Source organism: Battus philenor, unplaced genomic scaffold (genome assembly GCF_028537555.1).
Source record: "Battus philenor isolate CCGP_79_NKW_IND1 unplaced genomic scaffold, ilBatPhil1.0.hap1 SCAF_6, whole genome shotgun sequence".
Classification (NCBI taxonomy): Eukaryota; Metazoa; Arthropoda; class Insecta; order Lepidoptera; family Papilionidae; genus Battus; species Battus philenor.
Window position 1 is genome coordinate 7,802,154 of NW_027181726.1, and position 270,794 is coordinate 8,072,947.

The 270,794-nt window shown below is 33.0% G+C and overlaps 17 protein-coding genes and 1 long non-coding RNA gene across 27 annotated transcripts; 10 read left to right on the forward strand and 8 right to left on the reverse strand.

Annotated features, from left to right (window-relative positions):
- Nucleotides 1-14,512: 14,512 nt before the first annotated feature.
- tnc (tenectin) lies at nucleotides 14,513-45,307 on the forward strand. Its single transcript, XM_068774019.1, has 7 exons — nucleotides 14,513-14,788; nucleotides 30,529-30,609; nucleotides 33,178-33,219; nucleotides 33,331-33,537; nucleotides 33,963-34,235; nucleotides 34,331-42,194; nucleotides 43,847-45,307. The coding sequence occupies exons 2-7, from the start codon at nucleotides 30,543-30,545 to the stop codon at nucleotides 43,950-43,952; spliced, it is 8,559 nt and encodes a 2,852-aa protein (XP_068630120.1). The 5' UTR covers nucleotides 14,513-14,788; nucleotides 30,529-30,542; the 3' UTR covers nucleotides 43,953-45,307.
- A 5,099-nt stretch (nucleotides 45,308-50,406) lies between these two features.
- On the reverse strand, nucleotides 50,407-70,292 carry LOC137930342 (uncharacterized). The gene is made up of 3 exons (XM_068773578.1): nucleotides 70,103-70,292; nucleotides 51,367-51,696; nucleotides 50,407-50,834 (listed from the first exon to the last, which is right to left on the reverse strand). Exons 1-3 carry the CDS (start codon nucleotides 70,290-70,292, stop codon nucleotides 50,407-50,409), a joined length of 948 nt encoding a protein of 315 aa, XP_068629679.1.
- Nucleotides 70,293-89,134: 18,842 nt separating this feature from the next.
- Nucleotides 89,135-115,971, forward strand: LOC137930307 (TOX high mobility group box family member 3-like). Of its 4 annotated transcripts, none has more exons than XM_068773536.1 (14): nucleotides 89,135-89,480; nucleotides 95,515-95,589; nucleotides 99,851-99,979; nucleotides 103,306-103,415; nucleotides 103,702-103,918; nucleotides 105,124-105,201; nucleotides 105,340-105,473; nucleotides 105,587-105,722; nucleotides 105,820-105,900; nucleotides 111,794-112,066; nucleotides 112,639-112,866; nucleotides 113,079-113,339; nucleotides 113,615-113,744; nucleotides 114,024-115,971. In XM_068773536.1, the coding sequence occupies exons 1-14, from the start codon at nucleotides 89,478-89,480 to the stop codon at nucleotides 114,086-114,088; spliced, it is 1,920 nt and encodes a 639-aa protein (XP_068629637.1). In that variant the 5' UTR covers nucleotides 89,135-89,477; the 3' UTR covers nucleotides 114,089-115,971. The 4 variants fall into 4 exon arrangements, with proteins under 4 accessions (XP_068629637.1, XP_068629638.1, XP_068629640.1 ...); XM_068773537.1 differs by having other exon boundaries at nucleotides 113,626-113,744; XM_068773539.1 differs by lacking the exon at nucleotides 105,124-105,201.
- Nucleotides 92,832-100,115, reverse strand: LOC137930308 (uncharacterized). The gene is made up of 3 exons (XR_011108903.1): nucleotides 99,840-100,115; nucleotides 98,364-98,433; nucleotides 92,832-92,976 (listed from the first exon to the last, which is right to left on the reverse strand). It is a non-coding gene; the product is annotated as an uncharacterized lncRNA (long non-coding RNA).
- A 912-nt stretch (nucleotides 115,972-116,883) lies between the features above and the next one.
- On the forward strand, nucleotides 116,884-122,049 carry LOC137930289 (protein RER1). The gene is made up of 5 exons (XM_068773515.1): nucleotides 116,884-117,191; nucleotides 117,435-117,539; nucleotides 119,109-119,205; nucleotides 120,081-120,304; nucleotides 121,854-122,049. The coding sequence occupies exons 1-5, from the start codon at nucleotides 117,114-117,116 to the stop codon at nucleotides 121,935-121,937; spliced, it is 588 nt and encodes a 195-aa protein (XP_068629616.1). The 5' UTR covers nucleotides 116,884-117,113; the 3' UTR covers nucleotides 121,938-122,049.
- A 1,935-nt stretch (nucleotides 122,050-123,984) lies between these two features.
- Nucleotides 123,985-126,948, forward strand: LOC137930155 (serine/threonine-protein phosphatase 2B catalytic subunit 3-like). The gene has a single exon (XM_068773296.1). The coding sequence runs from the start codon at nucleotides 124,179-124,181 to the stop codon at nucleotides 125,664-125,666; it is 1,488 nt and encodes a 495-aa protein (XP_068629397.1). The 5' UTR covers nucleotides 123,985-124,178; the 3' UTR covers nucleotides 125,667-126,948.
- Nucleotides 126,949-133,158: 6,210 nt separating this feature from the next.
- PIG-P (phosphatidylinositol glycan anchor biosynthesis class P) lies at nucleotides 133,159-133,893 on the reverse strand. Its single transcript, XM_068773782.1, has one exon. It carries the CDS (start codon nucleotides 133,891-133,893, stop codon nucleotides 133,423-133,425), a length of 471 nt encoding a protein of 156 aa, XP_068629883.1. The 3' UTR covers nucleotides 133,159-133,422.
- A 13-nt stretch (nucleotides 133,894-133,906) lies between these two features.
- Nucleotides 133,907-134,591, reverse strand: Tcs6 (Threonyl-carbamoyl synthesis 6). The gene is made up of 3 exons (XM_068773783.1): nucleotides 134,438-134,591; nucleotides 134,095-134,223; nucleotides 133,907-134,012 (listed from the first exon to the last, which is right to left on the reverse strand). The coding sequence occupies exons 1-3, from the start codon at nucleotides 134,461-134,463 to the stop codon at nucleotides 133,907-133,909; spliced, it is 261 nt and encodes an 86-aa protein (XP_068629884.1). The 5' UTR covers nucleotides 134,464-134,591.
- Nucleotides 134,592-136,681: 2,090 nt separating this feature from the next.
- On the reverse strand, nucleotides 136,682-148,904 carry Dp1 (satellite-binding protein 1 Dp1). 3 transcript variants are annotated; one of them, XM_068774010.1, is made up of 17 exons: nucleotides 148,868-148,904; nucleotides 148,730-148,794; nucleotides 145,534-145,798; nucleotides 143,837-144,052; nucleotides 143,550-143,756; nucleotides 143,163-143,378; nucleotides 142,904-143,087; nucleotides 142,694-142,824; nucleotides 142,207-142,390; nucleotides 141,176-142,132; nucleotides 140,597-140,883; nucleotides 139,722-139,967; nucleotides 139,413-139,550; nucleotides 139,204-139,298; nucleotides 138,829-139,042; nucleotides 138,417-138,629; nucleotides 136,682-138,231 (listed from the first exon to the last, which is right to left on the reverse strand). In XM_068774010.1, exons 3-17 carry the CDS (start codon nucleotides 145,750-145,752, stop codon nucleotides 138,049-138,051), a joined length of 3,690 nt encoding a protein of 1,229 aa, XP_068630111.1. In that variant the 5' UTR covers nucleotides 145,753-145,798; nucleotides 148,730-148,794; nucleotides 148,868-148,904; the 3' UTR covers nucleotides 136,682-138,048. The 3 variants fall into 3 exon arrangements, with proteins under 3 accessions (XP_068630111.1, XP_068630109.1, XP_068630110.1); XM_068774008.1 differs by having other exon boundaries at nucleotides 136,683-138,326; nucleotides 148,868-148,903; XM_068774009.1 differs by having other exon boundaries at nucleotides 136,683-138,326; nucleotides 148,730-148,791; nucleotides 148,868-148,887.
- Nucleotides 148,905-149,640: 736 nt separating this feature from the next.
- On the forward strand, nucleotides 149,641-162,954 carry Sf3b1 (splicing factor 3b subunit 1). 2 transcript variants are annotated; one of them, XM_068773272.1, is made up of 21 exons: nucleotides 149,641-149,779; nucleotides 150,229-150,497; nucleotides 150,567-150,693; nucleotides 151,182-151,261; nucleotides 151,336-151,530; nucleotides 151,703-151,895; nucleotides 152,235-152,485; nucleotides 152,624-152,813; nucleotides 153,519-153,802; nucleotides 155,796-155,999; nucleotides 156,155-156,353; nucleotides 156,814-156,972; nucleotides 157,320-157,612; nucleotides 158,006-158,164; nucleotides 158,297-158,485; nucleotides 158,818-159,000; nucleotides 159,459-159,637; nucleotides 159,733-159,978; nucleotides 160,661-160,873; nucleotides 161,709-161,925; nucleotides 162,025-162,954. In XM_068773272.1, the coding sequence occupies exons 1-21, from the start codon at nucleotides 149,752-149,754 to the stop codon at nucleotides 162,181-162,183; spliced, it is 4,017 nt and encodes a 1,338-aa protein (XP_068629373.1). In that variant the 5' UTR covers nucleotides 149,641-149,751; the 3' UTR covers nucleotides 162,184-162,954. The 2 variants fall into 2 exon arrangements, with proteins under 2 accessions (XP_068629373.1, XP_068629374.1); XM_068773273.1 differs by lacking the exon at nucleotides 149,641-149,779 and having other exon boundaries at nucleotides 150,410-150,497; nucleotides 150,595-150,693.
- Nucleotides 162,955-167,147: 4,193 nt separating this feature from the next.
- Pex23 (peroxin 23) lies at nucleotides 167,148-174,684 on the reverse strand. The gene is made up of 6 exons (XM_068773516.1): nucleotides 171,740-174,684; nucleotides 171,475-171,671; nucleotides 170,716-170,925; nucleotides 169,998-170,084; nucleotides 169,600-169,921; nucleotides 167,148-169,195 (listed from the first exon to the last, which is right to left on the reverse strand). Exons 1-6 carry the CDS (start codon nucleotides 174,543-174,545, stop codon nucleotides 169,014-169,016), a joined length of 3,804 nt encoding a protein of 1,267 aa, XP_068629617.1. The 5' UTR covers nucleotides 174,546-174,684; the 3' UTR covers nucleotides 167,148-169,013.
- Nucleotides 174,685-175,188: 504 nt separating this feature from the next.
- Nucleotides 175,189-177,169, forward strand: LOC137930260 (mpv17-like protein). The gene is made up of 4 exons (XM_068773479.1): nucleotides 175,189-175,569; nucleotides 175,642-175,784; nucleotides 175,955-176,086; nucleotides 176,771-177,169. Exons 1-4 carry the CDS (start codon nucleotides 175,443-175,445, stop codon nucleotides 176,960-176,962), a joined length of 594 nt encoding a protein of 197 aa, XP_068629580.1. The 5' UTR covers nucleotides 175,189-175,442; the 3' UTR covers nucleotides 176,963-177,169.
- Nucleotides 177,170-178,398: 1,229 nt separating this feature from the next.
- Nucleotides 178,399-188,784, forward strand: LOC137930259 (VPS35 endosomal protein-sorting factor-like). Of its 2 annotated transcripts, none has more exons than XM_068773477.1 (18): nucleotides 178,399-178,498; nucleotides 178,584-178,674; nucleotides 178,891-178,995; nucleotides 179,575-179,716; nucleotides 179,931-180,100; nucleotides 180,374-180,546; nucleotides 180,859-181,201; nucleotides 181,544-181,719; nucleotides 182,271-182,374; nucleotides 182,491-182,672; nucleotides 182,956-183,102; nucleotides 183,992-184,161; nucleotides 185,434-185,596; nucleotides 186,108-186,279; nucleotides 187,434-187,573; nucleotides 187,921-188,089; nucleotides 188,218-188,483; nucleotides 188,619-188,784. In XM_068773477.1, exons 1-18 carry the CDS (start codon nucleotides 178,479-178,481, stop codon nucleotides 188,700-188,702), a joined length of 2,817 nt encoding a protein of 938 aa, XP_068629578.1. In that variant the 5' UTR covers nucleotides 178,399-178,478; the 3' UTR covers nucleotides 188,703-188,784. The 2 variants fall into 2 exon arrangements, with proteins under 2 accessions (XP_068629578.1, XP_068629579.1); XM_068773478.1 differs by having other exon boundaries at nucleotides 179,946-180,100.
- A 4,397-nt stretch (nucleotides 188,785-193,181) lies between these two features.
- On the forward strand, nucleotides 193,182-195,698 carry LOC137930571 (transcriptional regulator ATRX homolog). Its single transcript, XM_068773862.1, has 3 exons — nucleotides 193,182-193,249; nucleotides 193,326-193,434; nucleotides 193,674-195,698. Exons 1-3 carry the CDS (start codon nucleotides 193,229-193,231, stop codon nucleotides 195,533-195,535), a joined length of 1,992 nt encoding a protein of 663 aa, XP_068629963.1. The 5' UTR covers nucleotides 193,182-193,228; the 3' UTR covers nucleotides 195,536-195,698.
- A 3,466-nt stretch (nucleotides 195,699-199,164) lies between these two features.
- Nucleotides 199,165-201,516, forward strand: LOC137930659 (uncharacterized). Its single transcript, XM_068773990.1, has 3 exons — nucleotides 199,165-199,458; nucleotides 200,221-200,378; nucleotides 201,233-201,516. The coding sequence occupies exons 2-3, from the start codon at nucleotides 200,226-200,228 to the stop codon at nucleotides 201,389-201,391; spliced, it is 312 nt and encodes a 103-aa protein (XP_068630091.1). The 5' UTR covers nucleotides 199,165-199,458; nucleotides 200,221-200,225; the 3' UTR covers nucleotides 201,392-201,516.
- A 723-nt stretch (nucleotides 201,517-202,239) lies between these two features.
- Nucleotides 202,240-222,549, reverse strand: Nipped-B (Nipped-B cohesin loading factor). Its single transcript, XM_068773989.1, has 27 exons — nucleotides 222,463-222,549; nucleotides 221,998-222,113; nucleotides 220,415-220,583; nucleotides 219,606-220,207; nucleotides 218,914-219,122; nucleotides 218,553-218,784; nucleotides 218,257-218,418; nucleotides 217,990-218,177; nucleotides 217,659-217,896; nucleotides 217,212-217,465; nucleotides 216,220-216,459; nucleotides 215,892-216,110; nucleotides 215,636-215,818; nucleotides 214,446-215,195; nucleotides 213,971-214,291; nucleotides 213,068-213,206; nucleotides 212,837-212,961; nucleotides 212,060-212,294; nucleotides 211,800-211,954; nucleotides 209,632-209,896; nucleotides 209,109-209,299; nucleotides 206,824-207,020; nucleotides 206,081-206,204; nucleotides 205,849-205,995; nucleotides 204,917-205,113; nucleotides 203,691-203,874; nucleotides 202,240-203,276 (listed from the first exon to the last, which is right to left on the reverse strand). The coding sequence occupies exons 2-27, from the start codon at nucleotides 222,065-222,067 to the stop codon at nucleotides 203,121-203,123; spliced, it is 5,952 nt and encodes a 1,983-aa protein (XP_068630090.1). The 5' UTR covers nucleotides 222,068-222,113; nucleotides 222,463-222,549; the 3' UTR covers nucleotides 202,240-203,120.
- Nucleotides 222,550-223,306: 757 nt separating this feature from the next.
- Nucleotides 223,307-227,619, forward strand: LOC137930218 (dehydrogenase/reductase SDR family protein 7-like). 3 transcript variants are annotated; one of them, XM_068773410.1, is made up of 5 exons: nucleotides 223,307-223,582; nucleotides 224,213-224,360; nucleotides 224,502-224,648; nucleotides 225,659-225,904; nucleotides 226,054-227,619. In XM_068773410.1, exons 1-5 carry the CDS (start codon nucleotides 223,448-223,450, stop codon nucleotides 226,242-226,244), a joined length of 867 nt encoding a protein of 288 aa, XP_068629511.1. In that variant the 5' UTR covers nucleotides 223,307-223,447; the 3' UTR covers nucleotides 226,245-227,619. The 3 variants fall into 3 exon arrangements, with proteins under 3 accessions (XP_068629511.1, XP_068629509.1, XP_068629510.1); XM_068773408.1 differs by having other exon boundaries at nucleotides 223,308-223,582; nucleotides 224,213-224,356; nucleotides 224,429-224,648; XM_068773409.1 differs by having other exon boundaries at nucleotides 223,309-223,582; nucleotides 224,213-224,356; nucleotides 224,432-224,648.
- Nucleotides 227,620-239,471: 11,852 nt separating this feature from the next.
- Nucleotides 239,472-243,183, reverse strand: Pmi (Transmembrane protein Pmi). Its single transcript, XM_068773703.1, has 3 exons — nucleotides 243,105-243,183; nucleotides 242,727-242,947; nucleotides 239,472-240,166 (listed from the first exon to the last, which is right to left on the reverse strand). Exons 1-3 carry the CDS (start codon nucleotides 243,125-243,127, stop codon nucleotides 239,886-239,888), a joined length of 525 nt encoding a protein of 174 aa, XP_068629804.1. The 5' UTR covers nucleotides 243,128-243,183; the 3' UTR covers nucleotides 239,472-239,885.
- Between the last annotated feature and the right edge of the window lie 27,611 nt (nucleotides 243,184-270,794).

Sequence of the window (270,794 nt, forward strand, 5' to 3'; positions counted from 1 at the left end):
GGGCAACAAAATTAAAACATAGTTCAATTTGAATCCGCAGAACTTCAACGAATCGTAGTTTCCGTCTAGACAGAGATTATGTAAAATAGCATAAACTAAATGGTTTTTCACACAGACAAATATAATCGCATAATGCATACGCGTGTACGTGTATGCGCCGATTTTGAGTTCGCGCTTTGATATTAAGTTTATCGTTTTATTTTATTACGTGATATCCGGTGAGTTACGCTCGTTATCTTTTTGATGCGCCCTCTCTGTTTGGTTTCTCATGTTTGTGACGCGATCCGGTGTTAAATGTCTCTTTACCCTTGTTTCTGTAATTGAACTGTCGCGCTACATTTGCTTTAACGATAAACTGTTTGAAAAATCTGTAATTTTTGACATCCTTACATAAATCCTAATTTTTAAAAATAATTAAACTGCCAATTAACTAAAATATAGAAATAAAATACAAAACCTGTTTGATAAAAAGCCATGTCTCGGGACTTTAATCGAAAATGCGGCCTTAATGTTAATATTTGGTATGAGGTCGGAAGAGTTGCAATAAGGCATTCCGTGAGAGACAAGGTTGTCTTTACCATTATCCTCTTTACAATTTTCCTTAATTTATCGAAAATATAAACAGCGAAAGCCAACTATTCAACAGATGTGTTGCCGAATAGGTTTGTATTAGTCGACTTGGTATTGTCAATATCACTGACGATCAAAATTAGACGCGCCCTTCGGAAATATTTACAAAGGAACTGCCAAATGCACGGTGCAAATGTTCATCGGGGCTGTCAATTTTCGATCCCTCTGAATAGAAATTGTGGAAACTTAATATAAATCGAATAATCCATTCGGGTGTAGGGGACGTTTTGGGAGGATAAATCTCAATAGGGGTGAGGCGGGGTACGCAGTGCAGCGCGGGCGGGCCGCAGACGGCGGACACGGGGCTGGCCCGGCCATCTGCTGCGTTGGATAATCGATATTATTTAGCCAGCGAGAGGCTCGTCCCGCCTTTGCACTTTATCAATTTTCACATACAGTTACACTTTAGCATGTACACATTATCTCACTCGTACAGCTGATATTTTTTCTTACTTATTTAGGATTGCCAATAATATTAACAATATTACATTCACGTACAAAGCAATTAAAACACACATAGAACTAACTGCAATTACAATTACGGGTAACCACAAAAAAGAGCTAGTTCAACAAAAAAAAATTCTGATTACAAAAATAAGAATACAAAACAAATCTATTAGGAAAATAATCTCTAATACCTTGATGTAATTTTAAAAGGTAGTAAGTAGGTAATTACTATTTTTTAACTAATAATGTATTAATTATTTATTTAGTGTTTATTTATTTGTTATTGCCTGAATGTTATGCATAATTAACATGTTGAAAAGCATTTTGAGATTTATTTCTTTAAAAAATATTGCATAAGATAGCGTCATTCCTCTCATCCATATCATCGCAGAACTATTAAATAATTTGATAAACCTTTTCGACCACTAAACCAGTTCGATTTTAATGCTGGATTAAAACATCTTCGAGTGGGTTTATGTTTTCAAGCTTGTCACAACTTTAATAAACTTTGTGTTTGGATAGTCCAATTAATATAATGAAGCGATTAGAATCTTAGATAGCAATTATTTAAAAAAAAAATAAGTGGTTTCTTTTTTGTTTTCTTTGTATATAAAAATAAATATTATTTATAAACGTTGTGGAAAATTTTAACTTTAAATATAATTAGCGATTAGACAGGAGTATTATAAATTTGTTTTGTTTCATTGACCGTATATTTTCGAACAAGCCCAACTTAATTAATTTAAAACAGACGGTAGACATTCGTAATGAAGCAAAGAGCAAAAGCAACGATTAGAGAGCTTTAGCACTCAAATATCTTTGCTGTGCAAAATCTATCACCACGTTAACTTAATTTTAAAGCGTTTGTTTTAATTAAAACTGAATATGTGATTTTGTACATTTTCTACAGAGTTACGGCGGAGGAAGGAAATGGTTGTTAAGCTACAATATCAATTTTTTCTATATGAAAGTATATGTGAGGATCATTCTTCGAGGAAAAGAATAATATCCACATATGGATGAAAAAAGAAAATAAATTATTAAATAAAACATTTTGCAATAACCATGCTTAACTATTTACTATGTTGTGCACAACAGTGGAATGATGTTGTATCGTCAATTAAAATGTATTATACTAGGATGACAATGAAATCAGAGTACGTGTTGTAAGGTAAACACATATTTACTGTCTTTAGTTTTGTTAATTGTCCTCATTTACTATAGCCTTATAGTTTTGACAACTTTAAAGGATAAGACGCCATGACCAAATTAGTTCGTCACGGTACGATTTCCTATGATCGTCTTAACGAAATTTATTTCACGTCACAAATTTCAACAAATAATTTTTAATTTATTATTTTATATTTTTTTAATAAATTTTCTTTAAGCTTTCTGTTTATTTGTTTGTAACTATCATAAAAAATGATGGAATTTCTTATTAAACTTGCGATTCATATCTTGAAATGTAAATATTTTGATACTTTAAACTAATTTCTAATACATTGTTCAAAGCAGATAATGAAATAAACGTAAACTTATTTATCTATAAATATGCCAATGTCATACCCAAATGATTTTGTGTTGAGACTTACACAAAGAGTTCAAGTACGACACGAAATCATGTACCCTCTGTTAGAGAGTTAAATTTAATACATAAATTGGCGTAAAGTGTGCCAATGCGTGGTGCTACTCGCATCGATTTATTACGGTGTTATCCGCAAACTCGTGTAAGTATGTCTATACATTTATAATTATATATATAACTATGAATAATGACAATACTATTTACAATTTCCTGCATAAAACCTCCGTGTAAGTTTGATTTTAAAAATCCCATCACGTCTGCGTTCGTGCAACTTTTGCGAATAATTTACTGACCTCCGAAATGCTCTAATGTCTTATCATGGATTTAAAAGTTGTACGTTGTTTTAAAGTAATAAAATAAAACATTAAAAAAACAATTCAAAAAGTAGTCCGTAGTTTTACAGAAAAGCAAATTTTACAATACCTTCTGAAAGGCATTCAGCTTTTATAAGTGATGGCGTTTTTAATTATAGGCATACAGACTGGTCAATGTATAACTTTAGAATGAAAAGCCTTTTTACTTTACGATTACTATACTATTTGTAATTGTAGAGATCACAATTTTTAATACTTCGATTTAAGATCACTTTAGATACTGTGGTATGTTATTATTTCATCGACCCTACAAAGCGACTGCTATCCTATTGAGATCCGTTCTTCGATTTTTATTATATATGTACATCACACTTAACCTATCGGATAAAAATGTAATAATGTTTGGAGTCAAATCACTCAATCTCTATAATGTTTCACAAGTGTTTCTAATCTTTTGAGAGAACTAAGTTATAAAAAATTTAGTGGTACGAGTATATATAATTATGAACCAGTGACTAACTAAAACTGAACAGATATAGTTTCAGTCCTGTAATGTTTCCAAAGCTGCAATATAAGATATCAATGTTAAAATATTCAAGATACTTTATACAAATGTGTTAGAAAAAACTTGTAACTTAATAAATTTTTAAAGCGATACCACAAAACTAAAAAATGTAGACACAATTATAAGAAAGATTATATATTTTTTTTAAATCTGGTTTCAACTAAATAATACGCGTGGGTGTCTGCCGCTAGTGTATAGTTTTATCTCAATTTTCAACGAATTTGTCATGGTATGATAGTTTTAATGTAGTAATGCAATTACGTGGAACGAATCGCGATAAGGAAAACAAATAATATGTATGTAGGAGGCGAGAGTAGAGTTCGCTAACGACGGTGAGATATTTTCGGCAAGAACCTAATGATATTCAGCGAGTGTTCAGATCGATTATAGTATTAAGAGCAAGCAGCTTCTAAATAATTCCAATCACTAAGTTCCGTCGCAGTGGAGTCTCGTAAAGCTCTTTGATTATCTTCTGGAGGCATAAGGCGTGACATGTTCGCCAAATAAGTGAATATCACATTCGTATACATCTCACATTGAATATGCATTCTACTCGGCCAAAATAAACAAATTTTTCCAGAATATATATTGTTCGTGTTGCTGCTACGCAATAAATAAGGCCATAAATTGCATTGTTTATTTTTCTTTCGAAGGGAAAAGAAAACAGTACTAAAACGAATGTTTAAAAACCATAAATAAAGGCACGCAGTGAGATAACATTAATTACATTTTCGAAAGACAAATTTAATTTAGATTGGCAAGCTCGATGTCGTATTCGAATTTTAATTTCCTTGCAAAATTAAACTTTAATATCGAACACCAGCAGATCCAACTCGCGCAAGAAAACAAGTCATGAAAGCGTTCAGGTACGAGTTCTTTGATGATTGTCTGAGTAATATAAATGTTGCAGCTTCACGCGTACCTGGTTGTCCATCAACTGTCTTAGTCCTATATATATATATATGTGTGTATATGTATATATGTATATATAATATATGTATATATATATTTTTATATGTATATATATATATTTTTTTTATTTACATATATGTTAAGAGTTAGAATAAAACTTTCTACAATACAAACGACGTCACTTATGTGTGTAGTAAAAGGAAATCAGTGATATTAGACAACAGATGTGTATTCTTAAGGACTTCACTTACTGTTTCTTGTCTCAATGGTGGTAAATTTATTGTAGTCCAAAAAATTTTTGAACCAAAAAGTGAAAAATCTATTTAACTTTGTTATAACATGTAAGCAAAAATAAAATCAAGTGCAGCCTTTCTCAATATGGCTATTTTCCCGATGAGGCGTAAAAGGATAACCACGACTACATCTCAAAAATAGTTTGAGTAATCGAAATCCTCTATCCTTTATCAATCATACCTAACCACTTAAATGACGATTGCGGAGAATGGAATATTTTTGAGTCATTGGATATTTCTTTAAGTTGTTATCCTTTTGTAATTCGTTTTTGAACTACTCTTTCACGAGCACAACCGCTAAACTTAAAATTGAATATCGCTCATTAGCCCAATTATGCTTTGATAAGAATATTTTTACAAATTAATTGCCCTTGTTTTATATTAATTACTGTAAAATTGAATAGAACACAACATTCATTACAACCACGAACCAAAGTGAAAGTTTCAATACGCGAGCTTTTATGAAAATAGGGTTGTCTGCGCCAATTCAATGTATTGTGTCGTTTTTTTTGCTACGTATATTGGATTGGATAATATTTTTTTTAAATTATTATTTTGTCCTAGTATAGTTTTTAAGATATTATATATATATATATATATATATATACACACACATATATATATATATACAAATACATATACATACATACATAAATCAGATAATAAATGCAAGTAATATTATTGTAAGACCTATCAATAAGCGTTAGACGTATGGTAGTGGTCAGCGGTGGTTTTGGAGGTTGCGATTAGGTGCGTACTTCCCCAATACGAGCGCGGCGAGATGTCGGCGCGGTGAGTCACGGACGGCGGCGGGCGCGCTGCCCTCGCCCTGCGCCGGCGCAGCCACCGGTCCAACATTCCAAGCGATCGTTGCCTCCCCGCATTCGCAATGCCTCTGATGCAATATTCAACTTTACTTCGTCCTTGCAATGCCGTAATTCGTTATAAGATGTTTAATCGCCCCCACTTTTATCCTGTTTATTTGAAGACACTGTACTCTTTATTCAAGGCCATTTCGATAACAAGTCCGAAACTATGACAGCTCTAGAAATCTAATAATTGCACATTTCTAATTTTACTGTGCATTGGGTACAAAAGGAGACAACTCATACTTAGTGGAGCATGTTAACGTTATACAAATAAAGTGGAGAGCGTTTGTCATGTTGAGTGGCAAATTGGCGTCGTCTCCGCATTTGTTCCACGCCGCCGGTCGGCGGTCATCGGTCGCCGATCGCGCCACATTCAACCTTGTGCCTACCTACTTCACCAGTGTCTATGCCAATGCCGCGAATTTCTCCATAATAAGCAGGACAACATGAACCTTTTTTAAGTATAACATACTGGGTTTGTTATAAATAGAAACGGTCGAGTTTGTAATTCGATTCTGCTAAACAAAAAGTGAGATGCGTACTCTTGACTCGTGTATTTTTAAATTACAAATAACGGTGAGCGTTTATCGACTGCCATAAAATAAGGCTTACGTGAGAAATTTAAAATCCAATAGTATTCGAATGTTATAGTTGCGCTGTTAAGATGTTCATTCCTAAGCACACGGTCACGATTAGTTCTCGATTTCGTCATCAAGAAAAAACTGTATGTATGCTGCATAGTAAATGGCTGTAGACGGCTCGATAACCGATAACCTTAACGTGACCGTAGGTACCTCTCTCGATAGCTACGTTTAGAATTGCCGTTACTTGCAAAATTGCGGAAATAATCCTGGTCACTTTGTTCGGAGGCGCCTGTTGGCCGCTCAGCTGTATCTATTCATAACACTAGACGCATTTAAACGGGTTTCATAAGTTTTTTTTTTTTAGATATTGGCAAGTCAGTTGAAACATTACATTTGCTTATAGATTCCTTTTAAGTAGTTTTGCGAGACAAGATGCGGGGTCAGAGGCGTGTCGGTGGCGGTGGGGCGCAGTGTGCGGGTAGAGGGCAAAGGGGGGAGAGGTTTCTGCCAGTGTCCGCGGCTGTCGGGCCGGACTAGCCCGTCGCTCCAGGTCAGCGATCCAGCCGGCTATTTATAAATATGCTCCTTAAGCAGAGTAATTATTCATTGATTAGCACTGCGAGGAATAGGAGATTGCGTTTCTGATAACAATCGCGTAAACAATAATGGCCGCAGGCGTCGTGCTTCTTCCAGGTTAGCGCGGTTTGGTAAAAAACATTATCAGAAATATCGTAAATATCAAATTTTCGTATAAATCTTTTCTGTTTAGCTAAACTTACCTCCTTTCAATCTGCCAAAATCTAAAATTTTAACCTTTTTTTTAAAGAGAAACTATTATACTTACGACTTGTAATGTTCTTATTGTTTGCACAAAGAACTCTTTCTTGATAACTTTTTAGATATACTTTTTATTTACTAACGTTTATTGACGTACTCTTTATTTACATTTAAAAAAATGAAGATGTAGACAAAAAAATTGTTTTGGACTGGCCCTGTGAATGAATAGTTACCAAATATACAAACTAACTCGCGTTGAAATATACGTGTAAAATTACAATGACTTTTGTAAAATTCAAATATTGCTATAATAACGGAACACAAGATATGTGACTATTTCGACGTGTCAGCCAGACTGGTCTAGTCTAAAAGCCTAACGAGTAAAATTGTTTTCTTGACATTTCAGAAACACAGTTATAGAATAACCAGTTTTTTTTTAATTCCTACTTTAGCACGTACTGAGAATTTTACTTTTGAATGTTATCTAATCTGAGTTTCTATACATTAATAATATTTTTATGTTACAAAAATTTGTAATATATTTTTGCTGAATCGATTAAGATTAAAAACAGGCTTATCCATATAAGTACTTATGTCCAGTACCCAAAGAGTTCTAAAATAAATATTTCATTTCTAATACAGAAACTGGTTAGTTACTGGCAGGTAACAGCGAGTGCAGACGTAAGTCGCTTTGTCAGCGGCCAACGGCACGAACGGCACTCCTAGTCACCTACAAGCAGTCCCAACTTGTTATGGCCGCAGATAGGCTGATAGGACAAGAAACACTTCGCCACTATCGCACTACAACCCCCCGCAGTATGCATTCATATTACACTCCGCATTCGCTAATCTAACCGAATTGCATAACACCTATTGCGTTTTGGTGCCTTTAATACAAGATCATTTTTATTAAAACGTAAAATAATAAAAGTTAGTGAATATAAACGAAAAGCAAAAAAATTGGTAGCATTTTTAAATAACAGTGTTATCAATTATTTTTCGACCAAATTCCATGCAGCATTTCCTCTTTTCCTCGAAGTTTCACATCTAGTCATATCATAACAACCATAAAAATTTTACTGCTTCGATTAATGATTAGATAACAAACGGGCCAAATTAAAAAATAAACAACGGTTTACTTTGTCATTCCACCATTTTCTCTATTGAAAGAATTTAGCATATGTAAGTTTATTCTAGATTTATTCATAATATCTTCTATATAAGTAAATTTTTGACAAAATGGGGCGATGAATTTATTTCCCCTTTTGAAATAAAAATATGTGTCATATTATAATAATATATTCGCAGATATTTTACGGGTTTATGCCAAACATCTACAAATTCAGGAATTCTTAATTTTGTAGCATAAATTACGATTAACGCTCAAACACAAAAGAATAGGTTAAAACTACTATATTAATAAATTCTTGATAACTTTTAATTTTCGTTTCTTGTTGATTTTTTATTTCTTTTGTTTCTTTTTTTGAACGCATTCCGAACCATAACATTTTTAAAAAGAACATATTATATTGGCATGACACTTTTTGTTTTACAAAATAATAATGGTTCCAATCAAATCAGCTTTATTTATTTATTTCTTAATAATATATAACAGCTGAGCTGGGTTCTGTAACTAAATCCAGAAAAAAATTGAAGCATTAACATAAGCTATCTATTCTTAAGATTTCATTCCAGTTCTACTAAGTGATATTGGTCATATCAATTATAAGTAACTCAGGAAATACGGCATCTTCACAAAGATGATGAAGTATAGAGATATAACAAAGTACATGCTTTTCGAAGTAAAAGAAATCGAAGTCCGAACACTTATCACGTATTATCGCAGAAGTACCACTCGCCGATTCTTGGGCTTGGCTGATTTTATAACAAGAAAATTCGTGGATGGCTGTAGATATTCTTTACTTATACAGAATACAAACTTCATACGTGCTTTATTTAGAAATGATTGGATTGAAAAGTAATAATACTTTCTACGTTTTAAAAAAAATAATATTTATAATTTATAATAGTGATCAGTGATATCTGGTATATTCAGATTAAAGTGAGGCAATAGGTTTTCTAAAAGTAAACATGTAACGAAATAATGCGCATGCGTTTTATATATATTTAAAAGTGTATATAACACGTTATTTAGCACACAACTCAAATAAAAACATATTAAAATTTATGAATGTATTTATTATTGTAAAGAAACAAAATTTTGTGTTTGCAATAATAGGATGTTAATTGAAATGAATTGTACATAAGTTTATGATTTATTTTAAGTCTGTTCATCTCAAAACTTTTATATTTTAAACAAATTAAAAAAGACACTAAGCTGCGTAACTTACACTTTTTAAAAACCCAAAAAAATGCATTTATTCAATCAAAATGTACATAACATTATCGCCAAAAATAGTCTTAAATTTAGGGCGCTTTTACAAAATGATAATAATAGATGGGCAATAGAGTTCGGCGGGTTATATGTATGCCGAGCGGGGTGAGTGCGATCTGGGGTGGACAAAATCAATAGTCGGTACCTACGAATAGCTACCGGCACAACCGCGGCATCTCCGCACATTGCGAATCTTTATTCGGCGAAACATCTGCGTTTGCTCCCTATCTAACGCCTTGAGTCAAAGACAAAATGCGTATACTGGCGAAACGTATTTTTTTATTTCATACACTCATTATTTACATAAAAAATGTTTTTTTAATCTGTATACGATAGTAAAATACACTCGTAAGTAATGTTTTTAAAATATCTTATTACAACTTTAGTAAATTTCAATGAAAGCTTTTAAAAAGTCCTATTATATTATAATTTTCAAGTGATAATAAAGCTCGGAAATGAATTTCTGTACGACATACAGTCGTAAGGATATTGTAAAAGTGACCATAAAAAACCCTTTCTGTGGTTGTTGATGATGATGATGATGAAGGATGCCAACACTAGGTAGTTCGACTTGATTTTAGTTTTTGACAAATTGGGCACTTTCCTCTTTTTTCCCGCGATGTACATAAGTAGTTATTAGATATGTTCTTATGTTGATAATAATATGAATAAATGGAAAATAAATAAATAAACAAAAAAAGGAAATTTAAGATAATTTCCTATTTTTTATAATTTGCTGCTTTTATCCGATTTATCTCTAATTTAAACTTTTTTAGCTAAGGAATACATATTTCTTTATAGAAAACAGGCAGAGTAAGAAAAGTACTAATATATAGCTACTTCGCCATAGCGGAAGTAGCTATGTTTTAGTCTTTTTCTTACTTAGGATGGACTTCTGCAAAGTAACGCCTGAAACCATTAGATAGTAAACAGGCATTTATTACAACAAAAAAAAACTTGCGGTAGCTGCCATAACGCATTGTAGGCACAGACGTTTGTTGCAAACTTTGTTTAGCTCTGGCTTATTAATTGCATCGATGATCATTAAAAAAATTCATCACAGAAATATATAACCCAAGGGAAAATATTTATTCCCCGAATATAACTTTACGGGTGTTGCGTGTGACGATAATGACAAAATCTATAATGAAAAACAAAAATTATGAAAATTAAATGAAATTTGTGGATTATTTATTTCTTCAACAACAAAATTAAAGTATTATTCATTAATAATTGCAAATTCTGACCTTTAAAATAAAGAAAAAATCCAATAACATAATGTAGATTCAAATAAGAAATATGGAAGCGATTTGCTTAGTGGTAATAATATTCATCAAAATCTTACTAATTGCCGACATTTTCATGCGAGTACAAATTAGTTTGACGTCAACAGATTTTAAATAGTTAGCAGTTATATTGATATCTACTTAATATTACCGTTGCTATTAACGTTTCTTTGATGCAAATTAAGTATTATACTTTAAATTCAATGAGTATGTAAGCAGATAACATTTGTTATGCTCGACCTGGGTAACTCCTAAGCGGTCAATCAATCATGCTATTATTTTCGCTACAGTTAAGTTTAAAAAAAATGTATGTCACATTGCGGATGTTAAGAAAATACCCTTATAATAAATTAGCATAGTAATATTAGCCGCCGTTATATTTTAATATAGAGACTGCTTTAATTAATATAATCGACCGGTAGAGCGATAGATGCCAATGTGTAATGGGTTCTGTAGTCGTAATAAAGAACAGAGCACCATACCTTTTCCTGTATAATATATCAGTTAAACTATAAAAAACGCAATAACAACCTCTAACATAAGGTAAACAAAGAGATTTTTAAAATAAAATTTATTTAAAATATGTTAAGAAAACTTCCCATCAATCTGCAGATTGTATCACACTGGAGTTTGCCAGGAAAAATTAGTCTGTGGCCAAACAATTTGTATTCTGTACGGTACTCTAAAACATGGCGTCTCGTGGTGTCACTGGCCTTACTTAGCCATCACATGTCATAATCTCGAAAAAAAAGTAATTAAAGTCCTGTCGATGCAATGCTCAACATTACAGCGGATATTTCAATGCTTTTTATGTTACTTTCTTTACAATCAATGTATCAGTGTATTTAATAAAACATTATCCTTTTTAAAATCATAGCAAAAGGAAATATTTGCGAATCTGAGTATCCATAAAAAAGTTAATTTAATAAAGAGCAATTAATAACACAAACTTGACTGGTTGTATAGTTCTCTTATTGGAGACCAACTATGTGAGTATCATCACATCATTATTGCAGCACCTGTATCTGCCGTCAATCAATAGGGTCCATGCAATATTACGTTCTGGTTTGGGCCGTTACTAGTGAATTTATGGGGCGAATCAGATTTAGGTTTATACTATTAAATTATGAGTAGGCTCAGAGAGGTTATTTGCTCCTAAATAAATACCATCGCGTCATCGATGTATATCTCACATACGTACTGTGTACAGTAAATATAGGAAAAAAAATTGCAAAAGAGATGGAATAATATCAGAGAAAAAAGGATCGTATATATCTATAGTATTATTTCTATGCTATTTATTTATTAAAATGCAAGTTATAGTGTGATTTAATGTCATAAACGTCAAACGAAATTACGCGTCATTTTTTTGCTCGTTATGGTTACGGTTATAGAAATTTGTTGCGCAGATTCGGGTGTATTTGTATTACAATTTAAAATATGTTCTACCGAGAATCCTAAGGAGCACATGAAATGTACGAAATTCTGCATATATTATTTAATGATCCCATTTACTACGACGTACTATTATTACGGTTTTTTAACTTGTTGCTAGTTGAATACGTGACTCGCGTAAAGAAATCTAAAGACGTTTGAAAGAAAAAAATGTTAATATTGTGTCACGATATGATTGAGTTTTAAGTGTTTGGCCTCACATTTATTTGCATTAATAATATTGTGTACTGAAAATGTTATAGTTATCAAATTTTAAAAGAGAAAGAGGAATAATCATATTCTAGATTATTAAAAAAAAACGTTATGAAATTTGTAGATAGTAAAAAGGTAACATATTTGTAATCGTAAATTATTCACAGGTTATGGCAGGATAGTGCTTTTTTTAAGAAAATAACAGTAATTATAACGATACCGCACATCAACCTACTTTCTTGAAATGGTGAGTATGCACATATATTTAGAATGGCCAGTATGTCTTACAGTTGACTTTTTCAAAGATATGGGCAACAAATTCTCAATTATCATCCTTACTTCAGATTGAAGACTTAAATTAGAGGTGCTTTTGTAATATGCACATAATTATCTAGACTTTATAGTTTCTTCACACACAATACATTTCGTGTAAAGAATCTTGTGACAAAAAGGAAAGTATTTTTATTAGTAATGGTTATTTAAGTATTCGTTTTATCATACATAAGCAAATATACTAACTACTGCAAGTTAATCAATAATGCCATACTAAAGTTTTTATATTTTTTCACATTTATACGGGTATGTGTTGTGATATATCTATTATTACATTTAAGGGAAAGGATAATTAACTAATACTTATTTCAGCAAATATTTGGAATTGCTTCAGGTGGTAAGCATTCGTTTAAATGTCAATAATAATTAAAATAACTACCTTTTTCATAGCTATGTATATGAAATTCTTTCAAAATGGTGAAAACAAATTGGTCATTCAGTATAAATTATATTTGCGATGAAGTCCTTTTGAGACATTATATTGTATTAATATTTGTTGAGTCTTATTCATTGATTATATATATATATATATATATATATTGATTATATATATTTACATAATTAAAGATCATCGAGTTCAATACTTTTATAATCCTTCGTACATTCCTATTTAATTATAATTTTTCACTACACAAGTTCGTTTAATCTTAATTGAAATAATAAAAGTTTGCAAAATAAACATGTCTATAACGCAAAACGCAAAATTGTTATAACCAAATTTTTGATTGGCGAGACCAAAATAGTTTCTTGGCTCTATTTATAGTCGTAGGATTTTCTATGGGAAACACTTGCTTAGTTTGTTAATGTCTGAATTTATACCCTATGCACAGTATGGAACGGAAACTAACGGATTCAAATTAGTTTACCTTTATCTTATGTTTATTGCATGTAAGTTCGTTTCAAATGAGCCTCTGCAGTTTGTGCTTAATATTCTCAGTGTTTTGATTTAATTATAATATATTATAAAGTTACGTGAATGAACAAGGAGAATTGATTTTTAAGTCTTCATTACATTTTTCCATTCGTGCGTTAAATACACTGTAATGACCATGCGCAGACACATAGAGATGTGGTTTAGAGAAACCAGACTGATAATTATTATTCCGGGATCTTATTCATTCTTCAACTAAAAGAAATAACAATATCAAAGCTATAATAATTCCATATAGTTTTAAATCAGATAGTACTTTAATAAAATTCCTATTCAGTTTCTATTAAAGCAATAAATAAGTTTTTGTGTATACACCTTTTTTGACTATTGTAATATGAAAAGCACAGCTATTCCGTGTGTAAGAGGTAGCGGTCACTTGAGTACGCCGCCTAGAGAGCTTTATTTCAAAAATATCGCATTGTTTCTTCCTCTTCTTACGAATATCAACAAATGTGTTGCGGACTTATAATGGAGTCCAACTGTTGGGTAGTTATGGCTGGTGGTGACATGAAAGGATCGAGTATAATTTTCGTCATGTAGGTTTACACTGAAAATTCTGACAGCTTGTTATTCGAGAGCTTTCGAACGAGATCTAAAACAGATGGTATGGAAAAAATGTAATAATCCAGCTTAATAATGGCAGCGGAGTACGCCGTAGAGCTCAATAAGCGCGTATGTTAATTTCGTAACTCTACATAACACTGGCAACATACACGGAAGCGGTCGTGACAAGCCGCCGCAGCCGAGCTTTTGCTAATTGGCTGTAACTGATAGATAAGCAATAAAATCAATGGTAGAGGACACTGGCTGCATCTTCAATTTATGTCGATGTGGATTCGCGATGCGTCGAGGTCCGGCGCCGTCCCCCGCCACCGGACTTCATATTTATACGGTTAAGCGGGCACTGCGCAGAGTTCAAACGTGCGACGGGCGCTCGGGACATTAGACGATCGAGGAGAGAACAATCGCGTGGGTAGAGCGAGTACTAGGGCGAGTGCAGTGTGCAGTGCGTGCGGGTTGTGTCGCTGAAAGCTCGGCTGAGAAGCCTCCGAGAGCGGCGGCACCGCGGAGCGCCCGCCTCGCGTCAGTGCCGGCCCGGCCGCGCCGTAGGCACCACGCTCCGACTCACGTACTGGTTGTCGACGGACAGTGTAGCACACACTCCACTCTGCGAACTGCCGCTCAAACCAGCGCGGACGCGATTTCTATTTAGAAGTAAGGTAAGTTAAAAGCGAAAAAAATATATATTAATTATTTGAGCTCAATTATCAAAAATTAATTAAAACCTTAATTTTTTATTAAAAATACAACAAATTCGCGGCTAGAAATAAACTGCTTCTTAGAAAAGAGATTGTATGATGGCCGTTGAGCTTTTCCGCTGCTACGTTTCTCACGAGTGTCTACGCTAAAAGCCTCTATCTGTTTATTTTTTACACCTTTAACACTTAGTTTATACAATAATTAAAGATTTAGTTTATAAAAATTCCACATTTTTTAATTTTCGGACCTTATAAAATAGGAAAAAAAAATTGTTGATGTCAAATTTATATACTGATGTTTAATATTTTATTTTGTAACTTATTTTTTTTATAATTATGCATTATATTAGATATGCCCTTTTAGAAAAGAAAGAAGAAGAAAATAAATTTTATAACAGGTATTATATTGCACAGGACGGAGTGAAAAGACACTTTTATTTATATGTTACAAGGGATTATATGAGACTTAAGATGTTGTAGATTATCTATCTTTACTGGCATTACTCGTGTAATCCTTGTTTTACATTTCAAAACTTTTATTTTTATCATTCTACACTAATTCATATAGAATAATGAATTTTGTTTTTAAAATAACTTAGAGGAAAAGAATTGTGTTATTTGCAATTTAGACTTAAATACGAAAATCAAACTGATACATTATTAATTACAGGAAAAATTTAAGATTTTAACACTTCTAGATTCAAATCTTAATTTTTAAAATTTATCTAAATCTGTAATCAATAAACACTTAATTGCGTTTTTCTGAAAAAAAAATTATGATTTTTTATAACCAGTGTTAACTTATGTCTTATTTATGACATTTCTCGTTTTTTTCTGTAAAAAAATTGTTTTCAAAGAATTTATTTCAGTTGTTATAGCGCTTGAAGGTATATTCTTTCTACTTCCGAGTTTACTGCCTTAGAACATCCCAACCCTCTTAAGCGTCATTCATTATTCAGCTTTGTTTTCTAGCGCATCGCGTAGCCGTACATCATACGACATAACACAAAGAAAGTGAAAAGTTAATGGAAAAGTTTTCATAGGTACATAGCAACTCGTTCAGGGGTGGGTACGTGAAGATGTATAGCTTTGCTTAAGCCCATTTAAGAAAGAATTAATGGAATAATCCTAAGCAAATTTCTACTTTGCCCAGTTAGCTGGTTTTTATGCAGTCTTTCTGGTTATCAGAAATTTAAGCTAATTTTTGTCACTTAAAATATATTAAGTCATATCCGGCTAAACGACAGACTTAAAGGATAGTTAAAATCTATGTAAAAACAGTGGATATCCGTAAACGATCCAACCGCGTGCCACTAGAACGAGCGTGGCGGATCTAATATTTCACAGTCACCACCGCTAATCATTCACGATTGCGGCTACAAAGTTGATTGAAATCAAATCATGCGGCGGGCGCGCAAAAATATTACTGCTTTGTCCTCTCAATCGCCTTAAAGCTGAATTAAGAAATTATTACGAATACTTTAATTTGTGAAATCTTTATATTTTCAATTATAATATTAAATTATGTAACACATCTTGTGAAAGATCTGTTAAACTTATTTTTTTATTTTAATCATTAAAATATTACGTTGTAAATAATCTCTTTAGCTCACCGTAATTTCCTTCAATGTTTCCTTCTTCTCTCTAAGTTTTCTCCATCAGTCGAATAACCGTTGACTTAAATTTATTAAAACATAATACTACATGTCCAGCCTATTATCTTGCAAGAAATTCAGAATTCTTTTACTGAATCCAAAATTTTCCTTTTTTGGACTTCCCGTAATTTTTTTTAAAATTGCAGTAAACTTTTTAAATATGTGTAAATAGCTCTGCCATAAATAGAAGCGTTTTTAAAATTTTCCATAAACAAAGAGAAGCTACACGTAAAACTATTTGCATTAACCAGTACTTGAAGTTAATTCTGCTCAACCCTGAAGATAATCTTGATAAATTTTTCTAATTTTACACTACAGCGCGCATCAAATGTCATCCTGCTCAAGCTGTTTTTTCTCGCCTCAAATTTTTTGTTCATTAGGTGCTAGTAGTAAACATTGTGCAATGAAATAAAAGATAATAGAGGTTCGCTACACGTTCCTTATGATGGTAAAGCGAGATTAATACTAGAACAATCGATGAGAGTCGACGATAATACGTTTTGAACAATTCAACTTTTGCGTACGTTTAGTTCCATTATTACCATAATAAATTAATATTTTTTTCTTTATAAACATAATTTATTATATATCTAGCAGTGTCAATCTGCAGAGATTACCGATGATTATGGGTAATATAATAAAGGCTTCCTTGTAAATAACCGGTATTGAAACCGAGGTAATTAATGTTATTTCACGTCAATCTTTGAGAACAGCGGAAATAATAAAAATAATCCACTCTAAACATAGCACTGCAATAAGCGAAAATAACGAGCATCTCTAATGAGATTAGCGTTATAGCATTAGCAGTTAGACGCAGGGTGCTCGAAACGTAAAGTCGAACGTAGGATAAAAGTGTTGAGTGCGAAACGGTGATTTCGTTACGCTTGATCGCGCAAAGCCCGGCGCGGGCGTGCAGCGGGCGCGCAGCGGGCGCACGACGGGCGTGCAGCGGGCGTGCAGCGGGCTCGACGAGTTCAAGTGCAGGGTGAAGGTTCCGCGAACCGCCGCCGGCGTACCCGCTACTGATGCTAAGCTTTTTATTCATTTTATTTCGCAACAAGCCCTTATATCAGGTTACTTTGCGGTTTAACTATGTTATATAATTTCCATTCTGTATTGAGCAGAGATTTTCTAATGATTTTTATTACCTGGATTTAAAACAAATTCTGAATACTCTTAATACAATGTTTATTATATTACGTTTGGTATTCGTTCTTTATAAACTTAATAAAATATTCTAGTTAAAAAGTAATGGTAAATTTAAGTTTCATTTCTTTAATAACGAAAACATTTGTCTGTGGTTATTAGTCTTAGATTAGTAATTTTGTCAACGTTAACGATTAGTAATTTTAATAAAAAAGCAATAAATTACTTAAATCGGATTTTTCATTAAGTTTTTGTTTAATATTCCTACATCAATGCCCGCACTGGTGGACATAAAGTTATTTTTATTATTACTGTTTGATCATCACATATACAAATGGTAAATATACCACATGTTAATAATAATATTCAAAAAAGGGAATAACTGCGAATGCATTAAAGGCCAAGAGTCATCAACAATGTCAATATTTGTCGCGCATCAATAAGTCATCATTTCGGAGGCAAGAAGCGACCGCACTGTCGACGTTAACGGAGAAACCTAGATCTTCTCTGTTAACCACATTTTGCTTTGTGAGGTTGCAATAGAAACGGATAGCTGTTTAATTCAATATCGCTTTGTAATTGAAGTCATTTTGTTCAGTTAATAAAAAAATAATGATAAATTCTTTATGATATATAACAGTAAGCGTAAAACAGAAAGAAATTTTAGGAAGCTTGTCATTCGAATATTATTTCTTTGTTATTCGTTTCATTTGATATTTTGGAATAGTATTACTAAATTGCCTAACATTTTTGTTTTATGAATTCGTATGAATACGGTGTCGATTTTTACTTTCACGATGTTTAGTGAATTCAAACGGCTTGACTTTTATGGAGACCATTAGAGGGCCTTATCCAAGGTACGTGCAAAAAAACGTTATCGTTTTGATCTGATTTGGAGCTACACTAAAGCCAAGAACCTGTATTTAAATGCCTAATACGCTTGGTGCATCCTATTTAAAGATCCATCTTTAGCATGGATGTCCACGAAATTAGTCTGTATTTTATACTCAATACAGAAAAGGCTCAAAAGAAGCCTAATATGTTTAAGATATGTTCATAAATAATTAAAACTCTAAAATATTGATTTAGACGCTTTGCTTTAAATTCGATCATTATTCATTCGTGGTAATAATGATGACGGTAACCTAACAAGGTTGTCGAGCTTCCGATTTCTTTGCTTTGTCCGAACGCTTTGCACTTAAGCTGCGGAATCACGCTTAGTAGATGGCACTTAAATAGCTACATGACGTTTTTATCAGGCTCCTTTGGCGGTTTCTGTTTTATAGCAAAAACACAAGGCCACGACTACTTACTTAAAATAATGTAATTTACACTTAGTCACTATATGAAGAACGCTGCTGATTTATTCGATATGTTCCAGTCCCAATGAAAGTTTAACGGTCCTTTATCTAATCCGTGTCCATACATGGATATTTCAAGTGTAAAATTATTATTACTTAGCTTACTGACCGCGCATTAATATCGCGCACGTCAATATGCGCACGCAGAACTCCGCCGTGATAGAATGCGCTCGCGTCGGGGACTCGACGCCACGGACCACGTGCCGACGCTTCCTGAGAAAATGGCAAGTTATAGGGAACCGAATCTGGGCTTCGCAGATGCCATTGACCCGTGCAACGTGACAAACGCTGCCCATGTGCCGTCATTCACATTTAACGTTTTCACCTACATGAATGTGTATGCCCATATTTTATATATGGTTAGAATTTACTCTTTTACTTCTATTTCCAATCGTCCTATTTAATTATATCTTTAATTATATGTTAAATTCATTTATTTTTTCAGGCAGGACGAAATTTATAGGGACAGATAGTTAATAAAAAATATTTTTAATATTTAATGATCAAAAATTTGAAAAAGTTATTTCTAAATATATTATCAATATGATATTTATCACTTCTAAAAGCGTTGATTTTAGAAAGTGTTAACTTTGCACTAATTGACAGCAAATGAGCTTTACATTCATCTCTTCAAAGTTTTCACACCACCATAACCAATAAACCTGTAAAACGTTCTTAAATTAAATAAAAATTTGCAACTTGTTCCCAAAAATTAAAATATAAACTTAAAATATGTTCGAGATGTGGATATCCTCACATGCGAAGGACTGGTAAGCTGATCTCATTTCTGCGGTCAACATCGTTGGCACACATCGGTGGGCCAAGGCGATTTAACCGTTACCAAACATGAATACCACAAAAAAGGCTCGAATCGTTTCTGTTTCACTTATTACAAGCGTCTTCGTGTGATATCGATTTTTATTCTGTTCGAACAAGTTAATCCAAAACTAAAATAATGTACTTGCATTTTTTAATTTAAAAAAGAAAGCTAATAATATTGTTTAATAGGTTAAAACCAATCTTTGGAATACTTGAAATGACAATTCATTCACTAGTCTAAGTCAAGGTATATTGGCAAGGCAGGTAGGCGCTGTTACTAGAAAATGACATGTGCATGCATATGGTGAAGCAACGAGTGCTTTTGTCTTACGGCGGAATAGTTATTAGTACGGAGGAAGGGAGCCCGGGGCGTGAGTGTATAAGAAACCTCGCTTCGACTCGCCACCTGAATGTCAATATTAGAATATAACCGAGCAGCGATGCCACTCACAATGGCCGATAAAGAGAAACACTCGAATATGACCCTACTCGGTGTCAAATTAAAATTCACATTCAAAATAAACAAGTCTGTCGGCACTCGCCGCCACCCGATGGTATGTAGGTTAAGATGTTATTTAGCTAATGTTTTTTGCCCGTCTAAGTTTTTATTACAATAGTTATCTCCTTTCATGTCAATCAGCTTCGTATAAGGCGTGAAAGTACTGACGTCAATGTTCCAAAATTTGCCTTGTTAAAGTGTTAATACTCTCAAGCTTTAAAAACAAACCAAATTAATGTATGTGGGAAAAACTGCCTACTTTACGTTCATTGTAGCGGTAAAGAAATTATATTACGTCTTTCACTTCTGATGTTGATCGTATTCCGCTTCGATATAATTCGACTAAACAACCTTTATTATTCACATTTATTTACATTCATAAGCGCGGTGACCCGGCTACAATTCGAATATTAAAAATAGGATTTAGAGACCTTCGATGCATCCGATATTAAGTGTAATACCATCAACATTGGAAGCAAATCTTTATGTATTAACAGCGTATTTTATCCTTTTATAAATTAATGTAGAAAAGTGAATTAAGAGAGACTTTAGGCAATCATGGCGTAAAGGGAAATAGCTATCGTCATTCACAAAAGGGTTCTAGTACTTGTCCGTGCTTTTCTTTCTGTACAGCGCTCTTGAATGCTGCGCGTTCAGACGTATAGCACCCACACTCTAAATAACAAGACAAATAGACTTGTCCACTATACCATTCACCAAATAAAAAATCCCGTGTTTTGTTTGAATAGGTCGTTTTCCAATTAATATTGGTACCGATATACGACGTTAACGCAATGGAGGAATGGCTTTTGTTCACTACACAAACTTTGTCTGATGGCCGACATGTTAAGTCCAGTATGGGCGTGAGAATGTAAGAAGACTATTTAACAAGCAACAATACATTGTTTACTTTCAAATTCGAAGAGTTTTAAGTTATGATTTTAAGTTTTTAATGGATTCGACAACTTGAAAGCTGCCTGGGGTAAGAGCTTTATTTATTTCGACATTGACCCGATGTTAAATCGGATACCCAAAGGACTAAAGAAGGTCACTTTTGGAATACCCAAATCGTTTCTAACAGCATTTTGTATGGTTGCCTTTACCTTATTTCGTGACAGAAAATTAAAATAGCCGGATAAAAAATAAATATACTGCCTACGTTTTGTAACAGATTTCGATTACGATCCGTGATCATTTTAGACTTGTCGTTACTCGCTGTTAGTTGAGAGGATATGATAATAATTTTAATTAGGCAATTGTGGGTCTTGTTTAAGTTTTTGCAGCGGTATCAGGCGCGGGCAAGTGTTCATAACGCTCGGGTTGTTTTATCGTGCGGAACGTGCGATGTCATTGTCCTGCGGCGCGAGACGCATCCAGCAACAACCGGCGGAGTTTTGCGCTGCGATCGCCTCTCACAAATTTTCGCCGATCTTTTCATTGTACTTGGTTCTATTCAATAACTTAATAATAATACTTTAGGCAGATACGGCACACCGCCTTTTTATATATATATAATACGGTAAACTTTATGCATAATTTTCTGGATCCTTAAAATAAAAGTTACCTGGTTATTAAGTCTTTTTTTTAATGAAATTACATAAAGTAATTGATTTTGTAGTAATAGCTTTTTCATGTACATTTAGAATTTTTCCGTCTATTTTTTTAATCGTACGGTCTTCATGGAAATAATATGTCTGGGATCTAACATGAATTATCCACGCAAGAGGAGAACACTCAAAGAAATTGACTAGGAAAATCCATAGCTATACTCTACTTACTAAATAGGTATTAAAATAGTAATAAGGTAGTATAATACTATCATTACATTTGCTTCTTTGAAAAGCTTTAGGCTTGTGTGTGCGCAACGCCTTTACCTTGAAAACTAAAGACAGCCATTTTTTGTGACTTTTTATAGTAATAACCTTTGTTATGAATATATATACACTAATTCAATCATTGATGCTTTAAATTACTTTAAATCTGACGTAATCTTCACCGCTTCCTTACGTTAATTTGTTTACAAGATAAATTTTCATTAATTGTGATTATTTTTTTATTATTATATATCATATATTGATCAGTTTTCCAACTTAAGCCGTTTTCCAAAACCTTTACGATTAATTTTATCAAATGCGCGTAAGACAATTACTAGTACTTATTTTTCTTGTCATTACATTTTGTTAACGGCCGGTACTTTTTATCTTTCATACGGTGGGTACGTGGCAATTCTCGCCGCTGCATGCGGGTTGGCGAGCGTAGCTTTTTGATTACAAATGCGTTCGGGAGATGCTGCTGTCCATCGTCAATGAATATTTTACCTGCCTCTTATGGTCATCACAGAAGAGGAGGGTGGGGACTATTCTATGTGCCGGTACAATCACAATCCGTCGTTTGCTGGATGCAGGCCTCCTCCTAGTCTTTGAGGAAGGTCTATGCCCAGCAGTAACGTCCTGCGGCTAAAATGATAACAATGAACAATAAACGTTTCGTATTAATATGACTACGAAGTAAAAGTTTCAGAAAATTTGGATCCGATTGTCAAATTAATTTATTACGTCAGTGAGGGAATACATAAAAACATGTTTAATCAACTTTCCACGCATTTTAATGGATAATGCTCATAACAATATAATTATTACAAAATGTAATATAAAATCACTTTGTTACAGGCCGAATACAATTTTCCGCAACATCCAACTTATTTACAGCGTATAACAGCGTATAGCTTATCTCGGTCACGGATCGTAATCGATTTATTTATTCCTTGCTAGTACACGAATTTTTAAATACGTAACAAAGTAAAAATCTTTGCGTTTTTGTGTGACTTAATATATGTATTATACGTTATTTAATTAAGCGGCATTTAAAGCACAATCATAAAATATAATAAATAGGGTTACTAATTTCAAATATAATTATGAGAAGCCTTCATAACCGTTTTAAAACCACCTTTAAAATCATGTAAAAACATCAAATTAATCCCCAAGAAGGATTAAGATGATGTGGCCTTCTTATGAAAAGAAAGTTAATCTTTATTACAAACACTAAGTATGTGTTTACTACATCAGCTAGTGTAAAAAAATAGCTGATATAAAATTAATGATAGTAGCCTAGTTATACAGAGTGATTGATTATAGGCGTTAAAGCTTTAAAAGGTGCATACATTTCACTTAATTCGCTAACGATTAATGTATGGTACACCTTATCCAAAAATTAATGGTCTAAGAGATAAAAAGTAACATCATGATAATATAGTAAGAAAAATCGTCCTTGAAATTCGGATCCGAATATATTAAAATTTATTATTATTTACTATCTGTCCCTACAAACTTTATACTGACTGAAGTAAAAAGCGTGTCGCATCTCAATAGGAAAAATAAATTATTATAACATTTTTCCGAGTGATCACTTTATATATAATTGAAAAAAGATGTAAAAGCTTTAAAACTTTTTGGTAATACATGAGGTATTTACAACTTTAAAGTTTTTACACTTATAAAAAATGACCCTGTGTTATTATTTTGTGTGTGAATTTGTTAAATAATAAATGCAAGGAGAGATTGCGGAGGAAATAGAATAGCAATCGATGGTATAATGATAAGAAAGACGACGTTGACAGCCGCGAAGTCAGCCGCAAACGAGGCCGCCGTCGGCACCGACTTACTAAATCAATATTTGCGCAGATGTCGGCGCAAGAGCATGTTATGCTCGTAGCGACCTAAAATTCATATTGCTTATATGGCAATGTTAGCGGTAAATTTTCTTTGCGGCTACTTGTAATCCTCCAAATGTGGGTCGCTGTAGCACGCATTACTTGACCCCGGCAATACTCAAGATATCCCATTAGCATCGAGACACATTGCCGATATGCGATTATACGTTCGTCTACGATTTTTAAGATATTCTTTGACGTTTTACACGTATTCAAAATATCTTCAATATATTATTCCGCAGGAGAAAAACGATTAATGGACACATAAAAAGTCATAAATAAAATGATCACTTTTAGTAAATAATCTTTCCGTATCTCATATTATATGGCTATAAGCATAAATTCCTGAACTTGAACATGTACGTTAGCTTATGACCGCGAGAGAATTATTACTTGAGTTACGACACAGAATATCGTTAATAAAGGCATTATCATTAAAACTCTTAATAGGTTTCATATGAAAGCATTCATGATCCTTCAGGCTATAAGATAATCATTAATGCCGAGCTTATACAATTGCGTGTGCCATTACCTGAGAGGTCCGCATGTAAAATGATAGCCTGTCCATTTTAATAGCGAAAGCAATTGAAATCGCCATACCTTATAGACGTGAAGTTTATTTAAGCTCAGTTTTTCCTTATTGCGACCGCAAGTGAAAACGAAGAGGATCATTTTCTAAGCGATGACCACGACTCTTGTGTAATATGATAATGTGGCGAATAAATGTTTCACATCTAGGCTCCTTAGAATCGTTTTTGTATGAAACCTGTTCTTTATAACGCTGCTCCAATGAGAAAAACCAAGCCCTTGCCTACTATTGTTGTCGGTGCCTTTTTTTAAAGTCAGTAAACTAAAGGGAATTTTATGCGAGTATTCCCATTGAGGTCATGCGAAAGGAATTTTTCTCCGAGTATAACATTGTAATAAATTTAAAATCCAATAGTAGTACTCGTATGTTAGCTTAGTTTGTTGCGAAGTAGGCTATGCGTTACCACCGTTTCGCAGTTAGCTAGTACGGTTTTGCTATAGGAACCAATAAAACAGTGGAAGGCGTTCAAAGTTTAGGTTATATTGTTCTTGTAAAACACGTTGTACGCAATAAAACAGTTAACGGAAAACGCTGTTGAAGTTAAAATCCACTACGTGCCCATACCTGCCCATTTAAAGTCCAGCGCTGAGGTTCGATTGTAAGCGCTTGCCATTCATTCCCGGTGCGGAGATATGGCCGGTAATGAGTGAGCAGTTGGACGGCTATCGGCTCGCCGCTCGTAAACACTATTCGACACGAGGCATTCATACATGCCTGCGAATACCGCCGCCATGTCAGTAGACATCACGCCGGGCTCACTCACTTCCTGGTAAGGCTAATTGTTTACACCATCAAATGTTTTCACGCCTCTAGCCGCTTGGTTAAACTTAACGCTCTTAAATGGGAATCTTACAAAATGTACTTATAAACAGAAAGATCAGCCGCGTAACGTGTCGACTCTCGCTCAAGGGTGCGGACGCGGTAAATTATTATCAGGATTGATTGGAAAGGAGGACGGATTGCTTCTTCTGTGCAAAGATTCTTTAGTAATATATTATAAAATTAGTAGGTTATTGTTGCAGCTAATTATTATTTAGTCATTTACTCTCTTTCACACACACAAATATGGTATATATATATATATATATATATTTATATACATAACCATTTATAAAGAATATAAAATCATTGAGACTGCTTGGTCCTTAAGTTTAATTAGAAAAAAAAAGAATTTTTTGATGTTTGAATTAATGAAAAGATAAATTGATGATGGATCTGTAGAAGATTGTGCGGGGCGGCGGCAGACGGGAACCGGGGGCAGGCTCGCTAGTATGCAGGCGTCGGGCGTGCAAGGGGCAACGCTCATCGTGTGAGCGTCGCGCCCGCCAACAATCGCGAATTCAACGTACGCCTAGCAACAACACACACTAGCGGTGCCTAGGTTCTCTGCGGCTACACAGACAAAAGAATAGTTGCATTTACGAGCTTCGAGCTACGATGGACTTAGCGAAATTGTTGTACAGCGACGAAACTATTACTCTTTGCTCGTTCCATACTATTAACACGAAAAGTTTTCAAACAAATGATATCGCTTGTCAATTTTGACTTCGATATTTAACTTATATAAACAATTATGTAGACAAATAACATTTCCGATGCAGATCACGGTGGTACTTTCGTGAGGCGAATCGTTTCGGACGTATTAGCATATTCGCTCACGGTAAGAGGAACTAGGTGATATAGATAAATCGAAAATAGAATGGCATGGACATGAGATAATTCGTGGGAGTGTTCTGTTGGAATGTTAAGACGGTGTAACGGGAATGTGATGTCTAGAGCGGATTTACCTAAATTATTCGGACTACGTTGTAACTACGTGCGTGCCCCTGCGTTCGGTACAGTGTCCACGGCGGACGGCGCTCGGCTGTCAGAACAGCGGTTATATTAAGGTCAACTTCAAGCAGAGCGTGAGACATTATGCTTAACACGCAAATAAATGGTAATGCGAACGATTGAAACATACATTAAACTCATTGAACAGATCGACACATTATTCTATTCACATATATTTTACTTTTGTTATTATCATATTATATTCAATTGGATTCAATAAACTTTCACGAGACAGATGTAAGTAAGTAATATGTAAAAGAATTCATCCTTTAATTTTCGCAAAGTTGTACTGTAATTACGTATTTGTAAGAAACTACATTTATCGAATGAATTGAAGTACCTACGTAATTTAAAAAAAAAACACATCAAGAGAGTATTTCAAGATCTTTATTAAATTGGTATTTTATTATAACAGAAAGTATATTAAAACCGCTACTTAAACGAGGAGATGTTTTTACTGCGATAAAGTATGCAGAATGCTTTTAAAAAAACCCGGAAACTGTTATGTGGTGTGCTGGTCTAGATAGTTTTTATTAACTTCATCTGACACAAAATTTCGCGGGTCAACGAACTGAGAGGCTCTTTAGACCGAGTTGATATTTGCGCTTTCCCTACCTATTTCCTTAATAGGAAAAAGTTCTGCAATGTAAATATATCCATTACATGGAAATATTTCGAATTGTTACGGAACATTGTTACGGAAAAATAAACAAATTAATTAAAATACACTAAAGATTTCTGTGCGTCAACTTTACTTAGTTAACTACAATTCCAGAGATATGACACATCTTACGAGATGTGTTATATCTCTGTAATTTTGCTTGACATGCGGGTTAAAAATGTCAAATGCACGTTCTCATTATGTACCTGTCAGCGTGTCGGCGTGTCGGCGTCCGTTAATCGACCGGTACACTTGCAACAATTATAGGCTTATAGCGATTCAGTGTCGTCTTGTAGCCGAATCTAACGACGACTCACAGTCGCCATGTCCACGACTGCTATGTTAATCGGTAGTAATTTACGACGGTTGATAATCGCGACATGCGTACGTGAGCGCATTGTGCGAACGGCGCGGCGTGGCGACACGTCCGAACCTCCGCCGCATAACACACACACACAACTTGCTAATCAACCGTACGTCTTCTTATTATATTTAATCTGATTAGATTTTCCTTTAACCTTTTTTCGTTGGTTAATATTCCTCATAGCATTGCGAGTAGATTCGGCGGAAAAAAAAGTTAAATTGGCGTTAAAAGAATAGCTTTCTAGTTCCTTGAAAGGTTCTTCTCGATAAGATCAACCTTCCGAACCTAGCAGTAGTCTATGTATAAGGAAATATTTAACTTTAAATTATGTCAATGTCTAAACTTCGTAAGCTCTTAGCAAAGCCTATTTGTAAGAATAAACACGAGTGATCATTAGAACATACTTACAGAATATATACTCATTTCAACAGTCACCTATTTATAAAAAATAGGTGACAAAAGTTTTTGTATTTGTCACGTTAGTTTCATGTTTCGGCAATACGCCAGAAGCTAAAAGCGCGTAGGAATTCTAGACGCGAATGACTTAATGTCTATTGTCTGGATTAAATTATTGCGGTAAACAGCGTAAACAAATTATGTATAATAATTTTTGTAACGCTGTTTCTAAAATTGATATTGTGTAAATATTTTTTTATAAAACAAATTGTTTTCCCTATAAGTTATATGGTGAAAATGATTTCAAACAATTCATAATTTTAAAGTGAGTAGACTAGTGGGCTATTTCCGAATATAGAATTCATATCACTTACAAAAGCTAAAACTTGTACTAATTTTACAAACGATTTTTCACACCGGTGTAACCAATTTTAATTAGCGAAAAGTTTGCAACCGTGTTAATATATACTAATCGTCCGTAAGAAAACACATACACGGAAATAGAATAAATAACAAAAAGTACAGTTTCATTGTTGTAATATTAATCCATGTTCAAGAAATCGGTGTCAATGCTCGCTGCGGTTGCAGTGTTCCCAAATGATGTGTTGGGCAACACGCGCCGGCGGCCAGCGACCCACCGCGGCCGCCCGCGCCCTTCCGATCGCATCCAATCACCTTCCGCTCCCATAGCTGTTATTTTATTTAAACTCGTTTCTTTACGAGTGTTATTACAAAAAGATGCAGCGATAAGCTTTCACCTTTGTGTGCCGAACGATTGCCCGTGCATAATTGCGCTAGCGTTTGTGTATTACAAACCTTTCTTGCCTACAAATATGCCTTTTACGTTTTCATCTCTACGGTTTAAAATACTTAATATGCAAATAGCCTTCACAGCACAAATAGGTGTTTTCAATCAACAACAGTTACACGCGAAACGATTAAGACCGCCTTCCATTCGCAGTACGTACATATTCGTGCATTTCAAATTTAGGATTATTCTAATCAAATTAACTGTTACTTTTGACGTACGCCGCCGGAACAAACGGTACGCCAAATTATACTTGAGAAATAGGCTCCCATTGTATATTTAGAGAAACGGAGTCCCTCGCTTACAACGTTATGATTGGTCGACGCACCCAACCATAATATTATTCCGAGACAAGAGAACAAATATTCCTTAGCGACATTTTCTGTAAAGAAAATATTTAATAGTTAACTGATTCCACAAAGTTAATTAATAAAAACATTTACAATTAAACCACGAAAATTAAATCGACAGGTAAATAAAATTCTTCGGTCTATTTTCTAAAGTGATAACATTGTAGAGTCGAAGCATCCGAACTCCTCTTAATGTGTTCAACGTATATTTTGAAAAGCAAATAAATAGACGTTAGAGAATTGTGTGCGCCCTCACCCTCTTCGTTGAGGTGACTTGCAAAGAGCGTCTAGACGGAGGGACCCGTTCTTATATATACGAACAGGCACAACAATACTTTTGATTTAAGCGATTTAACCAAGATCGATTGCGAAAGAGACGAATTCTGGGAAAATTACTTCTTAAAAAGGAAACGAGATGCTGCCTATTTACCAGATGTAAATTTTATGGGGAAAAGTTCTATGCGATTATCACTATGCACTTTTGCGTACATAGGGGAAGTTTTACGAAATATCTAGAATAAATAGTAACATAAAGCAAATTACTTTTAAATACTTGAAGTATAATATTGAAGTATTCTTTATGTATGTATTTTTATAACTTTAACTTTCTAAGATTTTCCTTAATCGTTTATTTCAACGAATTGAGTTCAAAACATTTTTCATTAGATAAATATTTGTTTTTTTTTTTAAATTAACTATCATAATTCGTTGCAGAAAACTTGTATAATAGCCTATGACGTTGAATGAACTCGTAATGGCAGCGGTTTGAGTGCAATATCAAGTGTAAGGACATATATCCGAAGTTGTTAAAAACAAGTCGCACGTAGCGAGCAGATCTCGACCCCAGCACCCGCCTCCCACTCGACTCCGCGTTCTCGATGCTTACTGCCACGACACATATTCCTACTTTTGCCCTCGCGTCGCTCCCGCGATACATTTCTACGTTTATTACACCGCTCTCCTCCCTTGCTTCTTTAGTATTTTGTTACAAGTACCTTCACTTCATTTCCTTCCACCCCTTCAATTATTACGGCAAAACTTTTTAATTTCAAATGAAAACAAAACGTTTCTGTTGCAAGGCTCTGTTTGACTTCATAAACTTACTTCGTGACCGGCTGTATTAAAGTGTACCATTCAATACAAGGCTTTTTCAACATTTTTTTTTGAGCATGTAACGGTAAAATCAATATATTTTTTTATGATAACCTGTTTACAAAGTTTTTAAATTTAAGAATTATTAGAGGGTAAAGCATTGGTCTTCAACTCTGTTAAAACTAACGTCAACATAACCCATGTGGTTATTGTTTTGCGACTGATAGTAGATGATATCATAACATTAATTTTATGAATAAAACTATTGGTATATCGTACATACTTGAAGCAAATATGTTGAGATTTAGAACAAATCTAACTCATGTGCTTTTGTTACTGCTACTCCCCAGCGAGCCGCGCGACAATGAGTGCCCAATATTTAGCCAGTAATTAATTGGATGGTGTGATTGTTTCAGACGGGTGGCGGCAGATGGATCGGAGGCGCGCGGCGGGGGCGCTGCTCGCGCTAGCCGCCTGCATCGCGTGCTCCACGGCCGGTGAGTTCCACCTTTCAATGTCAACTTTTCTTTGTAAACTCATTAGTTTTTCACATAATTTGTGGGATTAGGCTGGATATTACGTTACCTTTGCTTTCTTTTTTTGTTTCTAGTCGCTTTTTATAACCGTTATCAAAAAAATTGTAAAAAGGTGAAGACCTGTCTTGTTTGTGTAGCCTTATGAATGCCATGTTCAATAACAATTTGTATTTTCACATCCTTTTTGGGATACGATATACACTTCTATAATAAAATCCTTAAAGCAATGTTACATTTATTTGCAAAAAAATTATAAGCTTATTTTAAAGTAAGTTTGACTAATAAAGCTTATAATGGTATTAAAGATTACATAAGAGATAAAAAAGCTTGGTATAATATAATGTAAAATAAATATATAACACAAAAAAAGTTGTAAAATTGGCGTTAAAAGAACTTTTTGTTAAGTACTTCACGGCAGTAGTCTATGTATAAATACATATTTAAATTGACGTCATATAAACACCTTGAATTTTCGAAAGTGCTTAACAAGGCCTATTCGGACGAATAATTATTTCTTTCATTATGAAACCACAAAGAGCTATAAAGATATTGAAAATAATGCACTACAGACATGTACTACAAATGATTTGCTAAAACTTGCAATAAGTTTATTTTTGTGTTGGCTAAATCAGTTTTCTACACATTTTACGATTCATTTCACATTCACTCACAGTCTCACTTGATTATCGAACAGGTTTTTCGAGGACGTTGATCCTATAGCGATTAATTATGCACAAACGCTCGTTGCATCTAATTATTTTTTTCCGGGTAATTGAACAAAGGATGTGTTTGTATCCTGTTTTCATGTCACATGTGAAAGAATTTCTGGCGTTTCGCTGTGATTAATAACGTGATGTGATGAATCATGTAGCATTTAATCAAGAAGCCGACAATTTTTGCACAAAAGAGCGGTCAGGCGAGTCCCGGTTTATAAGCGCTGCATCATCGGAGCTGTATCATCGAACAGTAAAGGTGGTCAAGCGTTCCGATGAGTATATATTAGATTAAGTTTTTTCGGTTTGCAAACAATTAATATACGTGTCATGATAACTTCAGAAGAGTCAAAGGGTTTAATGCCCTACTAAAAAAATAAATCTAAATGCAGACTTTAATGTTTAGGTTTACCCGTATGAAATTCATAGCAAATGATAGCCACGACATCATTCATTCATTGAAACTACAATCCATACAAATCCTGCATAAAATTAAAATTCATGCTATATCTTAAGATTCATAGCTAAGTTCATAACTATGAGATGCGTCACAATTTCAAATTGCAAACAGAATTCGTTTATCACTATATTTAGCATGATCAAATTTTATTAAATTATACATGAATTTGAGTGAAATTAAATAAATATAATTTACTATTCAGTGTTCCGTTACGATGGCTTTTAAATCACTGTGATTGATGACATTCGCTAAAATGGAAATATATAGTCAGACAAAAACTGGATGCTGACGGCATTCCTGGCGACCGTTAGGTGGACGAGCTGGCAGCTTCGCATACCGTCGCATGTGACCACAAGTCGGCGCCGTCCCCTAACGGACATGTCTGTGCCACGCTTATCACGCCTAGACGCTACTTTCTATCCTAATTGAATGCTACCGTCAAATTAAACTAACTCCTACCCAACTACTGCAACAACAGCCTAACTTTTACAAAAATTCCAACAATTTTTATAATTATTAAAAACATTTATATATTCATTAACGACTAACACGGTTGTATATTTCTTATTGTATATTGTCCATTACATTTAAATTAAAATATATTAATCGTACCAAGAATTATAAATCGTAGCACATCACCTCTGGTCAGTTGATATCTTTATTAGCAATCTTATGAACTAGTGTTTATTTACTTTGCCATCGGTAATTAAAACCTTACATTCAGGCTGGTTTGGTAATACAAGTCAATCGATAAGGAACAATAAATTAACTGTAGTGTTATAACTCTAGACCTGAATAAAGAATCTGCGATAAAGTTGCCGATTTCGATGTAAATGATGTTGCCCGTTACTTGTATTAATTAAACTTTGTCGCCCGCCGCTCCACTAATTATATGCAGCAGATCGAATATGTAAAACGATCAGCATCTCCACCAATCGTGAATCTTAAAATTTGCGACTAAAATGTTGTCTGGGCCAGACGACATTGAATTACTAGGTAAAACAACAGTTAACTTTCCTCGGATACTCACCAAACTAGAAATTTTATTTACGTTTTTGTTTTTGCATAAAATTTTCATATTATCATTTAATTCAAATTTAGTTATAAACTTATAAATATGTTACTTTATACAGCCAATAAAAATGTTTATAATCATTTTTAATGTGTTTTTGTGTGATGTGTCACAAATAGATGTACAATAAATCCTTTATGTTTTTTTTATTTCTTAATAATTTTATGGTCATTTGAAAATGTTCTCAAATTTATCATTTAAGATTTTGTAATAAGGCAAGACTCACAAGACGGAATTGTTCTTCTTATTAATACCTAATCTTGTATGTTTATTTTAATTTTCAGCACCAATGGCTAGCAACCAGACGGCGTTGGATTTGTATGATGGTATGTCTTTGGAACCGTACATTCAATTTTTTTTAATAAATTATATTATACTATACATAATTATGTCGTCGAATAATGATAATTATAGATTTATTGTTTGTTTATACTCAGGGGCAGCAGAAGGTTGTTATTATAACTTCCAACACTATGGCGAAGGCGACCGAATAATGACGAACGAGCCGTGTCTCAATTGTACTTGCCATAACCGAATGCTTATGTGTTACCTAAGGGTGTGTCCCTTTACGAAACCTATTGGACAAGACTGTACTGTAGAAAAGCGTGCTGATCAGTGCTGTCCTATAGTGACCTGTCCAGATGGTTAGTACCCGTTTTTCAATTTATATTAAAGATAAAAACTACCATTTCCTAGTTACTAGAAAAATGTTTGTTTACAGAACCACAATTTGAATAGCAGTCTTTTTATTTTTCACAGAGAGTACAATAATTAATTTAAATATGTAGTAATCCAAATTTTGAAAACGCTTTTCATTACTATGTTATCATTACTTTTTTGTTATTTCTGAAATTTATTATTATTTTATTCCTTATATATAAATATATATATATATATATATATATATATATATATATATATATATTTATTATTTCGATCGGGGATACCACACCTTAATTGATAGCAAATTAGCTAACTCTTTTGTAGCATTTATATCAGCGTTAGTCGACCAACTACATGAACAGCTAAAAATTTTTGCAATAACAAATTTTTGCTCATTGCTTTTCAGTTCCGGTTGATTTGCTCACTTCAACATCCACGTCTTCTCCGGCTGAATACGGTGCAACTGGTGTTGGCAAACAAGACAAATATGGTTGCAGCATTAACGGCAAATATCTCTCCGAGGGTTCTAAGGTGCCACCTACACCTAACAAGCCTTGCGAACATTGTTATTGTATACGTAATATGACAACTTGTGTAATGCAAGAGTGTACCTTACACGTTGATGGATGTATTCCTATTTATCATAAAGATGTCTGCTGTCCGGTGAGATACTCATGTGGTTAGTATAAAAGATTATTTGGCACTCGAACAACTTCGAAATATTTATTCATTATTTTAAATGTCATACTTAATAATGAATTCATTTACTTTTAGATCACCCAGAAGATGAAATACAACTTTTGGATGATATGACCACAACAGTTCGACCGACACCTGGATTTTTGCTAACAACTACAACGTTAACACCGGTAACACAAGTATCTCAAGACTGCGTGCATGATGATCAAGTATTTGCCGATGGAGCATTAATAAAAACTGAAAAAGCGTGTGAACATTGCTATTGTATGAAAGGTGATATTGTTTGTGTAGTACAAGAATGTGGAACTCCAATGGAAAATGAAGGCAAAAATTGCACTTCACTTCCTCCTCGACACGGCCAGTGCTGCCCGGACACTTACATATGTGAAGGAGATGAATCAACCACTGACGAAACACCAGAGCTTTCAACAGAGGTCTTTAAAATTACTTCAACGACGCCGCCAAGAAGAGTTGTTGAAGGTAGCGGTTACAGAAATGAACCTGATGAGCCATACACTGAAGGCACTCCGTATGGAACCGTTGAAATAGAAGGCAGTGGAGAAGAACAATCTACATTGTCTGCTGATCAATCCGAGAAAGTAACACCAGAAAATCAAACTCCGGATTTAGCTGACGAAATGTTTTTAACAACAGCCAAAGAGTTGGAATCAAAACCATACACGAGTACCACGGAACAGGATACTACGTATTCCACATCTTCGAAATATGAACCATCTAGCTCTGAGCCATCGTCGCTTCTTGAAGAAGACGTAGTAACTGAAACTTCGACACCTGACGTAAACAATGACGAAGGAAAAGTTTACTCTGAAAACAAAGAAAAGGAAGCCTCGCATACAATTGAACTAGACAAGACTACTCAAGAGCCGCTTTTAACAACGCTTAGTGATGACCACCCTACTTCATTTTCGAATGGTCTAACTTCCCGAGAAGATATGGTAGTAACAACAGAATCATTACATGAAAATGTTGTCAATATCCAAAGTGAAGTTACCACTACAAATGTACTCGATAAAATAACTTTTGAAAAGGAACATGATGATAATAAAGTCACGAAAGAAGAGGACGCTGGGGCCATAACAGATGCTTCAGTAACATTAAATAATAATGATAAAAACATTCTTGAAACCTCGACTGACCAAATTAACGATGAAGATATTTCCCTTTCGAAATATACTACAACAGTAACATCAGAAATAAACAAACTAGAAAAGGAAACTGTCGATGAATATACTTCTGCAAGCACAACGAAAATAAGTTATCTTGAAACAACTCCTCCAACTAAAGTTGAGAATGAAATCGATGAGAATTTATCTACATTAATTCCTACAGGTAGAATTCCAGGGGAAGGTGACTGCCTTCTTAATGGAATTACGTATAAAAATAATACACCTGTCCCTAGAACCAACAAATGTCATACAAGTTGTAGATGTCTTAGCAGTATAATAACTTGTGATCCAATAATATGCAGTCCACCTCCACAATATACAAATATGAATAAATGTCAACCTGTTTATGATTCAGCCGATTCTTGCTGCCCGACTTATATTTGTGACCATGTTAAAGAAAGTACTTTGCCTGAATCCCACAGCCAAATGTCTGGAACGGAAAGTCCTAAGCCAGGGCACGTTAGCGAATGCAGTGGAGATAAATGCCAAGTAATTAAAGAACAATCATCGGCACCTGATCAATCTCAACCATGTGATACTGAAAATTGTACGTTATCGGAAAAACAATATGAACAGCATAAATGCACTGACGGTAAATGTGAACCATCAATATCAGATACACCATGTGATAAAAAATTGGGATGTCAAGTAACAGCAGTAAAACCGTGTGAAGGCGATGATTGCTCCGGGCAAACGGATATAATCAGTGAAAAAGAAAATCCTCCCCATATAACAGAAGAAACTACATGTACAGACGGCATTTGCGCACATACTACGTCGCCTAAAAATCAAGATGATTATGGCGAACTGGAATGCAATAACGGTTCTTGTCGGCGGAAGGAAGGTTCTGAAGATGCTACGAAATTACCATCCTTGTGCAAGGATCGAGAATGTGAGTCATCTATAACAACTAATGAAAATATACATGATTTAACAAGTGAATTGCCGACTACTTCAGAAGAAATTACAAATGTAATTGATAAAGAGTCTACTACTGTCATTTCCCCAGATTACACAAGTAAGCCTACAGAAACGTTAACTTCCGTTTCCAACGATGGCATGATCACTACACCCGATACTACAAAGTATTCAGAAATGACAAAAGAAGTCACAGTTTCAAGCGCTACAAAAGAAATAGAACCTTTTACTACTTCAGTTCAAACTGAAAATGGAAACGATTATAAAGATTCTTCCGCAGTCACTTTTGAAACGAGTACAATAATATCGGATTTAGAAAGCGAACCCGATCGTATGACTACTTCTCCCCACTATATCTTATCAGAAGCTACAATATCAGAAGAAAAAACAGAAAAACAACAAACACAAGATTACACAGTCAAAGAAAGCCATCTATCTACCACTGAGCCACATACCTCTATAGCAGAAATCCAAGAAAAGGTTACTGATGAAATTGAAAAACGTACTACAAGCTCCCCTGCATCATCTGATTTTACGTCACAAGAACATTACTCTTCTAATAAGCAAGAAGCTAATACAATGCCTTCATTAAGCGACAACATAAATATTATAGAATCCTCTACAAGTGAATCTCCTGATAATATAAAAGGAATGGACAAAGATTACACTGAATTAATATCAACTGAAAGGGACGATGACGAAAAACATGTTACCGAAACATCTCACGATATGGATGACATGACCTCTAAGTTATATACTAGGTATTCTACACAACCACCGGAATCTCAAGGTTTTGAAGTAAAAGTCACCGATGATACTGTTTCAGAAGTTACAGAAAAAACCATAGAATATATTGAAACAACTAAATCACCTACTGATGCCTTACCAACTGAAAGTATAGAAGATCATTCTACTCATGAGCTAATTACATCTGTTACCTTCGATAGTGAAACGACTTCTGAATCTATTCAAAAAACAGAAATGCTAGGAGACTTAGCAACCGAACGCAAACCCGACCAAATTATACCAGAAAAGACTACAGCACAAGTAATCGATTATGCCACCACTGAAAAACACAAAATAAGCGCTACTACTCCTGAAATTCATAGTTATAATGAAGAAGATCAGAAAGTTACTGAAACCAGTTTAGACACTACTAATCAAGGTTTATTGAAGGATACCGAAATGGACCAAGAAGAATCATTTACTAAGTCACCACATATGGATATAACTGATATAAACGATATAATTTTAACAACAGAAAATGACATAGCTGAATCCCTAAATGGACGAGTAACAGAAATACCAGATATTCAAGAGGAGTTCCTAATTGTAACGTCTAAAAAACATGAACCGTCACAGTCAACAACTGAACGCATAGTGTCTGATATTGATGAACATAAGTCAGAGCTTGCCTCTACCGAGAAGAGCAACTACTCTTCACAAACAACATTTGAACCAGAAGTTGAAACTAAATCGCCTTCTCTAACAGAAACTGAAACCATTAAAATAGTAACGGACACATTTGATACAACAGAACCTATAATAATTAGGGAAATGACCTCAGAGCTTAATAAAGAAATAGTTGAAATACATGACGATGGATTTACAACAGATAATCCAGAAAAAATTACTACTATGCAATTGGATGTGCTAGATCACACTCTAAAAGAACAAGATATAAATAAACAGAAAGACACGGAAACAATTAATAAAGTAACTCCTCATGCAGACCAATCAACAGAATACATTGAAAATAATAAGATTTCAACAACAAGATCTCCTATCGTACAATCTGATTCATCTGCATCTACGATGCTTGACACCGAATATACAGTTGCAGATATTCATGAAATTGAACAGTCAACTTCTGAACTTTACCCAGACATCGAAATTAAAACAGAAACATTTATAGAATATTCTACGGATCAAACAAACCAACCAGAACAGCAAAATACAATAGAAAAGGATCATACGATTAAACCAATTCAAACAGATCATGATGTTTTAACTACTAGCAAGTTATCGGTTCCAACTGATGCACCAGATAATATAGACCATCATTCTATACCACCAGAACAAGATCTTACCGTGACACCAGTTACCGAAAACAAACTAATAACCACGTCTTATACTGAAAGAACTGAAATTACCAAACTGATATCCGATTCCCTCGGCAAAGATATAGCAACAACGGTATCAGATGTAGAAGCAGCAATCACTAACAGACCAGAAACGACTATAAAAGTTAGTGACGAACCAGTTCACACAGAAGAACTAGAAAAGACATCCAAAACTACCGACGAGACGTATTCACAAGATGAAACTACTACGATCAGTATGATCTTACAAGAAGAGATAAAACAAAAAACTACCAATATTCCGGAAACTATGGCAACTGAAAAATTGCCCACAAGCCTTTTAGATATTGTAACTGAACGTGGCTCAGAATCATCTGGTGATCATGATATTAAGACAGCCACTGATGTAACTGAAATAATAACAACAAAACCAATGGGCACCGAACAAGAAATATTTACTGAGAAAAATTTGGCGGACATTGTCACGGACCAAGTAGAAAATAATACAAATGAACCGGGAAAATCGAGTGATGACCAATACCATGCAGAACGTGAAACAACTGAAACCACAAGTGTACAAAGCATACCTGAATCCGGAGATATAAGTAATCTATCTACTCTATTTGATTTAGAAACTGAAGATAAATTAATCGAAACCACGCATAATATCAAAGAAATAACCGAAACTCCAGAATTTGGAATTTCAGAAAAGGACTCCGATAAACTTGAACAAACAACGCCTGGATCAGCTGACGCCAATATTAGTATGGAAGACAATGTCGTCAATAATGAATCAACACAATCTGATTTAACACATACGACTGAAATGTCCGCAAAAGTAACGGAAATAGAAGATAAGAAAAAAGAAACATTTACACCCGACTTTGCTACTACTGTGAAATTAGAATATGAACCTGTTACCGATAAGACTTCATCACCATCGGAAGACAAATATACAGAAAAACTCAATGAGCACAGAGAAAAACCAGATTATACGCAAGAAGTTTTAACAGAATCACCTGAACCTTTCTCTAGAACAACTATTACTGTTAGTAAAGATTTAAGTGATTTAACTTATGACGACAATAAAGACATCACAATATCAGAGCTGGTTCAAGAAGTAACTGGAATTTCTACAGAACCATATTTCGTTGATGAAATTACAAAAGGTATCACAGTCCTGGAACAAAAGGTAACGGAACAACCGTCAACAAAAATAACAGAAGCTGGTACAGAAACCGTTTTCATAGATGGAACACATAAAAAAGATACAAACAACCAACCGGAATCTCATATTTTAGACGATACCTTAATGACCACAGCATCTGTACCTACAGCGAACGAATTTATCACAGATACATCACAGCTAATTCCAGAAAGCACAAAAGATACAGTTATTGACGACGAACAAATAATATCTGATATGCGCAAAGAAACTACCGAAGCTTCCAAATATACAGATTACAAAGAAGAAGCAACCGAAAAAATTTCGGACAAAATTTCTGAGTCAACTGAAATTTCCACTTTGGAAATAGTTACAACCACTTCAGAAGGTAGTGCAATAACAAGCAAAGCTACTGAACTTTCCATACCCACAGAAACTCCTACAACTTCGTCAGAAAAGATTATAGAAAATATTGTGACGGTTGATGATGAAAAACATACTGAACCATTAAATGAAATACCCGAAGTTACAACACCAGAATCTTACGAAACTAAAGATATTGACCGAAATGTCGTCACAACTGAATCTCTCGATGCGCTTACTACTTCTAAATCTTCTGTAGTTTTGAATGAAATTGATTATACAAAACCAACAGAATCTTCTTATGTTTTAGATAATGAAAAATCGTCAGAAAGAATCTCGGATTCACAAGTAACAATCATGACACAAAAAACCGATGATATAGCGGGTACTGAAGAGCTTAGTACATTGACAATAAATGTCAGCGACAATGATATAATGGAAAAGACTACACCTAAGACTCGGCCAGATGAAATTGAAAAAATTACAACAAATGTAGGATCAACAACTGAAAAAGATTATCTTAATACAGTAAAAATAGATATCGATGACAAAGATAAGACAGATACAATGGAAGTTGAAACAGAAATACCCGAAAAATCGGTTACCACTAAATTTTCTGAAATTACCTCCGAAAGTATAACTACTGCGAAGATTCCATCTCTAGATAAACAGCTTACAACAGTTATGGACAACGAACAAACTTACTCTCATGATGTGCACGAAACTTATACAACGATTCCAGAAAGCTTAATAACTGACAAGGCTGAAACAATAACTTCAGCGCATGTGTCCTTGAATACTGAAAGGCAGCCATATTTGACAACAGAAGAGCAGCGTGTGAGTGATGAACAAATAGGTGTTACCAGCATGCCGGATTTGCATATTTATACGAATGAATCGGAAGATCTAACTACCCTTGTATTAGGTCAAGAAGACAAAAATAAAAACACTACAGAAATACCTGTACCAATAATTACATCACAAGATGAAATATCAAAACAACCAACGGAACCAAGAGATAAATATTCTGAAACCACGCCATATTTCGTTGAATTAGAAGAACATAGTCATAAAGATATACAAGACGTAACCACTGAAATTTATCATGATGAGGAAATTACAACCATAATATCTAGCTCAATATCTTTAGAAAAAGACCAAGGTGAAACCACTTCTGAGAAACAACCCACATTTACGGAAAAAAATCATTTTGACGATTCAAACAAAGAAAGTGAAGATTCAGCCAATACAGAATCAGATATCACATCCTCATCAGTCGCCGGGTTGGATATTTCCCAAACCACCAAAAAGACAGAAGAAGTAATTTCAGAACAGACAACTCAATATGAAAAACTTACCACATCAGTACCTGTACTTAATGAATCTAAAAACGAAACTGTTAAAGAAATTACAACTGATATTCCTGAAGGCACAACAGTAATGTACGAACATAAGGAAACCTCCAAACAACAGGAACAAACTTCTATATCAGATATAGATAAGGAAAGCAATATAGTAACACAGAAACCGTATGATACTACTCCTGATATTAAAGAGGGCCCTGCACCCGACAATGAATTAATTCTTACTACAACTAAGAATACTACATCAATCATTACAGAAGATGTAACAACCGTTTCACCGATGCAGTTTGATAAAATTACTACACCTGAAGTTAGTCCTGACCGTGTATCATCTACGACTACTTCAGATCTTAGCAAACCTGGTTTTAACGATTTACTTCCTACTGATGACATTCCTTCAACTGACGAAGATAGCCATTTCCCACCCACCGGAAGCAGCGGTTATGGCCAAGAACCGGATTATGGAGAAGAAGATCAAGCGTTTGGGCCAGGAACTTGTCGATATGGAGGCAAAGTATACGTGTCTGCCCAACAAATACCTAGAGATGATCCTTGTGACTTCTGTTTCTGCTTTAGAAGTGACATTATTTGCTTACAACAGAGTTGTCCACCTCCAATTCATGGATGCCATGAAGAACCTATTCAAGGATTTTGTTGTCCACGCTATGAATGTCCCGTTTCAATGGCGGTCACACTTAATATCACAACGACAACGACCACGACAACGACAACATTGCCACCTCACTTCCTGACCCATGCGTACAAGGGTGCAGCACAAAGAAAAGGATGTCAAATAAAAGGTCATACTTATAAAGTAGGAGAAGTTGTACGCGCATCCTCAGGACCCTGTTTACATTGCACGTAAGTTTAATGTGGTTTATTTTAATACGAAGGTCAAACTGAAAGTTCTTAGAAAATCAAAAACTAAGCATTCTAGCAAGTTATTAGTTTTATTATAACTTTTCAAAATAGCGTCCATTTACATCAATACATCGCTGCATTCGATGGATCCATTGAGAAAAGCACCTTGCCCACTCGGCCTTAGGGGTCTCTTCGACGGCGTTTTAAAACGCAGCCACTGCTTCTTCGGCGTCCATAAAATGTTTTCCTCGAAGTTTTTCTTTTATTTTCGGGAATAAATAAAAATCGCAGGGTGCGAGGTCGGGGCTATACGGCGGGTGACCCAGTAATTCCACGTCTGAGGTCGCCAAATAGTCGATCGTTTGCCTGGCGGTGTGCGACGAGGCATTGTCGTGATGAAGGAGGATCCTGCTGCGAGGTCGTTTCTCTCGAACTTTTTCCAAGACAAGTGGCAAACAGTTGTTAGTGTACCACTCTGCATTAACCGTTTTCTGATCCTCTAAGACAACTGTCGCGTAATGACCTGTCTTTCCGAAGAACGAGGCCACCATCTTTTTTCCAACACTTCGACCTCTCTTCACTTTAGTTGGCAACTCTTCGGAAGGAAACACCCACTGAGCAGACTGTCTTTTGGTTTCCGGATCATAACAGTAAATCCAGCTTTCGTCACCCGTTAGTATGTCGAACACAGCATTTGAGTCACCTCCGTTAAATTTTTGGATCATTTCTCGGCACCAATCAACACGGCGGAGTTTTTGAGCCTCGGTCAAATTATGCGGTATCCAGCGGGCACAAAGCTTCCTGACCGCTAAATGTTCATGGAGGATTTTGTGCACTTGACTCATACCTATGCCTAGACTTGTCCGAATCTGCTTATAGGTTACTCTTTTGTCAGTCTCTATCATACTCCGCACAACACTGATATTGTCTTCAGTCGTCGCTGTAGAAGGCCGTCCCTCACGCAAATCATCGGTGAGATTAGTTCGACCACGTTTGAATTCATTAAACCAGTTGTAAACTGTGGCACGAGATGGGGCTTCATCGTGAAAAGCCAATCGAAGTCTATCATAACTTTCTTGTTGACTTATATGACATCGAAAGTCATAAAAAATCATTGCACGAAAATTTTCTCGGCTTAAATTCATTCTGACGTGCACAGACAATTTTCAATTTGCCGCCAAATCGTAAAACAAATGACAAATGAATGAAATGTATACTCAATATTATAAGTAAAGAGTTCTATTTTCAAAATTTAAACTTATTTTTTTAATATAATGCTTTTAAGTTGCCAGTTCTAAAAACTTTCAGTTTGGCCCTCGTATGTACAATATTTTTCTTTATAAAAAAGGCGAAGCCCTGTACTCATTAGCTGCGGTTAAGTCCGTCGCAACCTACTTATATACCACTAACCTACTAATATACGCTTAATATAAATAAGTCCAGATATCTGTTACCTTAAAATTAAATAATTCGGGACCAGTTACTAAATCGCAAGCCCATACCACTCACACCGCGAATAAAAGGTATAAAAATATCATAAAATAAAATCAAAATGATACTTCATTTTATCAATTATAATATAACAGTTCATTCTGTTTTAACCCTCCTAACCTTTAGTTTTACATGTTAAAATTCCAAAACAATATTTTTAGATGCGGCGGAGATGGTCAAATGAAATGTGATCCTAAGGCGTGCACTCCAGAACCAATGCTGAGACAAATGATTGCAGCAGCGGTCTCAGCAAAGCGTCGAAGGTGAAGTGCTCCTGTGATTTCGACTCTGAAAAAACTCACTAGGGTAATACCTATGTGATAAAAGATTTCATCTTTTCTCCTATGCACAAGATTAATGCTCAAATTTCGCGATGGAGTAGTTTAAGATTTCGTGTCATATGTAGTAATTGATTTAATTATTATTTAATTTACTTTTCCTGAAATATTTTGGCACGCCCATCACAACCTGAATATCGATATGACCGTAACTGTGATCGAAATAAGTATAATTTTAAAACTCAGATAATTTCAAATCTAGATTCTCTTTGAAAGATAAATAGTAATGAAAATCTCTAAAAAAATACAGTGCCAAATGGTAGTGCTAGATTTTAAACACCTTTATGATAAAGAAGATATAGATTTTTTTTAATTTTTCATGCAAGGTTTTACGGTGACCAATATTCATTTAGCTTCATTAAATTTTATTTCTAAAATAATTTCTAAGAATAACATCTTACTAAATTGGTCACTGAAGATCGCCGAAATCTTGACCATTTATAAACTTAAAATGTTTTACCGAAATAAGTTTAGTCAATTCTTCGTTTTTATACGATGTTACTACCACTTACGGTCTAGTATCGGGTAAATACGAAGGTGTATAAGGATCCCTGATATTGTAAATGCCTTACTTAATTTGTAATAATTTATATATTTTAGGTGTATAGTACTTAAGCCATGTTTTGAGACCAGTGACTATTTTAATTTAGAAATAAAACGAAGGCCCCCTAAGACATACATAGAAAAGTTCCAGTCGACGCAACGCCTACTTGTGGCAGCCTTGGCCGGCGCTTTTCCTTCTTCGCACTTTACAGAAAGTGACACAATTTTGTCTTGTTTTCTGTAATTCGCTGGAATGTAAAATTTATACTAGCACTCAATAAATGGCCGTAAGTATTGATCGTTTTCTAAGAAAAAACGCATCTACAACGATAAAAAGCATATTGTAGAGTATTTTATAACTTTTGATAATAAAGTGCTGGTAGATTTTATAAAACATTAAATCTCTGCAGATCGAGATGGGTACGAAAGTTTACTTAGCTATTGTAATCGTTAATAATAGTAGATGTAAGCCAGCGATTACATTAATTCGTACCAATCTTCTTCTGTATTCGCAGGTTGTAGTTATACTTTTCTTATTTATTTAAATTTATAGAAATAGCGTTAATTATTATTGGTAATTTGATACTGGTAATGATTTTTACTGTTTCGAAAACTCGATCAGGTTGTATACTATTCAACATCGCCTTAAATCTTTTTTTAGTTACTGTAATCAATTACCGAACATGCATAGCAAGAATCTAGCAATTTGTAAACTGTGCAAATGAGTTTAAATAAAATATTTCGAACTTACCTTACCTTTTTATTTACTTGTTTCGACTGACCGTTTTCAGATTAATTTAGTTTGACGAAAGTTATTATATTTATATAGTCGTAATTCAGTATTTCTGATGATCTTATAATTAAAGTAAATATGCCAAATGCTTAAGGCATACGAGTCTCGGGTATAGATACATCCATCAAATATTTTTAAAAAATCTTTTCAGAAATTGGTATTCGATTGGTTGATACCTCCTATCACTAATTTGTCTAGAATGTTTACAGCCTTGAGTTAAGCGCCGTAATTAGAAAATAATATGGTTGATCTATCACTTACACACTACACTATATCTGATCTATCACGTCTGCCTCATCTCGTCACTTTATACCACCTTGATCGCTTTGTCATTTAGTCTTTTTTCTTTACCTTATACTTTAAAAAATATAGAATAATAACATTAGGTAACACAAAATTTTTGTCAGATAGATTTGAAGGATAAATTATCTCAAATAGCCATTACATTAAACAAACATTAAACCACACTTTTAACACGGTTACTTATATTTTTTTAAAAAAAAAGGTAATAAATAGCAACTCAATGTTTGTTACCAAAAATAGATTATTATGAAATCTTTTTTCTTAATACTTCGTGACTCGGCAACCCCAGGTAAACAATGTGATATTTTGTGTAATATTATGTACAAAACAGCGTGCCTGGGGGCGAGCTATATATATATAGCGAACTGGAAAGATGCTTAGAAAACTAATTTCGCAAACCAACCACAAAAATATTTGCGACTTAACAACAACGAATGCTTTCCCCATCTACTCAAGAAAGGAGAAATTCTATAGTACTTCATGTGTCCGTCAGGGCTTCCACATACCTATGGTACACTCACGCAGAGATTACACACAGTTATTTAATGCAAAATCCTCCGCAAATTTGCGCTCGTTACTTTAATTATATTAATTTAATACCTAAGGCGGCCAATTGAGTATATATTATGCAGCTGCGACTTAATCCGCGAGTTTCGACCTATTCCCAAATCTACGTCTTATTGACAGACGACAGACTTCGAGCAATGACCGAAGTGCAACAAGATTAAAATTTAAGGTCGCGCGAATGTGTGAAATTTCCTTGATATTATTCCCGTAGGTGTATAAATAGCCTTGTAACTCTGACGATACAAGCATTTCGTAATGGCTTTCCGGATGGAACAGTCATGCGGTTAACTTCACAAAAACCTGTTTTTTTATTATTCAGAATAGAGAACCAGTCCCTCACTACACTTTAAGTTCTCCATTGCTAAAATTCAAAGCCCCAGACGACAGGGATATATTGAGAAGGATTTTATAAATACAATTTACTTCTACATTTTAACAAGCGTGATTAATTTGGGTTGCACTACTGCGTGGGTTATAATAGAAGTTATCCTAAAGTTTATTTTTGAAACATTCACGTGTCTAGTTATTCAGTGGTGATGCCCTGATCTGGAGTGTTTACCAAATAACCCTTTGTCACGTGTAGTGGGACAGTGGGCGTCGATAGTGGATTTCGATGTGATTCTGTCCAGGGCCTCGCGCTTCACGACACTCAATGATCTATCGATGGATTTCACTTTCAATATGCTGACGACCACTCTATGTTCTTCTAGAAATTACAATCCGTAATATGTAGCCAACATGTGTCCAATTAAATTCAAATTGTGCTACTAAATCTGTTGTTCGATTGTACTTGGTCTGGCCATAAATACTGTTATAATTAAAGATAAACTACTGAACTATGAAATCTTTTCTGTTTGTGATAAAAAAAAAATCTAGCCGTCCAAGTAGTTTTCATAGTGTGTAAGTCGATCAAAGCAGCAAGGAAAAGACTTAGATGAAATCCTGTCAGAAAGCAAAAGATTAGAAGAAGAAATTAATTTTAGAAATCGAAGAAAGCGCTTGGAACCATGTCGCGTTTTTTAATAGTTACGTAGGATTTGTAGGCTATAAGAATTGCATTGGTCATTTGTTAACTGATAATTTTGAAAAGAAAAGAGTGATAAAATCAAAAGCGCACACAAAGGGAATTCGCAAAAAATATCGGTTCATGAAAAATAAAACTTTTACAATTGAGTAATATTTTAAGAAACAAATTGACTCTACTTTTGCTGAAAGTTTTCAGTCAACTGTCAATAGAGTACAATGTGGGCATTATGAGACTTCAGTGATGGTTTTGGTGGAGTATTAGCTATGATGCAGTGACTGGGTCATATTTTTGTGAAAATGGTATCAAAATATCGGTACAGGGATATCAAGATATCATTCTTAAGAAGGCCTTTTAGAAAGGCTCTTAACAACACCATGTTCAATAACCAAGAATAGTCCTTTCAGCACGTCACAGCGCCGAGTTATTAAACTCGATCAGCGCAATCTTGGGAAAAAACGAACTTTTCGGACTTTATCAGAACTTTTTAAGAATAAAGCTTGCTCTTAACGTCATGAGAATTCGGAGTCCCTGAAACGTGCCATACGATTGGCTGTGAAGAATTATCCATAGAAAGAGTGCAAGCTGCTATTGATAACTGGCTTCATCGTTTATAAGACTGTAAAGCAGCATATAGCATTATAACGATTTTATATTAATGTATTTATTACTATTACAGTGTGTAACTGACACGTTGTTTTAGTAAGAAATTTTGGGTACAATAAAATAAATATAGTTTTTCTTTATAACAATTATGCCAAGGCAATAGAACAGTTCATAGAACCTCTGCAGTGTCTCAGCGTTAGTAGATTTAATCAGGCTAGAATTCCCCGAGGGTTTAACGAAAGCACTGGCTAAGAAATACTTATACCTTTTTAATATATTTGTTACCTTTCGTTACCTTCCATGTCTCGCACTCGTAAAAAGCACTGAATTTTTTTGACGTTGTATGATTTGAGTTGATCTTTTGTTGCGTTTTAATTCAACCTCTAGTTTCAAGTCGAGTCAATTTTCGTGACTGCCATGGGACACCAATTTCATATTTTGTGAGCCTTATGCGTATCAAAGGCGATAGTGGTTATACGTGTGCCATTCTGCGGCCTCCTAAAGTAAAAAAGACACGATGTTCACTTAGTGTAAAACCGTAGCAGGCAAAATCGGGCTTATTCTCTGTAATGGTTTCACAGCTTTCTTGAGTCTGGACACAAAGAGATTCCTCTACAAGAAGAGCAAAGTGATTCCTCTACAGTTATAACACTGAATAATATCAGTTTTTAGGTATAGTGATGAGAAGCCTCTTTTTCCAATCTTTCGAAAATAACTCTGTTTACCAAATCTTCATGAGCTAAAAACATGGAGTTGCCCCTCAGATGTTACAATAAGAGTCACATTTTGGTCGCACAATGGAGTATTTTTGCGATTGTTTTTTTCCTGACAAGGTGTTCGTATCTTGGTACAACCCCCACAGTTTTCCTGTAAGTGCAGTTGTTTGAACTTGTTCAGCAACACCATCAACCCAGTGTCTTCTGTCATTACACGCACTGCGATTAATTATTACCGTACGCAACACGATATATTATTGTGATAATAAGCCGCTGTATGGTGCAAGACCTGTTATGTATTTTAGTATGCAAAATCTTCTTCATTAGGTCCCGTCAGCATCAACATTAGCTGTAAACGTTCATTGCTAGACCAAACTTTTTTTCCTTATAAAGTCCTACCTCTCCTATAGAATTTTAATAGGATAGGTTCGAAAATCCATTCTCTGCGCAAGTGACTTTAGTGGTCTAAATCTGAAGAACTGGACTCTGTTACTCATCTTTATGTACATGCTCTTTGACTATAATATGATACTGGATCTCTAGTGAAAACTATCTCTGAGGGTCAAGGCTTGAAAGCTGGTAAATGACGAACTTCAATCCTATTTTGTCAGTAGTCCCATTTTGACGGGGATTCGCAACTTTTAGGCGTAGCCCTAGCACCACCAGATGACAATCGCTGACTACAGAGGGTTCTCGTTAAAGCGATAACGACTCGAATAAACACTTGAACAAGAGATATCATCACCATACTGCACCAAGGTTTTATTATACTCCTACTAAATTATTAAACCGATCCAAGAAACGAAAATTGAGAAACACGATACTCTGCCGAGTCGAATTTGAATGTATTCGTATTGTTAACACTTTTAAATCTAACCGAAATTAAACCCGCATTTTTTTCTACTATTTAATATTTAATGGAATCAGGCGTTACCTTACGGAACTCCATCCTAAGTAAGAAAAGAACCAATATTTAGCCACCCAACAAACATATTACAAACTCACTCTGTGTTTGGCACTAATCAGTGTAACATAACTCCTGAAGATACCCCGTGGAGAGGTGAAACACGTGTTGAGTAATTTGGCGTGATTCGCATTGTTTGCCGCATACGCATTTATCAGCGGGCTGGTGGGCGGTGCACTTTGTTGCACGACTACTATTGCATGTGCGAAAATGGCTAAATATTTTTTTTTTAATGACCCCCGCTATTGGGGACCTCTCGTACCCCTATTTGTTGTGGGATAGGGACTTTTTTAGCATTTATTTATTCACATTGTCTTTTATTTTCTCTCTCTTCTTTCATTCTTCACGTTCTCTTTCAGTCTATTATCTCTCTTTCGTGCTACAGTTCTTCTATCTTTCTCTTTTGCTCTGTTCAACTTTCATTATATGTACAAATTATATGTGTATATATTCATATTACAATTTCCATTTTTTTTTATTTTACATTTTTATTTTCACATTATTATTACTTATTCTATAATTATTTTCTATCACAGTTTTGTATATTGTTTCTATTTTATCATTTTATTATCTATTTATTTATTATGTTTACTTTTTGTTTATTTCTATTGCACTTTTTGAAATTTCTTTGCAGAGGGATAAGAATGACTGCTTATGTTCTCCGCCTATCAGGGCGGGTATTGTCTCCTCCCTGATTTCAACGCCAGACCGGCACTCAAAGCCGTGCCGGAGTCCCCCGAATGCGGGACACCGGGCCACAAGGTGGATCACGGTCTGGTCCACGCCCGGTTCACAGAAGCACGAGGGGTCCTCCTTGAGCTTGAACCTGTGTAGGTACTCAGAGAACCCCCCATGCCTCGTGAAGAGTTAGGCCGAGACCGCGTCCACCTCGATACTGCGGAGCACGCGGTAGGCTGAAATGGCGTCCGGGAAAAATGTCCTCGTTACTGAAACCGTCGTTCCTTCCATATACCTCCTGTTCCATTCGTCGAGCGACTCCAATCTCAGTTGTCGCTTGACGAATGAAATGGGGCATCTCTCATATTCAGGTCTTCTTTTACTCTTCAGGGCCACGTCTTTGGCCAACTGGTCCGCCTTCTCATTCCCCTCCGTCCCCGCGTGCGCTTTCACCCAATATAATCTTACATCCTTCCCTTTTTCTCTCACTTTCATAACATTTTCTTTCACTCTGAACGCTAAAGGATGGAGAGTGTCTGATCTTGCGACAGTTTCGAGGGCGGACCGCGAGTCGCTCATTATGGCGTATGCCTGCGCGGACCCGCCAGCAGCTCTGCCTGGTATACAGTGCAGAAGTTGCCCAACTTGAGTTTCTTTGTGTGCAACTCTGCGGCGTCCCGCATGACGCAGAACGCCGCACCCACCTTGTCCTCTATGCGGCTGCCGTCGTTATAAATTACCAGATCGGCAGCCGCGGTGGCAAGTCGGACTTCCTCCGCACTTTCCTCCAGACAGGAGAACTCCACACCAACTTGACCAGACGGGTGTGGTAGTCTCAGGTAGCTGACCGGTACCTCCAGGTCTCGGTCCCTTACCACCTGCCGGGAATGTCCCTTTTTTATCTCAAATAAACGGGCTGCTTCTTGGACCCGACGGTCCAGAGGAAGCAACACGGCAAGTATGAGGGCCGAGTGCAGGGACGCGGTCCTGTGAGTCCTCGCGATCTTCTGTGCGAAGCCCCGCTGGACCGCCCCAACTGCCTGCGGACCAGCAGCTTCCTAGCCGCCGGCGCCCATGCACTCGCTGCATACAAAATGATCGGCTCCAGTACCGCCAGATACATCGTTCTGATCACCTCCGAGTTCAGACCCCAAGATACCTTTGCAGCCCTGCACAGCTGACGATAGAGGCCCTGAGCCTTCTTGCTCACGTTCTTTACATGTGTGTTGAACGTGAGCCTATCGTCAACTGTGAGGCCTAGTATCCGGATTTCCCCAGTCCGGCCAAGCGGCTCACCCCCCATGTTCAGTAATGGGTAGTCGTACTTCAGCTTATTGGTAAACACCATCACCTTTGTTTTGTGTGGTGCAAACCTCAGCTTGTTTTTGACACCCCATTCATGAACATGGGCGAGAACAGCGTTGGCCCGACTCGAGATGTCCTGAGCCTTCTGCCCCAAGAAGACCAGCACGATGTCATCTGCGAACGCCTGGCAGTGTGTCCCGGTCTTTACCACCTCCTCCAGGAGAGGATTGATGAGGAGGGTCCAGAAGGTTGGGCCGCCTACGGATCCCTGCACGCACCCCTTGGTGGTCTCTCTGGCCCACTCTGCCCCCGCGTACCGTACGGACACCTTGCGATCGCTAAAATAGCTGTCAGCAAGACGCCGCAGATTCGCGGGGCAGCGAGTCTCTGCCAGTCTACACCGTATAGCAGGCCACCAGGCGTTATCGAAGGCTCCCTCTATGTCCAATGATACCAGCACTGCGATCTCCTTCTCCTTCAACCGAGTTCGCAGATGCCTGGACCAGGACATACAGGGAGTCTTCGGTACACAGTGGCTAAATATGGGTCCTTTTCTTACTATTTAATAATACTTAAACACACTTCTCACACATATTATTTATTTTATTTTTATTTTTTCTCCTTCAGGAAACTTAAAAACTAGTTACATTTTAACAGGCCACTTATACATCAATGGGTCATTACAAGTTTCCGCCTTTAGCATTATTTACATTGTGAGGACGTGCAAAAGGATCAATCCTACAAGAGAGTTACTCAACTCTATAGCACATACAGGATGAGCAACAAAATCTTACAAGATACATACAAACTTATACTCACATACATATGCATATATACATATATGCATGCGCCTGCACACATACTTATGCATACAATGTATAAATAAATAAAAAGTTGTTATTTTTAATTCGAGATACCTGAGCATTGAAAGTCATAAAATTTACCGCACACAAGACTTGGAACCATCAGCAGATTGTCTCTTACATTTATCATAAGTATACATCTGAGTGATTTTCAAAAACTTAAAGTATAACTGAATTCCTAAGATAAGTGAAGTCGACCGTCTGTGTGCACGTCCACAGCCGAACTGATGGTATATTATGGATCTAAAGTGTTATCATATTGTGTTGAAGTGTATTGCCGCACGCACATTTGTATGTAAAGCAATCTTTTACACACACAATGTCTTAGCAAATTTCCTCTACCGAGCTTTTACAGTCCTTGCAGTTACGGTGACAGATATTTGATCGAAGTAACTTAAAGTTTGCGCCATCTTGCATGCTTTATATAAAACTACTAGTACCACCTGTTTCTGGTTTTTTATTATAGAATTGTGTTTTTCAACAACATAACACGCTCTTAGTACTATCAACTAGATGGCGCTGAATTAAAAGATAATCAAATTCGGTAAAAACTACCTTACTAATTTTAACCTTCGTTCCTATTGAATCATTAAAACTGTATTTCTTTGAGTGTCTAAATTCTGAATTAGATTTTATAAATTTAAACATTAATAACTCAAAAATGACTAGATTAATAATTTTATTAATTATGTATAATTATATAGTACATATGTAATCTTAAATAATAAAATTCATAAATAGCGTATAAAAATTAAGAATTTATGTAGCGAATCGTCTAAACTGTACAAATTGATATTAACGATTTTAATAAATAGTGATGATAATACAATCTTTTAATATTATGAAAGAAATTGACAAAAAATTATCTTAAACTACCTGTACAACCTACATATTCAAACAGTGTAAATACCTGTTTTTAAAGTTGCTCCTGCAACTCTCTTCAACTTTTCTACTTTTTGTATAATAATCATAACGTGGAAATACCATAATATGGCCGACGACACAACCGAGAATTGATATTACAATTTTTTTATGGAAGATATTTTTGAGTCAATTTCATTTGAGTTGAAATGTTAATATTTAAAAAAAAATTCTTTTTAATTTCCATATCTAGTCATCATTAATGTTCAAGATGATTACGATTATTGACATGTCTAAAACTCTATATTTCTATGTTTTATCATTGCTTAAAGAGTCAAAAAGATAATATTTTAATACAGAACACGCGTCTTATTACTTGAGATACTAATAGTTATATAAACAAGATTCAATATCATATTTAGATATTTGTAAAACCTTTAAATTGGAATATCCATATTATCTCAACGAGCTATTTGTTACCTATGTAGAAATATGTACCCTCAATTTGAATAACTTCGTCTCTTTCGCACAAGCAGATAGTAATAGCAACGATTTCACTCTATCCCATTACTTTTATATTGTTCGCTAACTTTCTTGTTTGTGTAAGCAAATACACGTATTTGAAAGTTTGTACATTTGTAAGTTTATTGTAGATACTTATAAGTACACATTTAATGCTGAAAATTAAGATTTTTATTTATTTACATTATATACGTATTTGAATAGCGAAATAATGAATATTTACATAAAAGGAAATGTTTCAGTTGTCGGATTATTACTAGAATACATAAGTAGTACGAATTATTTTAATTACACTTAATAATTAATTAATAATGTTATAAATATTTAATTTATAATCAATCACCAAAAAAAGTAAGAAAAAATGTGTTTGCCATTCTCTTTACTATAACATAAACCTTGTACATTATCTTTTTAGGATTATTACTAAACAAATCGCTTAGAAGTTAGAACAGTGATTTGAACCTATATCCGCTTCTCAATAAGATTAAATATCAAAAAATAGATAAAATTAAATAAATGAATAATAAAAATCTATATTTAAATATTCCGACGTACGTTACAGTTTCTTTGTAAAAACCAAATTAGGCTCATTGCATGTATCTTGGATGCATACATTACGACTACCGCAAAAGATAAGACCTCGGTTAACAATGGCTTAGCAATGTTTATATAACAGGCAACACAAAAATAATAGAACTCAAAAGTAACATATGTAAAATAAAAGCATAGACAGATGAATAAGATTATAGCGTGATGTGCTGTATCATCAACATTGTCATTTCACCGCCACCGAGTGGATACTGTTCTAATGCGTTTAATACAAGATGTATTTTATACATAGAATTCATTAATACATACATTTAATAGAAGGTATTATAATCTATAATAATAATTTGAGTACTTGATAGATTTAGATGGATGGATGGATAGATGGAGATGGCTTTGCTCGATTTACGCTGCGAGATGGAATCAGAAATGAGGAGATCCGCAGAAGAACCACGACCACCGCGTAGCTTGAAGAATTGCTCGTCTGAAGAGGGCGTGGGCAGGGCACATCACTCGTGGAAGCGATGCTCTTTGGAGCCGAAAGGTTCTCGAGTGGCAAACACGAGCCGGTAGACACAGCGTCGGCAAGCCCCCACTTGGTGGACCGACGACATAATTAAGGTCGCGGGAAGTCGCTAAATGCGGGCCGCGCTGGTACGATTATCATGGCGTTCTTTGGGGGAGGCCAATGCCTTGCAGTTAGCCTTTATCGGCTGAAAAGAAGAAGTTTGATGATGACAATACTGTCTTGTCGTTAATCGTAACCATATAACAATATACAGGTTTCAGAAGAGTTATACATTAACCACTTTAAAACTTTTACGATTACTTCCCATCAGCAGGGACAGATAGGAACAGTAAAAAATTGTAATAGGTAATACTGTGAATATTTAAAAATTATATTATCATTTTGCTATTTATTATCTATGAAACTATTAATTTTGGATAGCGTCAAAAACTTTAGGCAGTACAAAGTCTGACTAACAGTAAACGATAAATAATTTTAATATTTAATATGAATTATCTTGCAACACAAAAGATCAAGCAAATCGTTTATTTAAATTATCTTTACTGTAGACGATTTTGTATATTTTTGGCTTAAGCATATTGTAATGTTTCCTAGACCATAAAAACTGTCATTTCTTTTCAAGACTAATGAGTTACAAAAGAATAGAAGTTAAAACATTATAAACTAAATGCTACGACAGACTTAATGCTATCATAATGCCCCTATCGCATTCCTATAAAAATAAATAAATAAACTTATTACAGGGTTATCCTTTTATTAACTGATTTAATGTATTAATAATAAACGAAGACTTACCCACACAAATAAATTTATGGTTTCACACACTGCTAGACTAAGTACTAATAATGTTAAATTATTTTTGATAGATAAAATAAGGTTAAATTGTTTTCACTATACGAGGGTCAAACTGAAAGTTCTTAGAAAATCAAAAACTAAGCATTCTAGCAAGTTATTAGTTTTATTATAACTTTTCAAAATAGCGTCCATTTACATCAATACATCGCTGCATTCGATGGAACCATTGAGAAAAGCACCTTGCCCACTCGGCCTTAGGGGTCTCTTCGACGGCGTTTTGAAACGCAGCCACTGCTTCTTCGGCGTCCATAAAATGTTTTCCTCGAAGTTTTTCTTTTATTTTCGGGAATAAATAAAAATCGCAGGGTGCGAGGTCGGGGCTATACGGCGGGTGACCCAGTAATTCCACGTCTGAGGTCGCCAAATAGTCGATCGTTTGCCTGGCGGTGTGCGACGATGTCGTGATGAAGGAGGATCCTGCTGCGAGGTCGTTTCTCTCGAACTTTTTCCAAGACAAGTGGCAAACAGTTGTTAGTGTACCACTCTGCATTAACCGTTTTCTGATCCTCTAAGACAACTGTCGCGTAATGACCTGTCTTTCCGAAGAACGAGGCCACCATCTTTTTTCCAACACTTCGACCTCTCTTCACTTTAGTTGGCAACTCTTCGGAAGGAAACACCCACTGAGCAGACTGTCTTTTGGTTTCCGGATCATAACAGTAAATCCAGCTTTCGTCACCCGTTAGTATGTCGAACACAGCATTTGAGTCACCTCCGTTAAATTTTTGGATCATTTCTCGGCACCAATCAACACGGCGGAGTTTTTGAGCCTCGGTCAAATTATGCGGTATCCAGCGGGCACAAAGCTTCCTGACCGCTAAATGTTCATGGAGGATTTTGTGCACTTGACTCATACCTATGCCTAGACTTGTCCGAATCTGCTGATAGGTCACTCTTTTGTCAGTCTCTACCATACGCCGCACAACACTGATATTGTCTTCAGTCGTCGCTGTAGAAGGCCGTCCCTCACGCAAATCATCGGTGAGATTAGTTCGACCACGTTTGAATTCATTAAACCAGTTGTAAACTGTGGCACGAGATGGAGCTTCATCGTGAAAAGCCAATCGAAGTCTATCATAACTTTCTTGTTGACTTATATGACATCGAAAGTCATAAAAAATCATTGCACGAAAATTTTCTCGGCTTAAATTTATTCTGACGTGCACAGACAATTTTCAATTTGCCGCCAAATCGTAAAACAAATTACAAATGAATGAAATGTATACTCAATATTATTGGTAAAGAGTTCTATTTTCAAAATTTAAACTTATTTTTTTAATATAATGCTTTTAAGTTGCCAGTTCTAAAAACTTTCAGTTTGGCCCTCGTATTCGTCGCAATTTTTCATTTTTTTAATAAAATAGTAAGCTAATAATAATTAGCCGAGTTAGTCAAGCCGCTTAGTACAATAGTTTAGCCCCTAATAACACTATCGATTCACTTTTGTTTTTATAAGATATCTATTGAAATATATAATAAGAAGTTAACTATTGAAGTGAATTAAATGCTGGGGCATTGAACATCACGATTACTTTGCTAAGGTCGTCAAAAGACGGGGGATGTAGACTCTTTCCAGCCGGTCCTGTTGGAAATCTTTGGAGGAAGCCTATGTCCAACAATGATCGCCTTAGGGCTAAACTGATGGTAATGATAATGATTAGAAAAAGAAAATGCTTTAGCTAGAAGGCTACTACGGCATGTGAATGCGTTGCACGTCTTTTCAATTATAACTTTAAAAAGTCCCGTTCTTTCTTTTAAGACTGAATTATTAATACTGCAAATAATCTTATTTTCAGAACCTTAAGTATTCACATTTTATCGCCAAGATATTAAATATGCATTGCGAGCGCTCCTTGTAAACTCTTACATGTTTTGCTGAAAGTATTTTTCATACAAAACATTTTACTTACCAGTAACAATAGTTCATTCGTGTGTATAAATTATTCGCCTATAAAATAATTTGTTATCAAGCAATACCGATAGAACTGACGGAACATTTAAACATTATTATTGTCTATTATAAATAAATTTCTTGTCACATGCACACCTTAATTTCATTCTCCTCATCGTTACTTCGTTGCAGAGAATTCTGAAATAACATTACTTAGAATGATTACCAAGTGAGATTTCCTGTAATCGTCGTTTCAGCTTGTTGATGCCCATTACAAAACATAGGGCTCCCCCAAAGGTATCTACGAAGGAATACGCCATAATCGCCATGCTTGAATTGCGGATGGACTATCGCAGTGTGGTATAATGATGCGCAAAGACACCACTGCCCATCCCCTGGAAACTTGTTTGTGGACAAAGGTAATCTCATATAATTAATGCACAAACTGTGAAATAAAACTGTATCCCGGAAATGAAACCCGCGATCTACGATCGCCAGTCTTAGCTCTCTATCGCTGGGCTACCGCTACTCATTTACAGTAATAATTACAAGTATTTACCGCTTTTATAAATAAAATATAAAAGGGTAAAATGTAAAAGTTGATGACGAATTTTTACTTCAAAGCAGGAACAAGCGTTATTAAAACTCATGGAATTGTTTATTGCTTACTTTTGCCTTTGAATTGCCTTAAAATACGAATATAGTTGGTTCAATGGATCCGTAACGCTAAATTGATTTTAATATTATTTAATATATTTAATATTATAACAATCTTATACCAGTCTTTATAAAACATTAAAAAAGTAACTAGTTTTTAACTATTCAGATATAAAACCATCAAATTTGGACATATCAATCTGGCAAACCCTGCCAATGTAAATGATCATGTTTTATTTAGATAACTAATAATTCAAGACATTTCATAATAATATTATATTATAACATATATTTCTATACGACGAACAAGACGGTCAACTGATAGTAATCGGAAGATTGATTGATCAGATAATAAAAATCGACCTTCCCAGAACAAAATTTCAGATCAGAACAAACGGTAATTTACAATTCAACAATATTATTCCATCATCCTCGGTAATCGAAACTACGAAAGCAAAAATGTAATATATTTTTTTGGTTACATATCGTTAATTAATTATTTCTAAATATAGCTCTTGGGCTTGATAAAATATATTTAATAGTAAAAAAATACGTTAAGTTGAATTAATTATTGCTAACAATTGCGAGCAAAAGTGAATCTGATTGAAAAGACACATTACGCAAGAACGTCCAAAAAAACTAGTTCAAATTACATAGCAGTGAGAAAAAAGAAACTTTAGAGCTCTTCTAATTTAATTACAAGAATAAAGTATAAGATCTGAATAGGAATTAAAAATGTCAAAAAACATGTATATTCCGTGTTAGGACATATGTCACATTGTGCGGGGAAATGAAAGATATCTGTATTTTTTAAGTCGGCGGGCTCGCGGGTTCCGCGGAGGCTCGTGCACCCGCCATCGGAGCTGCGGCGCCGCCCCGCTCCGTCCGCGGTCTCCATGGCAACCAGCTCAAATGACGTATCGATCCCGCGAGGGGGCGCGGGTGGCGCCGCTCCACCCGCCGCCGCCACCCTTGCACCCCAGCCACCGCCACTCGACCGTTGGCCCATGCAAAATGACGGATGTAAAGTTTGGATATACCTCCTTGGAAGGAAATGATATTTTCATTAAAATGAAAATGAGGTAATGTTTTATGATTTATTTCTTTTTCGCTACGTATTCACCTCGCGTTACTTATGGTCTGGTACTCAGTATTATAGAATTCAAATGCCAATATTATTCAATTATAACTTTTCCTCTAAATGTGCCTTTTTCTGTAATTATATTTTTTCCGTATTTGTTACATGAAAAATGTTATAATACAAACATAGACAATATTTCGCCATATGATTAAATGAACGAAACGTTTCCAATGAGGTAAGAAATAGTACGCTTTATCCATAAAAATGGGGCGTAACCCACAATTTTAATGGTATTCTTGGTTCACGTCTGAGCTCGGAACATATGAAATTATATGTCCCGTTAGCCGAGTAATTTGCTAGGCAGAATTCTTATTCAAATCTTTCTTTTAGAATCATGTGTTCCGTTTTACTGGCAAAAAAAATTACTACGTTGACCAAATGTACCAATTAGATCTAGCAAAATGGATTGCTATACTATTTTTATATTTAATAAAGCAACATGACACATTAGTAAGGCGTGCCGCTGATGAACAACCGATTGGTCATGTCACATCAACGTATAAAATAATCACTGTAAACTACCTACTTCAACGGCCTCCTATGAAGAGGTTGTCCTCCCAAAAACCAATAGACTCGTATCCGTGACCAGCCATTTTTTTGGCCTAAAGTTACCAAATCTTATTTATAAACATAAATTTCAGCATGTTTCATATACGTTTTTAATTGGTTATACAATATTTTTAATATTAAAGTTACATAAACCAATGTCGGTACCTGTCTTTTTAAGTATTTTAAAAACGAGATGTTTTATTTTTACTTCAACATTAATGAAAATAACGTATTGTTATCTAACATTTTATAATGGAAAATTTTTGACATATTCTTTTCTAAATAACTAAGCTTTCATATTTTTTTCCAATATTAAGCGAAGCAAGGAATGTATTAATTAAACAAGACGAAAATAAAATTGTTATATTTCAAAGAACTTTCCACATAATGCTCAGAGTCACTAATTAAACCTGTGTATGAGACTTCAGAAACGCCGACGAAACTTTGATTAGTTCAAGGTATTAATTTCCCGAACCTCCTTTAGGAATGCAATTAAACCTAAAAAGCGGAGACAAAATGACGAATACTGTATTGCATCTTTTCCAATGTTTATGCAGCATGAAAAAAACAAATACGTCGCAACTATAATTATGATTGGTTATGTAACTATTTTTATATTCGCTTTATAAAATGTAGGTTAATTATTTTAAAATTAGTAGATAATACTAATCTTTTGACGTAATGATCCTTTTTAAGTCTCTCACATGGCAAAGGACAAATATTAAGTATTAATTTGTATTATTTAATATTTGTTCTAACAAAAATATTAAATTTCAAAACATTTTGTCAAAAAATCATTAACATAAGCATGTATTATTCTCTCTTTTAATAGAAATACTTGTGTTAGGAGATACTGCTTTACTTTCAATATCGCCATCATCATTCTACTCATAGGATGTCTAATGGGGACGTCCAGTTCCTATAGGAGAAAGGCCCGTCTCCAGCATTGGACGAAATTTATATTTCCAATAATACCTGGCGTAAGAAACCTGCATCCAGCGTTTTTCATTTTGTGGGTGGACGTTTTACGCAGCGCTTGCTAATCCGTGGTCTTGGATCCGTGATCAAACGGCCATATGTTCTCCACGCTATGTGGTCTAACCACTGCCACTTAAACTTCACCTCAGGACCATGACGGTTACTTTCATTCCTTTACGGACCTCCTTATTTCTAATTCGATTTCGTAGACAACTCCCAAGCATAGCTCTCTCCATAACCCGTTGAGCGAATGCTAGCTTTATCCATATTAAATGCTACAGTTTATTCATATTAATTGTTTAATATAATCGAGGCAGATTCAGTAATTATTTAAAAATACAAATAACATTTAAATTAATAAACTCATATGTACATCCGTACATGTGAGTGTGTGTGCGAGGTAAAAGTAACATAATAACGTTTAAGAAGATCATTATCTTGTAAGACGATTAATAATTTCTGAAATACTAAAACCTTGAACTAAACAATTTTACTAAACATTTATTTAACTTAATTACATAATCTAATATAACTAATTTAAAGAGATACATTGCATACAGTATCTAAACAGTAATACGAACTGAATTTAGGGTTCATGAAACATATGTGATGGTTTATAAAAGAAACTAAGTATTTGGTTTAAAATAAGTTTTTTTTTTATTAAATATATACTATTAATCATTTGCCATTGGTATGTTTAAACGTCTCTTCTAAAATTTTGTTTCAAACATTAACATAATTAAGTGGTTCTCAAAGTTTTCCCATTATAAACTTAGCGAGAAATTTTATTTTTCCCTCAAGTCACGCGTCGCTGTGTGCGAGCGTGTGCACGAAACAGCGAATTGGATTTTCTCTTGTGTGAGTAAACCTACTTTTGTCGACGGAACAGGAAAACCTCGGAGATTCATGAAATATTAATGGAAAATTGTTCTCAATATATTTTATGCTATATTACGAACACTATTTACAAGATAAATAGCACAATTATACGTATACGTTTGCGTCAAAAAAGTTCATAGTAAAGTTAAACAAAATTTGAATGTATGCCATAATAAAAACTCTTTACAAAAAAAGACGACATCTTTGTACTAGTGACGATTTAAAAAGCTTTTACTGTATTTACAAAATGATGGTTGCGGGGGCCTTATGATTCTGAAATTGAGATCACACACAAGGTGGACAAAACAAAGTTATTAATAGTGTCGAAATACTCCAGATGAAGGCCGCTTCTATCCACTTTTGGAAATTTTAACCTATGTCCAGTAGTGTTCTTCGTCCGTAATGATGATGATTATGAAACGCCTTTCTCATCTCAAATCATTGTTGTTATTAAATTTATTGTTTATTATATTAATTCCTATACTATATTAAAACTTTCTAGTTAAAATTTTTAGTAGATATTTAACTCTTGTTATGATATTATCTTATGAAATTAAACGATTTTTTGTTAAAATTTTATGTTCTTGTTTAATTATTAACATAAACTTAAATTAAAAATGTTATCGTAAGCTATTCTAAAGATTTGAACTTTAGTCATAACGTCTTGGCTCGATGGGAACTCAGAAATATAGATCCTAGCGAGCAAAACCTGAAGTAAATCACTAGTCTGTGTTATTACATTCATAATAATTCTACGACATGGGTAGATAAATACTGGTATAGCTCTTTTATAACAAGGAGATCGAAAAAAGGGCCTGACTGTGTATAGGCAGATTATTTATTTTCTTAATTATGCTATAAAACTTTCGTCACAAGGTGTACACTTCTAGGTATGTATCTGTTCTTCTTTAGTCTGGAAAAGAATAACGTTAAATATAAATTATAATATAGTAATTTTAAACGTTTTATTTATGAACGTAAGTAAATATAAAGTTCAAAGCTTTATTCAATATCGTGCAATGTAATAAATAAATTTAGCAATCGACTTATCTAAAACCATCATGAATCTGGTTTTATATCTTGGCCAGATGCGTCACCGTATTATTTTTAATTAAAAAAATATAATAACACAAGCATAAAAATTTTAAATAATAAGTTGAATAAATTTGTTAATATGGATTTTAGACCTTAAATTTACTTATAATATGTATAAATAGAATATAGATATGGAATAAATATATATTCGACAAAGAATTTAAAATATAGCTGATATTTTGTTATATGAAAAACTTAGGTAAGACATATAATTAATGAAAAACGGCATTCTTTATATGCGGAGCAAGCTATAATTATTTTTAATTATTTCATATGAAAGATATAATTGAGAATCAATTATTTTTTCATCATTTAGACATGATATTTTAATTTGGTAAATATTAAAACAAATATTTGTGTTAAATAGCCTTTAAATATTTTAGCACATAAAAATAATTTTAAAATATTTTAATTCGCTCTAAAGCTATTTTAATGTTGTATATTTTTCTATACTAAATAGGCTTGTACTAATGCATCTACAATTTTCTGTTATATTTGTGTATAGTTACGAAGTCATTAAGTACTGTTAACAATTTCTCTCTAACCGGTTCTCTAGTTTGAACAAACTATGTAAGCTTTATGACTCGAGACTAGTTATTTCATAAGCTAATAAAGATTAGGGTTGCTATATTATAAAACAGCGTATTTTAATACCAAAGGAGGCATTTAAATGCGACAAAATATACCTACATAAGTTTTTAATATATCATTACGATTAATTGTTGCAAAATTATATCGCGTCACGTCGCAATTATTAAAGAGAATCCGATAAGCGTTGAAAAGCATTTCACTCAAATAAAAAACTGTATCGTTATAATCGTAAATATAGTACTGAAATCGACTGAAAATAACTCAATGGTAAAAGCTAATACTAACATAAAGACGGGTATGTATAGCTGTTTGTAGATATGCGAACCTGTTTGGTTCGGATATGTTTTTCTTTTAATTTGTTAGTTTATAAATCGGTATGCACATACTTTCTTTGCGTCATATAATTGCGGTAAAAAGTTGTACTAAAATTTAGAATTCAAATACAATGACTAAATTTTTTTTTTAATACTCACATGAAATAACTTTTAAGTTTTTTTATAAATTTTCTTGAACTATTTAGTTACGTGAAAATTACGTTGGACTATCTTCCATATTTACGTGTCTTAAACTAAACTACTAAATATTTGTCCTAATTATACATATAATTTCTACTATTCTGTTAGTTAGAAAAATCCCTTTTCAAAATAATTGCCACTTCATTTTCATCATGCCATAAAATCACCATTTGATGATTAATTTTTGATTGTGAAATTAAAAATGAAAATAATTTTCTTACAACGTCATTAACGAAAAAGATTTAATAAATTCTTATACATTAAGTAATGATACAGAAAGAGCGTTCACCCAATAACAAGTAATACGCCCATTTTGCCTATAACAACATTGGATATTTATTATAAACTATAAGTTAAGACAAACTTAATAAAATATATACTTTTTTTGTAGAAATCCATAAAGTGCTGATACTTTAGTCAGAAATGTAATAAAGTGTGTGTATCATACTTATGCGTGTGAAACTTTCTTTAATACAAACAGATAAAAGATTTTAAAATTACTCAATTTTAATACGTATACGTCCGGATATAGTCATATTCTTTCACAATAGGACGAGACATGTCGAACTCCCCCGTGCCGCGCGCTCACCCACCTCCGACGTCTCCCGCCCGCCCGTACTGGAATGCCCATTGTCCCGCCGACATGATGTTGGCAAGCCACTTATGTCAATAGATACATTTATTGTTGATTATCATACATAATACTGTGTTTTGTTATTGAACAATTCCGCTGTTGGACGAAATTTGTAATCGTAATATGTATAAGTCTTCGTTCTTTGAACGAGGCTTTTTTTCGTAAGTCAAAGATAAGTAACAAAGGTAAGTAAGTAGGGCACAAAAGAGAATCAAAACAGGACATGCGGATGACTAATTGTAAGCTTAAATGAGCTACTACAAATCATGTTTTGACGACATGCCATCTTATAGCGCGGTTCGCTCGGTGGATTGGTGTTAATTTAATGGTATAGTAAGGCATAGTTGCATCAAGAGCATTATAATGTTGTAGTAAAGTTATTAGTGGTTGAATCGGGCGAGAGCGCGCTGGCCGGACTGAGCGCAGCTGTCAAGGCCAACTGAGGTCACTCCACCGACGATCTCCGAGCCACGATGCCCGGGACCGGTTCTACAATTTTTAGTCTCTTTTTATTTTCATTTTTGTATACACGACGACGCGGAGACTAAACAATGTTTATAATACGAGCCTCCGTCAGATTAAATTTTGTTTTATGAAACAAAAAGAATGTTTAGTCATTGGTTTTTAAGAAAGCTTAAAATGATTAATATTTATTTACTATGTTTAAGCTAAAAATTATTTAACTATATTTGATTTTGTTTTACAATTTGATAGTCTAATATTCTCGTTTAACTTATATTTATTTGCTTCCTTATAAATGGTTAAAACATTTCAACTTCTTGTCACCCTAAGGTTAAGAATAACAAAACTTTTTTGTTTATTTAGTCAAAATTGGAATACTAGTCATGGAGCACAATTAGAGACAAACAAAAACTTAACTAACATAAAGATCATAACAAGGAAATAAACGTAACATACTAAATCAGGTTTTAAAAGTCACATAGATCTATACCTATTTTTGACGCATACTGTTTGTTTTTACAGACAGTTTATTTTTTCTAAATCCGATGATGGCCGCCAGATGGCGTATATAATGTTCACACCGTACAGCAAACTGTAAACATGGCTCCCCGTCGCCTGTTAGTTTGGAATTTTTACTCATACTTAATGTCTCTGAAATAGCCGTATATTTAAATATTGGCCATATGAAAATCAATGACAAATATATATGATTCTAAATGTTTTGCTCGAACTAAAAATAAAATATATTAAAATATTTTCTGGTTTATTTATCCGCAATAACTTTAAAAACTTATGAGATTAATGAACAAAATCTCTTTAAAAATATACATTATTAAATTGATGTTGATGTGGTGCAATTGTACAAATTAATTTAAATTATTAATGCTTTTTACTACATTACTTATGAAAAAAATTGAAAATAATTATTATAAATACCTAATGCAATAAAAGAAACTACGTTTTCGTATCCGGATACGGCGGAATTCGTATCCTAAATCTAAAATTATTCGTATCTGCCATCTAACCGTACTTTACAATCCCCATTTGTGTGCTGGTCTATCGTTATTTTATTAAAATTATTAATTTCAGAAAACAGTTAAACCATAGAAACTATTCATGAAATTATGAGTCAAACATTTAATTATAAATTGTATCATTCTATAGCGGAACGTGTTCATGCTCCGCTAGCTATGTGTATCACTAAATAGCGTCCAGACGTTGGAAATGTTGGAGAAATATCAACGAACTAAAGACAATGGAGTATTATGTGGTAATAATGGAAAATATATTCGTTTGCTTATAAGTTGAAAGAAATATCTAAACAAATCGTGGTATTGTTAGCCCTTGAAGGACTAAAACAACCATCCACTTACAATAACTTTATGGTCACGTATAAATACATTTTATAATAGGAATCGATACAATATTGAATGGTTTTAAGTGTCATATATAATTTTAGCCGTTAGAGCTATACTTCCTATTTTTAAACAAGCATTATTACCACTACTAATCTCTTAAGTCAAAAATAATTTTTCTTCTGCTTTCTTCAATAATTAAATATGTTTTTGTTCTAATTATGCACCGTGCATTAAAATGTCACATGTTATTTTCATTCTCATCCTGATTCGAGACAGAAAGGACCAAGTCAACGGTTACGACCAAACAAATAAGACCTGCTCCATCGCCGTAGTGTAATGCGAACATTTGCTTGTGAAAGATTGCTTTAGAGCTTACGGAGGTCTACAGATGTGGTCATAAACGATGCTCCGGGCAAGGCACTTGTCGGGGTCATAACCTGTTTGCGACCCCTCCCTACGGGACGCGGCGCTCACCATGCTCACTTGCGACCCAATCTTTGACCGGTTGTTGTTCAATAAACAAAAACAAATTGTTATCTGTTCAATAAATAATAAACGTATTACAATCAGTCGTCAATATATTTTATTATTCAAGTACGAGATTTGATATCAGAGAAGTAATAAAGGACCGTTGTTTACTAAAACAGATATATTATTATGTTTTATAATTTCATTTGATGCGTTTAATAATTTTACAATAATTCACTAAGTTTCGCGTATTATTTATTAATTATGGTAATTTTATTTAATTGACTCTCATTTTGTCGTGATTCAACTACGCGCTTACTGCATGGTTCAACATATTATAAGCGCGTGGCTAGCACAGAACCATCCGAAAGCTTTCAGAATATAAAAAATTAAATTGGCTACATTTGTCGATTATGTTTGTTTGGATAGGACATTTGGTTTGTTGAAATGACGTTGAAGGCGCGTTGTATTTATTGTGCGGCGTTCCGTGGATATTGTTAAAGCACACAATGCGAGTGGAGCGGGCCGTTGTGCCTTGGGAAATGTTGTACGACTACTTTTTTCGTCTGGATTCTATACTCACGATAGTTTTTTTTTTTTAAAAAAAAAACCGAGAGCTCGAGATGTACAGGTTTATCTGTTGAAAATTTATTAACATCAAGAAACAATTTAAAACCTTTTCTCAAGATGGTCCATGAGACGTTCATGATGAATGGAAATAAACGCTATTAAAACTTTTGCCTTTATAAAATATTATTTTCTAAATTGATGATATTTTGTAAATAAAACTAAAATAAATCATCAAAGGCTAAGATGATTAATTTTATTACGATTTCAATATTATTAATTATCATATGATAATAATTACTTCGCTTTTTACAAAAAAAACGTACTACTGTATTTTTAACCTTTTTTATAAAAATATTAATTTTATATGAAATGTTTTCCGTTATAGATGAAAACATTACTTATGGGTATTTTGTGATACGTATCAAATAAAATGTAAGGTATTATTAACATGAATTAACAGGGTTGCTTTCGAAATTTTGTGAGGTGCTTAGCGAATGTGTACCGCATGATAATAACTTTAATAAAATGGTTTAGAACAGCGAATATATTGGATGGACAGAAACTAGAAAAATGCACGAAAACACCATTTCGCATCGGCCTAGTATGCTGTACGCCCTTTGAAACGATGAGGATATTAGAAACAAGAAACTAATTACATAGTTTATAAGCAATGAAATAGTTAACAATTTTCAGTTATTGCTTTGTTCATTGCCATATGGCCATCCACACGAGCGGAGATTTCATGAGTTTGTTTTGCTAAATAAAACATATTTTTATCATATTATGATGTTGATTATTACTTGCGCCGTTGTTAAGGAACCCAGTGCGATAATTACACATAACCGGTAATATTAGAACAACTACCAGTTTGGGGTACTAGCAAGGCCATTTAACTTTTCAAGCAAATAAAAAATTTTCTAGCTCACGAAATTTCAAGCAATTTATTTAAAACAAAATTCAGTATTCAATATGATCAGAAGAATTTTCAGGTTGTAGACACCACTGAAAATTCTTCTTTAACGTTTCGCCTTAAATGGATTTTCTTCTTCACTTGTATATTAGCGTGGATATCATGCAAGAATCATCAATCAGTAATACAGTACAATCCAATAGGAATAAGACTTTTCCTAGATACGGCATGAAGTTGTTAAATTTACTAGAAACTATATTACTTCTTTAATTATTAATGTGACTTACGTGACTAAAAAGGACAATTTTTTTGCCAGTAGTAAATACGGATATGATTAAGAATAAAGCCACGGAGAGAACTATACTCGGGATTTCTCCACGAGATCAAGTCAGAAAGGCGGAGATCGTTAGACGAATGAAAGTAACCAACATAAGCGAGCGGATTGGGAAGTGGTAGTGCAGACCAGATAGTGCGCAAATGGCCGCTGGAACGTCAAAGATCTGAAATAGACGCACTGGCAAGCGTAGGATATCCACCCACAAAGTATGAGGGATGACCTTGTTGAGATCGTTGAAAGACGAGGGATACAAGCCGATCTTCTTGAAAATATATTGGAGACACTATGCAGTGGATGTCCAGCGGCCTGTGAAATGATGATGAAGGATTATTAAGTAAGTAACTATAAAGACAGTAATTATTGATTTTAAGCATATATATCAAAACTTCATTAAATATTAAATTACATTTTTATGCCATCATTAAAGTTCACCCACGATTCGCATCAAGGCGCTTTCATAATGTAATTATGACTTTTGATAAAACGAAACTCTCGTACGCTACGTTTAACGTAGAACGTTCCAAGTTTGTTATCTACTTTTTAAATTTAATTAAAATTTGTTTTATGAACGAAAATTATATTATTTATTTAGATTAAAACATTTGCTCTATGGTATTGTTATAAGTAAATTTCAAACTAACATCGTATTGCATTGAGCATAATTGTGTAATAGTTTGATGCAAATGGATTGAGAAAAATATATAATAATATGTGAATAAAAGTGCGTACAAATATATAATATGTGTTGTTTACGTAACATAAATAATTATACCTAATAAGTTTATGAACAACTTTTAATTTAAAATATCATCTTCAATTACTAAAACTAGAAAAACTGTAAAATAACTGATGAAATAGGCGTTGATGACACCGAAGACCACAAATTCGAGAAGCAAGCCGCGGATTACGACCTGGAAACGTTAATATTCCGGGTGGGCGTAAGTGTGGACGAAGCGTTCCTCACGCAGCTGGCGGGATAAAGGACGGTAGTCGTCGGCAGCCTGAGGGCTAATCATAATACCTTGGCTGGTGTTTTTAGCTTTGGCCTTGTGCATGTCGTTGACAACGAGTCACGTGTGGTCGGAATTCCACGACTGGTTATCTTGGGAAAAGATGGCCGGGGAGAGATTGTGACTCGCTAGTGCTTTGGCCGGCCGCTTATTGCTGGGGGGGGGGGGGTAGCTTGGAAGCCGTCCAAGGTGCGGGCTTGGGCACGGGTATCATCGCTGAGCTAGTAGATGGGATGGCAGCTTTGTTGTCACGGAGGGATGGGGATGATGCCGCACGGGCCGGCCTCTTCCTTTTACCCATAATTATGGTGAAGACGTCGTTCGCGGGTATCGACTTCGGCCCGTTAACCATCATCTACGTGTGCCTAAGTATTCGGACACGGTGGTGAAGTCCGAGGAGTCGCCGCTCAGACCCGGATTTAGGGCTGAAGAGGACTTGGGCGCTGCTTTGCGTTCAAGGGTGTCCAGTGACTGCGAAGAGTCAGACAGGAAGCGGGTGAGGCGATCATTGGCATCAGCCTTGTACTCTTCGGGGTACTTCTGAGCCATTTCGCGAAAGAAAGTGATTAAGGGGTCCTCGCCGGAAGGGGGACCTATGTAGTGGCGCCAGGACTTGGCCATGTTTTGGAGGAGGGAACACTGCGATTACGAATCGATGCGACGAAGTGCGGATAAGCATGGAAGTTTAAGCTCCATGACGGTCACACTGGGCTCCCCTGCGCCAAACAGCGCCAAATACCGGTGTCTGGAGAGAGGTTATTCCGCGTTATTGAGCATCATAACGCGTCAATAAATCTAAATGCTCCTAGGATAAGACAGAACCCTACACAGCCGTGCGGACGCAGTGTCTCCCGTCGTTCGTAAAATGTGCCTAGTAGCCCTTTTTTTTGGTTTCGGGGAGGGGTGATTCCTCCGGACATTCAAGATGCCCCGCCTCTAGGGGGAGGATAGGGGTATGTGGGATTCCTACCCACTAACCCCCCTACCCCCGGTGATCGCCCTCGGCGCTATACGGGGGATCGCGGTATCTCCCGGTCAGGGATCACCACGCGGTCCCGGGGTATGCGTGTATACGCTATCCCCGCACCCTTATGGTGCTATCACGATGGTTCGAGACCATGTCGAACCATCGTCCGCCTCAGAGTCGCCGAAGCTAGTGGGAGTTTAGGGCCCCCACCCTAAACACCCGCGACTCTGAAAGCCTCGTTTATGGTAGGGCAGCACCCTTCACCAGAGGGCCGTCACGTGGCGCGTCCCTGCTCTAACGACGTCGTCTCCGAGCGGAATCCGGCATGTGCCGATCCCGTTCGGCTGCCTCCTTCTGGACCATGACGGTCTCACAGAAAGAGGCCACGGCCCACCACTCCGATGACCCGCTCAGCATCGCCGACACGACTGCTGGCAAGGAAAGGCCGCTCTGACTGCCACGCCGGGCAGTCCGCGAGCGTGTGTGAGGCGGAATCCTGGGCGGCCCACCGCAGTGAAAGCAAGTGCCTAGTAACCCTAGCCTTACCTACCTATTATTCCTAAAACTATATATATATATACATATACATATGAGGAATAGATACATCAATATCCAAATTTATCTGCACAAGGTAAGGTGACCCGGTTACCATATTAAAAATACTAATGTCAAAAAACCCGCGAGCTAGTGCCGAACAGTAGTTCGTCTAATAAGGCAAACATGCGAGTTCACTGTAGTAACTATATATGCTTATTGTACGACTAAGCAGAAAAACTAATTCGATAGCTAAAATATTTTAATTCCTATATTTACCTTTAACTGTGTATGAATCGTTTTAAAACATGTTAAAAAAAATATGATTTTATTCTGTCCAGTAATCAGAAACAACGATTTTTTAAATAATTATTTCAGAAATGGTCTCGATAGCGTTATATCAGACTGATCTATGTTGCGTGTAACCTTAAAAACGGTCAAATTTTAAATATAGATTGCTTCTCGAAAACATCGAGCAACATTTACTTTACAAAAGAGGATATTTTATTATAACATATGAGCCCTTTGAATAAAATTGTAATAATTTTTAATTTATAACTAAACCATTTAACGTCTATTGATTCCGATATATTTAAAATATTAACAATGAAAAACACAATTACAAAACAACACGCTCATAAAACCTTTCCTGTTTAGGAACGTATGAATTGGGGTGGCAGACCCTTCTTTGCTCTATGGATTCAAATAATGTAATAGCATTTTTTTACGTTTTGTTTGTATTTAGACTTTTAACAATATCAAAATAAAGGTTTATCTTTTTAAAATAACATACAATGATATAAAAAAGTATAAACGTTATTGTATTGGGTTACAAATACAAGAAGAAAAATCAGCATCAACGCAATTTAACAGTAAAAATTCAACAATCAATTTCTAACATAGCTATAATATACTAGTTAGTATTATGTTCACGTGGAATTCCCCAGAATTCATCGTTAATTTTTTCGAAGTAATGTAATAAAGATATTGTGAATATCGAAATACCATAAGAAATTAAAAAAAACGTTGTTATGAATAATGTAATTAATTGCCCCTCATTCTTATTTATTAATATAGTATGTGTTCTTTTGTCAATTTTACTTTATATTTTTTCGACGCCTGTTACAGAAAATCAATAAATTACTTCATACCTTTAGAGCGATGAAGTATTCGCAAACCTCCAAACCATACAGAAAGTCGATTCCAGATACAGACTGTTACAACCAGGTCCTATTGTAAAACTATGTGGGAGGCCAATGTCTGGCAATGAACGTCCTGCGGCTGAGCTGTTGATGATCTTCATACAAAAATTAAAATACATAAATATTTTTGTCATTATTATGCTGGTACTGAATTAGCCTTAGTAGAATGTTGTCAAAGCTATGATATATAAAAAGATTCAAAAGAAAAAAAATTGTTTGTGTAATCGCAAGATGTGTCAGTCAGGTCAACAGCGTCAAAAGCAAAAAAAATGTTTGAGGATTATTTAAATATTTAACCGAATCGACTTAGACTTGTAACCATTACTTCAAAAGTTTCAGTACAAGTTATTTGATCATCTTGATAGATAAAAATAAAAGTAAATTAAAAAGCAAGCTCCGACCTTTGTTAACAAACTAAACGTTCATTTAAATTTAAAATATCTTCATTATTTTAACATTATAGGTAGTAAGCTGCTAACGACTCGGAATGCTGATGTGCTGGAAAGAGTCGGTAAGAAATTCAACACTTGCCTTTTTTAAATAAAATATTTGATGTGTACATTATAATATCACTCTTTATATAAGTTTTAAATATTACAAGTACTTTACAGAAAACCTTACGTCTTAATATTTTAGTTTTATTCAACACTATTTGATAGATTTTATTTTAACGTGTCAAAATCAAAGAAAATGGAGAAAAAATATTTAGTATATGTATAATATCCAATGCATCCACTGCGTTGCTTTCCTTGATAAAGAGTCTCAATGTTTGTATTGAGCTATGGTCTTCTGAATGACGAAAGCCGCGTTAAAATAAAATGAATTACGTTTTTGTTATTAAATAATTCATCTTCTTTTTTATAAAATAAATGTATAATTAACTCAAAAATAAATCGCTACAGTCTTGGTTATTAATCCGATGTAAAATTGTCACATAAACATCACTTTTTAATTTTGACTTCCTAAATGACTTATTTCACAATTAGTCATCATAAGAGTCAGCTTATGGAAGTTTCTTTATTATACAGACAGGCTCGCAAGCTATATGCGGCTGGAAGGAAAATTTGTGGTTTTTAGCACATAGCTGTGCCCTAGTTTTCTTCTAATTTTTGTAATTTATTTTAAATAAATATTACTATAAAATTCACGCACCTATCATTATTAACTAACCATCATCTGAAAAAATTACTGAGAACTTCTTTTACCAACTTTTTTATGTATTTTTAATTTCATTTCACAATAAGTATATTTTTATAATACAATTCATATCTTTTTAATACCTTTTAAATACATATTACTTTGCGGCTCGCGAAAAATAACAAAATTTGAATAACGACGGTCAAAGAGTTTGGCCATCCCGGTTATAGAAGATAGGCCTTTAAATATATCCACTGTGAGGACACAAGCCCTGTAGTATTAAATAAATCTGTTTAAAATACCAGAATGTAATAATAATACTCAACAAATAAAACTAAATTACCAAAATTGACAAATTTTTCAAAGTTCCTTAGTATCACATTCAAATTCAAAGTATATTTACTTTTGAATCGGCAATTATTTTCAGTTTATAAGTAGTAAGCTACCACCGGCTCAGAATGCTAATCTGGTAAGAAGAGCCGGCCGTATTCGGCCGAATTTCATTTTAAAAAAGCAACTGTTCTGTTACCACAGAACAGTTGCTTTTTTAAAATGAAATTTGAACAGACATTTTCAAACAATGTTTGATGTATACACTATGGTGTATACATGAATCATGTAAATGAGGCAATAGTCCAAATTCCATATTTCGATAAATTAAAAACTCTTGAATGCTATAAGATTTTTTTTTATAATGTACTCTTAATTTTAAATTTAAAACTGAGAATAGGAATAGCGAAGATATGTTGTGAAACTTTATTATTTATGCTTACATTTATATATGAGTTTACTTTTCTGCGATATGGAATTAGACAATATAATTAATACATATAAAAAAGAACCATAATCAATGAAAGATGTAATTTAGGAAATGTTTATTTGAATTTTTTCAGTTGTAAATTGGAGTAAAATGAAGGAGCGTCCCGGCGCGGGACGGAGTGGAGAATAACACATGGGGTGCAGCGAAGGGTGCGGCGCGGGGCGGCCCACTGAAAAGTGCGCGGGTGGGGCTGAACAAACTCGCGGGGACTCACAACTGCATCCTCTCACTTTTTAATACCGACATTTTGTCGAAACGCTACTTTCTTTTTTTCCAGATAAAAGCATCCGAACGAGTCGAAATACGGCCCTCTCGGGCGCCCTTGGGTCTAAATATTAAACGGGTATTAATGACGATTGATAGCACAAACCGAGGTACCCTAGTGGAGCTCTTGAGTCAATCATTAGAGCGCCCGCATAAGTGATTAAAAAGCGCAGCGGCCATCCAATTTGGTAAAATTATAGTATGTAGCAGCCAGAACCGCGAGAGAACTTTGTTACCTAGAAAGAGGTTATAGGCTAAGCGCCCTCAGCAAAAACCCCTTGGCCAACCGTTAAAGTCAGGTGAAAAGAAAGCTTCAATCTTCACCTTCTCGTTATACATCTCATACCACGTATTATGTCAAAAACTTTAAATGCATACCCGCAGAGAATATCAATTAAAACAGTTTATTACTCAGGTAAAACTAAAAAGCTTTCAAATTTCCCGTCGCTTACGCGTAAATAACCGTTAACAAACGTTCCAATAAAGCACATTTTTATCAACGTAAGTAACAATGTAAAGTCGATAACGAAATACTCGCAGCATTAATAGAAAGACAAAGCAAAGATAAGAATAGGTACCACTACAATAGAAAGTGTGTCACATTTGCGTTTGAATGAAGACGTATCCGGTCATAAATCTTACGTAAACTGTGGATGATAAGTAAAAACTAAGAATCGAATAAAAAATTACAAACATTACTTTGTTGCGGCCGCAGTTGAGCATCCCTCCAGCATGTACTCTCAAATAGGGGAACAAGCATTTTAGCATTACCCCCGTGCACAACTCTTCCCGCGGGGGAGGGGGTGGCCCACGGCGACGTAAAAATCAATATGCTGGAGTTGTTAAATCACGCTTATAAACGAGCACTCGTCTTCGTTTCATTCCTAAAATAACTCAAGTATTGAAGTTATGTTTCATTAAGAATCCTACGCGTCAAAGCAAAAGTAAACCAAAGAACTAATCAGTAAGTCTATGAAGGTCATTGACCGATCTAACAGTTGTTTCATTTTATTACTTACTGCAGCGTTGATGTAACATATAAAACCAAGATACCGAATGTTCGTTAAGTTTAAATACAATCTTCTACGTGTTTATAAAATCGTGTAGTCAATATTGTGTAAATTTCTAAAGTAATATTTTTTTATAGTACCGAAGTTTCGGTTATTTCTTACATATTTTGTTGTATGTTTATCCAAACCTCAAACAATTATAACAGTATTTAAATTACTAATAATTCTGAAAATCGGTTACTTTAAATAAAAATAATGATAGGGCGCAAAATGTATTAATTTAACTTTCAACTTTTCATGAAAATAAGGTTATGATTTAATTGAAGAATGGTAATTGAATGTATAGGTTTGGATAACAAAGCTCTATACTATTTTTTTTTATGTAAACTGTAACTCAAGGGTTAATCAAGAACACTTATACCTTTTTTAAATTTTCATGTTGTCATGGAAGCCATACAATATTTTAAAAGCTTTTATTTTATACCTTTATTGTCACTTAAAACCTTTGATCTCATTAAGCGTACCGAATGGAAGCTATTAAAAACGTTAAGCGGTGTAGAGCAACAATACGATACCCAACCTTCATCTGTTGGCATTCAAAATTACAGACATAAATAACGCTGTCCCGATTACGTAATGGTAAAACGATCACAAAACAAACATAAAAAAGCATTAATTCTTTTTCATTGCATTGTAAAGTATAAATATATTATATAATAATAGATATATTTCTAATATAACTCTAAATTGTTTAGTCTTAAGTTTATCGTCTATATATATAATATAGAAGTCTACGTACATTTTCACTGTAGCATATTTAATCTTGTGAGACGATGGTCTTATTAATAATTATGTATGATGATTGTATGTGCTTTGAAGAGGTAAATGTATAACTCATTTGTAGGTAAAAAGCTCTAAAACTTTTAGAGCGAGAGTAAGCAATAATTAATTTTAACATTTTGTTATCCGAATTTTGTGAACGCCTTTTCTTACTATATTTTCAAAAATTATTTATTACTTCTGAAAACAATGATTGGATAGGATGTACCACATATTTATTGACAACAAATCAGCTATACATTCAACCCTAAAAGCTTTTACACTTATAAGCAAGGGTGATTGCTTACAAGTGTATTATGTATTGAACAATCTATTAAACAAATAGAAATCCTGGTTTTCAGATATGAGTTTAGATGCTTTACAAGTTTTGTACTCTGCAACTCATAATTCTCAAATTTTTGATTTTAGATACCTTGTTAGAAACTAATGACCATAAAAACATTAGTGAAATTTTAACAAAAGATTAACAGTCTTATAATTCAAAGGTCAATTAATTATTACCCTGAATAATTTGAAAAATTTGATAAAAATATGGACCATAATACCTTGAGTTTTTATCAGTAAAATAACATCATATTATATACATCACCTTACATTCATAGCACGTTCCCAATAACAATAATTGTGTTAATTCGTCGATTCGATTAAACACTGATTATTAATTGTAGACAAGCACATGCGTCGAGTTGTGGTTTGTGATCTCTGTAGATCATAAAATTAAAAGTGATAATTTTATCTCTCATCTCAAGAAAAGCGATATGAGAAATCTCAGACATTGGAAAATACAAATATTTTAATTAATTATCAAATTATGCCGTGACAAGTTTTTTATTATTCAGATTAGTTTGCTTAACAAACTAATATAAATGTTCACGACGATTTTCAATTAATAAAAATAGCTAAGCAAAACGGAAATATTTTCGTTTTATCTATTTTTACACGCAAAATTTTCAATATTTTGGTAAAATTTATAAAGTGGATAACTTCGATTTTATGACGATCATAATCGACATCTCCGGAGCGTGCAACATATACATCGTCAAAAAAATTAATAATAGATAAAACATTAAAATGGGAAATAAAATAATTTTTCTTCGAATATGTGAAACAAAACAAATAGTATCTCTTTTATAAATATTTATTGTTTGGTGAGTTATTATTTTATCATCAACACAGTTAATAATATTTCTCTCGAAATACGGCAACTAAGAACGGTTTGAACCTACTGAGCTATATAAGTAACATCCTAAATACAAATCGGTATAATTAGTATTTTAGTGTAAAACGTTGTTTAACCAAAAGAAAATCGTTTAACTTCTTAAAATGTGTCACCCGCTCGATGCAGCGGACGATGACTTTTGTGTATAAAACCATTTATTATTTTATAAAAAGGATTAAAGATTCTTTTAAAAACACTCAGCATTCAAAATCATTTCTTTATTTAAAAATAGTTCGCGTTTTCTGATATAAACAAACATTGTTTTAAAATATATAACAGGTGATTACAAATGAACAACAAAACATACAATCACATAAAATAAAACATAACTTATATATCATCTTACAAAACTATTTCAATTTTAAAATTAAAATAAACAATTACTTTTTAATTAACCATATTAAATAGTAATAATAAAGCAAGTAATATCAATAACTTTAAAGAAAATCTTGTTAACAAATTTAATAGGCGAAAGTTTAATACCAAATTTACTTAACATAAACATGAAGGAAAAACATAATTAATTCAAACAAATAATACACCCCTCTGTGGAGAGCAACAGAATGGGGGTTGAATTCCTACATATGAACATAATACAAAACAAGCTACGTCAATAACGGAACACCGCGTTCGCTTAGATCAGACTTACCATTGCATAAACCACCAAAGACTTGTTCTGTTTGTGTATGACATTTATTTTTAATCTTTTTACCGTTCTAAGAACATTTTTTAATGAAGATCTCTTTTAAAGAATTTTAGTATATTAAAATATATACACTGCCTAAATGTTAATAAATCTCAAAGATTGACGTCAAGGAAAATGTAAAATGTTTTAAAACAGGGAAAGTTTATGACGCAATATATGTTATTATCACTATAAAATGTGAAATAGTTACCTAAAAGTAAAAAGTAATATTACTTGTCCCGTTAAAGTGGGTCACCCCCCGGTCCCCGCGCTCCCCTGGCCTCATCCCCCGGCACCGTCTCTCGTTCGCCTCACGACTGTCCCCACCACCCATGCCGCCTCCCCAACATTCATTGTGCCGCAATATATTTCTTTTTATGTGCAAACAGAAAAGTCATTTATTTAAATTTTCTCACGAATTCGCATCGCAATTTTATTTTATTATATTATCTATATCGCATTTAGATTGCTCTGAATTTCATTATAGCCATTTGTAAAAAAAAGCTACAAAATGTCTTCCAATATGTACTTAAAAATGTGAGCATCGTTACTTGCGAGTTACATGCCTGGAAAGCTTAATGCGCGACAAATTTGTCATGTCACTAAGATAAGCTCTATCAAAAATCCTAACCACATAAACGGAGAATTCGTCGCTGTCGCTGTTTCATCTATCTTTCTGCCGGCTTGCGTCATCGCTATTATGTTCCCAAATAATTAAATTAAAAGCGCTCGACGTTGTAGAGAATAATAATAAACTCAATCACATTGCAAAGATCACAATTTCTCGTCTCTTGCGACACTGAAAATATTAATGAGACATTAATACAGAAATGATATATATTATAATAAATAACATGAACATCAAACAATTTACCTCATAAGCATAAACAGTTTATTTTTTCTGTCCTGTGTTAATGTTAAACAATTTATGCTTTATACTTTAATCATTTCATTTGCCTGAATAAATAAAATAAAAGGGAATATTGTGTTGTGGGAGGAGGGCGGTAGGTAGTCGGGAGACAGGGAGGTGAAGGTAGACTACATCACAGCTATTAACATGTATAAAACAATTTTATTAATATTATTTTTCATTATTACTTTAATAACATTTGACAATAAAGATTATATTTACAACTATAACATAGAGTCGCAATTTAGAGAGGAGACGACTTATGATATTATCTAATTATTAACTAACTATACGATTTATTTAATCTCTATGATTACACAATTTTTTTATAAAAGTAAGTTACTAAAAGAATACATATTAATATCAGTAATAACAATAATTAGTTTCTAAAGTAGATAAACTGGAGATAAGTTATATTATATAATTTTTTCTCTTATTTTAGTGCTTTATTTGCACAGGACGATTTTAATATATTATTAAACTTTAACATCGATTGTTTTGCCTTGCCTTTTATACTTGGAAACTATATATTACCCGATAGATGTACTCGTAATAATAAATGTAACTTTTATATGCAAACAAATCGCAAAAGTAAAGAAATATTAGGGGTATATATGAATTTTTCAAGATGTTTACATCAAATAAATAGCAAAAATGGTGTTTTTTCTATGTAGAAACAAATTACAACTCGATATGGATATTAATTAATGATTCCCTTTATTGGATAGTATTTTTGTTTATTATTAGTTTAAGTCTAAAAAATTTTAATATTTATTCCAGTTCTTATGAACATTGCCCAGATAATCGTATACTATATGATTACAGTATTTCCTTCGCTAAACAATTTGTTAACCAGTGACAACATATAATATGACTACTTTAACATAAAATTCCTAGTTCTTTCGAAACATAATTTAAACGTAGATCTTGACAAACCCTAATGTAAAATGTCATGAAAAACAAGGTCAAATGTTTTAAAATTAATTGTGATAAGAAACAGATGGGTATTCGGGTCAGATCAGGTGTAATGAAGTTACAAAGGAAACTTGCATTATTTTTTATAAAAAAAACAGTTTCTTAAGAAATTATATCATAATCAAAACCCAGATTTAAAAGTAATTTACTTAACTTTATTATCCCGTTTTACTTTCTATTTTTTTTTTTGTTTTTAGACAATTGTATAAGTTGTTATATACTACTGAACAATGAAAGTTTACAATACTAATTGCGTATTGATGGTAACATTCTTCTAACTACAAGGAATCTTTGAAATTTTTGATTAACGTATTTATTATATACTATTTTTAATATACGCGTAATCCATGTTAAAAATAATGTCTTAGCACAAGCAAGGGCACAGATTATTTTCATATTTTGTTAAACTGTCAATCTGAAGATTGACAATTTAACAATATCTTGAAGCAACTTACAATTAACAGCCGGTAAGTTCATTGTTAATTACCTCTACTTTTTGAGACATGTATTTCTGTAAATATATATAATCCTTCGAATGGGAAGACAGTGATGTCTGCAACTGCCACTTGGCTACATAAACTAATCACGACAGTTTCCACTAAGTCCACCCCCTTCACAGTAAATAAGAAACCACTGAGAAATGCAACTCCATAACACTTTATACTCTAAGATTCCTGCAAAAACCTCAATACGAACATTATACAATGACATTTATTATATCAATTTAATTTTAATATTTGCAGGTTGAACCGTATCATGAAGTATTTTGGTTGTCAGTCCAACAAGTAGGTTACCGTCTTCTAGCCTCTTTTCATTCTACATTACTCACAATTATATGTTTCTCCAGATTTTCTGACTTCCTCTGTGCAATGGTAGTACTTAAGGATTTCCGGAAGCAAACTGTGGATAGTCGTCATTATTTTCAACTCTCTCAAGATTAAGGAGAAGACGAATAGTGCTGCGCTCAGTCCACGAGATTCTTAACAACCGGCGCCACCATCACGTCTCGCATACTAGAGGTATCCAGTGTCAAATAATATATAATTCCCCAAATTTCTTACAATCATAAGAGAACGTTTGCTTTTTGGCTATTTGATCAATTCTCTGAATTCATCCAAAACGTATTCTTGTCTTTCTCAAACAAATTCTTTTCGTTTTCCTTTTGTTCTTAAGCTTTAATTACATGAAAAAGATGTAAATTTGGAACTAAGCAAAAACTGAAAAAGGTACCGTATCTATTTTTTAAGAGAAAAGTACGTAGGCAGGCTAAAAAAAGCAACAAGTTTTCAAAATCTTTAGGTTAGACTGTCAAACAAATATCAACCAATTCTAAAAAAACATTTTACCCAAAAATAATGCTTATGAGGTATAATAAAATCTGTTTAGCATTTTTCCATAGATGATAAATAATAAGAAGTTGATGCTATAAGGTTTTATTCAATCTTTGCAAAGGATATTTACATTCAATTTAATAATTTTCATAATATGCATTTTCATTATCAGAGGTAACCGAAGAATCATAACAGAAAAGAACATGGGTGCTTAGTTACGTAATGATTCGTAGTCAATTGTACAAATATCATCAATTTCAATAATAGTTAAATAATTTAGAATACACATTGTTAATATTTATGTATCAATAAACTATAACGATACGGTATAATTTAGTGTTACACAACAACAACACAGGCTACCTAATGAACATTATTTTCTAGGAGTCTCCATATAAATATAATATATATCAATACAAAATCAACAAATTATTTTTTAATATTTGTCTCTAACTTTATTTAAGTTAAAAATGATATATAACCAAGTAATTCAATAAGCCACTTTTTAAACGACTCCGGTCAACGTGATTGGCAACCATAAACACGCAAATTACAGGTGTTTGCAGGCAAATCCACACATTCACCAAAGCGACGATAAAAAGCCGGCGTTCATTCATTCCGGTCCCGACGGGCGCGCGTCCGTAGCGGTGCCGCACGCACTCTTTGACAGATGATAAGCTTGTTTACCTCGGTATTTTCGAATGAAGACATCCATTGCACACCGTATACCTTTGCCAACACTTGATTGAAGATCAGTGGACATTCTCATAAGTTTGTAATACATTGAGCTTGTATTTATATGAGTACTAACTTTTTTAATGGCTAATTTCTGGACCGGTCTCTCAGCACCGCCCAAATTGCATTTGCAGATTCCGCGGGTTCGAGATGGCAGCACCTAGCATGAGACCTCTTTAAATATTAATAGTGACGCTGTCATAACTTATATCGCCGAAATACTTACCTACGTTTCACATTACTTGATACGAATAAAGCATATATTGCTTTTGTTCAATAAGCATTGTACTATTTGTCTACACTCAACAATTAAAACTAATTACTACTATTGTTATTCTTTACCGTGTACGTGCCCACATGGAATAGATCGTACATGGTAAGAAATGTGCTTTTTGGTGGTGCAACTGGTGTCAGGTAAGTTGAAAAAGATAAAAGGAAGTCTGGTTTTGTTTTCATTGAGTAGGATATAAACACGGCTGTGCGGGCGGGGTCACTTAAAGTTAGTGTCGGCTCGTAAACGTATCGGGCGGGGGCTACTGCTCCGCCGCCCCGCGGCGACCGCACTCGACACGCTGCCGCACGTCGCCGCCGCTCTGAATCGCACCCATTCACACAATATCATACGCTGGATAAGACAGACAACTAACTATTTCCTGCTTTGTAACTGCCTTCGCCGTTTATTACATTTATGCATAACTAACTAACAATTAACAACTAATCCGCTAAATATTATAAAAAAAATCTTCAAATAGTTATGAAAATTCTTCAGGGGTCTGAGTGTACACACATATAATGAAGTTCCATTAGATATCTTAGACCTTCCTTTCCTTAGTTTTAAATCAAAAAGTAAACGTATATTATTAAACAAATATAGTAGCTCTAAGTATAGCATTCAACAGATTTTAGTTGATCAATATGTATGGGACTTGGTTTGTTAAATCAGTTATGATTGATATTAAAATGTATACATCAAATAATGTTATTTTTTGTTTAAAAGAGCAACTGTTGAGTTTCTGGCCGGCGCTTCTCAGCAAGTTAGCATTTCGAGCCGGTGGTAGCTTACTTGGTGGTACTTCAAGATAAAATAATCGTCAAATCTAAAGTGCATACTTGAAGAAAGATATTTTGGAATTTAGTGTGAAGAATATTATAAAAAATCGTATTTTCTTAGTAGATAATGATAATGTAAATATCTGTAGCTGGCTAATACTACCACCTAAAGTATATAAAATGGTATGTTCATTTTTAATACATATTTAATACGATCCAGGAAATAATTAATAAATATTAATATTAATCATTTCCAGGATTGTACTTAATTAATGTAATATAAATCAAATCGTTTACTATAAATTTATATAAGTTCAAATTATTAAGATTCTTTTAAGAAAGAAAGTCACATTTAAATAGAATTGACGCACTTTTTTAAGGGGCATGTCCACTATAAGCTCCCCTGGGAAAGGCGGCGGCGGCGGCGTTCCGACAACAGACAGCGGGTGTCAGCCGCCACGTGCTACCCAAGGCCACTCGCTTAGTGTCAAGGTCATTGCCACTCCAGTACACGCGGCACCCACGCTTCTCTGTCACCACAAATAGAGACAACCCACTTGACTTCCCCGCCGTACATAACGACAGCAAGACCACGACTCACTGAGTCACCGAGGAACCATTCACCCAATGAACTTAAGTTCACCAAGGATCAAGGATTAATCCTTTGCTAACTCTGTAATCTATTGTTTGATAGTAGCTTCGTTGTAAATACCGAATTGGCAGGCTTAGTCCTAAACAATTGAATAAGACCATTATCATCAAAACACATTTAGGATAATCACTATCAGCGATAATCGCCAAAAAAACGCTTCTCCATGAACCTAAAGATTGTTGAAAGTTACGTTTACAAGTTTGAGATCATACCTAGACAAACCGTCTTCTATGCGTTTGTGTGTTTCAATTTTATTTTATTTTTACTTTTTACTCCCAATATTAACATATATTACACCATAAACAAATTGATATCAAAATCTGTTTGCTAATTTTCGTGTGATGCTTTCACAAAATAAATATTTACACTGTAACCTATAAGGGTATTTTAATGCGTTAAAAATAGACTGCGAACCATAGGTACATAAATTGTAATTCATATTCAATGCTCAGTTAGATCAAAAGGCAACAAAGCTTAAAATTTTGCAATAAATTAAGAGTTATTATCCTCTGATACAATTTAGTCTTTCCAATGAAAAGAATTGTTAAGAATGTTTATTTACAACATAAAGCTATTACACAGTTATATTTTTTTCTGCACTCAATATCTATTGAAAACTACTTTATTTATTATTATTTCAATAACAAAAAAACTCGTGCTAAATAGTACGTAATAATCCCTTCGATACATTGCCGTCTGCACTGATCCTTGACGATGAAAATTCCTGTTGCGCTGTTGCTTTTTGAGACAATGGCTTCGCTTGTAGTAATGGTCACCGGTCTCGATTACTCAATATATGAAACAAAGCAAGCACGGGTACGATATATTTTACATGGCACGTACATATCTATTAATGTTTTATGATATGTACGATAGTTCAGCTTTTAATAGTAATTTTCAACAAAACCTTATCTATTTTATAGACTATAGAGTGCCACTGTTTGGCGACAGAGGTAGACACCACTTCAGTGCAGATGTTGACTCTAACGCTATAGTAATTCTGTATTCATCATTTTTTAAATATATAATAATAGTTTAAATTCAAAATAAACAGGCTTAAATTTGGCATTGATTCGATATTTTATACGCAACCACGAAAACTAAAAATATCTGTTTAATATTGTTACATACGCTAACACAAAACAAAAAACCTCCAAAAAATCGGGCATATCACCGTTGAACCTATTTTGTGGTTTATGATTACTGCTACTATTTGCTCAGTGTATTGATCTTTAACATTTTTGGTTTACTACATACTTTTCTAGTTTAAATAGATCATTGTTGTAATTGTAATAATTGTTAAAAACTTTGCAGAAATATTGCGATTCTAAGATTTTTTGTGGTTAAATCTAATCTTACTGTAACAAATGCACACAGAACGGTTACAAAATTTAAATGCGAAAAGGTGAAAGATTGCAGATAGGATAGCCTGTCGCGACGGGTCAAGTGGATGCTAGAAAAGTACTCTTGTCTCCATTCAACGATGTTTAAGTGAGCCTTTTTCATCGTCCAATTTGATTTCTATTGTAAAGATGTCGAACATACTACCGTTTCCCATAGAATCCAATAATATAAACAAAAACCTTGCTAATTTAAAAAAAAATGTCAAGAATGTGCGTATGCCGCCATGGCAACGATTATGTACTTTTAAGTTATTTAAAAAATACATAGTCCCGCTGAGTTTCTTACGCCTGTTCTGCTCACGTCTGATGCTTTACATCCGAACAGGTGGTAGACTCAACGAGAGATGTATTCAAACGTATGATGAGTTTTTGAATATGAATTTGAAATTGCTATAATTTTGGATACGACGTAATGAACGTCATCAAATTAGAGTGTAAGCTCACAGAAAAATTTCTAGGAGTTTAATTCGCGATTAAAGCGAATATAGTATGCGGGGTGAGTGGTGGTGTGGAGACGAAGGCTGCGGAGTGCATGACGGGCGTGTGCCGGGCGAGGGGCGAGAGGCGCGGGACGGCGCGCCGCGGGCCGCCACTTCTCTGTACTCGAGGAGCCCCGGTACACCTCGGTTTCCGGCCGGCGCTCCCTCGCGGCTTCGCAAGTGTCCCGCCGCGCCAGGCCCGCGTGCCGGCCACGTGGCACAACCTCGGTGACGAGTTGCGACACGTCTCGCCTCACGCGTATCTTTAACCCATTGATATATCACCGTAATAGTTTTGCACAATTTATTTATTTCTTTAAGTATTTTAATTTGTTTTTGTATCATAATTTATATTACAAAAATATTATTTTTGGTTACATATTTAATTTTTACAAATCGTACTATTTAATTATGTCTGCACACATTTTCACGGCAAAAATTATGTAAACATAGTAGAAAGTTACTAAGATAATTGTATAACATTGTTGCTGTAGTGACATAGACAAAACAGGACATTGCTGTTTAGATTACAGGCAATGTATTTTAGTTCATTAAGCATTTTATTTGATATTGTACGCCATTAAACGTATATAACGATTATTTTGTTTTTTATATTTTTTCCTCGAGTAGTAAACTTTTTAATTTTTGATACTTTATTTTTAAGAAACATGATCTTACATCGACGTCTATGTGTTATTATTAAATTTAATGGTCAAAAGAAATCGTTTAATTAAACTATCCTGTGAAAAACTAACAAACAGTGAGTTGCCAAAAAACTATATTTCAAAATGGAATCTCAAGTTATCATGGACGATCAAGAAAGATGTTATAAAATGTATAATATGTACAAGGTAAGTAAAATGAATTTTTGTTTCAAGCTGAAATTTCAATTTCAGATATGGCTATCTCTGTTTCTCTCGTGTTAGAGCGAAAAGAATCATAACCGTCGGGCTTGCAGGCCAATTTAATTAAAGGTAAACTGAAATTAATTTAGTCCTCTTCTTAAAGTAACTCCTACGAAAATTCTTTTCATGGTGTAAAATTTACTTATACTAATAATGCACAAGACTATTTTTTTAAATATGAGTTTTTTTATATTAAATGTTTTTTTTTCACTTTCCATAATTCTGCCTTTTCAAGCGGTTCGCTTAAGTTTAATATTATGTAAGAATTATAACCATTTTCCATTATTTTATTAAAAGCGATGTCAAAACGTCTTCATTATTGCAAAGAATACACCATATAAATAATTAAACGACAGCCTAGTCTTTGAAGTACGATTTTTTTATAGCTGTATACACTTGTTCATGGAGATGTTAGTAATTCTACTTTATTATACACGTAAGAGGATAAGCAGTGTATCGTTTTGTATAATAAGTATATTAGAGCATACATATATATTTACACAGGATATTCTATTTTGTTATCTTACGGAATTTAACACTCTAAAAGAGAATAAGAATATATTAAATTAATATATCTGATTAGTGCTTAAGTGTTTGAATTACCATATGCTTTGTTACTATGAAAACCTGACAGCGAAAACTTATTATTCGTGTTTATTCCGTAATTAATTATATAAGTTTTGAACATTATAGCAAAATCAACTGAAAATACTTTCGTTTAAAAATGATGTAAAAAACTTTGTCGACACTGTGTAAAGAATAACAGGAGAAGCTTTTTCAAGATATTTTTTTCATTGATTTGTACAATAGTATTTTTCGTATTCATTTCACCCGGTTTCTTAAACGAATTTTAAGGCGATTTAACTCTATACATGATTTATTAATATAACTACTTTAGTATTTCTGATAATTGCGTTGAACGCTTCCTCGTATTCTAAAGGCTTTATAAGCATACACGCACACAAACAATACTAGAATACTTATTTTTAATTTTACTTTTCTGTTAAGAATAATACACTCTCATCCTAGTCAAAGGATAATGATTATAAACATGAACTGCATTAATGATATTATATATTGTTGATAAAACGACGTCTTATGTTGTGAATTGCTACGATGAAAATGTCACAAATTCATCGCAATATTTACATGAAAATCCTTGTGCCACCATTTTTTGAAATACACAGAATATATTTTATATGCTTACACCGCAAAATATTATAAACATATTCTCTACCCATCACACCCGTGTAGTAGTTGCACATTAGATTCAAATATTAAAAAAACGATCGGTATGCGTTTTAATGATATTGAAAAACGGTTTACTATAAAACTATATTATGATAATTATGGTTATTCAGTGGTGTTCCATTTGGAAATCTCTGTAAGATACAAGATTTTAAAAACATAAATTAAAATGTAGATTATCCCTAAATTTATACCTTGTACATCGAGCATTTCAGGAAAATTAACCAAAAATAATAAGAATCCTTGTCTTCTGAGTTTATCGTCAAAGAAATGCTCTGGCGGTCACGGATTTTGGATCCACAAGCATTGAATTCGATGTAGTTGTAAGAACTAAAATGTTAATAGTATTGAACGTGCACAGAAATTATATAATCAGCATTCAATCTAGATAAATAAAACTAAAAGTGAACAAGTCGGTATAAAACTACCTTGTTCTTGCTCCTGACTGGACAAGTATGTAATACATGCGATTTTTAACATAAAATAAAATTAATGAAATAACTACTGAACTAAAGTTAAGTTATACATATACGTCAACCAGAAGCCATTTTATACCACAAAACGACGAGTAACGCTTGGAGCACACAACATAATTAATCTAGACGATCAGTTTTCTCTTTAATAAAATTAGATCAAAAAATGTTTGGCAACGCGATTTTAATTTTTTTTTTCAACTTTCTATCGTAAAACAGAAATTTTTAGACATAACTGTATAGAGCACAGACTGATTTTATTATAAAATTTTACCATCGGTTACTTAATTACATGTTTTCAATAAGTATTTATTAATTTAAATCAGTCGAAAACATTACTTTAAACATGTCACCATTGAAACGTTATTTATTTAAAAAGTGGTTATATAGATAAAGTAAACGGTTAAGGATAGAATATTTTATCGCCTTCAGACATACAGGATAAAGTAATGTCGTGGTTAGACGTGGAATCAGCGCCACAGGCATGGTGCGGTTGGTGGGCGTACTACGGCAAAACGGCGCCCCGCCGCTACGTGCGCCTCGTTCGCCACGCAGTCTTCCCGCGCGGTCCGCACGTGTGTCTAGCGTTTTTATACATCGCTCCTCAAACATTCAAACCGAATACGAACTAAACGTTAAAGCCAAAGTGCCGAAACTACCAACAAAAAACTGTATGTGTCAACACTTTGTGCCTCATCGTGCTACATTACAACACTAACCTACAGTGCAACTATTTCAGTGCTCCAACTATAAGAACTTTGATTGTTTTATTATTTACTTCCTCGATAGATTAATTAGATTTTACATGAAACCGGAGCGTTTAAATTAATGTCTGGAATTTATTTAAAGTAGTTCTCTGTTCAAATTACAACACATGGCTGATACAACATACTGAATGGTAGGTGAAAACAATTTTGTGTTGAAAACTCATTTAAAATGTTTTGTTTAGCATATTGGTTTAGTTAGTCAAAGAAACTTTGTTATAGTAGATAAATTAGTGAAGCGAGTTACATATGCATGTAGCAAAATATATAACTTGATTGTAAAAACTTCACCTTTAGCGGTTACTTTATATGTGTTAAAAAGTCGTAAGGAAAAATATTGTATATTAGTTAGCTACCTATTACAACTTAATACCAATTAAGGTAAAAATAAGGATCTTTAAATTTGATAGCGTTAAAGATAATAGTTATATTTTTAAATTTTTTATTATGGAAAATATACCACGTAATTGAGTAAGCAATTTAAAATCATTAAATACACTAATTCTAACAAATATCATTATCTACCGCTGAAGTGGAACAAGATTATGCACTATGGCCTAGTGATGTTAAGATAAGGTACTGTTAACTAAACGATGTTAGTCTACAAAATGTATCAAATATTAAAGAAAAAATTTTTTGTATATTCGAAAAGAAAAGAACTCGTAAACTTTAACGTGTAAACTAAAAATAAATTACTTGTGGTTTTTTTGTGAAAAAAAAATTTTCACTTTTTTTTCTTAAAATCAGGAACGACCGATAATCCATCTAATTTCTTATATTTTTTATTATTTACAGGTAGATGATTTAACATTATCTAATATTAGGTAATTAGTACTTAACAGATTACTCCCATAAAATGCAAAAAAAAACTAATTGCTTAGTCATTTGTCTGTTACATAAGGTCCATAGTCCCGACGTGTAAATACAAATTAGATAGACTCGAAATAACAATATTAATCAAATAATTACTAATTGTTATACTTTTACAAAAGTGTTCATTCATATGAGTTTCATATATATTGTAATTTTCTTGTGAATCACAGCAACGCAGGTTGAAAAAATTAATTGGTTTACAACTCTTTAAATTCTTTTGTTGTTACGTCTAACGCTTTTACGACTGATAATCAGTAATTTAGTTTCGCTTTGATGACAACTCTTAATATTCAAATCTTTTTTTCCTTTATTTGCTCCTCTCTCTCCGTCCCTCTCTCTTTCTCTCTTACTCTCATTCGCTCTCTCCATCATTCAAAAACGTATGCGACATCAATATTAAATTTTAAAATTTCAATGTTCTTGTAATGAATATAAACTTTAGAATTCCCATACGCGAGCAGGTTACGTTGCGTTCCAATTGTAATAACATCAATTGATTTAACGCTATTTTAGTGGGAGGAACTAAACGAGGTCACCGACCGGCAATTATGTTCTCCTTAAGACTTCTCCACCATGCAACACGTGTATAATGGATTTGAACCATGAGTCCAATATATTGAAGTTTATTATTGAATATACTTGACATAATTTACTACAAAAAATACTATAAAGTACAAAATAACTTAAGCGAATAGATTTCGATGAATATTAAAGTTACCCACTTTTAAAACTTTCTACTTTCCACGCTCTAAAAACATATTAGAATCATACAATGGTTATGAATAGCGCAGTGCGATAGAGATTTATCGATGGAAACCATTTCGTAAGTATTTACGTTAATTTGAGGCAAAAATAAAATCTAACCTTATTTGAACGTTTTTTAAGGAATTAAGAAATATCATTTGAAATTTATGTTAAGATCTGTTGTAAGAGCAAAAAGAATAGTAATGTATATTGGAGATTATTACAAAATGGAATAGCACAGAAAGCAATTATCTACGTGTCCTTTCACTTACTTGTTGTTAGCAGCATGCAATGTGTATAAAAGCCCATTGGGAGCACAGCAGCCGGTGTGCTACAGAAACCGGTCTGAGAGGAATGAGACCGACTTATACTCAAGGCACTACACAATATTGATCAATCGATTTTTGGAACGCTGATTAAAATTGTATTCGTGTAATGACTGATTATTCGGAATATATTACATTGTATACTTTTTCTGAAATTTATTATCCCTTCAAGTGCTATTTTGAAAAAAAATTATAGTTCTTATAAACTATATCATTTAAAGAAATTAAACTATCTTAAAACATTACAAAATTCGTTATGGTGAATGAGACTAAAAAAGAAACGACAAGAGGTGAATAAAAAATGTTCGCCATTATTTTTATCGAAAAATATTGTAAAAATGTTATAAAAATATGATACCGGACAGAATTGATGTCTACAGTATGATAATAATTTTAAATAAAATCTTTTCAGTTATCATTATATCATTTGATAAAAATAATAATCGTCCTCCGGTTCGATTACTGAGCTATAAACGAAGTACATTGATAAAACCATTGCCATTTTTAAATATTTGCCATTATGCCCCACAATGTTATTCATCAGCGAATAACGGTTATAAACGACCATTTTTAAACTTTTGTCAGTGTAAATCTTAAAGCTAACTCAGATAGCTTAATAATATTCATCTAATTAATAGGTAGTTCGGTAGATGGTATGTTCAACACAATATATAAAATTAGATTATTTTTATTCATATCGTTTTCATTAGGTAAATGTAATATATATATATATATATATATATATATATATATAACAAATGATACAATGAACAAATGATATATATACATATAACAAATGATTTGCAAACATTGCAAAGATAGCTATTATTACACACAGGATATACTTAACACCTTATGCCTAATATTAATTATATAAATTCAAGTTTTAATTTATAAAGATTAGACCATCTGTAGACAAACACTCTTTTCTTGTGACAAACCGAGGAGATTGGGTTGTAACTATTAAAAACGCGACACAACATTCGATTAATAGGCGCCGATCCAATCGATATTGAAGAGTTTAAATAATTGAATTGGGCTCGATATACACTTTTTGTATCACAGCAATTTATACTGTAAGTTTAAACTAGACTCAATTTTTTTATCGCAAAAATAAACGAAAATCAGTTCGAATTTATTAAAATTAAAGCAATGTTCACCCAGAAGTTTCAATTCTTCTTCACTCAACCGAATTAAAAGGTAACATTATAGTTGTTAATGAAATAGTATTTGTAGATTATTTTGAATCTATCAACCTAAATTTAACCTTGAAAGGCTAAAAGTAATGGAGCAGTGTTTTTATACTTTACAACTTTGCTATTATTACAAAATTTCATGTTGCTCAAGTAGATATTTTTAAGCCTATTTCTCAATGCGATATGTCTATTACACAAAACGTTTTCGGGCTACTAAAGCAAAAAAAATCGGCCAAGAAATGCTACAATTGAGTTCAATTGGCGTGTCTGTACATAATAAATGTCAAAAACATTATCTTCTTTAATAAATAGTTTATAACACTTTTTATTTAATTTTATCTGTTTATAATATAGCTGGCAAAGATATTAGAATACTTTAAAATAATCCCCATGACAATCATGTAAATCAATTGCGAGAAGCAGTGGACCCATTCTTCTTTGTAGTTCTTCTTCATGGCGTTTTCGTACACAGTCGCTGCTCCTTCGGCACCCTGAAACCGTATTACACCGATTTTCTCTTTTAAGGTAGGGACAGGCGGGTTGTCCTGACGAAGAAGGTTTCTGCTGCGTGGACGATATTCTCGAACTTTTTTCAAAACCGTCTGCTGTAATCGTATTTTGGTTTTCGAAAACAGTTGTTTCATAAGAGCCTGTGTTCCCAAAGAACGACATTTTCCCTTCCCTTTCTCTACGTTTCTTCTTTTCTTAATTTTTGTAAACGATTCCTCTCCGATTTCAGGATTAAACAATAGATCCAAGTTTCATCACTTGCATAAAGCACCGACGTCAAATTTTATTACTATTTCTCGGCACCAACCTCTACTAGCTTAAAACTTTCTGCCTATATAAACGTGCAAAATATTATATATATATATTGGATTTGACTCGTGCCAGTGCCCAAAATTTTAACAAATTTCCTGTCTAATCCTATTGTCAGGCTATCAAGTACCGTACACTTTCTCTACTGGAGTCTTACGGATACTGGAGGATTTTCTCTCACTTGTAATCAAAGAAATTAGTTGGACCACGATTGAATTTGTTAAATCAGTTGAGAATAGTTACTCAAGATAGAACTTCATCACTAAAAGCTATCTGAAATACAATGTCAGCTTCTTTCTGACCGCAACGAAAATTTTCCATGTTAAATTCTTAAAGAGGCTGAAAAATAATATTAAAGCTCCGGCTAGTTCATGCAAATAATGGACAAAATTATGTAATATTCGTGAAAAAAGATTAGTAGGTAGTGGTTGTATTTTCGAACCAACGTATTAGCCTATTACATGCTTTATTACGTGAGACGAATAAAAATATGTTTTTGAAACCTGTCAGTGTACATTATTTTTAAGGAATTGAAAGATTTACGTCGAAAAATAAACATCGATTAATATGAGATATTGCGGCTTGAAATTATTATCAGAAATAATTATAAAACAAAGCAAATTACTTTCCTTAGTCAGGTTTTAAATTTTTTTAACTATATCAATATTTAAGATAACCAGGAGCGTAAATGAAAAGTTATTTTTTGACGATTTACATATAACAAATTTATATTTTTAATTGTACGCTTACCAACGGTTCGTAGCTAATAACAATATTTAATTCGTGCAAGTGAGCCAATTCTCAATCCAGTTAGTATTTCTTAACATTGCAATAGTAAATGTCTATAAAGTTGCGTTAAAGTGGCATTCTCTTCTAAACAACTACGTTTATATTAATTTCAAATAAAATATGCTATCTTTACAGTGTTGGTGAAATTTTATTGCTTCTTCGGGAACACTTTTCTCTATACTTAATTTCAGATTTAAATTATAAAAAAAAAACTATATACCTACACTCATGCTATGATAAGGTTTTGCATATAATCTTTTATTATTCATGATAGCTGTAATTTTTTAATCCACACGGTTTTTTTTACATGAATAGATGAAAATTTGTTAAAAATATTAGCCTACTATGTTTTTTATAAATATGTGGATATATTATTTGTTTATAATGATCTGCTCCCTGCGGCGGTTCAGCGGACCGCCATTAACCACGATTTGGCTATAAACGTTTCTCTCTTACAGCTCTAAACGCATGTCCATCGCAACTCCGCTTTGATTACATTACCTCCTCGGCCAGGCCATCTAAGTTCCTCCTGGTTTCACCGGCTTTTCAGGGTTATTACGTATAAGCCAATATTCGTTATGTAATTTCTTTTATGATAAATCTTGGTGTAATAAAACGGTATCAAAAGTCAAAACTAGCATTTTCAACCTGCGTGTAATCTGAAAATCTAACGATTTCACATTAAAAAAACATTTGTTTACTCCGGTGCCTATACTTCATATTTTGAAGCATCAAATTAGAAATTATACGTTTCACCTCTTACTACTTATTGCTACTCGGACTGTAATAATTAGTCACTATTTGATATAACACATCACGTGAACCTTGCACATGATAATGTACATTACTTTAACCTGAAAAACGAAATATAGAAATGTATGTGCATTAGTGATGAGTAAACGTATAAGTATTTTACCAATATAAACAACTAAACGGGCTAACTAGAACCCATGGTACCGAGGCCGACAGTAATCATCAAGCGTAACAACAAGCGTTCATTTATTAACCTTTTCTCACCGTCAATAATTTAGTCAGCTAGATTTTTATTATTCTTTTGCAAGAACCCTGTAATTTAAATGTGAGGCCAAAGAACAAAAATATAAATTTGTGTCAAAGTCTAAAACTATTTGTTCCCTAATTGAATTAATAGTGCAATTTAGATAAAATTAATTTTATTACAAATTTTTAAAATCTGTTTACGTTAAATTTATCAGTATCTAGTTTATTAATAATTAGTAAGGACATTATAAATGGCTTTTCCCCAGCGCAAAACTCTCAGAACACCTGCATATTTCTAACGAGATACACTTTTAAGTGAAAAATTACCGTTTACATTTACACCGTAATTTACATATCACATAATATGTAGTTTTAATAATTTTTAACTGCCACGTAGATATTAAGTATTTATTATTTTACAGCGGCCCGAAAACTTTGAGACTTCCTTGACTGGTCCTCGTGAATCGAAGCCAAACGTGTACGCTATGAATGATCAGGTTAGTAATGGAAACCTTTAATTTTGACAATTTTCATAAAATTTTGTAACCCTTTGATCCCATTAAGGTGTGGAGCATTTATTAAAAAAAAAGTATCATCATAGTTCGTTATAATATTAGCAAAATCTGTGAATGACTCATCATCATCATGACAACCGATGGCCGCCCACTGTAAGGTATAGGCCTCCCCTAAAGAACGCCTCGCTGGCCAAGTCTTGTTTATGTCAACCTTGATTATCTTATCGGTTCATCTAGTAGGTAGGCAACCGTGCTACGTTAACCGGCTCGTGGTCCCCTCTCGAGGACCTTTCTGTCCCAACAGTTGCACGAACGATGTGCCCCGCCCACTCGGTAACCTTGATTTTTCTACGGATCTCCTCATTTATGATTCAATCTCGCAGCGAAGTTTCCAGCAAAGTTCTCTCAATTAGTTGTGAATGTTTACTAGAAGTAAATATATTTATTTCAGCGACTCAATAAAAACTTGGTAATTTCTAGAATCCTAAAAGCGCCACTAAGTTAATCACCGCTATTTTAAAAAGTCACCATGACATAGACTCCAAAGAGGATTTCTCTAAGAAGAACGCTCTCGATGAAGTCGTTACGTTCGTAAAACTTTACATGTAGATGGGTCATTGCGTCCTACTCAAACATGTGGATTTAATACACAGCTTTTTAATATATATCCAGAGTCGGGAAGAAGCTTAATTATTAAGAAGCTGATTAAGCCTAATGGGAAAAGAACGTGTAACTTAAAAGTAGACATTTTTATTCTTCTGTGCAACGATATTGTCTTTCACAAAATAAAACAACTTGGAAAAAAGATGGTAGAAAAACGGACGTGCTGGGCCATAAACCTCAGTCATGAGGAAGTAGATAAGAAGAAAGCTAGAGGACCTGTCGGCAAACCAACTGTAATACTTGAGACAATTTGATCTGAGATGTCTTCTATTCTGATGAGATTGTGTTTAGATTTTCGTATCTAAGAAAAATAGCAGCAGTAAAGTTGTCGAAAATAGAGAAAATCCTATGTTCTCTGTTCATTCCATAAGATGAATGAATAAAGTCCCACATATTTATTGAAATTTGGTTTATTGTACACATGCAAAACATCTTCAAAAAGAATATCACTGAAAATACCCCGCTCCTTCACCCTTTTACGGTATAATATCCAATGACAAAGCTATAGAAGATCAAGTAAGGCTTAAAAAGGGAAAGTATCGTGGAATGATTATTACATTCAGTGTATATTGAATCGGTGACAGTTGAACCAGTGTACAACAAACTTAGCCTACAGTAGACATATAACTGGCAAAACACACGATGTTTGAAAACATATTATCTTATCATAATAAGACTTCTTGGCATAGAAAGAAATAATCCTTGTACTATGGGCCATAGTCGCATTTCGCGTTTCAGTGATTTCCTTTGTCACCTACGAAAATTGTTGGTAATTATGTTTACACACTGAACAGCTTTTTTAAGTAGAATAATAATCCCACCATCTAAGACTGCATTAAATAATATAAGATAAAATCATGAAATAGGTATATGGACCTATAAAGAACAAGGACTCGATTATAAATTATAAACAAAGTTAGTTTAATATACATTTAACCTTTAATTAAAATAGATTATGTAAAACATCAACTTTAAATTTGGTCAAAGAAAGACTATATAAGACTAATGGTCATAGAAAGACTATCTTCTAGCGATGTCCTTGCAACTTAATTAAATTTATGTATTTCGTTATTGGAATAATCAAAGTAAGTCATTTTACCATACTTATTCTTGCTTTTAAATTGATATAACATAATGTAAGTAAATAAATAGATTAATATTAGAATATTACTACGATACTCTATTATAATACATGAACGCAGCTATTAAACGAATAACTTAACAATTTATAAGAAATTAAAATAAAATCAGTTGAACTTGTATATAATTGGCTCCAAATTAATTTATTTAAAATAATGCTGAAGTCGTAACCTTTTGCTCCAACATTTAAAGTAAATACCTTACGTATGTTTCTGCTGAAAAATAACGGTAAGTGATCCGCTGTTAGCTAACACCGAAACATTATTAACTGAGAAATGAATCAGGAATACAACAGAATGTATATTAAAATTGATTTGATAAAAGTTGCTGCTACCGGACTTCATAAGATTTAAAGTAATTTCACTTATAATAATAATATTTTTAAGAATAATAATAAGTTTTTTCAAATCGAAAATGTTTCGTAGTTTCTATAATACAGTAATTGGAAATATTTAAATTGCTTTAACAAAACCTTAAAAAGTGTGAATGTATAAGTCGTTGTCAGAAAAAAACTTTAAACTTTTACATCTATTTCCATTCACCTATATATAGCCATCATTCTGAAATGTATTACATTTTTTTTGCTATTGTAATATGACAAGTTATTTTTTTTTTGGCGTTCATAGTTTGAGGGGACAGATAACAAACAATAATTAATTTTAAAATGTAGTAATTCAAATTTTATATATTCACACCTTTAACCGATATAGTAAGTAAGTTTTTACGCCCAGTTGTAATTATCCTGTATACAAAGCATTTTTATTACACATACTTCAAATATTATTTTAAAACTGATAGGTTACCTGGAATGGTAGCCTAGCGATAGAGAACTGGAAAATGCGATCGAAGGTACTGGGTTCGATTTCCAGGATACAGTCTTATATATTAATTATTTTATAATATTTATAATAATTTACATTACGTATTAATCATACAGGATTGCCACTACTCACAAACAAGTTTCAAAAGGATGGGCAGCAGCGTCCTCTGCGTACAATCTGGTATACATTGCGATCGTCAACCCTATTGCCGATAAAATAAAGAAACTTAAATTGATATCTTGAAAACGATTACTAATTTAAAAAAAGTAAACGAGTTTGCGGATCCTAAACAATAAAAGCGTCTATTTCTTTTCTACACAAATAAACATTACTACGCCTAAACAAGCCAGTAACAACTATGTACCCGACCGCAACAGAACCAAAATTCGGATTTGTAAGCACCGTAGCTGTATGCGTTCGCTAGACAAAGTTAATACCAGCAAAAACACAACCTCTTTATTAGTTAGTCATGACGCCGTGGGTTTTCGACTTGTGTTTACTTGTCACCTAACTAAAACTACCTAATAATTTTTAAAAAACGAGATTAAATCTTGGGCAAAACAAGCAATCATTAATACTAAAAAGGTTTCATTCTCTACTTTTTCTACTCTGAACTCATAGAACTGACATGGGCACAGGCAAATGGGTTGCAAAAAATAATAAAGCATTTAAACTAAGTAATTACTAAAAGTTACAAAAATGACATGCGATGAGTGGTAAAATTGTAAAGATCGTATATGTAAGGACTAGAAATTAAGGCATGGTTTATACCTTAATAACATGTAAATAATGACTGAAATTATATTATTAATTTAAAACAGTGATCATCAATGACTATTTCTTTGATTGTGTTCAAAGAGGTACATTTCGTTACGATTGTTGACGCCTTCTACTATTATCCGTCCGTGATAGTTGCTGCCAAGTGCGATTATATAACAGAACGCTACACTCTACTCTATCAGACGAATATACTGTATAAATTCAAAATATGTTTATTCAAGTAGGCGTTCACACGCACTTCTTTCATTCATTTTAACTTTATAAGTAGTTAGCTGACAACGGTTCCGAATACTTATCTGTTAAAATCAGCCGGCCAGAAACTCAACACTAGCTCTTTTAAAATTACAATTGTACAATTTGTATATGTTTGATGTACATATTAATATTAACCATGGAATTGTCGGGCATCGGAACATCTTAATATGATGAGCTTAGCTATTATGTAGAAACTGTGTAGCACCGTACTGCTGTACATCTGGTGAATTTCTTTTTCGACTCGTGTAAAAAATCACTGGTACGGATTTTCAAACATAAGGACATCGTTAAGTTACCTGGTTATGGTGGCCTATGTCCAACATATATATGCAGTGTATTTGTCTATGTATGTGCAGTGTACGTCTAAAGGCAGAATTAATGACGATGATAGCAGTTGTTATTGGAACAAAACAATCTCACCTTCAGAACTTGAGTGTAAAAGTCTATTTTTTATTAACTAAAGCAAGATCCATCGTCATCGATAAGGGTAAAGCTGCATTGGTTACACCATAAACAGTAACTAGATAATGATTTATTCGAAATAGTTATCTTTGTAATGTTCATTTTATTTACCTTTTTTTCAGACCTTTCATACGCCTTCTTTCGGGGACGAAGAGTTTGACATTCCTTTAATGCACGGGCAACATGCGCCAAGTGGTGTAGTGCATGTCACTCAAATACAGTATTCGCAAATACACCATTCTGCACCGCAGGTTTGTTTTTAACACTATCAAAATTTAAATTAATTGAAAACTTGACTTCTACTGAGATTATTCAATAGTTTTTGAAATAATATGATTTGATATTTTATTTTTTTGGATAGCTGTATACTATATATACATATTACAATTCAAATATTATAGAAATAAGTTTTTATCAAACACATCCCGGACCTTATGTATTATTTTTTCTTTTATACTTTTTAATGACATTCGGATATTTATAGTATTATGAGATGTTTATATAATAAAACTAGAGACCAAATAGGAAAGACAAACTTGAGATATATCTGAATATTTTAAAATTGATCCAAAAAATGAGTCACACATAATTTCACACTAACGGCGTCAAGCTAACTTTTATCCTAGTATTTTATAACATGTAGAGTATCGTTCAAAAAACGATTTCAGCTACAAAAAATGCAATACAAAAATTTTAACAAAACCTAATCGCGTTGAAATTGAAGTTACTTAAAACTTTTAGAACAGACCATGCGAAAACAGCAAGCTCATTTCGCAACACGCATAAAATAAGATTACGAAATCGTAAAAGCCATTCTATTTCAACAAGCTATAACTTTGTTATTCTTTCTTAAATTATTAATATAATTTTACCAAACATATTTCTGTAACTGGATAAAATATTGTTTGTTAATTGAATAAATTATTTTTATTTTTACACTTATTACCAACTTTAACATATAAACGTTATCATTTTACCATTCCTCAAACTTCTCTTTATCGATTTTCATTATAAATATGCGAAATATTAAACAAACATATACTAAACAAAAATAAGTTACCTATTTCAAGCAAGTTATCGATTTGTAAAAAAAATCTATTGTGTATAAACGGAAAAAAATTACGACGTGATTGTGATTTAAGGAGAGGATTCTTTAGGTTATTCGAAACATACAAAATTAAAAAAAAATTTAAAACGGTTGGTGTTTTCACTTTATTTAACCATTTAATTACGCTACTTTATTATACACAGCTAGCGATAAGAGACGACGATAAACATGTTAAAATAGAAATACATCACGATAATATTACCTTCTCCACATTGGATACCCATCGGAGGTCGGTTACGTTAAGGGGCTATAACTAGTCGATCAACATGACAACTTGAAATATTTTTTCTATGACCATCAAACTATAAAAATATTATTCATATTCATTATAACAATTTCTAGAATTGTATTTTTGTTGTGTTACTATAAGTATAAAAATTTATTCTACTGTCATGTCGATACCTATTTTACGAAATGCGTCCTCGATTATCTGCCCTACTTTTTAGATTGCTTTTATTGAAATTGAATTGCTGTTCAATGAATATCATTTACTACTTTATGTGAAGTATTTATATATTTAGAATTTATATGTGCTGATTATTGTATTTTACTAAGCATAAGAATTATATTGTGTATTTACATATAAAATTTCAATTTTAAATGTATAAGTAAAAAAATTTAAGATAACGTGCCAATCAAAATTATTAATTTAATACAACTAAGCCCTTCCGCTGCTTTAATAAAAGGTCATTGATACCTTTTTTTAACAAAGAGCTTTCCTGAGAACTAGATTCGATGATTTTTCGTCTTTTTGAATATGTTATCGGTATAATTTTTTTAAAATAAATTACAAAATTAGGAAAATAAGTGATATTCATTAGTGCGGAAAGTAAAGCAGTTACTCTGATTTAGCATCTGTTTGCCGTCTAGTGTGTCTGATTTGTCCTGAAGAAAAAGTGTGATAGTAAAGTGTAATTAACCGGTATCGAATATTGAATGGTCAACTTATCTCTTACTATTGTTATCGTCATAATCATCGCTTATAGTTGTTGACAGTACATATCCTCAATAATTGTGTAGCTCGATTTAAAAAGCCATATTGCAGTTCTTTCTATAGCATTTCTTCATTAGTTATTGTAGACCTTGACCAGTTCTCCACTGTTAGACCATTATGAACAACGCTATCGAACAACTTCCATTATAACTCAGTATCTATGTTTGATTTTCATCACAAGTAACGATGCGATTTCGGATCCCTCATTATTGAGGCAGTTGAGTGATAAGAAACCTATGTATTTCAGTCGATTTGTTATGTTCCCACTTTACTAGGTTTTTCACATTCTCATATTGAATTAAGACTATTTAAATTTTATAAATTTTAGTTGGAAATAAATTTGCGTTTGGAGCCAGTTACATTACTTGATAGTACCGGGAGTCGGCAATTCCGTAGGTAGAAACTAATATTATAAAGAAAGATCTCTATTACTGAATTACTTTAATGGCAAATTTGCTATTTATTACTCAGGAAATAATAATAAATAGGTAAGCTGAATCCTGGAACAAAAACTTTGAGACACGGTGATCAACTTTTGCGTTACAGATAATATATATAAGTACAGTATATTTAATCCCAAATTAGTAAACGAATTGTCCCACTTGAAGTCGGACAAGTACTATAATTAATATGCGAATTAAGTTCAGATTCAATAGATTTCTATTAGAACTTAAAAGAGAAACCAAAAGCCTGGCTTATAAGGTTGCAAAAAAATCACATGAATAACAACGTAGTATATTCAAAACACAATATTCCACATAAAATTAAAAAGAAAATTATCACGTTAAATGGTAAAATAACATTCCGAAAGAACAATTTAACATCGCTAACGTAGAAAGTGTCCAAAAGTTGTCATCCAAACTTTTTTCTGAGGAATAATGCTCCGAGCATTTTTATAATATATAACTATGTAATGTTATATTTATATTTGAAATTGTTTTATCAGCGTGGTATCCACATTAGCAAAGATAGATTTTTTTAAAATCCATAAATTGAGGCATATTTCTATTTAGTAATGGCTGTTAACATCTCTGTTACATGTTATTGATTACTATTAATCATTATCGAAGTCCTTTTATATGTTAAAAATTCAAAACCAGACCAAACATTATAGTACACCATTTTAATTATTAATCATTGTTAGGACAACAAATTTACAAAAACAGTCATTTCAAATTTATATTCACATTTCCTTGTTGTCAAAACATTATCGTTTCTCATTACAAACATTTCATTCGATACTTTGGCAACATTAATACAAAAACATCATTACTTGGTTCAGCTGTCACTTGAACATAAACGTCAAGATTTTGTTCTTTTTATCCTTTACTTTAATTTTAATTTGCATTCGTTCTTATTAGGATTCTAATCGATTTATTTTAAAGTTTTATTTTGTTTGGAAACCAACGTGATGTGATTTCAATAACATATGTTTTAGATTATTGTTTAATTCTGAAAATTCTTCATTTGTAAAGGTTGGCATGATGAACCCGGCTCAAGATGGTTTAGCACCTCCAGGTGGTGCACCTTCGTATCAACAACCTCTTTATTTACAGGAACCTCATACACCGGTTACGTCACACAGGTTTGTAACATAGATAAAGATTTTTGTATCTACTATATTTAAGTATCAATGTCAAACACGTTTAAGTAGTAAGTAAAGTGGGTTGTGAGTTTTTTAACTAGAGATGGTGTCATATTTTAATAATAGTTTGGTTTTCAATTAAAAACTAATTAATAGGTTAAAAAATAAGATTAACGGGTGAATTATATTCCAATAAATTATGCAAGTAAAAATTAAAATGATATTATTTTAATAATATGAATATGATTATTAGATAAAATTGAAATCAATAATTTTCCATTTATAGTGGTGCAGGAGCTCCTGCTGGTAACTATATAATCCAGCAACAACCTGGAGGCCAGCAACGACTTCTAATGATGCAACCCTCACAAGTGATCAGTGGTCCACCAACACCTAGCACTCCAAGCCAACAAGGACCTGTATATGGATCACCACAACAAGCATCACCACCTGGAACAACAAGTGATGATTCTGACGATAGTGTTCCATCTCAACATTCCCAGGTAAGGCTGATAATTAATATTGCAATGATTTTTAATATTACAGTTTTAATACATCTATAAAAATACTATACTATTTGTTTTGGTTTTCATATAAATGAGTTGTGGTGCTTTTCTTTTATTAAAAACTATTAGCAAAATAAAATAATATTAATAGATAATAAAAAGTCACTCAAACTGGTTCACCCCTTATAATATAAATTAATCAATGTAGGAAAAATAGTTATTTATATAGAGCTGACACTAGAAGAGAAGATAAGCTTGTAATACCTTCTTCTAGGGTCCATAAAATAATGTCAATGAATTATCAATTTAAAAAAATTATTTTGCTTGGAAATGAATTAATCTTACTACTATGTTAAAGGTAGATTACAAAAAAAAATTGTTGTGGACTCTTCACAGATAATAGGTTTCTATTGGTTTTATTTGAAGTATGTCATTATATGTCAGCTTGATTTCAATCTAATATTTATCAAATTGAACGCTTCTAGGAATTCTTCATTCTTCTATAAGTGATCATTGTTAGTGATCCTAAGTGGATCATAATTAAGTAAATTAATAAAATTATTATTCAGATTAATTTTTTTTTTAAAAACGATCAATATAATCAGTTTTGTATCTGGTGATAACTTCTGTACCAATTTATCTCTAATTTGTGTGAAATTATTGAAATTTGTAACAGAGTTTTTAACTACTATTAGAATTTGATATAAATTTTTTTGAACCTGCAATAAGTTATTTATAACCAGTTCTTAAGTATATATAACATGCTTCTCCAAATAACGGTCTGTTATTAAATATATATGAAATCAAATAGATTAATGCGGCTGTGCTGGTTCGGTACATTTTGGACCAACTTTTCGGCCTATTTTCCATATTCGGTTAAATCCAATATTTAGTGCATTTCCATTTTATAGTTTTAACAACATAAGTACTTCATGATTTCCATAAAAAATCGGTTATTTGCATACCAATTATTTTTCAATCGCTTTTCTCTTAAATGAAAATGTGTTATTTTATACTAGGGAACTTATTTTCGAAGCAATTTAGCAACATAACAACCAAGTTTGATCATTCATTTTATTTTTACTTCTTTATTCTAACTATTATTTAAGTTTTAGTTCATTGGCATACAAATTTATTTTAAAACCATTGAAAACTTATCAGTTGTTATAAGAAATTACTATTAATTGGTTGTTTGTTGGTAGTTGCCTGGTGATGCGGAAAGTCTACTGCCTATCCATTATTGCTCAGCGAGCCGGCAGCAACAAACTACGCTTCATCAGGTATAGGCAAATTTTATTACTTTCCTACATTAGTGTTGCTACATTTCTGTTATAGTTTTCATTTTATTTGTACTGCCAATGGACTATGAAATTAAGGACACAGACATTATAATTTATGTTATTACAAATTTTGTACAGATTGGTGTAAGTAACTTGGGCGTTAAAAGGTCATCTCCTGAACCAATTGACAATGGTATTATCCGTGGACAAATGCAGAAAAAACCAAAGGTTCAAAAAAAGAAGAAAAAACGGGATCCTAATGAACCTCAAAAGTAAGTAAAAACTAAAAAAAATAATGGAAAATATGCAATGAATGCAAAAAATGAATATGAATGCATCTTTTTAGGGTATGTTGTGCTATTCTGAATTATGTATTCTTTTTTAGGCCTGTCTCTGCCTATGCTTTATTTTTTCGAGATACTCAGGCAGCAATTAAAGGTCAAAATCCAAATGCTAGTTTTGGAGAGGTGTCTAAAATTGTAGCATCAATGTGGGACGGCCTTGATTCTGAACACAAAAGTGTAAGTGCAATCAAGGATATAAATACATAATAACACAATGAATAGTGCTCTGAATTGATTTTCCGTTATATTACTTCTTTTCTCAAATTTAACACAGGTATACAAACAGAAAACTGAAGTTGCGAAGAAAGAATATCTTAAAGCACTTGCAGCATATAGAGCTAGCCTTGTTTCTAAGGTAAATTATTTTTGTTTTATTACTTATGAATATACCTTATTATGGCACCACAAATATATTATTTCAACTTCCAAGGTAAGTTCCTACATACATTCAGGTTTATTTTCAAAGACAACTATTCATAATATGCTCAACTATGATAGAAGGTAAGCCATAAAATATTATTGTCTTAATAACATTTAAAATGCATTTTAAAATTCCAAAAAAAAGTTAATAACAGATGAATGCTGTATATGTGAAAGTTATATTTACTTTGTGATGAAATCGTTTAGATTTGGAATTGAACAAATGTGGGAAACAGATCCCTATAACCAGTTATGTTACATAATATAACTATTTACCACTTTTAACTCGATAACAAAAATTGTGACTGAATTTATTAATGTAGTATTAATAAAATTATACACATATATACAGAGGTAGGGTAAGTATAAAAAGAACGCAATACATCCTGAATTTTATAAATTGAAAATATTATGTACTGGATAGGCCACCCACTAATGAACTGACAAAATAATTAAGGCGGGATGTCGCTGGATGCGAGCAGCGCAAGACCGATCATCGTGGTTGTCTTTAGGTGAGGCCTTGCAATGACCATCTTATTAACTGATATGATGATGATGATAATATACAACTTATAGAAAATTCTCCTTGTGGAACATGTTTAAAAATCCTTTGGTTTATGATCAAAATATTAAAGATTTGTATGAATATAATATATATTTTGGTAAATTATTTAGTAGTAAAAATATGTATCTATAATATTATTATTATATAAAAAATGTTTATTTAATGTGTATCAGAAAAGCTTTTTTTACATATGGAAAAAGTGACATTATAGTTTAGGTGGATTTATGAGTGTTTTCTTAATGAATCTAAAAACATTTAAGCCGAAAAATTTACCATGATAATATTTATCTCTATTTGAAATAAGCAATATATGAATATCATAAGACGCTTCAAAAACGGTTACATATGGTAGTTTTGAAACCATTATTTTGCAGGCCTCTCCAATCGATAGGAAAGTACTCAATCTCTATAAACTCTTCATAAGGCATTAACTTAATGATAATATTCTAACGAATCCATACAAAAAAAAAAAACAATAAAAGGATTAATAATTTCCATTTAAAATTTAATTTTGAATATTTTTTGCATGTACCCTCTATTGGTTTTATCTGAATTAAAAAGTAAAAATAAACGGAAACGTAAACACTTAAACACTTCTACAAAGAGATTTCTAATAAACTTTACAAACTTTCCTTGTCAACATCGTTGCATTTTTCTTTTCATATTATAAAAAACGGGCGTTTTATTACAAAAAAAAAAATTAAATTTCCGAAGAAATTGACTTTAATAAACTAAATACAGAGTTTTCAAAAATAACTCTAAATTAGTTCAAGCGTTTTTATTATAGACCAAATTTCAATACTAAAGCAGAAACTTGATAGTATACTACTAAAAATGTTATAGTCTGTCATCGTTGATGATTGTTTTTTGGAAATTAAGAGAGCTGAAGAGCTAGAGTTTAATTAGTTCTGGCGGTTTTACAAAACTCCACGTTGCCATTTTCGAGTTCCAGGCTAGCTGAAAGAAACGACATAGGAAAAGAAATTCGTAATGAAATCTAACCGTTTTTGGAAAGATACTGGAGACGATAATATCAAAGTACCATCTTCTATTTTTATTTTTAAAGTGTAGAATTTCTTTTAGAAAATAACGACTTTGCTAGAAGCAGTGAAGATGGAAACACAACTATCGCAAACTCTCAATTTCTATAAAGAAATATTGCTCATTTTTTATTAAATATACCTGAGGATTATCCGGATGATAGTCCGGAATTATTACATAGATGGTGATAAGTGTACCAAACATCGAAGTTAGCGGTTACGCTTCTTACGGATAACATTTGTTTTGAGTAAAAAGTTCTAAAGCTCATTAATAAGCTTGTCAGAAAGAATTATACCAGATAAACACTTTTATATAGATTTCTTTGACTGAGACATCAAAATGTTCTCATGAACTGGAAGCTCGTAGCCCTTTAAACTATAACGTAGTAGCCTGCCAGTAAAATTGTTGCTAGCTCTGGTGCTTAGTTGTATATTACTTTGTAACTTTTCTAATATATAACAATAACAGGTGCAACAATTAAGGCTTTTCTCCGAAATTTGTAATTCCCTACACTATAGAGGTCATGAGCAAAAATTTTTATTGTATGCCAATCCTGTTATAAAACATTGTATCAAGTATCATATGCTTAGGTGCTGACCATTATCTTAAATTTTCATAGACATGCTACAACCTACATATATCAAAACATTATGTGTGTATATATATATATAGCTTGAACATTGTTATTTTGAAATATTAATGACATTATTAGGCTTATTTGGAGGAAATTTTAAAAAAATTGATCTCTGGACCTTTTGACTATGAATGATACAAGTAGTCGAAAACAGAATTGATAAAAAATATATCAATAAGATATATATGTATACGATCGTATCCTCCCAGTTGTCTAGGAAAATATGATAGTTGAAGACAAAAATCATTGACAGCTATATTTATAAAAGGATAGTATGAGGATATGCGTAGGTATACGTAGACTTTATTAAAATCAGCAGGGGGAAAAAACATTCCACCACATAATATACTCTTCCAGACCTTTTGTTTTTACCCTACTACGACCAGTTCGGACTACTCGAAAATCGTATTTATTTATGCTTTTTACTCAAACATTGATGTTTTCTTTTTCACTCGTGACTCCAAAATTAAAGATTAAAATGAAAGAATTGAGATGGGATAAAAATATATATATATGCAACCCGATGTGTGACGATCTCGTTTGACGCATCGTATTAAAATTAGAACAAAAACTTCTTATATAAAATTCGTTCGACAGTGCACAGTATACATTAAAAAATTCCATAAGGTATTAGATTATATATAGTAATAAAAATAGACATTGAAACAGCTTGATAAAAACTGAAGGATAATTTTAACGACATCAAAAAAATCACACGTATTTGCTTAGCTACGGCGTTCTTCAAATAGTAAAAAATAAATCTTACTACTTGACGACAAAAATAGGTGATGCGGTAGTGCTTAAACAAGGATTCCTGATAAAAAATTGTTTTGAATTTACACTTTAAGTCTATAACAAGTTTTCAATACTATTTCGAAACAAGACAGTTGAAAAAATGTATATTTAGCTTTAATTTTCTTTCATTTAGCAAATTAAAAATAAAAAAAATTGCCATATAAATTGTCGATGGAAGATATGCAACTCGAGTAAAAACTCAGTTTCAATCCAAGCAATATCTATTTAATATTGTAAGTTTTCTTTAGTTTTAGAAAACTAATGTTTATGCGCCTGTTCAATTATTGTTCAATGTTATTAAAATGCCTGTTTTTGGCTTGCAATCAGAATTAAAAAGTCATTTCTCATTGAAATCACAGAAATGGTCTATTTCAGAAATTAATCAATGTTTATAAATTATTAATTCCTCAAAAATTCTGCGTTCGCTCTTAGTCATTTTAATTGCTGTATTTGTAGAATAGCTTTTGTATTTACAAACTAAATCATTTCAACTAATATAAAACTTCGTTCAATATTTTTATTATACGACGTTGGCAGAAATTTACATATCGTTTCTGAACGCTATCATTAAAGTAAATTTTATGTTGGCAACTCTCAAATGCTACTCGGACTTGCGCAAAGCGTACCGCAGTTTTAATATAAAGGAATACTTTCGCGTGGGATTGAAGTGTATTTACGCTTAAAGTATTAATAAATATATGATATAAAATATTATTGCGAATTTAACGTATTAAATACTATATTATCACGATTTGTGTTAACATATCTTTGTTCTTTGTGTTTTACAAGGTAAAAGATGAGAGCTTTTAGCACTTAGGTCTCGTGTTAAATATTTGTTTATTTATAGGCTACACTGTAAAAATATTTGTGTATACGTAAGGTCTTATTTTAGTTCTGACAAAGTAATTTAAATGTGCATTAAAAACCACTAATGTTATACAAAAAATGTAAGGCTGTTTGCTTTTTCTCATGATAGAGCTTCACAGTTCTTGAAAAGAACAGCTACCGATTAAACAACAAAAATGACTGAAATTGGCTAATTCAAATTGTTTTAGAATTTAGTGAGAACAATCCAAAAAATGCTGTATTTTAAATTAAGTGACTTCTTCATAATAATTTTCAAGAACGTTAAATATTTAGTCATTATTATATGTTAACAAAAATTTCAATTGTTATTTCGATATATTTTAAAAAAATATGAAAAAAAATTCTTACTAAATGTTAAGTTAAAGTTTCTAACACTTGGTATATTCTTTTGATTGTTTGTATGTGAACAAATTTAACAATAAATTTTACCTTTTATCCAGTGGCGTAGCTAAGGTATTTGGGGCCTGGGGCAGATTGGGGCTTGGTTTCCCCCCCCCCCACCCAAAAAAAGAGTAAATAATTTTAAAATTCAACACAGAATGTAGTTAATATATAATTTTTTTGGTTGAAAATAATAATAAATATATATAAAATAACTTGAGATCTTAATAAAATTTATTGGGAAAATTTAAAAACAAACATTCCTCGCTTTTTGGCCTGCAAAGTCATTAATCACATTTTCAAAATCAATAGTATCGACTAGTTTGAAACACAGATATGTGTTTTTGTGATTTAGGGCCCTTTTAAAAACACTTTATGTGTTTCGCGAAAGAAAGGCTTAAACACTGTGTATATTATAACCGTTTACTTTTTTTTATGTTCATATTATTTAAAAACTTTTAGCACAAAAATAGTAAAATTCGATATTCTTTTTATGTTATTTATTTTAAATTATGGTTTTCATTTTTCTTTTAACATTTCATTATTCATCATTCAAAAAAATTATTTTCAACTTTGGTGCCCCCCCTGCTTGTGGTGCCTGGTGCGGCCGCCCCGCTCGCCACCCCCTAACTACGCCACTGCTTTTATCATACGCAGGTTGCAAATAATGATGCTCCAAAATGCTCACCTTAAATAATCTGCCATTGTTGCTTCCCACTAAAATGAAATGTTTAAACTATTGTTTAAGCTCTTACCAATCTAAAGTAAAAATTGTCTTTTTAGTACTGTATATTCACAGTAGGAGCCAACCAACCTTTGGGTACTTATATTTTTACTCATGTAAATCCTTTATGAAATGACACATTAAAAAAGGAGAAGTAGCTTTTTTCATAGCTTAAAATTTTCAAAGGTTTATTTGCCAAATATGAAAAAAAGCTTACCAATTTTTATAAAAGTTAAGAATGACTGTATTTTTTCAATACAGGTTATCATAAGAGATAAATTTGCTTTGAATGCAACTTTCAGCAGCTACATAATAAAGTTTAATTGCCTATATAATATAAGTTATTAAACAATTACAATATGTGGTTTAGTACATATTCTGTTGAGTAGTTTTTTGGTTAAAGTGGTAGCAAAAATAGCATTTAGTAGTTATGAATGAAATTAGGTATCAAAGCATGATTTTATTGTAATTTCATTTATTTTTCGAGTTAAATAATGACTTAGTCACTATTTAATCATAAAAATTGAATAATTTGAAATGCCATTTCTTTTTTTTTCTTCAACTTACATTTATTCTCATTTAACAAACTTAACACTTTCTATAATTAATAGATATCTTATGCACAATACATATCCATTCCTTCTGACTTGAAGAAACAGAATGTCATAGGCATATAATATAATTTAGTAAAAATTATGCTCATATCTACACAAAATATCTGTTCTATATAGATTTATTTTAGATAAATTTAAAACTACCCAGTACATTTTTATTAATGTATTAAATATTAATGGTATTAATGTATATATTTATTTGTCTAGGGAGGAGAACAAGAAAGTCAAGTGATGTATAATCATTCAAATTCTAATTCTTCATATGGAAATTACTATCAAGGTCAAAACTATGGCAATGGACATTCCCCACAAAACTATGTACCAAATACTACACCTCAGGCATTTTCACCCCAAAATTATACAGGCGGAGCATCTCAATCTACATACCCAGGACAAACAGCATCAGGATATCCAACAAACCCCCAACAATCTTCCCAAAACTATCAAGGAACTATGGGACATCCTGCACAATCATACCCTGTAAGTTTTTTATTACAAAACAAATTATTTTTCAGTAACTTAAACAAAATTATAGTATATTGTTATGACATAAAGCTACTTTGTTTTAGCTTTCTTTTAACCTACATTAAATTTGCAACATTAACATATTTAAAAATTTTAGGTAATTGAAATGGCTGCAACATTTTTATGTCAACTGTTTCAAAACAATAGTGAAAATATTATTTCTTCTATTGCAAAATATACTAGATGAATAATTGTTGTCTTATTTATTGCTATATGATATTGAAAACTCTTGAAAGATATAATTTTATCTTAATGGTTTCAAATTTAATCATCTAGGAATAAATTTAATTAATTTTGGTGTATTTTAAATTGTACTAACATTTATATGCTTAATCCAATATAATAATTGTGTTGCAAAACTCATTCAATGTTCCTCAATTTCTTACAAAGTACTCACTAGACAATGTGACAAATATTAAATATGTATTAAATTCAATATCACATAAATTTTAATGAATGTTTTAGGAAAAAAAATTATTGAAAAAATTGGAATATTCTTAGACAACTTTGTCTTTTTAATGTTATAGGGAGTAACAAGCCAGAGTCCTCAGGGATATCAAGTAAATCCTGCTTCATCTCCTCAAACTTGTCAGTCCAACATTGCTCAATCACCACGAAATTATCAGCCTGCACAGTCACCTAATAACTTCCAATCTCCACCTGGTGTATCACCTCCTGGATACAGACAAGTTCAGGCACAGAGTCCCCCAATGGGTCCCAATCATACTGCTATGCAATACCATCACTCACAGCAGGTATGTGTAAAAATTGTCTATTTTTAGTGTACTTCCTCTATTTTAAAATACTAGTAATTCATTTATTCAAGTACATTTCAAACTAAACTTTTAATGCAGACTTCATGTACCTTACTACTTACTACTATCTTACTGTTTAGTTTAGTTTCTGAAATTATATTTAGTTATGACATGTATTCCAATTCCTTTAAATGTAAATAACTTTTACTTAGATGCAACAAGCACATCAAGTTCAGCAATATCAACAACAGCAACATCAGCAGCAACAACAGCAACATCAGCAGCAACATCAACAACAGCTTCACCAGCAACAGCATCCACAACAACAGCATCAACAACAACATCAACAACAGCATCAGCAACAACAACAACAGACACAGCAGCAGCAGCAACAGCAAAATCAGAATTCAAAAAATGAACCTCATTCACCTAATAACAATGGTACTCCGGGAATGCCCCAGCAATCTCCTGAGGTAAATACATTTAACTTATTTCTAGATTCATATGACTAAAGTTGTAGTTAAAAATCAACAATGATATTCTTAAATGGTTCATTAAACCGTCTTTTGCTAATAAAATATGATTGTGTATCCCTAACCCTTAATAACAAACAGCTCACTTGATCATTTTAAAGGTCCTAATGTTATTTTCATATTATTTGACCTTAATATTTCAATCATCACATTTTGTAATACTTTTTTTATTGTTACAATGTGAACAGAAACATAACTTCTTCATTATTTCTAAGTATTGTTTCAGCAAAATGAAAACCGGAGTACACCATCCTGTATTCGACAGGGCTGTACCAATCCAGCAATTGCTAACAGTGAATGGGAAGATGAGTATTGCTCCAATGAATGTGTCGTCAGTCACTGCAGGTTAGTTCTAAGTGTTTTATTAATTACCATGTTGATGTCTAATTTATTCATCAAAAATATAAAAATTCATTCATTCATATTGTTTAGTTTTAACATTCAGAGACAAATATATTCTAATCATTCAATGATTTGTTTATAACATGATATAGTTATAAATATACTAATTTACCACTTAAAAGCTTGTTGAAAGTATTAGTATGTTTATTATATTTAAATAGATAGATCAGTAAGAATTGCAATTACTATTATGCAATTTATGTACTTATAATTAATTTCCAGAGATGTCTTCAGCTCCTGGGTGGCATCCAACACCAACAACCAAATTCAAAATTTTTCGGCAGTAAAGTAAAATATTTTTTATATATTTAAAATATATCTGAATAATATAAACTACTAGTGCTATATAACTAACAGCTATTTAATTTTATTGTTGATACTATTTATTAATTAACTATTTGATGTAAAGAAATTTATTTTATGTATCTGGTTATTAGGCGATTCTATGTAAAAAGTAGTTACTATTTTCAAATATTTTTTTCAATTATTATAATGTAAACACAGTTTGTGTTAACAAAGTAGTTTAAATGTTCTAGGACTATTGTATAAATAATTTAATTTTAGAAATTACGAAACTGTTTATCATAAGGCCATAAAGAGAATTTTCACTCGGAACCATAATTTTAGGAGTAAGTTAAGTGCCTCTCTGGTAACTATTTCAAATATGAGCAGCAATGCAGTCTTAAACAGAGAAGATTGTGACTTTCTTTCTCATTTTTAGTAATGATTAGGACCTTTTTAAGAAACTCGAAGAATAAATTGATGAACTTGTACAATATTATAATCTAATTTTATTATATTTTTATACATGAGTTTTAATTATGTTTTACAAAGAAACCTGGAAACATTGAGATTTATTATATTTTAAGGCTTGTAATTAATTTTGTTTTTACTTTTCACCTAAATAATAACAGTTTATTTTACTTGAACCTTAAAGACTACATTTTTATTAACACCAATATTCAAATTATCAAAAAATAATTTTGTCCATTCATATTTCTAAAAATCGCTTCATGAAGGTTTTCAATCAGTGTTGTTTCTGTTCAATGTAGCTTACGTAAATTTAAAATCTATGGAAAATTGATATTAATGTAAATACTATTTTGCCTTAAAAATTACTATTCAAGATATTGAAAATTAGAGAGATAATTAAAATGGTTTGTTAATTTAAGGCAGTAGTAAAATTGTAATTATCATTTGAAGTAGAACAAATGACAATGTCCTTTCCTTGTAACATAGTAATTCTTAGTGGCAAAAACATGTAAAAATACCGATATTAAACTTGTTAAATATATAAAGAAGAAGAAGAATCTAACTTCAATTTTAATAGCTATGCTTATATTATAATATTTTTTATAATCGACCACAATTTATTGCGCAAATTCACTGATAAAACTTTGTTATTAATCAATATCTTTGTGTATATTGATATCACTAATTTCAACACATAACTAAACAAAGTAGTCTTAAATAATGGCTAATATTTTCATCCACTAGGCCTCGACGTAAAAGTCAAAAAAGTATAAAAAGCCTTTGTGTCTAGATCGATAGTTTGTCTAAAGCATAGAATTGTTATTATTACTATAATAAGATGTCAAGTAGGCGAAGTGATGTTATTCAGTATTATTTTAGTACCAACATGCATAAAAAATTTCAAAATGTAATACAATAGAAAAATAAAACAAAGTGACTGCAGTTTTTAAAAAATGTTTATTAAATAGGCATTTTATATTTTGTGGTAGAATGTGATATGTATCAATTTGTATTGATGTTGTTAAAATATTTTAATATTTCTATTTGCATGATTTTTCCAAGAAGCATGTCTTCTGCTATATTTAGAAGACATTAAAATAGTTACAATAATATAAATAAAATATAAATCATAGCAAGCAATATCAATTTATTTCTAGGAGTTGTGCTTAGCATAGGATTTTAGCTGGACCAAAATTTCCTTTATATTCAAAGTAAAATAAGATACATTAAATCTTCTTTTAGTATATATCTATTGAATTTCTAAAACTGTAAATAATTACTTGCAATAATAGATATAACATTAGCTAGGTCCATCATAAGTCATGTATTGAATTTATTTAGTAGTCACATTAGATTACTATTTAAGAGCAAATTTGCATAACATATTGTAAAATAATGTATAAAAAATAACTAGAATGACTTCATTAAAATTCCTAATCTGTACATCAATTCTAATTTTTATTTCGGCCCTAACTTCCCATTTATCACATCGTAATTTTTTTCTTAAATCCTTGATATTCCAAATTTAATATATTAAGCCTAAAGTACGTTTTATTAAATGTATCGTTAATGTGGTGGATAGGCTAATAACGATAAATACAAATTTGGAATAGTTATAGTACAAAAGAATACCAAATTTACCATTCCTTATTAAGAACAAGCTATTCCTGGAAAACGATTAATAATTTTAAAAATTAATTATAATCCAATTAAAAAAATTATTATAATCTTAGAATTCAATCAAAATATACAGTACTATTTGAACCTACTATTTTACACCGTATTCAAAAACAGTATAAAAGGAAGCAATAGTTAACACTGGTAAACTACAACAACTGCAGCTTCCACCTTATTGATTAATACTTAAACAATTGTTAATGAGTCTGGAGTAAAAATACTGTATTTTAGGTTTCACAGTACTAGAAACCTTTATACTTGGTCGTATATTAAAAAAAAAAAAAATCTAGTGTAAAATCTTGCATAAAAACCGTTGTTAACAAATCTTCTCTAATTAATTCTATGTATTTTAATAAATTGTCTTTCTTGAACTATTAATAGGCTAAAGAAAAATTTTAAGAACATTTGCAAAAGAAATCTTTAACCAAATAATTTTGATATAAAAAAAAATATAAATATATATCGAGGAAATTGTTTTGTTTATATTGTTCGTATAATCAATGATTTACCACGTCTATTTGAATTGTCATTTTTACCGGAACATAACATTTGTTCGAAACAGATCTTAACATCAATCAAAAAATATTTAGAATAAGCTTCTAAAATTAATATTACATTAAATTTTAGAAGTATAAGTGATGACAGACGATGGCTTAAATAAAATTTGGTCTTAGCCACGTTTACTGGTAATAAGGTTTCTACTGGTCTATGGTTTTAACGATAGCCGTCATCGTTAAAGTAATATGTCGAATAGTAATTCTCTGATAAATCAAATTTTATTTTAAAGTTTATTGTAAATAGCCTCTAGTTTTGTTCTTTACTTTAAAATAAATGTGTTAATAACAGTTAAATAGTCCAAAGTGCATTTCAAAATTGTCAATTATGATGGACGGAAATGATTTAGCTTCGGAAACAACCAGAAGAGGAATAATTTCTCAACTATGGACGCGTATTTCTCAGGTAATTTCATTTGTACTTATAGATTTGGAAATTAATCATAACTTTCGTTTACTTATCTTATTAGTTTATTATGTGCGAAACATTTGGGCAAGGTTATTATGGTACAAATCAACTGAAGATTTTGTAGTTGGATTAGTTATATATTTCTATTAATTTGTATAATGTAAACAATGCACGAACTATAACTGTTAAAATGTTTAAGTTTATAAAAATTTAAAACACTGTTAGTCTTTTTTTTTTCAGGTATATCAAGGTACATTAGATAAATGGACACCTCACACCAAAGGGAGATGGTGTGGTAGTATATTTCTAATTTTGCTTTTTGTTTTACGAATAATCATGAAACAAGTAAGTTGAATATTTCTGGACTAGCCTCTTAAATTAATTATACAATAGTAACTTAACAAGGAGAAATGTAAAAGAAATGTGTAACGTAATTTATAATTAATTTAACAAAATTATTCTTAATGTTTGTTTGTAAAAAATTCATGTTCTGCACATTGTGTTTTGCTAATTATATCTAATTTATTTCATTCAAAATTATATTTAAATAGTTTAATGATTTTTGAAGGTATCTGTTAATAGAGGAGTCTTAATTAAATATTAGAGCCACATAATTTACAGAAATATTATGCATGTGAATTGCCGCCAAAAGAAATGTTTATATGATTGAAAGCAAAAACTATTACAGTGATTATTATATTATTAAAATGAATAAATGATTATAGAAGTACATAGTTTAATATTGAATCAATAAGAAATATTAACACAAACATAACTACAAGGTGTAACATAGATACAAAATGGACAAACATGTGCTTAAAAGAAAAAAAAAGAAAATTGTGTTAATGACTTCCTTTTGAAGAAAATACTGACATGTCATTCAGGGCTTTTATTCTTGATAGTCAAATATTGAACAGTTTATAAGTCTAGAATTTAAGAGGCATAATTTGAGTTTTTTTTACCCCGTAAACGTACTGTGGAAACTTATTAAAAATTAATTAATATAAGAATTTATATATTATTTATTCATGAAACCTACAAATCCTTATTTATTTTCGCAAGAAACCTATGGTATTTTTAACAATCTTATTAAACAATACCATGTAAGTTACTCTAATAATAGGAGTTGTTATAACTATTAAAATAAACTTCTGCTTTATCATTAACATTAGTATTAGGGGGACTTGATAATAATGTTGCTTTTTAAAGTTAAATTTACACAACTACATTTTTAACAAGTTTTCATTTCTAATCAACATTATATTCAATTTTGTTATCAACAACCTTTTGCCAAAAAGGTTGGGTTGGTGGTTGGTGGTTTTTCTGTACAATATGATGACAGAAACAACATTACTTTCTGGTCCCCTAATAAAAAGCATTTTTTTTTCAAACCTTTAGCAATTAAGAGAGATTTAGTTTCAACATCAATCATTCCCATGTATTACTTTTGTGCATCCAATTTTAAAATTAAATGGAAGTGTAGGATATTAATTAACCCACAACATATACTAAAGAACATTTATCTGGACTGCGCTACAAAAACATGCTGCACATTCTGAATGATATTTCATTCAGAATAGTTTTAGAAAAAAAAGCAACTGTGCATTAATACTTAAACCTTGGTTGTATACCATAAATGCTTAATATTTAAATATTTATGCTGTAACTATAAAATCTACCTTCATTTAGCACCCTACAAGATTAGCATTTTGTATTTTATTTAGCGTATCTAAGTATTGCTGCCATTATTGAAATTGTCATAAATTAAAAACAAGTAACACTGTCAAACCTTGTTACTACTAAGTTATGTAGGTACTAAAAATGAAGGTGTGAGTATGGTCCTTTACTAGTGGCAAAAAATTATTCTTATTGCATACGTGTCTTAATAAAATAACATAACTTTTTTTTTTTCAGGGATGGTATATAGTAACATATGCTCTAGGCATTTATCATTTGAATTTATTTATTGCATTCCTAACACCGAAGATAGATCCTGCCATGGATTTTGATGGTAAGAGCAGAATTTTTAATATGGAGATAACATTTTATCTGTACATTGAGTAGTAATGTGTTATTTTATTTAAAATTCTTCTTTAAATTGAAATTTTATTACACAATTCTAATAAATAAAATGATTGAACACAAATTATGTGAACCCTTAAATGTGTATGTTGCCAATTATATACATTGAGTCTAAACACTTCCAAATGAACATAAACTATTAAAGACAAATGGAGGATGTAAGATATGTTTTTTGCTTGTGTTAGACTAATTGAAACAAAAAGTATATCTTTTCAGCCCAGTAGTTTTAATTAAAAGTGACTACAAATGCCGTTAATGCTTTTTGTAGCTTAGTTAGTAGTAGTACTACTAAGAGCTTAGCAAACCTTTCACTTACCTGCTAAAGCAGTTCTTCACCAGAATGTTTAAAATCAATTCATTGAATATATAGCAAGCTTTTAATTATTTTATATTTTCTGAATCAATAAGTACATCTTCGTTAATAAGTACAGTGCATTACCAATCTGGATGTTCAAATAAAAACCTGCTCTTCTCAAACTTGTGCTCGACAAAAAGACAGAAAAATTGTTTTATTGAACCGAAGACAAGTAACACTTAAATAGTCTTGCTTTGATGAGAAATAAGTATGATGAAGATCTTTCACAAATTAACTTTTAAGTTTTGATGGCTAATGATAACTTACTTTAATTTCTTTTTTAATGACATCTCTAAATTAGGTTCAATAATGTATGTTTATGTAAAAGAAAATCAATAGATTCTTTTTGACTTCATTTTTATTATATATGCACATATGTATGTCTCTAATATGACTTTATAAATTAATGCATTTTTATGAAATTTAAAATTTATTAAATTAATTTTCAGCTGATGATGAAAATGGTCCAGCTCTGCCAACTCGGGCCAGTGAAGAGTTTAGACCTTTCATAAGAAGATTACCAGAATTTAAATTTTGGCTCTCAGTCACAAAGAGCACTATTGTAGGTTTTATTTGTACATTTATAGATGCCTTCAATATTCCAGTATTTTGGCCTATTCTAGTAATGTATTTTATAACCTTATTTTGCATAACCATGAAGAGACAAATAAAGGTAAGGAAAGACTGTATTTTTCTGTTAACTACTATTAAAAAATTCTATAAAATCATACATTGTTGCTATTCAATCCTACATTACCATTCATACTTTTCCTGGTGTTTAATGTTTAAATAAAATCCATTTCTTGCATAGAAATATTTGTAATAATATTTTTTGAACCATGTATGATGTCAAAAGACACTATTTTTGAGGCAGGTAAAACATTTGATATTTATTACTTGTGTGTTATGTTATTAATTTTTCTTGGACTATTCATTTTTAATTACGTAAGTAATAACATGCATCTAATAATGACATAAATAAAAAAGATAACTGAATTGATTAATTTATAGAGTAACTGACAATAAATGGGCTATAAGAATTTAACTACATTTTTCCTTATGAAATTTTTTGTCTCATTTATATCTTTAAAATTGTTTCCTTTGGATCATGATATTACACTTCATATTTGTTTTATAATTCTGTCAACCTTTTTTGCCAAATTGCAATCTATCTCAGTTTAGCCCTAATAAAGAAGGATAAATTGACAATTAAAAAGGTTATTTTATCAATTTTTTCTTAACAGAATAAAAATAGCAAACTAATGAAGTGTTTAATCTAAAGGCGTCATCAAAACATCCTTCTTTTTAAAAGTCTTTAGAATATTTTCAATATTCTATTATTCTCTCAAGTTCTATTAGAAAAATGTCGGCATCAAAATGGCTTTTTCATTATTTTCTTAATTTGTTTCCACACCAGATTCACTGAAGTTCCTGTTCAATGCTTAACACCTCTGGAAAATATTCTGCATATTGTCCTAATCAATGTTCAGTTAACTATTTTAGACTGCTCATTTTTTTAAACTTAATGTTGTTAATTATAATTATAAACATGTCATAAATTCCTAAAACAAACATTGGTTTGTCACTTAAAAGTTTTATTTTACATTTCATCTATTGAATGTTTTTATATGCGTATGGTATTTCATCCTTTCCATGTTTGAGTTGTTAATTTTGCTTTAGAAAACAATATTTTGCAAGTCGACTAAACTTCCATACACTAAAAATTTTTGCTTAAATGACGGCACAAAATAAAAAAAAAAACATTTACAAAAAAAAGTATTTAGAGGACAGGAGAAACTTCAAAATTCATTACCATTGCGGTTTGTTATGGTAGAAAGTTGTGATAAGAGACTTTAAATGTGGCAAAAAGTCATACTGAATGATTATTTACAATCTACCATTTTAACTTTTATAGATTAAAAATAATATTTTATTTTTATGAATATAGGTGGTAAATTATTGAGCTCTTGGCTTTTGAACTAGTGTTCACTGTATTACAGAAGCCTTAAGTGACTTAAAAATTATGATTTCAATTAAGTAAACATAGATCATAAAATAATAACCACTGTTGGTAAACTTATAGTGATTACACAACTTATTCATTTTAGATACATATAATCAATATAATTGGTAAATTGATACATATGTTGTGTGTATACTATTTTTATTTATTTAAAAAAAAAAAAACAAAAAAATAACAGCTAACTTTTTTCTTTTTTCAGCACATGATCAAGTACAGGTATCTGCCTTTCACCCACAGCAAACCAAAGTACAAAACTGTAGACTCAACGGTCACTGTAAACTGACAATGTCTATAAATCAGTGAATATTATTGTACACAGCGCCGAGTCCAAGTAACTTAAAAGGAAAACTGTTGTATGCAAATGTTTCTAGAAATACAGTTTTTATTGTAATGTTCATATTCTTTTATTTTAAAAAATACTATGACTGATAAATAAATCCCCAGGTCTTTTGATGCCGCTCGAAACTCTAAAAACTTCGAAATCTTTTTTTAGGGTTTCACATTGAAACTAAGTCATAACTGCTCCTCTGTATCATGAAATATAATGGATGATCTGATGGAAAATTAATAATAATTTTATATACCACAGCAGTAGTGAAAATATTTGAGAACAGTTTTATTTAAAACAATTGTTTTATAAACACATTTGCTTAGTTTACAGTAAAATTGAATATTTTATGCTTATGGTACATTTATTCTTTAATGGACGTATTTAATAAAACATATTTACTAATGGTTGCATTACATTATGAAAGAAAAAAAATTAACCTGACAACACACAGTTTCGTTTATATAAAGTTGATTCGAGGAGTATGCTTCTATAAGAACATCCATAAAGCTTTTTGTAATCAACGAAAAAATTCACGGCCCATGTTAAAAAAAAATTATTAATAAAGCTTATTATTATTTTAAAGATTATGTGATGTAATATTGTGTGATAATATGTATAATGTAATATTTCACGTGACAATGCGCTTCGAGTGGTTATTTTGTTCATTAGTTATTTTCAGAGCGTTCTGTTTTACGGTTTTTTATTATGGGTCAGTGCCTCCGATATCAATTCTATATTTATTTTACAAAAAAGAGCTGAACCACCAACCTAAAAGCTAGAGATTCCCTGTATGACTTGTAAAATAATTGGTATTGTAACGGTTGCTTCACAATACAATTTCGTAACTTATTATTGACGCGCCATAATTTAATATTTAAAAAATAGTTATGGACACGATAAATAAAAGAAGTAAAATTAAAGTTCTAACACCTAAATGACGTCTTCAAAAAGTTAACATAACCTTCATGGGTCCGACTATATGCAAATATATTAAGTTCTTTAACATAAAAGTTTGACATTAGACTTCATAATCACAAGTTTTAAAAATGTATACGTTTCCTCTTACTAATCTATCACAAATCTCATAGGTTTTTCCTGTTGGTCTAAATTTCTAAAGTGCAGAAGGATATTTGTGTAAAAGGACTAAAGAAAAAATGAATGAAAATTAAGATAAAAAACATGAATACGAAAAAGTTTCAACCAAATAAAAATAAAAAAACAGTACAATGCTGTCGGTACCACAAATGAAAAATTCTCTTAATTAAATATTCTTCGAATTTTATCAATTGTAACTTGCCAATCATAATAAAAAAAGAGGATACAGTGTTTAAAGATGACAAAATAAAAATTATTGTAATTTATGATGCCTTAAAATGAAGTGTTAGTTACCAATTATCTTTTAATGTTTATAAATTATTATCAGTAAATATAACTGAGAGGAATCCATCATAAAAGAAAACTTCATAGGGCCTACTCAGCTCTATATTATAAAAACACAGGACTACTTAAAAACTCGAAAAAGAAACGGATAAAACCGAAAATCGTCCGTACCCGTGAAACAATATGTATCAACAATCTATATTATTCCTAAATTTACTTCCAAAAACTTAATATTTTTTTATCACAAAGGGCGAAAACAAACATAGTAACGTACATGATTTGGTTTTAAAAATTTTATATTTTCATATAATTTCACATACTACTATCTTAATTATATTTAACATAATGATGTATGTATCGAACATTATGTTCAATATGATGATTCTATATTGAACATAATATTCGATTCAATAATATAAAAACCATAAAGATTTTCCTTAATCAAGTTGTTCACAACAAAAACTAATTTTCGTATATTAACTGAATTCTTAAAAATAAAATATAGCTAGCTATATTAGGTCATGCTCTGCCTTTTAGTTTAATACAATATCAGTTAACAAATAATGAAATACTGGTAACAGTTTCTTATGTCGACAGTGTTGCTATTTAAATGATTTGTTCAAAAGTAATAAAACGCGCTCGATATCCCTGTTTATTTTATTGACCACTCGCCAGATGTTTGCGCATTGTTTCTCAGTGCGCAGTAGGTTCTCTGTCGTGAATTCTGGATTCTGTTTTAGTATTATATCTATTCTGCCATTTTGAAAATAGTGGCGTGTATGGATTAGACCAAGTGTTTTTTATGTGACAAATATGTCCGGGAGCAATGATAAAGTGTCGACTACGCAGCGTATGATCCAAAGTGTTGCTTTCCCTCCCAGCCATAAGCTATCAGTGTCAGAAGTTTTTGAGGAGAAAACTGGAAAGCCGCTGCCAGATGTGTTGAAGCAGCATTTTATCTTAGAGGGTAGGATCGAAGAAAATGCGGCTTTGCGCATCATCCAAGATGGTGCCACTTTACTGCGATCAGAAAAAACTATGATCGAGATAGATTCACCGGTGACCGTATGCGGGGACGTCCATGGCCAATTTTATGATTTGATGAAACTGTTCGAGGTAGGAGGCTCTCCCTCTTGCACGAAGTATTTGTTCTTAGGTGATTATGTCGACCGAGGTTATTTTAGTATAGAATGTGTTCTTTACCTCTGGGCTTTGAAATTGTGTTATCCGAAGACATTATTTCTATTACGCGGTAACCATGAATGTCGACATTTAACCGAGTACTTCACTTTCAAGCAAGAATGCAAAATCAAGTATTCTGAGAAAGTATATGATGCTTGTATGGAGGCTTTCGATTGCTTGCCACTAGCCGCTCTTATGAATCAGCAGTTCCTATGTGTACATGGAGGGCTTTCTCCTGAAATAAATAGCTTGGATGACATTCGTAAACTAGATAGATTCAAAGAACCACCTGCATTTGGAGCAATGTGTGACCTACTTTGGTCTGATCCACTTGAAGACTTTGGCAATGAAAAAAATGCTGAACATTTCTCACATAATTCTGTAAGAGGTTGTTCCTATTTTTATAGCTATGCAGCCTGTTGTGATTTCCTGCAAAGGAACAATTTACTATCCATCATACGTGCTCATGAAGCACAAGATGCTGGATACCGAATGTATCGAAAGAGCCAAACTACCGGTTTCCCCAGTCTTATTACTATTTTTTCGGCGCCTAACTATCTCGATGTATACAACAATAAGGCTGCTGTCTTAAAGTATGAAGATAATGTTATGAACATCAGACAATTCAACTGTTCACCACATCCTTATTGGCTACCTAACTTTATGGATGTATTTACCTGGTCATTACCATTTGTTGGTGAAAAGGTAACAGAAATGTTAGTTAATGTATTAAACATCTGCTCTGATGATGAGTTAATGTCTGAAGGTGATGATGCTTTGGAGGAAGCAAATCTCAGAAAGGAAGTTATACGTAACAAGATTCGTGCTATTGGAAAAATGGCTCATGTGTTCTCTGTCCTAAGAGAGGAGAGTGAATCTGTACTGCAGCTGAAAGGCTTAACTCCAACTGGTGCCCTTCCATTGGGTGCCCTTTCTGGTGGAAAAACATCTCTAAAGAATGCCTTGCAGGGCTTCTCCCCTAACCATAAAATTACATCTTTTGCTGAAGCTAAAGGTCTTGATGCCATTAATGAGCGTATGCCACCACGACGTGATGGCCAACGTACTCCTGACACCCAGGAAAAGAAACCGCATGTGAACAGCAATGCACATTCGTGAAGTGCTAGCTACTTTTTCTCTTTTCTTACTTTTGATCCACTATTTTAGTGATAGTGAAATATGTGTAAAGGAGACTTGCTTTTGGAATGATATTTCACATTCATAACTATGTGGATTTGAAGGGAATTGTAATACTAAATATTTTTAAATTTGGATTTAACATTTTTTCAATAGTTGAAATAAAAATTTCTCTTAAGATATTACATCTCGATATTTAAAATATGTCAGATCTGCAGGCAACAAATTTATTTAGTCAATTAAATATTAAGGTATGCACATTTATTTCTAATGCGCTGCACTATTTAATTTTGGTGATGTATAACTTTAAATTTTTCATATGAAAAGACATGATATTGTAATGTAAATTTATTCAGATTGTCTACTTATACTACATTGTTATCTACATTAGTGAAAATTAGACATGTCTTTAATTTTCAAAGCATAATTAGCTGTGATATTAATCGACGATCAATGTATAATTTAATAGCAGTGTTGCTAGTGGAGTACAGGCATGTTCATTGGCTAATCATGCATTGAAATTGTAAAGTGAGTGGCAAAGTTCTCAGCTTGGGCGTGTCTTTATATTCTATTTAGTAATAAAATTAATTATGTACTATAGTGTGCAGCACATGGTGTGTTGTTGCCATGCGTGTGTGCTGTGTAAATATGCCTTGTGCGTACACACACGTTATTGCAGCTTTAACACTTGAGATAAATATTACTCTCTTTAATATCTTTGCTACAAGTTGTACTTAATTGTATTTTATTGTACAAAATATATTAAAATATTATCTATGACCTATTACTATACTTAAAATTAACTTAAATTTGGATGTATGCTGGCGTCTTGTTGCCTGCATGCAGCTGAACTTGTATGCTGGAACATCACAATAAAATTCTTAGTCTTAATGTTTCAGTATATAAGAGGTAGTGGTCAGTCTAATTGCAGATTTTCTTATAAGCTTTTATTCCAAGTTTCACTTAAATTATCAAAAAAGGTTTTAGGACCTGTATGCACTGTTGGGAAATCTCTTTTGGTCTGTCGAATGATTGTTAATCAATGCAATAAGATCATATTGTGAATACTAAAAGTGGCTTACATCATTTTCTAAATCAATACTAAGTATTTTATCTCAAATCAGTGTGTAGTCATTCATATGTTCTCTACTTTTAAAATAAATTTTTCCTATGTAAAAACTAACAATATATTTAATTTTATTTTGTACTAACCATTGGAAAGTGTTGTTTTATCCTTATAAAATATATTAACATTGAGCTCCTCATATAATAGTTTCAATAAGTCCTTATCCTAGGCTTTGATCTAAATTCTATTGGAGCTTGTTCAAGTTCATTTGTGAAATAAGAAAAATTAGAGATTAATGTAAAAAATTACAAAAACATCTACCCAAATGGAAAACACAGGTGTACTTCCTCAAAATTTTAGAAAGAAAAGGTATTTTAATTTAATTAAATTTTTTGACCCAAGGGCAAGATGCTCTTAATATTATGTCTAAACCTACATGTAAAAAATAATTGGTCAAATGTATGCATACAGAGAAGTTTATACAATGAAAATACAAATTTTTGCAGTAGATTTAACAATTTTTTAGATATTATTTTAAAATAATAATCATTAATGTGAATCTGTTCTATATCAAAATTGTAAATATTTCTGCTGGAACATACGCCACGCGAGTATTTTTACTTGATGCTAACTTCGCCAAGTTGGTTTGTGAAAGCTGTAGACTTAAAAGGCTAGATCAATTAGAATTCTTTGCATACATCAAGAAAGTTTTTTGTGCTGTTATATAGTTACTGATTTGGAAATATATTGTGGTATTTATACTTTATTATATAAGCATTTGGACAAAAACTGACAATTGTACACAAAAACTTTTGCCTGAACGACACGAAAGGTTTATTAAAACTTTTGAAAATAGATCACCGTGCAATTTTACAACGACCATAAAAATTTACCCATACAAAATCATGCTCAACAAAATTAATGAATGTAGCGGAGAACAAAACAGTTTCGGTCTCGTTGCGATAGTCAGTTTAAATATTTATTTTTAGCACTCCCGCAAATCGGCGACAGCCAACGGCGACAAGCGTTACACGAACTAGTGTATCGGAGATCCCATATCGAGTTAACTCTATTATCCCTAGCAGTATGATTAAATAAGTTATTAAATAGTAATCAAATTAGATTGATTTAATATGTTATTTTATTTAAAAAAAAAAGAATTATTACTCTTGTCGTGCTTTAAATGCACGCTTTCTTAATTACTCATTTTGTTCTTTCTGTTAGTATGTCTCAGTATCCTTAGCGTATGTAAGATAAAGAATGATTATTTCTGTACAATGAATATATACGTAGGTGTCGGAGTGCTAAATAATGTGTTCGTACGACATCTAAATGTAGTGATGATTGTAATACTCGTAATTTTACACAATACATGCATTGTTGTTTAATGTTTAAAACAAAATTCATAGAATCCGTGTAAAATTAATGTCTTAGCATTATGCTCAAAAAAATAATTGATATAAACTTTTGACATAATGCTTTTAAGTGTAAAGAACCGATAGTTTAAAAATTCAGTAAAAAACCACCGGCAACCTATATCTCAAAATGTAAACTTGAAGAACTGACTTTTTTTCGATTAGAGAACTGATTTTTTTTTCTTGATTAATATTCGCATGTTTAATAATTATTAACGGATAGTTCTCCGTACCAATAGATCGCCTACGAGAGTGAACACTCGAACAGTGCTTGCAAGCGCTACTGTTTTTCGATTTGATGCGTGGTGATGAGTTTTTAATGAAATTAGTGGTTTAGGGTAAACGCAGCATTATGTTCAAGGTGAAGAGAGCACAACTGTTACAACCCAATGCTACAGTAGATACTTGTAGCTAAGTCAATTTTCAGCTAATGGCCGCAGTTTATTTGCGTACATTTTGTGCTTACGGTAGAATGAACGTGTTTTGCAATAAATTATCACACAGGTGACCTGTGGAGCGAACTAACTTTTAGGTATGTTACATCAATTACAATCGACAGATCATAAAATCATGAATTGAAGAAATTTTAATGAGCTTTCGTGTAACCGTTTAAAAAGCGTTGTTAGAATATCCTATAACAAATTTTGGAAGAGTTCCTTAGGAATATTCCAGACTTTTACTATCCATTTATTTTTTTTATTCTTAAAAAGTTTGTTCGTTATATAGTTTTTCATTGTAAAAACACAAATAACTATCAGCACCTGAAACACTAGAACCGTTACAACCAAAGTTAATTATGTTCTCCGTAAGAGGTAAATAGCGTCTTTGTACATTCAGCGTCCTTGTTGATTCAAATGCGTAACATGTCACTATGAATATTAATAACATGTACATCATGAAACCAAGGGACAATATAGCAATAATATTATAATTATGTTTTATAGATAAAAAATCTCAAATATTTTACTATAGGTTTGTTGACTTTACAGTCGATTAAAAATATTATTGTTTTTGATTATCGAAATAACTTGTATTATTATAGTACTTGTAACTATGTATGAAAACCCGCAAATTGTATTAAAATTTTGATTTGAGCGTGCGCTGTGACACTAAGCTGATGACAAAAAGACCTTTTTTAATAATAAAAATTATAGAACGATTTAATAACAAATTTGTTATACAAAACTACTTTACTTGGCCAGTAGTGTAGTATTTTAGTTATTATTTAAATACAATATACTCTTGAAAACAAATTACATATTGTTCTTAACTCTTATTAATAATACGATATTTCTTAATAAATCAAAATTTTCCCTGGGGTAGTGACACTCAGATAATAGATAAACGAAAACTATAGTTTTTTCGCAGTACAAAGTCGGAAAAAAACATTTATTGTTTTTTCAGGTACCATAGCTAGTACGAGGTTACAAAGAGTTAATATTAACATATGTGCTAATATAAATAGTAACTAATTTGTTTTTACTATGGTTATAACATACCTGGTTTTAACAAAAATAATAAGTATTGGTAATTGGAACATAGGTAGGATTTGAGGTTTTACAAATATATGTTTAGTCACGATTATTGATTAGTAATGATGTTTATGCTCTCTATTCAAGTAAGCCTTTTGTTACGCATTACAGATAGTACACCAGTACTCTGATGTTAAAGATCATCAGTGTAAATATTATTACAATGCCACCATCACCGTCTACCAGCTACCATCAGTTGGAAAAAATGCGTCTGTTTACAATAGCAGGATTTGAGCGACACAACACAAGGTTATTGAACTGATTATTCATGTATCTACTTAGTAACCTACTTGTATTTTATTTCAATTTTCTTTAGGGTCTGTATGTACGTTATATTTCGCCAGAATAAGAAGCATGGGCAATGGCAGAATGGGGACCTCGACTTAGACTGTCTCTCGCCTTTAGCAAAAATTCAATTTCGAGGGTACCCGAGAAAGATAAACCTCGACTCCATCATTTTTTTTTATTTTATTTAACAGTTTATTGTACACAATAAAAACACTAAAGTAACAATACAAATATAACTGACACAACAGGCACTACTTATTTCTAACCAGAAATTTCTTCCAGTAGGCCTACGGAAGGAGATTCATAAAAAGTAAGGCAGACACAACGTGCACAATAATTAAATTGAAATATTTACAATAGATACGACTTTTGACCATAATTACATACTTAACATGAACATAAATGTATACTTACATATTATATACTTACATAAATAAGCATAATAAATAATATATATACATAATATAAGCATAAATACATATATAACATATATAACTAAAAATATTATATATACTAGACAACTAGCGATAAATAGTGCTCTTTGACTCGCTTTTTAAATACAGGTAATGATGGACAATCACGTACTTCGTAGGGGAGAGCGTTCCATAATCTTGCAGCATGGACAGTGAAGGAATAGGAAAAGAAATCAGAGTGATGGGTGGGGATGGCCAGTGACGTCCTTACGTTCGTACGACAAGGTTTGTCCTGGGCCCGGGAGAAGTGGAAGAGGTTACGGAGATAAGAAGGAGCAGAGGGATTGTATAGGATGTTATAGAGAGTAGAAAGAACATGAGCGTTCCTGCGGTGACGAATTGGAAGCCACTTGAGTTGCGATCGGAACTGGGAAATATGATCGTACTTACGTAAACCGAAAATAAATCTAATACATACATTTTGGAGACGCTCTAGTTTGTTTAGAAGCTTCTCAGTGGCATCCAGGTAGCACGCGTCAGCGTAGTCAAGAATGGGGAAAAGGAGAGTCTGTACGAGGGAGATCTTGGTTTTCAGAGGTAAAAAGTTCTGGAGGCATTTGAGCGAGTGAAGTGAAAAATGTAATTTTTTGCTGACCTCATTGACGTGCGGGAGCCAAGACAAATTGGAATCGATGATTACCCCTAGATTCTTTGCAGATTTGCTAAAAGGTATAATAACGCCATCGTAAAGCAATGGACGGATAGCAGTGACAGCGCCAAGACGCTTATACATATATGCGCTCCCAATAAGCAAAGCCTGTGACTTTTTCGGGTTTACTACTAGTCCGAATGACTTAGCCCAAGTAGAGATCCGCTCCAGATCGGCATTGATAAGAGCAATAGCATCATCAAGATCAGAGATTTTGAAATGAAATCATGTGATATTATCAGATTTTCACATTAATGGTGTTGCAATGTAATGTAGTGTAACTTAAAACTGCGTCGTTTCGTGATTCTTTAGTTTAAAAAAGACTACCTCTTTATTCAATTTTCTTTTGGAATGCCTGTATAGCCAAGGCTCACGTAAAATAGTGTTTATGTTGGTATTGCATAATCTGACGTCTTATACACCCATAAGATCTGTAGTAAGAAACAATACATATGAAGATAATCTTTATAAATTTACTATATTCTAAAATTCGAATTAAAAATAGTTTACTAGAACAATATCCTTAATTTTATATTAAAATTTGGGTAGTAAGTGTTACCAAATATTTGTTAGTGATATTTCACTAACAAACTTTAAAATAAAGATAACTTTTATTCTTTAGAAAGCCGCCCCAAATTACTAACTTACCATGTTACTCAGTCCGAAGAACATTTATTCTGATAGTAGTACTCATGTTTCCGGGCCTAAGCGATTAATCAGCAATATTATTTATATTAAAAAATATGCTTTAAAAGTTGATAATTTGCCTGCCCACAACTCCGGATTTTGTTGATACATTCGTCGTCTTGTTTTTTACCAGTGTATTACGTTTTCGACTCCTGGGTTGGTAACTTCATATTGAAGGCTTCATATATCCGGTTTATTAAAGTTTCGTTGGTTTAATTCATATTAATAATGAAAACAAAAATTGGTAAAGGTAAAATAAACGTTAAGTGGAATATTTTTATGGATAACTTGTTGGTTAACGGTGTTTGCGAAACCTTGGTATTTACTAAAAGATAGCCGTGGTGAAATCAATGAACTCATTGTGTTAGCAATCATGATTTAATTTTACAGGGGGTAACATTTTGATGGTAGAAAATGAAATATATGTAAAATTCATTTTGCAAAACTATTTTTTTAAATGATTGAGAAAACAATGCTATCTGTGATATTTTAATAATTTTTTTTTATATATTTTTGAAAAATAAAATCAAAATCTAATAAAACTGCCATTCAATTTTTAAAAAATCATCGCAACAAACGGATAATCCTTCACTTCAGTACAGCATTTTCATTTCAAAATAATTTACCTGATTTAAAAACAAGCGTTTAGATTTTTTATTAAGTTATATAAAAACTAAATATGTGAATAACAAAAGATATTATTAACTTGGTTTTTAACTATTTTATTCCATGTAATGTCTTTCCTTGGTAGAAGTTTATTAAGAGCATGAAATAAATCTTCGACATTAACTCGAAAAAACGTAAAACGAAAAATACCAAGATAATTAACACAAATAATGAAAAATGGCTGAATAAATCAATAGCATATAACTTCTGCTTATACTTTGATGTCACCAATTTAATACAACACCTGCAATATAATAAACATGAAGAGATTGTGTTCTTCCCTTAACAACAGGTCTTCCTTTGTAATAAAATAAAAGAGGTAATTGGTAAGCCCTACTAGAGAGTATTCAGTTATTTACAGTATAGAGACCAGATACTAATTGGTAATGAAACTCCAAAGCCCTGAGAAATAACAACACTTAGACTTTCACAATTGCTTAAAAAGATGAGTGGTTTGCATTGTTTTTATGAAAAGTCAATCAGTGTTTTTTGTTTTACCAAAGGATATATGTAAAAACAATTAATTGCTTTTGATTTTTTTTTTTACTTAAGTTTATGAAATGGCAATTGGATAGTATTAAAAATAATTTCATTTTTGTGCCTAAATATAAACCAATAGGCCTTTTTTATTAATACTGGAGTATTTTTTGCTTCATATATAAATAATAACAGATATTAATTAATAAAACAAATTTTCGAAGAGATTTTATTCTAAACAGAATTACATAGTTGACTACAGGTTTATTATACTGAAGATTAAAATACAGTGCTTGATGCCTTTCATATCTTACTCGGTGTAACATATTTATTCATATGTAAGCATTCTATTGCTACAACTCTAGAATTACTTGACATACCAGCATAATACATCAAATGGTGATTAATACATGGTTAATATACTCTACATAAGTGTTCTAGATATTAAATACAAAAACATTTAGTACAATAAATGAACTGTTGAATTACAAATGCTTATCTAAATACAGTTTTCTACACACAAAGCGTAAATCTAAATCTTGTAGCTGTGGAACTGTATTTTCTTTTGCCTCATAAAAGTGACAATACTTGAAACATTTGGATTTAGCATCACAAACACATATTTTTGTTAAAGGTTTAAGAGTCAGTTTTTCTTTAACATTAACATGGCTGAATTGGTCAGCAATAGTATTGTAGTTGTCAATATTACAAGTTAGCATCAAATTAGAACTGGGATATATTAAAAAAGCAAACAATGTTAAAGCAACTAAACATTGTATAGGAATAGCCGTAGACCAATATTTATCTGGATAATAGTGAATATTAAATAAATGTAAGTAATAATTCGGAACAACCGCCCAAACCAAATACACTATTAATGTAGTTTTGCTAAATAAATATAAAAAAAATCCATACAATGATCTTGCTGGGGTTGGTGCTGGTGTATGTTCAGTCATTGCAATGAATATTTTAGCCGAATCCAAATTCGCTCAATGTTTTGATAATCAATAAGAGATTCTTGAATGTTGCATTAACAGCAACTCTTAGCTTTTTCGTATCAGTTCCTTCAAAGTTTCTGAAAAAAAAAACATATTTGTTAATATTGATTAACGAGTTTAAATTAGAAATTAGAACAGAATGCATAGAAAATTGCAGACATGACAAGCTCCGTTTTATCAATTTTGACATCTCTTTTAATGTTAGTTCCAATCAATTCTTTATCCACTTTCAATATCTCATAAGCTATAATTGCTTCTTTTGGCGATGAAAATGGAATGCTCAGGCTTCTGCAACAATATGTTAAAGAATTACAAACATTAATTAAATATCAACTACTTCATAATCTAGCAAATTAATAATATATATAAAAGTAAAAATTTCATAAATGTTTTAAACATATCGAAGTGTAATTAAAAATCTGAAAGAAGCAAATGGATGCGCACATCAAAAATCGATATGACGTATACATTTAGAACAGTATAATTGAATAATTTGTCCTACATATTTTTTAAAGTTTCCTCCGACATGATTAGACAAGACGATTGAAATTATGCAGTTAAAACATACAGTGATGCAATAAATTATTATAACTGTTATTTGTGACCCACAAGATGAATCGCTGAATCTAATGTTTGAAGCAAATCAATAATATGCGTAGATGTTGCCAGAAAACTTTTTTTTTAAAAATAGAGATAGGACAACAAAAATGTTCATGTTCACTCGCAATAAAATAGAACACAGATTTAAACGTGACACTAGAAGCATCGAAATATGAAATTCTTTTTTTATTTTTTCATAATATACTTTGTATAAAATTTATATATATAAAACAAGTTATAAATTATAACTTAAGAAAAGTTGATTTGTCTGGTTATAGACGCGCAGCTTAGTTTAGAGAAATATGTAATTTCATGCCAAGTTACGATTGATGTCGATTTATTTCCAGTTCAGTCTTTAAAACACAATCTTGAAATTTTTTAATTATTGTCAGTACGGTACATAGACTTTTCCGGTTTCCAGTTTGATCTAGAGTAGAAATATACTTAATTGTAAACATTGCTCATAATTTACGGATACATACTTGTATCGCCTTTTGTTAAAGCTTTTGTAGCGTTCATTTAAGAACTTCACTTCGTATTGGTGGGTACTATAAACACAATACTTTATTTAAAATAAGTTGCAAGAAGTTCGCGCAAGGTTTTAATCGGAAGCCACCAGTAGTGCTACAGTCGTCTTTATCTTAGGCTAATTTGTGTAATAATACATGCACGAGTGGTAGTTCCCAAGCACCCTTTAAACGCTTATACAATCAATGTATAATGATAACAACTAATCAATATTATGCAGTAGCATTAAAAATTTATTTTGCACCGTTTTACCTTCATCGCTCTTTAACTCATAATAATCTTAGTTTTCTCACTTTGCCTTATCATAATGGTAAGCTACTATAAGGTGCTTAACCCCTTAAAATTGGATTTTCCCAAAAAAAAGTTAGTAAATTAATCTAAAATCTTCACACTCAAATATAATCTTTTCTCAAGTGTGCAAATTATTATCTGATCCATCCCCATTCTGACTGTTGTTATCCATTCAAACTTAGTTTATCCGGATCTCTTAATCTTCAAATGTTTAAAAGCTACTGCTATTATTTCGAATAAAGGTATATTTTTTAGATATCGTTCAAAGGTATTACCAAGTAATTGCCGGCCGACTGGAACTACTGTACCGCATTGTATTACTACCATGCGTTACAGCGGTTCTGGTCAAACAGTTTACCGCTATTTATTTATGATTTCTATACGAACGGGTTAAAGTCACTTATATTCAGTTATACTCACATGGCGCCTTCAAAAAGCCCAAAACGAAATAAATAAGTTTTCCATAGGGACAACAATAAACTCAACCGAAGTCTTAAGCGGAACCTTAATGAATACATGAACGTCTTGACTCGCCACACTGCACCGACGCTGTTGGCCGATGCTAACATGTTTCAAATGAGTCAATCGCGCCAGCTAATAAGGTATTAATAGAGTAAGAGGTATGAAAAAGCTTTGCTTTAGGTAACGCCGTAGAAGCTGTAAAGTCAGCAACGAATATCAGCGAAAATTACTAACTTAAAGGGGTGAATGTATAAAATAAATTCATTATTTACTATCTTTCCCTGCAAACTTCGTATTGTCAAGTTTATGGCCTGTTGCTATTGAATAGAAAAAAAATGATACATTTCATAGTGATCACTTTATATGAGGATTATTGGCAATTGCCTTTAAATATTTTGCTGACAAATAGTCAAATTCACTCATCTGCTTTAACAACTGTAACAAATTAATTTAAATTACTTTTCTCTTTCATACTCAATTTTCTGCGGTGTTTGTTTCCTTGAACAGATGAATGACACAAAATTATCGAAGTAATACCGCTCGCGATACTATCAGTTATTTCACAAAATTGTTATTGCCAATTTTTTAGGGTGTATACAAGTAACTCTCAAATTAATGAACGGCCTATATAGCTCTAGTGTTCAAAGAAGCTTGAATTGTAAGTCTGTAATCTACAGTATGTGTCAATTATACTCGTAGCATCCATTTAATATAGAAACAATGAATTTTTTGGCCACGTCTCAAAGCTAACAGTTTAATTTTAAGCTTAATAGCTTAAATAATATCTCAAAAGAAAAGCAATATACTTCTGTAAAAGATTTTATTAATATTTGAAACACAATTTACTATATACAAATTATTTTGTAAAAATATTTATTCTCGTCTTATTATTTAATGATTTATTTATTGTTATAGGCGACACTTAAAACGATATAGAAAATTCATCAAATAAAAGAAAATTATTATGAATAAATTCTTGGCAATTTGTTACCATTTAAATAAAAATAAGTACATGTAACATCGTTTTTAGGCATTTGAATATCAATTAACACAGAATTATAATTCACTATACACAATATATATATATTGATTAAAAACCAAACTTCTAATTCATAACGACAACATAAGCAGTGGCATATTCTATATTGTAAAATTATGGCATAAATTGCAACAATACGGTTACGAATTTTTTTTGAATACTCTACTATTTTCTGAATATTTCATAAAACAAAACAAATGTGAATTGATAATTTTATGATTGACGAAACTTTTCGTTAATAATTACTAAAACATAGGCCATATGAAATAGTATAATATTAAACAAGCAAAACAGTGTCTATATTATTTCGTTTTATAGCAAATAACAGTTTGTATATATTTAGGTATATAATGTCTAAATAGTGTGTATATCTAAGTCATAGACATTGCTGTCCTCAGCAATAAGATTATTAAGAACAATGTCACAAGTTGTAAATTTTATTGCTTGATGTTTATAAAGTATGGAATACACAAACTAGTATAAAAAACCAAACAATATCTATAAGACCTTAACATTTCCATATAAAACTTCATATGCGACCAACTTTGAAAAGAGAAATAGAAAGCAGCATTTATAGTCAGTCGGCCCATGATACTTTCTTTTTAACTCATAGGTAGACTAAATAGTGTAGTTTATAAGTAGCATTGAATTAATCTGCAATAATTAATTCATAACAAACAGATCTGTATGTAAAATTTTCATGGATATTTAATACAATTTATACTTAACACTCGATTTATCATACTAGTAAAATAAACTGCTTTGTTTGAATTTGTATTTAGCTTAATTTTTTAAAATTATGTTAGACTTTTGGAACTAATTAATACATAAAATATATTTGACGCCTGTATTTTATCTAATAGGATTCTATATTAAGAATGAAAAAGTTTCGTTACACTTTATCATAATGTGATGAGTCATTAAAGAAGCAGCAGCATATCAAAATAAATTCACAGGTGGTATCCAATACGATTTTAGAGAACAATAAGATTTTAACCATTTTCAGAAATTGTACTTTGCAACTTTTACCACACTGAAGTGTGACAGTAAACCCAGTGTTAAGTAACTAAGTAAAAAAATACTATTCTCTGGCAAGATTCTCCATTTAATTATGATAGACATTGTGTCTATTCTGTGTATTATTATGGCCAAATAGAATTAAAAAAAATTAATGACTACTCATAAACTGCACTTCACATACACAATTCATAGTTTAGCGTCGGGGACCCCAAGCAGCAGGGGCTTGTTGTGCTGGAGCAGAGACAGGGGCTGGAGCTCCCGGCATTGTTGGAAACTCGTGAGTAGAAGCCGTGTCCGGTGCCCGTTGTTCCCAAGGCCCACCTTTGACAACAAACCCAGTTGATCCCGCAGGGCCACTATTTGGAGTAGAAGTATCATTATTAAGCACATCACCAAAGTCACCCAGTGATGGAGCGGCCGGACGCTGGTACCGATCGACGACATCTTGTAACTGTTAAATAAGATCAAGTGAAACAATGGTATTTTCAAAACGTTATAGATATTTTCAAATATTTTTAATTCAATCAACAGGCAAACTTACATATTCTTCTGCCATATTTAATAAATGATCCTTAGCATCCAAGACATTATCTTCTTCCCCTGTGATGACAACAACACTGTCGTCGCCATTTTTAGGGAAGCGGATGTCAACCTTATGCTCATCCATGATACGTCTGATATTCTTGCCTCTAAGTCCAATAAGCCTTCTATGAACACGTGGATCAATGTCAACCTCATCACGGTATTGATTATCCTAGAAATATTATGTTTTTTAGTTTCATCAATTTCATTTATCATGTTTTTTCATTTATTTCTTTTGTAGTGAAAATACCAATCTATTCAAAGAATATGAGGCCTCATTAAATAATTGAGACATTTAAGCAATTTCAACTTTAAAATACATGTATTTGGTAGTCTGTAGTGCAATTATTTAATTTACGAATAACACTTACAAGTTGATGGACAATAGCCATGATAGCTTCCTTGGCTTGGTGTGCCTTATCTTCATAACCCTGAATAGTAATGATATCGTCATCTGGTTCTCCTCTTTTCGGCAGGTTAATTTGTACTCCATAATCTGTTCGAATCTTTGTAATGACTGAACCACCCTTTCCAATAACTAATGGATGATACTCTGGATCCACTTTGAACTTTAATTCAAAGGACCTGTTGGCAGAATGTAACATTTATTATGCTCCAAAGCTAATAAGGCTAGCCTATACTTTAAAACCTATTCTTGTTTTCAAAATGGACCTTTGTGAAATAAACCCTAGACACATATACTAGCAACTGTTGATAAAAAACAGGTAATAAAATTTTAGAATAACCTCAGGAGGCGGTCTTCTTTCTCTTTTTCCATTTCTCCTATCTTATCAGTAAGAGCTTGTTTTGCTCTTTCCACATTAGCTGGAGTTCCAGTCACCTAAAAAGTTTTTAAATGTGATTTTCAAATTATTACATCATTTTAGAATTATTGCTATTTATTTTACAATGCATTTGTAGGTTTGTATATATAATTATAACATTCGATGCTAACCTTGACCTCATCACTAGTGTCCTCAGCAGGAGGCATTAACAAGTGAACATCATATGTCTGCATCAACTCCCTTCTCTTTTGCCCAGCAAGAAGTCGATGCAATTCAAATGGAACCTCCACACTTATAGTAATTGGAACCTGTAGATAAAATCATTAATATTTTAATATTAAACATCTACCAACCAACACTGAAATCAAACTATAAATCTTGAGCATTACAATGCTGATAAACATACAAATAAAATAATTTCAATTAATTGCCTCTAACTAGTAATATTTATAAGTATTAATATATTTTTTAACAGTTACCTGATCCAAAAGGGCTTTCCTTGCTAGTTCACAGTTTTCAGGACGGCCAGTTATTCTTATTATATCATTAATACCAGGCTCGGCACTGTCATCATTCCTCACGACTACGTCGGCAACTTCAGTGGTATCACGTTCCGGGAATTTAATTTGAACGTCAAACTCTGCTGTTATATCCTTAACTTTGGCACCTCGAGCTCCCATCACTGTACGGTGGTGCTTTTGAGGTATCACGCATTCTATAGTAACCTGTTGAAATAACAACTAAAATGTAACCAAAATTTTTAAGTAAGTTTACAGTATACATTTGCATCCTCTTTAACTTAACACATTGTAGTCGGATCACATGTTAAGTCGTTATTGGTCGACTAGTACTAGAGAGCGGAGCACATTTAAATATATTTTTCATAGACTGGCGGTAGAATGCGGGTCGCTTGTAAATATGTATCTGTAAAATCTATGTTGAAAGTGAAATTTATGTCCACTTAACAATAAAGAATTCATTTTTAAGTAATACAAAAAAAACAAAATCAATTGAGTGTTTTCCAAATTATCGCAATTTACCAGATTTTCGCATTTCGCGAAAAATGCCCGCTCCACGCATGATCTCGCGGCGCGAAGCGCCCGCGTACAATGTGTTAAGTAAATTTGAAAACTGTCTAATATATGTATTTGAAAGTTTGGAAGGGCAATGTGTACTTAAAAAAGGAACCATTTCTATCATGTAACCACTAGCCAACATGGTTTTTTATAGCATATAGATCTATGCAAAAAGGTTTTTCACAACAAACCAACAGTAAAACTTTAGGTAAATGTGACAAGTCTAAAATCCAATCTCTAGTTATAAAATTTATTTTGGTATTCATTATATGGGATACCTTTGACTCCAAATCCTCGATTATCTCATTGATGCGTGCTTTTGCTGCTTCAATGCAGTCTTTAGGGCCTTTCAAAACAACTCGATCGCTATTAACGCCTTGTCTTGGAAACGAGATCAGCACGCCACCGCAGTCGTCAGCGATGCGACGCAAAACTTCACCTCGTCTGGCGACAAAATGTCTATGGTGACGAGGTGCAACTGCCATCTCGCCCTCCGAAACATTACTGATTTCAGCCACAGCAGCTTCCAACTGCTTACGAGCTGATTCAACTTTTTCTTCTCTTCCTGTATGTAACAGTTATGTGTAATAAATTTTTAATTATTTTATACTAAATGCTTGCTGGTTTTAAAGAACCATTTCCAAACCTAACATAATTTTAAAACCATTTATGGAATACACTTCTTTATTACATGTTAATAACTAAAGAATATCTCATAAAGACTACAAACATTTTTTTTAAATAAAAAAGATTACCATACTTTAGCCATAAACTGACTCATTTAGTTAGAAATCATTCAATTGTTTAAAAAAATAATAGCTAATAATCTCTTTATTATTATAAAAAAACAATCTTACCTATAATGAAAATAGCTTCTTTGTCCTCATCTTTTTCAGTAGGGAATACAATTCTTGCACCTGTCTGTTCTCTAATTTTCTTAATATTGGCACCATTTTTTCCAATAAGGAATTTGTGGTGTTCAGGCTTGGCTCTAACAGTTGCTGTGTGAGATGTTAGCTCGCGTTCAGAAGCATGTGCTAAAAGTTGTTGTTTTGCTTTCTCTACATCTTCTATTGGCCCCTTAATAACAACCTTATCACTGTCACTGTCTGCTGCTGGGAATTTAATCAAAACACCTCCACACTCTTCCATAATGGAATGAATTAGCTTCCCACCTGCTCCAATTAAGGAGTTGTAATATTTTGGCGCAATTGTTACCTCATCTACTACAATATTGGCTTTTTCATTGTGTATTTGCTGAATTTTTCGGACAGCCTCTTCCACATTATCACGTTTACCCCGCACAGTGATAACATCACTATCATCTCCTTCTGCTGGAAGATCAATCACAGTTTGGGTTTCATCTCGTATTTTTCTTAAATTTGCACCTCCTTTGCCAATGATGAATTTATGGAATTGTTTGAATATTGGAACTTCCTGCACATATGACGACTCTGCAATTTCTTTTATTACTTTATGTAGGTACTTTTCACATTTTTCAATATCTTCCTGTGGCCCCCTTAGTTTTATTGGGCTTCTCTTTTGTCCCTGGTCTGGTAATGAGATGAGTACACGATCAAATTTCTCACGAATTTCTTTGATTTTCTCTCCTCTCACACCGATCAGTGACTTTATGTATCTGTGGTCAACATACACTTCTTTCGTTCTTTCATTTTCTAATTTCATAACCATCTCTCTTAATTCTCTCTCGGCATCAGCAACACCCTTATGGCTGCCTTCAATCCGTATAACATTATTGCCTTCGTTTTCGATAATATTAATAACTACACCAGTCTCATCCTTCAGTCTATTAACTACAAAAAATATAATAGATTAAAAAGACGGAACTCGATTTAATTCATTATTTTTATGTAAAAATTTAACTTACTGTTAGTTCCGTTTTTACCAATGATGTGTTTGAAAAATTTGGGATCAACAGAAAGTTCAACATATGTGAGGGTAGCCAGCAAATTTTTAACAAAGTCATCTAGTTCAATTTGGGCTCTTTCTACTTCTTCTGGTGGTCCATCAATTTTTACTTTATCTTCTGAATGAGTTATGTCTACATGAACCTTCAAATGTAATATGTGAAAAAAAAAAATTAGTATGTTTCCATAAGGCCACGCGATAAAAATATATTCCTTGCTTTATTTTTATGTCACCTATAATGTTTTAGGTTAAACATTCAAAATTTTGGAACCGTTAAACTATTGTTATGATAATTATCAACTAATTACATAAATTTTTCAATTATCACCAACTCAAATAGACATTACCACAAATCTATTGATAACAATAATTCTAATATATGCTTGGCACATTTTTCTACTATTTAAAATTATCAATTAAAACTATTTTATTATGGTAATAAATACCTTAGATAAATCTTGTGTGATCTTCTTTATGTTCGATCCATTTTTTCCAATAATATATTTATGAATCCATGTGGGAGCATCAACAGTAGCAGTTTTAACTGAGTTCGCTTTATCGCAAACCATTGAGAGGGCTTTAAAAATAACATAAATTGGATCAATACCAGTCAAGATATACACATAAACATTTAATTTATTTTTATAATAACTTACCTATTCCTATTTTGTTGTGAGGTCCATGCAAAGTTATGGTGCCAGTAAGAGAATCTGGTGGAGGCATTTCAACAGATACACCAGTTTCTCTTAAAATCTCCTGGATAGTTGTTCCTCTAGCTCCAATTACATACTTATGCTGAGATTTTGGAACTTCCACTCTCACAGTCGAACACTTGTTTACCTTGAACAGAAAATAAATTGTGTTAATTAAAATTGTGTAAGTTTCTTGTAATAAAACTTTGATTAATCATCCTACCATTTCTTGGTATATTTGTTCTATTTGGGCCTTTGCTGCAAGAACTCCATTCTTTTCTCCTGCAATAACAATTTCATCACTCTGTGTAGAAGCTGGTGGAATATGAATGCGAGCTCCAGTCTCGGCACTTAAAGCCTGCGCACGTTCTCCACAGGGACCTTGGATGAATGGATGGTAAGTTTTCGGTATGGTTATACGTTCCAATGCTTTACGTGACTGGAATAAAGTACATAAATTTAAATGATTAAGGCCTACCAAAACTGTATGTACAAAGAACTCGGAAATTAAGGAAATATTAATACAAGTTTAGTAAATTTAACTACAAAAATATATATATATGTATATATTTTTGAAGTTTGATAATTAAATGCATTATCCAATTTATACCTGTTCTTCAGAACAAACTCGAATCTCATGTTCTGCCTTTTCAATTCCTTCCTTGGTACCAGTAATTGTAATAATTTCACTGTTATCAGAAATACTGGGCACACTAATCTTAGTAGCTGTTACTTTCTCCAGTTCTCGTAGTTTTTGGCCTTGCTTACCAAGAATCCAGCGATAGTGTTCTTTGGGGATAGAAATTTGTTTGCTTGCCTGTAAAGAGAGGTAAGAATGAGAGGTACATTAAATGTTTAAATATTAAACTGAAATTTGAAATAATTCGATTATTTTACCTGTTGTTGGAAATGAGTCAAAATTTTCCGTTTCGCATCTAGTACTGCGCTATGTTTTCCTGTTACAAGAAATGTAAGGCTTCCATCTTTACTTGTAGATATTTCAATATGCGCTCCAGTTTCTTTAGTAATAGCTTGACAAGTTCTCAAAGATTCACCTTCTCCAAAAGTGTTAGCATTATCCAGTTTTCTTTCCTCATATGGTACGTGAAACACCTAAAATATGAATTTTATTAAAAGGCATTGGCATAATTCTGTTACTTGAGAAACATAAATTTTGATTAAACACGGTATTTCAAGAATTTGTATGTATTGAGTATTTGTGCAAAATTACAAACACATTCTATACAAACTGTACAAAATTACAAACACATACTAAAAGTAAGTTAGTGGAAATGGATTTATTTTACTATATATAGACCCCCGAGGGACTAATCTTGACATAAAGCGTTATTATCTTTTATTCAGCAGACGGAATACCAGAACACACACACTTATATATATATATATATATATATGTATATATATATAAATATATATATATATGTACCCTAACTTATCTTAAATGGTTAATCATATCGGGCTGAAAATACGTTCAAAATATCGGGTATTTGATTTGGCACATCAGGCAGAAGAGTAAAACTTATGGCAAAAGGTCGGCCAAGTTGTCGGTTTTTTATAACGTTGTTTTTTTCTTGCAATGCTTCAACTATTTAGCAAAGTTATGTACAGTATAAGTTCCTTTTTCGCGTTGCCTATTTCTATTATTCGCATTTTTGCTACTCGCGGATTAAAAAATGCGAGCCAATTCTTATATTCGCGGCTAAAAATTTCTTTATTCGCGAATCTGATAAGTACATACATAATAATAAAAGGATTCCAATAGGTATACAAACCGATATCCTTTGTAAATGCCGTCAAATGGACTAGTAAAAAAAAATAGATCCCATTACAAATTTGCCGACAAATTAAAGTATTACTTAAATTACGATTGAATTGAAGATGAAGATTTGACTGAAACAGACTTGCTACTTCTAAATAACATTTCACAGCCCATTGAATAAAAGACTTCAACAAGCACTGGAATTTGGAACATTTAATTTGAAAAATCTTAGTGAAGAACAAAATTCTTAAAACCATTGTTTAGGCCATAGGCTAATTAATCAAAATGTTCAAAAACTACAATTAAATTATTTGTGTTTGTTTTTTTTTATTTTGTCACATATGAACATATCCCCTATAATAATCCCCTATAAATGGAACCGTGGCGATCTTTAGGGAGACCTATGCTTTGCAGTGGGTGACCATCGGCTGTAAAGAAGATGTCGCCATCAAGGACAGATAATTATATCATTTGTCTTTTTTATTCATTATACGTAAATTATTGTGAAACGCGCCACAATGTTCTCTTATATTGGATTCTCTGATACTGGAGCTTTGTATTGTGGCCATAACGGGTGCAGAGGCGTTAATACATCACAACGCCCCCTGTGTTAGATTTATTTTAATTACAAAGAGGGCGGCAGTCCACTAAAGCATCACATGATTCTTAGTGGATATAAAAAATCATTGGTTTGAAAAGTTGCTAGAGAAGATTTTAAATTGACAGATGTTTGCAAAACATTATAGTATTCAAGACTGCAATACAATTTAACAATAACAAATAGCTCTTATGGGCAAAATATAAAAATAATTACCTGAGTATGTAATGAAGATCCGACTCTCAACTTGTTAGTGGCTTGTTGAATATTCCGTTGTATAGGAGGCTGGGAATGAGGCAGAGCCGGGAACAGATCATCATATGCATAGGAGCCACTATTCTCGTAGCCCATATTATTCAATTCCTCATTATGAACAGGTATATCAGTATGAACGGGTATCATGTCGCCAACCATCATGGGTTGCTGATGCATCATTTTTGTCTCCTTCAGCAGTCCTTGTCCGCGCCAAGTCGTTACAGTACTAAAAAAAACATATTTAATATGTATGTGTTGGCATTATACCGATAGATATTTGGAAGGATAATTGTTGGTTTACAGACAGAAGACCAACATAGCCGACATATTTTCTATCATTAACGCAAACTACGAAGTTCTGTACTTATTGGGTAATGTTTAATTATTATATTCAAAATAAAACTAATGTATATCAATGTTTAAAGGACAATTCAACTTCCGATATTATTTAGACCGGTCAGCATAATATATCTATCAAATTCACGATACGGAAAGGATTTGTTTCGACGACAAGACGTGCGATTTTTCTTAATGATTACTTATTTGACTTGGTAATAAAATTTACACATAGAACCATATCATGATCTTTTATTTCAACCACTACTCCGAGTATTAATTACTTGTCCCTTGACTTAAATATAAAATACATTGTAGTCTCATAGGTTCTATTACGTCATTAATTAGAAAGTGAGCGAGTTGCTTGAAGTTAAATTGCAGTGGCCTAATTTTAGCGCGAAAAAATAGAAGCCTACATTTCTGTAGTAATTGTGGATAATAAATTTTCCCTAAATCTTTCATTTAATAGGTGACGTCGGTGATTAACGATATAACAGTATATTAGATTTTTTGGCATATTTTTCTGCAGAACTGAATAGTATTAAGTTTTTCTTAATATACATTATTTCACACAAGTTGATATGTAAGATGATGATAAACCAGCAGTTCCTTGCATTACCGCGGCAGTGAAAAGTAATTCCATGAAAACCAAGACATTTTTAATAAGAAATTTATACGATCGCGTCAACATTTTATATTAAAATTTATATAGTACTCATTATTAATGTAATTCATTGGTCCTATCATTGTTCCCGAGTAAATAGTAAAAATTTCAATTAAGTATCAAATTTCCAATTTATATGATCTCTAGTTAGCACTTAAAAATATAAAGGACTAAGAAAGGGACTAATATATAGCTACTTGTTACACCGACCGGTGCCAAACACCGTCAGTATTGGCACTGGTCAGTGTAACGTCTCCCGAGGATGCCCCGTGAAGGGGTGAAACACGTGTAGTGAATTAACGGTGGTAGTTGTATTTCGCATTGTTTGCCGCACGCGCATTTATCAGCGGGCTGGCGGGCGGTACACTTCATTGCACGAATACTGCTGCATAGCGGAAGCAGCTATATATTAGTCCTTTTCTTAGGATGGACTTCCGCAAGGTAACGCCTGAATCTGAATGAATTAGAAATACAAAGGACGTTTACTTCAAATGGACAGTCAATAAATTCAGAAATTAAACTTCAACTATTGAAAGACGAGACGAAATTTATGTATATACACATAGAATTGAGGTTTTTAATAGAATTGATTAATTCATAATTTTTACAACAGCCAAGAACTTTTTAGGTTTGAATATTGGTGAAGCAAAATTATCAGAAACCAAGTCGAATGTAACATAAACAAATATATTTGTTACCTATTGTCTTATGCATTTCTTCTATAAAAATAACGACATTTAAGTTAAAATAATGAAAATGGTCTTATAAATGTATTGTTAATGGATCAATCTTTACTAATATTTATAAAACAATTTCTACCTATGATAGGTGAGATATAGTTAATAAATTTATTAAGTGAATGATAAGATAGAAGGCATTTTGTTACCTTACATTCAATGACTAATTATGAGCATCATCTCTAATAAAAAAATAATATAAAGCAAAATCTTTGATAACAATGGCCTATGCTGTTTTTAACATTTCACATAACGCCTGCGCCACAAATTTCTAGGCTCAATTGGCTTAAATCACCAAGTTTACTTTTATTAATTTATGAATATATAATTTTATAAAAACTTTTCTAGGCGTCCATTTGAATCTAATTAATATGACAGTATTAAAAATTTATTGTGATAGTTTTAGGTACAGGATTCCTTCAACAATTTTATTTTTCTAATAAATATCACTGTAACATGTAGAGATAAAAAAATACATATTTTTAGACTAGTTATGAAAATTGATAAACAAGAACAAATATTGTTTTTTTTTTTATAATTGTAGACGCATTTACTAGGAAAGCATGTATGATTCAAGTATTAATAAAGCTCGAATAATGTAGAGAGGGCTTATTAAAGTTTAATAAAAGATTAAAGTGGTTTAATAAATTATATTTTTTTATAAAAATAAAGCCTATGTATCTGATAGTATATTTATTAATGCTTTTAAATACTAGCCCTTAGGTTTCTATAATCTTTTAGAAAAATTAATCAGAATCATAACAACTAACTATGCTGCATACAACAAAACTGTTTTAAGTTTGTTATTCATATTATTCAGCGCTATTTTTCAACAAAAATGATTAATGTAAGTTAAATAGATTTAATGTGATGATTATGATATCATAAAAAATGACTATCAAGTGATAGTAGTGAGGAGATATAATAATAGTATTTTGTGCAAATTTTTCCCAAAAACTTTAAAAACCCATTTTACTTTTTAAATATATAACTTTCGTGCTGTAATAAAACTTTAACAAGTAACCATAGTTTTACCGCAAATCGAACGATAGGCATCAAACTTTTTTAATTCGATTTCCAAGTTTCCTACACTAGCAAATAAAAATAATAGAAAATAAAATTATATTGCATATAACAATATTTAAAATTACTTAAATTATTTACCTTAAGTACACGCGAGTTGCACGCATTCGTAGTCAATTATACGATAAATCGGAAATAAAAAAATATTTCAACTTTTATTGATATTAACATCTTGAATAAGTTGCTGAATAAATTGAAACAGCAAGATGTTTAGAAATAAATAAGGCTTTGAAACTTTTGGGTGATAGGTGATGTTCATAATTTTTGATAATACGTGTCACCTTATTCCAACACATTTGACGTGGAACTAGTGTTAATAAAATCTATCAATACTTACACCACGTACTGTAGCAAATCAACCTGGAAGTTTATCCCTTCGACGCCAGGATCGGATTTTTCCTGCTGAAGAGAAAAGGATAAAGCTCGATTAAAATAGCAAAGAAAACAAATAATTTTTTTTCGACCACACACGTACCCGACACTGCCGCGAGCAAAGAGAACATAAGTTACAGACAGACTCTAGTATAAGTTATCAAAAATGTCATAGATTAAAAAATCTTATTTAATTGAAAATAACAAATACTCATATATGGTAAAACTTTCAGTGCGAATAAAGAAAGAAATTTAGCATGTAGTAAAAATATTGAGATGTACGCATTTCATTTTATTATTTTCGAAGAAAATTGGAGATATGATGTTTTTAAAAATATTATAAAATCATCAAAAGACAAAATCATAAATACTCAAACCAAATTATTTATCTGCCATATGCTGATATTAACCCTTTGTGAAAATACTTTTTTCTAAAATTAGTGAGTGAGTGACCTAATATGCGTTAAGCATATGGACTGCCATAATTATTCCGTCTAGCTTTAGCAAGATACTTCTCGATACATTCTGGGCAGTTTAATTACGTAGCTCTATTAAAAAAGTTAAACAAAATTCCTTGAAACCCTCTACGATGCATCTGATCTTTGACTTTATTACCGATTGTTATTTAAAACTTGAGTAACAGCCAACAAAATGAAAACATTTTTTTTTTACTTTCTTTCAATTTAAATATTTCCTCGTTGTTTTATTTTTTTTTTTGTTTTATGGATATTTCACCCTTAATGAATTAGATAAATCGACAACTAAAAATTAAAAGAAATAAAAGATATGGAGATCATCTTCATTTTTGATTTTGATGATGTTTTTAACTTGTTCACGCAGCCCTGCATATATTATCTGTGTGTGTCATAGTATGGATTCTTGACGGAGTGGTGCAAATAGTTCTGCCGTATTAATTGATTTTAGTTGTAGTTGATTAAGAAAAATCTGGAGATACTAATAGTTTGCTAATGTTATGTTATTAAAATAATGGATAAAATACCTCGAACACATGAAGGTAATTTATTGTGATTGTACCAAAATTTTATTGCCTGCCAGCCATTTTAGTTTACATGCGTGTGTATATAAATTGTTTGTTATCCATTATTTCTTACCAATATATGTCCTTTATAATATTTTGTTTGGTTAATTATTTCTTTATTAATGAAGAAAAGACATTTTATTTTTTATGCTTTACGTTACAAAAACTAACCTTTCAGTGATATATTGCAAAATAAATTTTACGAATCTGTTTCATAAAGTTAAATTTGTTGACAATACTTGTATTTCAGTTTTCAAAACTTTATGTATCTTATGTAATCCATATCTTTTACCTACAATATTCAATTCCATGTCAATTCATGTCTATATTCCTTAACATGTAAAAATATTTAGAGTGCTCTCGGAGGAATATATATATTTTTTTGGATCTTTTCAAGGTCTAAACATTGAGATTATTTTTTTCAGCTATCGAAGCTCAGATAAAAGAAATACAACAGAAAAAAAATGAATTACCAGAAAATGGTAATGGAAAGGGAGTTTCTTTGGGTGAAACTTACTATGATAGTGACATATATGACAATGCTGGACATGGTGGGAAGTCTAGATATGATGGATATGTAACATCTATAGCTGCAAATGATGAAGTCGAAGATGAAGATGTTGAAAATGTGCCAATTTCACAAAAAAGACCTGGTTACACCGCACCAGCATCACTTCTTAATGATATTGCACAGGTAAGAAATGCAAAACTCTTAATAGCTGAAGTCATATTGAGAATCAACATTGATAAATTTTTGTTACAGAGTGACAAAGACTATGACCCATTTGCAGATAAAAGAAGACCAACCATAGCAGATAGAGAAGATGAGTACCGCCAAAAAAGGCGCAGGATGATAATATCTCCCGAAAGAAATGATCCTTTTGCAGAAGGTAAGTTAACATTTTTTATGTAATTTAGTAATGATGCTGGATTGGTCATTGCTTTTTAAACCAATAGGAGTCAAAATAATAAAATACAAAATTGTGCTCTAGTCGTACAGCCCGCATCAAGTTTCAGAGAGTCAAGAGATATTAATTTAGATTAGAGAGATTTAGTGGTTATATCATTGGCAAAATTAATGCTGTTGTTAAATATTTGAGTTTTTAGTTGTTTTTAAAATAGTTAAAATGATATACTATACGTCTTATAGTCTTAGACTATATGTCTTATTTTATTAAGCATTGATGTGATGCTGCAAAATTGTTTGATTCAACCAAAATATGACTTCATAGTATGGTAAGTATGATTGACTGACTTTTCTGATTCATCATTATGTGGTCCTTATTAGAATTTAGCTCTAAATTGAATTAGATGCAGATTATTAAAAAAAATTTCAAAACTTTTATATATTTTATTAATAAAAATTTTATATTTTTAGGGGGAAAAACACCAGATGTTGGATCAAGGACTTATACAGAAATTATGAAGGAGCAATATTTGCGAGCTGAAGAGACAGAAGTATGTTTTTCATTAACCTTTTACCGGAATTTAAATAAAGTCTTACAGATTATTAACTATTAATTGTATTACAGTTAAGAAAAAAGTTATTGGAAAAAGCTAGGGAGGGAACATTAAAACCTGTGGCTCAGCCTAACGGTGAAGCAGCTAAACCAACTGCAGCTAAAAGAAAAGGAAGATGGGATCAAAGTTCTGAAGACACCCCTACTGTAAAAAAAGCTGTGACAGCAACTCCTAGTTCTCAAGCCACACCTTCTTGGGATAACGAGGTAAGGGGACTTAAATAATTTTTCTAGGTTAAAGTAACAATTGGCAAATTATGCTCTGAATGTTTGTTTTTTAATTTTGCAAACTTGGCTGTTGGAGTGTCTTCTTGTAAGACATTGATTTTATTAATAGCAGAGTATACCAATATACCTATATTGAATGTAAATAATTTAGAGAGGTGCTTGGGAAGAAACCCCTGGTGCAGGAGGACGCGGCGGGGAGACGCCGGGGGCTACACCTTCTGCGCGAGTGTGGGACGCCACGCCGGGGCACGCGACCCCTGGCCATGCCACTCCTGGTCGCGACACACCTGCTCAGCATGCGTCTCGGAGAAACCGCTGGGATGAGACTCCCAAAACAGATCGAGGTAAATAGTTGATATAATAATGTGTTTTTTTTTTTTAAATACAATTTTGCTCTTGCTGAAATATTTTAATAGAAGAAACAAATGTTAATTTTTTTGAGTATTTTGAATTTTAATTTGTTATCATAACTATGACAAAGATGTTTGGAGAGAATTGTTCTAATTTTAAAGAAAAAATATTATGTTAGTACAATCATCAAAAAAAAAACCACACTGAGTTTCTAACAGACTATAACATAAACTAAATTTTAAGCTGACAATTGTCAATAATTGTAATGATGTCATATAATAAAGCTTTTTTGATTTTGACAATATAACAATTTAAATTTTGTATGATTACAGAAACACCAGGTCACAACAGTGGTTGGGCGGAGACTCCCCGTACTGATCGAGGAGTAGGTGTTGATACTATCCAAGAGACACCTACGCCAGGAACAAAACGAAGATCTCGGTGGGATGAAACACCAGGAGCTACACCGGTTCCAGCTACGCCAACTCCTTCACACGCCACCCCTTCACACGCAACGCCTTCACACGCCACTCCATCGCACGCCACACCAACGCCACATACACCCATGTTTACCCCGGGAGGAGTTAGTATTTTTTAGTATTAAATAATTTATTGCATGACATAATAATTAATTGTCACAAATTCTTCAACATTATCTGCTAATTAGTTTTGACAGTTCACTTGATTATTATTTTAAAATGTAGAAACAAATTATTTTCAGTCTACACCAGTTGGCGTCAAAGCTATGGCTATGGCTACACCCACACCTGGTCATGTGGCTGCTATGACACCTGAACAACTGCAGGCCTATCGTTGGGAAAAAGAAATAGATGAACGCAACAGACCATATACAGATGAAGAGTTGGATGCCATGTTCCCACCTGGGTACAAGGTTTTGCCTCCTCCAGCTGGTATGTGTTTACCAATCCTATTACTTGTTTTTAATTAATAAATGTTTATACTTAATCATGTATTTTTGTGGTTCAATATTATCAAAGAAAATATGAAAAAGCAAAGGTTATGTGCAGATCATTTGCAATGATATTTAACATGGTTTCATTTCAATTTGTATAACTTCTCCCATGTTTATATTTGACAAATACAATTATAAATAAAATCAGGAATGTATAAGAATAAAGTTTCATTTCTTGTGTTTTTCGCTGTTTTTAAGATTTTTCTTATTTAACAAATTGTTTACATTGATTACTACTAATACTCTGCCAATAGTGGAGACTACATGTCATCTTTTCTGTTGAAAATTGAAGGAAAGTTGCTCAAATTGAAATGCGTAGCAACTGTGTCGGGATTCAAAGAAATACAAGAAAAAAATGGAGTTTTTATTTCAATACATCAATTCAAATATTAGTAATAAAACATAAATTTAGTTTCAGGATACACAGGGATAAATCAGTGAATAGTTTAATTTGTACAAGCGTTTTAATATTAAATCCTGCAAAAGATTAATATTGAATTTTTCTTTCAGATGAATGATGACATTTTAACGGTCGAGCCGTTGGATTAACTGGATTAAACTTATTTTTACTTTGGTTTATAAGCATGCATTTTATAATTTTGATTTAAGTGAAAGGATGTTAATTGATTCTATTATTACCCAGGTTATGTTCCGATTCGGACTCCGGCTCGTAAGCTGACCGCAACGCCTACTCCATTGGCTGGTACCCCAATCGGCTTTTTCATGCAGACGGAGGAAGTGGGAGGGTCAGCGGCGGCGGCGGCGCGTCTTCTTGAGCCTCAGCCCAAGGGCGGTCAGCAACTGCCCTTTATGAAGCCTGAAGATGCTCAGTACTTTGACAAATTGCTCATTGACGTCGACGAAGATACGCTTTCGCCAGAAGAGCTAAAAGAGAGAAAAATCATGAAACTCTTGCTGAAAATTAAAGTAAGTTGATTTAGTAAAGTTCCACAACATATCTTAGAGCTTCCTTTTCTTCGTTTTTAAATTACTATTAAAAATGGCCCTCACAACTGAATCTGATAGTGACAAATCTACATGGATCTTTGCAAAAACAATTCAATCCACATGTTGGAGATGTGCTCCTGAGCCTAAGGACACTTTACCAACACGTAATAGCATTTCAGCAGAAAAAAACATCCTTTATATTGTAGATGAGAAGAATTTGCAGACAATGGCACTGTTGTAGTAGACACCCAGAAGACAAAATTTCCTTTGACAGATCAATAAAACACTTAAAAGAATAAGGAAGCCACTGTTACTATCTGGACTTATGTAATTAAGCTTGACGACACAGCCTGTGACTCCAACATAGCAAAAGACCAGAGGTCTCAGAACTTCGTCCAGTAGCAGGTGTTCAATGCTCCATGACTTGTAACTATGTCTGATATGCATCAGCACTTAAAAATCTACACAGTGCAACAAGAAATTAAAGCCTGTAGCAGGAGGTATAAAACGTGACTAGAAAGTCACTAACTTAACACTTTCAATAAAGCACCAATAAAGTGCAGATATATTCCCAATGGCGAATGTACTCTAACCGTTCATAACCGCTCAATATATCTGTTCATTGTCTGATGACTGATTGCATGATACAGATTAAAAAAAAATTGAAGATTCAATAGTGTGCTAAAGGCATTTTGAATTTAATGAAACATCCCAGTGAATCTTTATGTTGTAACTCGGGCTTACAATACCAAACTAAAATCTGAATACTGGTATTTAATATTTGAAATACCAGAATTCTGGTAATATTAATAAAAAAATTACGAGTTATATTTTTACTTACCTCAGTTGTTATATTGACTTATTAACAAATAATATATGAAATCCAATAAATATTGTTCTGAAATAAGTAGATATTATTTATTTTATTACATAGAGAGTAGATAGATACAAAAAAATGTGCAAGTAAAAAAAGTACATATTAAATTCTATGCTACATTTTACATATAATAAGCTCATATGGCATTATATAATTAAAGAAGCAAAAAATACAGACATTGCCGCTTCTCGATGGTTCCATACTCGACTCTGTATGTATAATATTATGTGCCAGATATAGATTTTAATACAATGAAATTGTTTGAATATATTCTAAAAAAAATTCTTGCATTTAATATTATTTTAAATTAGATTTATGTTGTGCATAAATTAATATTTTATGAACTAATGTAATATCAAAACAACGTTATTTTTACATAAATACCGATTTTTAACAACGGACAAAAATCTTCCGCAATTCCGGTAATTGGGATCCCATAAATCCAGCATTGTACGACCTAGTTGTAACAATTTAAGTAATCTTGTGCCTGAAATGTCGACACCTCAATATTAATTACCCTGACAAAAATTACTAAAAAAAATAACTTTTTTTATTGCCTAGCATTTTTAGTTGGTAAAACTAATCTTTTAAAAATAAAATCTGTGTTAAACTACTCTCTATACATACAAAATAGGAACACTGTACAATTAGGAAACACTCTGAACAAGACTACACAACCAATCTAATCCATAAGTCTTATATTTCTGTACAATTGAAATGACTTCTGACGAAATGACCATGACCATGACTTCTGACGAAATGACCATGACCATGACTTCTGACGAAATGACCATGACCAAGACTTCTGACGAAAAATTTAAAGGCAAGTATTTTTATCTAGAATATAAATGTGATACGGCCAGCTCTTGTCAATACAAATCTGATCAATGTCTTGTAATAACAAATTATTTCTTCACTTATCACCTTAAAATTATGAACTTGGATTGTACTTTCAATTAACCCACAATATTGGGTGCATGATGTTGCTTGCTCAATGACCTCATTATATCAGTTCATATGCTATGAAATATTATAAATATTTTAAACTTTAAACTTTTTATTAATAACATTAACATTATTAAATTATCCTTTCAGAATGGTACTCCTCCAATGTGCAAAGCCGCGCTGAGACAGATAACTGATAAGGCGCGAGATTTTGGCGCAGGCCCACTGTTCAATCAGATCTTGCCGCTGCTTATGAGTCCTACGCTGGAAGACCAGGAGCGTCACCTTCTCGTCAAGGTCATAGACAGGATCCTCTACAAGCTAGACGATCTTGTTCGACCCTATGTGCACAAAGTAATTGTCATCCATTTATTTTTACTATTATTATGAAATAAAGACAACAATCCTTTGTTTCGTTAACCTATGCCTACATTTATCCCAGCTGTTTAAATTAAAGAATAGGTTTAACCAGTTTTAATACTTACTTAAAATAAGGGGTTTTTTTACAGATTTTGGTGGTTATTGAACCCCTTCTCATTGATGAAGATTACTATGCTCGTGTAGAAGGTCGCGAAATTATTTCAAATCTTGCAAAGGCGGCGGGCCTGGCTACTATGATTTCTACTATGAGACCTGACATTGACAACATTGATGAGTACGTTCGAAACACAACTGCAAGAGCTTTTGCAGTGGTTGCATCTGCATTAGGTATAGAAACATATTATTTTTAAACAGTCATACTCTCTTGCTTAAAGATTCTAAAATTTATGATGTGTGTGCATTGCTACACGTTCACATACTCATAATCAATCGCCGATTAGTAATTTATTAACTGCACATAATATTGACTATGAAGACAACTGAATAATTTTCAGTAGTGAAAAATCTTACCTTGTTTCATGATTTCCATCCCTATTTTCATGGGCAACTGTTACTTTCTAAGCATTAAGATTTTGGATGCAGTCCATTTAAGGTTACATTAATCAAAAGTGTAAGAAAATTATTTCATTTTCATTAAGTATCTCCTAATTTTTTCCAGTGCAGTTGTTCTTATCTCACGAAATAATATACAATAAAATAAAGAGTTTATATTTACTACTTTAGAATGATGTTTAAAGGTTTTGTAGATCAATGTTTACATAACCTGCTTTTTTTCTCTCTATTTAAGGTATTCCATCCCTCTTACCATTTCTAAAGGCTGTATGCAGATCGAAAAAGTCCTGGCAAGCACGGCACACGGGAATAAAGATTGTTCAACAAATTGCTATTTTGATGGGCTGTGCAATTTTACCACATCTTAAATCCTTGGTCGAAATCATAGAACATGGTAAGAAAAAATTATTATGGATAATGTTTTTTTTTTCAATCAACAGATATTTATACACAGTATATATAATTGATTATTAAAATTAACTTGTAGAAATTCAGTTTATTTAAAATATAATATTCTACCGGATAAACATATAGTTCTAGGTGTTAGTGTAGGTTTTGGATTTGTTTCATCTTTTATTTATTATTTGACGTGTTGACTTGTTTCTTTCCAAATTTAGGTAATAGATGTGATTGTAATCTATCAAAGAGTTATGGCATATATTCAAATAAATGTTGCGCAAGTTTAAAAAAATTAAGATTGTTTGCTTACATTATGAATTAAAAGCTACATTGTTTTAACAGGGCTTGTGGACGAGCAACAGAAGGTACGTACAATCACGGCTTTAGCCAGTGCCGCTCTCGCCGAAGCAGCCACACCATATGGTATCGAGTCTTTTGACTCAGTTCTAAAGCCCCTCTGGAAAGGTATTCGAACTCATCGAGGTAAAGGCTTAGCTGCTTTTTTGAAAGCAATTGGTTATCTTATTCCACTCATGGACGCAGAGTACGCTAATTATTACACAAGGGAAGTGATGCTTATTCTCATCCGTGAGTTCCAGTCACCTGATGAAGAAATGAAGAAGATAGTTTTAAAGGTATATTTTTTGCATAATTGTGTTTGTAGTAATATACATATGTTACAAAATTACATTCTAAATTTTGCGTTTTTATGATAATTTTCATACATATAAGTTTTTAAGTTATGGAGTTTTTAAGCAAAGATTTTACCTGTAAAGATGGCTAATTTTATTTAGAAATAGTCAAGTACGGAAAAGTCAGTAAGGCAAATATATTAAAATGTATTTTTAATACAATACCATAAAATTTTTCCAAAAATATTAAATCTATATTATTTTTAGAGTTTTTTACAAGGGCATATCATTGCTTGCCATGTCTTGTTTCTGCGGGCTGGTTTCCGCAACCAAGTAACATTGCTCTCATTTTGCATTATGTTTGCCATTAATTAGTATAAATCATATTTATTTTAGGTAGTTAAACAATGTTGCGGTACCGATGGTGTAGAACCACAATACATCATGGATGAAATACTCCCACACTTTTTCAAACACTTTTGGAATCATCGAATGGCCCTGGATAGACGTAACTATCGACAATTGGTAGACACTACAGTGGAAATCGCAAATAAGGTAATTTGTGTGATTTTTAATGATATCTATTATTATAACAACTATTTAATTTGATAGTGTTTGAACAAAAATTCAATATGTATGTAGTATTTTGTGGAATATATCAATAACCCAAAATGAAAATCTTATCAGGTTGGAGCTTCAGAAATAATCAACAGAATAGTAGATGATTTGAAAGATGACAATGAACAATACAGGAAGATGGTTATGGAATCCATTGAGAAGATACTGGCAAATTTGGGCGCCGCGGACATCGACTCCAAGTTAGAAGAAGCACTCATTGATGGCATCCTCTATGCATTCCAGGAACAAACAACAGAGGTATAAGTTCATTTTTTAATTAAAATTTATGACTTTAATAAAGAGTGTAAATATTTAATTGAATATAATTTAAAACATTAAACTTCAGTCATTGATTTTACACAATGATTTAATATTTTTCTTATAGCTTATCATGAATTTTGCAAATTGTATAATTATTTACTGATGTAAGAAATCCAGTAATTAACTAGGATAGATATTACATTGAAAGGATTGCAGTTTAAAAATTTATGGTTTCATTTCCACTAAATCTGGTATTTGCCCTATGTTTATTTCAATGTTTTCTTTATTGTTATTATTTTAAATTTAAGAATCATGTAATTGGTTTGTAGGATGTGGTTATGCTAAACGGATTTGGGACAATAGTTAATCAACTAGGTAAACGAGTGAAGCCTTACCTGCCTCAGATCTGTGGTATCATTCTTTGGCGCATGAACAACAAATCAGCCAAAGTCCGTCAACAGGCTGCCGATCTTATTTCACGCATTGCAGTTGTCATGAAAACTTGTCAAGAGGTTAGTATTAGTATTTTTAATAATAAAATTTTTAGCATGAAAAGGGTTCAAACTATTTGATGATTCATGTGTTATATTGTTTTAATGTATTTGACATTTAAATTACTCTTATTTTTACAATTCTTAATTAAATCAAATCTTAATTGCAAGAATATCTTGTAGTGCTTCTTCTGACAAAGTGTGGTAATGAAAAAATAATTGATAGAAAAAAAAATACATAAAACATATGGCTATAGTTTTTTTTTTTACTAATTTTGACCCTACAAAGTGTGAACAAATGTTGGGATGGTCATTATGGCTGTGACAGTTAGTTATTTTGTGGTTGCCAGTGAGCATGATATTGTGATCTTGATATCAACAAATTGAGATCCAAGTCTTCCATTTCACAAATTTTGTTATTGGCTTATTTATTGTTTTTAAAACATAAATTTAAAATTTTAATTTATATTTGTGTACAGGAAAAATTGATGGGTCATCTTGGTGTAGTTCTTTATGAGTATTTGGGCGAAGAATATCCAGAAGTACTTGGATCAATTCTAGGAGCATTGAAAGCAATTGTGAATGTTATTGGTATGACAAAGATGACGCCGCCGATTAAAGATCTTCTGCCCAGGCTCACTCCTATACTGAAAAACAGGTAAATGTCACAAAAATAATAATTATTACTTGCTACATTAATATATGTTTACGTCACGTTTCTAACTCTCCATATGTTTTTGTCGTTTTCTTTAGACATGAAAAAGTACAAGAAAATTGTATCGACCTTGTGGGACGTATCGCAGACAGGGGACCAGAGTTTGTGTCTGCCCGAGAATGGATGAGAATATGCTTCGAGTTGCTGGAATTGTTAAAGGCGCACAAGAAGGCCATTAGAAGAGCTACAGTGAACACGTTCGGATATATTGCTAAGGCCATTGGCCCACATGATGTGTTAGCGACATTACTCAATAATTTGAAGGTGCAAGAGCGACAAAACAGGTAGGTTTCTTGGTTTGCCATATTGGAAGTTAATAATAGCAATAATTAACACTTCTTAACCCCAAATTCATATCATACTGGTTGTTATAATGATGTAAAAGAATATTTAAATAATAAATATGAGACTAAAATTAAAACCAGTGTAACAAGTGTCAAAAGAAATGTAAAAGTTACATAAGAAGTTGTCTAATTACTACTTATAAAATATTACTGTCCTTTTTAAAGTATCACTAACTCATATGAAAGTAATGAAATATCTTCTATATTATTATTTGGCATGTTAATTTAATATCTCCTTGTTCAGTTCAGTCTTTGATATAGTATAAATATTTTTGCATACAGTTATGGTAACCAATTTTAATGTTTAAATTCACAAAATTTCGTATAAAAATATTATTGCATCAGAGCTATGTGCCAATTTTTAAGTTTTAGATATGAACGTCTATTATTAATTTACTACAACTTTTATACAGCTGGAAATCAAAAACTATATGTCAGAAAAGGAAAATATGCTTATGAGACATGTTTATATTTAAGTATTAAAATAAACTGAGCAGATTTAAATTTCAGATTTTTCATTTGATAATGTCAGATTATAAAATGTCTAAGAAATAAGTTTTTTTATTAAAATTTATGTCGGAAGGCAAAGGCTTATATTGTTAGTTTATCTGGTTTCATTCAGAGTGTGCACGACGGTTGCTATCGCCATCGTCGCGGAGACGTGTTCGCCGTTTACCGTGCTGCCCGCTTTGATGAATGAATATAGAGTTCCGGAGTTGAATGTTCAAAATGGTGTGCTGAAATCTTTGTCTTTCCTGTTTGAATACATTGGTGAAATGGGCAAAGATTACATTTACGCAGTATGCCCTCTGCTTGAAGACGCGCTCATGGACAGGTAAAAATGAATTTACACCCAACTCGTTAATTTTTAAATTATTTTTATTAACTGTATTAAGTTGCGTAATTGTTACGTTTCGTAACAATCAAAGAAAATTTTATATTAAATAGGGGATATACTTTTGGAAATAATTTTCATTAATAAACATAAAACCTAATAATAAGGTTTAAAGGCTTATAGAAATTTTCACCCTTTCTTAAAAACTTCAGAAGTTACATTGAAATATGAAAACGAGATTTAGTTAATTTTACAAATAACTTTAAAATAGCTGTTATTTATAATGTTTGTTAAAATTAACTTGGTAAATCGAAAACCATGCATTGAACGAAAAACTGGATTGGATTTTTTAAATCATTTAACACGTTGAACGCCAGACTAAAAACCATGTTTAGTTCAGTGGGCCACGACGGACATGTGACTGCCATCATGTTGGGTCCAAGAGGCCGCGTCGGACACCATGTGTCCGCATGCCCTCGATCACTTCAGAAGCCTCCCTCTAGGGAGCCAACGGACAGTGTTTCGACTGTTTTTTACTAATGCATGTGGCCCGCGGGGCCCCGCAGAAAAATAATGGGTAAATCGCTGTTTCCGTAAGTCGCCCATTATTTTTAAGGGTTTTACTGACAATATTTGCAAAAAAACACCTTGGCGATTTTTGACGATTTTCGATTTAATGGTGTTGCCCCAGGGGACAGTATGCTGTCGGACACATGGTGTCCGCCATGGCGTTTAACGTGTTAAATATATAATTACTAAAATTTAAATATATAAGCACTAATATCACTGACCAGTATTAAATAAGTTAGTAATTTCTTATGATATTATTTTTCAGAGATCTTGTACATCGTCAAACAGCTTGCGCAGCTATTAAGCACATGGCTTTAGGCGTTTATGGTTTTGGGTGCGAAGATGCACTCATACATTTGCTCAATCACGTGTGGCCTAACATATTTGAAACATCTCCGCATCTTGTGCAAGCATTCATGGACGCTGTTGAAGGCATGAGAGTAGCACTTGGCCCTATCAAAATACTACAGTATGCTTTACAGGTAAGAGCTCTTTCGCGCCTCTTAAAAAAATTCAATACCCATTTTATTAAACAAGTTTGTTAAGGTTCTTTCGATTTGTAATATTTATATTTGTTCTAGGGTCTATTCCACCCTGCAAGAAAAGTGCGAGACGTCTACTGGAAGATATATAACACACTATACATTGGCGGACAGGATTCCTTGGTTGCTGGATATCCGAGGATACAAAATGATCCAAATAATCACTTTATTAGATATGAATTAGATTATATACTGTAACTCTGCTGGTAGTATTATATACAATGGCATTGTGGGAATAGACTTGTTTCATTTGTTAGTGAATTAACTGTAATTCGGCACAAATTGTTTACCCAATAAATTTCATACACATTTATATTGGAATAAATTCTTAGTATTGTTTATACTTTTGGGTATATTTAAAAAAAAAATATATAAATTAGTTATATCTGTGAATTATTACTCTAAATGTTGCACTTTGTCAGATCTCATAGCGGGACACGTAAAATGTAACTTCCATAGTTAATGACAGTCTAAATAATTGAATAATGGTTTATAACGTCAGGTTGCTCATACGGCTGTGAGTCGCGACCGATAACGCCAAAACCAAAATAACTAAAATAAGAATACATTTTATCTGTAAGAATACAAAATGAATGCATGTACCTAGTTGTATAGATGTACGTTTTGAAAGTAAAACAAGTCTTTAAAATAATTGTTCTTAGGACTGTAATAAACATATGTTGCACGAAAACTATTCTTTTCAAAATGTTTATTATTAAAAGCGTAAATGTTGTATAAATATTAAAAGAAATAGGAAATTCTTGAAAAAAAACTTGACAAATTCTTTCTGACTGGCATTAATATAATTTGAATATTAAATTCTTTTACTTCATAGCGTGTTATTTATAAATAATTTTTCCTAACAGACTTTGTAATTTCAATAAATAGAAAAATAGGTAAGTTATAGCGTTCTACGGGCTAGTCCCTTGAAATGCTTGAACTGCACGTCGTGTACGAGACATTATGGAAACGGTGATTGAAATTTTATAACATTACTTTGTGCAAGTGAAATAGATGAGTATTTTTTCTGTTTGCTATATTTTTGAATTTTACTGAGTTTAAGGAATCGTAACTTATGACTGGTATTCTTTTCCTAATTAGAATGACTAATGAATAATTAAATGCGTTACAAAAGTCGGCGTAAATTAAACGCAAGTGCACATAAATATAAAATTATTTATGGTTTCTGTATTTGATTTGGTACATTTCACAATCAAATGAACTACATCAACCATCGGTATCTATGATCACATTAACCTCCTATATTTATATATCATCGTCGGAGTGTCCTAAACTCTGTTGGAAGTAATACTTCTATCCATTATGATACATGTAGCCCTCATAGAACACGATTCCGCAATAACACTGTAAATTATGGGAGCGCCCTCCTACAAAACAGGTTGGCGTGTTATATATGGATAACACGGTTTCACTATGACGTAGTGAAAAAAAACTGGAAATCCTTTGTACATAAAACACTGTATTTACTTCTACGGCCGCGGCCAAATTTGTTCTCCTAAAGATACAGCGTTGCGGAAATATATGCAGAAGGTGCCTAGTCGTACTTATAGCCAAAGTTTCATATAGGCACGCACGAGGCGATAGGCCTCATGCGTATGAGGTATCCCAAGGCATGAACGGGCGCTTGAGACGGTTACCAACGCAGACTGTTTAGTTCTAAGAGTTTTCGACACCGTCTTGATCTTAGACTAATTTACGACTGTCTGATTGAGTGGCTGACGCCGCTTGCGAGCCATGTGCACAATGTCACTTTCAAATTGCTGGAACGCCTACAATAGTTCTAGTTTAAGATGCATGTTTTCTTCAAAGAGTCAGTCAGTTTTGCGTGTGATATTACTTTCATCTCCGTGGGCTGTCTCACACTGTTTGTCGGTAGTCTAAGTCGAGTCGACGGTATGTTAAAGAACCATTTCTTTTACCTTTAAGACATTAAGCTTCATTGCCAAGCCATGTCAGATAAAGATACAACTACGTTCAAAAGGAAATTTATTTCTTTAGAAGAAAAGATACAAATCTTGGACCTATTATTGAAAGGAGAATAAGCATCCAACATTGGGAAAAGCCTAAATGTTAAATAAGCAGGTGAACCCACTGTCTCAAGCATATCGGCCTCTTCCTAGGACACCCAGTCCTACTCAGGAGTCTCAGAAACCCAGACATGGCTCCCGTGTAGATCAGGTAGGCCCGTCGTTTTAGGCTATCATCAAACACCGCCGAATCACTGATCCGGAAGGGTCCTCCACACTCGCCCCTGCAGACTCGCCACAACCACCATCATCTCAACATGGTCTTTAATCTATCTCTCGATATACATCATCTCATAATACAATTCAATCTACCAATGGTTTGTGCAACTTACCCGGGCGAAGGGTAAGTATTAACCAATCGTCATCGTGCAAGAATCTTACCGCGTGAGGTCTGTGACCGTTTTACCAATCGATCACAGCACAACACGGCTCCACCTATGCACTTCTCACGCGCACACTCCGTGCGCCAACACATCCTTCACCAACGCATGTTGGTTACTCCTCCACACACGCACACTCCGTGCGTCAACACATGCCTCACCAAAACCATGCAATCCTTTGCACGTGCGCACTCGGTGCGCCATCACATGCCTCACCAACGCATGTAGTATTTATCCTGAAAAATACTCCCTCCGTCTTCCCGAATAAAATACTATCTTTTCAATAACATTTTGTCCTTCGGAATATAAATTCGGTCCTTCTCGAATATAAAATACCGTCTTCATCCTTTTTTTTCATCTTGACATCTCCTCTCAAATTCGAAAAAGAAGTCAAAATCGCATGGCGATTACACATTGTCTGCGTTACAAAAGAGGTTTAATACATTTAATTACACTAACCACGCGTCCGTAAAATCGCGTATTCGCGACGCTTTTACTATTATATAACGCTCCAAGCTATCTACCACGTTCGTACGTTTTTACCACGTAACACTACCTCATTGCTCCAACCATTGGGTTAGGTATTAATTATATGTATTATTTATACCTTTAAAACATTTTTATAAGAAGATTTGTGACAGTGGATTTTATACGCAACCGATTCTAAATCAATTAGCATAATGGAAGCTTGGGAGAAATTTTCAATCAAGCACTGTATCGACATCGTATTTATGTCAAACTTAAATGCGTGTTGCAAGAAAAAACAGCCGTCTTCAGTTAAAATAGAAAATATGCATGAAACACCAGAAAATGGAATTGGTGCCATATTAGAAGTAGCTAAATCAATCGGAGCCGAAGATTTTGTGGATAAAGCTACTAAAGACATTCAAGATTTGTTAGTGGAAGAAGAAGTTCACGAAGCGGATTTGATGGAAATGGAATCCCTCGAAATTGAAGCTCCGATGAAGATTGTGCAGTCAAGAATTTAACATTAAAATTATAACGAGAAGGCTTAACGGAAAATTTAAATTTAAATTTTTTCTTGAATACAGAAGAATTTCCGTGGAAGGGCTACGGAAAGAAGTCGATAATTCAAAAAGAAGCTGCAAAACTGTTTAGCTCTATACCGCGAAATTTAAAATAACCTAGTAAGGACCAACAAGTAAATTTCGATTACAGATTTTTGTACAAGGTGAAAACACACGAAAACTTTAAATGGGAAAAAAAGTTTTGGAAGTGAAGGCGATATCGTTTCACCGAAAAAAAGTTCTCGGTTGATTATACTGAGCAGTGACGACCAATAAATTCATTAAGTTAGGGTTGCATTAGATTAAAATATTTTATTTTAATTTGAGTTGTACATACATTAATGTTTTATTAAAAATTAAGTTGTTTATGTCTAATTAAAAAATGTTTGGAACGTAAACCTCCTTTTGCCATGAGCTCTGGGTCTCAAAAAACACGGTTTTTCTAGGAGCCCAGCTACCGTGTTATGGGAAGGTTATCTATAAATCATATATATGTATGTATGTTATAAAAAAACCGATATTTTTTTATATTTTATTAAAAATTACATGAGTAATGTGTAGCTCATTCAAAATAATCTTCATTTGGGCTTAAAATTCCTTTAAATGTTGAAGCCAATAATAACAGCCATGCAGTCTTTTCATGGGAAAATTCTTCACTGCAAATTTTATGGGTTATTTAATGGACAAAAAATTATGGCGCGTATGGCACGACATGCGCCATACTCTTTAAAATTAACAAATCGGACTAAGATCATGGCTGGACTTATTCAGTTCTGAAAAAAAGTTCATTTCCAACCACACAAGCTGGTCGAACTGTGTGACAGTGTTGAGTCCCGTTGAAAGGACTATTCTTGGTTATGGAACAACACCCGGTTAAGCCTTTTAACAACCCCAATGTCGTATCTTGATATTAACTGTTTAGTGCACACATCGATTAACTACACTTTTTTAAACATCTTAATGTCCTTGCAATAGGTATGGTGATAATTTATTATATTTGTAATATCGTTCTTAGATAATAAAGATTAACATTTATAAAAAATTTCTAAAGTTAAAGTTGTGTTGTGAATGCTTTTTTTAAACAGCTACAAATGCTTTCCCGTCTCAATAATAGCCCGTTTTTAGCCGGTGGCCGCGCGTTTCCTAATCGCGAACAGCGTGGGCAAACCGAGGTTAGATCCGGATTAGATCCCTCCTTGACTCGCCTGTGGTCCTTGCTGCCGTCCCAAGCCAGATATAAACAATATCAACACTACACAGCTCTATTTGAGTAGAGCGGTTTAATAGGTGCGAACGAGTTCATGCAACTGGAATGCATCTGTGCAGCTTTTGTTTTATTTTTTAAGTTCACGGACCCTTTCAGCTCCGATGAAGCTGTAAAAGCTCCCGGGCTAACAGTATCAATATCAACCTAAAATAAGTAGCATATTTTTTTAAAGGCTGCGTTAAACTAATCAATAACCCTAAAAAGTTTAAAAATATTCTACTAAAATACCGAGCGGATAGAGTAGAAAACTTTCATTTGGCTTTGTGTACCTATTACAGCAATTTGGTTCGCTTTGTTACACCACTCCACATTAAAATCATAAACATATTACACGATTGGTGCAAGAAATTAAAAATCATAAATATAAAGGGTTGAAAAATTTAAACAAATAACATTTTCTTTTTTCAAATTAAATGAATAACACAAGTTCATTGCAATGTTTATTTATCAAATAAAGCACAAAAGCCATAATTTTTGGTATATTTTTGATAATACAAGCTTAGATTTTCACATACAAATATACCTAATATTTAATTAACGTGAGATAACTAGTTATTTAAATACATGACACCATCTAAATAAATAAAAAATAAACTAATATAAAATAAAAGTAAATAATCCATTAATTATAATTAAATTATTGTTTGAGCATAAATTAAATTACTAAAGATGTAAATCACAAAATTATTTTAAAATCTACATGAGATCTTCAAATGGGAATCGCACGTCCATCGGTCATGACTTCTTTACATCTATCTAATCTTCTATACGAAGGCTTGCGAATAAAGGTCACTATTCAGGGATCCGCTGAACGCGCACTTAGACGGCACAGTATGTAAAAACGTTGGGCGAAAAATTTGTAATTGTTCACTGACGCAATAAGGGAAACTGCTAATTGAGACAAGACAAGACACTGCCGGAATTCGTGAGCGTAACTAATTATAGAAGTTCTCAAAAAATTAATTTTAATTCATTATATCAAAAAATAATGTAGGCAAAATACCAATACCTGTAAGGTTAAATTTAAATAAAAATATTGCATCGGAATAAATTATTGGTTGACTCTCGTGGCGACGTTGTGGTTTTCTTGAACAAACGAATTAATTCTTTTTTGCTGTTAACGCTTTACTAAGAAAAAATAATGTGGACAAAAACAATGTATAGTAGTAAAAACAGTGTATAGTAGTAAAAACAATGTGTAGTATTAGTAACTTCTAATGACAATGATCATTTATTAAATGCTACATATAATTTTTTCTATACTATAAAAAAATCAGAAATTGGTCAGATGCAAATGTACCCAAACTTGAAGAGTTGGCCAATATGAGAAAAGATTTTTTGGCTAATAAAATCTTGAGGTACAAATGGAAGAGAGAAACTGATAACTTATACCCGATAACGACAAACTACATAATAAAACGTTCGTTTCCTACATTTATCTATTTGTTATTGAAGCCACCTCCATATTTTCTTAGCACTGGGCTTTGGGTAAACAAGCAAACTTCGATTATGATGTTGATATAACGATAGTTATGATATTTTTAATATCCATGTACCTATATTTTGTCATTTTCATATGCAATAATCTAAATATTAGCCACATAAAAGTCTATTCTTACCAAACGTGGAGCGTGAATTGTACTAAATCAGAGTTTTAAGAGACGCAAAAGTCTTGACTATCCTGGTGGTGAGAAAGAGGATAAACATGGCGCTGAGCCTATCACTGTATTCACGTAACACTTGAACATCTTATGAATAAATAACATAAAAATAATACCAAAATCATGATAAGAAACTACTACAGTTAACATAAATGGAAATTTTCTAAAATTTTATTACTTATTAAAATATATATTGTACTGCTGTAATTTGAATGTCTAATAATATTATGGCGAATCAAAAACACTTTTATATGTAATGGTTAACAAACTTATTTACTTCATGAATGAGGATTAATATATCTTGCTGGAATGCAAAAAGAATAACTTCTCAAATAAAGACCAAGTGATTTTTCGGTACAATTGATCTAATTAAAAATAGTGATAAAACATATAAGACTCTTGCTCAATTTTTAACAGCAATCAAATTATTAAACAAGGGATAAATTTACAACACAACATGAATTAAATAACTTTTTTTTGGAATCATTTCATCACACATACTCAAGATTATACCTAATTCTTCACACTAATTGAACAAAATTCTTTAGCTTTGCTTTGTATTAAAATACATTACATAAATAAGATTTTTGGTTAAGCAGTCATATAAAAATTAAATTCTGAAAATAAATAAAATTGTCTTACATCTATATAAAGCTACCACCTCTTGCTGACACGTGAACAAAATTTCCCGGAAGCATCAGGTGCCATGTTGTACCAATTGGATTGTCAGCAGTTACTCCAAGTCTTCGGTGCAGAGCACCATCAGACCTCACGGCCCATATTTCTCTTTCAAAACAAGATACATGTTTAAAGGAGTGTTCACAGTCTGAAACATTCAAATTTACAATCATGCAAAATTACACTCATATAATGTTTTCTTTTAAAAAGATCTAATATATAAAATTCTCGTGTCACGGTGTGTGTGACTGAACTCCTCCGCAACGGCTCGACCGATTTTCGTGAATCCTAGCGTGCATATCGGCCAGGGTGGAGAGTCGGACAACATCTATTTTTCATCAATTTTTTTGGACAAAATTTTTTGTTTTTATTTTTTTATGATACAGCGTACAAAAAGACATACAACCCTAATTTTTCACCCGCCTACAATCAACCCTTATTTTTTATTGGTTAATTAAAAACTTTATTTTTTTTTGCAAAACAACGTTTGCGGTATCAGCTAGTTATTATATAATTTCTAATAATTTTCATAAATAGTTTGCGCAATAATACCTGACATATATTTCCACTGTTTACCATCTTGCTGTTCTCGGCTGATATCAGTTCTTACAGCGATAGCTCCATTAGTGAGCAATACCCACGCGGAAGTTCTCGTTAAAGACACAGCTTTGGCACCAACAGAAGTCTTCTGCGCATATGCGAACCCGTACTTCGGTGCTTCTATTAATTTCCAAGCGGTCCCCCCTGGGCGTTCTTCAGATATACCTTCTCTATAATAGAGTTCGCCTTTACGCCCTACGGTCCAAACTATGTCGTTACAGATACTTATATCTAGTAATGCTTGTGGGTTGTTGACATGTTCCCAATGACTTCCCTTAAATAAGTGACATCGAAATATTATTTTAATACCAAAGTCAATTTCTATTCGCATGTTGACATTAACAACTTACCCCAGGGGTAGAGGTGCTTACACCAGTTCTGTAAATGGCATCTCCACCAACTGTCACAGCCCATACTGAAACCTCTTTTTCTTTGGCCTATTGAACATAAGTAAATAGCTTCGATTTATATAATTTATAAATACACCTAACTCTTTTTTATATGGTAAATACGTTTTTTTAGGGTAGCGCCAAAAAAAAAATTGGAAATATGTCCCACAACTTGAAAAAATATGTAATACAAAAAACTAAAAACAATTATTTTGAAAAAATATACTTATTTTTATTTAGAAAAAAAAAATTAGTGTACAGTCGAAATTCAATTCATAAATAAAATTCGCTACGACCCTGAAAAAGATCCAGCGCCGCCTGCCACGAGCAGAAGGCCACCAACGTGTGTCACCACCCTACTAGATACGCCTATGCATGAAGGCCGCCGGAAGGAAGAAACCTAAGAAAGAAAATTCAACACCAAGAGCTACAGAAGCCAAAACGACTGTAATTGCTACAGAACGAAGACTGCACTTCCCAACACCACCTAGAGATGACCATGAAAACATTGTCCCCGAGTCATAGACATGCAATATAACATCCAAGTTGCGTACAACAACGGGCACAACTAGTAGTGAGAGAAATTTAAATTTAGTAGATCTCCAATCCGCGAGCTCTGTGACGGACATCTAACAGAAACTAGTGAAAAGAATATAAAATTAATTACTTTTTTACTCACCCAAAGGGATATGCCAAGCAAGCCAGTATTGCCTGCTCGTACCCATGGACCTTCCGTATTAATTTGAGCTTTACGGTACCAACGGCGCCGTCGCACACAATCTGTGAAGAGTTTTTTTCCATGGTATGGTGCCGGAAAATCGGTTGCATACTGCCAACCCTCACTGTCAACGCCGCCAGGAGTATTATAATCTACCATCCATTCTGATGTCTAAAATTATTACAGCACTAATAAACAATTTTCACAATGATTTTAGTATAAATTGAAAAATAACAGTTGTTTTTTTTAATATAAGGATTGTTTGTTACATATTTTTATATGTAAAATGACAATTCATTTAAGTATTGGTGTTCCGCCGTCATATGTCAACATTAGCCACAAATAATAATAAAAAACAATATAATAAAAAGTACAAATAAAATTATTTTTATTTCATACACAGAGTCCATTTTACACACAATTGTTACATGTAATTATCATTGAATAATGCTATTATGCACACGTCACACAATTCTCTAATCAGAATTTAATATGTGGAGTGTCAATGATACCCAGCCTGTGATTATATAAAAGCAGAAGAAATGCAACATATTTAAATGCCAATAATTTGACATTGATTAAAATATGAAATACTATTTTGCAATGACTATACCTCACAGTATTGTGGGAGGCATTTGGTCTGTATCTCAGAAAATACTTAATAGTTAAATAAAATAGTCAAATGTAATGAATAGAGTAATAACCAAAATTAAAATTTACCCAGTGCCAATGACGATTGATCAATTTAGTGTGTTCTCTTGTTCTTTTCAGTTTACCCGTTACATCACTCCACATGTAGCGATCAGTAGGAAGCCCCGTTGAAGTGTATCCAGACAAAGGATTCCACCTTTGATTTTCATAAACACAATATGTTTGTATATCGGTCATTGTATGAATGCCATCATTACCTGCAATTCCTGTAAAAAAAGATACATTAATGGTTTCCCATATATAGCACTGCTATTTTAATCACCTCATTACTTACCTTTTAAAATACCACCACCCCAGCTTCCAGTATAAACCCATGCTCTGTGATCATGAGATATGCCCCAAACATAACCATTTTGACTACATTCAACTTTTCGTAAATATCCTCCCATCATACGCCAAAACATTTCATCAGGTCCTATTATAACACTTGTTGAAGAGTATTCCATGCTGTAAAGTCTTAAAGAGCCCTGTACTAATACTGATGTTATATTTTCTGGTGATATCCTGTGTTTAAAAGAACAATATTTCTCATCATTTATAATGACTTTAAATCCTCTTGCATCACAGATAACCTTAATGGAAAATTCTTGCCCCTTTGCCAGAGGTAATTTATGCCTTTCCTCAACACCCCAACAACCAGCCGATTTTGAATTACACACTACTGTACTTTCATCAAAGCGGACATTGAAATGGAATGGAATTTCAGTAACTTCAGTCTCAATTTTATGTCTTTGCTTTTTAACCTCTGGGCCTTGGAGATTAATATGGAATCTAGTTATTTCATCAAATAAGCTTCCAGACATAGTCAATATACATCCTGGCGTAAAACTATTATGAAGAGCTGTTGAAAAACCTGTTGTAATATTTTTGCCAAAGACCTGAAATTCTTTTGTATATCTACCATTATCTTCAGAGTTTAATTTAGCTGCCATAGGGTCCCAGTTCATTATGTCTCCAGTAGTTGTTACAGCCCAAACAGAAATATTAGAAGGTCTACCTGATAATCCATATATTTGAGATGTAATACTAACTAATACATTCAACCATTCTTCTTGTTCCATTTCAGTCATGAATTGTATTTTAATAAGACCTTGACTTTGGTTTGGCAGAAACAAGCAAATTCTGGGACAGCCTGGTTCTGAACATGTAGTAATACTGATTATTTCCCTCAAATTTAAAATAAACTTTATAGTTCCATCAGGTTGAAATACTGATAATGTACCCGTATTTTCAGTACCATGCCAATACAAGGAAATAATGCAGTCTTCACCTGAATTATTAACACTGACTAATCTAGCTTCACTACTACGAGACCAACCCTTCTCTTCAATTGCCAAACCATAACAGGTTAAATCTATATCAAAACTATTTCTATTTTTCAAACATTCCAGTATATGTAATCTCCATTTAGAAGTAATATCAGAATTGAATGCTATTTGAGAATCTGAGAACCAATGAGGCACTTGCACATTATCTACAGAGCAGCCACCAGCTTCAACATATGCCCAAGATGTGTCACAATTTCCCCAAGCAGTTTGACTAACTTCATCCTCAAAGAACATGCCTGAATCATTATCAAACACACTGCTGTCACTATCCGGTTGAGCTTCCATACCAACAACAGACCCAACACTCCTCACAGGACTCCAAGCTCTAGGGTTTTTTAATGTAGTTTCATAACTCTTACCAGTGAGGTCAATATTATCAAGGTTAGCTGTCTTTTTGGGTCTAGATTCTCTTGATGATTTAAAAGGTAGAGTGTTTTCAATTGGTGCAGAATGTGACTCTTCCCATGAACTATGCAAAATTAAATTTGACTTTAGCTCAGTTGTATTTGGTTCAGACAACATATTGAGGCTATGATGTTTTGGATTAGAAGCTGATGAAATTATACTTGCTGTGCTAGATGTACGACTTAACTGCATATTAGCTTGTACCATCTTCCACCTCTTACCAGTCAGCTCTGCTGGTGTTATACCACTTCGCCAATAAACATTTTTATTAGATTCTCCAATAGCAAACACTTGATCATTGATACCAACAGAAATGTGGACCATATTACCATTTATTTCTAACCACCCAGTTCCCATTGCTGCTACTTCTGCATTACCAGCCGAATTGCCATCTATGCCTTTCCTGAACCATATCCTAGTATCAGAACTTACAGCCCAAACAACATTTATTCCAACAGAAAGGACAGTTAATTTTGTTTCAGGAGGGGATTTGACTTCTAACCATGCTTCACCAGTTGGACAATCTTTGGTTATTCCTTTTCTTACAATAGCTCTGCCAGTCCACAATAAAGCCCATACTAAGCCTGTTGGTCCTACAGAAATCTGTTTGATGTCACAATTTGGTGGAATACTAACATTTATCCATTTTTGTCCCTCAGGAGAGCTTGTACTAACATTAGTTCGGTACATAACACGTCCATGAGCAGTGATGGCCCAAACTGACAGAGTACCTGGTGTAGCATATGGAATTTGATTACCACCTATGCTCACATCAATAAAAGGTTCTTGTGTTGGGTCCTTATGTAAGGGTGCTATAGCACACCATGAATTCATAGCACTAAACTTTCGATATCTAATCCACTTTCTTCTCCTTACACAAGATTTCCATTGTTTTATTGGACCAAACTGTGCGGGAAAATCCACAGCATAGCTCCATCCATCATGATCTAATGGTTGCCCATCCAAAGTTAATTCCAGCTGCCATTCGCCCTCCCACTGCCAAGCCATAGATGGTAGCCTAATGGTATCTATTGATCTATCCTTTGTTCCGTCCTGGGAAGAAAAGTGAAATCGATCTGTAGGTAACAGCCTGCCAGTAAAACCTTCTAATGGGAGCCATCTTTCGTTTTCAAAAGATTCTTCTTTTACGCGAATTGGTATTTCCAGACCATGCACATGAAGATATATTTGTCGATCACCTCCAACCGCCCATAAAAAATGAGAAACCGCTGATAATGTTTTAAATTCTATTCCAAGATACATGAACTCCCTCCAACAAGATCCAGTAGTCGAAAGAGCATATACTTTCCCCTCATTGTTGATAGAAAATAATAGAGAATTAGACATATTGGAAAGAACGAAACAATATATTTTTCTAGTAACAATATGTTTTTCTTATTTATTTTTAAAAGTTATCAGGCTTCCCGATAAAAAAATTGACTAAATTTTGATCCATTTTTATTAGTTTTAAAAAAACTAAAACCGATTAGATATTCTTTGACATTCATTTATAAAATGTATTAGTCCCTATCATATTTAAGTAGAAGAATGCAAAGATATCTTATGGTGTACAGCCAAACTCAAACAGAACTTGAGCATTGCACTATTTTGTTTAAGTTTATAGAAATTATAAAAAACATGTATAAGCAGATAAAATCATTGTAAGAATTAGAACTAGAATACTATAATTTTTATCGCCATTTGAGTGTTTATTTAAAAAAATATGGTTAGAGTTTATTGTTCTTACAAGTCCCATTGTTATATTTGAGAAAATATTGTTTAAAGCCTTATAAAACTCCCATTCGAAATTTCCGTTTTTATTGTCGAGGTCTCAATTATAATGTCAGCAAACATATCTATACTTAAAAGGGGCAACGTAGTTGTGTATGTTGTCGACAGGTGCTCTGTTTTTATGTCAATGTCGTCAGTTTGACTTTGACAAATAACCAATGTTATTTATATAATAAAGTTGGTTAAAAATTCTAACATAGATTTTACATATATTGTTATGAAATGTAATAAAGATATGTAATAGACTGAAAATGGAATTTCATTTAGACTACAAAATAAGAATCTTTTCATACCTTCACGTCAAATGCAAGGCCAGTTAGAAATAGAATAGGACAGAGTAGTGGTAATCCTTATTAGTAATTGGGAATCTGCCAAAAGACTATGACGTTTTTTGCTTGTAAACGTCTTTTCTTGTAATATTACTTTTGTAACGGGTTTAATAAAAGTTACATTATGAGTACGTTCAGTAAAATAGCAGTGGTTTTCAATAAGTATCCTTTATTACGAGGTATGGCATCTTATGGTGTAATTTGGCCCATTTCTAGTTTTATACAGCAAACTTTTGAAGGAAAAGGTTTTGGTTAGTAATCTATTACGTATGTATCTCAATTTTCATTTAGTTTTGTGGTCCTCAATGTTTAATTTTGTACAGTTTCAGACAATGGTTATGATTGGTGGCGATGTGCACGTTTTGGGCTATGGGGGTCTTGTTATGTTGCTCCTACTTTGTATTCCTGGTTAACGATAGCTAGTATTATGTGGCCTGGTAATAGTATCCGTGCTGGTATAATAAAGGTGATTTTATAATATATACCTACCTAATTTGTTTGATGCAATAACAATACATTTGTGTATAAAAATATTTTGTAATGTGTATTTAGCATGTTCTAATTAAACAAGAATTTTGATAGAACAGACTCAGAAATATTTAAAGGAAATAATCAATCTATTAATGCTTTTTGCAGACTTTAGTTGAAACTATAACTTATACTCCATTTGCCATGTGCAGTTTTTATTTTGGTATGAGTTTACTGGAGATGAAGCCTTTCTATGAAGCAGTTGCTGAAGTAAATGCAAAATTCTGGCCTACCTATAAGGTATTTTCATTCATTTTCACTCTTTGGTATTTAACTAACAACAAATTTGCTGACATTTTTTAATGCAGAATGTTTTTCACCCCACAAGTGGTGACTAATAAAATAATAAGTTGGTAACAAATAATTCACACAGTCCACATCATTATTTAAAACTTTATTACTTAAAATGATATGCCAGTTTCCATTTTTTTGTCTTTTAGTTGTTGTTTATTGAATTTAACATTTTGCAATCTGTTTAATTGCAGGCTTAATGCCTTTAGACATTCTCAACTAGTCAATCCTAGCTATTTGTGGGTTTGTGAACTTGTTCAGTTTAATGAATTTCATATATCTTTTGATATGGGATATGGAAATGAATATTGATATACAAATAAATGTAATAGTTGTTTAAAAGTATATGATTTGTTTTAATGCTTAAAATATTAATGGTGTTGTGAATGTCATGAAGTGTCTCCTGTCAATGTTACATTTTTAATGACTCATCATTGGCAAAGGTTTAATTTTTGATGGGTCATTAATATCATTAATAGCATATTTTACCTCACTGAAATTGTGCAAATTATTGCATGACTTGTTGATAAAAAGTTTAAAATCCAATTTTGTCTTTATTTATCCATAAATTATATATCATATACAGTAAATTTATAATGTATATATTTTAGTGTTACTTTGAATTTTCGCCAGGTTGGAGCTTCAGTTTGGCCGGTGGTTGCTTTGATAAACTTTTGTCTTATTCCCCCCAAGAATAGAGTACCCTTCATAAGTGTGTGCAGTCTCCTATGGACATGCTTTCTGGCTTATATGAAACATTTAGAAAAAGAAGAAATGCCACAAAGAAATAATAAAATTTCTTTCAAAGCTATTAGCAATATGTGATCATTACTTTGAAATTGAGCAAATTAAATTTTTATTATTTATGTTACACAGTATTAGAGTAATATATACAAATTCTTGTTTTTTAGCTTAATGACTAAATTCAAATTTCAGTCACTAGGCTTTTTTACAACAAGTATACTAATAAAATACAACAGTTCTTTTGTTTATAACATTGAGTATTTTTTAACCTACTTAATTAAATTACTTAAAAAAAAATAAAGACAGTGCTACAACTAAAGAATATTATTTATTTTTTTAACTTATTAATTTAATTAGCTACTTAAATAGTGTTTATTTAGTATTTACGTGCTTGGATTAGCTTTATTTCATTCCCGTTATAGTATTGTATAATTTTATTTTAATTTTCGAACATGTTAGAGAATAAGAAAGCAAATCTTGTGATATTCTTTATATTGTGATACAGGTATAAATTTTAAAGAAATAAAATTGTCTCAAAAATTATATTTTAATGTTTCATTTTCCTGGAGATACAAAACACTTGTTATTTATCTTTTTTAGTAATTGTATTAGTACAAATTTTTTCTCACCGTCCGTACTGAAACATCAAAATTTGATGCCATTGTGTACAAAAAACAGAAAGCTAAAACATGAACTCCTAATAATATTCATGTAACTGCCACTTGAACTTTCATATTATGTCGGCCATTTCATGAACCACAATTATTTCTGCAGGTGTATAAATAGCTACGTTCTATTCGTCCTTCTGAATACGTAGCGTTATTTTTAATACACAGGCACCCGCGAAAGAATTGCGTAATTAGTTGAGAAATTTTTTACATGTAAACATCCGCTTTCTTATAGATGTTTCGGAGTAATAGAATGTTGTCCGAAACACTTGCCACTTAACCAGAACAGATGTCGCGAGCGGGACTGTTGTTGTAAAAGTAGTTATAGGGTTGAAAGATTGTTGTGGTAAAGAAGGACTAATTTAAATATGTTTTGGCCATGCACACAATCAATGTAAAACATCTATGAATGATGAACAGCATATTTATTTTGTAATCCAGTTAGAACTTTACAAAAAGTGTTACTTTGACTTACTTTCTCCACGATTTAGTAAGCTGTGAAAGAATTAAACATAATGAGCGCATCCGAAACGCAGCTGGTATTGTAATCGAGATTCATATTTTTGTTTTAAATCAAAGGAGTAAACTTAAAGACAAATTATGAAAAAACTTATAATGTAAACAATATTATACTCGAGTATAAGAGACACAGTTTTTTACATAATTTATAGTTATTGGTAAATTAATATATCCGCAAAAAAAAGACATATTTCAAATTTATTTCATTAATATTGTCATCTGATTTATTTTCTACTTTTGCTTTCTATTGAGACTCGACAAAGCAAAAACTGTGGCACATGTCAAGCTTGACATTAACAATTGACTACAATTATTTGCGAATTAAATAAGTAATATATCGGCCTACTGTTAACGTAATTTTTGTATAATTATAGACAGTTTTAACCGGAATTAGCACCAAGAATTAAGTTATGTCTTCCCATTATAAATGGTATCTGTAATTACCAGTATCAATTTTTATTCATTTCTAATATTTTAGAAAACTAGCGAAAATTAAACGCAACGTATATTTTCAGGATTTCACTTAAGAAAAAGACGAAAAGTAGTCATTATTACCCTAGTTTAAAAGTGTCCAATCATCCATTAAAAGTCGAAGTTATGAGTTTGGTAAGAAATAAAAATCAACATAATTATTTTCCACCGTATCAGTCTACCTTTAATTGTTAAAGTTTAGAATTACTAATAAATTATTAATACAACTTTTGACTGAATGTTAATATAGTCTAATATATAAACAAAATTTAAAATAAACATAATGTAAAATATAATATATTTTGGAATAACCAGATAAAATCATCACTAATATAAACTATATGCTTACAGAAACATTCTGCAAACAAAAATTTTATTCAGAGTATCTATAAATGGAGTGCAGCTTTTGAAGAAGCAGATCCCTTGTTAAAGTATGATCAAATAAATGTTGAAGAGGTAATAAGCATAAATAATATCACACTTCCACAAAAAATTAGCACAAGTCAAAAATATTTAATTGTTTAGTTTGAGTTTGAGTAAAAATTGAAAATGTTCAAAATATATGATGTTATATTTAGATAAAAGTAATCCTTTGAACAAATTAATTTGTTATGATTAAAAATTACAATTTTGATGTTTAACTTTCAAGCTTATAAAATCCTCTCATCTACCCCTATTGTAACTTGTGTAGTTTTTCTTGTGTTGCTGTTTGATGTATTTTTATTTGTGTCACAACATACAATAAAGAGGAAAGATAAAAATTAGTTTTATAAAGTTTTATTTAATTATGGAATTTTAGGTATATTCAATTGAATGAAAGTAAATTTATGCAGAAAGTCACTAAACATGGGCAATGTTAGACTAATGATTGAGATGATTTTTGGGCGAGGCCCATGTATTTGATAGGATGTGTATCAGCTGACATTATAACAATGAAATTAATATTGTTTATATTTGTAATATGTTGGGATCTAGTTTGTAAAAATATAATTTACTTCATTAAAATAATTTATCATACTTTATTATAATTTTTAGGATGTTAATTGTACAGAAGAAATACATTCACAGAATAATTATTCACAAGCATGGAGCAAGAGGCGCACAAATATTTTAAATAAGTTTACCACCGTTGAAAAATTGACTATTGTTAGTAGCTTTCTTCCAGGTGGAGAAAAAGGTATGTGTTAAATATGTCCAATTTTGCATAATACAAATCAAAAATAAGAATTTCAAGAGACATTGTGAGAAGCGTAATTTTGTGCCATTCTGATATTTTAAAATTCTTTAGGTTCATTCTTAAGACCACAAAATTAAAAAAATTCTATAACTCATTTAATATCTTTTTGTTATAACTTATTAACATTTTGTTTTTATTTTGTTTTTCTTTTAAGTTAGTTCATTTTCAGCTCTTATCAGGCAGGTTTCAAATTTAAATGAAAAAGTTAAACATAGATTGGAACAGCTAGATGACTTTGATGAAGGTTCAGTAAGAAAAACAATGGGTCTTAGTCAACAAGAGTTTATTACTAAGATAAATATGCTTGATGAAGAAATTAAAAAGGTTTAAGTATAAGGATTTTTTATTGTTGTAAATAGATTAAATAAATGTAGATTTCTTTGTATGTATAAATAATTTTCTGTTGCCATCTTAAGATTGTGGTAGTTGAAATTAAAAAATATGTATTCTCATTATAGTGCTACATATTTCTTAATGAGATCACATAATCATTAATTGCTATAAAACTATAATAAATACTTTTTAATAGTCAAAATTTATCTACATTACATACAACAATCTGTAAACAATAATCTTTAATTTTTTACAACTTTACAGGCATGGGATACAGAACAAAGAGTTAAGGCTTTCAAAATTTGTATACAATGCTCAAAACTTCTCTCCGATGTAAATGTAATGCAATTTTATCCAAGCAAATTTATATTCATAAGTGATATACTGGACAATTTTGGTAATTTGGTATATCATCGATTGAAAATAAAATGTACTGGGTGAGTATATAAAGCATGTTATAAAAATCATATGTACCACTTAGTTGACCATTGGTGACCTAATTATTTATTATAGAAAATATAGTTGAATATGTAATATTATAAATAAATTTATTGGATTAAATTCTAAACAGAATCAATTTTATAAAATTGTACCAAAGAGTGTTTTACAATTAGGACAAAAGCATTCAAATGGCAAGAAAGGTCAAGTATCCATACACAGTATTTGAATTTTCCTTTACATAAACATCTTAATGTCTGAAATAAAACTTTCTAACTTTTTATGATGTAATGATGTAATTATTGTTGCAGAGATAAAAAAATAAAGTCTCCATTGGACATAGATGCATCACTTGTTACAGAATCAGCTAAAGAAACATGTCAAAACTGGATGTTTAAAATGGCGTCGATAAGAGAACTGCTGCCACGATTGTATATGGAAATGTCATTATTGAAATGTTATGTATTCATCAGTAAAGATGAAATTAAACCAGTTATAAAAAGACTGGCCACCATGATAAGGGGTATTGGAAATCCATTGGTTGCAGTTTATTTACGTGTTTATTTATGTAATATATCCTCAAAGTTGTTAGGTAAAGATAGCGAGGAGTATTATTACACAAATTTAAAAGAATTTCTATCAGAATATCAACAGGTATGAAATTTTATATAGTTGTAATCTCACATTGATGAAGTTTTACTTAAATTGATTAAGATTATATTTCCTTAAAAAAGCTATTATATTAAAGCTATTACATTTTATTATGGCTTCAATAAAAAATGATATAAAGAAGCCCAAATTTCAAATCGTTTTAATAATTTATACCTCATGTGAAGCTATTTTAATAACTTTAAATGTGTCATAGATGATATGGACTGAATTAAACAAAGTCATAGTTAACTGTTAACTATGTAATAATTGACAAATCACCTTTAGTGCTAGTATCAACACGTCTTATCTATGTAGCATTTAGAAGAAAACATATGCTTCTTACAGATTTTTCATCCAATGATGAGAAACAAATATGGTAGCCAACTTTTAACGCCTGATCAATATTTAAATCTGTATGAGCCAGCAGTTAATTGGTTGATGTATGGAACACTTAACTACCACAAAGATAAGCTTTTGCTTTTGGATGAATTATTAAATCATTGTGATGAAATCGAAAATAAGTAAGTTTTACAAATCAACTGTCCCAAAGTACACAACTGAATCTGAAAAAGACTACTTTACAAGGACACTGAAGTTGTTTTCTAATTGACAACTTTGGTCTTAAATTGTTTCACAGTTTGAAAGTTATAATTAGAAATGTATTGCAATAAACAATTTTAATATTACACCCTGTAGTGGGTCCTGTCCTTATATAAAAAAAATAAACCTATATGGTTTTGTAAAAGGCTACTTTTTTAAAATATACATAAAAAAGACAGTCCAAATGTTTATTTACATATGATGATATAACCTACATAGCTGCACTTTTTTTCTCGTGACTGCCAGTGCGAGGGACAGGGTGCTGAGGGCACTTAGCCTAAAATCTTTTTTAAGGTAGCAAGCTCAAGTCACTCTGGAAAGCTTCAGCTTCGGCCGCTATAATTTAACCGGATTGTCACTAGGTTGAAGGACCCCACAGCATCACCATTTTTTATCTAAGTTTATTGTTTAGATTAATTATACATTCAGATAAAATTATGGATCATAATTGTTTAATATGTCCCTTTTTTAGTGAACTTTTTCTGAGCTCCATTGTCACATGCTTTGAATCTCAATATATCATTGAAAAATCGACGATAATTTTGGAAATGATCCATAAAAAATCTGAACAAATGGGTGAGAGAAATATCTTTTATTTTTTAAATATTTGTCTATATGTATGTATATAAGTAGATGTTTTGAAAGGATAAGAACAAAATGAAACTGCTGCTTATTAGTATCTTTTTTAATAGTCCTCCAAAATCAAGTGTTGGTAACATTGGGTGAGCATTTATGCAAGGTTGAGAACTATCATAAATTGCCCTCGGAGGCATTGAGTCAAACTTGGTGGAAGATTGCAAGTAATATCAGGTCAACAGTTGGTTTTCTTCAAGTTTTGGGACCCTGGTTACAGTTTGCATGTACACAGCTATCGGTAAGTAATTCTTGCAGATATTAAATTATTTGTTATTTCACAACAAAATGAAATTAATTTAAAATTATAACTGCAATTTAAAAAGGTTCCAGGATATACCTTTATTATTTAAAATTTAAGTTAATAGTACTGGAATACAAGTTTGCTTGTAAACCATAAATAGATTAACTTTATTACTAATTTTTGATAACAGGTTCAATGAATACCTTTTTTTCTAAGACCTCGGCTAATTAAATAAAAATAAAAAATTTTAAAAACAGTTGCATACTTTTTTCTTTTGCAGACTCAGCATACAAATATAATTCTCCGGGGTACTATTCGGTTTATACTTAAAAATGGTAAACTTACTGATGAGTTTTCAAACAATTTCCATTTGGTGATCAAAAGGATGCTCAAATTTATTCCTGATATTGAGGAGATATTTTTAATGGCAAGAATTTTTTTTTGGTTTTTATTTCTCACAAGAGCTCATTTTAATAATCTTTTTAAATTAGGTCTACTAAAAGCTGTCACATTTACAACTATAATAGGAAACTTACACACTGGTTTCAATTGCATAAACTATTATGAGCAAAAAATTCAAACATAAATTTAAAAAAACGAGATGAAAAACTGACATAAATGGTTATAAGGAAGTGCGGTAGAAAGATATCACGGTAATCTATTCCAGTGGGATACATTAGGGATTAGGACGAAATTCAGTCAGGGAGTTAAATTTGCATATGAGTGGTATAATATATAACATAAGAGAGGGGAAACCAAACATAGGTCTTGTACAACAGGGGTAAAGATAAATGATTGGGGCTTTTAATCTTTTGCAATTGTTATTATTACTATTAAACCATGTTTTTATTCCACATCAACATAATTTACATTTCAAATGTTAGTCATGTTAGTACAATTAACTTGTTCGTCTAATATTAATATGGTTAGTTTTTTCTTTGTTGTGGATCTCATTTACATGAAGGAATCCTCTTTCACTTTATAGAATTCTCATTTGCAATAGTTAACTATTAATAGTTAATTAGTCAACTATTTGGAGATTCTGAAATGATTCAATTTTGAAACACAAAAATGTAGAATAATTAGAATAAATTCTCTTAATTGAACCGTTTCCAGTTATAACAATCGTGTCTATTAAGCATTCTCTTGTCAATATATTTTTTTCATGAGTGTTTTATGTTTAAAGTTGTTACCGAATTGTCAGTTACTATATAGCAAGGGCTTAGTTTTTATGAATACTTTATAATAAAAAAAAATATTAGCATTGTTTGTTTTTAATACTTGTAACATTTTATAAAAACTGTTCATTTATCTAGGATGCCTTTATGCCTCTTTTGGAATTGGTGCAAACGTCTGTCGCTCGGATAACTATAGCAAAAACAGTTCTGTCCATTTTCTTTGAAAGATACAACTCGGTGCATATTGAGGATCCTGTTGTCATCTCGAGCCTTATGCGACTTTGTTGCATTTTGCATGATTCCATCAAGTAAGACAATAACTTTGTTTTATTTATGATCTTAATAATCAATAAGCCTATGCATATTATTTTGTATAACTAGAAATTTCCTCATGAATAATTCATTTTTTACATTTGTAAATCTCTAAAATTATCTCCATTTTACATTATAACTTAAAAACTTTTTATTATTTTAAAGACGTTATATTTTGACTTGTGTTTTATATAAATTTAAAGTTATAAAATGTTTTGCCTGTGCTCTACATATCAGTTGATATTTAACAAAATATATTTAAACTGTGCTTTGTCATTAAAAAGGCTTTATTTCTTAAATAATGTTTAATTTGTAAAAAGGTACAGCACTTTTTTTATGCCGACTTCATCGTACGCGTTTTATGTATCAATCATATAACTGATAAAACATTTGTATAATAAATTGAACTTTAACATTAGGCTAGTTCCATCGTGATCTTATTTTCTTTATTCTTATTCTTACAGCCGCGGATCATGACTATCACGATGACTGCTAAATTGTCAACAAGAAAGCTATGCTTGTTCACCCATAGACTAATATAATGATTTGCTTTTTCTCTATGTTTGGCTTATCAGAAAATGAACATCTTTTTGTTCGGTTCATGGCTTTTTTCTAGAACCAGGCCTCCGCTTGACGGAACCGTTTTTTCGATAGCTGGCAATAAGTTTAACCGTCTGTCTGAACTGTTGTTTACGAAGCATTGGTTGAAACTATACTACTCGTATAGACTTGCAACACATTTAATATAATAATAACGCTAAACTACTAAAGCAATACTTTAAAAGTTCAAAGAAACATAATTAATAATCGTCTAATAGATACTTAAGCATCGATGTTCTTTCGGAATTACGCGCCATAAAACGTGGTAAAAAGTCCTCTTTAAATATTACCCGCAGTCAAAGAGTCTGTGAAACGTTTATAACTAGCCAGTAACATGTTCACACGATACATGATCGTAGACATTTAAAATCTTTTTATTTTTATTTTATCGCCAGGAAAGAAATAAAACTAGCCCTTTCGCAAATGTGTACTGATCTGACTGTGTACAGATCGTATATTATATTCAGGTTTGAGACGAAAAGCTAATGTTTTATAATTATAATTGATTATTATGAAAAATATACTTTCTTTTAGCACATTATTAAAATACAAATATTAAATTGAAACAAATCGAAATAGTATTGCAGTGCGTTGCTTACTAGTTTGTAATGCGTAAATTCTTATTTCCTCACATTCCCTACTTTTTCAAAGAAAACATTAATTTGCAGCGCTGTGACCGTGGAAGACGAGATTAAAGTATGCGCAGATGTAATCATTAAATTCGTACATGCGGTCAAGTTTCACGAAGATTTCGAGCGGCAATTAAACTTCTACGTGGAATGTCGTTCCTCTTTTATTAAATTGGATGGCGTGCTCATTGCTTTAGTGCATGTAAGTAACTTTTTAATATATATATATATATATATATATGGTTGTATGGCAATATGTACGTATTCGCTGTGAGCATGTCGATTCAAGTATCCAGACTACTTTAAAAATGTAGCTGGAACGGGGGAACCCCTACGACTACTATATCTCTACTTTATTTCCAAAACTCGAAAAGTGAAGATTTCATATAACTTTGGAAATTCGGATTACCGATAATTAATTACTACCTAACCACAAATAATTCGTTTTAGAAAAAAAAGCGTGTGTTGACTGGTTATTTAAATGTGGTCAATCAAAAAGATGGAATCATTCAAATTTACTTTTCCGATATTTCTCACTTCATGTGCATACCATCTCAAGGAGATAAATTATCGTGGACACCATCATAGAAATTGTGAACCTCCGTTTTTTTAATAAGTTAACGTGACTCCCGTCGAGCCACCCGTAGATCCCTGAAGATCCATTTTTGGGAACTAAGGATGTAGACGGTGCTTCAGTTGTCTTGTGTAATCAGGCCGTGAATGCCCTTGCTTGTCGAGCCGGATGCGGTCGCGAACGGTGGCTGCAGCGAGCGTGCGTCGCGTATTGCTTTGTGACGGTACCTTCGTTGCACTGCACGCTCGCGCGCGCTCAACTCTACTTGCTCTCCGGACAAGCAGCACTTCTCAGCGGCTGCATCGGACAGGGTACAGCCTGTATTATCATTAATTACAGAACTAAAGATTTACGTAAATAATAATCAAGTGTTAGCTCAGCTTTTGACACGCGTGTACAACCTAGCGTACACGAATTTTCATTGCGCTAATTGCGGAAATATTCAGAAGTTTGAATGTCTGATCATAAGTCAAAAGTTTTCAACTAAAATAATATACTGTAGTGCCTTTTTACTATTGTTAAGTAAATATTTTGACGATAAATAATAAATTTTGTTAATGTGTGGAAGTACAGTCTATAGAGAAAGTATTATACAAGATGATTGGTTGTATATGCAAACGCTTTAAAGGGGTGAACGGTAAAACTTTTGCGAACTTTAAACCATACGTATTTTCAATCACCTTATATGAAGTGATTACTCTGAAATATGTCATATTAATTTAATTTATCTATTGGAATTCGATAAGCCAATAACATCTGGCAATACAAAGTCAAGGAAAACAATAATTCATTTTTATATGTAGTAATATAATACTTATAACGAAAACGCTATTTCTTAGTGTATAATTAATTACTTATGTAAAGACGAAGAAGAAGATTTTTGGATAGTGTGTACCCTACGTTATTTGAGAGCAAATGAATGATTAAAAAAATGTATGGTATCAATGGATCTTTATTATTAAAAAGCGAACAAAAATGTAAATCGTGTGCAGTTTACGTAAGAGGTGGGGGTGCTGGGTATTGCATTGTATGCTGTACTCGTCATATATTGGACCATCTGATTTCTATTTATTTCGATCACTTCAAGGATATTTGTATAGCAAAAGCTTCGCAAATTTGGACGACATCCAAATCGACTTTTATCGATTTGGCACCGGTTTTTGCGCACAACGCTGTAGTCATTGATAACGATGGCGATTACATCATTAATTTTTTAAGAAAAAGTTTGTTAAAAATTTATGAATTTATGTAACTTAATGTCTGAAAACTCCGTTTACCGATGCCCCTACGCTGTCGCTATTCATGTATAGTGTAGTAATATGTCTCTGGTTAGATATGGTAATGAATTTTGAGAATTCTTGAAATCCCGGTTTTTTTTTTTCACTTACACTGGAAACACATTTCAAAATATCTTCTAATTAAGTTTAAACTGAGGAAAGGCTTAAATAATTTGATAATGGTTTAGCTGAAGCGAACTTCAAAGCATTGGTTGGAGTAATACCAGACATTCCGCAATTCATACAAGAAGACGGCCAAAAGAAGCCTACACACGATAGGTTGATTGGCCTTCTTAGCAACTTTCTATCGACACTATTAATGCTTCCGGTAAGTGTTTCTTTTGTAGTACTTTAGTTTGTGTTTAGAGTGATAATCATCATCATTTCAGCCGTAGGACAATCATTGGTCTCCCCCATAGATTTCTAATAAGACAGGTAAGAACAGCTTGTATCCATCGTCTTCCGACCAGAACAAGGCCATCTGCGCACCTTGCGGGTAGACGTCCTGGGCTGCGCTTGTCGGTCTGTGGTCTTTATTCCAGGAACTTAAGTTGGCCATGTCGGTTACTTCCGTTTCTTTACAAATCTATGTAGATTATCACTGGAGACAATAATTGAAATTAGCTCAGATGATTAAAAAGAATAAATATTCAGGCAACAATAATCTGATTTCAGGATAATATGGACAGCAATTGCAAAGTATATGTATTAAGCGGATTTATAAAAACCATTGATAAAATACATTGGAACAAAAAGGATCCTCTGTATTATAATCTACTGCTTAAAGCTCTGGATTTGCTTTGTGAAATGACGCAGGAAAAATATACTTACAACTTAGAAACAGGTCGGTTAATTGGATTTCTCGCACAAATTTAAGGAATAATTAATGTTTATCCTACACACAATTACAATTTTAAGGCATTAAGAAAAAAATAGTTTTCATTGAAAATATTTTGGATAAATTGCTTTTAGTGTTATCAAATGACGAATTATACGGTTCTGAGGAAGAGTTTATTGAATGTATTGAAAATCACGCCACAAATATATGCCAAGAACTGCTAGTTGTGTTGAAATGTTTGGGCGACAATAAAGAAACCAAGAAACAGTACAATTTGGCGCTAGAATTGTTTTGGAGGGTTATAAGGCGTGGCGATTTGAGAGAGGCTTCCATGTCGAATTTAGCTGTAAATTTATGGCTATTGTCGCAGAAACTTCATGATTCCAATAACAAATATGCAGTGAGTATATTTATATATTAACAAGTGGTAATAAAGTTAAACGTTAAACGTAAACAAATATTCACAACAATAATTAATAGTTAGTAGCTATTAAGTGTTAGTTATTTTATAGTTTAATTTGTATTATTATTTCAGAAAACAATGCTAGCAGCCCTGAAAGAGGACAGTAATCCGGCTTCTCAAGAACTTCTTAATAAAATACATACAATAAGTGTTTAAACTTAAGTTTTGCATACTTTTCTACCATAGATTATTAATCATATGATATAATGTATATTGTGTATATTGTGTAAGCAAGCTTAAAAAATAAAGGACTGAACACAACACAATTTGTTTTATTGTGGAATAGCGACGCTCTTCATTACGATGTAGTACTGCTGTTTACTATACAAGTTTGGTCACGGGTGTAAAAGTTTTAGGTATGGCTCATTTGCTGTTAATTAATGTGTAGTACTCTCTGTCCAAAAATCAATAGGTTCTGTAATAACTAAATAAAAAAAATATTGGTACCTTCAGAGATACTTGAATTTTTACCTTATTTGTAAAAAAACTGCTTAGTCTAGCCATAAGTTCTGTTACGAAGAAAATATCCGTTAATTTCTAAAAAAAAAAATATTTTAAAGTTTTATATGTAATTATGTAGAGTGAAAAAAATATGTTAACGTACTAGTTATTCAAAGTGTCCACCCTTAGTTTTAACGAATGCTTTTAAACGGTCGGGCCATTCGTCAATGGACTTATGAACGGTTTCCATGGGAATTTTGGTCACCGCTGCCTCTAAAGATTTCTTGGGCGACTCAATATTTTGGTGACTTAGTGCAGGCCATGTCCTCTAGCACAGCCACAATTAATAGTCCAAAAAGTTTAAGTCCAGACTAGCCGAAGACCAATCATCAGCTTTTATGAAGTCTGGAACATGTTGCTCAAGCCAAATTTGGGTCGTGCGCGCCTTATGACCCGGGGCTGAATCCTGTTAGAATGTTTACACTTAGCTTTTGAATAAGGTGTCGTTGAGAGGTTTAACTTCCGCTTCTACCATGGTATCTTGATACATGTGGGCTGAAGTTTTCACTCCTTTTTTGTAAAAATGGGGTTTTGTAACCCCTTGGTGGGAGACACGCCACCAAACCATGGCTTATGCTGGATGATGGACTCGCTGAACTTTGGCCATTATCTCGGAAGCTTCTTTAGAGCTGTGTGCATACATTCGACCATTTTGTTTGATGTAGTGCCACTCGATTGTAAAATTTTTTTTATCGGTAAAGAGAATTTTTCAGTTTTTTTCGTCCGCGTATCAAAGTAGCAGCTGTTTTGATCTTTCGACTCTCTTTTGTTTTAGTGCCTGTTTTAAGGCATATCCTGTGTTTGTTAATTCGAGAAAATGTCGTCGGTGGGATTCTCTTTTCTCTGGAAAGGATTTTCTGCTTCCTTATGGAATTTCGACGAATTCTGGCCTTGACTGCATTAACGGCCTGGTTTGTTCTAATAGACCGCGGGCGGCCAGATCTTTCACGGTGATCAACAGAGATGGTTTCAGTGTACTTTTGGATGGTACGATACACAAACATTCGGCTAATCTCTAGCTTTTTCAATGTATCAAAAATGTCGGCTGGCTCCTTACCTACTTTGTACAGTGCAATTACTGCAATCCTATTCTCTTTAGTGCCCCATACCATTTTCAAAACAAATATTTTTAAACAAAAAACAACAATGGCGGGAAAGAAGTATATTTTTTTATTGTGGAAGCTAATGTTCGAAATTTAAATTAATGTTTTTTAAATGTAAGTAAACAGCCAGAAACAGAATTTATGGCTAGAATAGGTACTGGTTGTGTTTATTTTTTCAATTTATTTTTCTAACCAATACTTTAAGATGAGCTTAACCTTAAGTAAAATTGAGCGGTTTGGTGTTTAAACTTGTTTGTTTGGTTTAAAAAACAACCATGACTAGAGACAAATGATCATTCAAAACTTAAGCGTAGCTGATATTCCCTACGACAATCAGAAGTAAAGTCGGCAGCACCATACCACCACACCATATTACTTTTGAGTAATCGGTGTCAGAAGAGAAATTTTAAGGCACGTAACTGAAGTCGATTGCGAATAGCGTTTTAAACGGCATGGTTGTATTTAGACACACTAGTTCTTGCGTGGTTCATCGTTAAAAGTATGAACATTTAAGGTATCAGCTTCAATGAATAACCGCGACTAATCAGAAATCACATCGAAAATCAAATAATAAACTTATTTATCCAAAACAAAGGTTGTACCCTTTACCGTTATTTATTTACGATCAGTGAAATGCTTTTAGGAGTTACATATTTTTGGATTAACATGAATATTTTCCACAAGGTTCAATATTGAGCCTTCACATGTGGAATATCGGTTGCGACGAGGTTCTGCAAGGCCTTGTGGTGGGTGGCCTCTGATGTAAGACGTTGAGAACCTAAACCAAAGCCGTTGAAACTACGAAAGCGAAAAAATGTTCGAACAATTGTTTATATGAATTTCTTACAAATTTATGGCAATAACAATACCTTCATTGCGAACGCGTTTATTATTATGAAGCGTACGAAATGAAGTATGAATATAATACTATTTAATAATTATTCATTTAAAGTTTTATACACATATTAAATCATCAATTTATAAAAGACTTAATAAAAAAATGTTCATTCTCCCAGTCTACTTTCGTTTCTAATCGCATAATTACTTGATTTAATACATTATGGGGGTTGTACATAGGGTGGGTAAAGTCGCGGTACGTTTTGTATAAAAGCCGCATTATTTTTTTACACAACTTAATTAGTCATCCTTCTTGGTTTCTTTAAGTGATAAATACGTATTATATTTGTAGATTTACTGCCTTTTTTCGTTATGTACAATTGTTTACTTGACTAGATTAAGATTATATCCTGTAGTCATGCAAAGGTCGACATTTCTTTTTGTATAAATTCGTAAATACCTGAGTTTCATTTTCAGTTCAATCCCAGATATGTCTGCATCATAGGTATAAAAGCCATACAAATAATATATTTGTTAAGGCGCTTTTGCAAGTAATATCAAAGTTAAATTAACCGTTAGTATGGCTATCATATAGTTACGTGGTTGTTTACAAGAAATAGTTACGAATGTTTCGAATAATAAGACTCCCATTCTACTGTTTATGTTACTACATTTCTATGTTTTTTCTAATCGATGTTCCGTCTATATACTGCAGGGTATTTCACTAGTCCGTTATTAAAAGAATCTTTTGGTATATTTTATTAAGTATATTCGATTGACATTACCTTAACAGCGGATACCAAAAGGAACTGATAATGTTCAATTTCGGAATGGACATACGATACACATCTCGTATTTGTACTTACAAGTTATTTGTGTTTATTCGTCTATAGAATACTTATAAAGGAATGATTGATATTTTCTAAATTATTTGGGCTGAATTATGCCTAAAATTGAATAACTTTTATTAGGAGTTTGCATTCAGCGTCTTCCAAGGACCTAAAGGGTGCTTGTCCTAAAGGACGTTGCTTGCCTGTCCATTATTGCCTCCAGAACTTGAATGCCTCAGTTGGTTTGTTCTGTGCGCAATATGTCAGAACAGATGACCACTGATTTTTCTTTATTGTATTCTTGTAATACATGCTTCTGGATGTCTGTTAAAGAAGGCCGTCCGTACCGACCGGTAGATAAATCTGCAGCACTTGTATTCAACATCAAATAGTAATAGTATTATTGCTTTCTTTATCGACGGGAATGTATCCAGTAAAGTTATTGAGCTTAAAAGGAGGAGCTTTTTAAATCTGAACGTTGTGTGCATATACTATTTGGCGATTGGCATTTAGAGCTTCAATGGGTTTAAAGTGTCTAATCAATGAAAACGCTTAACCCAAAACTTTTTACATTAACCATCCAAGAGCTTCGCTGGAACTCTATGTAGAATCGTTTCATTGGAATTGGATGCAAAGGTCTCTAGGACCTTGGTCTGAGCAGCATCCGAAGTAGGATTAGGTTTCATCCCATTAAAAACCGAGATAGTCATCCTCTGTACTTTTTTTATCAGGCCTCTGGATCTCCCCCGTAATATTAACATTTGCCTTACCCTATCAATCTCCCCAACATTTTCTTTTTCTCAACGCTATGCCGCAGGAACATGAGACTGATTCAATCTCAATGATTTCCTCTATTACGAGATTCAAAGTAGACACCCCTATATTTTAAAATAATCATAAAGCAAAAGCAGTCGATTGAATGAACTTAATACTACTAGAACTATTTTCTTAGTCATTCATCTAAAATATCCGGCATGTTGTCCGTAGCCGAAGAATATAGTTTTTCGTTATTTAATGAAATTGGTGTAGTTTTTGATTATTTACTCAAGAGGAGTTACTGATTTTTGCTATCTGTACATTTTTATTTTGACGGGTACAATCAGATTTTATCAAAAAAGACGAAACACAAATAGAAACATGTAATTTGTACGCGGGGTAGTTGCAGGCAGCTATTGACTCTGCAGCCGATAGTCGGATGGAGTAAGCGGACATTGTCCGGCATGTTACGGTTGAGTGGTTAGTTCGCTCTCTTGCACCGATCTTTCACCTGCGCAATATTGTTGCCTATAAAATCTTGTCATTGTAATAACATGACGTTACTTTCATCTCAATTCGAACTGGATAACAACTTGAAATAACGATCGGTTGCTACATAAAAATATTTTATTTGGGTGAAAACCCATATTCGAAAATGGCAAATTATTTTGGACTGGTACAATTCAGTATTTATGTATTTAAATACAAATACTTTTGTTATATTATTTATTTTAAATTATTTTCTGTTACAGATTATGCTTTGGGTGGTGTTTATTGGAGTACATTCTAATGAAGAAAAAACCGAAAATGGATTTGTGCAACCATTGGATTTTGGGCCTATTTTTAACCCAGACGATGCTGGTAAATGATTAACGAATATTTCTACTTTTTAATAAATAAGAATAATAGTAATATTTACAATTATTCAAATCGTACACATAGAATATTCGAATGAAATAATTATTGTTGGTAAAAGACAGTTTCAAAAATGTTGTATACTTTAAGTCAAAATCAGTTCATGAAACAAATAGGCAAATATATATAGAAATTTAATAAAAACTTGTAAAGTTTTTGGCTGTAATCTAATCACATGTTTTCAGGCATTGCTTCATTAGCTTCAAATCCTGTAGCTGCTGCAATACTAAAAGCTGACAAGAGCCAATATTCTCATTTATTTGATTCCGTTGTTAGTAGCTCTATTGACTCGTTACACAGCCGTCTAGCACCAAAAGAAAATGTGTTTTCTGCTTCTAATTTCGGCTTCAACCCAATAGCTAGTCAAAACTTTTACCCGCCAGCGCAATCTGCAAAATTAAAATCACAATCACCAAGACCGTCATCTCAGTTAAAACCTACAGAAGAACAACTTGGTCATTTAAGATATGATATAAGAACGATTCACGATGCCAATTATAAAGTGTATAAGCCCGAGGAAAATCATCAAAGGGAAAATATTTTAGAAGCTTTAAAAAAAGATCCAACAGTAGCTGCCTATTTTCAGCCCGCCGTAACTAACGTTGAAGTAGCACATCCATTAAATTATCGTAAAGAAGAATTGATTCAAACACCTGAAGTTGAACAAAACTACAAGCCATATCCTTATATTGCAGAACCGACCAGAATTCGGCGATATGCAGGAGGAAGGAAAACAGAAAACCTAAGAAGAAATAGCGACGAGGAAGAAAATGATCCTTATAACTACAAAGCGGAGTACATCTCAAGACCTAAAGCTTTTGATGAAAGTCCATACAGTAGTGCTTACAAAGAAGAAAAAAACCCTAAAAAAGATTATGAATATCCTTATAATTACGATTCCGGGTATGATCACAAAGAATACGAACGAATAAAAGAGTTGTCCGAAAAGCAAGCTGCTGAAATAAAACAAAATCCTGGAAATTGTAAAGAAGTGAAGAAAGATGGTATGACATGTATGACCTGCAAAGATCCAAAAACTGGAGGAAATTATGAATCTTGTTCGTATGTAACAGAACCCAAAAATAATAAATATGCTTATTCAAAAGAAAGAAAATTTGATAGTAATGATGAACCCGAAGACTCTGACAGCGTGGAGAAATCTGAAAAATCTCAAAAACTTCAAGAAGACCAAAAAGATGCTCCTAGTGTAAAACAATACAATGATGAGGAAAAACCATACAGTAATTATAAAAATGAAGATGATAATCCAGGTAAATATAAGGCATATTATGTACATACATCCGCGCCTAAACCAAGTGAAGCTTTACGAGAAGCTGACAATGACGAAAATTCCGAGGAAAACAAAGAATCTATCAAGCCCTACGATTATAAAAAAGCCTTACCAGGTTTTTACTCAGACAATGAACCCAAGAAAGATGTAGAACATGTACTGGCAGAGTTTAGAAAAAAGGACAGATCAGCTTGTAAAAAGGTGCAAAAAAACGGTATGACTTGTTTCCAATGTATTGATAAAAATGGTTTGAAACATGAGGAGTGTATGTTTGTTTCTGAATCTGCGCCAAAGCAAAGTCATCTGGCCTATCAAGAAGTCAAAGAGTTTACTTCTAAACCTTTAACGCTTGAAGAAGGTAATGAAGCTGCTGAAAGTCAGACGGTAACTACTAATGCCCCAGCACTTAAGTCTGCTGCGTACGTTGTTGCCAATAATGATTTCGGTAAAAAATTAAAACACAAGAAAGCACAACCGGGAGTTGGAGTACCAGATGTTGTAGCCTCTGTTCAAAATCCCCTAAAATCTCATAAAGTTAAACGAAATGAGGGATCCCAGGCTGAATTAAATGCTAAAATTGTAGATGTAACAAACATTGCACCACCGGAAGAATTTGCAAGTGCCGATTCTAAGGGTGCTTTTTGGGCGGAAACGATGCCCCGTTATAGTGGAAATTTAGGAGTTACTTTGCCCGAGTTTATGCTCTCGAAATCAGAACATGAAATACTCTTCGATGAAGTTGTCGCAGGAGCGTAAAAGAGTACAATATCTGTTACATAATAGTTTAACACTATCAGAGCGTGTCCATTGTTGAAAAAATAAACCATAAAATTACAATGAGAATAAAGGTAGCGTGATATTTACTATCTGTTATATAAAAAAGGATTTCACAAAATAAATGGACTTTATAAAATTTAAACCAAGCGAAGAAAAATAAAAATTGATTTTGTTATAATACACTGAGGTCCTCATAAGACTCAATTTATTGTTAACTAGTTCTAAGAGTTTTACATGTAAAATAAACGTTTATATTTTTTTAGTTTTTGTTTTACTTTATAAAATATTCTACTATGTAAAAACTGTAAGTAAGTAGTATTTAAAAATGTAAATACTTACAATACGTATATAAGGCATGAGTTATTATTCAAAGATAAGCAAAGCGTTCGTCTTACAGTTGGTTCTACTTGCTACTTATTGTAACGGGCATTTTATACAATTTACAAGTACCATGAGCAGTTTAGGTAACTCAAAATTCTCCTAGGCTGACCCCCTACGTCTAAATCTGTATTAATATTTTGGTATCACTATTGTTTGTCATACGATGTATATAAACGCCATAGTATTTTCTACTAATAAGAAAAAAAAACAAAATAATTTCTAATCCCTAGCCTTTTCCTTAGAATTTAATTGATCAAAAATGCTTTTACTTGAATATGTAACGGACTAGTAGTAATAACACATGTATAATGTTATATATATTTTACATTACAAAATAAATATTAAATATATAAACGTTAGTGCAAGATTGCTATTTACTGAACCTTACAAGTATGCCAGCAAATACATACAGTAACTAAATAAAAAAGGTAATGGGTGGTCCAAATTAAAAGATCTACTCACTCACTAACTGTCTAAATCCTTCGAAATTGAATGAAGAAAGGCAACATGAAATAACGCCAGCGAGTCCAGTTTAGGGGTGTTAATAATAATCTCCGGAAGTATAAAACCCAGCCAAAAACATTCTCAAAAAAAAAGATTCATTTTTATTGGACCATGACATATGCAATATCATTGAGCATAGAGGATAGTATGGAGAAGTTAAACCGTGAATAATCCAAAACATTAAAAGGCATATATTAAGTTTATGGGATTTTAGGCAAACTGGCTTTAATCAAAGGTCAGAAATATTCATACATTATACTAAAGAAGCAAAGATGATGATAAAAAACCGCATGGAGTACCTGGTGCTTATTTATATTCTTATACATTAAGATTTAAAACAGCAAATAATAGAAGTAGAATCTATATTAGAACGAATATTGCTTGTTATGTAATGTTTTCAAGATATAAAAAATCGTACAATCATACACTCTTACAAGCATATGAATACATAGTGCTGTGGAGAACCTGTACGAAGACATCTATAAAGCATACAAAACGAACATCAGCGAACAGTGGGAAACAGGAAGAATCTTTAAGAAGTTTCAGGGGATTTGGAAATGGTGCATAAAGCCTTCGAGGTTTCTTCTATCAAAAAATGGCAGAACGGAAATGGATCTGCCTATATGCTGGAAGAGATCGCTTACATCTTATCTTCTCTTCTTCAGTTCTTATATTACCAGTAGTATAAGTAAATGTGCTGAACAAATTTAATACCAGGAGTAATAATCGACTCATGAGACCAGAACCATTCCTGCATGCAAAATTAAAACGCTACACCACAAAGGTTTAGGAGGTCTAACAATATAGAATATATTGCGAACGTCATAGTGAGAAAACCCAGGAGCAGGCAATTGACCATGGGAAGAAACCAAAGAAGGGGAGGTGATGACAATATAAAGCCAGATATCATTGTTATCAACATTATATTGGGTAGGTTGGAGAGGTCGTAGTACTTGTAGGCTCGCAGAATCCAGGATCTCCAGGAACTTAACGGAGCGTAAAGAAAATGGGAAAAGACGACAGACATTGTCCACAGACAAAGGAGGGATAATTTAGTTGCAGACGCCATATAACGAATATAGGTCAACATCAATCTCCAGAACAATTTCGCTGTACTTGCTGTGGAACAGTCTTCAGACGCAGAATTGCAAGAGATGTTGTCCGCTTCGTCCCTAAAATTGAAAAGATGTAGCATACCATGTAGCGACATTTCTATTTTTTAACATCCACTGTAAAAAGTCGTCCTTACTTGACTCCAACCTTCCGTCATTATTATTTTGAAAAAATCTTTAACCTCACTCACCGGAGAGCACGGGCAACCGCTAATTATTAGCCCAAAGAGTCGTGTGGCCTAACATGAATAGAGATTTTTGAAAAAACAAAAGATAAAAAAAACCACCGGAGCATGTAATTGTCAGCTATAGATAGACACATTTAAGCCGTGGACCGAAGCACGTAACTCTTTGGAGGTGGGATCCAAATCGATGAAGGAGATCACAAAGAAAGGACAGCCAAAACTATCATAGACAAGGTACCAGAAGTATTCAGAAAATTATACGTTTATGTTACAAAAAATAAACTTTGGCTTTTAAACTTTGGGAAAGCCGGGCTGTGCAAATCTTATCAAAAATTATCGACAACAGATATACAGCGAAATAATATCAAGAATCTACTACAGGGAAAAAATATATAAATTCGCTTCCACAAATTACATGCAAGCTATATCTAACAGTGTTCTAAGAATTATTTTAGCAAAATACAGGGATTCACTACTAGAAGCTCATTCGTCTAAACTTAGATATCCCGACGAAATACTTTTTTCTCCTTAACTCCGTCTGTGCTACAATGATCACTGAATTACTACAGATCGCGTTACTTATCGGTCTTGAAATAAACCTAGAAAAAGCAAAAGTGAGCACTGATGACAGCTACATAACACTAATTGAGGTCGGGCTAGAAATAGAATAGGATCATAAGTATGTGCCTTGGCCAGGAAGTTAAATTAAGAAAAGAAAACCTGTGTGAGATCGGAAGATGAATAAGACTAGGCAGGATAGCATTCCCAAATCTTGACTCGGTCCTCAAAATGTCTAACTGCCCTTCGAAAAGTTCTAATATTTTACAAAAAGCCAAAACATTGGTTACCAGCAAATAATTCATAAATTGAAAATGGCACAAAGGTCAACGGGAAGGCATATCGTGGGTTTCACTCTAGGAGACCGAGAAAACTGGCTTAGGGCAAATACAGACATTAGTTAGTGTTAAAGTGGCAATACTCAATAGCAACGTGCCAGGCATACTGTCATAAAACAAAATTTCTGTTGCAACTGTTTGCTAGAATGGATACTGTGAGACCAGTACAGGGGAAGGCCACTAATGCGATGGAGGAATGAGACCATGAGGTTGCGGGCTAAAAAAGAAAACGAAGAAAGCAAAGGATATTTATTTCTTTAATCTGCATTATTTATTTGCATTCTGTATGCTAGACCTATTTGAGATTTAAGCTGTTTCGATCGATCTAATGAAACCATGTAATTCGACATCATTGAGACGAAAGGGACAGATATATTCAATACGTGTACTGATTAAACATGTCTACGTAAAATACAGTAAAATCAAACTACACGCTTATTTTAGTATTATATACTGCAGAGTAATAATTGAAATATAGTTCAACGTTGCCGAATTTGAGTTTTTGGCATGGTATCCGGTCACCGTCCCAGTTGTCAATACAGAATGTGGTGCTCTTATTTTTGCTGGTCATTGTCCAAGATTTGCCTGAAAGGAACACTGTCTGGCGAATCGTAGGCATAGAGATACGCGAAAAGTAATTAATTCCGGTAGTTATTTACACGCGCATCCGCTTGTTGTTTAACGAACATAAATAAAATCCCTATTGAGCCGTGCATCGCACTGAGGAGAATATGTAGTTGCGCTACACACGCAAGCACAACAAGACTTCGACAAGATTAGCAAACAAATAAATTTGATCAGTTATAAATTTTGTGAATATAACAGTGAGTATTTATTTAATTATTTAAATTACCTCGACATTTGATCTTGCTTGCCATCACTATTTAAATTTTAAAGGACGAGGTATACGTTTATATTTTTTCGATAACAATTTCTCTCAGGTTTGTAATAAAATAACATTGCATTATCATTCAATGGCAAAAAATGATTTCTTGATTCTTTGCCAAGACTTGATTGAAACCGCTACGCAATTACAAAAACTGTAATCGCGTACTGGTTTATTTCTGTCCATTACAATCTTTTATTTTTATAAAAAATAATATGGCTTTAGCAATTTTATCGTAAAAAGATTCGAAATTAAAATACTATTTTAATTTTTGTTTTTAAACATTTAAATCTTTAGTTTCAAAAGTATTAAAATCATTTATTTTGGTATGTTTAATTTGAAAATATAGAATATAAAATGTATTAACCATATAATTATTTAAGTATAGTAAGTATTTTAGTAACTTTTTAATTAAAGACCAAATTATCTATTTTTTTTAATGGGTGGCAGTTCACTTAATCAGACGCACCATGTATTGAATAAGCCCAAAGGAACAATCGATTTTATACCGGGGAAGATTTGTGTAGTTCATTAAACAAACTATACATCAGATATTTATGAATGTTACTATCACCTAAATAGGTTTGTTAGTATGTATGATCTTCTACTCAATTTCTAAGAAATGGATCTGGGCACGATATGTAGTAGTTTATTCTATTTTTCCTGCTAATTCATAATCGTAATATATCTTTTTTGACAGGAAAGATGTCGGACGACGAAGTTGTCGTTGATGTGAGAACCTTACCCTTAAAGCCACCACAACCTCTCCTGCCACCAGAGAAACCTATACGCCGTCCATGGCATCCTGTTATGTGGGACGACCATAAAACCGCACACAGTACTTCTAATATGGAACAGGTATTTTATGTTCAACTATAATCGTCTAATTCTGTGCCATCGCGCATTAGTTACTTGAAATAGTTTTATCAGAAATTCTCGAGTTTAGGATTCTAAAAACAAAGCATTTGATATTAATTATAATATTCATTCATTGTAATCTCACAGGAGTGGAGAGCGCTATTTAATAGAAATAGTAACGACGGCAAACTGTTGTATTTTTGACTTAAGTGTATAAGTCAATGGTGTAAGAGACCTTGTTTTAGAAGGTCTCTTACATTACAAAGTGATAAGCATTAATTACATCTAAGAAATATAAAATAATGGATAGAAAATAGAATGAGCAGTGTTAGGCCTGCGGTAGAGGACTGATACTTGCGATCATAGGTCGAGGGTTTAATTACAGGGATTCGTCTTATAATTTTATATATAATTCACACTTTGTGCTTTCATGAATAAGTATTGCCGCTGTTCACAAACAAGTTTCCAAAAGATGGGCAACAGTGTGATCTGCGTACCATAATGCCACACTGCGATCGCCAACCCGTCCGAAAAGCGTGGTTATAATAATATTTTCATATTTTATAATCACGCTTAATCATAACATAATTATATATATCACTTTGGGTGGCCGATGCTTTGAAGTTGGCGTTTATCGCTACTACGACCATAAAATAGTAGATGGAAAAAAATTACAGAAGACAGACAAGTTAACACCCTTCCTTTGAATTTATATTTAAATAATATTTATTTCTAGATCGTTTAAAACATTTTATTACATGATACAATTGAGTTACTTCAAGGTATTTAAGCAATTGCTGTTGGAGATGAAAATAAATTATTCGTTACCAATATTAAACTGTTTTTTGTTATAGCAGCAGATGTCCCCTAATGAATATCCTCACACTCAACGGATCCGCAACATTCGTCGACTAATAGCCGAGGGGAAAGTAAAACCCGAGTCAGAAACACTTATATTCTTTCTTTGTAATAAATTTGCAGTTTCTGAAGACCGACGAAAAAAATTTGAATAACGTCTCCTAAAATATGTGACGGTAACAACCAATCGTATGTAATCCCTTTGGTTAATATTATATTTTTGTAACTTTTGTATATGTTTATTAATTGAATAGTATATATAACGACTGTGTTTTTATTAATATTATTTAGTTATAAACATTAAACGCAAAAGATTGACTTTTGTTTTCTGAACAACCTAGAAGCGTCTGTAACATTCTCTCATCACTACATAGAATGCCTTGGAAGTAATTGTTAACAAAAGTAAAGCTAAAGTTCATAGTTATGAATGTTTAAAGTACTTGAAGCTTTTTTGAATAGAAACAGAGAATCTACACTAAATTTAATATCTTCTACTTTTCAATAAATGCACTATCAAGTCTATTACAAAACATGTAGAATGCATGCAAAGAGCAATCTCGTACCAAGTTTAAATTGCAATCGAAGAGATATTTTCTTCTTGGATTTTTAATTTTATTTATTAATGACGAAATGTTACCTCTGACTATGTGTAAAAAAATTATTTTCTTTCAGTATGTAGTTGGGACAGATTTTCATCATTGAAGGTTTAAAAAAATATTGGTAAAGATCTAGCCTTAAACTTTAATATTTTTATTTACTAAAATGCAGTTTATTGCAGTACCCTTTATATGACATTATAGTTTAGTTTATTCTATAATACATTATCGCTAATATGTATAAAAATTATGCAATATTTTATATTTTGCAGGCCCTAAATTAGTAAGAAATTGACCTATAATTATATGTACCACATTGTGTGCCCAATGTGGAACCTAATATGCTGAACGTGCAAATTTCTGAGATTTCAAAAAATAAATTATACTTTTGAAAAAGTCAAGACAAGTTGTTACATATACTTTATATTCTTCATAAAAATTATCTACACACAAGACTTTTAATATAAAACAAATCAATTCTTCTCAAATATAACTTATATAATAAAATTTAAATTGCCGTTGTCACGTTGGGGCAGTCGGCTGAGTAAGTCCTTTCTACCCCTCTCGGTCTTCAAATCGCACATTTCCATTCAATAAATTAAAAAAAAATAAAAAAGAAAACAAAATTAAGGCCGGGCCGATCAGCTCGAACATTTCTAAATTTTATATTGTTATCGTCCATCTGTTGACGGCGACAAGTTTGTAAAGTAACACACGTACACACACGCACAAGTCTCCGGGACGACGTCGTTGCCACCAGTGCTGCATTGCGTTCCAATCACTAAGATTCGCAACTATCAGTCTGTCGGCAGTGTGGTAAAAGTTCACCAGATTGCGAATTTCACCTATTTTTAACGTAGCAGAGTTTTACGTCATCACGCAGTGTCCAAACGTGGAAAGAATAAGGATTTATGAATCCTCATGAACTCGATGCAATCTCAGAGCACATAATCAGTTCATTGCCCCATTTTAATCCTTTAGACAGAATTGACCACGTCTGAAGTGCGCAATCTCGAGGCAGCTGGCATTACAATAGCAATTAATTTCCTATTATCGATAAGTTCAGTCGGGAAATTGTGTGATGCTATTCCGCGTTTTTAGTGCCCGCTAACGCTGAAAGAGCACATGACATCGTCGGATCGCCTATATGCTGATAGCAGTGAGCGAATGCGTGGCGTCATCGCTTTGTTTCGGCACGGTTGGCACCGTCATCGCAGTCTCCGGGCCTCAAGTTGATGCCGTGGGTAGTACGTGGTGCGCGGCTAGCCCCCGGTACGAGCGCCGGCGGCTAGGTAGCGGGCGGCGGGGCTGCGGGCGCAGGCCTCGTGCCCGCCTCGTTCGCTCCGACTGTCGCCGCCGTGGAGGCGCCTTGCTGCGCAGCTCCTGCGGTCGTCTCTTCTTCCTCTTCCTCCTCAGGGTCGAATTTCAACATCAATTGTTTGAACTGTAAAAGAAATTTTTACATTCAAAAATGCTATGACAGAACAAAATTTTTAGACAAGATTCATTGCCTTTAATTAATGTGAACTTACTGTTTAAGAAAAGACCATGTATAAAAATAATAAAGTTTGCTCAAGAATTAGTAACATCTTGTAAAAAAGTAAATAATAGTTATAGGTAAAGAAACCTGTAATAGAAATGGGTTTTACGTTTCATCAAGCACAGTACTAAAAAATTTATCTAACAAAAACTATAAAAAATATAAATGAAACAGTTACTTGGATATGAAAAAGGAATAGTTTTCTATTACTTATTCGTATATCCGAATGTTTCACTTACAGCCAACAAAGCTTAAAATATCGAGCTTATAATAATAAAAGATTTCTTCAACTAACTTTGATATAAAATTTGTGTTTACCTCAAGATAGTCGTCTACGAGTCGCCGACGACCTTGGTCGTCGAGTTCCTCGTCCTCAGCATCGACGCTGTTATCGTTGAGGTGCGCAATCGTCGCCTTGGGCTCGAACAGCGGAGCATGCCGTCGCGACACTGCTTTCTCATACATCTTAACACTCTCCGATGGCGAATACTGATTTATTTTACTAAAAAAATACAATATAAAACTGTTGGTACTCTTATGGCAATTTCTGAGAGGTTTAACCATTTAATTTCTTGTTTAATTAATTAATACTTATTTGACACGATATAGGTTGCTAGTAGCACGCTTTAACAAAACGTTATTTTTTATTGTAATTGATCACCTATTGAAGCAAGAACAAAGGTGAATAGAGTTTGCCGAAGCGTTTTTTTATCTAATAACGAGGTGTTAAAACTTTTTTCTATTTATAAGCATGTATTAAAGGTTTCTTACATATGTACTGACTCATCACGAAGTCACTGGAACCATAAGGTTTAGAGACTCGAAGTTTGGTAGGATATTTCTTTCTTTCGCCGAATAGAGGTCAGCTAAGTACCGATGTTACGTTCTACCCGTTAGCAGGGTGCGGTGGCGTTCGTTAATTGCGCGCAGGAGGTAGGAGACAGCGCAGGGGATAGGGGCTATTTATATAGCTAATCGGTAAATTCGTCCGTTGAATATGCAATTTTTTCATTGATGTTGTTTTAACTTTTCTTTGAGACATAGGTCTGTATCTATGACTAAATCATGTAAAAAAAGAATTGTGATTGTAATTTGATTGTATTTTAAGATACAATAAATCTAACAGAAACCTTTATTGAACACCACAATGATATACACACTTTTTTTCACAATTACACATAAAACTATTACACAAAATAAGAATAAAGCCTAAAACTAAATTAATAAAAATTTTATTTTAAAATGTGTGTAGCAGTAGTGTAAGAATCATTCAGCGAAACACTGATTTTCAATTATGAATCTGTCACGTCGTTTATCTATATCTTGTAAAGTGTACGTTAACTAGTACTAGACAGCGAATCATACATGCACAAAAACAAACAAATCATATCAGTGTTATAAAGTTATCGTAATTTATGTTAATATCGAATTTTGCGCCAAATGACGCGAAAAATTCCCGCTTCAGGTGTAGTTCCGTGACATGCAGCGCCTTTTTACTATGTGTTAAGACAATAAATCCTTTGCAATTGCATTGTAGCACTTACGCATCTGTAAAGCCGTACAGCTGCTTGAGGTGTTGCTTGAGCACGAGCAGAAGCATGCAGCCTCGCGCCTGCTGCATGGCATCACGCAGCGGCCGCGTGTTGTGCGGCAATCGCAACAGTAACGCGTCCGCTTCTTCTTCATCTTCCTCTTCATCGAGCGACTCTTTCTCTTGCCCTACGTTCTCTTTTGTCAATCCCTGTTCATAACACATAAAATATACTTAAAATTTGTTTACGCATAATGATCGCTAATAATACCTTTAAAAGTGTCAAATAATTATTACAATTTTTCTTTGAAGTTGGCAAATTCTATTAAAATTCTTGTCTCATCGTTTGGACGTCCACTATAAACCTCCCTCATAGATTCACAGTAAATACGGTTGGAATCAGCCTGCTTCCAGCGTTTTCCGACCTTATTAAGGTCATCTGTGCCACTCTAGAAGCATACCTATTCAGCAATGCAATTCTGTGATAATTCAAAACCACGTACAGTAGAGCTTGACTAAATTTGAATATTTGAGGAAGTTTGTGTGGATAACTAAAAAGCTTGTCGCGCATTAGTAAGTGCTCATGTACTAAACAAATACTGTACCGGTCACCCGCGTAGAGAGATTATTTTATATATCGTGAGATGAATTAATTACTCTCATTACGTTCAAGTCTGTTTTGCGGTCATAATCATCACATTAGCCGATAGCTGCCCACTGCTAGGTATAGGTTTTCCCCAAAGTACGCCGCGGTCACCGGTCCACCTAATGGCTCGACGCTCCACGGGCGTCGGTCGTACGAGTGATGTGCTACGCTGTCACTTCAGACGAGCAATTCTGTGAGCTACGTCAGTGACCTCGTTTCTTGTGGAGATCTACTCATTTCCTAATATCACCATCTAACTGTTTTTAACATTGATAAGGCTACGTATTAAAATGTTTTACCTCTCGAAAAAGTTGTAGTAAATTTGACCCTGACGTTGAAATAATGATATCTATATGGTGTATAATAAACAAGGGCTCGTCTTGAACTTGATACGGAAAATAACTCAAATTATCTGCCAGGTACAACATTTGATCCAAAGGTGCAGTCTGAAACAATGTTATTAATGTTACGTAACCTTTATTTTATCATTAACCAATTATTTTCATAAATTTTATATAAAAACATTCTTACCGATACGTCGTCGAATTGTTTTAATAGAGATAAAACTAACGCTCGCCTTTGGGGCCTCGTGTTTCGTAATAAGGAGTATAAAAAACCATTTAGTGACGTTGGCAGATCATCTTGATCTTTTTTTCTGCAATACAAAAATTCTCAAATTATAAATATATTTAAAACATTCGCCATTCGGTACTTTTCTAGCAAATTATATCCTTTATGTAATTCTTACAAAGTTTAAGGGACAACCAATTGTAACAAATAGCTCAGAAGGCCGTTAAGTTGTTGATTTTGTCTTACAAACAAACAATAAAACAAATATTTATTCTTCCGAATAGGCTTTCACAAGCCCTTCGAAAAGACAAGACACTGATTTAATGTACATTCAAAAATGTATTTATAGAAACTTATTGATCCCAATGCTGAATTCGGAACGGTTGATTTTAGTGAGATACTCTATAGTTACTCCTTTAAAGAAAATTTTACGATTTTTTATGTTTAAGTCCTCTGTGACATCTACGACAAACATGTGAAAATCAGCATGAAATTAATCCCAGACATGTTTTTAAATGATTTAAATGTAAAATGTTGATAAATGTAAAATTGCTTCTGGATTTTGTCATAAAAATGTATATCTTGTTTCTAAAAGGGTAAATGATTTATTGATATTATTACGTTGGTACCAGACACCGTAAATCAATGTACAGAGAATTTATGCTAAAAATTTCGGTTCGGTATATTGTCTGAAATTTCCTTACCTAAACCCACGTATAATTCCCTTTCTTAAGTTAGTTTGTATAATCTTCTGAAGTTGATATGAGAGCTTTATACCAAGCTGTGCTTTCATATGTATGAACCCTGGATACTTTTTGTCTATATCTTGAATGTTTTTATCGGCAGTGTGTGACACGGTTACTTCGATATCTGTACTTAAGCAAATCAAATATGGTACGATCTGTAATAAAATAATAATGATTAATAGGAATTAGGATACCTTTCCCCTTAGTATAACAATTAACTCGTTACAATGAACATTCAATAGTTGTTGCTAAAAACAATTGGAGTAAATTAGAAAACAGAGTGCTAGAATTGTGGGTATTTTTTTAGAATTGTTACCCAAAATATCATATATTTTTAATAGTGAAAAAAATGACATTACAAATTTGCCGTTTTTTTTTATAAATAGTAATGTGCCACTATCGGAAATTGACGGTAAAAATAAGTATAGTTTTTTTTTTTTATTATAAGACTAATCATTTTTATATACTTAACTACGATACTTGTATTATACAGTATAGATTCTATTATTCTGGAAATACGAAAAATCTTTAATGGGATACAACAACGTATCAACAATGTATGGTTTCAGAGTTTGTATTTTTTTGCCTCAAAAACGAAGTTTTTGATTAGAAAATACTATCTCTGAAACCATTGATTTTTGGATGGGATGTACATCTATTGAGCAAATGAACTATACATTTGCTCCTTTAACGCTTTAATAATCATTTCCAATCACCATGTACATTGTGTAAAGAATACATACATTTATTTACTTAACTCTATCCTGTATCAAGACAGGAAAAGATGATCAATTACTTTATTAACTTCAGGTATTTATTAATTGGATTCAGATATAGTCTCCATTTGAGAATTATTCTGAATCATCAGACTTTCATTTATATATTTTTTTATTATGGTGACATGCTTCTTTAGCTGAGTCCAGACTAACTTAATAGAGTTTAGCTTATTATGGTAAGGTAGCCAGTTGTAAAATAGTGACACCCTGTTCAGCTGTCATCTCGTTTACAACATACCTATAATGGATTTTTTGCGCGTTCGGAAAATTTATATGAATTCTAGATTTAGCTTATTTCTAAAACAGCACTGTGTATTGAATAGGATATTTTTGACCAGTATCGTAAACTTACTGATCGGAACTTATCTCTTTTTAGAAATCTAATCCTTTTTCGAAAGTAAAGCCGTTTAATTTATCTTTGAAATTTAATTTTGGGTCAGGTATTTTCGGAGAGCTAAATCAAAGTTCTAGAGCATCCTGTTTTTTGGTGATTTGGTTTTCTTTTCAATGTGCACTTCTGTCTACGAGTCCATGATCTTTTTCTTTTCGGTTAAATATTATTTTTTCACGAAATAGAAAGCTAATTCGTTGATCATGGTTCAACAAAAACAATAGTAACAATAGTAACCAAAACATCAAAAAAATAAGGAATATAACCAAATTGAATGAAAATGGGTCAATCACGCCTAGTACTAGGTCTTAATACAACGTACGTTTTTGAAAACTGATGATTTTGTTTACGAATATTACTATATTTGACATGTATACGAAACTAAATGACATTCATTGTATTTTCTGTGAAATATGGAGTTACGGTTCAAGGACTTTTCAGTAAAATACGTTAACTGCCATATTATAATTTCATAATATAATTTTTTGACATTTGATTAGCAAATTTAATCTCCTAGATTGCAAAACAGACTATAGTTAATATCTTTCATAATGTAAGCAAAAAAATGTTCGTTGATAATGAGTAAAACGTTATCACAGAAAGCTACGATAATCGTATATAATTCATAAGTATAAATTATAGTCGTCAATCATGAAACTCATTTTCAAGTTTTTTATGAAGAACCCCATAATCAAGACCGTTAGGAAAAATATTTCAATATATAGTTCTAAATTTTTTACACCGTAAAGATAAAAACAAAAAGATAACAACTATGACTAGAGAAAAATGCACAGAAAAAACCAACCAGAAATATTGCAAATAACAGATATAATAAAAATATATATATAAATTATCAGGTGGACTTATAACTTGGTCATCGTTAGATAATCGCTGTACCGTCCCTGTGCCTTAAGCAGCGCGAGCGTTAACGACGGATTGACGGAACCGAGTGACCGACATATCCCCTGTCCAGCTTCATGCATGCCGATACATACGATACAAATGTTTCTACAGCACTATAACAGTTAATGAATATCAAATAGTGTACCAATACTACGTAAATTATGTAATCGTACCTGTACAGGATGAACGAGACCTTGCGCCAACACTAGCTGGACAACTTTCATTGCGCTGGACCGTACGACTGTACTAGAATGTAGGAATGATCCTAATATTTCTTTCAGATACAACTGGATTACCGTTGACGCCATACCAGACGATACATCACCCATTTCCTTCAAGTTTTCATGCTTTGATCGTTTTGACCCTGAAAATAATCAATTTTCGTATGTCTTCAAGTTATTAACAGTCGTCAGATATCAGGTAGACATTAACCATAGTTTTTAGCGCTAAGAAATTATAGCGAAGACTAATAACTATATATATTTATTAGCAATAAATTAATTGAAATAAAAAACTACTTTCGAAGTCTCTTTGTGGCTTGTGCAGGTGCGAGTAGATCAACAAATACAGTTATCCTTTTTACCTGTCCCATTCGTAAAATGCTCCTCGAAAGTCCTTCTTACATTTAATTAACACTTTAGCATTAGGAAGCTTTTTTTAGAAATAAAATTGTAATATTAAATTATACCCTCTTACATTCTTTATCTTGTCTAATCATTCTCTGTTCTTCTTCTTGTAAATACATTTCGATGTTCCTAAGAACATCAGCCTTCATTTCTATGGGAGCCAGTTCTGATGTGAGCAACTGGTGGTAGAATTCTTTGAGTTCCGGTCGCAGCATAAACTCGTAGTGTCGTACGCACACTGAGCCCAATGCTTTTAGTGTATGAGAAACGAAATCTTCATCATCCAAACCCACGAAAAACATTAAAGTCCCAAATACTTGTTCTTTTATATCACCCTAAAACAAATACATATTGTAAGTACTATCTGAAATCTTTAGAAAATAGTAATTAAGGACTAATTTAAGGGGCACACCTAGTGTGAAATTTTCAAAAAATCGATTTTTTTTATATTTCATATTTCGATAGGTTATACCTTTAAAAATAACATACTAAAATTTTGAATCGATATCTTAAATAGTTTTTGAGTTACAGCCGTTTAAAAGAGTAGCCGCTCGGCAGTTAGGTAGTTGCATTGGCTACGGGACATACCTGAGCTACTATTCGGAGTCTACCGTCTTTTCCAACCTTTGAAAATAGGATTCCAGTTTCTATTGTGAGCCTCCAAGTATACAGAAATATTTAAATATAATTATTTCGGTATATTTTTCGTTTACTGATACGTCACGTATTTTCGGAGCCAGATACATTTAGTTTTATTCTGACCGTTGTATCGAGTACTTCGTAAGCGCATTTTATTTAATTTAAAATGAGTAAACAATAAAAGTAAAAATCAAAAGGGAACTCACGATGTTCCCAGATACCGTACAAATAAAAACAAAAAAACGAAAATTTACTGGAAACCAACATACTTTTGAGCAATCTACGGCATACAAGTACGTCCGCAGAGAAACTATTGCAAAATAATGATGAGAATATTGTGATTGACCCATCCCATGGATATTGTATTCTACAGTTTGTCTCAGTTTTTAGTGCAATCAGCAATTTAGTGATGTGCAAAACTTGTCACAAAGAAATTACTTTTAATCAAGCAAGTCCAAGAGGCCTGGGGTTTAAAATAGCTGTCATTTGTGAATGTGGTAATTCGTACATGAATTCTGGACCAATGATAGATAATGCATTTGAAATAAATAGACGTCTTTTGGGCGTCGGAATAAATGGGATCAATCTTTTTGCGGACTAATGGATCTAGTAAGATCATCGCCAACGGGCTTCTTCAAAAGAGGGTCGATCATCTCGAAGAAAAGCTTCTTCAGCTTAACAAGCCCTTTTTGAGGAAGAGGAAGGTGAATTATATGGGCCTGGAATAGCAGATTAGCTGTAAGTATGACTTTAATCCATTTATAAAAGTGAAAACGATCATTTTATCTTTAAACACGTTTTTCTCGAAACAGCATTTTTCGAATTTGCTGGAGTGATTACTCGGAGACAAATGATCCGATCGCTATCAAATTTTTTTCTCATCTTCTCCATACGATGACCCTCCAGGTTTTTGATCTGATCAAAAATCGGATTTTGGTAGGCCAAAAACGACCAAAATTTTGGGTAAAATTTAACTTTTTTTTTCAAAATGCCGCCATTTTGTCAATTTTTGATTTTTTGGTTCGCCCGAGGGTCATCGTACAGACAATATGTCTTTGTTTAACGAGAATTTTTTTTTTAGGTTTTATCAACGGAGAAGGCTGCAATCACTCCAGCAGTGGAGGACCTTTTTTTTTGGCGCCGCCGGAGATCGCGTGTTATTTTAAAAATATTCAATATATTATTCGAAAAATTTTACTGTGTATTCTCAAAACAAACATAAACAAACTCTCAAAATTTTAAAACGATTGATTGACTAGTTTTTTTTTATTAATTCCCAAAAATCGCCTTTTTTTTTGGCTGTCACACTAGGTGTGCCCCTTAATGTAATTAAACATGTGACACCGCCAGACGCAGACCGTTTCTAACCAGGCCTTTTGGAAATCTCCTTGCAGAGGTTTGTGTCCAGCAGTAGTAGTTAGTTGTGAGTAGGTCTAAGTCTTGCACTTGAAATGATGATGAAACAAATGCGGTGCCACTAACTTGTTTCACTTTAAATCTAATACACAACACATCCAACAGTCTATTAAATTATGACACAATCACTCTTTGGTTAAATCAATCTCCTTTTATGTGTTTAAAATTAAAAGAGATACTTACTGAGAGTCCTTCAATGACTTTGCTATCCGTAAAATCAAAGTACCGCAAAAGGAGGCCAACGATAAACAGTGCCCGTCGAAAGTATGGCCTCGAAGGCAACGACCGTGTAAGGTCTGGGTTACGTTGCCAACTGTGCTTCCATTGAAGAAGTACACCTGAAAACAATATTAGTGCATTTTCAAAATCTTAACTCAAATGGTAGAAATGAAAATTGTAAACAGCACTTAAAAAAACATAAAAAGATAACATAGGACATTAACCGTAATATTTGTTGAAGACATCTCTTATTAATTTGTAGTTGTGCGTAAGGTTGTTAACGATGGCTGCGAGGCAGGCTATGCAAGCGGCTATAACAAGCTGCCCACGTTGCAATATCAACTTAACAGCATCCTCTTCTAACTGAGCCAGGAATACCTCACTCGGGTGCTCCATCAGCGGCACCACAAGCTCTAACGTTGACGCCACCGTTGACATTATTTGTTGTTCGTATTGATTCTGCATAAGAAATCTTTTTTGTAATTTATGTGTAGGTTTTATTTTGCTTTTTATGGCTATCCACGCGACTTTGTATAAGTACAACACAGAAATATGTGTGTGTGTTATAATATAAAAATTTTAATGTTTAAACTTTTTATTAATCATACAAAGAGCAGATGAGAAATCTTTAAATATGGAAATAGCAACTCTTATTTTTTATTTCCGTGTAAGAAATTGACTGTGAAATAAATTTCACATACTTTTAAATAAATTTATGCACCATGTATGTATATTCTTAGACTCAAAAAGTATATCAGATTAATCAAAAAGAGTTAACATTGAGATTATTAGTCTGATAAATTATTTTATATCTAACCTTAAACAGATAAAAGTTTTTCTTATTTGCAATATTGTACAAAAATGATCATATTAAAAAATCACATCGCTCAGTAGAAACAGTTATTCATTTATGTTTTTAGCAGTAAATATATTTTTTATTCATTAAACTATAAATTCGAAAATATAATACAAAAATCTGTAATATCACAATCTTAATATACCTGACATTTTAAGCTCAGGTAGGGCTGTAATGTTAATGCGTGGTTAACCAGGAGTTGCGGTCGAATTTTTGCAAATAAATGTAATGTGGAAAGACACGCCAAAATGCGTTGTGAGGACCCTGTACCTGAAAGTATAGATTATGTTTAAATCATTTAAAGTTTATCGATGACTGACTGGAATTATGTTATTTTAAATATTTAATATTCTCATGGATACATTATAATGATTACCATCAGCGCTCGTTTCTTCTAGTTGAAGTAAATTTTCGATAAGACAGTCAACTATTTGTTGACATGCAAGTAAAAGAGATTTTGGTGGCTGATAAATAATTTTAGTTGAATCATCCTTGTCTTCCTTGGGTTTGAATAACTGGAATGTAGAAGTACAAAATTAACATAACATATATATGTGTGTGTGTGTGTGTGTGTGTATATTACACACTATTTCTAAATTAAAATACAATACCCGGCGATAAATATAGCAAATCGATCTTTGGAAAGAGACAATCGGCTAATTTAGGCTTCGTAAAGCGTTATCTCTGTTGCACGAAATACAAACATTCCGGTATCTATTAGGAGCTGATGTTAAAACAAGTATCATTTGCTTCTTTCGATATTTATTTTTATTCTTTGTATAAAATACACCAATTTTTCTATAAGTGGTGGCTTTAGGTTGGAGTAAAATAAAATAATAACATGTTCACATAATGTTTACGTAATTAATTATTTAGAAAAATTACAACTGTACATAATAACACCATTATACCTATTGTTAAAATGAGAAATTGTAATAAAATCTGACCTCTGAGAGCACAGATAGTGAAATGGAAGTAACTGAGAATTAGAATTATTATTATTTTTATCACAATATTTTATAAATGTCCCTTTATACTAAAACATTAAGTAAATTTGTCTTTTAATTGTAAGAATATAAAAAATACATACAATACTATTAACTTATAAGTTGAACGGTGATAAAAATTTGGATCCAGCCAAGTGGGAAACACATTAGTGATCGATCTTTGATACTTTGATACAGGGAGAAGTTTTGGTAAAATGGGAAATGATGAAGAAAGTTTCGCAGCAGTTATTTTCACAGCAATATTAATATTAAGAATGAATATTTTAACTTACGCTTGTCAACAATTGCTGAAACCATTCGAGTCCAATGTCCCTCGAAGATATAACAACGTCTGTAATATTGAGTACTTTGCGCGTAAGGGGGTCGGCAGCGGCAGCAGTCATGTCCAAAGTCCCCGGCCGAGATGTGTTGGGGCACGGACTGAACCACATGTTTTGGAACACCTCCATTACCAACTTCCTGATACCCTCTTCGTCATTCACTCGTCTTATCATTTTGACGCAAATCTCAGGTATTTTTGGAAATTCTGGACACTCTATACAAATGTCTTTTAGGATTTTTATCACACGTTTTCTTACTGAAACACCAGTGTCCTGGAAATTTAGAGAAAAACTTTTTTTTAATAAATCCAATGATCATTTATAAAATTAATGAAAATTATAATCTAATTTACCTATAAACTATTTAATTTTAATATAATATATAAATATAATATATAACTATTTAATAAATAAAAGTAAATCTTACCAAAATTCGGTTGGAAAGCATGCCGTAGTATTTGTCGATGAGATCAGGTCGGCTAAGCACGAACTTGCCGACGAGATCCACGGCAGCCTCACGTACTGCCGTTGACTGGTCTAAGAAAGATCTATTTACTCCAATCTGCATATCGGGTCGGGCTAACACAGAGGGATCCGCCTCCACTATCATTGTCAAACATTTCATCGCTTTTGTACGGATAGCTATTGTATTCTCGCACAGTATCACCAATATCTTCCGTAGATACCGGTCGAAACTTTGCGAGAAAGATCTTTTTGAAGCTAGATATTGCGATATCAACTCCGCTCCGCTGTAGTCGATATACGACTGCATCACTTGTACTTGTGTGCCACCTTGATATCTGAACGGTCTGATCTTGTCGAGAAAGAAATGTTTCCGCCGCTCTATCGTCTTAAACTTTTCGGCAGACATTACGGCGCTGGAAGAATGTTTCTTGTCAGACTTTGACTCTTTTATACCCCCATCACTATCTTCATCTGGATCCGTATCTTCGTCACTGGTTTCGTCTTTGTAACGTTTTTTAGACTTGTTTTTCGGCCTTTTCGTAGGTGATGTTTTTGGCTGGACAACCATATCTCTGTACCATTGTGTGATATAAAAATGTCTCGCACAATTCCATGCTTGGTCCTTTTGCCCATTGATAGCTAAATAATCTAACAAAACTCGCTGTAAGAATTCAGTTCTTTCTTCATCCTCATCGAGGCCTGATGTAGCAGTCTGAATAACAAAATAAGTAACTTAAAAACTGTAACATATTACCAAAATAATTAATTCACTAGGCTTGGAGGCTTATGTAACAGGCAATGTATACTGCCACTTTATTTTAAAATTGACATAGCCGCGGTAAGCACCTTTCAACAGCCTTCTACGAAGTTGTTCTATGCATTGTTAATGTGAGTCCTACTTAACACAGGAGGAAATGGCGAAGTAATATTCTTGCAATAAATTGCGTCATTATAGAAACAAAGAAATATGTGTGTTTGACCATTGTTTGATACTTATTATGATAAATGTTATGTTTATGAATAAAAGTTGGCTGCACTCAAATGGCAGAGACATTTACACATGTACACTCTGTAGAGTTGTATAAATAATGTAAACAAAACTTTTAATATATTAAGTGCGGTTACTGGTACAATTGTTTTTAAGGCAATTACCTGTGCATGGCCAGAGTCCTTCTCTTCCTCAGCGCGGATGTCTCTTACAACGGCGTCCATAGTGGCGAGCTTGGAGCGCGAATGTACACTATCGCGCCTAAGTCGCGCTGCCACAAGCCCCAGGTACTCTAGCGACGCCACCCGAACGGACATTTCCATCGATTTATCTGACATGTATTTCACCTGTAACATTTTTGTACATTTTTATACTGTAGCATTTATATTTTCAAACATTATAAGTTATAGTTGAACTTACCAACATTGTTCCAAGCAGACTTAACAGCAATTCAGTCGCAGGCCACTCAGGTTTATTTACAGTGGTGAGTAGATCATGAACAAAATTTTCGAACAGAGGCCTGAAGTCAACTTCCTCTGAGCGACTTCTGCATTTGTTAAGAAATGAGGTAAGAAATGTTCCACCTACGCTTATTGCTGCTTCATACTTAGAAATAATTACAAGGTCTTTATCTACATGCTGTAAGAAAGACAAAAATATTTTAAAATAGTTATAAGCCTTTGATTAATACATTCAGTTCAGTTCAATGTCAAAAAGGGTGGAGCAATTTTTATTGCTTAGCACTTACTTTTTTATTTTCTGAATCACTACTTTGTTCTTTATCCTTTTCTTGCGTCTTACACATAGATTCTGGAAGAGTAACTACACACTGCACAAGCTGAAGTACCAAAGCTGTTAACATTTGTATGTGTTGGTCAGAATTAAGCTGGAATGAGCGTAAATTGTGTTTGGAACTGGGTATACGTGCTATTGACGCCAAAATATCTTCGAGTAACAGTCTTCTGTGTTGTTCATATTTTGAAAATATCTGAAAGAATAGTTATAAAAACATTATTCTATGTTTTAAAACCTTAATTTTTTGACTGAGTGAAATATTGGATTTAGCTTGTTATATGAAAAAATATAAGATTTTAAAGGAGATTATTATTTTTTGTATTTATTATGACTTGCGCTTCGACCCTGATCACTGATTGTTATAGTAACTCAGACACAGGTACCTCTAGGTTTATGTATTCTACCTATGATCTCAAAAGTTTTGCTGAGATATTGAGAATCAAGAAGTAAATTATAACAGTAAATTATTCATATCCATATTGTTTAGTAAAGTGTCACAATATTTTGAGGAAAGAATTGATCTTAGTAAGAAAATCTGCATTTAGTGTTTTAATAACACTAAAGTTGCTATTGCAAAGCTTTGTATTATACTCATTCCCTGATGATTCATTAGAACAAGTGCTTGAATAACCATATTTTGTATTCTGATTTAAGTATGTGAAGTGAAGAAGATTTGATTTAAATCACTTAACTGAAAATATTTTAAAACTAATTCTGTAGGTTATGATATTCTGGAATAAAATTAAAAGTACAGTAGCCGGCAATAAATATGGCACATCAACCTTTGGAAAGAGACAGTCGGCTAATTTAGGCTTTGTAGAGCACATCTCTGTCACAAACTATCTTTGTGACGTTTTGTCAGTCGTTGTATTTTGTGCGAGAGAGGTAACGCTGTACTGTAAATATTGTACAATTTACTATCGGGTAATTAGCAATAAATCTCACCGTGGTCACAAGTTTTAATGCTGACAGTTGCAATTCACTAATGTTCTCAACGAAAAAAGGTGAAACGCCGACTGTTGATGCATGTAACACCGTAGTATCAGTGAGGTGATGGGCAGAAAACAATTCCGCTAGCAGTGTAACACATTCGTGCGCATGAGAATAAAGCTCGCGAACTGCCCGGTTGGACCCACTACCACTGCCGCTGCGACGAGTCGCGTTCGCTGCCCCCCCACCACGCCGTCTACGACCATCAACTAGAAAACATGTATGTTTTAATTTACTTATAACAATTTCAATTATTAATTAAAATAAATCTTAATATCTTTTCCTTCATGACATCCTATAAAATTTTTCAATGTATTTTATAGTTATTTAGCAAAACTTGAATAACAAAAAACATATTTAAACATTAAAACTTATTTATAGTAATAAAACTGAAACATTTACCTTTCTTTTTGTAAGTTGATTGAATACTGTAAACAGGATCATATACACAATAAATAGTATTGTTCAGTTGAAATTTTATGAATAATATAATTCTATCTATAACATCCTCTAAAAATATCCTTTTTGGCATGCTGGGTGATGTCATTATATACAAAGAAGTAAGACAAGCATCAGATGCACACATCACTCGCTCTAAAGCAGACTCAATCCATATTTGGCGCATTTCTTCACTATCTTCCTGCATACAAAAATATTTGTATTTAAATTTGTAATACTTGATAATAATTATATGATATATGCAAGTATATAACTCCAACAATTTTATACTCACGGGGTCTCCTAATAAGGACATTTTCTCAGCAGCACGGATATTTTTTTCTAAAATGCTTAATAACCGAACTAATCTGTCTGCAGGTATAGCTTCCATAGCACCAAGGTTTTTTAATTTAGCTGCTTCAGAACATAAATCTTGAAGTTGGTAGCGTGGAAGAAGTAAATCTTCAGGAATGTCTGTTCCCTCTGAAAATAATGTATTTATTGACATGTTTAAAATGTATTATAAATTACTTGTTAAGTTGAAAAAATTTATTTTTCTTACCCATTTCATCTGTTATGATGACATCATCATCAATCGTTTCAAACACAGCATCAATCAACTTGCTAAACCTTTGATAAGTATTTGTTTCCATTAGTTCATCCACTGACAACATTTCCAGAACAGGTACAAGTCTTTTCTCAACTTTTCGAAGTTTCGGACGCACTAAAAAAATATATATATATGTATGGAAAATGATCATTTCCAGTTATTATTTTTATTGGAAGAAATATTCACGAAAGTTAATTGATAATTGTTAAATATTGGCCAAAATAATCTACAGGATTTGTAATTTTTACCAATAGCAGCTTCAGCTTCCTCTTTTTTACTAGCTTCTTCATGTTTTCTCTTGACAGCTTCCCAATTTTTCTCCCTTGCTATATCTATCGCTTCTCTTTCTTTATCTACAGTGGGAGTAGAAATAGTTGATTTCGCTTTGAGAGGCAAATTATCATCGGAATCTGAATCCATTGCACTATTTTTTCTTGCTCTCTCATCGTGAGAAAAATCATGTTTTTTTAAAATTCCTTCCTGTAAAACACAAAATGGAAAAGGTGGTCAGAACAAAGTACACAAAAAAAAATTAAAATAATCCATTATTAACATAACAAATACAAAGATTTATAATCACAAGTGTACAGCAAAAAAATTATAACTTACAGAGAGTCGTCCAATTTTTACAACAGGGTATTTGGTATTCATCATAGAAGAAGTTTTATTAGGTGTCTCTAGTTTATCTTGTGTACTCTGCGATTGTTGTGGAGCATAAGGGGCTCCCATGGATGGTTGAGGCACATGTGGTTCTTGACGTAGAGGTGATGGGGCAACACTGGCTTGGGCAGGAGATTGACCAGTCATTACATTGCCACCTATAAAAAAATGATTTTTTGTTTCAAAACTGAAATAATTCAGCATTAAATAAAAGTGCAAATGTTTATTTAAATATTTTGCTGGTGATTTTGGCAAACACCATTGCTGCCATTGCTTACCATCAGAGTGGGACCATAGACCAGGACCTAATAAAGACCTATAAATTACTAATTGACCTATAATTTATATTTAAACAACAAAATTTACCATTAATTTGATAATTTTATACAAAAACTGTAATATATATGTAATTAAAAAAATATAAATGACTAGCATAACAATAAACTACTTATATAGCACATTAGAAACAGTAGAGATGCAATTTCAATTCTTCTTGTATTGTTAGGAATGTTACTAAAATATAATAACATAAGCAAAATTTTGTTTCAAGAAAAGAAGAGCAGTACCTTGAGTATCATTTGTTTCCTATAAAGTTATCACCAAAAATAAAATCAAAATAAAAGATATATATGTACACATACCCTGTTCAAAAGACTTTTCTTGGGTCTGTAAAAGAACTCTTTGCTGGTCTTGTATATTTCCTGGTGACATGGAAAGTGGATCTTTGTCTTCATTTAAATTGGTTCCAAAATTTCTGTTATCTTGAACTAAACTATTGTAAAATCCACCATTTTGGGGATTAGTGCAAGATGTATTTGTCAAAGGGCTTGTATAAATGTTAGATTGATTTGAACTATTCCATGGTGGAGAAACATTATTTTGAACTGTAATGTTTACTTGCCCCGGTCGTGCTTGAGAAGGTGGGGAACCCATGTTCACATGAGGAGATGACTGACTGGGTGGCGCTAGCAGTTGTTGGTTAGGAATAAGAGCTGAATGAACTGTTGTCCCATGTGGGGAAGGGCTTGAGTGCACTGCATTGTGTGACGAATAGTTAAATGTTGAGGATGGAGACATCCCATTAAACTTTCCAGAAAGTAAATGATTGCCCCAATGATTTCTTTGCTCATTACGTTGATCAAAAATGTTCGGATTGACATGGAGGATTGCTTTTAGTAACTCTGGAGTAGCCTGTTGTGGCGCCGGACTTACTGCATTTGGAATGCTTTCATCCTTTAAGTCACTAAAAAAATTAATTAAATCTCTTCATAATTGAAATTTTTATATTCATCATTTTAATTAGTTCAAAATGATATAAGCTGGACTTATATCTCTTAGTAACATAACTTTTTTCCTGATTATATATATTAATTGTGAAAACTAGTGTGGTACATATGGTGCAGATTCTTAAAAACATACATTAGAAATGACAAATACTAGAAATTCTTACATGTGTTGTACAGATGTTTGCATAAGCGACTGCAATAATAAAGACACCAAGTTGTCATCTCTAGTTGCAAGCAGGATTGCTGCTTCCTCAGCAACACGGGGGTGAAATAATTGAGACTTATTGTTTAAAGTTGAAGGTAAAGGTGTAGGAAGGGGTAGTACAGGCAACACTGAAAATTAAAAAGATAAATTTGAGGTTAAGGAAGTTCTTTACATTTAAAAATACTAAACCTTTAAACATATATGCATATAATGTTTACATATTAAACAAGGTAATTATTTACAGCATTGTCTGTGTGGAGAAAAAAAAAACAAGTCACAGATGCTCTATTGAGTGTAAAGAAAGATATTAAACTACTGCCATGTTTTCATAATGTAAAATACCTGCATATGTATGGTGTTAACCTACAGTTTAGTGATAGTCTCTACAGATATAAATATACTGTTATGGAGGACTTTAAAATATAAAAACTCACAGCAAAGCAAACTTTTTATATTGTTACATCAGAACATAAGATAGTCCATTATCAAATTAGTTTAAACATTTGCCTTTGTCCAATATTGCTTTTTGTCAAGAAAATGGCTTTAATATGAAAAACTAAATAAACAGTAAATTAGTTCTGTGTCTCAAATACACTTTTATGCTAGTTTATGGAGTGAATATCCATTTCTTTTACAATAAGATACAAAATGATAATTGCAATAAATAAATAATAAATTTAAATAAATAATGATAAAAGTAATATGATGGTGCAACACAGAGTTAAAAATCAATAGCTTGCACAACAATATCTCACAGTTTAAGTACTATATTATAACCCATTGTTGCACAGACTTATTAAGACTAGGAGCCACTCGGGCAAATCATGAACTGATGGCAGGCCAGCCACCAGAAGTATAGGTAATTATTTTTTTTTAGTTTTATTCTAGAATATAAGTCGATATTTTTCGAAAGTACAAGAGTATTATTATTGCTGCGGGCGGGCCACCAGTATTCGAACAGCGAGCCGCGGTCTGTGCATCCATGCTATAACCAAAAAAGATATCTAAAAATTGGAAAACAGCAATACTTATGAAAATAATAAACACTGATAACAGAAACAGATGGTAATAAAAGTAATTTAGTTTCTAGGTCTAATAAAAAAATATGATTTTTTACAATCTCTTAACAACAACAATCTTATTTACTTGCCTTATAAAATAGAAAACAACCATGTACAAGTGCAGTTATATCTTACTAAGATAATCTAACTCCTAAATATGAGTCTATATCAAATAAGTTATAATTCTGCTACAAAACAAGATTTAAGATTTTAAGAAGATATTTGACAGTAGACAATTAACAAATGTTTTAGTAATTTCTGTTGCAATATTATATTATGTATATAAGGCTTTGAAATCCCGTATATAGTAAATATTTGTGTTAGCAGCAACTATTTGTTATTTCTCTAAACTATGTCTAAGCATTTATAATGCAAAATAATGATTACAAATTAATTTGTCAACAAAAATGTTGTATAAAACACAAACATAAGTAAAGAAACAAATATGTAGGCAATAGTTAAGAATACTAATGGTACTTACAGTCTGTCAAACTGGCTACACCTGCTAATGTAGTAATAGGGACACTTGGTATATTATCCCTTTCATTCATTTTGATAGGAATTTTGATCTATTTTTCCAGTACTACTTGTGCTATCCTATAAATTAAAAAGAAAGTCTTGGTTGTCGTATTGTAACACACATCATTAGTTGTTTGCGTAGCCGCCGAATCCATTATAGTAACATATTCACATACAGTGAACACTGGTAATGTTTTAAATTTTATTACTCATATAGTACATTGTATCTCTTACTAAATTTTACTGAAAAAGTTAATAAACGTAGATTGTTGTGAAAATAGGGCACCCGTCAGTTTGATGCTTTGTTGTGCGTTGTGCATCAAAACGAAGGTCAGTGCATCTGGACGACACTCCCAGTAGAAAGTATAAGATATTGTTCATTTAAAACTAAAAGTTTATCTTTGATATAATATTTTCAAATACTCACTGTTACATTATGTTAACTATTTATATCCAGGATAAATCAAACATAATCCTAACATTTAGATAATCAAGGAATTGTGACTAAGTGTTGCCAATACAGTCAACATTTTTACAGTAATTTATTGGAGTGATAACCAAAAAATACCAAAGATAAATATGGAAGGATATTATGAATCTTTTGTAAGTATTTTGAATTGCTTACATTAATTCATGAAATAACTATTATTGTGATCATTTATTCACCTATTATAAGTAATGTTTTTCTGAGATGCTTTAGGAACTATTTATTAATAAATTTCTGGGCTTTGACAAATATACAAAATTGAGTTTATAATTAAATATATAATCAAAATATATACTAACTTTTACTATTGAAAAATATGAGTTGAAATCAAATCCTAAGAGTACAGAAAAGGGTTAACCTCGCAATAGAATCTACTTTTTTAGTTCATTTTTCAATAAAATCGATGTTTTGATCGAAGACGTTTTTTGAAATTATAAAATTAAAGTTAGAGGTCTTCCTTACATAATAGTAATAAATTTATCATATTTATAAATTTATCGAATTTTCCCTGTGCATTTGTAGTTAATCAAAAAATGGTTTAAAATAGTTTAATTGAAATATGCTTCTGGAATTTCTATAATATACAATGTATTAAAGAGTAAGTAGTGATAAAAGAAAGACTCAACAAATTGGAAATTTTAATTTTTTTATAGAAGTAATTGTTATGTGGTTGCTTCGACATTATCATAATGTAAAGTACTATGGTTTTATACAACCGGTACGCTAATCAAGCGTTATATTATTTATTATTGAAAACCAATGTACAAAATTATCGATAATCGAAGTGTTCGATACAGTCAGACGTTAACTAGACATGAGCTAAAATACGTTAGTTAAGTCGAAGTTAATCATACTGGTTATTCACATATTAAAAAAGTTTTAAAATACGACTTATCGACCAATTTGTTGTTTTCAATTATTAATCATGAAGTTTTGCGAAACTGGGTCGATTGCTTGGTATCTCCAATATTTTGGATTACCTTTGTCTTTAGGAATGATTTTATATAAATTGTCTAATAAAGTACGTTTCCATAAACGCAAAGAGGCTTTGCAAGGCAAGGTAGGTTATGTAGATGTTTTTTTATTCTAATTTGTGTAAAAAAATTTTCAAAGCTGGATTATTCACGTAATAAATGATTAATATTTATTTATCTTAATACTAATTATTTTTCCTTGATTCTTTCCAATATTTTAGAGCAAATATCTATAAATTTTAGATAAGCTATATTAGACTCAAAATGAATATTTGTACATTATTTAAAAAGGTAACTGGTAATTTTCACCACTTTATTTCATAATAAATTGATTACTATGAGGGAGTTTGAAAGGAAATTAATTAGTATTTATTGTATATTGAATTCTAATAAAAGTACTCAATATAAATCTCACACTGATAAGAAAAGCTAGAGTACTATGTTATTTATTCACTTTTAATTTTTTTCTAATATAATAGAATCTGTATTTCATATGAATAATTTTAAATTAATATTGAATTAATTTAGTGCTTTCAAGTATAAATGCATTTTTACCATATTGTAATCCATAAATACATTTTAAACTATATTTAAATGAAATAACTTATTGCTTATCATTACAGTATTTTAAATAACATTAATTCAAGAGATAGATATTCTTATAAATGAATTACCTTATACTCAATTTATTTATACACTTTTTTCAACTTAAATAGGTAGTTGTCATTACCGGTGCAAGCTCTGGTATTGGGGAGGCTTTGGCCCATGTTTTCTTTAAATATGGATGTAAACTGGTACTTGCTTCAAGGAGGATATCTGAATTGGAACGTGTGAAGGAAGATCTTATGTCTAAAAAAGTGGCAAGTAATTCAAACTTGAAAGGAAATCAGTATTTTAATTTAAATCATTGTATAATAATGTTTGATTTTCAGCAGACACTCAGTATAGAACCTATTGTGTTAGAATTGGATCTTGGAAACCTTGATCAATTGGAAGTTTTTACAGGCAAGGTTCATGAGATGTGTGGACATGTAGATATTTTGATTAATAATGGAGGCATTTCTCATCGAGGATCCATACTACACACTAAGTTTGAAGTATATAAGCAAATTATGAATGTTAATTATCTTGGATCTGTTGGCTTGACATTAGGTATTATTTTTTTTATTAAAACACTGTTAGATTTTTAGAGGATTTACTTGGACTAATTTTACAGTATTTTTTGCCATTTTTACCTTGTATAGGTAATTAGAATATAGAGTTGATTATTTAGGGTAAGAAAACCTTTAATATCTATTAGTATTTTAAATATAGTTCAGTTAAAAAGCAATATGACATTAAAAATTTCCTATATTTACTAAACGTTATGCAGTATTTTATTATCTTTAACACATTGAATGCCATAGGGGTCACCCTGGTGAGCTCGGATTAATAAAAATATATATTCAAACAAATGAAAATGCTTATATTTTTTATTATTATCATTGTTGATGTAGTGGTGTGAGGAAATGAATGCAGTATGACACATTTCAAAATAGTTTCATTTATACATGATATATAGTTTTGTTATGTGCGCACATTCAAATTATTTTATTATTATTATTCACATATATCGTCAGTTGAATTGCTTGACGAGGAATATTCATTTGAAATCATACTTTTATGGCCTAATTAAAAAATTAAAATAGGAGATAAGAAGTGCCTGATTGTTAACACTTTCGAAAAGAATAAAATCGTGAAACTATTTTTCAACAACGCGAAGAAACAATATGAGATAAATGACGATTGCATTGTTTCAATTGTCAATTTTAAAGATATTTTTAGAAGTCGCGCGAAATCGCACTCATGCGCCACGGGGGTCACCGGTGACCCCCGTCGCAATTAACATGCCAAACATAGTTGTATACTGTAACTTATCCATTGCAGATAATATTTCGATATGATATGTATCGCATAATAAAAAATTCATCGTGGCGCTGCGGACAATTCCTCAAAAATTGGCGTGGCATTCAACGTGTTAAGGAATATTTTTTTAAATTATTAAATAGCGTAACCTAAGTATGCTTCAATACATGTTTTCTATGCCACCAACTTTTCTCCAATATTATTTTAAAATAAAATCTATGATCATTTTTTTTCTACTAATATGTTTGTTCTTTAAGCAACTTTGCCAAAAATGGTGGAAAGAAAGAGTGGTCACATAGTCTTCATTAGTTCAGTACAAGGATTGATTAGTTTGCCAGAGCGTTCTTCATATGGGGCTTCAAAGCATGCTGTGCAGGCATTTGGAGACTCTCTGCGTGCTGAAATGAAACAGCATAACATAAAAGTTTCAATGATTAGTCCAGGATATGTCAAAACATCTATTTCAATAAATGCTCTTACTGGGACAGGAAAGCCACATGGAGGTTGGTATTTCAATAAAGTCTTACTAAATAAATTATATTAATTTATTAGTAGTATTTATTTAGTATAATTATGAAATATATAATATATAAAAATATTCAATCAATAGTTTTTCAGAGATGGATGTCTAAAAATTATTAATTTGTTTTAGTTATGGATGTAAGCACTGCTGCTGGATTTTCTGCAGAATATGTTGCAATGAAGATTTTAGAAACTGTAGTTAATGAAGAAAATGAATTAATAATATGCCAGTTTGTAGCACATTTTGCAATATTTGTACGGCGTATGTTCCCATCATTATACTATTACATAGTAGCACGACGAGCTGCGAAAACAACATAATTTAATGTAACAGTTATTCTGTGATATGATTTATTTAACTTTATAAAAGCTATGCTATATATTGCCAATTATAAATAATAAGTTTAATTAATAATTAGGGATTATATTTTTTTTCCAGAAAACTTCATGCTACATTTTTATCTATCAATACAATATCGTTTTCACGACTTGTATTTTTAATAGCTTCAATAAATGTTATCACAATGTTGATATAGTAGTAACTAATACAAAAGACGAAGAAAAATAGTGGTGTATATACAAATTAAAATAGTGACAGGGATTTGATTTGGTAGATCAGGCATAAGATTAGATTTGGTACATTAGGTAGAAGATTAGATCTCTTCAAATGGTCAGCTGGGTTTAGTTTTGTAAAGCGTAGTTTTTATTGCATAACATTGCATCAGTATATATACACAATGTAAAAAACAGGAAGCAAAAACAATTTTATATATACATACTTAAGACTACTAAATCTTTTCTTGGCAATGAAATGCTTTTGCAATAAGATCCCAGATACTTTTCAGTGAGCTTCTATTGCTAGATTTAAAAAAAGGTTTAAAAGTGTGCACAAGAGTTTCACGCTTTGGAATGATGTTTACGCTCCTCGGTTATTTAAAAGTTTATTAATTTAACGTGTTATTTTATTGACTGTGTTTGTTTTGTTGACACTGAGTTTCTTTAATGTTCTCATCAAGTCTGAGGCTATTTTCATCTGAATGGATGGTTGATTCAATTTGACGTTACGTACCCATCAATATTGAGTAATTTTTGATTTGATACAATTGAAACAGATAGATATTACACTTATAAAAGTCGACATTAATTGGTGTTTTGATGGTAATGCTCTCTTTTTAGTATGAAGTGATAGGTCAGGAATATTATCAGAAATTAAGACTGTAAAGCTCTATTCGTACGAGTGCGACTAAAAAGCGTCGTGTTAAAATCCGACGTAGACGCTTTTTTATAGTGTCTAATATCCAATTCGACAATACAGTAAAAGGTCGCGTCCCGAGCTGAGGAACCTTCGAGCTATGCTATCCATATATTTTTTTTAAATCGCTTACATTTAAATAAATACCATACTTTTGATTTCAAGATTTTTCAACCGTAAAAAAGTGCTCATGCGAATGAGGCTTAAGTGGTCTTCGTGCCAAGGCATGCACTACAAGGTGCTTTGTAAAAGAGATTTATGTATTTACTTCATTGGAAGTTATAAAAAATGGATTAATTCAACAAATGGAATATATTACTCTTGGACAAAGTAACGCAACTAGCCTTATTGCTGAAATCGATGTCACAGTAACTTCAGGCGATGATATATACGCTGTGACATAATGTTCGTGAATATTATTTATTTTTGTTATTACAGGTATCAATGAAATGGCGTAGTTTATTTTCATTCACACAATCCTGATCATTAATTAAAACACAATGTTTCCTTCCTATGACGGTATTTATAACGTGTAATCTAAAACCTTGCATCTACGTGCTAAATTTAAGACGCAAACCTAATTTCTTTGACTAGCTATTAGAAAATTTTCTAAATGGCCTCCATAATTAGTTATTTTATTTAAATCATGTTATAGTAGTTTTAGATAAAGTGGCACTTGAACTTCCATGTTCGGAAAGAATATAAAACCTTAAAAATGAGTTCTTATTCTTGTTGTCTTTAGTCGAGTCAGGAAATCTTAATCTGTGAACAAAATGATATAGATTTCGTATAAAAAAACGGTTGAGCAAAAGGAAGTAGGGAGCTTATCATTAAAAAACTAGGCATAATTTTAAAGACTAAGAATTAGGGTTCATAAATTTCGTCTATTTTAAAGAAATGCTACGGGGAGAAGACGTTTCGAAATTTTATTTTCAGAAGGTAAAAAATTACATTTTGGCTGGTCATTGTGGCGATCCTTGGCGGAAGCGGCCATACAGAGTGTCAATCGACTAATATGCTGATGATATGACGAACTGGTATATCTCTTTATTTATGGACGGGTCACCTTCGACCTTAGCTAAATTAGGAACGGGCGCGGCTCCGAAGGGGGTCAAACTGACCCCCACGGAGCGTATTAAAGAAGCGCGAGTCTACCTGATCAAAGTGAAGCGCGGCTTTGGCAGCTCAAGGAATTTAAATACCGAAATAAAGGAGGTGACCCGGGCTGTAGACCAGCTCTACGAACTGGTTAAGGAGGCGGAGATGGATCGCCTCAGGATGGTGACTGCTGGGCGCGCAGAGGCACCGAGGTGGGAAACAGCGGAGAGGAAGACCCCCCCCCCCGGCGGCGCCTGTGCGGGCCGAGCAGTCGAGGGATGGAGAGGCTGCCGACCTCCTTCTTAACAAGTTAGAGGAGCATAGGAGACTTCTTGAGGCCAACAGGAGGGAGATGGAGGGCCTCAAGGAGACTCAGAGAGGCTCGTAGAGAGGTAAGGGAGGAGCAGCGGCTGTCGTACGCTAACATGGCGGCTGCACCGGCGAAAAGGCCACCACTGGGGAGTGAGGTAACGCACTCAGTGGCGGTATCGGCCGGGAGGGCAACGGGTGAAGAGGTTGTAGGAGTGGTCGTAGTACTGTAGCTTCTTGTTCTTTTGTAGTTTCTTGTTAATGTTGACCGCACCTCCGCTAGCACTTATAATGAGCGCGGAGACTCTCAACAGCGCGATGCAAACTTGTTGCGTCTACTGTAGCGCCATTTGTCATTTATCCGTTTCATTGCCGCCGCGATGCGATCGACGGACACGTGGGTAAGAGCTCGTTGCTAGGCAACGCGTGTTTGAGTGGCGCGCGACATGCACGCCACATCACTCCCCCGCCCAGACCTTAACTACGGTCGATAACAATTTGGTAACCTTACTCTTCTGCCGCTCCGGGTCCTCTTGTCTCCGTCTGAGGTAGTAGCAGTATATATACAGGTGACATATACTAGAGTAGTGATAAGCAACAATGTAATAAGTATAAGATAAATAATAAAAAAGAAGGCCTAAAAAAAAATTAAAAAACAAAACCAATATATATAATATTAATAACAAAAAAAAGAAGGAAAACGACTATGATAACCATAGTCATAAAACTTAATATAAAAAAAGCAAAGGAGAGCACGGCTAATACTAGTAGTAAGATATAACATCTAAGCAGAGATTTGAGGGGACACCTTGACCTGGAGACACAGAAGGATCTAGAAAAAAGGCATCGACCTCCATGTCTATGGACCAACTTAAAAAGTGGGGAGATTGGCATATTGGGTTTTTAGTCGGTTAGAGTCCGACACTACCTGGGCAACATTCCCAGGTGTCCAGAAGGATTTTCCCCATTTGCTAATTATTTCTACAAATTATTAAAAAAAAAAAGGTAGTAGCAGTTGAAGTGTTTGAAGTGGCTGTAGCGGTTGAAGTATTGGTAGTGGTTAAATTAGTCGACTTGGGGATTAGAGGGATGACCTGATTCAAGTCCCTGAACTTACCTAATCAGATAGGCAGGTTTCAGTCTGTCGACTGAGACAGTAGAGGGCTTGCCCCGTAATTCTATTGTGAAGAATTTTGGGTGTCTTTCTAAGACCTTGAAAGGACCGGCATATGGGGGTTCGAGAGCACCACGTACATGATCTTGACGGAGAAAGACGTGAGAAGTTGTATTAAGATCACGTGGTATGTAAAATGGCACTTTGGTGTGCCAAGACGAGGGTTTCGGGGACAAGTTCGCCATGTGTGCTCGAAGTCTTGTTGCGTACTGGGTAATGTCAGCTGCAGTGTAGTCGTCCACCGGAGCGAGGAACTGGCCAGGCAGTTGAAGTGGCTCGCCGTAGACGAGCTCTGCTGGGCTGGCTTGTAGATCTTCTTTCCAGGAACTCCGGATCCCCATGAGTACGAGTGGAAGTGATTCAGTCCCACCTCGATGTGTCGTGGCACATTATGGCTGCCTTCAGCTGGCGGTGCAGGCGCTCCACCATGCCGTTAGCAGCTGGGTGATAAGCAGTGGTGTGAAGATGTCGAGCACCAATCACCAGTAAGAGCCTTGAAGAGGTGGCCCTCAAATTGGCGACCATTGGACCATTGGTCGGTAGTCACTCGCGCGGGACAACCAAATCGGGCTATCCAGCCGGACACGAGTGTAGCTGCGCAGGTTTCTGCAGTGATGTCTTGCAGTGAAATTGCCTCAGGCCATCGTGTAAATCTATCAATGACAGTGAGGCAATATCTGTAAGATGAAGATAGCGGTAAGGGTCCTACAAGGTCGATGTGGATGTGGGAGAACCTCGCAGATAGGGTAAGGAAGGAGGAGAGCGGAGAACGGGTGTGACGGGTAACTGTACTTGTTTGGCATTTCAAGCATTGCCGAGACCAATTTCTACAGTCTGCGTATTCCTGGCCACACAATTTTTTTTGCGACCTGCCGTGCTGTAGCTGAAATTCCAGGATAATTCCAGTTGTGAACTACGTCGAAAGCTTGGCGTCTGAAGTTTGGCGTGATGTATGGTCGCGGTGGATGAACGGAAGTATCGCAGAAGATGGGTAAGTTGCTGTGTACCGTAGACATTTTTTCGAGTTGCAGGGCCGAGCCACGCAGAAGCAGATTTTGCAGCTCTGGATCATCGTCCTGAGATATTGCAAGCTTGTCGTAGTCAAGTGCCACCGCGAGTTCCTCCACACGTGAAAGAGCGTCCGCTACTACGTTGTCTGGTCCGGGTATGTACTTAATGTCTGTCGTGAATTGGGATATAAAATCTAAGTATCAAAACTGTCTTGGCGAACAATGCTGTTTGCTAGTAGTAAAGGCAAAAGTTAGCGGTTTATGATCCGTATAGATGGTGAATGTCGCGGTTTCCACCATGTGTCTGAAGTATTTTATGGCCTCGTATACCGCTAGAAGTTCTCTGTCGTAAGGACTGTACTTTTTCTGATATATTTTGATAGTTTACGGGAGAAGAACGCTAGAGGCTACTGAATTGAGGCGCTTGGTGTTGGGCAGCCTTAGGGATAAATCTGCGGTAGAAATTTAGCATTACTAGAAAACGACGCAGCTCTTTTACAGTTTGGGGAACGGAGAACTCTCTTATAGCTTGTACTTTCTCATCCAAAGGATTACTTCCAGCACCAGATACCTCATAACCCAAAAATTTGACGACCTCCTGTCCAAATACGCATTTTGACGTGTTGATGAGTACGCCATATTGTTTAAGTCGATCGAAGAGCTGGTGTAGGTGCTGTTTGTGTGTTTCTCTGTCAGGAGAGAACAGGATAATGTCATCAACGTACCCGTAGCAGAAATCCTGATAGTACTTCGTCGATGAAGCGTTGGAATGTTTGAGCCGCGTTTCGAAGTCCGAAGGTCATGAACGGGAACTCAAACATTCCGAATGGCGTCGTGATCGCTGTTTTCGGGATGTCCTCGGGATTTAAAGCGATCTGATTGTACGCTTTCACGAGATCAACCGTAGAGAAGATGGAGCATCCTGACAGCTGGTGAGCAAAACCTTGAATATGTCGGAAAGGGTATCGATCAGGTATAGTCCTGGCGTTAAGTGCTCTGTAGTCGCCGCAAGGTCTCCAGCTGTCATCTTTCTTTTTTACCAGGTGAAGAGCAGACGACCATGGACTCTGAGCGTCGAGCTGTACCGGCTGCCAACATTTCCTCGAACTCCTTCTTGGCTGCCTGAGAACGAGCTGGATCTAGGCGTCGTGGCTTACAAGAAACCGGCTGACCTGGAGTGGTTCTGATGTAGTGTATCGTGGAATGTTTCGAAGCACCACGCATGCCTGCAGGCCTCGTAATTTCGGGGAACTCGCGTAGAATCTCGTGGAACTCTCCGCTAAAGGCTTTGATGGAAGAGATGTCGTCGGTAGTTTCTGCGTTTTCTGAAATTGCGACTACATGTAGAGTAGTAATACAATCAATCAGACGCTGGTTTCTGCAGTCGACTAGCAAGTTGTAGTAGCTAAGGAGATCTACGCCAATGATGGGCTTAGACACATCAGCTACCGTAAAACTCCATGAAAAGTCGCGACGAAGACCGAGGTTGAGATGCAGGTGAATAGGGCCTTAGGTGTGAATAATATTGCCGTTGGCTGCGATGAGATCGTACTTGGATTGAGTGCAGAGCGTCTTGACGGCTGAACGTGGAAAAACGCACAAGTCAGAGCCAGTGTCTACCAGGAACTGCATTTTTGACACACGGTCGGTAATGAAAAGACGGCCTGTGGATGGCGGGCAGTCGTTGGCCGCTACTTCCGACTGCCCTGTTCGTTTCCCGCCTGGAATGTGCAGGGTTGTCTGCAGTTAATCGCTTTGGAGCTATAAATGTAGTGGTAGAAACATTATGGGTGGTCTGGCGGTGGTTGTCGTGGCGTCGAACGACTTCGGGAGCGGTTCCTCTCGTATTTAGATTGTGAGCGAGCGCCATTTCTGCCGTTTAGAGATGTAAGGGCGACTACTTGTCTAGTTAGCTCACTGACTTGTCTGGTAAGCTCCTCCAGCGGTGTGGTAGGGGCGATTTCGTACACTTTGTCCGCCAGCTCCCCAAGCTTCTATCTGTGAAGCAATCACTGTTTGTATGTTTTGAGGTAGACCGTTGGACCATATGGATTTTGCAATATGCGAAGATACCGATGGGCCTGCTGAATCCTCCAAGTGGCGTAGAAATCGTGAGGGTGTCCTATCTCCGAGCTCTTCGAGCATTAGTAATTGCTTCACGCGTTTCTCTAGTGAATCTGACAAACGTCGTATCAGTTCCGTTTTCAGTTTGTCATATTTTTCTTTGTCTGGAGGACGAATAATTATGTCTTTCACTTCGACGGCGACTTGGTGGTCCAGTTGTGCTACCAAGTAATTAAATTTGGTTACGTCGGTACTGATGACAGACAGGCTGAATTGGCACTCAAGCTGTGAGAACCATAGGGCTGGCTCTTCAGGCCAAAATGGGGGCACTCTTACGCCAACGCGTAACATCTCGGCGATTTTGCGGTCGTCGTTACTAGGCTGACTCATATTGTGGTTTATCTGCGCGTCTTCCGAGTGTGGTTACCAGATGGGTCCAGAAGGTGCTTTTGGTTGTCCTTACTCGGGGTCACCAGTGTAGGAGTGGTCGTAGTACTGTAGCTTCTTGATCTTCTGTAGCTTCTTGTTAATGTTGACCGCACCTCCGCTAGCACTTATAATGAGCGCGGAGACTCTCAACAGCGTGATGCAAACTTTTGTTGCGTCTACTGTGGCGCCATCTGTCATTTATCCGTTTCATTGCCGCCGCCGCCGCGATGCGATCGACGGGACACGTGGGTAAGAGCTCGTTGCTAGGCAACGCGTGTTTGAGTGGCGCGCGATATGCACGCCACAAGGTCCTAGCGAAAATAAGGAAGACGTTAAGGGCGACAGAGACGGGACTGCGCATCGACAGGATAAGAAATGTGCGGGACGGTAAGGTAATACTAGGTAACACAGGGAGGCGGAATTGGCTAGAGTGCGCGAGTGACTCCGGGGTGGGAAGGACCTGAACCTGGAAGAGGTAAAGAACAGACTCTCTCATAATACTGAGGGACGTGATGGCCTACAACACCAATGAGGACATCGTGCGGGCTATCAAAGTCCAAAAAAAGAGTTTGCTGGACGGCGTCCCTGAGAGGGATCTGCGTCTGAAGGTCAGATTCAGGCGGAGAGCGCGCAATGAACAGACAGTGCACGTAGTCATGCGCGTGTCTCCGCCCGTATGGAACAGAGTGACAGCCGCTGGTATGGTGCACGTCGACCTCCACCGAGTGAGAGTGCAGGATCACTCTTCACTGGTTCAATGCACCCGGTGCCTGGGTTACGGTCACACCAAGAGACTCTGCACGGAGAAGGAGGAAAGGTGCAGTCATTGTGGTGGCCGGCACCTTCGCGCCGAGTGCCCGGATCGGCCACAAGGGAAGCCTCCTGTCTGCCGGAACTGCTGTCAAGCAAAAGCAGACCGGCAGGACCACGGGGCGTTTGACGAAGACTGCTCCGTGAGAAAGAGGTGGGATGCCATTGCTCGAGCGTTCATAGCCTATTGCTAAGGGCGCCGCGGTGGACCACCGTAGATCTCAGGGGCGCTACCGGTACCGCGTTGTGCAGCTGAACTTGCAAAGGCCCAAGCTCGTCACAGCCGAACTGATATGAGAAGCGCCGAAGAGGCTGGGCGTTCGCACTGGTTCAGGAGCCGTATATCGGCGCTATTGGTGAGATGCGCCAATACCCGGGGACAAGGGTAGTACAATGCGTTGCCCCAGTGGCGTAGCTAAGGGGTGGCGAGCGGGGCGGTCGCACCAGGCACCACAAGTAGGGGGGGCACCAAAGTTGAAAATAATTTTTTTAATTCTTTGAATGATGAATAATGAAATGTTAAAAGAAAAATGAAAACCATAAATTAAAGTAAATAACATGAAAAGAATATCGACTTTTACTATTTTTATGCTAAAATAGTTGTTAAATAATATGAACATTAAAAAAAAATAAACGGTTACAAATTATAATATACACAGTGTTTAAGCCTTTTCATTCACAAAACACATAGTGTTTTCTAAATGACAAAATAATAAATTATTACATTATTGCAAGATTATTTAATCTATTTATCATTAAATGTGATATAAAATGTCAATAGAACATGAACTAGTCGACACTATTGATTTTGAAAATGTGATTAATGACTTTGCAAGCCAAAAAACGAGGAATATTCGTTTTTAAATTTTCCCAATAAATTTTATTAAGATCTAATGTTAATTTTTATATATTTATTATTATTTTGAACCAAAAAATATATATTATAACTAAATTTTGTTCTGAATTTTGAAATTATTTAGACTCTTTAGGAGGGGGGGGGGGGCACCAAGCCCCAATCTGCCCCAGGCCCCAAATACCACAGCTACGCCACTGCGTTGCCCAAGACATCGGTGAGGTTGTGAAGGCAGCTATTGTGTTATTCGACGATACCATCGATATCACTCAATGTCACCTTGGGCTTGGGAGATAGTGGTGGTATCAGTCCACCTGGAGCCAAATCATATCATGGATCGAATCATACCTGGACCGGATCGGTTTGGCTGTGAAGGCCTTGGGGACTGCCGACGTGGTGCTGATTGGCGACGTCAACGCCTACAACACCTGGTGGGGTAGCCGGTCCACAAACCGGAGGGGAGTTGAAACTGCAGCCTCACTCGACTAACTGGGGTTGCATGTGTTAAAACCAGGGGTCTGAGCTGACGTTTGACACGTATCGAGGCGGCAAGCACTAGTCCACCTGCGTCGATGTTACTGCTTGCTCGACTGAGCGGTGGGCTGGAACCTTGCGACCAACATATTCTCGTCGGATCACAGGGCAATTGTGTTCGATCTGAAGCTTGCGAGGTCCGAAGGCACGGACGTCAAGTGGACTACACGTAAGTACTATACCCGTAGGGCAGACTGGGGCGAGTTCAATCGAACTGTCGCTCGGCTGCTATCGGATCGCTGCCTGATGTCTGCCGAGGTGAATAAGATCATCGAAAGGGAGGCGTTAGACAGCATGGTCGGTATGTGGAAAGCGTGCTGCAGGAAGCTTGCGAGTTGGTCCTGCCGAAGGTCTCCAAGCGGAAAAGGACGGAATTGCCCTGGTGGTCCGAACAGCTCTCTCTCCTCAAGGCAGATGTCTTGAGGAAGAAGAGAAGGATCAGACAGAGGCCGGCCCGTAAGGAGCTGGTCTAGCGCGAGTACTGCGACGCGAAGGAGACTTACCGCCTCGAGGCGGGCTCAGACCCAGAGCGGAGCAGGAGTTCTGCGGGCGGCAGGGCTGCGAGACTATGTGGGACGGGATCCATTGAGTGAAGCGTCGCGAGGGGGTGAGGCGAGAAGATGTGCCCCTCGTCCTGTCAGATAAAGTGCTGGACGCAGAGGGATCAGCCAGGTTGCTGGCGGAGGTTTTCTTCCTGAAGGACGACCCCGGGGAGGACAATGCTGATCATAGATCTGTAAAAGCAAAAGCATTTGAAGTCAATTCGGAGGACCATGATGAAACATGCGACCCCCCTTTTACGATGGAGGAGCTCCGATGGTCCGTATCGACCTTCAATGCCAAGAAGGCGCCTGGCTCTGTCGGACTCACCGCAGACATCTGCCGTGCGGCCTTCGCCGTGGACCACGTTCTGTTCTTGACGCTCTCCAACCGGTGTCTCGCGCTTTGCCACAACCCCACGAGATGGAAGGAGGCAGTGGTCGTAGCGTTGCGGAAGCCAGATAAGGAAGACTACGCGCACCCGAAATCCTACAGGCCTGTCGGACTTGCCGATCCTAGGCAAAGTCCTGGAAAAAATGATGGTCCGTAGGATCCGGTGGTACACTGCACCGTATTTCAGTCGCCACCAATACGGCTTTATGCCCTAGGGGTGTACCGAAGACTCCCTGTATGTCTTGGTCCAGCATCTGCGAACTTGGTTGAAGGAGAAGGAGATCGCAGTGCTGGTATCATTGGACATAGAGGGAGCCTTCGATAACACCTGGTGGCCTGCTATACGGTGCAGACTGGCAGAGACTCGCTGCTCCGCGAATCTGCGGCGCCTTGCTGACAGCTACTTGAGCGATTGCAGGGTGTCCGTACGGTACGCGGGGCAGTGGGCCAGTGAGATCACCAAGGGGTGCGTGCAGGGATCCGTAGGCGGCCTAACCTTCTGGACCCTTCTCCTCAAGCGTCTTCTGGAGGAGGTGGCAAAGACCGAGACACACTGCCAGGCGTTCGCAGACGACATTGTGCTTGTTTTCTCGGGGCAGAAGGCCCCGGACATCTCGAGTCGGGCCAATGCTGTTCTCGCCCATGTTCATGAATGGGGAGTCAAAAACTAGCTGAGGTTTGCACCGCACAAAACAAAGGTGATGGTGCTAACCAATAAGCTGAAGTATGACTACCCATTACTGAACATGGGATGCGAGCCGCTTGGCCGGACTGGTGAAGTCTGAATACTAGGCCTCACAGTTGATGATAGGCTCACGTTCAACACCCATGTGAAGAACGTGAGCAAGAAGGTACAGGGCCTCTATCGTTAGCTGTGTAGGGCTGCAAAGGTATCTTGGGGTCTGAACTCGGAGGTGATCAGAACGATGTATCTGGCGGTGCTGGAGCCGACTATTTTGTATGCGGCGTGTGTGTGGGCGCCGGCGGCTAGGAAGCTGCTGGTAAGCAGACAGTTGGACGCGGTCCAGCGGGGCTTCGCGCAAAAAATTGCGAAGACTCACAGGACCGCGTCCCTGCTCTCGGCCCTCATCCTTGCCGGGCTGCTTCCTCTGGACCAGCGGGTCGAAGAAGCAGCCCGTTTTCTTTTTCTTCTTGAATCTACCACACCCGTCTGAGCAAATCGGTGTGGATTTCTCCTGCCTGGAGGTAGGTGAGGAGGCTGCTCAACTTGCCACCGCGGCTGCCGATCAGGTAATTTATACCGACGGCAGCCGTATAGAGGACAAGGTGGGTGCGGCGTTCTGTGTCATGCAGGGCGCCGCACAGAAGTACAACAAAAAACTCAAGTTGGGCGCCTTCTGTACCGTGTACCAGGCAGAGCTGCTGGCTTTAGCGGAAGGAACGGGGTACGTTGCCAGCGGGTCAGCGCAGAAATGCGCCACACTAAGCGACTCGCGATCCGCCCTCCAGACTGTCGCAAGACCTGACACTCCATTCCCTAGCGTTGAGAGTGTAAGAAAATGTTAAGAAAGCGCGCGAGAAAGGGAAGGATGTAAGTATCTTTTGGGTAAAAGTGCACGCAGGGGCGGAGGGTAATGAGAGGGCGGACCAGTTGGCCAAGGACGAGGCCCTGAAGAGTAAATGCAAACCATGCATATGAGGAATGCCCCATCTCATTCGTCAAGCGACAGCTTAGACTCCAACAAATAACACTCCGCGGTAATCACCAAAACACACCTAATTACTTGCAGATATGGACGCATGCAGGTGTACTGGGCAGGCAAAATTATAGATACAAATTAAGAGCCTAAAAGGGCTTATACTCACCGTACCCCGTCCGCGCCAGATGTGCGAACAGAAACTATCGCCCACAGACTTATTAGAAAAACCTTTTACTAACGCGCCATCCCTGCTGTGATGACAGTTGCACCAATGAATTAAATTAAAAACCACGAAACCCTGTAGTACTCAGTAAAAATTCATTTGTATAATCCGTGTAACACAAATCTGTGTTCATTTTAAAAGTGCACAATAGGAGTTTTTGTAGTACGCTTTTGATTCAGATAAGTAATAATATAATATACGTATATCCAACACTTTTCATTTATTCAAACAGCTTTAATTCAAATACACGGAGGCAATAATTCTGAATTAACTGTAATAGAAAAAATTAAATACGTAGTCGTGTGCAAACTTTAATTCACACACCTTGAGTGTGGCATGAAAGCAGTATTAGCACCTCTAATATGTTTTATTGTAAGCAACGCAATGTTAGCCTGTGTGCAGTACCATGTTTTGAAGTGTTTGGTAAGATATCAAAAAGTAACATTTTTTCTAATACTGTGAAACTTGCGACATAAACCAATAACTTTGGAGTTAAATTTTATAATTTTTCATTTATGAATCTGTCACCGAATAGAAATACCGAAATAAAAACACGCTGTCTTAATTACATCACATTAGTTTGTAATGTAAAACACTCATCGTAAATGTGTTAAAGGGCAAGACTGTAAGAGCAGGCTGTGCGTACTTAACTGTGGTCGACGACTACAGTCGACGCTTGTTCCAAAATGGTTAAAGTTTCTACATCTGTAGCCAATCAATTTGTATAACATTTTACAAAATTAAATATGCAGATAACTATTTATATCCATCTCTAAAATTATGCGCAGTTTATTTAATTACATCAATAAGTAAAATAGAAAAGAATTTTCTGGACTTTGGCATCATAATAATTAATACTGTTTGCAATATATCAATTGATATTGACTACTAAGCTCTCCTAAATAAATAAGAGTTGGTAATCATTTAATTTTATGTAAGTATTTGTACGTGAAGTAGTAAATATAGAACTGGAATAAATATTGTGGTTTAACGTCATATATACAAAGATGTATATGAATAAAGATTGTCAAATAATTTCTAAAGTATCTGTTTCATTTATCATTAGGCTAATACAATGACAAAGTTTGTAGTTAATACTTTGTATATAATAGTAAAAAGTGTATAACACACTAATTTAGAGTAAATTTACGAAATAAAATGCTGTGATAATTTTGATACATGTTAACAGTGAAGACATTACTTGTTATCACTGTTAGCATGAATCATGTAATAGAACTTCAACAAAATGTTATAACATTTCATTTCCCTAAAGCAACCTTAAGAGTTTAAAGAAACTTCTTTGTACAAGATTTGTCTAATTCTATACTACATAACATACAATATCTGTACCTTTTTTTTACAAAAAATATAACATATGACAATTTTCTACATGAGGCTGAGAATAAAAGCATTACTATTATAATTCAAATGTCAATTAAACATTTTATCATAAGAAAATTATCAATTTAAAAAGGCATTATTTGTGATTATACAATTATATAAACATTATAATCATTAGCGTATTATTAAATCAAACAGAGGCATTAATATTGATTACATTGTTATATCATCCATATGCATTTGTATTTCAATTATGCCTTAAACATAATTTTTACTTAAATATGTTGTATATTCTCCATAAACAAATGGCAACTGCAGCACCAGATACTGAACAATGTAATAATATTTTTCTCTTATTATCTGTGCGTATCAAGACTACTGGTGATGCTGATGTGAGGTCACTCAGTACAGGGAGGGTGGATAAATGACGGCGATTTTTCTCTTCCTGGTATTTACAGCATGGGTCCCATTGCCATGATAATGTATAACATCCAGCGCATAGAACTGATACTACTCCAAACGGAGTGCATGCTAATGAACTCCACAGGAGACCTGTAAATAATTAATTTTATTATATTAATAAGTTAAGTAATTAAATGACTCACTATAAAGTTATCTAACTAGATGAATATGGTACTTAATGTTTCTCTACTCTTAATTAGTTTGTATTTGATGTAGTATGTCCTTCATAAGTCATTAAATCACACATCCAACTTGTCCATTGTTAGACAAAAACATCAATTTATTACAATTGTTGCCATCCTTTTGAGGTTGTAAAAAAATCCTTCTTCCTAATTATTCTAAAAGCATAATTCTTTTCACCCTCTTATACCTAATGATGCTTTAAATCAAAAACTTTCTTCATCATACAGCAGTTTTATAGGTGTGGCAGCAAAATCTGACATATTTCCCCCAATCAAGCTGTATGATTTTTTCTCTGTGGACCTGTCTAAATGCCAGAATTTATATCTCAGTTTTATAAATCATAGCCAGTGGATGCACTAGTACATAACTAGTTTTCAGGCAATGAGGAACATGTTATAAGGAGTTTTTTCAGAAATTTTTAAATGGCACAAATTGAGTAAACAGTGAACATGTATTGGGTTGTCCGGAAAGCAATTTAGTTTTTTTTTGGTAAAAATTTAAGACGTTCTTTATATAATGAATAAAATATAGAATTTAATAAAATACTTTATTAAATTATATATTGGCCATTCTGATCCAATACCTTTGCCATTTTTTTCTTTTGGCTTTCTAGTAGTAGTATGACTTCACACTCATAAAATTTTTAGTCTTTGTTGGCAAAAAACTGATCTAGGGGATTTTTGATCTCTTCATTTCCAAAAAATTTTGGTGCAACCAGACCAAATGATAATCTGAAGGCGCCAGATCTGGAGAATATGGTGACTGTGGTATTGTAACCCATTCAAGACATAAAAGCTATTGGTGAGTGACCAAACTTGTATGAGGTCTCACACTATCTTGGTAGAACAAAACACCTTTTCTGTTGATTAATTCTGGCATTTTCTGTTCAAGCGAGTCATTCAGTTTGTGCAGCTGATAACAGTAGACTTCTGAATTATTGTTGTGTTATTTGGTAAAAGCTAAAAAAAACGCACTCCTTTAAATATCCACCAAACAGACTGTATCACTTTTTTCTTTGATGGATATTGGTTGTCAAAATGCTTTGATCAGGTTCATCTTTTCTGCTCCATAATCTCTAACTTTTGACATTGTTATATACAACCCATTTTTTGGAATCAGTAATGAAGCACTTCAAAAATGGGTTATTTTCGTGATATTTAAGGAGTGAAAAACAGACTTTAACATAACAACATAAATGTCTCTCCATGAGGATAGGAGCAACTCATATATGGCACTTCGAGGTTAAAACTAGGCTTTTAAGGTTACCATAAACAGTTGAATTCAATAAATTTAATCCCTCATTGATCTCACTGTTGTTATTTGCAGGTTTGCATCAACTAATGCCCTTCTTTACCAGCTTCAAATGGTCTTCCAGAATGTGGTGTGTCTTCAACATCAAAATTTTGCAAACCAGTTCTGGTGCTGTGTCATATTGTCAACACATTTTCTCCATACATATCATTTCTTTCTGGCTTGTACACTGCTTTTTCTCTGTTGATGTAATGCTGTTAGCCCTAACGCCTTAACAGCGTCATTGGTACTGAGTACACAGAGTGCAAGGCTCCGTGAACTAGAAGGCTTGTACAGCTTTTTTTCCTTTTCTATAGTAAAAAAGTAAAATATGACGAAAATGCTGTTTATTGCTCTCCATATTTAAAATGGCATGAACCAAAAACTACTGCATTAAATCAATTGAACTTTTTCAAACACAAGCCTTGCTATATTACCTCTCAAAACATAAAATGATTATGCGGCTTAAGTATATTGAAACTCTTAAATATACATTACTTGTTCAATTTCTTTGATAAATTGAAAATAGCTAAGTTATTCATTTGTAACTGTAACATATTTTCTTTTTTTTTTGGGAATGGACTTTCATTGCTGCCCAAACAGCAATTGCACATTCCTTGTTATGGGCTGCTACATACTATTTCATTATATTGGAAGGCCAGCAAGTAGAGTGACTGGGCTATATACTATCCACTTAACATTCCGTCACAAGGGTGCCTAAGCAAGCCAAGCTCCAAATCATGGAAGAAGCTCCAGCTACTCTTCTCTCTAGTGTGATCAGTGGGAACTGTAAATGGGTTGGTTGTTGATGTTATATTAAGACAGTTATTTAAGATTATTTTTTGTTAAAACATTGCTTTTATTCTTTATGCACTTTTTGACTAATGCTCATGAGTATGTAAAATATGCACTTAGTCTAGGCTGCATTGTGCATTTTAGTGATAACAAAATAATACAAAAACCAAAAACATGTACAGCCCTACATTTGTGTAGTGGAAATTACAAGTCCCATAATGAATTACAATTTTTGTTTTCGAATTGAAATATCAATCTTATCAAAAATATTTGTTGTAAAAGTTCAATACACAAGACCATAACCTCTTAATATAAAATTTGAAAATGTTAATTATTCAATCAATCAATATATCTCTATCTAGTAACATATTTAAAATAATACCTGAGGTGATGCTACACAGCCCACTGTAAACAGAAACTTTATGGAGGAGGTTTCCAACATATATCCATCTTGCGGTTTCCTCTCCAAGGGGTTCTGGTTCAATAACGATAACGCTAACTCCTGCCTCCAATGCTCTTTCCAATTCCATTTCAAACTTAATATGTGCATTTTCACTGTCATATACTTCTCTAATTATAGCTACACTAGATGGTTTTAGATCGCTAGAAGAAGAAGTTGCAATTTCTTTCATTAAAGGACAGCAAACATTCAATGTAATCATTTTTACTATAGATGGAATCACCGATAAAAAACAAATCTGTTACAAAAATAGATAAAGAATTTGTATTATTACGTTAAAGGAACTCAATATTTACATACCTGTCACTTTCATCACCCGCCATGTTAACTACAGATAAAATAAAAATAGAAAAGCGATGGTAATACTGATGTAAACAATATTTTCATGGAATGATGTAAAACGTAATGCATGGAATTTTTTATATCTTATGTACGTATCGCTTAATAAAGTTGAAATGATTGTCATTAGTTTGAAATCTTTTTTTAATAATCGTGGAACGATTTATTTAATAATTTAAATATTTTATTTTTATTACATCGGAAAGACTACATTATCAGTTCTAGAATAACTTTTCAATATTAAAAACCTTTCTTTATTTTCAAGTACAAATTTTGTACAAATATTATATTTCATAAGTTTGTGTGGTGCAATATTTAAAAACAAAGAAATTTTTAGAAATAAAATTAAATAAAAAATAAAAGAGGAGAAAAAGTTGCTTATTCTTGTTTTATATATATCGATATCAATGAATTGATTTAAATGTTCTTATTAAAAGTGACATAAATCGTCTACTCCCTTGATATAATATTTACGCCTTAATTATACGTATAAATAAAGTCTATTATTTATATATAACTATATTAACATAAACAATCGCATTTTTGCCTAGTCTGTACTATAATTATTCGTTTAAAGTTTACTTTTAATACACATTCGGCGTAAAGCCCTGATGATTTTGATTTTAATGTTCTAATGATTATAAAAAAGCAAAAACTATTTGTAAAAAGGAATATCTCGTAAAATAATTAAGTCCGTTAACTTTGTATTATCGTCAACACTGATATTAATGTATAATATAAAATAAATAAGTCTTGCAAGTTATAATATTGGAGCTACTGTCGTTCCATTTAAGCAGTTTTAAAAGTATTAAACAATATTTTTTTAATTTGTAGGAGCTAGGGTATCCACAGTTATAACACACTTGGGACTGTTGCCTATTGTAGTTTAAACCACAATTTGGGCACGTTTTTTCATGCTCTATTGTCTATTCATATTATCCTGACGCACTCATGAACTAGGTACACTAAAGTTCCGGATTACTTGTAATAAATATTTTGGAAAAGTTTGCAAGTATTTTAGATTAAACAAAATAAAAATGTTGACACTGTCCATTAATCATAAAAAGGCTGCAGAAAAAAAAAAACAAAATGCATAGTCTTAAATCTCGTTTGTGATTAGAGTAAAGTTTGAAATTGTGTATGTTCATTGACATGAATTATCAAAAGGGTAGAGGAGGCGGTTTTACGACACAACGCCATATAACAGTGGTTTTAGAAGCTCACGTGTTACCTTACATTGGATTATTAGGCACAAATTCTATTTTAATGTAAGATGATGCTCGACCCCACTCCGCTGCACAAATTCAGCAATATTGTGAAGAAGATACGTACCATGAATTGGCTAGCACGCAGCCCGTATCTTAATCTTATTGAGTATGTTTGGAACAGTTTAAAAAAAAGCTTCATACGAGAGAAATCTTAAGCTCACAATAGTGGCAGTGACATTAACTAGAAGAATATACCACAAGACCATTTAATAACTCCCATTTTCAAGGATCACTATGCAAAATCGTTTAGAACCTGTAATAAGGGCACGTGGAGTTTTCCTATTAAAACAAACCAAAACCCGGGTTACATCTTTCTTTTATTGTAAAAACCAATTTTTCAATAAACCAGTCAAAGCCAATTTTTGATACATTTATCGATTCTGTTTAAAAAATTAAACGGTCCCTTCCCTAAGGATATGACACTGTTACGAAGTTAACGACCTACTAAAGGTTAAAATTTAAATTTCTGTAAAAATCTTGAATACTTTGTTACAATGTTTTTTTAAAACTTCTCGAATATTGAAACAGGTTACGAGTAATTCAATTTATATAGCAATAATTATTGAAAACCTAGGATTGAAATAATTTGTACGTAATGTTACGAACGTTATTTTATCTCCTTTCACGTAGAATTGTGTCTTATGAGTTTAAAGTTTTTTTTTGCGATGGTAACTGTAGGAGTAAATGTATTAGCCTTTATAATTTTGTCAAAAAGAATCTTTTATTTGCAACACATTTTTATCATGTTGAGTAAGAACTATCGTGAAATATTAAATTATTAAAATAAGCTTTTCCTTCACTCACCACTGTCGCCCACAGGCGCCATTCTAAAATCCGCTTGCCAGATTAGGCAAAGGTGAATGTTGCGAACTTGGTTATAACTGTTGAATAGAAATGAACAAGAGTAGGTATTGGAAATATTTTAAGTCTTACTTCAACGAAACTAGGTACCATTTTTACGTGATTCGTGTACGACACTTACGTCATCCGGTACCACTCACTTTGTCGCGTTTAAAGCTAAGCCAAGTATGTATAAGGCAAAGTGTGGGTGCAAGGCTGACCTTATAGATACTACCCACAGATTTTAATAAATATTCGTATGAGTTCCCTACATCCCACATTCAAAGGTGAATAATATAGATTATGTTCATATAACTTTATTTCTACGAATTAGTGTATTAAAATTGTCAACCTATATTAATAAACAATTAATTTAAATTAGATGTCTCTTCAGTTACCAGACATTTTGAAATAAATAAAATAAAATAGTATAGACAAGTAAACATGACATAGACTTTTGGGTTACATGGTAAATTGTCCCAGTAAAAACACTTGTTACCACAGTAGTTCAGTTGTGCTAATATTATGAGAGAGAACCGGACTATGTAATTTTTTTTTATAAACGTATTATCGTATAGCTGACTTATGAAAAATCATTAACCTAAAAAGGTATTTAGTAGCCAATTACATAAAATTAACGTATATTTTTAAGAGTGTGCGTGTATTGTAATAGTACATCATTATTGTAAAAATATTTTTGAACAGAACATCGTTAAGAATAATTTGGATGTACCGATCTCTTTTCAAGCACCATTGGTAAGCTCACAGTGGCTACACGAGTCATGAAGGAGGCTATGCGCGGGATTTCTATGCATACTTTTTTATTTTTGTAGAAAGTCTCCTCTGTCCTCTATTCTTTTTTTAACTCACGAAACTGTGTTCATTGGAGGTGCGCTTGTTTCTCTTCGCTCTGCCCTCAACTCGCAAAGCTCTTTCTCTTAGCTGGTACTTATTCCTCTCGGAAGAGGATTGGTGCCTCGTATATCAGTTCGATTAGGTCGACAAGAGCACCAGAGTCCCCAAGATGTGTCTGCTGAATATTTGCTGTACCGATTTTAGTGCTCTTACGGCAAGGTATCTGTTTTACACTCTTCATAACCCCAGTAGTTACCTCTTTATCGGCCCTTAGAACAATCAGCATTCTCCAAGCCCACTTCTAACTCAAAATGTTACAGGTTTAAGATTCGAGATCGCAGGAAAGTTAGAGCTTTAAAGGATATATCCCTTTCTATTATATTTGCTTAGCAGGAGGCTGTAGTGTTTCTGAATGAAAGTTTGGCTATTTGGAAAAAATAGTACTTATAAATAAAAGAAAATAATAATTGGAAGTTAAAGTAGTTTTAAAAATTGTTACCGGTATATTAGATACCAAATATTACTAAAATTATGTAATAATCAATTTATAGTCATTGTTATATTTATTTGTCAAACAATTAAAACTGTTTAAAAGCTTGTTACATAAGCTATGTGTCGATGATAATAACGATTAGTTTTCTTTTGGTAAAAATGATGATTTTTTTGTGAAGTTTGTGTCTTCAGACATTTAGACCGATGGAGACTATACATACTTATATTCGTAGTAATTGTTTTTTACTGTAAGTTATATACGAGTGTCACAAACGCCTGATGGAGGTAATTAGTAATAACCTTGTGACACTACATTACATAAATTGTCATAGTAGTTCCAGAGGAAACGACGTTGCATATAAGCTGCTCCGAAGAGACTTCAGCATGGTCGTTTACGGCCCGGAGCGTTATCCCACAACCAATCGGTAAGGCCAGATCTCTCGTATCGGAGTGTACTAGGAGTTAACACAGTGAGCAATGGACGCGCCACGAGTAGTGCCGACAAAACCAATGCCTACCATGAGCTGCCGGTTTTCCAACACCCTGCTCGAGCTGTCGCGATCTCGACTGTGCCTGGTATCAGGGATCTTAACTGGTAATAGACTTAACAAACATCTGTTTTTTAGGTGTGACCTATAGTATTCTGTGCAGGGCGTGCCCGAAAGAGATCGAGACTGCTGCCCCCGTACTACTTAGGCGTACGGGGTAGCCGGCGACATCAAGGGTATGCTGGGGTTTCTCGAGGAGTTGAGGTAGCTTGAGTAAGGCTAACTCCGACGTAAGATTAGTGCAGTGTCGCTTGGTTGCGGCAACCAGCCCGTAGAGACAAAAGTATAATTGTAGTACGTAGTTACATACATAGAAGAGATTTTTATTAACATTTGTATTTTTTTACACCAGAAATTTACGAAGAGACTAAATAGATTATTTAGATGAACAAAATTTGCGTAGTTCTATTCTTTGCACTTCTACACACACATTTACAACTTTATAACATTAAACAAGTAACTTCACAAGCCGTGGCGCCTTTTAGGTCGTCACATTAATATAAGCGCACTTCTGCTTCCTGTTAAAAATAGGCGCCGCTGTAATATCAACTTATATGGTCTTTAGAAATTACTCCCACAGACAAATATTGTATTACTTTTTTATATATATTACTTTAACACTGCGTTATGTTTTAAGCGAATAAGTATAAGGAATTATAACAACATAAATTTTGATTTAATATTTTACAGAATAAGTTGGTATTAAAAACGCAAATGAATTATAACAAAAAGTAAAGAATTGGGCAAGGACCGCCAAAATACTTTTTAATTTTTTCATAAAGAAGCTTCTTTCCAATTTAAATTTAGGGCTGGCTGGTTCTGGGAAAGTAACCTTGAATTTAATGATTTCGATCGATTCAATGTTAAACGAAGGTTAAGGATTTTTAGAGATCCTTAGAAAATTATTTTTGATTTTTACAGAAGGCAATTTTAAATGATACGAACAAGTTAAACTTTGATCAGGTCGAATTTGTCTATTACACCCTGTGGTAATTTTATAAAAATAATTTATTTGTCAAGAAATTAAAGAGGGATGTTATTAAGAAAACCTTGATCTATAATAAATAGAGATTGTCTTCTGATAGGATAAAATACCAGTACAATTTTAAGTATTTTACAGAAAGTGATCAGTAATATTAACTTTGTAATCAAACAATTATAAAGAATCAGATGCTTTGGTTTTATTATTCTGTATGTTTTGTTAATTATAAACAGAATTGCGTGGTTGTAGGATGTAATATGTTATTGTTAATGGTATTTATTTGCTGCTTTTAATTTTTTTGGGGTCTTTTTTGCTTTATGGTTGTGAATGAAGTTAAAACTGTTAATGCTTTGTAACAATGCAACGATATTGCTAAAAAAATGGAAAAACTCAGATCACAGAGTAACCTGTTAAAAATTTTACATTATTTAAAACCAGCAAAAGGCGTTCTAAGATGAATCATGTGGCGTTGTTATTATTGTATACTGAGTATACAAATGAAATCATCATCATCATCTTCAATCGTAGGATAGCTAAATATTGGCATTTTCTATAGTTTTGGAAAAGAAACGGTTGGAAGCGTCCTGTGTTGAGCTTCATTCGGCGACATTTACAAGGACGTCCTTCCATCTTTTGGGTGGACGTCCGGCTTTGCCTTGCCGTCTGTGGTCTTTACTCCCGAACCGATGAAAATATAATCACATTACAGTGAGCAAAAAACAATACTTTAAAAAATAATATAATTATTACAGGCATCACTTTTTAGGAAATTGCTTTAGTTTTTTCAATTGAGCAGGCCAGTTTGGACAATGCTGAATCTATAAAAACAGTCAGTTTATTATATTATAACGTATATTATTTATTTATATATATTACGTATTTATTTTATTTGTGTTTTAGTTTACTTCCATGTTCATTAGTATTAAGGCTTTTAGGATTTTGTAGATTCTATTGCGCCTTGTATGCCATAGATTTTGTTAATTATCATCTTCCTAATTTTGAGTTTTGGCTTTAACAACCTGTTGAACTTAACGATAAATAGGCGTTATAAGTTTTAATGGTCTGTTTAATTTAAGAATCGTCGATGTTTAAGCATAAGGTTTAAAAAATTTAATGCATTCGTTAATGCATTAAATTTTTGGAGAGCGATCACTTTTCTTTCTTTTTGATCTTTTGTCATAAAATGTAATAAAGATTCATCTGACCCTTAATTATGTTAAGTATTTTTTTAAAATTACATATTGAATTTGTCGATTTTTTTAAAATTTACCACAACTACGATTACTATTCAGTATAACTAAAGAAAACATTACATACATTTTACAATAGTTAAAATGTAAATTTTTGAAAGATCAAACGACGATTAATAGGTAAAACGTATAGTTTGTTATGAAATCTTCTTTTTTAATAGATATATAGATAAAGAAATATTTTGTTACTATTAAAATGAATGTAGTACTAGATCTATTTAAATAATATTACATCTTAAACGGTGGTTATATTTAGTACTTTCACGGTTTTTGTATATTTTCAAGTGAAGCGTTGTCAGTGATGTGCGGCGAATTATTAACACGGAAATGTGAGGGGGACATTGGTCTTACCACTAATAGACTTATTTTTCTTCTATGTAATGGCCGTTCGCTGATGGAATAACCGTTATATTAGCAGCACCGTGAGCTTGAGACGGACGCGGCCGTATCCTTGTCCACTTCTAGCGGTAGGCTCATCCGCTTATAATCAGTCATAATAACTAACACTAACTATCGCTTGTGATAATAGCGTTTTTTGCAAACTCCTACTAACTTTCAATGAGTAATTTTGCGCTGTACGTTGTTTCATGATTTCGTTTTCATAAAAATTATTTCTTATGTTAATAAGTAATGAAATAAATATATTCCATTAACAATCCTGTATAATGTGAATACAAAATCAAAAGTAAATTTTGGTGTCTAACATAAATAAGTAGTAGCGCATCAATGTTTTTGTGGAATTTTATTCTCGCAGTAGATTTGTATCTAATAGCGATAAGCGCACAGAAGCTAATTACGTTTCTGGTTTCTTTTTTGTTTCAAGAAATACGTGTCTTTATAATTTCCTGTCTCGCTCTTGCATATATTAGGTGCGATGTTGGTGTCGCGTAACGTCATTTACGAGGGTCTCTCCCTCTTCCCCCGACCACGTTACCCGTTGCCGGTATCCCCTATACGCCACGGTCACTGAGCACTCTGACCTCTTGCTACATCTACTTCTAATGTTATATAATTCACAGTCCAATCATCATTTTACATTTCAACTAACATGAAAAGGCTGTTTCTTGCGATAGCGTACTAAAAATATACGCATCTGAGTAATTTATGTATTGGTTCATAGTTTAAAAATCTTTATTTTTTATATTACCGTATAAAGATTTATTATATTATATATAAATTCGTTGTATTAACCTAAATTTAAACGGTAACATGTAAGTAAACGGGTTTAATTAGTACCAAATCGAAGTAATAAATTATTTTCAATGACTCTTGTAGTATTTTTTTGCTATTAACCAATAGAGAAAATGTATTATAATTGAAAATACATTCTATTATATTAATGGTTATTTATTATCTCATTTTTACATTAGCACCAATATTGATATTCTTTAGTTTAAGAAAGATAAAACAATTTATAAAAACGTAACGCACCCAATTCCTTCAAAACTTTTATTGGATATCATGGTCATGTTCTCTTTTTGAACCTGATGTTTTAATTGATGATATTCAGTATTTATATATTTTATATGTAAAAAAAGGGATATATTTAGTAAATTTTGTATATGTATTACTATAACCTCTACTAGTTGGTCTCAACTCTGGTAAAGAATTTTCTGGTTGTTGCAATTTTTAATTTTAAATATTATGTCATTAATATTAATAAAAGAAAGCCATGGCTGTAAAGTTTTAGTATTACGAAAAAAACAATTTGAACGAAATTATTTGACGTCAGCTTAAATTTTCGATATCTGTAAAATTATTAGTCATGATGTAGGTGGTCCGAGGCTTTAGAGCACAAAGAATGTTTTTTGTTGACTTAAACATCAACCGAATCTCCTCTCAGACATAAAAACCTTGGATTTTCTCGGTTACTGGGTGTTTTGTCTTAGTACTGAGTAATTTACCAGAGGATGTAAATACAAAAAAGTAATTGGTTAAAATGTACTCACGATTATTGTAAAAATACCTAACAATACTGCGATGATTGTTTCATGTTAATGAATTCTTTAGCTATATTTTGGAAGCTAAGTTTGTAAGTAATTTATTAGTAAATAAAGACACCTAAAGCATGCTTGTTGTTTATTTTAAACAGTTTCAAACATACAAGTAAACCCGGTACATATATTGCTTTTTATGTGTATGACTATGAACACAGACGTAGCGTGTGACACGGTCAGGCACTTTAGGCGAGCGTACTTGGGTTGGACATTGGCGGCGGCGTGGCATCTGCTCAAACAAGCGAACGTTGAACCCTCTTCATCCATACTTTATAGGAACTGGTCCTTTTATTTGCTTCGTTTAGCATTCTACTAAAGCTCTATAAGTTTTGTATATTATAAAAATATTTTCCCATTTAACCTGTAGCTAATGTTTTTAGATTAACTTCATTATCTATGTAAGTAGTACTGGTTGTTACATAGAGAGTTAGTTGTTGATAAACGTATTACTGGTACGGTACAGTTATGTTTAAATTATAGTATATATAGTATAGAAAAGATAATAAAAATAATTAAATGAAATTATTTATACATTTTAAAAAAATCAATATCTGTTTATAAATAATACAAGTACGCACTAAAAATATCCGTTTGAAAAAAATATTATTCTTCGAGATTGGTGACCTTTAGATGCGCTAGTAACAACAGTTTTTCATAAGGGTGTAGTAACAACTGATTTCGTACATATTAAAATATTCTGTGATTTACAACAAAAATTATAGCACCGGATTTCATACTTAATTTTTAATAAAATTCATATTTAGCACAATCTATTTCAATGAAAAATTTAAGATCTCTTAAAACGTTAATTAATAAGTTTTCCAAAAAATCATATAAGGTACCAATAAGTGGTTAATATTGTTAATAAAAGATATACCTACTGAATGTCTTAAATTGTAGTATATACGGTATTATATAAGAATTTTAATGAAAAATAATAACATTTGTTACTTCAATCTTCAAGAACCTCTCCACATAACCAAAATTTGTTGATTGGTGCACACAACGGTGCACAGTTTGTAATTGAATTTACTACAAAACACCAATGTGAATAATTTAATATTTATTTAACTATAACTAAAACTAAAGATGAAATAATGGCTTAAATAAACATTAAAGTCACGCACGCTATGTCAAAATATATTCTTTAAACACTATTTTGACATAGCCCGCATTTTCTTTATTTATTAATCAAGGTCATGACGGAATTAATGAAAATTTCAGACAAAGGTGATTAAAAATTATTCTGTAAAGAAGCTTACGTAATCATTTTAAAATTCGAAATTGGTTTTACATCGTCAAAGATTGTATATCAAAATCTTTGTATTTGGTGATATTCCCTAATTTTACGTTGTATTTTCTTGATCTTCCCAGATTGTCTAATACTAGATGATCTAAAGGAATATATTTAAAACAAAATATTCATTTAACAATCAATAAATTTCTCTGGCGATAATTTAAGCGCTTTTCACATCTTCAATACTAATAATAATTTATGAGACAATTTAATTTTTAAATATACCTTAGTGGAAATACACGATATATAAGAAGAATACGTATTCAATTGTGTCGTATTCCACTTATAGCTCAATACGTAGGTTAGTGACAAGTATCTTACGAAATAGAGGTCGAGGTCCTTCACCCACTCATGCACATACGTAAATAATTGAATAGAGCGCTGTTGGACTTCTTAATTTCTAAAAAATTATTATATTCCATTTAATATGCCACAACAGGTAAACGGATATGCGTAGAATATGTGTTCATCGTAAGTCATAATGATAAAATAGCCCCTCTGTTTATTGACTATAAACTGCGTATAATATTTTCCTCCTTGCGTCGTCCTCGGTGTATATGTTAAGCGGCAAAAATAATGTATTAGAAAATCCAGACAAGTCTATAAGAAATTTTATTAAATTGCCCTTATGAATATTGTGTTATAAATATATTAGTAATGTAGATAATTATCTGAAAATATTCTATATATCATCAAGTCGATATCATCTAAATAATATTATTTGACGTTTACAATATTACAAGAAGAAAAATAAGAAAGGAGAGGTCGCTCGTCGAATCCAACTCGGCTTGGCAGCGTTCAGGAAGCTACGAAATGTTTTCTCGTACAGTATCTCTCAGTTCCGTGAGACGAATGGGCTAAACTTGGGACTTCTCCACGAGATTGAATCACAAACGAGCAGATCCGTAGTCGAAAAACATCGCCATAGCACGGTGGATCAGCAAGTCGAAGTGGCAGTGGACAGGATACGTAGCGCAAAAAACTGATTGTCGCTGGGACTTTAAGGTTCTGGAATGGAAACTATAGACCGGCAAAAGGGGCGTAAGGTGCAAAGACAGTGTCACAATTTGGACAGTTGGCTCTGTTAAGGTCATCGGAAAACACTCGTTGTGAGCCTCCTCCTACCGATGCTAAAGGAATTCTTTGGGGGTGACCTATGTTCAATTGTGGCCTAAGGTTATTAAAATGTTATTGTATCCCTTACTTTTTTAGTTGTTTTTTTTATTAGTAAGTGTTCGATTAAGAGTAACTAAGCAATATATTTTTGTTAAATATTAATTATTCATTAATGTTAATTTTAGTTTTATAGTTTACACGAGGCAAAATTTGTCTTTTCTTTACTAGATAGAGGGGCTAATAGATTACATTATTTCGTATTTAAATATATTGACGCAATGTTATCACTATTAGCGTTGACAGATGGATAATAGTCTTTTAAAAAGCAAATTAACTTTTTTATGCTTGTAACATGTTAAATATAAGTTAATTTTATCTGTTGTTTTAATGATAAATAAGTCAACAAATCATAAAACACAAAGACTTTTTTTATATTAATTAAAATGATATTTATTTCTAATGAACTGTATAATAAATAAATATTATGGCTCATTGCATACCTTGGAACATTATTTATATCTCAACACAAACTAATATACATTGGTCAATACAAAGTCATGTCCTGTTGACATCATTCTGCCGTAGCAATACGTAATTGTTGATTTTAAACTGGAAAATCTATTCCTAGGTTACTGGAAATCTTGTGTGTATTTGTATCATACAAACAATTTTTACTAAGAAATTTATAGTATATAGTATCGTATATGTTGAAAACTGTTGAACTCGGCAATGTCGTAAAGTTATTGGAATTGATATGCAGAGCGCAAATAAATATTTATTCATATTTAATTGCGTTACCAGCTAGATATGAGGACAAGAAAACAGTATTTTAATTAATTATCAAAATGGGAATAATTACCAAACGATTCTTTATCTTATAATACTTACGTATAAAATAGTGTTCTGAGCGTACTTACATTCGACAAAACTTACTTATTTTAGGATCATTTTGCTGTGGCCTTGAGTTAGTAGATCCTCGTTCAGAAGTTGAGGGGCGTTGAAGCGACGAAGTGATGTCATAGTCGATGCTTATTACTAAGCCTAATCGTTAATGTTTCTGTGTATACCATTTTCAATAAGAATACGTGATGTTGCGCTGTTCATATAGAATAAATTTATTTTTATTATGAATCGTTAATAAATTTATGTAAAATGTTATTTTCATGTTTTAATTTGTTGAAACATAACAAAATATATCAAGAACGTTTTATAAATATTTTTACTAAACAAAATATGTAAGATCTTCACCCCCGAGGTGGATAGACGACAGAGATAGGAAGGATAAAGAAGGTCGTCGGAAGACGCTGCATGCAGGCCGCTTCCAACGGGTTCTTTTGAAAATCTCCATGGTTAGCCTATGTCCAGAAGTGGACGTCTTATGACTGAAATGATGATAAATATTATAAATCAAACGCGATGCTTGTATTAGTGTAATAACAAATTGGTCTTAAATATGATAATGTAATAATTTTAATATCTGTGAATAAGCATTGATGTATATAAGCTCCGTATAATGAAGGCAGTAGATGACGTTAACATAGAAGTATAAAAAAAAAAACAAAAGGCAAAGGCGCACCGGCCGATATTGATGAGAACCTCGCGGATGTACATCTTGATTATTATTCTTGTTTAGCCAATGGAACAATGCCGAGGCTGTCCGGTCGCTGATTGCATGTTGCATGACAATTTCACACTCAGCACCACGCTATAGCCTAGGTGGTTAATAATATAATAATATATTATATAATATTTCTATGAGGATAATGTTTACATTTATATACTTTATTGAATCATCGTTTCAAAAAGCTCTACCTACTGTTTACAGGTACATGAACTATTTACAATGATATCTTAAGTATAGAAAGGAGAATGACTGATTTATAATGATATAATCAATCACAGGATTGTTGGTAAAATTTTATTTAAAAATGTAATTGACAGTGATGATAAAATTAGAGTTGTCAGTTACCTACTCTGACATGTTCAAAAAGTCATATTAGTTGAAAGTCATCATAGAATGCGATCCATGAGAGCTCGTGGTAATCTCAGGTCTTTGAGGGCGTTGCACTAATTATGGAGAAAAGGGTGCTTCAATGTTCTTAACGATCGTGAAAACCGGTTATGGCGAATGTAGTTTTGGTAAACAAAAAAATAAAACTCCGTGGTTACGTAGTACAGCAAAAAAGAAGATTGCGTTGCTTATTATTGCTTTATTTATTATTATATTATTGTTTCGCGAAAACAACGTATCCGCTGGATTTTGTTAAACATAAAAAAATTACATTAAAGTACTCCAAAAGTTTTGGCGAATGTGTATATAATTACATATGTACTTATATGTAAATATATTTTTGTATGTTTGTATGCATATGTAAAATAAGCGAATTTTCCATTATTAAAAATTTATAATTCCATTTAAGTTATATTTTTTATTACACTGTAATAACTTTCCGATAGATTTGTTATAAAAAAAAGCAAAAAAGGATCGAAATAATTTTCAAAACAGTCAAATTTCTTGAAATATTTTGATAAATATATGTTATACACTATTTCTGTCAACATGGAGATCTTTGAGGGAGGCCTATGTCTTGCAGTGGGCGTCCATCGGCTAAAAAGAACACGATGAAGATATGATATTACTTATTAAAAATAATTTTCTCAGCGTCAGTATAAATATTTATGGGAGCTTGCAGGGACAGAGCTGTGAGAATAACGAGAACTATTCACAGCGGTAGGCGGAAATGGCGGCCAATGAGTGTGCAATCAAAGTTAGTTGCGCATCAATTTACTTCAACTATCAAGATACGACTACTTCCTAACATTTAAGAATCAGCAAGCTTTTACGCTTAATAGACAACATACACATTTATACTTTCGAACACTTTCGCAATTAAATTTTAAGGTCATTTATTAAGCATAAAACATCAAAAGACAATGATATAACAATAAAAAATGATTTGCGGCCTATCCAGAACACGTAGCTACATTTTTATAGTTCTGAAATGTTTCCTTAGGTTAAAGTTAAAAATTAAGAATTTAATATTTATTTTAAAAAAGATAACTAAGATATATGGGTCTATTGTGATGTTCGATGCGGGTACGACCTTAGTTTTGTTTTCGCAGTAAAGACTTATTGTATATTTTGACTCGTGTGACTTGTGACATAGGCGACAGCCTTGAATGTTTACTTCAACTCTACTGCTAATGAACAAAGAATTATTATTGCATTACAAAGCGAACTTGTCTGTGTTTTTATTTAATGCATACGTTACGTATACATTTTTCATGAATTTGTAATTAACAGAGGTGTGAAATAACTAACGGCTATGATGGTAGTGATATCTGTTTATGCGTGCAATCCTCCATCTTTTGAGAACCTATTAAATCTATGGTTATTTAATCAGATTGACGTCATATTTGAATAATTCAAAGATTAGAAATATTATTTTGTAAAATGTTTTCGTTGAGATTAAAGAACCAATGGAATTGGTCCTGAATTTGAATTCCATATAATTATAATTTATTTACATATTTACATTTTTTTTTGTTTTAACCACATAAGGCAGGATAAATAGGGCGTGAGAAATATTTACAAATATGTGTGTGCTACAGAGAATATAAAATTTATATTATATTTATTTTAATACATTTTCGCGGTGATCAAAGTAATATTTTGAAATAATTTGTGAATTTACTACAAAATTGACTTAAATTCTAAACTGTCTTTTAAAAAGCCTAAATAGTATCGCTTTGGTAGTATGCAATCTACTCGCCATTGAGCGAAACTTATGTACTTTTCGCTATTTTATTTAAATAAAATAATTCGTTTTTTTTTAACTATAGAAAAAAAGCAGAATATAAGACGCTTTCATTTTTATTTCGAAGATGCGTTTTGTTCGTTAAGATGTTACTAGCTCGTTCAAAGAGTTGTGTAAATACGATTTCGACACATCGACTGGCGGATATAGCACGGGGCCACTCATTCGTAGCCAACACCCACACTGTTTGTACAACACTACCTGCATATACGACACGTGTTTATTTTTTAAACAAACCAATCGCAAAAAGGAATATCGCTTAAATCACGTTATCACTTGACACTGTTATGTTGAAGAAGATAGCATTTCGTAGTTAATATTTTTAGTATCCTATTAGCTTCACCAACCGAGTTTTGATTTTTTTTTTAATAACAACCTGTATTTACAAAACAAAAAGTTAAACCAAAGTAGTTAAAGCTGTTTCGACATAAATAAACAATTTTAATAAATTACGTAATTTCAATTGAAAATTTGATTTAATAACACAAGAAAAATATTGGAAATAAATATAACTATGCAATTAAAAATTAAATAGCAATGTTTTATTTTATATTTAATGAGGGAGAATCGAAAAGAAAAAGTAACAATACTGGATCGACGTGCTTCTAAAGACGGCTTGTGTGAGCTTGTAAAATAGTGAATAATGTCACTGAATGCAACTTGAGAATGTGCAAATGGAAAATACTGAGGTCTACATGTCTGATAATTATACGCTGCAAACATTTTCAATAACTACAATTTCAGTTAATACAAAGACTGACAAACGAGAGGAGCCAACATTTTATAATAAAACCTCGAATCCTCATTTTATACAAATAAGCATACCTTGTTAAATATTTTGATACAAATTCTGGTAATTAAATATCCATCAGCGTGTTACTGTAAAATAATGCAATATTATAACAGCATCAGTCATTCAAGTCAGTTCAAGATCGCAAATGTTCCAGCATTCATAAATGCTTTTGATTTTTTAAACTACGTTATAAATTAAATTTGAAAAATGGATTAAATTTATATTGTAATAAATTTTTTTTCTGAATGAAAATGTACAAATTTAAGCTGTTTTAATTAGCAGTCTTCGAATGAGTTTGTATTATTATATAAATTTATTTTTCCGTCCATTAAGTTAATAGTCGTCTATTGAAACACGTCGTCTTCTCAGACAAGGCTTTCAAGGTGATGTCATCTTTTCGCAAACCTTTTCATATTACTGGTATTTAATTAAGTGCGATTTTGGCATTCGACATTCAAAATATGTCAAATTTTTATTATCATTTGGACGGATTTAACTGTTTTGCTACAAATACAAAAAAATATTACATGTTATTCGAATATAATGATTTCAGATAAGACAGAAATATAAGGATAGGATAATAAGGAAGATTCAGATAAACAAGGTAAAGATAATATACAAAAATATTAATAAACAAAAATATAGACTTCTTTCCCGCCATTATTGTATATTTTTTGTTTAGAAATTATTTGTTTTGAAAATGAAGTGGGGCACTAAAGATGCAGTAACTGCATTGTACAAAAGAGGTAAGGAGCCAGCGGACATTTTTGATACATGGAAAAAGCAAGGGATTAGCCGAAAGTTTGTGTATCGTACCATCCAAGGGTACACTAAAACCATGTCTGTTGATGACCGTGAGAGATCCGGCCGATCACGGTATATTCGAATAAACCAGGCCGTTAATGCAGTGAAGAGCAGAATTTGTCGAAATCCCATAAGGAAGCATAAAATCCTTTCCAGAGAAATGAAATTCCCACCGAATACACTTTTTCGGATTATTAAACAAGACTAGGGGCTATTACTAACTAGTCTAGGGGCTCACCGGTGATATACAGGACATACCTTAAATCAGGCACTAAAACAAAAGAGAGTCCATAGATCAAAACAGCTGTTACTTTCATACGCGGACGAAAAACAGAAAAATTATCTTTACCGATGAAAAAATTTTTACAATTGAGGAGCACTAGAACAAACAAAATGATCGAATGTATGCACACAGTTCTAAAGAAGCTTTCGAGACAGTGACGAAAGTTCAACGAGGCCATCATCCAGCATACGTCAAGGTTTGGTGGGGTATCTCCTACCAAGGAGTTACAAAACCCAATTTTTGATAAAAAGTAGTGAAAACTCCAACCAAAGTATGTCAAGACACCGTGTTAGAAGCGGTAGTGAAACCTCTCAACAACATCTTATTCAAAAGCTAAGTGTAAACATTCCATCAGGATCCAGCCCCAGGTCATCGCGCACGACCCAAATTTGGCTCGAGCAACATGTTCCAGACTTCATAAAGGCTGATGATTGGCCTGCGGCTAGTCTGGACTTAAACCTTTTGGACTTTTAATTGTGGCCTGTGCTAGAGGACATGGCCTGCTTTAAGCGTCACCTAAATATTTAGTCGCTCAAGTAATTTTTGTAGGCAGCAGTGACCAAGTTTTCAATGGAAACCGTTCGTAAATCCATCGACGATTGGCCAGGTCATTTAAATTAATTAAAATTTAAAAAATATATAATATAATAAATAATTAATTATTATTTTTTGTCTATCGCTGCAGACTTATTGGCTGTAAAAACAACAGACAGTTACAACCACTGCCAGATTGTATTATTTTTTAACAATTTACCCCTTAGAAGATTGTATACCTATTGTCAAGAACACTGTTAATAAAATAGACCACAAGAGTCGCTTCTTCGTGTCGGAAGTCTTAACTAATTTGGTTTCAATTATTTTAACTTTTATTTATGCGTTTGAAATTGATATTAGAAAAAACTACTGAAATGGGACTTACTTTTTTTACTCACTTTAACTATTCTTTAACATTTTGTTCTTAATAATTTTATGTCTTCAACAAAAACAAAGCTGCTATAGTAGTTATCGAAGACAAAATTTTCAAAGGCCTCTTTACAAATATTCAACTAAAACCATTAATTGAACGGAATGGAAAAATGTAGCAACCGTTTTATTTTCAGCGATATCTATGGTAATCAAGATAATGCAGCCATTGATGAACGTCGATGATGAATGAGCGATATGAATAAAGGAAGTTTTGTGCTTTTTTCGAGATTATTGCAAAGTGAAATCGAATTTTTGAATAGTTTATTAGCTAAAGATCTTGAGAAACACTGACATTTAAAACGTCACGGATATTTTTGTAAGCATTACGTATTTTACATTTATCTTTATAGACGATGATTTAACATACGAGTAATGATTTTATTGCGGTTGGTTGGCATTATTTAAATCGTATTCGTAAAAGTTAATATATCTATGAATAGTAATATTTAAATTATGGACAAAAATTTATATGTTTGGTTTTATTTATTAAATGATGGGTTTAAAGGTTGCTATTGCTTTATATATATGATTGCTATGACCAATTGAAAGTTTAAAAATATATTTACCTTTAAATTATTGCATAAATAATTATATCGCCAGGATGCATATTAATAATATAAATTAACTTGTCATGTCATCATTATTCTAGAATTTTCAGAATCTCTATTTTTACCGAACTTTTGTTTAGGCAGTTTGTTTTTAAATTCCCATAACTTTTAATTATTTAAAATTATATTATATTAGTTTTAAATATTATATTAGAGAACCTATCAGAATTGATGACGCGACCCATTATTCGTCTTCGAGTTTTTTTGAGGATACGTTAAAGTTTAAAACGCCTTTATACTTTTTTGAAAAATCCAATCAGAGAGAAGAAAACATTTTCCTCAATTTTATCTTATTATTATATTTATTATGTTTTTGATCGGCATGTTAATTTAAAGAATTTTCAACTTTTAGTATATTAAACTCTCCAGTTCTATTGGAAATCCATGGAGAACTATTTTTGGTAGAGGACTAAATTATAAAATTTAATTTTAAATTTTTGACTTCAATATAGTAAGTCAGGGTTTATTTTATGGTGATACTATTATAAAAAAAGATGATGTAAAAGCAATCTACAGTTCGAAGAGGAAGTTTCGAGTGTTTGTCAATGCCGCTATTTGAATAATTAAATAATCTCGCCCACTGGATTAATTCACACACCAGGATTTGGTCATTCATTTTTAATTAATTTTGATTAATCTTATTTATGTATACATATTTATTAAAGTTACGAACTATCAATAAGTTTTTAGAATTTAAGATAATTTGTTTTTACTTTTATACATTTGTAAAGCAAGTTTTGCTATCGTTAATGATAAGCATTAGTATCTGTTTTTTTTTTGTTTTATGTGAAGTCTAAATCAGACCACCTTCTTTTTACTACTACATGGAGGAGGTGAGGCGGCGGCAGGTAGGTCATTAATATTATAAAATATTTTTTTGTAAAAATTCTAGTGGTTAAGTAAATTGTTATTTCTCATCACTCTCACACACACATGCATTATGATCTTTAACGTATTCCTTCTGCGTGGTACAAAGAAAAAAAAGTAAAGTCATAAACACGTGATTAAATAGATGTTATCCTTTTGATTCCTTTAGTGAGTTCAATTAATTATTTCAGATTTTTCGTTTCATTGATGTTGGTTCTGCTGACAAGCAGTCAGGTATAAACTATCAGGGGCTGCTCGGTCAGGGCCGTCATCCGTACAAACGTACCAGACGTTTTTCCTCGACAACCCGCTTGTCTAGTGTGTCCATTAGGGCATTTGTATCTCTTTGTGAATGCCAAAAAAAGAAACAGATCCTTAGAGCTTAAAATATATTTAACAATACAGAGACGGCTTTAAAATATAAAGTCGTTATTTAATCTTGAAAAAAATTAAATATCACTTTACTTTTTATGTAGGTGAAAATCTGCTAACTTTTCTTATGACCTGTAAGTTTTTTTGAATAAAATTAACCTAATTAAAAATGAATTCACTCCATACATAACTTTAACTTATGTATATAAAATCATCCGTAAGCTACAATGTTTCATAGTTTATGTGTTTGTCATGTGTGTGTGGTGTCATGTGTTTATAGATATGCATTTGACTTTTTAGCATAAAAAATATTTGCCTGTTGTTAAGTAATGGTTTAACTTCTAAAATAATGCAAAAATATCGATATAATCCTTAATATGACTGTCATACCTGTCTAATTATGTCGTTTCATCTTTATCTTTTCATTTTTCTTCTTTTACAAAAAATGCAAAGTTTTATATAGTTACCCGTTTCGTTGTTGCAAAAATCTCTGTTTAGTGGTAATAAATATTAAGGACTTTTATAACAGTTGGAAAAAGAATATAATAATTATTTATTAAAAATTATAATACAGTAACCCTAGTCAAATTTTAAAAGTATATTTTTGTTCCAAAACGAAGACATTCAATCACAAAATATTCATTTTCGCAGAAGAGCGAAGAATCGAAGAAAGAATGGAATTATCCTTTTTAACATTTATTTTAATGATTGGAAGTAACAGTTGACAAAGTTTTTAAATAATGATATAAAGACAGTCTCTCATTGGAATTGTGTTGGCAATTTGTTTTAAGTATGGTTGTCACCAAGATTTTTGATTGATGACATGATTTAACGTTTGTAACGGCATAGCTTTTACTGATGGGGGACAAAAAGGTTAAACTGTAAATATGTTAAAACGAACAATCATCATATTTCCTTCAGTTCCGTACATTAAACTTTAATAAAATCATATTCAAAAATATTAATAATACTTAATATGTGATAGTTACGTATAAGAATTTTGTACAACGCACGTAACAATCAGAATAAATCTCATATTGAAATAGTTTTTGAATTTCTTTGTCGGGCATTTGAATCACAAACTGGGATTTGAGTTAAAATATTCTCTTAAGAACTAATTACGTACTTACGGACTTATATTCGTTACAGAAGTTAGACTTTTATTGTAAGAGTCTTTTAATTTTCATTAATAATTAAAATTGACGTATTAAATGTAAGCTTATCAATATAGCATGCCAGAACCCAGAATTTTAAATCTCTTTCTAATTTAAAATGTGCCTCCCAGAGTCAATATTTCTAGCGGATACTAAATCAAATATAATTTGTAAAGGTCATCGTAAAACAGCTTTATCTAAATTCGTCTAATAAAATGTTATTTTTTTTGTGGTAACGATCATAAGGCTTTTTTATATTACCTAGAATAATCGGACATCGAAAGTTTGGTCATTTGTAAATACTCTTTTAGTTTAACAATAATGTTTAACACTTTTGTATCAAAAAATTAGTGCAAATGAATTGTCTATATTTAATATCCTTGATTCATGAAACACCTTTTATGGGCTCATGTCTTACCATACTTGTAGACATGAATACTCATTTCATGTGTGTCATTTTTGGTGTGCTAAAATAGCGTTGCCTACTTATTTAATTTCAGTTGTACAAAAATCAATATAAATAGTGTAAATGCTCGTATTCCATGTCATGATAAATTAATCATATTTAAACTAATTACTTAATATTTATTAAGAAAAACATGTAGTAACAACAACATGTAACAAAGATTTTTATTGTTATAAAAAACAATATATCACTTTGATAATAATTATTAATTTATTACACAAGCGGAATTTTATGGTTAACGTAGGTTTTATTTAAACTAGAGTTCTGTTTAAACCATAGAAAGATTTTTGGAAAAGTGTAATAAATTTATAAATGGTTACATTATTTCTTTGAAAATTTATGCATAATGATGCAAAAACTTAATATATTTGACTCTCGTCAACACTCAAAGAATATTAAACGAAACCAGTCGAATTAGTGACATCATCTTCCTGTGTTGCCTGAGGCCGTGTCCTTTGCGACTCAAAGTTTCATCAATAAATTACTATTGTTAAATAATTTTCTATTATAAAACATTTAGTGATATATTTTACACGCTTTTATGAGATGATGTTTTTACATCGAATATATTAAAAAAAATTGTAAAATGTTACATTTTTATATTTTTTTGAGACATGAAAAGAAAAATATTAAAAAAGGAGAACATAAGGGATTTTTTTTAAATTTTCTTACACATGGATAACCGTCAGAACTATTTTAAAATTTTTAAGCGTCTTCTATTAGTTCTATAGTACAGTAAAAATTTCTTTCTTGGCATCTCTTAAAGTTCCTTAATAATTTATTACGTTTAAGTGTTATTTTACTATAAAACTTAATAAGAAGATGTAATAACTTTTGCTTTCTCAGCAATCATTGAAACCAATAAGCCAATCATCAGAGAACGATTTCGACGTGCCAAAATAAAAGCAATAAAGCAAGACTTAAGTAATGCCGGAGATATGCTTTCGTGTATTACCAGTAAAATTATAAGAGTTGCAGTAATTTTATTGTATCGAGATCCAACGTGAACCGGTTACTTTTTATTACACAATTTGAAAGGAATTTAACCGAGCGATATAAAAAAAAAACCTGAAGCGGGTACCATTTATGCGCTCCTTAAAACATTCCTTGGTTGAGAACATGGCTTTTAGATTTAAAAGCCTTCTGTATCATTTGTAAAAAAGAGATTTTCAGTTTGCCCGCGGTGTCCTTGCCACCTAAATCGAAGTAGTTGTCCGCCAGTGCCAGTGGATCAACAAAATGGCGCTGCGGGATTGCAGCAGAGTCGGGCGAGGGACGGGGTGGCCGGGACAGGTCTGGCGGCGGCGCTCGGGCGCCCGCGCATCGCCTGGCCCTGACTTCAAGCTCTATTTTTAGCGCTGTGTCACCGTTCGCTTGGCGTCCGCGCCCCGTGCTGTCAAACGAGTAAACGCAAACAACGTTGCAGTAAAACAACCCATCTTAAAATAAGAGGCATTCAACATATTGCCCTATTGTTTCTACTCGCATGTATAGGCGTATTGTGAACGCCCTACCTTTAGGCGTTCCATGATAACCTCTTTTTATATAGAGAACTAAAAACTTGAAAGCCTATTTATGGCCTATTGATATTTTCTTACCGAAATGATTAATTTTCATGTTCCTTCGAAAAATAAAAGGATCGATGCGGTGCTTGTTATTTATTTACTTTACTATAACATATCACGGTTCAGAAAGGTTTGTAAAATCTTTAATTAAAAATGTTTTGTGGTGGAAAAAATGACCAGGAAACGTAATTAAGCTTATTTAAACTACATTTTTGTTAAAAACTGAACCAAAAATACATAATCCATATATTAAAACCCATATCACGCCCTGCTCTATGTAACAGTAAGCGATCGTAATGATGTCATTGGTATGCATTAACTACTGTTCCTCCGTATGACGTCCGTTATGTAAGTAGATTTGGTCTGTATAACTAAAATAAAACTTTTATTGACCTAAAAATAATGTTCACTAAAAATTGTTATTAAGTTTTTTGTAGATTACAATAAACGATTTTTTTGTTTCGTTCTTACGTTGGTATAAAAGATGATTAGAAATAAGATTAAAAGCTTTAAAAGCGCGAAATTAAATTACCATTGCTGTTAATTAATGTAAAGTTCTCTCTATCCAAATTTCAATGGTTTCAGCCATAATGAATAACATAATGATACCATGTTAAAAAAGGCGTTGTAAAGATTCAGATAACTCAATATTAAATTTAATTATTGTTTTAATCTGTCCCTGCAGATTTTGTACTCGTAGAAGTTATTGGCCCGTTGAATTCCAATAGAGTTTCAGAATAATAACTTATATAAGGTGATTCATAAGCTGTACCTTCACTTCTTTAAAGTTTTTACTATTTATTTTCAATCAACTAGTGTATCACAAAAAAAATTTGATGAACTGGTAAACAAATTCACTCAGTTTCTTAACATAACATCATCTTTATTTAAAATTAAATTATACTCAATTAGCTATTAAGTTTAATATGTGATTTTAATTTTGAGCGAACATGTTGCTTTTATAATTTAATGTAATGTTTGTCATAATTTTACATGACAAATTAAATTTCTGCCCGCTTTGATTTTTCGCAATTATTAATAAGTACATTTAAAATTTGTTCATATCTAGGATGTGCTATGAAACAACCGTAAATTGTATATATACATGTATACGTTTCCTCTACATAAAACAGTTGTTATTGTTGTAATTCATTAAAAAATATTCCTAATATGTAAACGTTTTTTGGATTTGTATCTATATGTTTTGTAATAGTCATATAAGGGTGCTTTCGATTAAATAAAGATTAAAAAAGATCGATACTACATATGTTCTGTTCAATCACAATAAATGTCACAAGTTTTTTTTTTATCAGGTTGCTTAGTTTATAATCAGTGAAACTTTTAACTGTAATGTTGGTAAAAGCAGACGTATGACGGTATTAACTTTTATTATTCACATTGTGACTGATTCATTTCACATCCCATACGGATATTCAGTTTAAAACGTTAGATCATGTTGGTGGCTAAGTTTTTTATGCTGTGACTTAAACGGACACCTAAACTTCTAACGCAGTATGTCATACAACATAGACATCATTTAAGATATTTAAATATTAAAATGTTATTACTTATTTGTCCTATGTGCATTAAAAACTTTAATGGATAAAATCATTATTCCTGGCACCCATTAATCGTTATATGAGAGTGCCGCAATTTAGCTAATAGCTTTAGATTGCCTTTTTCAGTGTTTCGACAATAGTATTAGTTGAGAACATCAAAATGTACTTATATGCTAGTAATGATTTGGCTAAAAATTTACTTGTTACTTATATGTAGGCGTAGATTGTCTCATAACTCTTTGTCTAGCATTCATAATTAAGTATTAGGCGTAATTTAAATTTCTGTTACAGTCAAAGTCAATAAACAAGTTTCCTATTTCATATTACACCTCCTCGAATAAAAATGATTCACTAGCCATTTGCTGTTTCCTTAGTTAATACGAAGTAATAGGTATACCGATTAATATTCTCCAAAGACAGAGACGTCCGTAAAGGCGTTTGCCTTGATATTTGGTTGTTATTTCAATTTAAAATGTCACAGAGTTCTTGCACCAGCGCAGCACACATTGCCTGCATTCATGACGTGTTGCGTCTTGCGACATACGGAGAAAGTTACAGAGCGTTCGTCTGGCGAAATCACGCCCACAACCTCTGTGCCAAAACTTGGAGCAGTGGGCTCTCCAATTTAATTGCAGATTAAGAGGGACGACAAGTGAAAGTTGTTTTCGAATAATGTCGAATGTCCTACAAATGTAGCAGCAGGTTTATATCATTGCCGAACGCTCAATGAAAATATTTATTAAAAATGAACTGTTTTTATTCTGTTACATTTATACACTAGCAACTATTTCATATTATTACATCCTAGAATTATTTAACCTTATCGTCTTAAACTTGATATCGTATAGTTTAAGACAACACAGTGACGTAATAAAAATGATTCATTATAGACGTAATACTATATTTTTCGTTCACTAAGTAACGTTAGCCCATAGTTTTGATTTTGTTAAAAAAAAAACAACAAATTTTATAAAATGTAACACTTACAACAGAATTAATATTAATGTTATTGGTGTCGTAGTATTTATTATCATATTTTATGTTAACCTAATTTCAAAACTTTTAAATTGAATGGAGCCGAATATAAAAATATATCCGATGTAGATCTTAGTAGTATTGTATAATACCGTTTAATGTAATAAATGCATTATTTGTAAAGTAAAAATAATGTAAGTTAAGCAATGTACGATATAAACGGACTTTAATGTTTTAGTCCATAGGCAGTCCATTGATCGTATGTAATATATTGGACCTATTAGAGTGGATGCCAAGTTATTAAGAAAATATCACTTTATATTATTTATTTATTCATTTATACATTATTGTACACCATAGATAAAAACTAAAAAAAATACCGATTATTACTCTTTATATTAGTAATGAGTCAGACATAACGTATATTATAATGAAGCATTACGATTGAGCTTATGCCATTGCAACCTTGCGTGATGGTAAATTGTTATTACGATGGTAGTCCGACCGTGACACTGGCGCAGGTCACGATAATGACTTGTGTACGTACAATTCTCGAGTTTTGGTATAAGTGCGTTGTTTCGAGGTTTGCATTCGCCCTCCCAGTATGAGTATCTACGTAACCGTTATCCGGTCACCGCTACACCGCACTCCTCTATGCACCGTTGACGCGCCTTAGACTACAACCGTGTAACACAAACATTAGGAACTTACAAAACAATAATATTAATATATACGTAAAGCAATAGCAAAAATTACTGCAGTCTTTTAGTATTTCGAATATCATTATTTATTAATTATCTAAGAAAAACTTTATTTTATGATACAGCCTACGTAGCCGTTTTTTTAATTAATATTGCAGGTACGAGTATTCAAACACTAGATTTTATGTAAATATGTTGTACTGAATGCTACTTAAAAATCTTTATAAGTATACAAACTAGATTTACATAAATCATTGTATTAAAGCTCATTAATTGCTTTCAAAGTAATGGAATTCGTTCTGCTTCCGTCCTAACAGTTTCTTGTAAATTTGTGGGATATATTTTTCAATGGTAGTTGGTTAAATCACTTGTACTTTTATCAAAAATTTTTTTTATTATAAAATTTATTTTATCTTTATTTTATTATAAAATTTAACTTTGAAAAACGAAAGACGGCCTTACAAATATGTTAACAATATGTCTATCATTCTTAATTATATTTTTTGCCTCAAGACAATTTCCAATTTTTTAACATATATTCTAATTATTTTATATTGTTTAAAGGTAAAACCACCATCCTCTAGTAATATCATATTTTTGTCATTATTCTTAGATTTCTGATAGGACCGGCTGGAAGCAGCCGTATCCAGCGTTTTCCAATGACCTTAATAACTGTGTCCAAGTTGTGTAATAGTTAATGGAAATCATAGGTAACAATTAGAATTGGGGATTATTGTCGAAGACTGTCTATTTAAAAGTAATAAAAACCCTAAAACCCTGGCAGTAAAACAGCATTACATTATGCAAATATCAAAGTATAAATGAGGAGACAGATGTAACGTTTGCTTATCGAAACAAAGGTGAAGGGAAAGAAAAAAGAATTTTTTGAAAATATCAAAACAGCGTTACCATTGATTATTCTATATTAAGATCAGAAAACAGCATACTGTTATAAAAAAGTGAACCATTGAGGAAACTGGCAAATCAATAATTTGGAAAGATATACATAAAAACATTAATCAAAGAGCACTTAGCTATTGAGACGGTTCTTAGCTCTGAGAGGACGCTTCTGTCTCAACAAAGAGAATCTTTGAGAAGTAATTATGATTTACGTAACTACAAAAAAACCATCTTATACCTATTAGTTATTTTTATTTATCGACGTAAATAAATAAAATCATTTTTTAATTCATTATTATGTCAAGTATCTTCTATTAGACCAAGGCAAGATTAAAACCATACTATCACGAATAAAAAAATAGCTTAGCGAGTTACGTAGCGTAACTAGGTTATTACACAAAAACCTTCATTATTATTAGTCAATAAAAATAATGATGCATGTATCTTCTCAGTACTGCGATACTATAACATTTAAACGTTACATTAGCCCTTTGCTTGTACGAATCTAGGTAAAAACTTAAAATAGGCAATAACCATAGCTAAACAAGAGGAAGTAATATTAAGAAATAGGCACGCACAACAAAGTATATTAAAACCATTTTAACCCATTGTAACAAATAATAAAACAATTAGACATAGGTTTCCAAAAGAAAGAGAATTTCAACAAAAATAAGTAAGCAAAACCACACGGAGATTTGAAAAGGGAGTATTCATTTACAGGAAAATTTAGAGTATATGAATCATATATAAAGCATCGTATGCGCTCTTAAATACTTTCGCCTTTATAGTAAAAAGAATTACGATCTACGCAGGCCATCGCGCACTAACTTGGATTATGTCTATCAGTGATCCTAATTAAAAGCACACTCGTTGATGCCTAAGATTAGTAGAATACAATTACGACGTAAAATATAAAAAAAGACGCAACAAACACTAACCCAAACGCACTTTCTAGAGTCCCAATTTTAACCACAATAAAAGGTGTCGTGGACCATAACACAGACAATCCTCAATCCTAGCGACAATGTAAAGCTGGAAAATATTGATATTCGCACCCTATTAAGAATGCCTACACCTGACAGTATACATCAAACACAGGAATAACAAAGCGTTGCATAACATAAAAATACTAAATTAGCATTGGCCGAATATTTTAGTCTCAATTAAAAAAAATA

What these genes read in the sequence shown, in the direction of transcription:
- LOC137930218 (XM_068773408.1), top strand. Translation starts at nt 223,448, where the DNA reads ATGAAGTTTTGCGAAACTGGGTCGATTGCTTGGTATCTCCAATATTTT. An exon ending in AAGAGGCTTTGCAAGGCAAG is followed by an intron (nt 223,583 to 224,212) that starts GTAGGTTATGTA and finishes CAACTTAAATAG; the next exon opens with GTAGTTGTCATTACCGGTGC. An exon ending in ATCTTATGTCTAAAAAAGTG is followed by an intron (nt 224,357 to 224,428) that starts GCAAGTAATTCA and finishes TTTGATTTTCAG; the next exon opens with CAGACACTCAGTATAGAACC.
- Dp1 (XM_068774008.1), bottom strand. Translation starts at nt 145,752, where the DNA reads ATGATGCATCAGCAACCCATGATGGTTGGCGACATGATACCCGTTCAT. An exon ending in TCACACAAGATTTATCTAAG is followed by an intron (nt 142,391 to 142,693) that starts GTATTTATTACC and finishes TTACATTTGAAG; the next exon opens with GTTCATGTAGACATAACTCA. An exon ending in ACACTAGTGATGAGGTCAAG is followed by an intron (nt 139,299 to 139,412) that starts GTTAGCATCGAA and finishes AAAACTTTTTAG; the next exon opens with GTGACTGGAACTCCAGCTAA.
- LOC137930260 (XM_068773479.1), top strand. Translation starts at nt 175,443, where the DNA reads ATGAGTACGTTCAGTAAAATAGCAGTGGTTTTCAATAAGTATCCTTTA. An exon ending in TTTTGAAGGAAAAGGTTTTG is followed by an intron (nt 175,570 to 175,641) that starts GTTAGTAATCTA and finishes AATTTTGTACAG; the next exon opens with TTTCAGACAATGGTTATGAT. An exon ending in TCCGTGCTGGTATAATAAAG is followed by an intron (nt 175,785 to 175,954) that starts GTGATTTTATAA and finishes TGCTTTTTGCAG; the next exon opens with ACTTTAGTTGAAACTATAAC.
- LOC137930259 (XM_068773477.1), top strand. Translation starts at nt 178,479, where the DNA reads ATGTCTTCCCATTATAAATG. An exon ending in TCTTCCAGGTGGAGAAAAAG is followed by an intron (nt 179,717 to 179,930) that starts GTATGTGTTAAA and finishes TTTTCTTTTAAG; the next exon opens with TTAGTTCATTTTCAGCTCTT. An exon ending in ATTTTGCATGATTCCATCAA is followed by an intron (nt 184,162 to 185,433) that starts GTAAGACAATAA and finishes ATTAATTTGCAG; the next exon opens with CGCTGTGACCGTGGAAGACG.
- PIG-P (XM_068773782.1), bottom strand. Translation starts at nt 133,893, where the DNA reads ATGACTGAACATACACCAGCACCAACCCCAGCAAGATCATTGTATGGA.
- LOC137930155 (XM_068773296.1), top strand. Translation starts at nt 124,179, where the DNA reads ATGTCCGGGAGCAATGATAAAGTGTCGACTACGCAGCGTATGATCCAA.
- Pmi (XM_068773703.1), bottom strand. Translation starts at nt 243,127, where the DNA reads ATGGCGGGTGATGAAAGTGACAG. An exon ending in GCGGGTGATGAAAGTGACAG is followed by an intron (nt 242,948 to 243,104) that starts GTATGTAAATAT and finishes TTCTTCTTCTAG; the next exon opens with CGATCTAAAACCATCTAGTG. An exon ending in GCTGTGTAGCATCACCTCAG is followed by an intron (nt 240,167 to 242,726) that starts GTATTATTTTAA and finishes AATTATTTACAG; the next exon opens with GTCTCCTGTGGAGTTCATTA.
- Pex23 (XM_068773516.1), bottom strand. Translation starts at nt 174,545, where the DNA reads ATGTCTAATTCTCTATTATTTTCTATCAACAATGAGGGGAAAGTATAT. An exon ending in TCAATCGTCATTGGCACTGG is followed by an intron (nt 170,926 to 171,474) that starts GTAAATTTTAAT and finishes TAATAATTTTAG; the next exon opens with ACATCAGAATGGATGGTAGA. An exon ending in TAAGCACCTCTACCCCTGGG is followed by an intron (nt 169,922 to 169,997) that starts GTAAGTTGTTAA and finishes CACTTATTTAAG; the next exon opens with GGAAGTCATTGGGAACATGT.
- Tcs6 (XM_068773783.1), bottom strand. Translation starts at nt 134,463, where the DNA reads ATGTCGGAGGAAACTTTAAAAAATAT. An exon ending in GAGGAAACTTTAAAAAATAT is followed by an intron (nt 134,224 to 134,437) that starts GTAGGACAAATT and finishes ATATTGTTGCAG; the next exon opens with AAGCCTGAGCATTCCATTTT. An exon ending in GATAAAACGGAGCTTGTCAT is followed by an intron (nt 134,013 to 134,094) that starts GTCTGCAATTTT and finishes TTTTTTTTTCAG; the next exon opens with AAACTTTGAAGGAACTGATA.
- LOC137930342 (XM_068773578.1), bottom strand. Translation starts at nt 70,292, where the DNA reads ATGGCTCAGAAGTACCCCGAAGAGTACAAGGCTGATGCCAATGATCGC. An exon ending in GTCCGAATACTTAGGCACAC is followed by an intron (nt 51,697 to 70,102) that starts GTAGATGATGGT and finishes AGGCGTTCGCAG; the next exon opens with ATGACATCGTGCTGGTCTTC. An exon ending in GGCTGCAAAGGTATCTTGGG is followed by an intron (nt 50,835 to 51,366) that starts GTCTGAACTCGG and finishes ACTGTATACCAG; the next exon opens with GCAGAGCTGCTGGCGGGTCC.
- LOC137930659 (XM_068773990.1), top strand. Translation starts at nt 200,226, where the DNA reads ATGTCGGACGACGAAGTTGTCGTTGATGTGAGAACCTTACCCTTAAAG. An exon ending in GTACTTCTAATATGGAACAG is followed by an intron (nt 200,379 to 201,232) that starts GTATTTTATGTT and finishes TTTTTGTTATAG; the next exon opens with CAGCAGATGTCCCCTAATGA.
- Sf3b1 (XM_068773272.1), top strand. Translation starts at nt 149,752, where the DNA reads ATGGATAAAATACCTCGAACACATGAAG. An exon ending in TTCGACCCTATGTGCACAAA is followed by an intron (nt 156,000 to 156,154) that starts GTAATTGTCATC and finishes GTTTTTTTACAG; the next exon opens with ATTTTGGTGGTTATTGAACC. An exon ending in TACTACAGTATGCTTTACAG is followed by an intron (nt 161,926 to 162,024) that starts GTAAGAGCTCTT and finishes TATTTGTTCTAG; the next exon opens with GGTCTATTCCACCCTGCAAG.
- Nipped-B (XM_068773989.1), bottom strand. Translation starts at nt 222,067, where the DNA reads ATGAATGAAAGGGATAATATACCAAGTGTCCCTATTACTACATTAGCA. An exon ending in CATCATAACAGATGAAATGG is followed by an intron (nt 218,178 to 218,256) that starts GTAAGAAAAATA and finishes CATTATTTTCAG; the next exon opens with AGGGAACAGACATTCCTGAA. An exon ending in TCGTAGACGACTATCTTGAG is followed by an intron (nt 203,277 to 203,690) that starts GTAAACACAAAT and finishes TTTCTTTTACAG; the next exon opens with TTCAAACAATTGATGTTGAA.
- LOC137930307 (XM_068773536.1), top strand. An exon ending in ACACCGGTTACGTCACACAG is followed by an intron (nt 103,416 to 103,701) that starts GTTTGTAACATA and finishes TTCCATTTATAG; the next exon opens with TGGTGCAGGAGCTCCTGCTG. An exon ending in ATCCTGCACAATCATACCCT is followed by an intron (nt 112,067 to 112,638) that starts GTAAGTTTTTTA and finishes TTAATGTTATAG; the next exon opens with GGAGTAACAAGCCAGAGTCC.
- LOC137930571 (XM_068773862.1), top strand. Translation starts at nt 193,229, where the DNA reads ATGGCAAATTATTTTGGACTG. An exon ending in TGGCAAATTATTTTGGACTG is followed by an intron (nt 193,250 to 193,325) that starts GTACAATTCAGT and finishes TTTCTGTTACAG; the next exon opens with ATTATGCTTTGGGTGGTGTT. An exon ending in TTTTAACCCAGACGATGCTG is followed by an intron (nt 193,435 to 193,673) that starts GTAAATGATTAA and finishes ACATGTTTTCAG; the next exon opens with GCATTGCTTCATTAGCTTCA.
- LOC137930289 (XM_068773515.1), top strand. Translation starts at nt 117,114, where the DNA reads ATGATGGACGGAAATGATTTAGCTTCGGAAACAACCAGAAGAGGAATA. An exon ending in TATGGACGCGTATTTCTCAG is followed by an intron (nt 117,192 to 117,434) that starts GTAATTTCATTT and finishes TTTTTTTTTCAG; the next exon opens with GTATATCAAGGTACATTAGA. An exon ending in TCCTGCCATGGATTTTGATG is followed by an intron (nt 119,206 to 120,080) that starts GTAAGAGCAGAA and finishes ATTAATTTTCAG; the next exon opens with CTGATGATGAAAATGGTCCA.
- tnc (XM_068774019.1), top strand. Translation starts at nt 30,543, where the DNA reads ATGGATCGGAGGCGCGCGGCGGGGGCGCTGCTCGCGCTAGCCGCCTGC. An exon ending in TATAGTGACCTGTCCAGATG is followed by an intron (nt 33,538 to 33,962) that starts GTTAGTACCCGT and finishes ATTGCTTTTCAG; the next exon opens with TTCCGGTTGATTTGCTCACT. An exon ending in TCCGGTGAGATACTCATGTG is followed by an intron (nt 34,236 to 34,330) that starts GTTAGTATAAAA and finishes ATTTACTTTTAG; the next exon opens with ATCACCCAGAAGATGAAATA.